The following is a 278,659-nucleotide window of genomic DNA, read 5'->3' on the forward strand; positions in this document are numbered from 1 at the left end:
CGGTACGCAGGTTCTCCTAGTATTTCCTTTTGTGAGCATTATCTGTTATAAAATGTCACTTTTTAAATACAGGAGGTTACAGAGAAACTCCTGAAGCTATTGCTATGGAATGTGGTGTACAAAAGGAAACAACTGGCCTAAAATAACCTTTTAGAGGCATGACACGTGTGAAAGAAAGTATCTTGTCTGGTTTATTCCTCTTCTGCAACCTGGTTGTCAATGTAGTTAAGACATATTCAGCGTAGCATAAAAAGATATGTATGAAGGCAAAGTTAAAGCTCTTTGGATTTCGGTTAAAATATCGAGGATTTAAAAGTCACTAAAGAAAGTTGATATGTGTTGATCGTTGTTTTGTGTTTTATCAAAAACTTAAGATTTGTAGAGAACTTTACTTGTGAGCTGTCAATCCTTGAAACAAGATAATCGTTTTGGTTCTGCTGCTATTTAAAAGCTGCCATCAAAACAGTCAGCCATTGGTAAATCAATATAGCTAGATGGATTCAAAGATTAATTTGCCCCCAATTTATTAGATCTACTCTGATTACACACTTTTTGTGGTTGTTCAAGGTTCTGGCATAGATATATGGCAGGATATTCGACTGCTCCACTTGTAGGAATTGTCAGCTAATTTATGTTGTTTGGCCTTCTCACACAGACCCGGCCTTTTAAACGATATCCATATAATTTCACTGAAGTCAAAGTAATTCAAGATGTCTAACATTAGCCATCATCATCCATTCCAAACCCTGATTTGATGTAGGTTTGGGATCATTATCCTGTTGGAATACCCTGCTGTCTCCAAGTTTCAACGAGTAATCAAATGCTCAGCCAGGATTATGACATTTATGCATATAAGGATGCGTCTAATCTTCACTGGAACATGTCAGTTTAAGCAAAAAATCCTAGATTCCCATTAACTAGGATTAAGTCCGTGTTGGGTTGTGTTTCTCTGTAATGAATTGCCCGACTGCTCAGGGCAGGAGCATCCAACTCCAGCCCTCAGAGCCTTGTGGTTTTAGATATGTCCTTGCTCTGGCATACCTGATTCAAATCCCTGAATTAGTTCCACAGCATGACATAAACGTCTGCAGATCCCTGCTAATGAACATGCAGGACCAGGCCCCTTGAGGTTTGGCTTTCCACAACACTGGCCCATAATCTACTGTGCTCAATGGCATCAGCCTGTTGAAACCTTGCAGGGCTTAAAAGAAAGCATGGGAAACAGATAGATGTTCTCTAGTTCGTGAGCGGATTTCCTCCGGGGTACTCCGGTTTTCTTTCACGGTCCAAAAACATAGATGCGAGGTTCACAGGGAAGTTTCCTCTGGTGTAAGCATGTGAGTGGTTTGTTTTTTCCCCTGATAGACAAGATGCCGACATAAGCCGAGCCCGAATCCACAACAACAGTAAAACGCAAACTCACTGTGAAAGGTGCGATCGAACATGTAGGTTTAGTTTAACTGAATTTTGTTGAGATTCTGGTTGAACGCAGCCAAGTGGTGCCATCCCACAGGCCTCTTCAAGATGGGCAACAGATGCGAACGAGTAAATTTCGTCTTCCTCGGCAGTCGTGTCCTTCGGATGGCAGCAGATGGATCAATAGCGTCAGTCCTTCTACCCTCTGCTTGAATGGAAAGCTTTAAAGGGGGCTGCTACGTCAAAATGTGTGTGTGTGTGTGTCTTTCCGCCCACACTAACCATGCATCTCATTTTTATTCCTTCTAAGGGTCAGCAAAGATAGAAGAGCTGGGTTACAGTAAAATATGCACAAACATGCTTCTCAGTCCAACCGTGGTTTCTCCCTATGCAGAGGAGGCTGAAAGAAATCTCATCCGCAGAGACCCTTGATTCTTCCCACTGCTCCTCCCTGACGCTTTCACTCACATGGCAGCTCTAATTATGAGCATCAAGGTGAAAAACATTTTTGTGTACCTCACCATGGGAAAGCCCTTTTATCCGAACAGGGGAGGTGACATTTGAACATTTGGTGAGCTTGCCCTCCCTTTTCTGCACGTTCACCTTCCTTCAGTGCGCCAACGAGTCTGTGATAGCAATCGTCTCCTGCTCCTGTTGCAGATGATGAATACGTCCGAGCAACAAAAATGTTACATCAGATTGTTCAGTGCTTGCAAATTATGACCTTTAAGTGGGAAAGAGCGGAGAACTGAGGAAGAGCCTGGCCTTTTAAAATTTGAATAATCTCCAGATAATTTGGGCGAGTTTTCTGTGGCGTTAGACTGACATCTAGTGGTTAAATCACGTACTGCCAAATATTATCCGTTTAAACTTTAAACAGACAAATACCTATATTTTCTTCACTGTCTGATATTAAATAAGACTTTTAGGTTCATTAGAATCACCAAATGTTGATTCTATTTGCTAAATTCCCAAATAAAGGTGTAAATATGTGCATATTTAAGTTTAATCAAATTCAAAAGTTTGCTTAGCACCTGAACAGATAGGATCTGATTTAAACCAGCAACATCTGTTGACATTAGACATCTCAAATGATCTAAAATCAAAGGGAAAATCCTGACGGATCTGAGCGATAAATGCAAAAATACAAGATGAAATACAAGAATAAACTAGGAAACTAAATACAAAGGGATGAACGGAACAAATGAACAGACCTAAAAGGGAATTACTTTGCTTTACAAGACATGTAAAGCAAAAAAAATATAGATAAATAAAAACGAAAACAAAACCCCAAACAAGGATAGAGACACTGGAAGCCATGTTAGAATAACTATTAGCATAAGAACATTTTTAAATAGAAGTCTGATGATGATGATGATGATGATGATGATGATGATGATGATGATGACCCAAAACTGAGCTGAAATCAACTTATTCCTTTAAATAGAATATAGAAAACTAATTGGATGAGAGAAGAACGTAGGATGAACATCAAGGATGTTTGAAGATCTGGAGAGATGGTGCGAAAAAGACTTGCCAGAAATCCCCCTCTGCGCAAGCGCCTTTAGTCTTGTAAGACTGAAGAACTGCCATGTTAATAGGAGGTTATACAAAACATTACCAGCAGGGGCGCTAGAGTGCTCGTCTGTGAATCCACAGGTTTTGCACATCTTACTCAAAACATGTTTCACACATTGACAGGTTTCCAGCTGACATTAGAAAATTCAGTGGTCTTGGTGTCAACATCAATTCTATTACAGACCCTTTAAATGGACCCTTTAGTTTCCCAATTAATAGTTGACAAATTGTGTGGCCTTCAGCTAGCTTCTTACAGAGTTCATCTGCTCAATCAGATCACTTCCTTGTCCATAGTCTGTTCTTCCCATCAGTAAAGTTTCAAAGTCTTCATATTAATTTCTGGGTTGAATAGGTTCATAAATCGTAGTGCCTATAGTTTCTGTTTGGGCTGTTGGGCTTTAGGAGCAAGATGTAAAGAATGCCTGATGATGATGAGCTGCACTTAACACATGACAAAATAGTTTTAATGAGATTTAAAAAAAAAAAAAAAAAAAAAAACTATATATACATACAAACTAAAATATATTCACTGAATTTATACGTATTATTTAATTTCAAACGAGATCTTATATTGAATCCAGTGTGCGCTTACTCCTGGAATTTAAATGTTGGACCTTCTCCAATTTCACCATATCTTCTTTTAGCACATGCAGATATAATCCAGAGGCAATCTTTAATAAACATAATAAGCACATGCTTTAATAAGCATAACCACAAATCTGAGGTCGTCCTTATTAATTAGAAATGCATTACAATGAAAAAATATTTAAACAAAGCGAGCTGCGGAGTATATTTCTACTATTTTTAAAGGTTAACCCAAAGCCCTATGTCGATTCAGACAAAATGAAATAAAGTGTGAACAAACTCTTGCAAGCACAATACTAAAACGTCACATTTCATCCAGATCAATAAAATCTGTGGTCTCTCAGTGCCAGTCGGAAAAAAAAAAAAAAAAACATTATTTGCTGCGAATCTACTATTATGAACAGTAGAGCTGCTGAAGCTCTCTGCCACTCTGCAGCTCTTCCACTAAAAGATGCCGTAAACCAAACATTACATCTTGACACCAGCCTGAATGATTCCTGTCTAATAACACATGACCTGACACTGCAAATGGATTAAAGCTAAAGCGCCTTGAATAGTTTCAGATTTTAAATCCATGTCCCGCTGTTGAAGGAAGCACAGGGTGGAAAAATCCTCAACGGGGAAGCCAGCACAGTTCAAAGCCGCAGCTCGTCGTATTCGAGGAGCTTTGCGCATCACACCCCAACGTCAGTTCTTTCACAAAACACTGAAAACAACATGTGGGACATTTTGGCTCATCTACTCTCGCCTTTTAAAGTAATGGATGATTTTTTTTTTATACATGTCGAATCAACTACCTTCCAGACTTCCCATCTGTGATATCTCCAAATGACAGATTATGTTAAGCCTTGAGCTTGTTTTCTCCTTAATGGTATCAGCAGAGAAAACTTCAGGACATTTTGTTGTATTTTTGAGCAATGCATGTAATTGCTCTGCCCTGACATAATTAACTCTACTCAACAAAGTGGGGTCCCATTACCTTAAAGACCTTTGTTTGCAAGTATTACAGATTAGCCATGATGATTTCTACAGCAAACAGGGATGATTGCGTTCAATGAGTGCATTTTGACAATATAATTCTTTCTCGGAGGGACTTCTGTGCACATTTACATCCTAATGAGTCTCATCATGCCTCCTGTTTGGAGAGCTATTTGCCTACAGACCCTCTGGATATATCTCCTATGGTGTGTTTGATGATCATTGCCTCAGCTAATAGCAGTGCAAATAGGTGTTAAAGTAATAAATACGTGTAGGTAGTTCACTAAGTCAACAAGTGTGAACTCTTTTTTGTCTTTTAGTTCTATGCCGTACCACAGGGCGATAAGGGCAAAGCTGCAGTAGTCAAGAAAAACATCATTTGTAAGCCACTTTTTTTAGATTATATTTTAAGAAATATAATACCAATACCCTAACTGTTTTGATTGATATTTTATTGAATCCAATAGAGGTAGGCAGACCAGAGCCAGAGAGGTCAAGTGAAAAGTTATCAATGATGAAATTAAGGACTTACAGCCAATGGCACAAAGCAAACAAGACATGCAACCAGCATCAGAGAACAAACGATTCCAACACTGAACAAAGGAAAACAAAGAGCTTAAATACTGAGACAAAGGTGGAGAATGGCACTGGAGCTGGGTGAGATTAATCGGAGGGAATGTAGAACAGCTGTGGCAGAGTGAGAGAGAGCAATCAGCACAGAAAACACGAAGGAGACAAGAAAGGAGAACAAGTCTGATATGGAAAAACTTGGGTGCCAATCACAAAGATCTCACAAACTATCAGGAAAATATAAATGGAAACCAAATCGCAAACACCCATTGATTGTGAGAGTAAAATGTGATGTTTTAATCACAAAACAATTCTTCAGTTTTTTGTTCCTTTGTTAACATTGGGAACAAAAGTGACAAACCAGTTTTATTAGTCAGGATTCTGCAGCAGATGAAGGAGCCAGCAGAGGGGTGCATTATCAATCCTCCACATCAATAAATCTGATTTATGTACACTATGACTGCAGATGGGAAACTATCATATCCTTATGAAGCATAGTACTTATAAATGAAATATAAACAACTTTGAAACTCAGCTAAAAGTTTTCTGGAAGTCATTGTTCCTGTGACATCTCGTCTTTCCGGTGATATTTGATCTTTCTTCGAAGTCTTGCCAGCCAGAGAGATGTAATACTCTAATGTACCAGCAGATGGGGCGCGTGTTCTTTAGCTGCAAGGGGCTTAGTTGAAGATGAGTCCGTACGTCCCTCGAATGCTGAATCATTCGAGAAAAGCAGACCTGCAAACTTATATTTTAAACATTAATAAATGCAAAACTACAATATAAAAGATTGCTTGGACGCCATATTTGCCAGGGAATGACACTTAAAGGGCAATTGAAACATATTGCTGTCTGAATTAGTATGTTTGACCAGCTGGACAGACTCCCTGCCCTTAAAATCAACAATTTAACATAGATTTTTGGTGACAGAGATGCTAAGAATCAGGCAGAGTGAACAGAATATTGTCTAATGAGGAGAAAAATATTAGATCAAGGGAAGTGTTGCCTAATTTGCAAGAGCTAATAACAGTAATAATAACCCTGGACTGAAGCACCTTAATAACCCGCAAACACAGGGATATTTCTGGTGCTCAATATCAAGACACTTCTTTAATTTAGAGCCACGCATGACATGGGTTGGTTTAATTTAGTTTCAGTCATCAATTCTAGGATCTCAGGTTTACGACGAGGAAGCAGATGAACAATAGCTGACTAGGGAAAGAACGCTGGAATCTGCATATTAGTCTCAATGAAGAAGGAAAAAAAAACGTTTAAAGGAGAAAACACAAGAGGGAGGTAACAAGAAGAAGTAGCAGCGGGATAAAAGGATAAGAGAGATGAGTTGAGCACAAGATCAAATTCCTTAACAGCTGCAGCGACAGACGCGGTGTGAAAGTTGGCTTATAAAGCAGGGAGGGATTGCGGGGACCATTTTTCATGCAGCGCCTGTGGCTAATGGAGTCAGATAATGGCTGGTCCCTGCTTTCATCACCGCTCCAGGTTGTTTAATTAGATCAAAAAAGCTGATAAATGAGTCTTGACTTTCAAATAAGCTCCTGAAAGGGGGCTGGAGGTGGGGAAGGTATCTCTATCCCGGCTGATAATAAAGTTGGCCTGAGTCGGCAATTCATCAGTGATTCCCCTACAAGATGGCGGGAGGCCTGTTTACAAACTTTCTGCGCGCGGAGGAGAAGTCTTCAGACGAGGTGGATATCCTCGCCTATAAACCGAAGCTTTACTGAGCTACTTATCCCGAGGACCATTAGCTCATAAAAACGAGCGGATTTAATCTGCCCCTCTTCTCTTCTTACCTTCCATCTCTGCTATGAGTCTAATCCTCTGTGACTAATAAACTGGATATGAGGATTAGGATTTTTTTTCTCTCTCTCTCTCTCTCCTTTTTACCTGCGCAGGGACAGTAAAAAAAAAAAAAAAAGAGACACACAAGGAGAAATGAATGGAAAACGCTGATCACTTCCTGCTCTGACAGAGCTGTCAGATTCTTACACTCAAGAAAGAAAGGTTCAGTTTCAGTGTTTTAGCGCTACTTTAATCCCCAGAAGATGTGATGTTGGCATGCTTGCACGGCACGAACTTCATTAAGTACTTATTTCGTCATATGAGTCTGACAGGATAAGTTATTCATCAAACCAAAGTACCGTAGTCTTTCAAGGGAGCCAATGTCGATATCCCGTTTCAGCCCGAGGGTCGCTTTCTCTTTTGTTCGAAGTAACAGTGGAACAGAAGAACCCTTAAACAAAATCAATGTATTTTCTTCTCGAACAAATGTGTCTGAAGTGTATCATTGTTAAAATGCACTTTAAAAAAATTGCAGCAAATCATCACAAAACTGTGTTTCCATTGAGTCTCCAATTGTGCAAATTGGAATTATGAAAAATTTGGTTAATGGAATCTCTCCCATTTCGGGAAAAAACAAAAAAAAATTTGGTTGTATTGAAATTAGTGCATTATGCAAAACTACCACGCTTTTTTCGCGTCACACGAGTCATGTGACCATCAATCAGATATCACTACTGGCAGAAAAGACGAAGAAGACGACAGGAAGTGGGAGGAGGAGGATGCAGGCGCCATGTTTTTGACTACTTATCTCATGATCAAACTTATTCATGTGGGATTTTGAATTGTGTTTCTTGTTAGACTGAAACAACGCGAGTGCGCAGTTATGTTGGATGGCAAGAGAGGCAAAAACAATCACTAAACTGCTACACCTCAGATCAGATGTACGTAACAAAAGATGGATATGCGGAGAGAAAATCACTCTCATTTCTAAGTAAGGTAGAGAAGTTGTGTTGCTGTGGGCCTGTTTCTCTTCCAAAGGTAACACAACAATATCGGGCCAAATTTTCTTATTGGGGTTCTCCTGATTTTTATGTAAATGTTCTGAATTTGAATGTATAAGTTGTTAAGTCCACTTTTGTCCCTAATAGTTATGACCAGCAAGTACCTCCTGTGCTTTTTAGAGACTTGCTTCACCTGATTGGTTTCATCTGAGAGAAATAGAGACCACGTTTTACTTTAGTCTTTCTTTTTCTTGGAATCATATAGATTGACACGACCCAGATGCAAACAAACACGTTACAACCGCTGCACTCATTTATGACGGTATAAAATGACAACTAAGCGAGTCGCCGAGTCACCTGATATGCAAACACAAACAGTCTCGCAGTAGCACCCTCATTGTTGACACGTCACACACGTCTATTGTATGTGTGTTTGACTAATGCTGCCTCCGCCCTGCCTTGTTCGCTTATGGGTGGAGTTCTCGCGTAAGACGAAGCAAATTGACTCTATAGCAGGGGTGGCCAAGTCCAGTCCTCGAGAGCCACCATCCTGCAACTTTCAGATGCATCCCTGCTTCAACACACCTGAATCAAATGAATGGCTCGTTATCAGGCCTTTGTAGAGCTGATCCCGGTCTGTTGGAGTAAGGATACTTCTAAAACTTGCAGGATGGTGGCTCTCGAGGACTGGACTTGGCCACCCCTGCTCTATAGGATGAGCTGATATCAGCAGAGGGGACGAAACATTTCCTTCGTAGACGTGTAGTGCAACATGTTTTATTGGTGACGTTTAGAGAATGAGTAATGAATCGCCGGAGGAATCTCCAGTCGGATGGTCTGATCCCTGAAAAAGTTTCAAGTGCTCAGGAAAAAGTATTTGCCCCCTCATAGATTTCATTTATTTGTTTAGTTTTTTTTTCTTGCATTTCTAAGTTACAGAACTTAAATCAGACCAACATAACCCGAGTCAATAGGAAAAGTTTTCAAATGATTATTTCATTTATTAAGGAGAAAAAAAAATGTGTTTGCTTGCAACAATGTCTGGGGTTTTCCCCTGCGCAACGTTCACAAGGAGACAATGGATTACTGGATGACATGTAAATACATGACTAGCAATGAAAACCATGCCGTGTGTTTGAAATCTTCTTTGTATGTCATTTAAAAATCCCCTGCTAGTTCTCACTCCTGAGACGTTCCACGCTGTGCAAAATTTTTGCATAATTTTGATATGTTTTGTTTTCATGAAGGCCGACTTGTAGTATTTCAAAGAGGTTCTGTGTTCAGGATAAGTTACATAAGGCGCCTTAAAAAATAATTCATATGCTTTTTTTTCTTTCTTTTTACTTTTTCTCATGTTGCACAAATAAAATACATTATAACGTCTTGGAATTTTGTGATAGATTGACACAAAGTTGTGCATATTTGCTGAATGGAAACAAACTCTGATAATTCATTTAAATTGAATTTTTAAAAACATTTTTTTACTTTGTCACATGCCAGGAAGAGGACAGAACACAAATAGAGGAAGATGATCTGGTCAGATGAGACATCACGAGTCGCCCACAGCACACCATCCTTAAACACGGCGGTGGCAGCATCATGCTGTCGGGATGCTTGTCTTTAGCAGAGACATAAAAGTGTTGGTCAGAACCTGCAACACAAACTGTTTCTAAATGAAAAGCTCGAGAGATATGAACACTTTTGCTGGGTACTTCATGATCCCGTCCTCTTATCTCGGTGTACGAGCCGAACCACACACTCTCCCACTCTGTGCCTCCTGAAATTGCAGTGGAAAACCCACAGGGGACCTGCAGCTGTGATGCCCGGTGGCGAGGAATCAAGCCTTTCATGAGAAGCAGCTTCCTGCTGAGGACAGCGAACGCAGCACGGCGCAGCGGTGTGACGGAGCAGACGATCCTTCTCACAACCGCCCAACCCCACAGAGCGGCTCACGCTTTACTGGCTGCTCGCTGAACCGAACCACTTTGTTTCCACTGTCACATAAAAAATAAAAAAAAGTCAGAGTGTGGGGGGAAAAAGGGTTTTGTTTCACAATGCACATGTGCTCTGGAGAACATGTAAATAAATGTCTATGGTTAGGATGTATTTCACAGACAAATGAGCATTAATGCTTTTAAAAATGCAGGGCTTGCAGAAGAAAAAGATTTTATATTGCTCTTTTTTACCTTTTAAAGAGAGGCTGTACGCGCTTCATCCATCTGAAAAATGGATGAAGCGCGAGGTGCACCATTTAATATCTCTTAATATCTCTTACTCAGTATCAGTTTGACTTTTATGCAGTGTGGAAAAACAGCCAGTCAGCAAAACATGCGCACCTTTCTGCTTTTTTTGGCTTTACCAAAAAGCATGACTGGCTGCACTTCCGTCTCCTTAAATCTCATGCAGAAACCTCTAAGTCTCTTTACATGCGTTCACATTTTCCACACCGCCGGATAGTCTGGAAAGTAAACCCATACGGTCGCCGTTTCCGAGCTCTGCTTTGAATTACCCTTTATTTCCTGACTGCAAAATTCCCTGCAGCTGAAGGTTCTACAGGGCCTCTGCAGGAACCCAAAGTCCTCTGCCTCTCTCCCCACACCCCCAGTGTGGAACCTTATAGAGCTTCTGCATGATACTAATCAACCTTCTCCATCTCCTCCGGCCCTCAACCCATCTGCTGAAAAAGGGACTCTTGTGGTGGAACTCAGTAAAAGCCCCTACATTGTCCGAAAGAAGAAGCAAACTTCATGTGTACGCTCACTAATTAATCAGACAGGTGTACTTAGAACTTAATTTCTTTGTCAAAAAGTGCCAATTCTTTGGACTTTTTATTGAAATAAACATTACATAATCTTTGAACTAAGCTTCTGTTGAGCTGTATTTGCGATCGGTGACTCTTTTGGCATCTTTATGTAGTTTAAATGAACATTACTTAGTCCTGGAGGTGGAACCACGTGGCTAGACCTTTGAATAAGCTCAGTGTTTTGTCAGACTAAGAGTCAGCCCAGGTCTTTTTCCTAGTCCCTTAGCTACTGTGTTTCAGGAATTTGTTAGCTTTAGCCTCTTTACACTAACACGCTGTTCCCCCTACCCGATCAAATAAAGCCCTAACAGTAATATCAGCATGTTACAAAACCACAAGAGAGCTGTTTTTCCCTCATCAGCACCAGAAACTGGTTGTGTTACTCTATAACACAACATAATCTAGTTTCTCAAGCATGCTTCACTGTACTTGTTGCAGGGTGGGGGGAGGCACATAAACAGGTGCAACTTTGTCATTAAAGCATTTGATGCTGTTCATCATTCTTAAACCAAATTAAAAAAAAAAAAAAAAAAACACCATAAAGTGATTGTTTTCTGATGAGGACATACCGTACTTAACTGCAAGTACGACAAGAACGACACAAATCACACAGACACGACAAACCTTTGACAGGAACTATTTTAGTCTATAATTAGCTTTGAATTCAGCCAGTCAGGCTCAGTGTCGCTGCAGCCTGGGAAAGGTTGGAAGTGCGACACACTGCTGCTGCATGCAGGTCATTTGCCTGTGTGAGTGGAAGCCATTTTGTTGGTCGACTGACCCATTTGTTCTAGTCTTTATGTTGGTGAATCGGGAGGAGTTTCTCTTGGTACATTAGCTGGTGTGGCAGTTTGCTTGCGTCTGAGTTGTGGGTGTAACTCGGGTCTGTCAAACAACGAGATATTTCCATTGCGTATTTTCACGTTTTGCTCTTTAGGGTCAGTTCTGCCAATTTATGTGTCAAACTAGATTTGCAGCAGCGTTCTAATGTGCATCTATGTGCGTCCTGCAAAAAAAAATTACTGCTGTCCTTAATGTTTCTATAACAAATTAGAGGTTTTTACTACCATATTCGTGTGCAGGCAGATGCAGTCACATCCGCCTGCTGCTCCCTAGCAACACAATTCTTCAGCGCAATCCTAAGGAGGAGGCAACCCTCCCTTTTGCTGGACACTTTTGGACATTTTTCAACTTTTAATGTTTTAAGTCACCTCGATCGAAACACCAACAGCAACGGAGTGATACATCTGAGGACGTTTAGATGTAAAATGATGGTAAATGAACGCATTTCCTCCAAAAAACAAGACAATTTTAGGCTCCACTGCCCTCACTCAAATCAGTTTGTTAGATTGAGAGCTGCTTTTAGCTGTACTTTTTACAGATCCATTCAAGTTAAAACTACATTTAGATGTTAGATCTTTTTGGGCAAGAGCAAGCTGAAAATATTTTAGTGTAAATATTGTTGATATCTGTTGAAGACTGACTTTTGCATCACATATCTTGTATTTTGTTGAAGCTCTAGTGTTTCTCATGTTCTGTTTTATGAGCGTTGTATGTTCTGATGTTGCCCCCTGTGGTATTTTGTAGTTATGGTCCCTGCAGACAGAACACGATCTTCACAGATCACTGCTCTTGGCGGCCCGCTGTGACGTAAATCACTTTCAGCACCGCCACCATGCATCACGAACAAAGATCTCTGCAATTAATTATGCTTTTATTTTGTTGTCTCCCTGCAATAGCTTCTTGCCCCACGGCCGTCTGCTGTAAAAACGCATTGAATAAAACCAGGGATAGTGACCTTTTTTCCCATGATTCCTAACAAAGCTTTCCATTTGAGATGTGAGTCAGGCTCGTGCCGATCAGTCAAGGCCACCATCACCGAACTGAGTGTGTACCATACCGAGTTGGCCGTTCAGGTCAAACAAACAAAGGAGCACCTGGACACAAAAGCACCCTTCACCCCCCCCTCCCTTCCTCAGTGAGAGTGTGACAGGTACGTCAAGGCTGGCAGGAAGGCCGGGCAGAAGGACGGTCCATCTGTGTGAGGGACACTTTTCACTGTGCTGACGGGGAGTTCATTCTAGTCGTGTTTGTCGGTATTTCTCCTGACTCATGTGGGAACTGCCAATGGACCTTCAAACAACAGAGATGATGCACTTTGAAATGTCTGTTTAAAAAGCTAAAAGAACTGTTGCCGTGCGCAGACTTTTGCAAATTTTCACGCACGACAAACTAATGGCTTCTTTTAAATCAAACCTGTTCACATAATGTAAATAGATGTGCGTGAAGGCAATGTTTTCATATTTTGAGAGTACAGATGTGGTAGCTTGTTGTGTAGAGATTGTGTTTGGACCATGTTGGTACATTTATCTGCCTGATAATGTCTTGTATTATTTTGAGTGGCATTTTTCCTTTCTTTTTTTTTTGAACGTGAGTGTCTTTGGTGAAATCTTGGGAGTATGGATGTAATGAACTTACTCTATAATTGTTGTTGCATGTATGCTCTTGCATTGTACATTTGATGGTGTTTTAATTATGTGTTATATGTATTGGACAACATTCGGCTGTTATTTATTTTTTCTTTTAAAGAATGGTATCAGCTGCGTTGGGAGCTACAGGCAGAAATTAGCATTTAGAGATACAGCTCTCGATAAAAAAACTAAGAGCCCACTGCACTGAACCCCACTGAAAACCTCCTGGTTATTCCACCAAATATTGATTTCTGAACTCTTCCTGAGGTAAAACATTAATATTGTTGTTTCTAAATCAATATAAACTTTTCTTTGGATTATTTGAGGTCTGAGAGCGCTGCTCCTTTTTTGTTGTTATTTTGACCATTTCTCATTTTCTCCAAATAAATACTAAATTTTTGCTTTGAATTTCAGAGACATGTTGTCAGCAGTTCATAGAATAAAAGGACAATGTTCATATTACTCAAACATAGCCCTATAAAAAGTCAAATCAGAGAAACTGATCATTTTATGCGGCCTCTTGTTATTTTTCAGAGCTGTATAACCTGATACAGTGCATGATTCCTCTTGTGGTTAAGGTAGTGTTTGTTTGGGTTACTGCATTGTGAGAGATTAAAATTCGACAGTATCCAATGCATTGTGAGATGAAGGTGGTGCAAATGTTTGCCGTAGCAGGGAAATTGTTTTCCATTAGCCAACTAACTAACTGCTCTGATTAAGTAAAGTGACGTAATAAAGCAAGTTATTAACCTTTTAGTTGTGTAAACAAATGTATCAAAATATCAAACGTGTCTAGAATCTTTACAGTTTTTTGCCTGATTGGTAGATTGCGCTCAAGAAAAATCATCATGTCTGTATATGTATATATGTCTTTAGACATCGGAGATACATTGAGAAACAATCTGGAGATCAGATTCTGAAGACTAAATGGAGTTCCACAAAATACTGTGATTATAATGACGCTAGCCATGCTAAGCTACTGCTCTCTTACACACAACTGGATGCTCCCTCTGTAAATAAAAATTGCTCTGTGGTCAAAATGAATAAATAACAACTATTCACAGCAAACGAGTTACAGATATATAGCTATTCTTTATATTTGCTATGTAAAGCAGAAATCTGCCATCAAATGTAGACGATTGCATCTTCAACAGACGGTTCACTTTTGCAGCTTTCAGCTTGTGTTCAACACAACCAAGCAGCCTTGTACTTTATAACGCAGCCCGTTGGATGAGATTAGTTCAGGTTTCAGGGCTTCAGTTGTTTGGTATTCATTGACTGGTGTGAACAGTCCCTTCAGCTGAGACAATTAGAGGCAGGCCCCTGCACAGAGATAGAAAAACAGGTAAAAGGAGACGGAGGAAGAGAAAGCGTGAGTATCATGTGGCGTAATGGTCATGTGATCACATTTAAATTCAAACATACAGGAGGCCAAGCTGGGCAGTTTCTACAGTCCTTCCATGTTTAAATATCATCCACAGCCTTATTCAGATCACCTTCACTTAGAGCTTTAAGCCCACATGTTAGCTTTATTTAAACACACTTTATCATGTCGGAGTAGAAACAGCAGCAGTCTCTTTTAAACAAGGTCATAGGTCAAACAAGGTCATACTGTGGAAGAGGAGGTGGGTAGAGTACACACAAATTGTACTCAAGTATAAGTAATATGACATTAAGTTATCTTTAACCACCACCACCACCAAGACTATTATTTGTTCCGTTTGTAGTGATTTATTTATAAAAATAAATCACTCAATAATAACATTGAGAAATAAAATTACATGTTTATGAATACATACTATAAGATGGAAAAACAAAACTGGACGATTTCAATTATTTTGGGCCGAGTTAACGTCATGGGTCAGAGTTGAACAACATGCTTAAAAATGTGGGCAACTTTCTAAAGCACCAGGGTTGAATTCAGTTTCTCGACTGTCAACACTGTTACGATTTGCAAGGGGTGCAGTACACAAACTCGTTGCTTGTTATTGAATTAAAAACAGGCATTCTGAAGCTGCAGTGTTAAATCGAAATACACTAAAAAAGCAGTGAAACGATCAGATACCAGTCCAAAAAAGGAGATGATCCCTCTTTGGGTTCCTGCTGACTGGAGGAGCTTTTGGAGGGCAACGTAGAGCCCTCTTGACCCCATGACCCAGATGTCGTCATTTGTCTGTAGAAATCATCGAACATGAGCCACTGTGCTGGGAGCTGCAGAGCGGCATCGTGAAGGAAGGCCTCGTTTCACGTGAGTAGACCTGAACCACCGAGTAATTCTGATGAAAACGATCTCCAGAGCAGATGTGTAGTCAGTCAGATAAGAGGAATATGCTCATTCTGGGACATTTTGATGCATTCTGGGACATTCTGGTGGATTCTGGTCCCCTCACCTTTAAAAACAGAGAGTCCTAACTACACCAAGTCTACCAAGTACTTCATTAATCCCCATTATGACCTCAGCCGTCCTCCCGTTCTCATTGGCGTTTGTATGACAGCTCTCCGCAGCCCAGCCCACATAATCTGATGGCCTTTTTTCTGCTGTGCCATTCATCCTTAATCTTCCAGGGTAGCAGCTTTGCAGGGCTGCTTTAGTTAAGAGAAGGATTCCACTTCCCTCCTCCCGGCCCCCCCGCTGCCCCCGCACCTTGCGTCCTTCCTCTCTTTCCTGCCAACATTTCGCAGATATTATGATGAATGGAGCATTATCAGGGCACAGAGGTAAAACAGATTAAACTGACATCTAAAGCGAAAAAAAAAAAAGATCCTCCTCATTTGTGGCAGCTGTGTTGAGGCGATGAGCTCGGATAAGTCATGGGTCAGCTGACTAAACTAGGCGGTTATGCCACAGTCAGAGCCAGTTGGGGCTGCGATGATGATGATGATGATGATGATGATGGTGATGATGGACCCTGGGAAAGAAAGGCTCGAACTGTTTTTAATGACTTATTAAAAACTGCCTCTTAGATGTGCATAATGAAGCATCAGAACGATGTCATGACATGGATAGCATGAGGCTGTGTGTGTGGCCTGCAGGTTCTACTCGTTCGTGCACATTTCCGTCCTCCGAAACGCACCGGACAAAATCACACTTTGTTCAAATAAAGTCTGCGTAATAAACCTAGCTGCAGAATCCGCTCTACCCCATGGAGACCTGGGTGTTTTTCTACCATACTTAGATGTATCAATATTTAATATACACTTTAACAAAATTGGAAAGAAAAAAAAAAAAAAAAAGCAAATCAAGCAATACAAGCGAGGAAGTAAAACTAGCTCTTAAAAACTTTTTGTAAAACAAACCTACAGACAAATCTAATTTCTGTGGGTTGGAGTTTACAGGAAGACGGATGGAGCTAATTACAATGCAAATCTGTGAAGAAAATCTGTTGGAGGCAGTAAAAGAAAAGAGTGCAAGGACCACAACTCTACACGCACAGCTGGACCAGCACTTTGCCTTTGGCTTTGGAGACGGGACGTTTTCGTTCAGTCCCAGAGGGCGACCCAAGACGTTCTCTGTGTGATTTGGAGGAAAGTGAGAGTGACGTGCACTTTTTTGTTTTATGGTCCTTTGTACTTGAGTTTGAGAAATGACGTATTTACTAAAATACTTGATGTTTATCCAGAAATATCTATCTATCTATCTATCTATCTATCTATCTATCTATCTATCTATCTATCTATCTATCTATCTATCTATCTATCTATCTATCTATCTATCTATCTATCTAGAACCAATAGACATGAAAATTAATATTTACATCCAATCTGACGTTCTCCTATGCAGACCACATCTGGAACGGCCACATGTTTTTTGTGAATATGGGGCAGATATTATAGGCTTATACTTATTTCTGCTCCTTTTCATTCATGATTTTTTTCCCCTAGTTGTTACATGAATCATTCAAATTCATTATTGAGTGAATGAAATAAGAAATAAATGGCTGTGACACTACGTGAGCCGCCCTGTCACATTGAGAAGACCGAATCGATTACAATTAGCCGCTGGATTCAATCTGTTGCTACACGGCAGATCCCAACTGCTTCTCGTGTTGCATGTAAATGGGAGCTAATAATAATAATATCTTATGATTAAAAAAAAAAAACAAAAAAAAAAAACATTTTGTTTTCATACAAAAGCTGCCACAACACAGCAGCCTGATGGCAGACCGCGATAGCATGGAGGTGCTTCATTAACGAGAGCTCTCCATGACAGCGTATCCGCTCTGATTCAAATCTCCTCAAGATAAGCGCCGACACTCGTTACACACTCTGTGGGCTTCAGCTCGGTGTGGAGATCCTGTCGGGCCGCGTGTGTATTATCATATGTATGTCACTCACTGCGTTACATAACTGGTGCCGATTTTTAAAGAGACAGCGTTTTAACTTTGACGGTAACATGCAATTCATGGCATAATGCGCTGGCTGGCATGGAGAGGTGGTTTACAAGGCTGTGCTTTATCGTCGTTTGCTACGAGAGAGAAAGAGAGAGAGAGAGAGAGATTAGAAACAAGCGACTCTGCCTCAGATTTGCATTTTATTGCTGCGTGTCGACTGAGTGGGATATAGACAGAAGGATTAAGGGAGGCAGCAAAATGCTCACAAGTAGACTCTGACATATGCAGACTGATGTGGGGGGGTGGAAAGGAAATTTGGGGCCCGTGGCAGAGTGTCTGACTTTGTCGATCTGATTTGTGTGACGCCGCGTGATGGGGAGCTGGCAGAGGACCGGGCTCTGCTGCTCCTCCCCTACTGGAGGTCACGGCAGATGTTACTGGCACACGAACCAAGTCAGCAGCTCCAAACCTTCCTTTGCCCTTTATAGTTGTCCTTCCTAAAAGAAAAAAAACAAAAACAAAACAAAACCCTTAAACAAATGAGGGCTAAGAGAGACGTACCTCACGTGATAACCAAGCTAAATCAGACTTTTTCTGTGTTGTTTTAAGGCAGGAAGAGTCACCACAATGGTTTGTATTTGCCAAATGCTGCAATATTTAGAGAAGCAATATATCAGTATTAACTTATTATTGTGTCCAATATGAGAATTTTTAAATACGGCATGACTACTGTCTCTTTAGACAATGAGGGAATGTCCAGAAGATGTTGTTGCATCTTTGAAAAACTTCTGATAGATTAACAAACACATCTGGAGGCACATGTGGAACACATTGCTTTACCGCCTGGATGACTAATAAAGGTATTCTTCTTCTTCTCCTTCTTTTTTGTTTGACACAATTGGAAAGTAAAAAGCAAAGAAATCGGCCAAGATTTTAGGAAGAAAATTGTGAAACTCCACAAGTTCTGATTATCCTTGTGAACAGTTTCCATATGACTGAAGGTGCCGCTTTCATCCCTTCAATCACTTACAAGCAAGTGTGGACACGAAATTCCAGCCAAAAAATTTCAAAGTATTTTGGGAAACTTGTGGAAGGAAACCCAAAACGTTTGACCCAAGGCATACATTCTGAAGGCACAAAGTGGAAATCTATGCTATCTAACGCAACACCGTAAGAGTCACAGTGACACGGTGCGCTTCCGTGTTTGGTACACGGACTATCTGCCAGAGAATGTGGATGAGAGCATGCATATTCAACACATCCAGCAGCCGAGCCTCCTGACCTCCTGCTGCATGCTCACACAGATGGAGGGAGGAAAAAAGATCAAATGCGCACACCGCTAGTCTGGATTTTTAGGATGCTTCCTGGAAGAATGAGACAGAAAATAAAAAGGAAAGTTCCATTTTACCGCTTCTTCTACAAATACATGGGTTTGCAATCAACAATAACAGTCTCCACTCCAAAATGTTACTATTATTACAGTCAGAGGAAACACGTTGGTAACTGCAATAAAATACTTTAAACCTGAATCTACAAGACCAAAGCTGATGGATGTACACTGAATGCTGGTTGAAATCAGAGATGAGACGAGGATGTAAGACTTAGGATGAGTGACATTAAACATATTTCCAGAGCGCCAATGTTTAGGTTTCATCTGGATTACGATCAAAGCATTAATATAAAAGGTGAAAAACTTGAAAGTTTGTCATTCACGGGTGTCCTCACTACAATCTGACTGAGGTTGGGCCAGTTCATAAAGAGAAAAAAAAAAGTGTTACTCAAAATCTACAAAGCTGGTAGAGGCTCAGCAACAACAACAACAAAATGCTGCATAAGTCCATGCCACACTTTTCAAATTTTTACTTTTGAAAAGGTTTGAAAGCTGTTCCCTTGCTCTTCATGGTTACAGTCTGTGTTTTGTTAAAACCACAACAAAATGCATGTAGGTCTGTGACTGTACTGCAACACAATGTGGGGAAAAAAGCTTTTGCAAGACAGTGTAAATGATTGCTCTAAAGCAGTGAAGTAGTATTGCAACAAATAGACAAAATCTCTCAACTTAGCAAGAAGCCAGAACGTTTGAGCCCGGTGGTCTCATCAGGTCAGGATGTCCGTCTTCCATTCCCCTTCCCAGTTTGATGAGCAGGTTAGCATCTCCGCTTTCTTCCTTTATTTAACAGCTCACCTCAGCCTAATCTATTTTTCATGTTAAAGTCGGGAAAGCGATGTTCGGGCTGTGTTGTTTAATGTCGCTCGGTAAATGGATGTAGACCTCCATAATTCATGGCACATGTGTCTTCTGTTATGTTTTACGTTCCCATCTATCTACGGGAATGTTTATTGTTCGAACCTCGCCCGCAGTTAGAGTTTCGCTCCACGTCCTGCTGAACAAACACGAGCGGGACAGCTGTGTTTTCCACGATTGAGAAGCTGATAATGAATGGAGATGTAGTAAAGTTAATGTTTCCTGTCATCCAGGCCAATGGTTGCCCTCCCAGGAGTGCTTTGCTGTTATTTTTAGGCTGGGAAAAGCTCATCTGCTGTTCCCTAGGTGAGAGGCCCGGCCCATGTGATCCTTTCCTGTTTTCATCTCTTTTGTCTTTCTTTGTCTTAAGCTGTCTGACTGACTGTCCTCCTGCATCCTTTCATGGATTGTCCACCCCGATCACATTAGCTGTTCTTCATCGTAGTCCGGCTGATTTTCTAGCCCTTTCTTCAGACCACAGGGGTTCTTTTGTCAGATTATATTTCCCACGTGTTTCTAGATAGGTTTGCTTTTGTAAGTCTAACTTGCTTCTGACTCATGTAACCTTTATGTGATGTAAAGGACGAAAACAAACCAAACAAGAAGGAAGTTTCAGACACGACTGGCGACCAGCAGCGCCTGTTTAACCTGAAGTGCCAGAGTCCTCACAGGGAGGTCCACGTGTTTAATAACTGCTGAGCAGCTGAGTCAGATCACAAATGAAATCAAGACATAATCGCCACAGCCATATTTATGTAACTGCAAACACCTGACAGATCATTCCTAACATATAGGTTTACAATTATATATTTATTGATTTAATCTAAAAAAAAATTACAAAAAATTACAGCAAGGCTATACATCTGAACCAACTTAATTAAAGAAGCAAGCAGAAGCCTTTAATTTTGCAAAGCTATTTCAGTTCTTGGGTCTCATAGTTCTACGCATGCGCCAGACGGGAACCCTGTTGCCTTCAAGTGCTCTCTAAAAATCTCAGACTTACAAGATTCGAACTTAATTATGTAATCATGCTCAGGTGTCCAACTCCAGTCCTGGAGGGCCACTGCCCCGCAACTTTTAGACGTACCAATGCTGCACCACACCTGAATAGAATAATTAGGTCGTTAGCAAGGCTCTGGAGAACTGATTCACACAAGGAGGAGGTAATTAAGCCATTTCATTCCAGTGTTTTGTACCTGTGGCACATCTGAAAACTGCAGGATAGTGGCCCTTGAGGACTGGAATGGATTCACATTCCAGCTTGACATCATGAGTAAAGTTACCTCTGACTTTGTTAGTCACAACGGACTCAATGAGTTCAGGGATTTATCTGTTTGAAGCGAATGATGACAAATATTGAAATCTACCTGTTGGCTAAAACAACTGCTATTATGTTTGTGGACATTTTTTTTGATTGACATAGAGACACTGAAATGTACCAAATCAAAGAAAGCCTCAGTCTTTGTAATGTTTTTACTCTTCTCTATTAGTTTGCCATTATCCAAGCGCAATCTCTGATTCATCATCATGAGGACTATAACCTCTGATCGGGTTTATTAGGATGAATTTGCTTATTAAAAAAATACACCTGTGGATGCAACTGATTTGTCATTTATTCAAATTCAATGAAGTATTGATAAGAAACATATTCTATTCAGGTTAAGGATTTTACTGCACAAACGTCAGGGGTTATGATGGTTATCATCGATCAGAAATGTCAAATGATTACTACTACTACTACTACTACTACTACTAATAATAATCAATCAATCAATCAAATTTTATTTGTATAACACATTTCAGCAGCAGGGCATTTCAAGGTGCTTTACATAATTAAAGAAAAAATAAATAAAATAAAAAAGTAGATGTCATTATTATATCATTATTATTATTATTATTATTATTAATAATAATAATAATAATAATTGCACCAGTAATTATATTAATAAAATATGATGGGTGGGACAATATTAAATCAGCTCAAGTCCTTATTAGTAGTTTAATAAACAATAAAATTAATAGTAGTAGCGATTGGTATTATCATCAACATCTGTCTTTATTTGTACTATTTTATTTTTTCTCTTTTATGACCAGTTGTGGAATGTGATGTTTTTTTTTAACATGGTAAAATTATAATAATCATAATAATCAAACTATAATAATTTTAATTATACACACTACGCTGGACTCCAGTAGCAGTAGGGATTTTTTTTGGGGGGGGGGGGAATTCATGCCGAAAGGGAATTTAAAATTTCCCACCGCACTTAAACGTAGCTCGCTCGGCAAGGCTTCCCCATGACTGCGGAGTCCAGAGTGGGAGTGAGTCTGAGCTGAGCACACGGGAGGGACGCGCGCCGGAGAAGTTGGCAGTCTGACACGCACGAGAGAACTGCATTTGGTTTTAAGTTGATTCAGGAGAGGAAACACGTTAAAGCGTCCCCCCCCCCCCCGCCCCCTTCCTCTCCAAGGATTATAAAAAGAAAAGTGGGACCGAGGAAGATATAACATGACTTCAGCAAAGGAGCACTAAAGTGCGGGGATGTTTTGAAAAATGATGAGAGCGGCGTGAACACTTTAAGGAATAAGTTCAGAGTGGACCGGTATGGCTTGATTTGTGAGCCCGAAGGTAGCTGCGGGAGGCGCTGATGTTTCTGTGGAAGAGAAGGAAAGTTTGCTGCGCTTCTCTCGGATCTACTTTGTGAAATTCATCGCTTACTAGTCTCCTATCTGAGCGGCAGAGCCCGGGAGTTCGGGGGGGAACCGCTTCGGTTCGGTGTCGGCTCTGAACATACATCACCATGACCAACCCCGCGCTGAAGAAGAACCACTGGACCTCCAGGGTGAACGAGTGCTCCGTGGGGAAGGACACCCGCGGAGACCTGAACGTGTCTCTGCGCGGCGGCGCGGAGAACGGGGAGTTCGCCTACATTGGGCAAATTAACGAGAACCTGGTGTTTTACAGAGATGGAAAATTAAACGAGGGGGAGCTGCTGCTGGAGGTGGAGAACCTCTCCATTTCAGGATTACCTTTGTACGACGTGCAGACGCTGATAAAGAACTGCAAAAGTCCCGTGAAGTTGAAAACTGTGAGGCCAGGTAAGTCACTGAAGGTGGAGGGAATAAGTCCGCTTGCGGTCTTGCGCTTTTTAGGTTGCTTTGTATGCAGGAGGAGACCGTGTGGAGTAATTTGTTTCTAAATAGTCCTTAAGTTTGTCAAACATATGCTTTGAGCAGTGGCGCTCCTGAGAGTAGTGCGGGTAGGGGGGAACAGAATGGCTGTCCCTTAAAAATTGCTGGCCTTTACTGACCAGAAAGTTTTCTGTACATTCCACATTTTAAACGAAAAGAACAATGAATTTTATAAACTGCAGCATTAATCTATTTCAGAGACATTGGTCAGAATGTTTAGGCCTGTTTACATTTCCCCCCCCCCTTGAAATGTTATTTTTAAGAGCTGCAACAAAGTATAAAAACATCTTATATCAGCAGTTGGTGAGGCTAGCATGACTAAAACAAGCTTTGTAGTTCCTGGAGAATGTTGTAGCATTTTACCGTAACCCTGCGATTTCCAAAGTGACTTATCATTTCCAGATACATCACGTTTCACGACAGTCGGAGATTTAAAACTCAAATGGAGAAAACAGAGCAACTTTGCTGTTATGTTATTAGAGTATTTGTTGAAAGTCTTGCTCTGACTTTGAGCCTAAATGCACCACAGATGCAAAAGGAAATTGTACATGGCACAATTTCCTTTTAAATGGCACCTTACACTTCTTCTGACTTAATTTTACCTGACTGTTACTGAAAATGGATAAATTGGAGTCGTCTTCTTTCCGTACAAACTTCCACACTGAAGGGCGTTTTCGTCAGCTTGTCCTCTTTCTTTATAGTATGGCACTCTCACGCTTGTTGTTTCAGCTTTTCCTTTTGAAACGGTCGCTAAGCTTGAGCTAAAACAGTTTGCACTGAGAACAATGGTAACACCTTCACCTCCCCTTGCATGAATGTTTCCCCTGAACCCTGAGTGTATTCTCCTCAAGCAGACCTGAATGGCAACATTTCTCCAGCTCCAAAACAAAACATCATCAGGCTTCCCAACAGGGAAGGCGAACGTCAGGCTAGCGTCGAGGTCAGTCTGGCTAGTTCGTGGTCAGCCTCATTCAGCAGCAGTACAGCGAAAGTTTGACGCTGAGCCACTCTGACAGCCTCCCAACATGGCAACGCAGGCTGCTGAATATGATGCTCCGAGCCCGGCTGGCTCACACCGACTTCCGAAGAAAAAGAGCAACAGCTTTTCAAGGACAGTCGCACATATTTATAACCTGTGGACACCGGCAGGAGCGCCTGCTGGACCCGGTGGGATCGTCTCCTGTGACACAACTTTCTATAACTCTCGTTATGATGAGCAACGGATGGTGATGTTGTCTGGATAGGTTTTGTTGTTGTTGAAGCGGCACAGATGGTTTTAAAGTCCAGTTTACTGATGCCTCAGCCGCTTCTTCATTAATCTGACTGATTTACAGCAGCTCCAAGCTGCTGTGTGATACGGAGTGCTTGAGTTGAAGACTGAATAGGACGGATAATGTTTCCTCTTTTCTCACAAGTGATTTCCTAACCAGTAAATCATTCATTCCAGGTTTTATTTGATTTAAAGGTGTCAGATGATTTCAGTTTAGTCGGATGTGCTTTGTGTTTGCAGCAGCAGAACCAAGTCACTTATGTAAAACAAGAAAGAAAAAATGGACACAAACAATGGACTGGTGACAGCGAGACTACTGGAGGACGACCGTCAGTCATTCCTGTTCCATACAGGCTAATGCAGTCCAGAATGTGGGCCAGATCAGGGAAATCGCTTGAACGTATGTGGTGGCGTTGGATGTAAACTCGGAAGAGAAGAACAAAAATCTACCTATACTTCACGCCGAGTTGTCTGAAGCAAATCGTGAGAAATCATAGTTTCATTTAAGACTTGAAACCAGCCAATATAGCAAAGAGTGATAAAGGAAGTCTCAAAAGTTAAGATTTATGTCCGGGTAAATGTAGCTGATGTCGTAGGAAGTGATTTTTTTTTAAAATTATTTTATAAATTTTTTTTTTCAGTTTGTTTTGCATGAACAGTCATTTGCTGACTTATAAATATTGACTCAAATTTGTCCTTCCTGAAAAGTATGTATTGCTTGTCCTTCTCATTTTGAGGAGTTTGCTCTAAGAGAAATGACAGGCAAATTGGTAATGGGGGGGATTCCTGAAAACTTCCATCAAATTAGCAAATTATTCATTCATTCATCATTCATTCAAATAGCAAATTATTGCACTTATTTTTAATAAATGGAGTTCTGATAATTTGTATAGCAAAAAAAAAAATTTTTAATCCAAATTAAAGTTGAGTTTTTTTTTTTTTAGTTTAAGGTTATGTCACTGCAATAAAAACGTGCTGCATATCTTTACCTGGGATGCAGATCACTGCTTTCTACACGTCTTTAAAGATGGCTGATTTAATTGTCATATTTGTCTCTTAGCTCAGCCTTTCCAGCGAAAACCTGTCGTGACTCCAACTTTTCTTTCCCATTTGGCGTTCAGGCAGAAGGGAGTTTTGCTCCAACACAAATTCTTCGTCTATTTAATGTTTACTTACTCATGCTTTGAAGTGCAAGTTCCTTTTTTAAATAAAGGCCTTCAATCTCTGATGCTTTAGTTTGCATAGCGCGTTCACAGGACCAGTCGGAGTGAAAAATCTCCCAGATGTGACGGCGTCCCCGCCTCTCATTCTCCCTGAAGCTTGTGACAATAGGTGGAAACTCTGTCCCCAGATTGAGCCAATCAGAAGTCTCATCATGCTCCAGCCTTCCTCACCAATCCTTCTGTCCCCTCACACCCTCCTCCCAGAGACCCATCTGGGAATGTCGAGTGTCACAGCGCCACATGATGAGATTCCATTTCCAGTTTTTTAATAATTCACGCTGTCTGGGAATTTCCCTCCCTAATCAACCCTAATTGGAAAAACATGCTTGGCAGCCAGGACCATCTGTAAAATCTTGCGTGACCTAATTTTACACGGCGCTTGTGCCATTTTCCCACTTTAATCAAGTGAGACGTCTCTCGCGAAGCTGCAGAGAGACGTGCGCTTAGCGACGTTACGCCGGCGCTTCTTGACCTGTGACTGCGCAACCAGGCAAACTCCTGTGTGCAGTCAACACTCAAACACAGAAGCATTTGTAGTCCGAGTTGACTGAATTCCTCTGCAGAGATTACTGTGTTTGCTCTGGGTATCCATGAAGATGTGGGGAAGATGCATTGCTGCTGATGTGAATCCATAAAAAGGTAGTTTTTAGTTAGGAAATCCTATGAATGTAATGGTGTTTAAAAAAAAAAAAAAGAACTATCTTAGTCCTGATTTAATGTTATAATCTGTTATCCCTATACTCCTTTCACAGTCTGGCACACAGAAATCCAGCCCACTTTAATAATCAGGCAGTCAGTCGTATAAGTAGAGTAGAGCGAGGTGTAGCTAACTCCACCCTAACCCTACAACAGTGAGGTTTGAGATTAAGACCAGATCAGTTCCATGCTGCACAGATGGTTATGTTAATAATCTATGAAGGCTTTGGATGGACACTGAGGCTCACAATAGTTTCTGAAAATATTTATATCCTTTGAACTTTTGTCTTATTTTACACTCACAAACTTCAGTGTGCATTATTAGGACTTTATGTGAACTCAAATTAGTGCACAATTGTCCTTTTAATTTCGTTTATGCCTATAAATCTCAAAGTGGTTGGTTTGTTTGTATTCAGCAGTTATGTACTTGTAGTCCCAAGGGCCAGATACCATTCTTATTCTGCTCACCGCTGAACAGTGGCGTCCACAGACATTTTGGGGACAAGTGATCAGTTTATTAAAAGGGCACCTTGTGTGGCACATGGAAACATCAACCGACTTAGAAATGTGACATTTTTAAAAGGCAGAGCTTGAAAGTCATGTATTTTAAATCAATAGCCATAGACTGCTTTGCACCACAAACAGTACATTGTTTACAAGAAAAAAACATTTACAAGGGCACGCTTACTCTAAAAATAAGATTTTTTTTGACTGTTTTTGATATTTCCAAGTAGATGATATCTCCTGAGCCATGGGGGTGTTTGAAATCGACAACCCATTTTTAGAAAAATATACGTTCCCATCTGGAATGGGAAGATTTAACCCTATGACCTACATGTAAAACCGTCTGTGTTGGAGAAAACTAAAACATCTCACTCTCCTGAACACACCATCCCTACTGTGCAAGATATTGGTGGAGAAGCTTGGGTGCAAGCTTCATGGAATCTGGTCATAGTTGATGTGAAGTTGGATGGAGCTAAGCCCCTGTGCTACATTGGCCTAGTCAAAGCTCTCAGTCCAATCTGTCTGAGCTTGAGCTATTGTTTGAGCTGTTTTACCTTGCAAAGTATTTAGAGGTTCTACAAAGGATTGACGCAGGAAGATATAAAATGCACGCCACAATCTTTGTATTTTACTTTTTAAACGACTTGAAAATCCACTTCTCATTTTCTGTCCACCTTATAATCAGTCACTACTTCATGTTGGTTGAATATTGTTGCAAAACAAGGTACATTAAGCCCCTTTAATTAGCTTAGGTGGATGTTATGAAATGGTTACACTATGTAAAGCAGCTGTGATGTTATCCTGGAGATAACGACACCGATGCAGGTGCATGGATGAGTGTGTCTTCAAGCCTTGAAACATGACACAGTAGCCCAGACCTGACCCGTTCCCCCGAGGCAGGAGGTTTGCTGTGTGTGTATGGGAGTTGTTTATTGAAAAGGAGAACAAGATTTGCAACCATGCTTTAAGGCACATTAGTCTTTGACATCTTCTTCACGCAAAGTCTGCCATATCTCTCTCAGACCAATCGGGAATCCCCGAGCTGCAGCTTCAGCTGAGACGGGGCACGCTTGCCTCGCAGTTAAATTATGCTATAGAGCTGGTGTGATAAATGAGACCTTGGTAGCGATAAATTTAAAGAAGCATGAAATATTCTTAGTTTAAATGGCGGCGTGACTTGCTTACATGCCCAGATTTATAACGACGTCATTGCTTTAAGTCCTGACCGTGTTTAGTTGCACGTCTTTTGCGACGGGGTCTGCCTGTGGAAGTGTTTATTTCCTTTTCTTGGCAGGAAGTTGGACGTGTCTCCTACCCCAACTGCTCCTCCATCTTTTGTGGTCTCCGACACACTGACTCTACTTCCTTCCTCGTAGACAACTTTGGGCAATCAGCTCTGGCTTTAATTTCAGTGTGCATGCTTCAATTTGTACAAATGCGCAGGAAGAGATGGTGTATAGTGGTACGCTGTGAGCTTTGAGATTAAGTGCACTGGACGGACTGTAAGTTAGCAACTAAATAGGCCATGAAATGCTGCCTCACCAATGCAGTAGGAGGTAATCACACATGTGCGCCGTTTCCTCGCTTGTTTACTAGAGAATCGTCTTTCTCTCCCTAATTAGCTTGAGTGGAGGCTGTTAGATGGAGTGTGAATGGGAATTGGTCACACTTGGCACTTGCAGTTACACACTCTGTCGGAGGTGGAGAAAGGCCAACTAATTTATTATAGTGAGCTTAGAAGGGTGGTGGGGGGGAGCCACTGAGGCATTCCCTTTTAAGATTAAAAAAAAAAAAATCCTTTGAGGATTTTTGCTGAAAATTGCCTGAAAATAGTCCTAAATGTACATAATGACTGACGTTTTTATGGCAGTCAGACTGGGTGCAACACGCATACCGGTATTGCTTTCAGACCAGGGCCTTTCAGCAAAGTAAGTACAACAAACCCGGGACGTGCTCCAATCAGAAGTCTCTGGCCAAATTTCAATGTCCGCTATTTATAAAGCTTTGATCGGCTGATGCTCATCTTAGCCATTTCAGATTCCTCTTCAAAAATTTCTCTCTCTGAATAAACTGCAGACATGCTTCAAGGAAGTACACTTTCCCATTTATACAGCTTCTTTCATTTATTTGCTTCCTCTAATTTCCTTTCTTGAACACCTCCCTGATACTGAGAGTACAGTGGACCTCCGCCTATTTGTGGTTCAGTAGTTGTGGATCCACCCACTTGAGGATTTTTTCTCTGGAACATAACTCCAGATTATTCACAGAAAAACCTGCTTACTTGCATAGTTTATTTTTTAGAACTTATGTAAAATATTTGAAAGAAAATGTAACTTCGAAAGGTGTAACACCTTAGCGCAATGCTACTTGGCTTTCTATTGACTGGTAGTGTTTGAAAAGCAGCCAATCAAGATGTGCACTTTATTTTCCATGGCGCTGATTGGCTGTTTTAAATGTTTTTGGAGGGGTTCTCAAGTATTTGTGCATGTTATCTAATTACCAGTAGCTATGGTTTTTAATTCCCGCATCTTCTAACCAAATTACTTTTGTATTCATTTATTGCATTCCGTTTAGCCTTACTTTTATCTTTCTCAGAGATATCTTAGCATGTCGAAGAAAATGGTTTCTTTTTGTCCTGTTTTCTCTGAATTCAGTTTTTAAACACTGAAATTAGCTAACCTTGAGTTTTACTAAAGAACAACTCCCACACCAAAAAGTGTTGCTGTGGCTGAGCGCCGCTTGTCACTTTGCTGTTGGTACACCTGAATAACCTTACTCGGGTACAATAAAAGTTATTTTCTATTCTGTTCTGTTTTATTCTATTCTGATCCAATGTGAACTGATCAGAAAAAATATTTTTTTTTTCTGAACACTAGTAAGAGTAGAGCAAAGGGAAAGTTCTGCTCACAAGCACATTTCTCAATGCATCTGAGAAATTCTTCTTCATATTGATGCTTATATATACTAGGGGTAGTAGGGTTTGTGCAGTAGCATGTCTACCAACTTCCCAGGTGGCCTTCTTTTTAAGATTTATATATATATATATATATATATATATATATATATATATATATATATATATATATATATATATATATATATATATATATAAATTAAGTTCCTGAGGCAATTTGGGACAAAGGTATGAAATTTTATTATTTATTGCTCAACATGGCAAAGTTGGATGAGAAATTCTTACCTTGCCAGTAGTAACACACTTGTTTTCCTCTGTGTGCCACTGACACACTTTCTCCCCTCAACTATAAGTAAACTGGTTGTGTGTGTCAATGGCCACATAAAGTAATTCTCCATATCTGTGAGAAATGTTCAGCAGCCTTTGTGCTCACAACTCTTGCTACGTTTGCTTTCTGTCATATGTTATGTATCTAGCTAACTGATGGAGTTTCAAATGTATTTCATTACTCATTCATTTAGCGGACAACCAATAAATGCACCAAGTTTGTTCTCTGGATTGTGTGATTAAAAAAAAAAAAAAAAATACATGTGTGCTTTCAGATGGTAATGATGTGTGTGTGTGTGGAGGAGGCTAGTGTGTTTGCAGGCTAAACGGGCTGACAAGTCAGTCTTTCTGTCGGCTGCGCTGCTGTTAAACTTGGATGAGATGCGGTTCTGCCTTCAGTGGGCATGACACCGAAACAACATGATGGGATTTATAGTGACTGTGGACATTATTAATAGAGACTAAAACCCGTAGCAAGTAGACTTTCTTCCACAAAAAAAGCTTGGCCGAAAAATATTGAGGAAGAACCAAACTCCTGCATAAAGTAGCATTGTTTTTTTGTTTTTTTTTTTGTTTTTTGGCTTCTTATAAAAGTGAGCATGCAATACATATTTTGTCATGAATAGCAAATGTCAGCCTTTTATTAAGAGTCCCAGTAGATTTCTTCTCTGTGCTAATTCAAAACCCCCTTTCCTGTGGTCTGCTTCCTCCCTTTCTTTACCTTTAAACAGACCCCACCCAAGGCCAAACCGGGGTCTTGTCTAGATAAATCCCATTATGTGATGTGTTTGGGAAGGTTTTTCTCACGCGTCCGCAAGCACACAGAGACAAAACAAGAAAGTATCCACAGGTTTGGAGAGCGGTCTAGCCTTGATTAAAAGGATTTGCATAGAAAAAGCCACAGTAGTGAGCTGAGCCGCCTAGAAGTAGCTATAATGTTAGCAGTGTTTGCTGTTCTTTTCTGTACTCCATTCTTACTAGACTCTTCATTTTGTCCACACTTGCTGTCATTTGAGTGTCGTAGCTGTCACTGTGGGACAGCTATTTCACACCGCTGCCATCTGGAAATGTCTGTTCAAGCCTCCAATGAAACAAATTAAACTGGTCATTCCACAACAGTTGCGTATTGCAGGGTGTGGCAGCGCTCTGAATACTGCTCTGCTGGTAGCAGTCACTATCAGAGGAGATATGATGGTTGAAAATATGGGAAAGAAAGAGACTTTATTTTCCTGCGACGAAAAGGTCAATCTCTCAGAATGAGTTTTTTACTTTCCGTTTCATCTGGACTAAAATGAACTGTGTCTCATTTGAATGAGAGGATTGAATCTTGGATTACATGGTCACACCGAGACGGTTCACGAAGAAGTTGCTCTTCTACTAATTTAACGACTCGCATGAAAACCTCTGGTTAAGTATGAATGTTGGTTCAAAATCAAAATAGTCTTTTCTTCATGTTGAATGATGTTGGTCTCGGAGAGCTCAATGTTCTCGGTGTCCTTGATGATAGATGTTGCATCCATATATCAGGTGATTGAAGTCTGCAGTTTGATACGACATGGAGGAGAAAAAAAATCCCCTCATCCGCAGGTTGACTTCGACTGTTTTGGTGTTGCCTGACATCTCGGCGACATGGTCACACTGTCGCGCTGCGTGCACGCAGGATTGTGTAACAAAAAGTAAAGGTCATTATGCTTATGAACTCTTAAAGGTCAGAGCTGCCACGGCTGAAATGCTACAATAGAAGGATTTTGTCCTCATTTTTCACCTCTAAAACTGCAGAGTACAGTGAATGAAACGCGCCGGCTTAATGATAGCATCTTAATTAGACAAGCAGAGGCTAATTAGCAGACAGGAAAAGGATTGAGTCTTAATTAAGAGGTCGCCGGTGTCCATCTTTATCTTGATGGGAGAGTTCGGTGAGTGGATTTGTGATGGGATTACTGAGTCACATACCTCGCATCGCCGTCCGCCGCTGGACCTCCAGATTCTCTTACGTCCTCAAACTTTAAAGCCGTTTAAAATTATTGCCTTGCACGTTTTCTTTTAAACCTAAATGCGGCTCGTGACGGCTGTTTGACTTAAAACCTTAGATCTACTCTAACGGCACTTTATATGGTAATTTTCCCACTTTGACTTTTTGCAGAGTTCTGCTAATTCTCTACTTTTAAGGAGATGGGAGTATACATGGCTTTCTCTTACTTTCATCTGCTCTGTTTGAGCCTGAATGTGACATGAAGATAAGTCCTTTTTTGAGTAAGTCTTGATTTATATAAAAAAATTATAAGAATGGATTTAAAACCATATTCTGCTGCAGCCTGAGATCAACCACATGCAGTTTGAAAGGAATCCACTTCTTTATGCATTTATTGTAACCTTGACAAATCTTTATCTCGTCAGGGTTACACATCCCCTTTTTGCTAAATACTCTCTGTGGCAGCTATTGAGTAAACTACAGTCATTTTTAGAATTGTCTCAAGTAATCCTATGCTTTGCCACTTCTTCTGCTTTGCATCTGCAAACAAATCATTTAATGGCCAATGAGTTATTTCCATTATGGTTGAGTATCTTCCTGGTTTATTGGGATAACCCTCGGGGTGCAAATTGCAGGCTGACCTTCAGATTCTGACTTTGGACAATTCTAATTATTATTTTTTTGTCTGAAACATTGCTAAATATAGTAAAAAAAGTTGCTCAGTTGGCAATGCTTGGATGACTATTGTTTTGCAGATGTGGTGGGAGGGTCTGCCAGTCAGCTCTCTGTCATGGGAGAGAGAAAGTGAACTTTAGCTGATTTTCAAAGATTTGAGGAGATGAATAAGATCAGTGGCTCAAATTGGTTTCACATCAAGTATCACCCAATCTCACGAAGTTAAGGAAATCAGAGCCTATTTATCACTTCAACCACAGGAAGCTCCATGAATGATTTTATTCAGTTGTATCTTTAAACTCTGAATTGGATTCAATTCATGTCAACTTTGCTTTCAGTCCCTGTTTGGACTGGTTGGACACTATAAAATATGACTGATTCAGATTCCTAGCTTGAAGTGACCTCCTGCAGTCTCGTCTGAACAATCTGAGTTGTGTGGTGCTCTGAACAAGGCATTATTTGTCACAAATATTAAATGCATTGTTTTAGCTCTGGTTTTACAATTAATTACTCATTTAAGAGTATCTTTTATTGTAGAAGACTCTGAAAACATTTGAATCTAAGCCCTATTGCTTGGAACTTTTATTTTCAAGCCTATCTCACTTAATTTGTGGATGGGTTTTAGAGAACTGCATAAAACAGAGTAGCTGATAATCAAGAGGGTTTAGCAGTGCGGTCATTTGCCAGCAGCCTAATCAGACGCCCATATGTAAATAACACTATGCGTCAACATGGTGACTTTTCACGGACCCTCTAGGTTTGTCATCGTGCCTCTATTTTTACTTTGTTTGCTGCACGCTCTCTCTCTGTTCTTCATGGAGGCCGTGTGAGCCGATTTCTACCCCGACTGACCTCTCCTCGGTGCCGCTCGCAGAGCTTTTATGCAGGCATCATGTGATCTTAATTTGCACGCCGAGGCCAAATGAACAGGATCGTGTGGGAAGTGGTGGAAATCCATTTGTCACATGCCGCCGTCCCATCAGCAGCGCTGCAGACGTGGAAACATAGATGCTCTTTGTCGTTTGAAGAACCCTGACATTGGGGGGAGAAGCATGCATCCAGATGCATGTGGATGCTTTTCATAAAGTTTACATACAGGGTTCTGGTCTTGGGTTTTCATTCTCCTCCTCTGTGACACTCATTGCCATTTCCTCTCCGTTCTGTACTGTGCAGGAATGCTGTGTTTACATAGCTGGCTCTGGCTGAGATTAGTGTTTTAGTCTCTCAGGTGTCTGCTGAGTGTCACTGTTTGTTTCTTTTTAAAGTCGTAATTTTGTCTAGAATCCAGCTAACTTGTCTGCTTCTTGTAAAAATGCAATGCTGGACGGACTATGAGATGGATTTACAGTGTCATCAGGGTTCTCCTTGATGTTTCTTTCACAGCACAGTTTTACCACATGGCCTTTGACGGGCCCTTTTATAAGCTGCTTCTGGCGGTCCATAAATCACCACTTTAGCCAGTAAAGGCTTGTGATGGTGTGATCTTTCAGAAATTGAGCTGATATTGCAGATCCAAGAGCGAGGGAAGGAAATGCAACTGCACCGACACGAAGCAATCCGCACAGTCTGTGTGTTGGACATCTCGCCCACTGGGAACAGATACCAGTGGAGATCCGCGACTCATTAGAGTGACTCCATCTCCCTTCTGGCTGGGAGTGCTTTACGGTCTCCAGAATGAGCATTAGAGCACCGAGGATTCCTAATGTAGTCTTGAAAGGTTTGGAGATTCATGGAATTTGATTCTAACTTTATTCCAGGACTGAAAGTGTCTGATTAAATGTGAAATTCTCAAAGTGAGTTGTCTGAACAGATTACACATCAGAAAAGTACTTTCACCTTAGACAAGGTTACCAGTCTCATGAAGAGATGCTGCCCTGGTGATGAAATGCATAAGAGAGAGGAAAAACTCTGGCAGATTTAGACCAGAAAATCATGCGGAAACCAAATAACTCTTGTTTATGCTCCTTCTCCTTGTATTTTAGGTTTTTATTCCAAGTTGAACTCATAAAAATGGGCCAGGAAATCTGACCAATTTAGAATTTTCTTACAAATTTTCTGGAACCTCAAGTATTTGCAGGGGAGAGAAATGTCATGGACTTTTTGCATCTGCAACTTGGTCTCGCGCCGTCAGATGGACGGACTTGTTCCTATATATATATAATATTTTCAAAACAATCACAATAAAACAATCTAGAGTCGCTTTTACTTGGTTGGTTCAGCTTCTCTTAAAAATAATTTAAAGTTTTTATGTTAGGTCCCACTGTTAGCTGGTTCTATTGCTTTACATCGTATCATAGCTCACGTTCGCACTGAGAAATCGGCTTACTGTTTTCCTCCTGACTGTTGGGACGCCGTTACTACCTTGCTTGAGCATGCTGGGGTTGACTTCAACCCCCCTGATTGCTCCCATGTCCTAGACAGTAGGAAAATGTCTCTGGCATCTTCATGTTTCATGACAGATGGTGGATTGTTTTTCTCTGAAAATTTGGTGCATTTGAAAAACTGTCTGCTGTGAATTTGACTGCTGGCTCCAAATTATCCTCCTAGTTTGTAGACACTTTTAACATATTGTCCCTTCCTGCCTACATTTTGTACCTGTATACAAACCATTTCATTCTTGCGTATTTAATTACGCCATCAGATCATTTTCCTTTATTTATGAATTGAGACAAAAATAGTTCCAGAATGCTCAGTTCTGATGCTTAATGTGATTTCATCACATATTTGGTAAGAACTGATCTTTGTTTGGTACAGCCAGGATCGAAACGAAGGTGTAACATTTTTGGAAGGGTCAACATGACCTGCGCTTGTTTCTGTTCTGTGCGTCTTGTACCGTGCACTGTTTATGAGCACCACATATTTCAGCTGGCTTCATCTACTCGGCCTCCTGGAGCGGGGAATCTTGCCCGTTAAATCTTTTCTAAAATATTGTGCGACCTCCCTCCCTCCCTCCCTCCCTCCCTCCCTCCCTCCCTCAGCAGCTTCTGTCTTTGTCATTCCCACCCAGTAGTCCATGCTGTGAAATGACTGGTTCTGCAACAGATGATGTATTGCTCCAATCAGCGTACCACATAAGGGAATCGCCTATTTTCTTAACACTCCAACTAAAGTGAGCGCAAGATTGCCGGCGAACACAAACGTCCCTCCATGTCCTCACGCTCTGCTGGGCACCAGAGCTCATAAATTAGACAAGAAATCTAATTTCCCTGTGGGGTTCTTAGGCTCTGAGTGCACGCAGACCCAGTGTTTCTTTTCAGGGGGAAGTTGATTTCTATTCTTCATGATGTAAATGGGCTGATAAAGGGACAGCTGGAACTGGATTGTGGCCTACTTGCTTGCTGAGTCACAGTGGACAAGTTCTGCTCTTATTGTCATACTGGGCTTCAGAGCAGAGCATGCATGACAGTCGACTCCACACAACACTGCGTTTTTTTGTGTGTGTGTGAGAAGGGGAGCTTATCGCGAATGCCGAATTGTGTTGAGCTTGAGATTCTTCAGGGTCAAAGAAAGCACCAAGCACGTTTGAACAATGTTATCATAGAAAACAGCTGGAAAAGCAAATCAAAAATGACTTCGATAGGCAGAGTGGCGGCCATATTTGGGGTCACATGTTACTCAGCCCTTCAATTCTCTTACTTTTCATAATGTTTGAATCAAAGATATTTTTGGCTGTTTTTGTTAATTGTTTTTATCTTGACCGGCTTCCTGTAGCTCCTTTTTCCTGTGTCGCTTCCTCTCTTTATCGGTAAATGCAGACTTTAAAGGTTAAATTTAAATGAGTCATTGCAGTAAGGTTCACAATCTTAAAGAAATGTTTACTTTCATTTTAAAAGCGATACGACAGTTCATGTGAGTTTACCTGAGGTGGATAAAGACGTACAGGTTTAAAATTTAAGAATTCAAATATCCAAAATATAAAATTGTCAAAGCCGCTTGGGGAAAGAAATAGAAAGGCAACATGAGGCAGCCGAGAATGCTGCTGAGTTAGGTACGCTGAACTTGGGCATCGGTACACAACACAGTGGATCCTCCGAGACAAATATAGTTATAGAAAAAGTCTCGCTCAAATTTGAATTCAGAAGGCGTAAGTTATTACTGCTGTCCGAGAGTAGCATCTCGGAGACCTACTGACCCGGAACCCAACGCGTGGATTTAAGCGTCTGTGTATTTTGTCCTAATTGAAAAAACTAAATTGCTGCACCTGTTGGGAGCATTTTCACTCTGATGTGCATATGCCAACACATTTTCCTAAGCCGTTTCACCTCAATACTTTTGTTTAGCAAGCTGTGTTATAGTTGGGTAACACAAAGTGGTGAATGGAGGCACAAATAATCAGCCCATGTTTTGCTTGTGACCATACTAAAGTAAAGACTCAATTATGAAGCCATAATCCATCAGGCTTCATACTCTAAGCTATTATACATGTGGTCTGATTATAAAAAGTCACTTAAAGCTAGAGGTAAACATTAAAATAAAGTTGTAAAATATACTTGAACTGCAGGTGCAGTTAGATTCTCTCATCCATTTGGCTCAGACATAAATAAATAACTCTGTTTTGCAGGTAATTATTGCGGCTAAATGTATGTCTGGATAAAACGGTTATCCAACAACATGAGTGGACATTTTGTATTGAAAGAAGAAAAACAGTAACAACCACAGTGAAACAACACATTTTATCATATCAAAAAAGATGATTTTTGTTGGATCTTTGGAAAAAGCAAGAGTACTCACTTCGACTTTTTTTTTTTTTTTTTAAACCACTCAACAGCCACACATCAATTCAACACACATTTCTGTTAGGTGTGTTTTTTGGTTTATAGGAAAATTCAGAGGTGCAGATCCAAATGGCTGATCATCATCCATGTATGGCAGTTCCTTTCTGCTGTTTTAGCTCCACAGGCCTTTTTTCTTAAGCTGCTTTTTAAAAACTGCTTATTTGGTTTGAAAATCAAAGGACAGACTAGTTGTAACTTAATTATAGAATAAAAAATTTTCTTTGTTTTGCCTTTTTTTGGGACTTGAAGATGGTTTTCAGTAAATTTTTCCAATAGCTGTTATTTCTAAAGACATCGCCTCCACTACCGGTGAAGAGGTGTGTTTGTTTTTGCCAACTCTAAAGGTTCATTGTACTATTTTGAAGGAATGTGAAGAATCCTTTGCATCCAGTCGGAGCTGTTTCGTTGTTTATCTCCCCTACGACCAGCGTCAACTGTCAGTCCACAGCACAGGAGCACTCCTGCGTTTAATCACATCCTACATCAATTAAGAAAGAAGAATGATGCAGAACAAATACATGCTTCTCTTTATCTGACATGATGACTGTAAGTGTAATTATTTGTAATGTGTAATCTGCTAGCATAGTCAGCCACAATCTGAAACTTGGAAAGTGTTCATGTCTCGAAAATGTCCTTGGTTTGGTGTGGGGTTTGGCAGCAACACTGTTGGACCAGTCGGACAGGTTGGGATGAAACTGCCGCATACCTGTGCTGCACCTGTTGGGTAACCTGGGTGGCGCGTGACATCATCATGAGGGGGCGGGGCTCCCGGGAGAGATCAGATGCCACACTCCTTCCTGGAAACGTGACCACACCCGCAGGCGCCTGACATTTTTTGTCGATGCAAATTACTCACGCTTGCCAAGCCTTGCTTTCCATAATGTTTGAATCGTATTTAGTTTTTTCAAGTGTTGCTTAATTTACACCAAAACTGCCTTTTGCCCTGTTTAATAGTAATAAAAAAAACATGCTTCATCTCTCTCTACCCACCCACTCTTATCCCTTCTGTTCATCTGGAAATGGTAAACATGACGTTGGAAGTGATTGGTGTCAGGTGACCGTTCTGGTTGCCACAGCAACTGGGTCCTAAATCCCAAAGCACTGGTCATCTCCAGGGACGGGGCTGATTGCTAAATAAAATCTTCCCGGACACACACAGAGACTTGGAAAACAGTGGATAAACACTGGCGGGGAGAGGAGCAGCTTTGAGTCTCATGATGTGGTGGGCAGATAACTTTGTTTAGCTGCTCGAGGACGAACAGACCACATTCCTGTCGGCTCTGTGCAGAGGCAGCGGGGAGCACGGCCAAGTCGGACACATCAGTCCCTTCACTGGTGTTTTGGACATTTGCATTGTTTTTGAAGGGGGGGAAAATTACCTTCTTTTTGATCAATTGCTCAGTTGCTTAATCATAACTTGTTTGTCATTACGGAAAAACTTTGTATGTTATTAGGCCCTTTTACTGTATGATAAATTGTCCCAGAAATTATTGCGATAAACAATATTATCAGACCATTTTCAAGTAATATAATGGTAATAGCATAATAATGCAATATTGCAAGACATTCTCGAAGTTCAAAAAGCTCTAAATTCTAATGGACATTTAACGCTAGAACTGGAAGACGATTTAAATGTCCAAACTAAATAAACAAAACATAAACAACATAAAAATGAATTAAGAGGACTCTGTAAACAAAATTTTCCCTAAAAGAAAAAAGGTAGTTGAGACAAATACACTAGATTGGAGACTTTTGTTATCCAATTTTTGGTAGAAAGTGAGAATGAAAGAAGAAAAATACTAAATCATTCAAATGGAAATTGAGCTTGTTTTAATTCTTATTTGATTTATTGCTTACTGGAACAAATCTATTATTTATTGCAGTAAATAACAGTTCCTATAGTTTCTGTAGGATTTGGCTAAGGTTCCTCTATTTTTACATTTAGTTTTGAAAAGTTTTATTTTCCTCCTCACTTAAGTTTCTTGGGTTCCTCATTGACCCCGTCTCCTGAAAATAACCATGCACAGATCTGAATTAGGTGGCCAATTTCCAGTCTCCAGTTGACCTAAAGATGACTTTAACACAGGATTTTACAAATATTTTAAAAGACTATAAACTTGTCACTTTGATCTATGTGTGAAAGCCGTTAGCTGGGATACAATAAGAATAAAATGGGTCCTTTTGTGTATTCCTTGAGTATCTGTGTCCTTACCAGACCATTCCTACATCAGAGCTCAAGAGGATAAATCCAAGCTGCTTTGCTGTACTTGGCTTAGCCTTCATGTTATCTACTAAAATAATGCTCCCTGTTGCTTTCTTGCACCCTGAATGAACCACATATTTGTGAACGCCTTGCTGGTACTGAAAATTGGGTCACTTTGAGTTTTCCTTCCTTAGTTGTGAGTGTTGGGTTTGGTGCATTTACTGATCAGAAAAAGATGGAACTTTTGAGTTTCTGACCAATGCATCACTGGTGCGGGGCGACCAAGTTAAATATTATCCAGCTCCAGTCACCGGTTTCTCTGCATCTCTAACAAATGTCATTTTTATTGGTTTATAGGTCTTAATTTCGGTTGTTGTTTAGGGGATTTCTAATTTGGTTTGTAAAATCTCTCTCTGTTCCTTAGGATGTATACAAAGAGCCACACTGGAGAGCGTTAGACTCCAAGTTTTATAAACCTGACCCAATTAATGTTTAAATCTAAATGTCAGAAATTTCCCTTTTTAGCGCCGGGAGATTTGGAAAAGCGGCTTCGAAAAGCGGGTAAACAAACTGAGGGTTTCCACAGGAAAAGTGTTGCTTTGATTGCTGTTATATTTAAACGTAGTTAAAAAACAGACGACTGATGTCACAACTCTGCTGGCCATTGTAAAGGAGGAAAAAGAGGAAATGCGTTGCTTTTGTTCTGAGTTCCCAGACGTTCGACCACAGGCTGTGTGTGTGTGTGTGTGTGTGTGTGTGTGTGTGTGTGTGTGTGTGTGTGTGTGTGTGTGTGTGTGTGTGTGTGTGTGTGTGTGTGTGTGTGTGTGTGTGTGCACAAGCCTAAAAATGTTCACTGGCATTCATGGCTGTGTGATCTAAATACAGCTTTTAAATGCTGCCTAAGTCACTGTGAGCCATTGGGCACAAACAAGGTCATAAAAGTGACCCTGTTTTGACTTTTAAACATAGACCAATGCTATATTTTTGATACCGAGCTCCACGGGCAATTGTATCTTGGGGTGAATTCAAGTCAAAGATGGATCTACATTTAGCTAATGTTTGCAGATGAAACTTTGACAACATCGTTATTAAATAATTTTTCAGGCTTGGCGTACAATGTTGTCAACGTTGCACCTTCACGTTCAGCCATTATTGCCACATTGAAGCTTTAAAATATTTAACGCTTGTGTGTTGTTGGCCTTTGTAGTTAATTCTGGAAGGTTAACAGCTTGTATTTACAAGCTGCGATGCCATGCAAAACGTGAATACAGCCCAATAAACGTGGGGAAATACACAATCACTTCTATGGTGCTTTACGCACGCTACCCCAGGATGTACGTTCCCCATCTGGCGGGCGCAGATGAATTAGAGCAGAGGAGGAGAGGGTCAATCCGAGTCTCTCCTTTGTGTGCAGCAACTCACCTGGTCCATTTCTCTCTGACTCGTTTCTGCCTCGCCAGGCGCCAGCTGTACGGGGAGGAGCTTCAGTCAGATGCCTGGCAGCTCAGCCCAGGTTAACCAGCGGAGCCCATCACTCTATTTATAGCAGGATGAATGACAGACTGAGGACACTGTAGGTCTGCATTAGACGCTGTTCATCTGGGACAAGATGGAAATTTAGGGAATTAATTTACAGCGAATGTTGTATGACAATATGAAGACTCCGAAAGTCCGAATTACATCTTGCGTGTAATCACCCTAATCTCGAAGGTTAAGCTGTTATATTAAAGAAGAAGCCAATAGATTCACGTTGACTCTGGAGGAGCTGTATAGTCACCATATGTACTCCTCAAGTCTGACCTCTATGAAGGATGAGAAGAAAGCCATTGTTGAAAAACCAGGAGAAGTCTGTCATGTATTTTGCCACAAGCCATGTAGGGGAAGTGTCTCATCTGTCCTGATCAGATGGGACAAAAGCTGAACTTTTGGGCTCTGTGATTTCTTGCTCTCCACCTCATCCTGAATACCCAATCTCTCATGTGAAACATGATGGTGAAGATGGAAATATTGCAGAATACAGTGCCATACTGGAAGGAAACCTATTGATTGCAAAAAAAGATGATGTGACATTGAGGGTAATGTTCACGTTTCAGCAACAAGTCTGATCATTAGGTCCGTGTTGTTGGAACTGCAGTAAAAGGGTTTGCGTCGAGGCACATTGATGATGTAGAATGGCTAAGTCAAAGTCCAGACATAAATCCAACTGAGAGTCTTTGGCAAGACGATGATTTTCATACATAATCTCCATCCAGTCTGACTCTAGATGTTTGAGGCTGGTAGAGAGAGAGATCCTGGAACGGAGTGATAAATCGATTTTGTCGAGTAAAGGATTTTCTGTTTTTGGAGATTTAATTTCTTGGAAAATGTAAATTTTTTTTCAAGAATGCATTCCTGGATTTTAGTCCAGTGATTTTTAGGTTAACCAGTACCTTCTCTGGCTTCTCTTTGTTTCAACTTTGAATTCAGGTCAGCTCAAAGAAAGAATGATTGAAGTAAAAGTAATTTTTTAAAACATATTTCAATGGGGGTTTTTTTAAGGAAAAAAGAGAGGGGAAAAATGGATTAAAATAAGAAATCGAATTTGGTATCAAAAATGTTATTAAACCATGTCACTCTGCCTTAACATAGCCTATAGTGCTCACTTTTTAAGTGCGCTGAAACACGGTTCTGTGAAGCCATGACTGAGGGGTGTTGCACTTTTTAGATTTTCACTTGTAAAAATATTTGAAAACCACGTAAGAATTTTCTTTGTATCACATAAAATCTGTACGAAATACATTGAGGTTTATGGATGTGATTTCCCATCTCCCAAAAAATGTTCAAGTCACTATAAATAGGTCAGCCTCCTGCCTGCCGATGACATGAATAAACACTATCTGATGCCCTGCTCACCTGGAAAGTTTGACTCGTTCCAGCTGTTCTGACCTCAGACCGCCAGCATCTGCTTGCTCTGGCGTCTACAGTGAGCTTTATGTTCACTGTATGCCTCGATTTTTATGCTTGGCACCAATTGTACCAATCAAACTGGCTTTACTTTATAATATTTAACATCACAGTTGAGGTGGAAATGTTCTTTTAAAAATAGAATGGGACAACCAGGTGAGGCTGCAGCTGGGGGTCCTGAGGCGTGAAGGCCCAGAACATGAGATTACCTCATTCTGTTCAGATTAGCATTTCAGCTCCCTCACATTTTCACTTAATTTTCCTTCTCTGTCTCTCACGGTATTTGTTTTTGTCCCCCCCCACCCTTTTCTGGACTGATTGAACAGAGTAGATGTGGGTCATAAAATCTGGGTGTGTTTTGTTTCTTTTTAGTGTTTTTAAGTGGGTGTGGTCAGGGAATGAACCTGCCACTCCCTCCGCTTTTCCCCTGAGACTCATTCCAGCGTAGAAACCAAAATCAATCCTCTCCTTTGTCGCCAAGCCCCTTCCTCCTCTCCCTTTCATTTCTGTCGTCTATCCCGTCTCCGAGATCGTATTGCCAGGAATCCAATTACATCACATGACGGTGAACTCAGAGTAATGCCAGAGCGCTGTAGCTCTCTGTTTATTTCCCTTTTCTTGCATCTTCTGGCCTCGGGAAGAAGCAGGTTGTCCTACTCCTGTCATTTGGCTCCAGGTGTGATCTCTTGCTCTGGTTCATGGTTGTACCTCATGGCTCCTCCTACGGCCTCCCTGGGTTTCAGGCTTTCTTAACATTCCCACACCAAACAGTTGCTTTGTTTACACTGTCCTAATGCTGTTGTCACTTTTATCTAACGTGCAGCAGGTGACCATTGAATGGAAACTAAAGGCAGAGCATGACCAGGGAGGTGATTTTTCTTGACTGCGACCTTTAAAATCCCTTAGAACAGGACATGTGAAAAACCTTTAGCAAATCTACTGAGTTCTTGTAAAATTAGTTCAACTGTGGAAACAAAGACATGAATGTTGTGGTTTTACCGCCGTATCCTTCTGCGTCTTGTTTTTCTGTCGGTGTCTGAATCATTAAGCTGTCAGGATCCTCCAACAGCTGGTGATGTGTTTTATGTCAGGAGGAATACCTTTTCTCAGTCTGTCTCTGTTTAATAAGCCTGAACTGCACTGTGTCACTAGTCGGCCACAAATCACCCTCATTTCCTGTTTGCCTCTTTTGTTGTTCATTTTGAAGTCTCAGTTAGGTCCTGGACTGAATCTCAAGGAGATTATGAATGATGACTGATGTGATTGGAGCCCCAAGTCCTTAAAAAGCAAATCTTACCCTTTTTGGTTTAAATGAATTCACTGGCAGACTTTCTCCAGTCTCATAACCTCCCTTTTCTTAATTCTCACCCACTCTTGGTAGTTTACTAGTATGTTTCAGGTAGTTTTCTGGCCGATCATTGATCACAGATCTTCAAAAAAATATCTGACCTGTCGTTTCTAAATTTGGCCGATACTGATTTTCCTGTCTGAAAAGTTGCTAAATATAGCAACAAGGTCACTAAGTTGGCAACAGTGAGATGACAAACGCACGTGTGCAGACATGACCTGGTGGGCGGGTTGATATCATCCCCCAACCATGACGCATCCACCACTGTGCTTCATAGTTGCTATGGGTTCTTTTGCCATTTGTTTTATGCCAAACATGTTCCCTGTCCCCCCCCCCCACAAATAGTTTTGAACTGCCTTTTTAGAAACATTCTCATTGGTAAACTCATGGTTGACCTTCATGTTTTTCCTGGAAATCAAAGGCTTCGTCTTTGTATACCATGAAAGTTGAACTTGTGAAAACGGCAAAAAGGATACGTCGACTAAAGTTAGAGGGTTGTATTAAAATGTAATCCCGGTACGTTTTGGATTTAGTTGAATGGTTTTATTTCTGTTTGTCAAATAAAATGCTGTTGGTGTCCAAAATGAGCCCCGGGATGTTTTGTTCTGCTTTACCGCACTTGGGAAATAGCTTGAAACCATGAAACATTCATTGTTTAAGGACGTTTTGGTTGCTCTCAAGATGCATATTTCCAAATTGAATTATCTCTGTGGGATATATAGTCAGTTCAAAAATAAAACTGATACTTTTGAGGACTCTTGGTAAAAAGCTCAATAAGATTTTCTTCCCTATCTTTGTAATAATAAATGATTTTAAAGTAAAAATCTACTCTAGCGAACTAAGAGAATGAGATTTTGATTTTAATATTCAAGAGACAACTCCACAAATATCCTTGCCTCAATATTACTTCTCTACTTAACGGAGGAACTTTCATCCCTAAATGAAGTATTTGGTTTAGCCTGCAGGATGCGACTCCATAACTCCACAGAGTTTAGCATCCGGTTAGCATTTGTAAAATGTTGTGACGTTTTGTTTTAACATGACAAAGGCCTATTTACTTGCATGTAATTGTTTAAAAATCTTGTTGCATGTGGGTATGAGCAAATTGATATGCCGTATTCTCATTTGTGTTGGATGTGAGCTCTGCTCTGTAATAAGAAGCCACTCCCGTTGTTAAACTGGAGGAGTGTAAACGCGCTCAAACCACTTGGCTTTGCCTTTTTCCCCTCTTTCTTCCACATTTTAGCGCCTTTTATTTCTTTGTTCTGGTGAAGTCTCCTAGTTTGCTCAAGGGATTTTTTTATTTATTTATTTTTTGTTTCCCTTGAGCATTTTCCACGTCTGGTGTAATGGAACAAGGATCTTATTTAGCTTTGCTTACAATACGAACCGTTTCACGTTTTCATCTCCTTTTCTGTTCATTAAGTTGTTCACTCTGGTTAGACAGAGCTGCTGAAAATGAGGATTTGTGAAACATGACGTTTTGCATCATTTTGTGTCGAAGCTCAGCTGCTTGCACGGTTTCATTAAGACAAAACAACTTCTCTTGAGCTGATCACCGCATATTAAAGAATGTGGCACAGCAGACGGGTAGAAAAATGGAGTCCGTCCACGTTGCTGTGTGGATTTTCAAGTCTGCGTCTGTACTCTAAGCAGTGGGACTGGCACAGTTCCTCAAAGTTCCACAGGCAGCATGCTAATGTCAACGCTGTGCTTCCCCGCCCCTGTTTTAATCACAACCATATGCCCAGCATTCCTCCCCCTCCAGATACCTGGACCCTGAGCAGTCAGTAACACGACAACCATGGCTTTTGGTGAGCTTTGCTGAATTACTGCCTTAGCATTTTTTCATAGAGAGTTTAAATCTTGCCTGAGGAGCCTTCCAGGTGAAATGGCAAATGCGGTCGAATGCCTAGAAAGCTTTCTAGGCATACAGTAAAAAGCACATTGCAAAGGGAGACATTGTTAGAGTGGCTGCTACATATGCAGCTCATGAGAAAAGGCAATGCAATAGAAAAGTGAAGGGGTATGCACATTGGGTCAATGTATCAGTGTTGTTGGGGATCTTTAAAACACATTTTAAGGGTTGTTCTGAAGTTTTGATGTTTTTGAATAGAACTGGTACAAGAAGGGTGTCTGTGTGTTGCAACTTGTAGTAGCTGTCGTCCACCGGATAATTTTTAACGCGAGACGCTTGCTGATGGCATGTTGCTTTTTAGAATCACAACCCTTATGTTTTGGGGGTTTGACATGCCGCTTGAACAAGAGGCAGGGTAAACCCTGATCAGCTCACCATCACAGGACAACACAGAGATGCACACACTCAACCTTTAGACCAACTTGGAGTGACCAATTGATGTAACAAGCATTTCTTTGGGCAGTGGGATGAAATGGAGTACGCACATAGGGAGAACATGCTAATTTTAAGCAGGAGGTCCAAGATCTCTACCAGAATTTGACACACAGGCCTTTCTTATGGCAAGGCAACACCCAGAGAAGAAAACTCTGTTTTCATGTTCTTCCTGAAAGTATTCCTATGTTTTTAGTGACCAAGAAGTGGAACAATAACTGTGGAAAAAACGTCAGTTTTCTCCTCGCAATCATATTGAATTGTGCCTTCTTCACAATCCTGAGTGCTTTGGTTTCCAAGCCGTGGTCTTTCATCTTGAAAGTCAGCGAGGTTAAAGACGGTGTTCGATGTTGCTCTGAGAGCCTGGTGGGTTGATAATTTGGGACACCATAAGGTTTTATCTCAGGGCTCAATTAGTGGGGTAATCTGAAGACTCTGTGCGCCCCATGCTGCAGCAGACAGATGGTGACTTGGTGTGTGTTTCTCATTTGAACGGTACCTGTCTCTAAACCATAATCACTCTTTACAGCTGTCTCTGCAGTCTCTCATTTTATCCGTGTCTTACTGTCGTACTGATCTTACATGGTTTTAAATGCCTTGGATATCTTGACATTCCCGTGTTTTATTTCCGACCTTAAATGCTTTGATGGATTGCTTCTACGAGACTAATGGCCACACATTCACATCACAAAACGAGGTATTGTTTCTGCTCTGGACCTATAAGAAGTCTAGAGCTTTTACAGGAAGCATAGTTGGACAAGAATGCTCGTGGAAGATGTCGAGTTTTATATTTATAAATCCATGGGAGCCGAACAAGTAACAGGTTTTCTTATCTCGGAAGAAAGATGAGGGCAGTTCAGTCCAGATCTGTGTAGTGAAACTCAGCAGCTGAACAAAGGAACAGGATCGCGTTGAATGAGGCGTATGTGGTTAGACTTGCTCCGTTGGGTTTTGGGTGGTCTGATGTCATCATCTGCACACGCTGCCAGTTTCTGTCTGCGAGCTGTACAGCCCCGGCTTCAGTTTCAATGCAAATACATGTGTTTTAATATGCTGTCCGCCTGCACTTTGATCTTCCTTTGCCTCTACTGTTAAGGCACTCGGAAAGAGCCTTTAAAGCATCTTTGAAATGAGGAAAAAAAATAGTTGTATAAACAACAGATGTGCACTCTGATCCCAGGCCACCACGTTGAATTTGTTTTTTTTTTTTTTCCTCAAACAAAAGTATGCTAACAACTCTGAGCTTAATATAACGATTGAAACAGTAGAGGATTGAAATATCAGGAATATATTTGTGTGATACTGAATTTTCAGATGGATGTAAGATTTGGAAGTATTTCACTCTCTTTCGTTCTGTAGAGAACCGTTTTCGGATCATGCTCGCTGCCCTTCCCACTTAAAATTTTGACAAATGAGCGAGGGTGTTTATCTCTTCATGCCTGTCCACACCTCGTGTGTCCCATACAGGTACAGCCATACAAGATTTGCTGAGAAGACAGAAATACTGTCTCATTTCTGCCTGCATTCCCACACTGCATGCAACCTTTGCTTTGGACGAGAAGCCAGAATCGCTTTCTTGGGCTTTTTCCGCCCCCCCCAAGAAAAATCTCATCTCTGCTGAATAAGAAGTCTTAGGAAGTTGATTTTCTACCATATTTGAACAATCTGGCATTCATTGGTTGGTTAAAGGTAGGGTGATTGTCTTATTTTCTTGCCCTGTCTGTTTTTGTAGCATTGTGCAGGGACAAACGCTAATCTGCTCAGATTAATCTGTCCACATTGTGCATTTTACACAATTCAAGGAAAGGAGGAAACATTTAGCAATAAACTTCTGAAGCTCTGTGTACTTTCTGAAAGCTTTATTGGCGTCATAATGCTGAGGTTGATGCTATTTTTGTCGGTGGTTTAATTGTGCTGAGACGAAGAGAAATGCCAGCTTTCCCCGCTCATGCTAATGATGAGAATGATGGTGGTATTTTTTTTTTATCGACAACTTTGACATTTTGCCTGTGCCTAGCAAGCTCGTTGTTTTCTGCTATACTTCTGACATGATGAAGATGCCCAAATTTGGTCTTGATTGACGCCTCAGTCCTGACTTCAGTTTTTTAGTGATTAGTGTGCCAAAATGGGTTGCAAAACTGTTTAACTTTGTACTCTGTAATCTGTCAAGTTGATGGCTTGTTTTACCAGCCACTTCTCTTTTACACACAGTGTTACGACCCCTATATGCTCATGCCGTTAATTGATTGCTCACAGCAGGATGGCTGGATCGTTTTTTTTCTAATGGTCTTAATCTCTTTGACAGAAACTTTGCTCAAATCTATACTGGTGGGTCAAAATTGGCAACAAATCTTCAATCGGTGTTACTCCAACAATTACAATTTTTATGCACATGCTGGAAACACTAAACCCCTCAACAGTGGGTATTTGTGATTTTATGTTAATATAGATCAGTCACATGATGGCTTATGTGGTTTTCCATCTGGTCATAATTAGTACTTCAGAGCCTTGAAGCGACTTCCTACCTTGCACTCCGCGTTGTTGATTGAAATCAATGTGACACACATTTTACCTTCTGTACCTGCCTGCTAGGGTCTGCCAGGACCTTCTGCAGATATCCGTGTGCATCTCAGATGTTTGTGATCACACTGACCAGGCAAAAATGTCAAACTGAGTCAAAGCACAAGACACAAAACCACATAAAAAAAAAACTGTAACTCAGACCATGAAATGGGGGGGAAAAAGTTTAAAGGATATTGCATTTCTCTTGAAGCAAAGGACACAAAAATCTGCATTGGTTTCTTAGTAAAATGTTGCCAAACCTGATATAAGATTGCATCAACAAATGCACATTGAGTAAATGTGCATTTACTCAATGGGTGGACTTGGCAAAATCCAAGGTTGGACATTCATAGACATGAAGAGGTATATGGCAACCAGCACTTCCACTGCCAGAATATTTCCAGAAGGTTCTTGCCTCTTTACATGGATCTCACATCATTCTGATTTCTCTCAAAGATATTTAAACTGGCTAAAAACACTTGGAAAAAGCTCATTTCTGCTGTGGTTTCTGCATCCATCATGTTCCATGACAGCTTAGCCTTCCTGCTACCTTCTGAAACTTTCCCCGTGTCTCTAAGTGGACGTTGCAGAAGGTAGTCTCCTTTTAAATAGCTTCCTTGCATCTTGGTGCTTCCTTTGATGTTTTTAGCACTGACAAAGATGATTGTATATATAACATTGAGTTTTCTTTTGTCAGTAACAATTTTCTATAGTGAAGGGCATTCTGGTCCATGTGACTTAACTGCTTATTTTGGTGCATACTGTTTGGTGCATACCAGCCGATTTCTCAGTGCTTCAGTACGTTTGAGGTTAGTTGAAGTGAACCAGTACAACTAGGAATCCTCAAGCTGGGATTCACAATCGAGAGGAAATGCAAATGCACAGATCTCATCGTGAGTGATGCTAAAGAAAATGTGGCCGTTGTGAGAACTTTAAGCTGATTGGGCTGATGTTAGCACTTTAAGGTTGATTACTCCATGGGTACATGCAATAAACGGTTGAACCATCTCATTTTCGCCCCGCTGTAATTGGTACTCTGTTATGAATTGCAGCTTTTACCAATGTGGACGTTACTGATCAGAGATTGCCCAGGATGTGATTGATCACTTTGCTGGCTCCGTTCCACATTACCAATATTGACATGAACGAAATATTAGAAATTCATTATCAGACGCCGTTGTGCACAGTGCATTTGCTTACCCCAAGAACCATCAGCTACTGTGAACGCAATAGATTTATTTATGTTTTGGGACTGATGTTAAAAGGCTGTTTGCTGATATCCATGTTGTTTTAATTTGGAAGACTAATTTCCATGTTGTCCATAGGCACTAGTTAATTAATTTTCTGGGGTTAAAGCCTTCATATCCATATCATTCACGTTAGGTCAATTCCTTCTAACTCAGGCCATTACAAACTAGAGTTAACTTCTGCATGGGAGTGCAATATTTGTGCAGTTTTTATTATCGGTTTGTAATATCACTGCAGCCCTAATGACACTTCAGCGGGATGAAAATTCGCTTTCTCCTCCCTCTGAAGTGTGATCAGGAGGAGTTAAGTTATAAAAATGTCATTATATTGATCAGAGAGAGCGAGGGGGGGAAATGACACTGGCACTGGCCAGACTGCATGTTTTAACGACTAATTGAAGAGCCTCGTTTGGAGGGCAGGGGCTGATTGTCTGCAGCGGCAGAGAGAGTCCAGCTTCAGCAATTTGGCCCAGAGCTGGCTGAGCTGCACTCATTTGGGGGCGGGAGGCGAATGCTGGGGATTTGCCCAGAGGCCAATGAGCATGTCAGCAGCTGGCTGGCACTCAGAGGTCTGTGGTCAGCAGCAGGTTAACTTCAGCAGGAACAAAAGGGCACATTTTCTTCTTCTTTTTTCTTTTCCCCTCCCCTGTTTGTGTGTTTACAACTTCTTATTGACTTGCAGTCATTTATGAGCGCTGCAACCCCGTGTAACCCGGAATGGCGAGTTCTGTGGGCCTTTTCTGGAAGAATGAGCATGAAGCAAACTTGTCATCCCTCATCTTCACATGAGCTCTTTCCTTTTTTTTTTTTGCCATGTCGAGAATATTTTGTCCAGTGTGTGTGTGTGTGTGCCGTCTGTTTTCCACAACCTTTTTTGGGGGGGAGGGTTTGCTAGGGTCTTGTGACTTTTGAGCTTTTTTGGCTTGAATGGTCTCCTAGTGTTTACAGATTTCAGTAGGATTGCTGTACAGGGAAGCAGCTTGTTACTTCATTAAGGAACAGTTAGTGTCTCAGTTTGTTTATTGGATCTAATCTGTTCACATTGCTGAGCCAGCACCATCATTGTTTTTCTTTCGGATATTCAAAACAATACAATACAGTCACACACACACAAAAAAAAAAAACTCCTCCACTAATATTATAATATTCTTCTATATGAGGGGAAACCTGGTTTACTCTGTTCCAGATGTAAGAACTGCATTCAGCGGATTGGAAAAACGAGGTTGTAGAGCTCTGAGGGAGACGCATGCTGAACTGTGCAGCCATTTGCTTTTGTGTTGCCCTGCGGCCGTTTGATTGGTCAGATGCCAGCTGTCCTGACTAATAAGAGAGCTGTTTCTTTTGCTCGTTTGTTCTTGCTGTGTTTCTCTTTAGTCATCAAAGGGATTCTTAGAAAGGACCTGGTTTAAAGCAAACTTTACTTTGCATTAACAGCAATATGTGTTCTTGCTAGTAAAAATAAGTGGCAAGAAGTTGAGCATATTCTTTCAAAAAAGATAAACGGAAGCAGAGGATGTTTGATTCATATTTACACCTGCTGTTCGTGGGCATGTCTTTATGTAGAGTTATGATTTAAAGGCATCTGGTCTGCATCACATAAAATACCAAATAAATAAATCGGATCCAAGTCTCTACTAGGGAAAACTCCACAAATACTGCAAAAGAACTTTTAATATCCAAAAATACAGTCTTATTTGTGCTTCATTATATTATTGACTTCAATTATTACATTTTCAAGTAATTTTATTGAATGAACTCTATTGCTTTACCAGAAAAATGTTATAGTATCCATCAAAAAATGTTGCTACATTGTATTGCCTTGAAGATTTCTAAAATTACTACTTTACTAGCAGGCATTACTTTATTTGCTATTATTAACTCTTTGGTTGCTTTTCTCCAAGGTAGCCACCAATTAATTCATGCTAGATACAAACCATTTTAGGGTGAGATGTTTTTTTTTTTTTTTTGTATCTTTTAAAAAGTTTGGCTCAAAACAGACCGAAAACGCAAAAGATCTAAATTGTTACGTCATCGGGCTATCGTGTGATCTAGCAGTGATGCAGACTTCACTCTTTGTGAAGTCCTGGTTCTTTTGGGCCAACTTTGACATTAATTGAGCAGCGTGTTCTCTATTCTTCTGGTGATTAATAACGCTGGGGTACCGGTCACTTTGATTGAAGTGTCCAATCAAAAAGGGGGTTATCAAGAGACGGTCTTTAATGGAGAGCTTTAGTCTTTGTCAGTGTTTGCTTGATTACAAATGATCCCATTGTTCCTTTTGACGGACTCCTTTTCGGCATCCCAAATAACAGGGTATGATAGCACAGGGTGCCAGCAGTAAATACTAATTAGCCAGCCTGGTGTTCCCAGACTCGACACATTGTTCTCATTTTCAGCAGTGCCATGACTTTACAGTGAGCAGAAGAGTAAAAGCTGTATTTATTGCATTAGTGCAATGAAAATGATATTTTCATCAAACAATTGTTAATTAGCTGTTCAGTGCGAGTTGAATGTGTAATAGAAATAAGAGTGTCTGCATAAATCATGCTGTTCACTTCTTGAAGGCTCACGACTGCCAGTTTGTTCGAGGTTAAAGAACGAGGCAGTTGTGCTTGTCTTCATGTGTCTGCATCGGTGTTTTTTTAATCTGGACTTTTTTTTTTCTTTAACCACAACTCGGCCTCCACAGCGACACTGTTAGCATGGATCTGTTAATCAGCTGTCAGGCTGATGGGCCAATGTGCTCACTGCTTAGTGATGCATGCGGCTCAGACCCGGGTGTTCTGTTTGTTTTCACTGGAGTGAAGGATGGATGAGCATACTTTCAGTTCAGCTATTGTAGGACCCTAGCTGTTCTCTTCCAGCTTGATGGACTGCAGATGGTTTTTCTTGAACTGCTAAGGTTGAACTGAAGCAGTTATTTAAAAAAGTTGTCCTGCAGTGTGCAATCTCAAAGTAAAAGTTCTCCTGTAGTTTATTAGGCCAGCTGGAACACTTGGATCACAGAAACATTTGTCCGTCTGCTATTGTGTGTTTGCTCATGAAAGTCAATGAAGCAACACTGAAATTAGGCATTCATGATTTACTGGTGTTGAGGTAGAGTGGACTCCCTACTCGCTTTTCAGTATTCTTGGATTCTGCTGTTCATGATTTTTTATTTTTTTTGTATAACATGTCTAAAATATTCCAAAGAAATGCAGCTTTAGAAGCTGATAGTTGACTAAAATAGCTGCCATTTGCAAAGCAGATAATTTAAGATCACCTTTTATTTTCCTTGCTGCTGATTGGCTGTCTCCCCATGATTATGGATGTTGGCTTTCGTGGTAGTGCTTAGCTGTTTCTGCTGTGCGTTTTAACTCCTGTTAAGATACATTTTGGTGTTCGAACTATTAAAATAGGTGTTTTTAGAAGTTGTCTCACGCACATGTGGATGTCAGGCGTTCGCAGACGGTTGTGGTCGCTAACCTCCCATGAATACTGGGGGTCCACTGGTGAAAGTTAGCAATGATAATAAAAATTCATCATAAATTCCTGTGAGGCCTATTTTCCAGATCTGGATAAGTGAGGGAAAAAAAAACATTGTAGTTCAAGAATAATTTCCAATGTCGCCAAGTTTCATCAACCAGTTGGTAAATCTAGCTAATTTCATATTCAAAACCTGACCAGAGATGTCTGTCATCAATTTATTGTAAAATCTAGCATTTATAATTTAAAATAAAGCTACACAAGAGTGTAAAATTTTAGTCTAGAGATTAATAGAATTTTTACACAAAAATCATATATGGCCATTGAGAATAATTGATTATTAAATTAGCTAATATGAGCTTACTATAGTACTAGTGTTGACCTATAAAGAGCAAAAATGGGAGCATATAATTTAGAATATGTGTGAAGTTTACGAGGTACTTATTCTATTTTTTATTTTTTTGTTTTTGTATTAAAATAATAAAATGTATGGGATACCATCTCTATAACCCTAATAATCCATATGTTACAGCTGCAGCAATAATAGTAATCATTTGGTATAATTTTAAATTGTTGGTGCACATACAGTGACATGTGCGCTGTACATTATCACTGTTTGTAATATTGGGGATGACATTTGTAGCAGCAGGAATTATGACCACCTGCTTTGACCTTCCAATGTACATTTTCTATAACTTTAACTGCATCTTCCACTGAACTCCATAACATATGCATAATTATCTCCTCCATATCTTTATGAAAAGCATGGATCTACATCTTTAAATCCCTTCAAGTCCACCATCTGGACTCCTAGTTGATTTCTATTTTATGCCAGTTTGCTACATTACAGCTGTCTAGCACCGTATTTGAGCCACACTTCCAAATCGTTTTCTGAAATCTCTGGATGTGAAGATATGGGCTGCTGTAGACTCGCCCCAAAAATCTGGATCTGTGTTAAGTGATATCACTTTGGAGCTGCACTCAAACAGCAGCTGTGACGCTTTAGTTCATCACAATACCTGATCCCTACAGTCAGATTGCAATCATTCAGCTGGAATTAAAGAGCAGTGAACCCAAGAGGGAGAGACGGGGAGAGAGAGGGCTTTTCAGAGCAAATGATCACCGTTTTCAGAATAATTAGCAAAATGTCAGCAGTTTTTGAGGCTCCTTCTTCTGTTCTCTGCCACTGGGCTTGACTATTTCTGATGTCACAGAAGAGCGCGCCATCATGCAGAACTCGTGAGTCTGAGCGAAGCCTTAAGCAGAACTTGAGTTTGACATCAGACTAATACCCAGACAGACTGCGTTGCTGTTTATCAGAAGATTCTCTGCAGTCTGGTATTGTATACCTCTGCAGAAATGGATAGAGATGATGAGATAAAGGAAATGATTGTAACTCCTATTAGCTACACATTATCTCACAGAACTGGAGTTTTATCAGGTAGCTGAAACCTTCTCTCTAACTAGTAACCCTGGGCCAGATGTCACAGTATGATGATCTTCTTGAGTGGAAGTTACACAGTTTTATTTATGCAAAAAAAGGCTAACAGTGGGAATATGCTGAAAGGAAGATAATTTTTGGCATTACATTTTTTTTAAAATATGTAAACAAAAACATAATTTTTTTTAAACTTGATACTCCTTTTTACATGTTTTATGTCTTTCCATAGTGAACAAATTAAATTTCAAAGGTTAGCTGTAAAAACGTAGGAAAAATGTCAACTAAAATCAGCTTTTTAGCATCTGTTTGCCCATTTGCTCCTTAATAGAGCAACAAAAGTGTAACTGACTGATATAGGCTGGTCAGTTTGTTGCGTCCTGCTGAAAGTTGCTTGACATGTTACTTGTGGCTTACCAAGTGTGGTTGAAACATCAAACTGAACGTTGCCACTGGTTTCCACAGCAACACCGACTGTTTTCATTTACTAGAAACAAATTTGTCTCGCTTTGAAATATGAGGAAGGCGTATCGTCCTTCGTCCAGCCAGCTGACCATCAGTGTGCAGCAATAGCTGGTTGGAAGAGCTTTGTGGTGCTGTTCGCTCAAGCATGCAATCCAGAAACTGAACTGGTAGCGGAAATTTCAAAGTGGGTGAGTGTCCCTCCAATGCGTCTGGACTGATGGAAACGTTTTGCGGTTTTAAAGCAGAGACTTTTTTTTTTTTGAGACCTTGGTTCACCTCCACCCAGGCCTTCCTGTTGGAACTCAGGAGTTGATCAAAACAGGTCTTAAAATGTTAATTGTTGGTACGTTAACCTTGTTTCCACATTTAAAACTACATCCAACCTTTAGATTTCTGCTAATTTTGCTTCAGGGAACCATGAATGAGAAATGCAACTAGTTACTGATGAACCGTTTGAGGAATTGATAATTGAATTGACTTTGTAGATGTCAACAAGATTATATTTAGTTGGAGTACGTTATTTTCTACAATTCTCAAAGATTACTGTAATTACTTCACTCTGAGAGAAATTTTTTTTGCGTAGCTAAAGTTGAGAAAAAAAGCAACATTTTATTTCGAACTTTTAAAACAAGTGCATAGTTATAATACCTTTCAGATCTATACCACAAAAGATTCTCATGTTCACCCTGCAGTGGATCATCATTTAATTTAATATTAGCTCTTTTTGGGGGGGGGGGCTTTAAAAAAAAAAAAAAAAAAAAAAAAAAAAAAAACTTCTCCCATGTCACTTTATCAGATGTGCCCCTTCGTTTCACTCCTAACAAACCCACCCTCTCCATCCATCCCCTCTAAAAGCACAGCTGTGTCTTCAGCACTCCCAGCTCTGCGGCCATCTCAGGAATTTGGAGGTTCAGGAGGTGAGGAGGGGGTCACCGAGGCAGCCTGCTCTAATGAGTCACTAATGGTGCCTAAGCAACGACTCCTTAGGCGCATTGAACCGAACGGTTTCGGCCGACTCTGAGGATTCCTGTGTTGGGTTCAGTTTTTTTTCTAAAATCAAAGTTTCTCCTCTCTTGTTGTGGTTTCATTGATCTCTTTGGTGATGTTACTTAAAATTCCCACATCCCAAACATCTGTTTGGTTATTTGCGCGTTCCTCAAATCTCCCTTTTTTTTTCTTTTCTTTTTGGTGCAGATTTGGTTGTTGACGATGTGTTGATTTGAGCTGACTCAGCAACATTTCTGCCGCAGGGAGGAATCGGCACAGCGTGTAGGGGTAAGGGATATGATGGGAGCCGTGCCCGGGGCGGCGGGGCCTTGAAGACTGGCTCTTGTAACGTTGTTCTATCATCCACTCCATCTTTGTTACGTTGCCTCGGAGAGTCTCTCTTTTCGCTCATGTGGAAGACACGCTTTGTGCCTTCGTGCACAAATGTGACGCAGGACAGATCCACAAACTTTTGTTTATCTTTTTATAAATACTAATACAATCCTTAGTATTTTTAAAGGTGGATTTAAAGTATTATCTCCTGAAATCCTCATAAGCATCATTTTAAGATTTTATGAAATCTGTCGTACAATTCAGTCTAGGTTTGAGCTGTAAATATTTCAGTTCTCACTTGTTTCAATGCAAGGTGAAATAAATCCATGAGGAAAAAATGTTTTTTGCAGATAGAAGATTTCATCAATTCATTTTAGTTCAGCGTAAAATAATTCAGTTCAAGTACTTAAGATTTCAAACTGCAGATAATCAGATGTAGTTCAAATTCGTGGAAAATAACAGTATTTAATTTCATACCGAAGAGCCCGCTGGCATCATGATGCCCTGGATGAGAACCATAATCTCAATGCCACTGACTAATAAAAACCATGCACTTTACTCCTCCCTGAACATTTTCAGTAGAAAATATCGCTAAACATTTAAAGTATCAATAGAGATAAAGGCTAAAATTGGAGAAAACGTTATCCAGCAATGACATCTTCATTACATTTAGCCAGATTCAAACATTTATAAGCAGATTGGCTGAAAAAAAGGCAACTCTTTTGTCGACTTGGGGATCAAATCCAAATTCTCTGCGGTGCAAGCACGTTTTTACTACCGAGTTTTACAGGAACTGCTCTCACACACTTGAGGTATAACATTTCCTTTGCGCCATTAGTAACCAAATCTGGCAGGAAGGCTCAGAAAGATATATGTAGAATCTTATATCTTGTGTTATTATAACTCCTAAATGTAAAACAGGATTGACTAATATTGGTTTTGAGGTGGCCTTTGTACTGTTTTTTACTTGACCCCCTGTTCTTTTTCAAGTACTTTTGCATTCACTTAGCTCGTGGTGGGTTCACCACCATGCTCCGTGCTTTGCATCCCATCACTCACCCAGCTGTCTGCACCGGAGAGAAACGAGAAGAAAAAGTTATCTGGTGGATTCGGGGGTTAGCCACACCTCACTGCGTTCTCCCTTTTCAGTGGGCTGCCACTGATTGATGGTAATTTGCATACAAATGGCCAACTAATTTTGTCCTCCCTATGCTTGGTCGACAGAAGACAAAGGCAAACTGCTCTGCTTCAGCCAACTCTTCTGTTTGACTTCAAATAGTCATTTTAAAGTCTAAACTTTTAAAATAGTCCATTTGTTTTGTTTCTATATTTGCATCATTTGACTGTTAAGTTGCTTCTGTCATGCAAGGTCCAAACTTTATGACTTATGTTTGCTGTATGTTTTTTTTTTTTTCTTCTTAACCTCCTGCCATAAAACAAATTGAGTGCTCATTCATTTTGATAGAAAATATTCTACGTCGCTCAATAACATTGTGCAAAAATATGTCCATCCATTTATTTAACATGACTTTGTTGATGTGCTTTGTAAATGATGAGTCCAAGCATGTTTTCTGTTGCTTTGTCTGCGTTTCACTTCCATTTATTCTCAAGGATGCACTTTAAATGTGTTGGGGAGTTCTGTCTGCGATGCGTCATCTAAAAACCACCAAGTGTGGGGTAAAACCGTAGTACTTAAACCGATAGACTCCCCCCCTCCATTACCTACCCCACGCCTTTCCTTTTCCTGAGCTCCTCTCTTTTCCTCCTCCTCTTCTCTAGCTCATTTCCTGCCTACATTCCTTCTTTCTCTGGTTCCTTGTCCAACGTCCTCTGGATCTTTTTGTCTCTGTCCATAAATGTCACCTCAGTCACTTAACATTGGATGTCCGGGTTTACATTCATTATTTATTTATAGCTTTAAAACAAAGCAGACTGGTAGTACTATCCTCCCCATTTTGGACAAGAAATATGCCTCTTAACACTCAGGATTGTTAAAACCCCCTTTTTGGATTTGTTAAACCAGTTAGCAGCTTGGTGAGAGAGTTTGGACTCTGCATTTTCTCACTGCTATTTGTTCAGCACACACCACTGAGAGCATTGCAAACAGTCAAGCTGGAGCAGTTCTAGTCAACGAGCTGTTGGAGCTAATTTTATAAATTACCCAATGGATTCTCTTTTTTTTTTTCTCTCTCTTTTACTCCTACTTGTTCTAAGGGAAAAATAACGTTGATTAGGTACATAAGGCAGCATAGTTGGCATGTTATTGCCAGTATCCTGATCCAGTGGATTAGAGTGCTGATTAGGCAGAATATTTTTTGGATTGATCATTATTAATGTCATAGCTGTGATTTTCTTTTGGGTACATTAGCAACAGTGGCAGCGCAAGACGGTCAATGAAAGGCTAGTTAGCTTGTCAGTCCATAATGCTAAAAGTCATCCTAAAAACCTATGTATGCATTTATATCTAAATATATACTGAGTTTTTGTAAAGCTCTGACCTTCTGACCCATCATATTACTTGAATACGGTTTCCTTTTAAGAACTGTAAGATGATCTGAGAATGGTTTTAGGCTGTTTCTGAGACAGCAGTTACCCTAAATCTGAGTTTTACTCTGGTTTTAGTGCAACAACATTATTATTATGAAATTAGTATCAACTTTTGACAATTAATGCAGCTGGTAATATTAGTACTTCATCTTCTTTGTGTATTCTTTAGAGAATCCTCTAGAGATTTTCAGAAAGCAGCCAATATGTCCAAATCCACCTGGATGACAAAAGTTTGAAGCTCAAAAGAGTAAAACAGAACATCTTAATTTTGCAAAATTCAGTCTTCAAAACTTCTGCTAAAAGTCTTGCGTTCAATGTCTCTAACTACTGGAGTTGTGGTGTGTGTGTGTGTGTCACTATCTCGGCTTTTACATCTTGGGATGTTTCTTCAGGTTATACGAGATGAGGCCGTTGCTGAGCACTCAACACAAAGAGGCAGCCTCCAAAGTAAACACGTCTCTAAGCTTCAGCAGCCTCGGTTCTCTGCGTTGTTAGCTTTGGGTCTAGCTCCTGCTGAAGTTGCTTCTGTCCAGCACTAGAAGACTTTACTGCCTAATTAACAAATCAAATAGTCATATTTTCACCATGAGCCGCGTCTTCAGCTGGGATTCGTGTGAGGCACGTTAGGACTTGATGCGATGCCTTTTTGCACTCTTTGTTTCGTGCCAAACCCTTTGGGTGTTTGTCTTTGCATTATCTGGGTTGCGTTTTCTTAAAATGAGAACATTCGTAATGAGATAACAGTCAGCTATTTCCTCTTCACAGTTCATTTTGGAAACTGAACTGATGCACTCTGCATGAGATCAGACCTCGAGGAAAATCCTCCCTATGCTCAGCATTCCTGTCTGTTTTTCTTTTCATTACCTCACCTACATCTGTGAAGATATCCTCTATGGTTAGGAATAGTTCTTTCAGTTTGTGCCTATAACTACTGATTTGACCTGCAAATACTTTTTAGCCGGTTTTAATTTTCATTTTTGTCCCTCCTTCCTCCTGTAAGGCGGCCTCTATAAAGAGCACTGTCCCAAATTGCAAGTAAGACAACAGTAACTGTAAAACGGGGTTTTGCTTATTTAAAGTTTTAAATGATTTTCAATTTTATTAGCAGCCTCAATTAGCAATTAGCATAACTAGTGCGTTAGCATTACTACATGCAATGATCAATCTCTCTTTATTTCTAGAGTGTAAACTCTTACCTTAAATGTAAGATTTCCAAATGGCTGTTAAATTTTCTAATTCCATCATTTTCATGACATAGGTTGGAAATTCAAAGGGAAAGCTCAGAGCAAGTTTGCTGTAATACGCCCAGCTTTCCTGTTGTCATATTAAAGTTCATTCATTCATTTTTAGTTCCTGCCAGTGTCGTAAGCTCTGTTGTTTTGTTTGTGGCTTTCATTACCAGTGACTTTTTACACGGTGTACATGTTTGCACATGCCCACCAATTTTCAAACATTTGATACTGTTCAGGTTTTTTTGCTTGGGAAAATTACCATTGACATTTGTCCACTATTTTGTTTTTACTTGTATGCTTTAGTATCCCACTGCTTTTGATGACAATTTCTTCATTTCAGAACAATTAAGTATTTAAAGGTATTAAGTTTGCATGCTTAGGTTACCATCTTTAACATCTTTTATATGGTCTTGTTTATTGAACTTTTTAAAGCAACTTTTAACATTATCCTTCTTTTTCTCCATGTCTTCTCTGTACCCCTTCCTGCTGTGACCATGGCTCTTCTGGAATGCCTCTATCAGGTAAGAGAAAAAAAAAACAAGCCCTGAAAAGCTCCCTGACTTCGATATTTCTTACACATGTTCAGTGATAAATGCCGTTCTCACAGTAGAGTACACTTCCCTTCATTTGTCTGCTGCGGTAGGGATAAAACAATATCCATCTTTCCACAAACCGAGAACAGGAGGAAGTCATGAAGATGAGGAATGGAGCAGATGCATCCGTACTGCTCTGCATTCAGCGGGGCTTTAGAATAATATTTAGACTGTGACTTATTGGACCTGATGACAGGCATAACAGTGATGCAGTAAAGCGGTCGGGGTTAAAGTGAGGGAAATTTGAAACGCTGCAAAAATCACCCTATGTTTAAATGCTCACAACTCTGCGAACTTTGATTGTTAACTCTAACTGTGGCTAATGTTATGACAGTGGATGATGGCAGCTTTATTCTTGGAGCCGTCTCATTGGGACAGGGCAGAAGCAAAGACGGTGTTTATTTGAATGACTTTATATGAATGACACCTTAAAATATAACACTTCTCTAGGTAAACTGTGGAGAAACAGGACTTGCATGTTATTGGTTCTGTCTGCTGTATGAGAGCTGACAAAGAAGACAGAGCTCCTCTTAAGTCTGAAAAATATGACTTAATGTTTTCAAGGCCTGTGTTTGGTTATGGTGGAAAAATATTTGCATTTTTCCACCATAACTAACATTATTTTTTAAAAGTTCTGCCCATCTGTCTCACCGCTGTGGCTATGTCTGTCATATAATTATAAAACTCGCACCAAAAAATGGCCACATATTCTATTTCTGGCATCTATGGGTTTCATTTTTTCTCTAGACTTCAGAAAAAATGCAAAAATTGCTTTTAAAATAGAAGTAAACTAAATCTGCATTGCTGAGTTTCAATGTACCCATAATGCTATGTTGTTAAGACGTTGCTAATTTGCTCTGTGCTATGAGAGGAAGCGCAACCAAACTGTCGCATATTGTCACCTAACATCCACCAACTTGAATGCATTTTATTGGGATTTTACGCAATAGACAGATGGGACGTCTTTGTATTTGGCCCAGTTTCCTTTGACACCCTTAAATGAAATCCATTGAAACCACCTACTACATTCAGAAGTCACCCAAACCAGTAAAAACAGTGTGATCATCTGTTGTTGGGTTTAAGTAAAGTTCTAGGGATGCCTCTGAGATTTGTTGGAGAACTTTGGAAGGTGCGGGTAAGCCCAAAATTATTCAAACCTTAGGCACATTTAGGTTTAAAGTAAGGATGCATGTAGACTTTTCAAAATAATAAGTCAATTAATCGTATGATAAATTAAAGCAAGCTCAATTTTTATATGCATGATTTATTGTTTTTCTCTTTCTACCAAAAACTGGATGACAAAATCCTTCCGTCTGGTGTTTTGGTCTCAACTTGCCCTTGTTTTGAAGGACAGTTTTATTTACAGAGACTTCATAATTCCTTTTATTAGTTTTTTTCCCCCCGTTGTTTTATTAATTTTGGATATTTAAAATGTCTTCCAGCTCCAGTGTTAAATGTTTGTTAGAATTTAAAGTTTATTGATCTTTAAGAATGTATTCTCGCATTATTGTGCCATTACCAGTACCTTTAAAATGGTTTCGGAGCAACAATATTATCGTTTATCACAATAACTTGTGGGGCAATTTATCATCCAGCAGAATGTTTTACTGTAACGGGCTTAGACGCACAATATATCAGTATTTACATCGGTATTGCCCGATCTTTGTCATTTTTGACATTGCCATATTTTCCTTTGAGAAATTCCCATCTCAAATGAGTGATGCACACTATTGTACCTGCAGGGGACACTCAAGTTTATTTCATCAAATTAGGGCTGAAATATTTGTAATGAATATCACACCAACCTTTCTACATTTGAAGAGCAGGCCTTATTCAGTTTATTTAATGTTGAAGTTGTAGTTTGAGTCATCTTGATGTCTAATAGTTTGTGAGACATCTGCAGTGTTTTACTCAAATAAATGTGTGATTATACCAAATGGAGCATTCCTACTGGACTGTGTTGTGTGGGAGCCCCTTTCCAGATGCGTGGCCTGGAGTCGGATGTTAGGGGATGCGGGCCTGGATGAGCCTTTACCCGATCCTGACCCACAAACAAGAATAACTAGCAGTGACTGCTGCCGCACTAAACCACAAAATTTAAAAGTTGTACCATATAATTAGATAAACTTTTCTTTTGTTGTAATATCAAACAAAATGGCAGTTTAGTGATTTTTGTCACCGTGCGAACATTTGGTACATTTTTAGAACTGGGATAAAGTACAATTATCATGATTTTGTTCCATTTCTATTCAAATGTTTCCTCTCTCTTTTCTTTTTTTGTTGTACATTTTCTTGTATCCTCATGAGTACATGCTTTCATCTTGTATCTAAATTTAGATGGGTGAGCAGATGTGCTGCATTTCACAAACCTTTTCGTGTGCACATGTTGTCTAATGTGCTCATCTGCTTAGGCAAAGATTTGTGTATTCGAACAACATCTTCAAAGCATGTCAAGCCAACAATGTGACAGTGGGATAAAGTGGATCAGTCATGCCCTCTTCTGGATGGACGGATGATCTGACTAAACCTGTTGGTCGGCAGCAGATGTTAAAATGCAGGTGGAGCTGATGGGATACCAGGAAATGATGAGAGGGAGAAGAAAAGGAGTAGTTGGGAAGGTTGTGATGTTGTGATATCTCTATAAATTTCAGTTGATTTAAAAAAAAAAAAAAAAAAACTGTTTTCATATTTTCACAATTTTTCGCCACAAGAGCATCAATAAATATCAGACATTCAAAAATATGATTAAATGAAGTTTCTGTGGTCAGTGTAGTGATATAGGTCATATTTCTTTAAGGAAGTGGTGTGCTGAAGAAGCTTATTTCAAGTAGGTTTGTTATTCCAAAGCAGTGTTTGAGCTTGTTGCCTCATGAATAATGGTACTTCCAGTCGCAGCCATATAGTAATGTAAAAAATGTGATAAATGGTTCTTATTGCCACTTTTATTATCGTGGTAAAATCCTATGTTGCCCAATCCTATTTATTTGCTCTGGGTGTGGAAGTGGAACTAACCAAATATCTAAACCGACCTTTTTAAAAGGACAGCGATAATCAGAGGAGCAGCTAAAGTCCTGGAGGAGCTGCAGGGATCCACAGCTCAGGTGGAAAATGCAGTTGACAGGGCAAATTACTAGTGGTGCACTTTGTAAAAATGCATTGAAAGCCGTATGTAAGGAGTTCTGTTTGTAGTTTGCCACAAGTACTAAAGGAGACGACGCTAACATGTTCTGATAAGATGAGTGAAGCTGAACCTTTTGGACTGAAAAACACTGTGCTTCTCCCCGAAAAGTGGTGGTGGCAGTATCATGCTTTGAGAATTTTTTTATTTTATTATTTTTTATATATATATTTTATAACGTTTCTCAGCGGAGCAGGTAAGCGAGGCAGAGTTGAGAAGTTTGACAATCTAAGTACCTGACAATCCTGGAAGAAAAGCTGTTGGAGGCTGTAAAAACAAAAAAAAAACTTGAGATTGAGGCAAAGGCACCTAGCATAAAGCTATGAACAAGCAGTCTTGGATCAAAACATTTGTGTGTTAAAATGACCCAGTCAAAGTCCTGACCTAAATCCAGTTGAGAATCAGATTTGAAAACTGATCTTTACAGATCAATCAAACTAACTAAACTAACGGTTTGTGATTAGCTGGTTCATTTAAAGGCAGTTTCAGTTAAGTGTTGACTTCAGAGAGGGATAAAGCCACACTTTTCAGATTTATTTATTTATTTTTTTGTGGTTTTGATAATCCAGTCTTTTCCTTCCACTTAAAAACCATGCTGTAACGCAACAAAATCTAAAGTAGCTCAAAGGATGTGAATACTTTTGCATGCCACTCCATGTAGCACCAAGAACTGCACATAATGCCTTATCGACTTCTGTCACTCCCTGCCGCCACACAGAGACTGCTCACACTTGATGATCCTGAATTACATGTGCCCCCTGGTGGCTGAGTTAATGAGCTCGCTCTGGGTGTGGAGGTGAGGCAGACTGGGGCAGACCCTGCATAATCACACAGAATAACTAACACCGCCTCATGTGGCTAATTAGAAGTCAGGAAATCTGTGATGAAGACGGAGTCTCGACCGGCGCTTGTACAAATGTAGACAGGCAGGAGGGACGCGTCTCAGTCAGAGGTCTGACTCGAATGTGAAAACGCTCCTGCATCTCATTAACTTGTTGTCTTGAGTTTTTCATTCATGCTTTGTGGTTTAATTTTTTTCTCTCTTGTGATTTACAATTGTGTCCTACTATGTGCCCCCTGCAGCTGTTTGTTGTTCCCCTCTGATTCTCCCTCTCCCACCTCTGCGATGGCCAGTGGTTGGTCTGTCAGTGTTGTGTTTACCCTCTGTGGTGCTGGAGTGACTTAGCACTCTGCCTTTGATTACACCCCAGCAGTTCCCTGTTTGTCTTGCTGTGAAATGAAACTGGGGAAGAGAGCCTGCATCATATTACAGTAATAGATCTCACTACTGTAAAGACCATATAAACTTGGAAATGTCATCCATTTGCTCTATATTGCTGTTGGTGTGTGCACAATTATCAAGAATCTGTCTTTTTAGTAGATTTGCTTGATTTTGTTTTCTTTCTTGAATTTATTTTTGTCGATTACTTCTGATTTTCCAGACAATTAATTGATTTGCACCAATCGGAGATTTGATGGCCGATTCCCAATCACAGATTTTTGTCAAAATTGGACTTGTTGAAAACATTACATGGATTTTTCTAAATAGAATTTAGTAAATTAATCTATTCATGTTGAGGAAAATAAAAACGGCTACAGATTTGTCTTTCTGAATCGTCTGTATTTGCAGATGTAAAACTTAACCAAAAAGGATTTCAGCTTTTACTCTCTTACAAAACACATTATAGCTCACCAACTTAATTAATTCAAGGATGACATAATGTTATGTTGATGTTATTGTGATAAAAACAATCAAAAATTGGGAACCACAAAAAAACTTAAAATATTCCAGGGATTCTTCCTTTCCTGCTTATCTGTACAATTACTGATGACATGCTGCAGCCAATTATTTTTAACCTCACTTTTACAATTATTGCAGTAATTACCGCTAAATAGCATTAGTCAAAGTTTTAGATCATATCAACCCTAACTTTTAGTAAGCATGTAAAATGCACCATCAAAGTTGAATTTCCATCAGCCACCAAACATGTCTAATGCTTCAATTGTAATTTGGTTTATTTTGAGACTCTGATTAAGAAGCTGACCTGTTCTTAGGTAATGCACTAAACTCTGGCTCTGTGCTGATTTACATCTTTTACAAGCCTTTAAGTCAAATTAAAAGCAAAAACCAGAAAAAAACTTTACAACTGTATATTTTTAAACTGGGTAGTCAGATTAAACATGGACATAAACGGTTATTAGTAAAGACCACTTCCTACAGTGACAGATGAAGTACGCATGACGTGATCCTTGGACTGTCTGTTGCTATTTCAGCGTCTCTCTTTTGAATTGGACAGCCAGTCAGATGTCTTACAGGAGACAAATGCTCATATTGGTCTTAAATAGCCACCTGTCAATGAGCATGATCCAGATTGGAGATGTAATCACCTCCACAGCACTTATATCCCAGTGGCTTATCCGTCCAATAGTCAAATAATCCCATTATTAGCTGAGCCAGCTCTGGCTTTAGGGAAAGTGGACCAGATCGTGAACTGTGTGGGTGTTTGGCCACAAGAATATTAAAAGGATAAGATGATGGATAGGATCTTTCCTGCACCTACAAGGAGTATTCACATGTATTGTTTGTGGTGACTTAAGTACATAGCTAGGAGATGCTGGTGGTTTGTCATTTCAGACTCAATCCCCATTTTGTGTGGAGGGCGATAATGATCTTCACTAATGGCAACTCCACAGAGCGATGCGGCCAGACGCATAAAAAGTCATATGTGTGTGCTGCCAGTTGTTAGATTGCAGAATGGAAAGTCTCACCTTCACTGGTACCTTTCTGCTGCCCTGCATGCAGAAATAAATCCTCCGGATGTGCTTGTGTGGAGAACCACAATCAATGGAAGCAATGCGATGCATAGTAAACAAGCCCAGGGGCTCCGTGGGACGCAACGGCAGAGATGTGATTAAAAATGAAAAAGATATGAAGGTTATGAATCTGCTGTTGTCTGATAGGTTTTGGTCCTAATTACAGGGAAAAAAAACAACCTTTATTTACAACACTTAAGATAGCGTGATCATTTTATATGGGTGTCTGGAAGTGTTTTACAGTAATTTAATTAAAGTTTACAACTCGACTAGCAAATCTCTGCATGGTGTCTCAAGTTAATTATTGGAACATTTGAAGATTAGCACCAGGGAGGCACCAGTAAAAGGGTTTGGACCAAATTCAGATACCATGTCTTTGTAAAACTTTTAATTTGCAGATACAGATTTTGAAGAGTTGGACATGTGGTATGGTATTTCATTATGATGGCAGCCAAGCGCTCAAAAAAAAGCAAACAATCACTTTGCTGTGCTCTAAGCCTTCCTGTTATCTGCTCACCTAAATGAATTGTAGGAAAGTCTTAAAACAATTTTTTCTTTAACTGTAAGTATCTTCTTACATTACTGACTTCAGTTACAAACTCCCGTCTGACAATAGTTAACTTAACTTGAGTCATTGATAACTTCCACACTGAAGAGTGGTGTTGGTATTAAAATAATGGCGCCTTTATGACGTTTTTAGGTTGGTTTTCACTCATGATTCTTTGTTGTGTTTGCCTTATGTTTTTACATCTTAAAGAGTTTGGCTCTTAAGATGTAAAACACAAGACTATTCAGGCAGTGTTAGTGAAATTAAGTTGTAGTCTCTCATCTCTTTGAAAGGGAGTACATGTTTTAGCAAAAGAAGCTTAAGTGACTAAATGGATGCCGACCAATAGCACTTTTGTTTCTCTAAATTTCTACGGGCAGCTTGGACTCTTGTGATTCCTCAAAGATAGAAATGATATTTGATTGCAAACTGAAACGTAGCACAGTGACGTTCCCCGCTGCGACGCAAATTTCAGCGATTCTCCCGGCTTTAGAGCAACACAATAACCAGGGGATGAAAGTTCTTGCATCTTGTTCATCTTTGGGATGACGACTCGTAAACCCTTTTCTGAGACAATCTCGTATCTGACCCTGCCCAGCTGATTATACGATCAGGGAAGCCTGGTGTTCATCACAGAACAGGAATTTCACTTGGTGGGGGAAAAAAACACTCGGAATAGATTTTATCACCAGAACACGCATTTTTGCCGCTGCGTGAGATGATATGCTTACACGTTAGATCAGCATCTGAAAGCTCGCAATCCTGAGACTTGGAACCCCACTTACTCATAAAACCCTTGAATGAAAAGCTGCAATGCCTCGCTTCAGTTTTCAACAATGTAAGATCAGTGTTGGTTTTCCTCCACATGCAGCAGGAATAGTCATGCACGTTTTTAAGTTACAAAGCCAGCTGCTTTTGTCTAGCAGACTGGATTAGAGATTTGATTCCACTTCATTTTATATGCAGTTATTAATTATGCAGACTAATCTTTGTAATGTGTTCAGTGTTTTTAATCATAGTTTTTAAGCACACTTTTGCAACCTCCTAATCGGTTACATTGCTTCCCCACATTGTACCCGTTTGTTTCTGAAGAATTGCTGGAAACAAAGTGTTTTGAACAGAACAGTGTCTGAGGCAGAATTGTGCGTCTAGATGGATGTTTTTGCCCATTTTGCTTTGCAAAGTAACTAGAGATCAATCAGATTGGATGGAGAGTGTCTGTGAACGTAATGTTTCAGGGGTTACCACAGATTATAGATCGGATTTAGGTCTAAACTCTGATTTAACCATGTGAACACTCGAATATGCATTCCTTTGAAACTGTGGTTTTCAAACTTTTTGAGTTTTTTTTTTCCTTTTTAATTGTAATTAAAAGAAAAAAATCTTTTAAAAAAGTATTCTTTAGAATTTTTAGTTTCTTGATTAGTTTTTTTTTTATTGAAAAACTATATATACTTTATTTCTACCCGCTAAATAAATAATAAACTTAGCACTGAATATTTTAATAAAATAAGCTGAGTCATTCTGACTAGACTCCATTTGGGGGAACCATCTATCGTGTATCTTCATTTTACTTCATTCACATTTATTCTCTATGTGTTGCTCTGTCACATAAAACCCCAATAAAATTAATTAAAGGCTGTAACGTGATAAAATGTGAAAATTAAAGGGGAACCTTTGCAAAAACTGTCTAATCAGTCTGTTCAGACTCCATTCTGTTCAGGCTGAATTCAGAGGAGCTGCTATTTACACCACGAACACGAAAAGGTTTGTCTTTTTCACCGTCTCAGAGAGAGGTCCTGTTTATTTTTGTAATACCTTCAAGATCCAGGCGGGGGCGGTGGATGCTGACTGGCTGCAACCCATCACTGCCTTCAGTTCCTCTGGCTTAGCAGCTGTTGCTATGGATACAGGGCCAGGGCAGTTGGTGTGATGCAAACTACGATTGTCAGAGAAGCACAGGGGGCAGTATTGAGCTCATGGTTGTTTTCTCTGAGACCTGTCCTCTGGAATGTCCATGCCCTGTCAGGTCGAGGAATTTCCTACTGCAGGTTTACCTGAAGAAAAAGAAAAGAAAAAAGAAAAAAACTTTCAGTAAATCAAATACATATGTACTTTTGCTATCTTTGTTGACTTATTTGATTATAACTGTTACTGAGCTGTTTTATTTCCTGAGTGAGGGATGATTTGGCGCCTGTACCTGGATCAGCTGCAGCTGTTCCCTGTCAGGGGTCACAATCGCCTCCCTCTGACCTCTCCCTGCCTCCTCTTTAATCATTATGACATATGGTTAAGCTCTGATCTGCAGTGATGGAAATGTTAACTGTACATAGCTGCTGCTGGTTGAATCAATTAAATACTGATTAGCCCTGATTATCTGATTATCTTGAGCTACGAATGCACTCCTCACTTAGATGATTGCTTAAGTTGTAACTTTGTGCAGCCTGCACACATAGCTTCATTTAACTCCGTGCCAGTCGGGCTCCAGGGACACGATTCCAGTTTGACTTTTTTCATCTGAGAATAACAACAACTTGGTTTGTAAATGGCTCGCTAAAAGAAGGATTTCTTTGTAATCATACCGTGTGCCTGGCAACAAGCCCCGTGATGTTCAAAAGATAATTCAAGTGAGAAGAGAGAGAGGCAGGGGAGGGGAAGAAATTGTTTCCCTGCGTGCCAGACTGTGTATTCTACATCGATACAAAACCAAGTTCCCAGCCAAATGTGGCCTGGCTGCCAAATCTGACTTGGCTCAGTGCAAGACAGGCTGGCACGCAGGCATATGACTGTGTTCCCTGCTTTGTCACTTAGACTGTGCTTTGTGTTAAGAGGATGATTGTGTCTGGCATTGCCCAGTGCTGCTGACTGAAGTTTCAGTCGGCCTCTTTGTGGAGACCTTTCTCCGAAGCCGTGCATACCTGGCAGTATTCACGCGGTTAGAGAGGGAGAGGAAGGATGAGACAAGTGTGCCGATTTCTATCACAATACGGCTGCTGCAATCACAGCCAGAGACGCGCCGAGAGATCGGAATCAGCCAATTATTAACTTGATCAGTGAGTACGCCATACAAAGACTGAAATCTCGACCTCACTCGTTATCACGGATGCCGCTTCTGAGAGAAGAAGAATCAAAGTTGGCTATTTATGGCATTGATGGGTTGTTCAAAAATGAACTCAGGAGAATCACAGGTATATACAAAGTGATTTCGGTTTTGTACCAAAGTACACTGGTCTCTATTAAAACATTGCTTTAAACACATGTGGTTCACAGGGGATCTGTTTGAGAAAAGTTGTCATCCACATGTTACCCGCTCAAATTCATGTTTTAAACATGTCAAACCCATAGGTGGCAGTGTAGCGCAAAGCTGTGTCACCAAATCGGATTGCTTCAAAACAACCGCGACTTAAACATGGCACCAGGAGGTTCATTTGTGTGGACAGATATATAGGTTGAACTTCTTTTAAATGGCGTATTAGAATATAAAGTCTACTAAACACGAGATTATGTCGATTGGGAATCATGTCAAAACAAGTGGCTTATTTGTCACAGACCATAATGCGCGGGACCCTAAATCTCTGTTTTCCCACGTACACACACACACAAATTCAGAGTTTTCTCAGGTCTCCACTTTGGCCAGAGGTTTTCAAAGTAATTATTGTTATTGATATTAAACTGAAGTTTTGTGTGGATGAAAGGTCAAAACTCATGAATATGTATTTTACATGCCTGTGTGTGAGCTAGGCCTTAAAAAGAAAGTGTCATCTAAAGCATTTTGAAACATCCCTGTGACAGTAAGGGAGAGCAGTTCTTTTAGCAGATAACAGGAAGGCTCAGTTGAATGCAAATAAGTTATTTATTTAGAGGACATACATAAAAGTTACTGTTTGGACTGCTAGCCTTGCTAGGAGAAATTACTCACAGCAGTTTAAATTGATACTTCGGTAATCATTTTGTTTTTGTCTTAAATTGGCGAAACTGTCTTGCAGCTACTAAGACCTCATTGAGATGAAACAAACCCTTCATACATGCCGCAGCTGAAAGTAAAGCATCTCTTAAGCAGTTATATTCCCTAGAAAACAAATTTTTGGTTTGTGTCGTAAGTAAAATTTATTTTTTGATTAATTCCAATTATGTTTTTTTGTCTTTTCCAGTGGCAAGAAAGAAAAATTAAGTATTTGTTAAAAAAAAACAACTAAATTTTTAATGGAGGTGTCTTGAATCTTTGGATTTTGTTTTAACCGGTGTTGGACTATTCCCGCCCAATCCCAGCGTCCAGGTCAGGCAAGCTACAATAATATCATCCATTTCCTGTCATGCTATGCATTCAGTGCATACAAAGACACTTTTGTAGCGAGAGGTGTTAAATATCAAGGTAGGCAATAACAAGTCTTGGTGGAATGTCAAAGGTCTATTCCCCTTAACTCCTTCCAGTTTCAAATCAGCAGCAAGCCGTCAAAGCTTCCCATTGTTACTATAATTGCCCTGCGAGCAGTTAGCTCAAGTTTCATTGAAGTTTATACATTTCTCCAGCGTGAACACAGATGTCAGGTGCCAGCAGATCCAGCCAGTGCCCGGTCTGGCTATGCATGTCTGAACAGGGGCTTGGATGGCTGATCAGAGCCCAGGGGCGCTAGGGTGGGCTCGATGGGAGATGCCTGGAAAGTAGCGGGGGCTTTCCGCTTTTTCTCGCTGTCTGAAGCGCTTTTGATGTTTAGTCTGGCTCCCTCTGATGCTCTCGTTCTGTGTGACAGCCTCTGCCTCCCTCTCCGTTTCTCTCAAGTAAAACCTCCCTTCTGTCGAGGATTGTATGTCTCGCTTCCAAAACTGTGCTTGTTTTGGGGGCGGCGGGCTTATGGAAAATCTATACCAGGTGGGCTGTGTTTGAAGGATATGTCTTTTCTAATTATCTGTTTTTCAAGGGGGATATCGGGTGGGTGGTCACTGGGGCCAAATGTTCTCCAGATCCCACCCTTCTTCCTGCTTGAGATTCACTTGATTTCAGGAAAAATGACTCGCGCTCTGTCGCAGACCCAGACAGATGCTTGGAGCTGTGGGGCATGGGTATTGAGAAGGTTTATTGTTTCATGTTTGAGTCACATTCCCAAACTGGGAATTTTTAAGTCAGAAGTCAAGACGTTCCCATCTGGAATTTTTACTTTCATTTGAAGAGTTTGGTCAACTAAATACTAGAAAAACTCACAGTTGGAGGGCTCAATATGTGCTCTTGCTTCATCATGTGTATCAGAGTCTTTAAACTGGGAAGTTTGTTAAATTGCTTAACTTGTTTGGATTGAGATCCAGATCTAAGTTGTTGCTAGGCTGTAGACGTTTAGAGAATTTATATTTTAACACCCCTTTTCTATTGGCTTGAAGGGAATACTGAGATTCTTGAAGTCCACAAATGAATGACTTATGAAATTAAGGTTTACATAGGATAGGTAAAATTGATGGCTGGTTTAACAACAGCCAAGGAACATCTTGTGGTCCTAATCACCCCCAAGATAATATATCTGGATAAATGTTTCATGGATCTCTTGAATTTTTATAAATTCCTTTTAATAATTATTCAAAATAAAACAATATTTACCCACAGTGTGACACTCAAAGACCTAAAGAAGAAACATGTTATTGCCAGTTCTAGAGTTCTTCGACAAAGGGTGAGAGACGATGTTTATCTATCAGTTTGGACATCCAAAAGCATTTCTTAGGCTTTGGAACTGCAGCAAATCACAGTGAGATCAATTTTCCACAAACAGAGATGACATGGAGCAGCAGTGAACTTTCACAGCTTAGCAAAATGATTTAAAGAACCCATTGATGGACTGACTCATCTAATAGTTTGTAAATCAGATTGAAATGCTGTGGCATGACACCAACTAGGCCGTTCAAGTTCAAAAAACAAATTTATTGTGGTTAAATTATTATTTCAATCCAAATTTCTTCACAGTTATGAAAAAGGTCTTATTTCCGCTTTTTACAAACACTGAAGGCACCTGTAATTGGATGTTTTCCTAATCTTCTGCTGCCTCAAGTTGGACCAATGTAAATATAAAGGGTTAACGGAGAGAAAACCCTGACATTGTGAAACTCTAAAGAGAATAGGATTAAAGTAGCAATTTATCCAGCCGCCTTCTAAGTATTATGAGCCATGGATATTAAAATCTCCCTTTGTTCTTGTAAATCCAGCATTGTGTCGCATCTCGTCTTTTGAGCTGGCTGCGCCTTCCACCGCTAGTAGATTCCAGCATTTTGGTTTGAACCCCAGGTACCAAATGTTTTATCTGTGATGAAGGTAAGACTTTTTTTTTTTTTTTAAAGGAAAGCGAATCCAGAGGGATATTTCACGTAACACCTTGAGGTTTCCAACTAAAATAAAGGTCCAGTTATTTTAGTTATCAGATTTGTTCGTCTCCGCAATCTTTAACTGCGATTTGCAGTCGAACCAGCGATCAGTATGCATTTTTGAAATCGGAAACAACTATTATTAAACACCAGGTATCGACACCAGTTGCTGATGTTATTGACAGAGTGCAGCCACAGAGGAGCAGCAGATATTGCTATCTACTTAATCAGCACATCCCTCCATAATTACCTCTCCCTCCTTCATCAGTGAAGAAGTCCTTGAGGACCTTGTTGTTCATACCGTCGTGACTTTGAAGGGTGTCTGTTCATTTTAATGAAAGCCATGTTGCTTTATCAGGATAAGGATACATAGAGTGAATGAGAGAGGGATCAGATCTACATAACTGGATTAAAGCCTATGCTTTACCTCCTTGATGTTATGTTGCTCTTGCACATCTATGAGCAAACACAGGCTGAGATGGATTTTTTTCAAAAATATTAAGTTATTTGTATCTAAAATCATTATTTTAACAAGATGTGTTGAGCTGAATACTTTTGGATTTTGATGCATTCCTGTCAGTTTTGCTCTGTGGAAAAATATCTGCTCTTTCCTGTTAAATATTGTACTATCTTTATATTGCAATGATATTGATATTTAATCAACTCGCTAAGTCCAGTAAGTAGTAGACAAATACATGTATAAATAATAGAGATCATAAATTTTTGTGGCTGATCTCTAGATAATGTTTTTTTTTTTTTTTTTTTTTTTTTTTGGTGGATCTTGTTCTGATGGTTTCTGGTGTTGTGCCATGATGTGTTGCCCTGGCAACTTAAAATCACAGAGTAGGTGGTGTGACTTGCAATTTTCTCCATTAATGTATCATACATGCGTCTGCTATGGGCAATAAACCCATACCGGTCAATTTCACGGTAAGGTAGTATGCAATGAGATTTTTCTTCTTTTTGTTATTTAGCTATTTTTGCTCTGTAATGGTTGAAAGCCACGTGGAAAAATACTCAAAAGTGACTACAGATTTTACAAACCACTTTAAAACGTATAAAGGTACCAAATTTGTAATGCAAGTAAATCTAATTTGTTCCTTTCCAGTTCTGGAGAATTGATGCTCAAAAACATAAATAAATTAGCGTTCTGCGCTCGGTAACAACTTTCACTATGAAGAGTGAACGTTTTGGTCTGTGAGCTGATTTTTGAGTCTTAAGCTGGCTGGTGAAGGGGCAAAAAATTGATAGATTTTACTCAACAATTTATTAGTTGCAGTTTGTTTTTAGAGATTTGCTTTCAAATGAATGTTTAATTTCATTAAATGCATTAACAAAGCGGCAGTCGAGCTTTCAACACAGACATCATTAAGAAGTGAATTTAATATCTTAACTAAACACTTGAAGACACCAATGTCACTGAAATAAAATTTCCATTACAAAATTTTTTTTAAACTGAAAGCAGTTATTACATCTATAAATTGGGCTCATTGGGCTTCAGTTGTCATTTATTACATAAATCTACCATCAATCTGCCAACCAGTGCAGAATGCTCTTCTGTGCTGTGCTAACAATCTCAATCATCGGATTTATACACATTCACGTACACACACACACACACTTGCTCACACATATGCACACAGTTTCCATGGAAACAGGATCCAGGGCCTTTTTACGACTGGTTGTGTGCCCCAGACAACCAAAATTGTTCTCAGCAGCCACGCAAAGATGGGAGATAAATAATTTGTACACTAAATAATTGGACACAGTAAAATACAGGAGAAAGTGATGAGCTGCTGTGAATTTAGATGAAGCTCCCCCTCCTCTTTCTTTCGCTAAACAGGCCGCCTTTTCTTTTTTTCTTGTCTGACTGACTGCATCCACCCTCATTGTTTTCGTCTGTTATGTTGTCACATTGTTTTTGTGCTGTGTTTGCACATTAAGCTCTGCCAGAGAAGTGGGCGCACTCATTCAGATCAGAAGAAAAAAATAAAAATAAAACCACACTAGACACACACATGGACCTTCTCCAGTCACACTGCCCCTCAGTAGCCTAATGTGTGTCTGAGGTCCAGATGGCGTAGCTGTGGGAGGGCTGCGTCGTGGTGTTAGCCTTACTGCTAGCAGTTTCGGTTTTGGCCCGTCCCAAGCTGGTAGGAGAAACGGCTTACAAGCGGTCATCACTCTGTGGGACGATAGCAAGCGTGCAGGTCACAGCGATGCGCTGCAACTTAGCGGGATCAACTTGTTCACTTCATTTGGTGGGAGCCAAATGTTCTGGTCATTTAGCACATAATTGTGGAGTAGCTGTAATATTTTGGCTCTCATGATATCGGTCTGCTTTGCTTGTTTTTTGCATTAGTTGAATTCTTGCACCAACATGCTTATTTTTGTCTGTTTTTGACAGGAACGAAATTGAATAAGGACCTGAAGCATTATCTAAGCCAGCGCTTCCAGAAGTCATCACCTGACCACGAACTGCAGCAGACCATCCGAGAAAACCTGTACCGTCACGCAGTGCCTTGTGAGTCTGATGCTTCCTTTCTTCATTTTTTTCTTACACCATCTCCACCACATCGGCATCTACTTGTATCTTATGTTTCAAATTCACCTTAATGTCCATAACGGAATGACTGAAGAATGCTTGGAGTTAAAACTTCTTTCCCAAAAAAATATCTGAGAAGTGTGGCATGCATTTGTGACACACCAGTGGTGGAACACAGTGGTGGCCGAATCATTTTGTGAGTACGCTTCTTCAGCAGAAAGAGAAGTTGGCTAGAATTGATGGGGACGTATGAAATGAAATAAATGACAATACTGAAAGAAAACCCATTAGACCAGGGATGCCCTGGTCTAATGGGTCCTCAAGGGCCGGCATCCTGCATGTTTTAGTTCTCTCCCTGGTTTTACACACCTGCATCAAATGATGGTTCATTAGAAGGTCTAAGCAGAACACTGACTTGATGAGGAGGTTGTTACTATCACCAGGGAGAGAACTAAAACATGCAGGATGCCGGCCCTCGAGGACCGACTTTGGGCACCCCTGCATTAGACGTTCAATATCTGGCATTAGAACAATCTTAAACCAACCTTCATGTTAGTCCAGACCTAAATCCAGTTGATGTTGTTCATTCATCCCTCTATTCACTCGCTTTTGCAAAGCAGAATGGGTAAAAAAAAGAAAAACAAAACATTCTCTAAATGTGGGAATCTGATGGAGATTAAAGTTGCACAATATGTATCAAACAGAAATATGTGTTTGGATGCAATGTGTGGTAGTCTATATTATATCAAGGACTATGCAATAAAATTTTGCATTCCAACAATGAATCTGGCCTCTTGGAAGCACATCACAATATTCAACAAAATGCTTTCTTTATATCATGCAGGACTTTCATCAATGTACTCAAAGTGTTTGAGTTAAAGGTGACTGACTAAATATCGCCTTAAATGTACTAAATACAAATGAATTCCACACTTTTCATCAAATCTTGTATCGCTTTCCTCCCACCTCTCGATTATACACTATTTGAATTAGGGCTGAAACGATTCCTCGAATGATTCGAGTACCTCGATTACTAAAATTCCTCGAGGAAAATTTACCTGCCTTGAAGCTTCGTTAATTTATGTTTTATTAGTTAGCGCACCGTGTTCCGGCCGGGACTTCATTTGCGTTGCGCGGAGCTCTCACTTCCGCCTGAGTTGTTGACAAAAGCTAAGTCTCAGCGGCATAAAGTCCAATCTTCAAGATTGGCCCGTGGGGATTTTATTGATTGATGATAATGCCCGACTTTTTATTGTTTTTGGGGAACCAATAAGCATCCTTAAAATGACTGGGGAATGCCTGGAGTACGGCAGCATTTCTCCTCCGGGGCTGCTGGTTGAAAGCGAACGGCGGGAAGAGCGCTGAGGTGAGCGGATAGCCTGAACAGGGCGGGCGGCTGAGTAGCTGATGCTTACCGTGTAAATGTAGCTTTACCGACGAACCGCACAATAAATTTCATATCCCGGTCTGAAGAAACGGGTGGCGGAGCGCATCGTACATGGCTGGTAGATGAGTTTCTGAGTGTGACCAGTGAAGGTGTCGTAAATATCCCGTATTGCTTCCCCCCGTGTTCGTCCCCCGGTCTAACGGTTCGTCAGTCCGCTGGTCTATTTCCTCCCCTCCACCCCATCTTACGTTCGTTCATTCGCCCTCTCCTCCCACTCCAGGCGGCATTTCCCGTATTTTCAAACCCAAAGCGTGACAGGTTAGGTGGCAAGGTGAGTTTAATTAATCTATTAAACTCACTGAAGATGAATACATAAACTAAAAGCTGGATTGTAGACATTTTTTATAAGCATATTTATGAGCCTGCCTCTTTGTTATTAAATTCAATATAATTTCAGATTTTTCTATAACTTTTCTTCTGGTTAACTTAGAAAGTGAGCTATTATTGTTACAGGTTAGTTTTCTAAACTACAAAAAAGCAACTGTTAGGGATGCTCAAATATGAAAAATTGGACTGATATTGATATCTGATAGTAACACCGGTATTATGCCAGATTTACCAATATTTCATTTTAGAATTTTTTTTTATCTGATTACTCAATTAATCGTAAGAATAATCAATAGATTACTCGATTACTAAAATATTCGTTTACAACAGCCCTAATTTGAATCCTGTTCAGTACATTGAAGTCATTTACTGTAACATGATAAAAGTCTGGAAAAGTTTTAAACGGATGCAAATACAAAGCACTTCATATTTCACTCTGCTGGTGCAAGAACTTCACACATGATTGAGTTTGGCCAGTTGGTGGTAGATCAGTGTTTAATTTAGGGTATTTGCCCCGCACCAACACTTGACTCTTATTTCTAATTAGGGCTGATTGTTTAAGTCTGATCAGAGTAGTGTTACATTTGTCTGCAGGCCAATATTGACCATGCAGTTAGCCAAGCCGATTAAGCCACATCCTCCCTGGGACCGACCTGATCTTATTGCTTTAACCGTTTTATCACACAACACATCCCTCTTCCTCACAGCAGTGAACTTCACCTTCTGTTTTCCAATCCGATGAGCAACGACGATCCACCCATTCTATCATCACAGAGCTCGTTTGATCAGTTCTTATGTTATGTGACTTTCTAGCGGTTAAATCAGTTGCTTTGCAGATAGAATTGCTCTGCCTCAGCATAAATCCAGCTGTTTTGTGAAGGCCTCTGAACTTTGTTGAAGAACATTAGTGAACAAACAGCATCATAAAGAACAAGGAACACGGAAAGCAATAGCCAAAACTTTGAACACCTCAAAGAATGTTTCTCAAACCAATTTGAAATGGACAAAGTAAGAAGCGGCTGCAAACTGATCAAGATATGGTTCTCTACTTAACGCGGTGGCAGAAAGAAAGTCGTTGCATTCAAAAAGCTTAAATCAGGAATGACGACACATATATTAAAAAGGTCTTCTGTTCAGATGAGACCACAATTAAACTTTTTTAGCATATGAAAAACACTACATATTCCTTTAGTAAAACATGGTGGTTTCAGCATAATCCTGTGGGAAAGATATTTTGGAAGAGATGGATAATATGGTCAGAGTAGATGGAATTATTGATGGAGCTAAATGCAGGGAATTATGGAAGAGAGCGTGTTAGAGGCTGCAGAAACACAGTCAGTGCTACAATGGAAGGGTTTAGATAAAGCATTTTTTTGTCAGAAATGACCCAGTCAAAGTCAAACCTAAATCCTATTGAGAATCAATTTTTATGTTTCCTTCTCTATCACCATTAAGCAATACCGTTCTCTGGTTCATCCCATAAAATGTCATTAAAATGCATTGCAATTTGTGTTTGAACCTTGACTAAATCTATGAAAAACAATTAGGATTATACTTTTGCAAGGCCAGAGCAGAAAATGTACACGAAGCAGATACTTGGATTTGTTGCTTAGTTTTAAACTTGGCATCAACTAAAACCAGGATTTTCATTCCCTGCATTTTTAATTAGCTAACTTCTGATTCTCCCCCATAAATTACTTTCAGTATGCAGGAAGCCCATTTCAGGGACTTTGTCTGCACTACGCCATATGTCGGCCAGACACCGTTACTTGGTGGGGGTCTGGTCATAAATGCCCACTGCAATTACTGAGTGGTTTCAGGCACGCTAATGTTGTTTGAAGTAAATAAAGCATGACGGCACTCTCCTAGCCACTTGTTCTCTGGGGTTATAAAGTTTTTGTTTCGTGGTCATGGAGCAGGTAGGCGATAGAGTAAAGGTTGCAATTGACAGATGCCATTTTTGTTTGATATCTGTAAAAATGTAAAAAAAAAAAAGTTTACGTCTACACAAGCTATCTAATCAGATATATTGACTTGTATCACCAGATTAAATGTTTACCAAACCTCTGTTCATCTGCAGAGATTCAGAAATGGTAACAGATGGGGAGGTGTTGCTATGCAAAAACGCCTCTCCGTCATTCCTGCACAAGTCTCTGAGAGCTACCAGAACACTTTTTTTTTTTTTTAAAGTTTCCATCGAGTATGATTTAGTAGTGTGGATCCAGTTGTATGAAAGCCATCTGTTTAGTTGCATAAGCAGTGAAGGGGTTCCCTTTTATGTTGACTTGTAGCTTTTGTGAGCTTTTTACACCCCTCACCCTGCTGTCTCACGTTGACCTCGTTGCCCTTTGCAGCCAAGAGGACACTCAAGGCAATCAATAAGAACGTGACCCTTTCCTTGGTTTTCCACTTGGTTTTCCTCTGAGGAACTGCAAACATGTTTTCAAAAGGCCTATAAGCCTACACAGAAATAGAAAAAGCTCGTTTTATCACTTTATGCATTTTGTCCTGCATGGGTTATCAAAGATTCCTCGTACAAACTTCATAGTTTATAAAGTCTTAGTCCTTCATGCCAATGATCACGCTCTGCTGATCACCATGAGGACATTGTGGGTTTTAGTAGCATTAGTAGGTAAGCACAGTTCAGTTAAGGCTCCACTAAATGGAGCGTGGAAGTTGGTGGTGGAATCTAAGGGTCCAAAGCGCATACATTCAATGCCATGCTAAAATCACATTGCCGTATAGTGTGGCCTGGCATGACAACTGCATCTGACTCAAGGTGTCTTGGCGGCATAAACATGGCACTTTTCCCCAATCAGCGTCTGAATACCAACAGTTTCCATTCAGCAGTCTCTTGTGCATGTAGTCTTAAAGACAGATGAAGCAAGGACCAGACCATCTGGCACTCCAGCTGGTAGATGAATGCCCAAATATACATATTTTACAGATTGCCACTGTAATATCCTCCACTGTTACGTGAATTCAAGTTTTGATTTCAGGGTATAAGTGGTCATTCTTGCTTTTAAGCAAGTATTTGATTCAAAGTAGCCACACTTTAATGATCGATCTACTTTACAGACTATTTGGTGTTGAGTCAGACCATATTTTTAAAGAACAAATAATATGTTCTATTAAAATTTTGGCCTCTCGTATTCATGTAGATTGTGAAAACGACATATTGGCCCAGCCTTTTTTTATACATTCCAACAACTCATCTTTAGAAACCATCTCAAACCACTAGTCTCAATACATCTGAGGTGCCTGTTGAGGCATATTTGATACAGATACTAAGGATCATTTGTGAAGTATATTGCTGCCATCTAGTGGTCAGTGTGTTCAAAACATTTGACTAGTTTTACTGTATTAAGTTGTTTCTAAAATACGCAGATGACAGACCAGAGGGTATTATGTAGAAAGACATGGTGTAAATAAGTTTGTACTACATTTGGTCAAAGATTAAAGCCATTTTCCATCAGAGGCTCAAATAAAGTAGGTGTAAAATGCATATGAGAAAAGAAAAAAAAATCTGATCATTTTCAGACCAGTAAGCACACCATACTCGAGTGTCACCAGCTTATGTTAACGACACCACACTTATCTGTTGAAGTTATTACCACACGAAGAAGACTCAAAGCATCTTTAGGATCAGTGAGGTGCTTATTATGAACTCGGTGGAGTAGTGGCTTTTGATCTTTTCCCTCCACAGAACTGACCCATTTCTGTTTAGAGTAGAAAAGAGAAATTCTTACAAAGTACATTTACATTGGATATTCATTGTGGTGTTCAGTATCGCTGTCCTAATTTATTTAGGGTTGACGGTTTCTATATCGGTTTTAAATTGAAACTTCATTTCTAAAAATCTCAACTCAAATGCCATGGTGGGGGAAAAAAGAAAATTAACTGTTACCATAACACCCTGATCAAATATAACACCCAGTGGACCCACCCTCCCCTGAATGCTGAGGCATTTGTCTGCTTCCCTTGTGGTCACCCCATCAATGCATTCCCATTCTCCCATTACCCCCACAAGCCCTCCTCTCCCTCTGTCCTGCTTCCATTCCTTAACCCCCCCACCCCACTCCACTCCACCCCACTCCACTCCACTCCCCGAAAGCTATGACACAACTGTCTTTCGTCCCCCTGCTGCCTCTGCAGCTCTCTCTTCCCTTTAGTAGCAGTCTCTGTCTTCCTTTCTTATATTTTTCTTGCCAGTTGTAAGCAGTCGGAGCAATAGCAGCAGGAAGTGAGAAAGCTTGTGCTGTTGGATTTATACCTGGCTTTAACCCCCGATGCTCGGCGTTACAAACGTGGCTCGGGTGTCTCCCGCATCAAGGCAAGTAGCTTTGTTTACTGATGGCTCAGTAGTCACGTCTGAACTCAATGAGGTTTGAAAAAGCCTGCGTTCACGTGCATGTGTCATGAACAGCGGCGCTAGCTTTGCAGACGATTGGACGACCTGTATATAGGCTAAGAGGACAGCTCGATTGGAAGGGGGGTGCTGAAGCTGTGGGGATCCTGATGGGGGTGGGGTGTAGTTTTTGTGTGTGGGGGGGTGGTGGAAGGGGGATGGGCAAAAAGGATTGAAAGGCGCAAAAAAAAAAACAACTTCACTGATTGTATGTAACCAATTAAGCTAATATAAAAGCATACTGTTGTGTTTTACAGTTGCATTGTACTAAGGTGAGGGTGCTGTTGATCTACAGTGTTAACAAAGGTCGCCGTCGTCATGCTGGTTGGCTGAGGTTACAGATTGCACTCACAGTTGCAATCACTTTGTGATGCCTGAGACAAACAAATAACATCATTACAACAGCCGTAGTTGTTCCTAAATGGGAAAAAGTGGCGAATAAATCAAAAACCAAGGGGCTGGGAAGTGATCAGACCATATCGATTCAGAACAGAATCCCAAATCCTCTGTGTCTCTTCTGCCACATGTTGCATAAGGTTTGTTGTGTTCATCAAGGATGTTTTTATTGGGTTTGTAACGACGGATCCTTCCTGTTAGACCGGTTCTGAGCTGATTTAAACACACGTCTGTGTCCGCCGCTTCGGACTTTACCAACAAGCTGATGTGAATACAGCAGCACTTGAAGAGTTATTTCAGAGCCTTTTCTAAGCTTTGATAATCTTTTATTAATTAAATGTTGCGAAATTAGGAAAGCATCTTTTACATGTCTTATTTGTTCCCTTAATTTTTATATTCATGGTTTACATTTTTGTACAATAGTGTATGTTCGTGTTGGCCGCTAACTATTGTATATTAATATTCAGATAAACTAGTGTCATTACCAATGTAACGTCAGATAAAGGTATTATTTCATGGTTTGGTTTTGAATTTGATGACATTTTAGCATAGTTTAGTTTCATATTCTTCCATTTATAGTTGCAGACCACATAAATAAGGTTTCAAAATGAACAGTTTTACCATTTGATACTTCTCCCTTCAGCAGCATTTCTTCAAGAGATTCTATTTAACAGTTATTTACTCCAGCCTTTTTTTTTTCTTTTTTTTTTTGACCCTGAAAATTGTGGAGCCACAGAGTGGGTGAGATGGTGAAGCATGTACCCATTATGGTCACAGTGATGGGCAAGGAACTCGCCAAGTGCTGTTTGTAATTTCCACGGTTTTCTAGTCTCATGCTTGTTTCCAAATTATTGTTTAAAAACCGACAAGGCGCTGAGATAAGTCATTCCCAAAAAATCTCTCAATGGCTGTGTGGAGGGAAAAACGCACGCACGCACGCACGCACGCACGCACGCACGCACGCACGCACGCACGCACGCACGCACGCACGCACGCACGCGCAAACAGCAAGAGTGTGGACAGGAATGCATTTTCCCTTTGACAATGCTTCTCCAAATGTTGGAAAATTCAAATGTATCCAAAGGTTTTTGAAATATAACGCTTAAATAACTTTTTTTGACAGACGTTTTACTTCTACAGTAAAACAGCATGAAACAAATGTAACATTCTGTAAATTATTAATACAGCTATTTTGTAGATTTTAGTCACAAAACCAGCTGAAATCTATGAATACTTGAGAGCCCATCTATAATTGCTTATAACCGCCTATTTTAATAGATCAGGCAATGAATATACTTTAATATGCATTAAAAGTGGAAATTGTCTTAGCATCTGCGAAGTTCGCTTGTGTCAAGGTATTTCAGCTTCCCTACCTGTTTTTTTTTTTTTTTTACAAATATTATATGCTTTACAAAAAATTGAATAGGTGAATTCACAAACATTAGACAGCGAATAGACTGTAGGTCAGAGTACACTGTTAAGTTACTTTGTTGTAATACGTGTTTTTATTTTAATATGCTTTTATAACTTTTAGAACATGACAGGAACTGTGGTTAAGAAAAAAAACTGCAATAATGACAAGTTAAGTTCTGCAAATGGCTTCACTTTACCAGTCATGTATGTGAAGTTTGTTTTTTCTTTTTTTTTTCCTACTGTACGTTTCTTATTTTATACATAATTATGAATGATCTGTTGGTCTTAATTGGACAATCTTTAGCATAGTCTTTTTTCAGTCATTGAATGCACCAAACTGAAGGCAGCCAACAGTGCTCTTTGGTGTGGAAGTTGTATCTGTGGGAATTAAACTTAAAATCAGTCATTTTAGCCATCAGCGATGGTTCAGAGTTTTTTTTCCTTGTATCCCAATGTTTCCATCACTCTCCATGGGCTTTAGCACCCTGTCATCAAAAACAGGTGGTGAGCATCAAGACCGGTGGCGCCCATGTAACTGGTCAAAGATGTTACTTGTATAGAGTGTGAATACATGGCAAGCTGGAATACCGTGCCACAGCCTTTTTGCGGATGTCTTCTGTTTTTAACGTTTTTGTCCCCAGAAATGATTCAGATCATCAAGTAAAATAAAATATGAAACATAATGGAATGAAAACAAGCCACGGACATTGTTTCATATAGTAATGGGATAAACCTAGCTAAACTATAATTGTACCACTTGTTAAATCTTATGACTGTGTTTTCCCGGATATTTGGGCCTAGTTAATGACAGACATGTAGAATCAAACTGTTAATTTATTACAGCCTACCTGGCAGCATAAAGTCGGCTTAAAAGCAACATGCTATGTTGCTTCTTGAGAAGTTGAAGAGGGAAGCAAAGTCATTTATCTTTCAGACTGGAAAGGGTTAGGAAGCCAGTACATGCATTTTTACAAAATACAGCTGATGCACACTGAGGTCTTTGAATGTCTTGGATGACCTTTGACCCCACAGACTCTTATGTGCTCCTCTTGTTTTTTCCCAGCCCCCTTCCTCTGACCTCTGGGCATAACAAATGAGCCCAACTCTTAGCTGCGTGTCTTTCTTCCCAAGCTGTATCTCGACTAGATCTGAGAGTTTGCAATTCGTAGTTTGTCGTCTCACGCAAAATCTGTGCTGAACTCTTCAGCACTCATCTGCTGGAGTTGTAACACTTATAAAAGTCGGTGAACTTCTGAGCTCGTTCCGTTGTTTGACATGTAAATTTATGCAGCTCCTGTCTCACTCCAGCACAGCTTCCCCCTCAGCGAGGCACTAAAGTTTCTTCCCCTCACTCCTTTTCCCTCACATCTTGGTCAAGGATTACTTGTTATGGACTCAAAACAGCAGACGGCTTGTGTATGAGTTGGTGCACGCTATACCACCGGTGTATGGGGAGAATAACAGAGAAAATAGCAGGTTTTGGGATCTGATGGCATCTGTGAGAACAAGAGGGAATGGGGGGTGACGAGCCAAAAGGGAGGAGAAGAGGGCTGTGTGTGTAGGGGGGGTGGGCGGGTGCATGTTGGGTGCCTGCGAGACGGGAAACAGCGGGGCTCAGTCAGTGAGAGAGACACAGAAGCCTCGCATTGGTGTGTGCGAGACGGGGCACATATTAAGCCAATGTGTGGATGCTGCTTAGCTTAGCTCCAGTTAGCCTAGCATCCCCAAGCCAGAGCTGGACAGAGGACACAGGCACAGGAGGAGAAAGGATAACTAAATCTGCATCCTTCCCACACCCCCCACCCTTTCCTTCTTTCCTCTCATCTACACCTGACTGGATTTTTTTTCTTCTTCTTCTTTTTTTTTTTTTTTTTTAAATCTCTTCTTCTGTCTCCTGTCGACGTGGTGGTGTTCTCCGGACTGTAGGCTGAGGGAGCAGGAGCCAATCACAACCTTTTCTGATTGAGGTATTTTGTTTTTGTGTTTGATTTGAAGACGAGGGGCGGCTGTGATTTAATACTCGTGGAGGGGGGGATTGGAGGAGTGTGGCAATGAGGATGGAGGAGAGGCAGGAAGGCTGTGCATCAGGCGGAAGGCACATCGCCGGCAGTAATGGAGGCTGATGTGTTTGTGGTCAAACGGAAGCCGTCTGCGTCTCGTCTGTCTCAGGTTCGACCGTCTGCGCACGTCTCGTGCGAAAACCCTCCAGTCGCCAGTGTTGACATGATGTGTGATCGTGCTGGAAGCCGCTTTGCCCGTCCCGTTTGTCCGGCTGGAGCTCCTCGGATGCTAAGCTTAGCTCCTTCCTCTCCTCCTCCATCCTCTCCCTTTCATTCTTTTACCATTTTTCTCTGTCTCCTTTTTTTCCCCCCTTCCTCCCTGTTTTTTTTTCTTCAATCTATCTAATGTCTGGATGGCCCTCGAACCCACCCTTTCTCCCCTCCATTTCTACCCTTCTATGCCCACTCCCTCCCCGCCCCTCTAAATTGTTCATTTTAAAGCTTTTCTTTCCCATTCCCATGTAGCTGTAGGTAGCAGCACTTAGCCGGCCAAGCTTGTTTTGACCGTGGAAAGAAAAAAAAAAAAAAAAGACAAAGGCTGGCTGCGAGTGTACGCGGGGGGCATTTTCAGGCTGGTTTCTGGCTGATTTAGCTTCACACAGCCCTCTTGCCCCTTAAGGGTTTTTTCCCCCCCTTTAGTCTAATCTCTCAACTACTACTCTGCTCCTCGAGCCCCCTGCATCTTTCTATATTTCAATACCTATGTAGAAAAGAAAAAACAGGTCTGAAGGAAGGCCTGTTTTTATTTTTATTGACATGTGGAACACCTCATATCTCTCTGAATCTCTGATTCTCTGGATCTGGGGACATTCATCCTCTAATTAAAGGCACCCAGATCAGCTGCAAACACTGCCATCTTTGCCACTTATGTCAAAGTCAACACCACACAAGGAGATTTTGAAGGGGTTTCGAAGAAGAAAGCGAGATGGTGGAGGCATCTGTCGGACCGGGCTTTCCTCTCTCCGAGGCAAAACAAATACATCTAGCCAGAACGTAGTCAGAAATTTGAGTACTGGAAAATGCTGGCCTGTGGTTTTCGGTTGGATTAACCCTTTACTGGGACAGATGGCTCCATCCCCCTGCCGAGCTAGCAAACCCCAGTCAGCTTGTCAGCCCCTCTTTGCGTGCCTGTTTGTGTGTGTGTCTTTCATAAAAAAGAAAAAGAAAAAAATACGTTTGGCAGGCTTGCTCAGGCCAACATGGTGGATGGATCTGTTTTGGTTATTGGAATACGATGGCAGTCTGCTGTCCTTCCCCTTGTGTTTGTGTGTAAGCATGCAGGTTTTTGACAAGGATCCACGAGGACGGGCCTCAGTATCTTCTTGGGAAAATATGGACTCGGTTGGCCGGCTTTCACGACTGCATGTTGATTGTGGAGATTTAAAGAAACGATTCAGTTTGCAGTTAGGGCACAGCTTCTGCTTTGAGACTGTGGCCAGATTTTTTAACACGTAAGCTGTTGCCGTTCCTGGTTTTCACCCATCAGTTATACAAAGAAAAAATATTCCTACATTTATGCATTTATTTCATTCGTTTGCAGTTTAAAATGAAATAGAATTGATATAAACACAAGTTTTACGTTAAAAGGAGTAGTTGGAAGAAAAAAAATCTTAGTCTATGCCTTCTCTTAAAAGACAATTTACTATACCATAAGCAACTAAGCATCAGTCAACCAGCCATATAAAAACATCTTTATACACAAAAATAGGCAATTAAAAATGATAAAAAAGAGATACTTATGTTCAACTTTTCCACATTTTGTCGCATTATAACTATAAACTTCAGTGCGTCGTCTTGGGATTTTCTGTGACAAACCAAAAGGAAGCATCAGGTAATTGTAAAGTAGAAGGCAAATGATAAATAGGTTTTAGTGGCTAGAAACCATAACCTGCATTTGTAGTAATTCTCCTTTACTGTAAAATCACTAATTACAGTAATTAGTGGCATGGAGAGGTCATTATAAGACCACAGCATGACCCTGCCACCACCATAGAATGTAGGCCAATAAGCTTCATCTTTATTATCATTTCTTGCTTTACCATTTCGTGACATTTCCACCATTCTCTAAGTTTTAGCCTCTCAAGCACTAAAGACATTGAGAATTGTCACATTTCATCCAAATGGCTAAATATGCTGTAGATTTGCAGAATGAATGGACCCCGGTTAAAATATGATATCCAAGAAGTTCTTTGTGAATCTGAAATTGCACTGCAGATGGTAATTTATTTGTTATTGTATTTCCCTGAATACACTATCCCCTAAGTGGAACATGGTGGGAATCTTCCTGTAAACGGGGACAGAGATGGGAAGATGTGCGGAATTAAAATCAGAGAAAACCTAGTAGAGACCTAAATTGAACATTTGTATCGATTATATTCAAAGATTTCTCCAGCCAGTCTGAGTGAGCCTGGTCTGTTCTGTAAAAATGGGCAAAGTCAGGCATGTGTAGTTGGTAGAAATCTACCCGAAACCCTGGGATGCTCCAGTTATCCCAATAAAAAATACGGGATTTGTTTGTGACATGTTTAAATTGTAGAAGCTCTTCCACTGTGTTGCCGCGTTCTCTTTGACTGTCAAATATGGACAAATATTGTAAACACCTTCCAGGAAAAATTGTGTTTTTACTGTAATGTCATCCATTAAATTTGACCTGGAATGAAAACAAGACTTTTCAGAAGTTGTATTTAGAAACACTGGATCCATCAGGTTTTAAAACCTTGGGTTGGAAAAATCTGATTTGGTGAGATGAAAAGAAAAGCTGCGTTTGTTAGATGGTCGTCTGTAGAGCTCTTCTTCTTCTGTCAGTTATGGCATTGCGCTGCGTTTTTCTGAGCGGCGACTCCTACAGCAAAGCATTAAATGTGAGAGTCTAAAATGTGGACGAGGATAAACCGTAGTTCAAGTCACCTCAATGTCTTGTGTGATACTTTGGGAATTACTTTAGTCTACTGAATATTTTAGTAATCAATTTTATTTGTTATTCTGATCATTAGTCTGATTTAAAAATGGCGCGCTCTGATTTTATTTTTCACCTAATAATCTTTTTCTTGTAAGTTGGAAAAAAGCTTAGTAGCTTTATTTTTGGCAGCTTATTGATAGTTTAAGTGAATGATGACCCAAAACATTGTCTTGTTATGCAAACCACCTTTATATCTGCATTTCTTTGCACTTCTTTACATGTGGATCTTGGTATAAATGGCAGTTTAGTTGGTGGATCAGCCTTGGCGTTTGAATCAGAAGCGCCACTGGTGGAGTTGGACCGCTGATAAAAATGAAGCCTGTAGTGGGACTGAGTCGGTGGCCTGAAAAGCCACAGTTATCCTCTGGTCAAAGCAGAGACCAAAACAGCTATTCTGGACCACACAAGTAGAACCCACAAAAGAAACGTACTGAAGAAGCAGAAGTCACGAAGTGGTGGCTGAGAAACAGAGGGAGGGATTATGTGGTATTATTATTGTTACTATCATTTTGTTTTTCGGTTTTATTTTGTTTAAAATAAAACAAGTCAATGTGGGAGGATAGAGGCCGCGTGGGGAGCTGCTGGTCCCCTGTACTGCTGGGTTAATCTAAAGCTATGCAGATAGTGACTGTCTCTAACCTTACAATATGAAATAAAACAATACTCCAGTTTTTAATTTGACATACCCAGTGTCAGACTTGAAACATAAAGATTACTTGATTTGGTTTGTTTCTATTGCCCTGATATTATATATAGAAACCACTCAAAATCTACTTGTTTAAATAGTATCTGTGCTGGCTGACCTGAATGCTCCGTAACAATAGCTGACTCTATTAATAGAACAATTATGATAATGAATTATTGCCAAACACGTTTACGGTGTCCCACTTTGAGCTGATGGATCTGAGCACTGGAACAGTTTTAAAATGTTGGAATCTTTTTTTTCCTTTTTTTTTTTTTTGTTTTGTCATTTCTTAATTTCTCAGTGTTATTGCCGTTGGTGTTTCCTTTCTTACTGTGTGCATGTGTTTAACCTTTCAAGGAAGCATGTTTAGTCGTGTTAATCTTCCGTTGGTCATGTGGAGGTTTTTGAAGCACTTCATCAGAGCAAAAAAAAATAAATAAATCTTTAGGAAATCTGCATAATGGTCTTTGCATTTTCAATAGATGGATTCCTAAAAATCATTAAAACACAAAGTTTCATATTCATCCCGGAAAGCCAAATGTTTTGGGGTATATCATTTACATCTGATTAGCATATTTTGAGTCGCACAGCTACGAAAGGTACACATGTGGTTAAGAAAAAGAGGTTCTAAAGCACAAAGCTAATGGTTCGCAATATAATCGGGTTTTCTCTCAAAAATGCAAACAAATCTCGACTAATAGGATTCCCCCTAGTTCTTTGTTTGCTGGTTGAGTGGCTGAATTAAAAAGATAATTATGACTGAGATGTCAAAATTGTAGCTTTTTTATGACTGAAGAGAGAGGAAAAAATGTCACAATTAAATTTCTTGTTTTCTTTTTGTAAATGAGTCTATTTGTGTGGGATGTAATGTGTAGTACTTTCAAAAGGGAAATAAAATTTCATAAAAGACAGAGGTGCACTGATCAGGATTGTGTGGCCAATTTATAAAACTTTGACTTGTTAGTGATTTTGACCTATTCAGATTTATCTCATCAACCAACATAAAATCAGTAATCTAAGAAAATAACGGCATATAGATATATCTTCTGGCCTTACTACTATAAACAGTAACTAGTTCATCAGGATTTTACTATTATAAAATAAAGATAATTGTCATAAGAATAACCTGAAAATCAAAACAGAGTCTCGAATAACAGTATCGGATTATATGGATCTAAAATTTTGTCACAATATTTTGTGGTATTCATTGTGTTTTTTGTCTTGCCTTGCAACCCCTTACTCTATAAAAATATCCACTTTTAAAAGAGCTGCTAAAGTAAAACATCCTTTGCATTAGATGTTTTGAATTATTGTCCTGGATCTCGGCGGCTATTTTTAAGTGTAAATGCAGCGTTCATCTATGCACTCGTGAAACTAGTACCAAAGTTGGTAGAGAACTAATCCCAACCATATTAGCTTTGTGAGAGGTTGGCAGTTTGAGTTTATTGTTAATATTGCAAGATGATAAATTCTTATCACAGCAATTTTTCCTCCTGTAAACAAACTAAAGAACATTGCCAAACAGTAATTATCCACTGTAGAACAATCAACTGTTTTAAGTTCGGCTTCAATGAACGGGTAAATATAACCAACATGGAACATTTTAAGCTCAACTAAAAACAAAACAAAACATGATCAAATAAATAACAAATCCAGATTTTACTGTAATGGCTGGGTCAGTTTTTTCCTGCAACATCACAGCTCGCATGACTTACAGTCACTGTTTGAATTTTATGTCTTCTCCAGAAAATGTATCTGGTATTTATCTAGGAATTAAATAGAAACAATAATACCTGTAAGCGCAAAAGAATGCAGGTTTAGATCAGATCCCAGATGTGAAATTGATTGGTGGAGAAGAATGAGCCAAAAGTCCTTTAGGCGAGTCGGACTTGGAGTTGAGGAAATGGTTTGCTTCATTTATAGCCACACGTTGTTCAGTCAGGTTTACGCTCATCTTAATGTTTAACAAAGACCTGCTACAAAAGCTGTTCTTATCTCGGGTTATTTATGGAGGTGCATAAAAATCTATATGCGATTTCCAAACAGTCACCAGAACTTGTCATCATATTTCGCCAAGAACAATACTGACGACAAACTTGTGCGCTACGTGGTCCGCTGCTGTCATCTCATCAACCGTGAAAAGATTTCATGTGGGATTACTTGTGAGCTGTTGCCCTTTGATGATTCACACACTTTTAAAATCTTTGTGAGCCTCAGATCCTGGTTGTGACCAAAATAGCCAGCACCTTGCAGTTACTCATTGCAATTTTTAGACAGTTTTTCCCTGGATCTTTATTTCAGCCGAGAAGTTAATCTGGTTCACTTTCCTCTGCTGAAATCAAGCCATCTGTGAGGCTCAGGCAAGCTTAAGGAAAGCTAAACAGCACCATGAAACCGGATCTGATGGAGATGTCAAGCAAGACGGCTCTTCAGCTCTCAGCAAAAAGGAGTCAAATTGCACAAAAAGTCGACACCGACTCCTGTAGAAGGAATTAAATGTAGGTCACAGCTAAACTGCAAGGCCAGGCCTGAGGGATGTGCGCGCTTAGGGTGCTGTGTTGCTTTGGGGAGAATGCAAGTCAAGGGAATAAACAGATTTTTCACACACGGGTATTTTTAGAAGCTGGCTTGCGTCTAAGTGGAGGCATGCACCTCCTTTTTTACCGTCTTCAGTGTCACAATGTCAATATGTTGAAGCAAAAAAAAAAAAAAAAAAAAATGGACCAAAGTTTAATTTCAGATTCTCGTCCTATGTTCCTTTAACCACTGAAACGTCTTAAGCACCTTTTATTGTTTTGCTTATTTTTGCTTTAGTATCACTATATTGTCAAATGGAGACTCGTGTCACCATGTGCCAGGATAAATATAACCAATCTTGGCCTGTCATGCCACCAGAGATCCAGACACTCCCTTAAAAATAGGTTGCTATCAATTAAATATAGATGAGCTGCTGAATGTGTCTGCCAGTTAATGTTAGCATGAAGCTTGAATAAGAGAGTTTTAAGAGGAGGGCTGTGCGTGAAGCCGTAGTAAAATAATGAGCTCTTTTTCAAGTTTTGACTGGGAGGCTTACTTCGTGTGTGACTTCCTATGTGTTATACGTTTCAAAAAACTAGCAGCCAACATATACTCTGGTTAGATGACATTCAAACTGATGTGCTAGCCTATATGCAAATTGATGTGTGACAGAAAACTATTGAGATTTTTGGCTGTGATGTGGCAAGGGTTATACATGCATCTGCAAGGCCCCATGTGGCAATCAAACATACTTCAAAGTCCAACATGCGTTGCCGTCTATGATCCCAATTCTAAACCATGAACACCACTGTTCGGTCGGAGGTGGTGGGAAGACGTCATGAAAAGATGTGTCGATCCGTTGTAAGCTGATTGATGGTAAAGACTTACCATGACGACCAAGGTCAGAGTAGAGATTGTGACCGATGACCGTGTTGACGTATTGATCGTGATTTGAAAGGTAACTGGATGCTCTCTGTTGTTGGTAGCAGATCCTGTGTGGAGGGGAAACGTGTAGATCGGTGCTCAGGTCAGAGTGACACTGAGCTGATCTTCAGAGACATCAAACGCCGTCCAAAAGCTGACATGATCTAAAATGAGACGTTTTCATTTCGTGCATCTCTTAGTCTTCCCATAGGTATTCAAATTTGACATGGCACTTTACACCTTCCAGGTATAGTCTGAAGCAGATTAAATCTTTTTGCTGTTGTTGTTGGTGTGTTGGCGTAAAGCTAAGAAAACTACAGCCTTAAAAGTCAAGGCTTGGAAAAGTAATCTACTTTTCAAAGACCCATCGGCTTGAGAGAGGAAAATTAGTTGCTCAATACACATTTCCGCCCAACCTTTTTAAAGTCGCTCATATTTTTACTAACTCTGGTCTGGCCCAGCCATCAAGTAAATACATGGCATATTGGGTTTTTTGATTGATCGAGTTTTACCATTTTCTTTTTTACTCCAATGAACATGAAGTTTTAATTTTTTATTTATTTATTTTTTTTAAAGACTGTGCACAGTGTTGCCTTTAGGTTGAAAGCCACCTGACATGGATGGTTATCTATTTTGTTGTTCAATCCTCCGCTTGTTTCTGCAACAACCCTCTTGGTCTATGAGGATTTAGCATTCCCTTAAGAGTCCCACTACTGTAGTGCAATCTGCAAATAAATGATCAGGTTTTCCACATGTGTGCATACATGCTGTGTTTACACAACAAAGGACTGAGCACACAACCTTGAGGAGCTCCAGTCCTCAGCGTGATGAAGTTGACTGTTCTTTCTAATTCATTTTGACATTTCTTTCTGGCAGCTTGTCCAGAATCCAGAGACATGGCGGTGTTTAGGGGAAGTAGAAGATGTTTTTCTGTTAGTCAGTCTGGATTGGACATGTAGAAATACTAGCAGGCAGGATTTGTTGGTGCTTATGTTCTGGCGGACGCACCAGGATTGTTTTGGACGTTAATAGAAAGGCTAGTTAATGCAGACACTAAATGTAGCAACTGTTTCATTTTGAAAGTTCTGGTTACCCAGCAGCACATGTTTAACTGCATGTTGATGAAGTTTGCTGGTCCTAAAAGGAGTAGTAAAGAAAATCCATACAATGTCTGCACAATCTTTAACAAAACACATTTTAGTGGTGCATTCATTGATCAGAAAAAGATTTCAAACTGGCTACTCAAGCTGGAAGTCATCCATCATTTTCATTTTGGTTCTCCTAAAAAGTTTGTCTTGTTCACTGTTCGATCATTTTTTCATATTTGCTTGATGCTCAGAAATTGTTGACATTGATCATTAGCATATGTCTTGCTCTGGTCTGGGACATTTTGAACTTAGGAATGTGAATTTAAAAATGGACATGTATCCTTTAGCAGTTATTGTGCAAGCTTTGAGAAATATTTGAAAATAGCTGCTGCTGTGAACAAATTTCCGAAGTACTGCAACTTGTTCAGTACTTCCTGTGACCTGGGAATGTAAGGCAGCAGATTATGCTGTTTTATAATCCTTTAAAGGGACAAGCAGAGGAATATGATCAAATATTTACCATCTGAAAATGTTGCATGAGGTGGCTCATCTGAGCACTTGAGCAGTGCTGCTGGGCAATGGTCATCCCCCCACCCATTGCCTTTCAGGCTGAGGTGTTGAACTTTATTTGTTCTCCACAGCAGGAGTCAAATCTGGTCACCGTTGGAATCACGCGGTGGAGGTGGTGCGGTTTGCACTGTGTGTCTGTTCTGGTAATGCAGCTGTGTTTACAAGTGTGTTTCAAAGGTGACCATTGCTTTACGCTCAAAATCCCCAATTTTTAAATGTGTGGCATTTAAATTCATTTGCTTTTCTGAGGGAAAAATTGTAGATCGTTTTTACCCCGAAGCAGTCAGTCTGTATTTCTTAGACGAGCTGCTAGTAGTTGTTTTTAGCCGAGTTAACCCAGCAGCAGTCCAATCTGCAGCCAAGATTTTCTATTTTCAAGCACAGCAGTGTCAAACTTTGAGTGTTTAAGCACGCCGAATGAGTGTGATTTAACTGTGACAGGTTTATTAAATACTACAGAGCCTGCTTTCTGAATTCATCTCCGGCTAACACCGATAACGGGCGTTCTGGCTTGTAATAGTTTTTGTAGAGATGCACCGATGAAAGATTTTGTGAAATTTTGCTGAATTATACACTTTTTATAAACTTTTTCAATAAATTAAATATGTAACAGTCTTTTTCTCTCATTAAAAACAGGAAAACCAAATAAAATTGTCCTGGTTATGGGACAGTGTGATCTACAAATAAAATCAAACTAAATCATTTACAATTCTCGTTTATTCTTCAACAAGACCAAGTAAATCTCCTTTAAACACACACATCTCAAAATGTTCAAACTCACTATCGCCTTAATTTTCAAAATAAAAGTCAACATTATCCATCATTATTTCAAAGGATAAACCTCTGATTTATTGTCTTGTGTGAGATTATTAAATCATTTAAAGTGTTACAATCAGATAAGCAAAAAAAAAAAACAAACGCATGTTTTCTGTCTTTCTGAAATTCTGTAATTTAAAAATGAATTTTTAGATTAGTTAGGATTACTAAAATAGTTAATTTTTGGTTAAAAGCCATGTATATATTTTTGATGCAATCTTTAAGCTGCTCTGCAAAGTGTCACTTGACACAACCTTCTCACACTAGATTTGTGAGGTTTGTCATTTGTTGTCTATTTAGAAGCCTGACTTGTTTCCAAGCTTTAATTTTTTGGCTGACTCATTGAGATGTTGCTTCAATATTTCCACACATTAATATTTCCTCACTCTGCCATCTGTTTTGTCAAGTGCACCAGTCCCTCCTGCAGCAAAACACACAGCTGGTGTTCTCAGGCTTGTTGGCTTACCCCCTCTAACTCTGTTTGTATCTTAGTATTTATTATTAGTGTTGTTACACCTTGACTGGTAGACATCTTACTGATACTGAAAATCGCTAACTCTGAATCTTTAACGACGCTCTCGCTGAAGAGGTCTATTGTTGTGTCCTAGTGGGACTTGAGTATGTTGTGTTCACTGTTTTACAAATCACTAATCTGTGCAGTTTAACAATAAAGTTCTCAGATTTTTTTTCTTTTTACTTTTGTTGCAACTGTATCGCTGTAAACTTGACTGTGGAAAATTCAACTTTCAGTAGGAATTCTTACTACGTGTAATGTTTGAATATTTGCATGATCCAACTGTGATCAGGCACAAGAAAAATTTGGTTTGAAAGGGAGAAAAAGTGAGAAAAACTTCAATGCTGTATTGCAAAAGAAAAGTAATTGATTTCCCACAGAGAAAAAGTGGGAATAGTTTTTGACAGTTGAATCTCATTCAAAAATGTAACCTGCAATTCAGTGTGTGCTTAGCTGACTTATTGCTGGATGAATGGAGTCTGGAAACAGTTAAATAATAATAAAAAAAACTTATCCAGGATAAAGTCATCAATGCTCGGTAATTTGATCCTTTTTTAGTTCTTTCCATCTTTGTTTCCTCATGTATCTCATTTCTGATTTTGATGCGACTATGAAATATGTCAAACCTCTCTGGTACTTCATATTTCTGTAATATTACAGAAAACATTTGGGAAGCCAGAGTGCATGCAGAGCAACGTTTCTTGGCAAACAACCCAGAAACATACTTGAATTCCTTGAAGTGATTTGCTTGTCCCTCAACAGTCCATTTCCACTGAATGCTTGATTATTTGTGCCAATACCTGGAAATAATGCTATTTCTTCAATTCCTTGGCCTCATTTTGTCTGAAGTCGGCATGAAGCGGGATGGTCACTCAACTCGTCTAATCTCCAACTCTAGTCCCAGAAATCCCAACCGGTCTTTCCCTCTCACTTCATTTCACAGCCTGGTCAAAGGAGCTTTTGTGTTCAGGGTGTAGTGAATGAATTCAGCCTTTGGTGATAACTGCGTCTTGGCCATGGCTTTCAGCCAAGGTCCTGCTTTTCGATTCCCCTTTGATATACCGGTCACAGTTCCACTTCCTATTTGGGTTTTCTGAGAGAAGTGTCTAAATAGAGTCGAATCAATGGCGGCCATTGTTTGGTGGGATAATAAGCTGAAGATGCTTTAAGGAGGACGTTCGTTGTGCCTGGAAAACGAAACAAAACGAAACCATTCGTCTGACGGACTCTAAATAACGTAGCAATCAATAGATTTTTAACGTGTTCTACGACGTAACGTCTTGTCTCTTGCGATGGACATGCAAATGAAATTCACTCTCCTTTTGAGACAGCTTGCCATCCGAGTTGATGCTGGTCAAGATCTCTTTGTGTGAGAAAACGATAGTCCTTCCTACACGGACGGCTCTGCTGTTTGTTGCATGCCGGTGTGAATGTGACGCTCCGCCGTTTGAGAGAGGATGTCCACACCCATGATTTATCACCATTGTCACAGAGCGTGGCGGCAGAGGGAGCTTTCCCTCCACATCGCCTCACGTCTATTTTTACCTTCTTACTTACCAGAGACGATGTGATTTGGAGACGAGATGGAAGATTGAGAAGCATGAAAAGAAGGGAGAGGGATGAAATAGATGACACTGTCTGGATGGTTTTATTCATACCGTTTCTTATTGTGAAAAAAAAAATGTGTGGAAATCTGCTCAAATTTTGCCAATATATGTTGAAAATCGATGCAAAAACTGACCAAGGATTATTTAAAAGAAAAGCCTTCTCTGTCGTTGCCACACTGCTCGACTTTCAGCAGCCATTTAAGGGACGGCGTGAATCTCACAGGCTGCGTGCCAAATCAAACACACGTTCACACAATTCCCCCCAAACATACGTCAGGATCTCACTAGGTGTTACCAACGTACCTCACACTCTCTCCCCCTGTGTGAAAGAACATCGGCACACAGCAGGAGCTTCTCAGTTTTATTTTCTTTGTTTGGTGTATAGCGGAAACTCCTTCTTTTTTGAGGTCACTTGCAGATCTGCCTCTCTTTTTTCATTGTTTTTCCTGTACAAGCAATATAAACATTGTACTCCATAATTTTGCATTCTTTTCTAGGTGCTGTGTTCAGCATTGGTCATGTTTTATCTTATTTGTGGCGTGAAAATGTATAATTTTGTTGTTACTGGACGCCTCGGAGAACTGAGTTGAAAATGTTGGAAAGCAATGATGGGGAAGAAAAACCTACAAATTTTCTTTAAGAATTAAAATATAGAAAGTTATAACAGCAAAGTGCTTTTTTTCTCAAGCGGTCTTAATTTGATTGGTCATTAATTAAGAATTGAGGCCTTCACCATGAAAATGAGGAAAAAAAAAACTATTTCAGAAACCAAGATTTAAGTAGATGACAGAATTTACGTTTTGACATTCCTTTAGGATTTTCTTTTTAGGATTTAAACAGCAAGCGCGGGCAGCATAACTAAAATAGCAATCTTCGTATTTTTTCCCTAGAGAAATTCATATTCCATGATCAATACTGCGATTAATCAATGTCATACATAAGCACAAGTATTGCAAAGTTCCTTGCAAATATTTCTAGATAAGCAGCACAAAATCTGTGGTTTTGATTAAAAACCGTTGTGAAGTCCTGAAGGGACTGATCAACATGAAAAGATGTTTAATATTATTTAGTTTTAAAAGGGTACAGATACAGAGGCAGCTATTTATTATATATTAGCAGTTTAATACATTTATCAATGCATTTTGGCTGTAGCAGCCCTTTGAGAACATTAATGAGTTTGATGTTACCCAAAATGAGTTTGACACCCCTGTCCTAAAAGCTTCGCTCTCTCTCGCTCTCTTGCAGCCTGATCGAACATCAGGCATGTCTTTAAGGATTTTGCAGGTTCTGAAGAAGTGATACAGTTGCTAATGTCAATGTTTAGGTCGTGACACTCTTTCCTTTATTCTTTTTAAAGATGTATTTTCTTCTTCCTGTGTAACGTAGTTCTGCTAACAAATGGCCATAAATATTCCGTTGCACTGTTTCACAGTTGTATTATTTCTGTATGAAGTCCACTAACTTCTTCCTCGTCTCTGATTTGGCGTCTAGGTACTACTCGCTCTCCACGTGAAGGAGAAGTTCCTGGTGTGGATTACAACTTCCTCTCCGTAGAGGACTTCCTAGTGTTGGAGAAGAGTGGAACCCTCCTGGAAATTGGAACATATGAAGGTGAGCTGCAACACCACAGTTTCCTTTACAGGACATCCTGTTGCTAACCTGTTAGGCTTGAGCTTAATGTTGGTTGAATTTGTAGAGTCTAAATGCATGAGTTCAAAAATAAACTTGACCACAATTTTGATGTCGAATAACAATTCCTAACCCTTCTGATTTTTTTGGAAGAAATTTTTGGCATCATTTTGACATTTCTCCTTTTTAAATCAACTAATACGACCAATCTGAATCTAAAATTATTTCTGAACAATCTTTGTATTTGAATATCCGATAGTCTTGATTTCAACCCGGCCCAACGCTTCTGACCCAGATTCGCACGTGCTCCCAACGCTACTTTTCTGTGACTTTAATCTGCAACCTCTCCATCTTGTCATCCTCCCTCCTTCTTTGTTCCCCCAGGCAACTATTATGGGACGCCCAAGCCACCGGTGCAGCCTCCCAGCGGGAAAGTGATCAGCGGCAGTAGCGGTGGTGATGCCCCACTGTCAGACGGGCTCAGCGGTAGCCTGCCAGGCTCGCAGAACTCCACTCCCCGACGAGCCAAGTCCTACAATGACATGCGAAATGCTGGAATAGGGCTTGCAGATCAGCAACTGGAGGACGACGAGGACCTCCCTGACATGAACAGCAGCTTTACAGGTAACGTGCAGACGAGCAGCGGCGCCGATGTACAAAGCTGGTTTGAACGGGTGAAGACTGTGACATCAGTGGAAGCAGCAGGGAGTTTGTAGGTGTTGCTTTTCTCGGTGAAGTGAGCTCATTCATGTGGTGGAAGATATGTTCGGTTGGTTACACACGGTATGCCAAGGTTTCTAAAAAAGTTATGGTCTCAAGTAGGGCTGAAACGATTCCTCGAATGATTCGAGTACCTCGATTACTAAAATTCCTCGAGGAAAATTTACCTGCCTCGAAGCTTCGTTAATTTATGTTTTATTAGTTAGCGCACCGTGTTCCGGCCGGGACTTCATTTGCGTTGCGCGGAGCTCTCACTTCCGCCTCTGAGTTGTTGACAAAAGCTAAGTCTCAGCGGCATAAAGTCCAATCTTCAAGATTGGCCCGTGGGGATTTTATTGATTGATGATAATGCCCGACTTTTCATCGTTTTTGGGGAACCAATAAGCATCCTTAAAATGACTGGGGGAATGCCTGGAGTACGGCAGCATTTCTCCTCCGGGGCTGCTGGTTGAAAGCGAACGGCGGGAAGAGCGCTGAGGTGAGCGGATAGCCTGAACAGGGCGGGCGGCTGAGTAGCTGATGCTTACCGTGTAAATGTAGCTTTACCGACGAACCGCACAATAAATTTCATATCCCGGTCTGAAGAAACGGGTGGCGGCCGGTCTGAAGAAACGGGTGGCGGAGCGCATCGTACATGGCTGGTAGATGAGTTTCTGAGTGTGACCAGTGAAGGTGTCGTAAATATCCCGTATTGCTTCCCCCCGTGTTCGTCCCCCGGTCTAACGGTTCGTCAGTCCGCTGGTCTATTTCCTCCCCTCCATCTTACGTTCGTTCATTCGCCCTCTCCTCCCACTCCAGGCGGCATTTCCCGTATTTTCAAACCCAAAGCGTGACAGGTTAGGTGGCAAGGTGAGTTTAATTAATCTATTAAACTAACTGAAGATGAATACATAAACTAAAAGCTGGATTGTAGACATTTTTTATAAGCATATTTGTGAGCCTGCCTCTTTGTTATTAAATTCAATAGCATTTCAGATTTTTCTATAACTTTTCTTCTGGTTAACTTAGAAAGTGAGCTATTATTGTTACAGGTTAGTTTTCTAAACTACAAAAAAGCAACTGTTAGGGATGCTCAAATATGAAAAATTGGACTGATATTGATATCTGATAGTAACACCGGTATTATGCCAGATTTACCAATATTTCATTTTAGAATTTTTTTTTATCCGATTACTCGATTAATCGTAAGAATAATCGATAGATTACTCGATTACTAAAATATTCGTTTACAACAGCCCTAGTCTCAAGCCTGCTGGATGGTTTAAAGCAGTTTAATAGGATGCCAGAGAAAGTACAGAAGTGACCAGTCTCTTTTTCTTTTTTATGGAGTGCAGAATAACGCCTCGCTGCCTCTCCCCCACTTATTGCTGAACTCTGCAGGTCAGCACCATGAAAGAACTCCATTACTTTTTTCCTTCACTTACAAGAAATACTACACTGCTCAAAAAAATAAAGGGAACACTCAAATAACACATCCTAGATCTGAATGAATGAAATATTCTCATTGAATACTTTGTTCTGTACAAAGTTGAATGTGCTGACAACAAAATCACACAAAAATCATCAATGGAAATCAAATTTATTAACCAATGGAGGCCTGGATTTGGAGCCACACACAAAATTAAAGTGAAATGTTCCCTTTATTTTTTTGAGCAGTATATTTTGACTATTTGGAAATGTTTCCGATTGCAAATAAAACACTGTGTTATGATGTAGAAACCAAACAAATTGTGCCTCATCGCTTTTAAAAGGGCATCATTATGTGTTTTTCCAGGTTCGTAGTGTCGCTTTATATCACAATCAAGCAACTATCACTGTCCATTTTTATAAAAATGCTGTATATGTTAAACATGACTTAAAAGAAATTTAACTTTGAAATTTAGCGGCGTGAAAATGGGCCTCTGTCTCTTTAAGAAGGTTCTTCTCTTTCCAACAATTTTCCTTCAACACGTTGCCACCACAGCATTCCTCAAACAAGACTTTAACAATTTTACCAGCATGTTTTTCTGTTTTTAATTACTTAAATTCAAAATAGACTTGAGTGTCCATTCAGCGTTGAATATTTTTTTAGCTCACCAGGAAATTTATCAATAGTAAATATAGATATTATTGAAATTTATCTAAATCAGCTCAGGAATTGTAAAATGCTGCATTTACATGTGGTGATCTTTATGTGAAACGTTTTACTACTAGTAATGAGTGTAAGCAGAAGAGTCTGCGTCCACCAGGTCAGAGCTTTGGGACGGTGGTCAGATGGTTTTAATACCAAGAACGCCGTGTGTTTCTGATGACGCCCACAGCGTGTGCTGCACAGAATCCTGATGCTGTTCTGCAGTGAAGCTACAGAGGAAAAAAAAACACAAAACAGAGAGGTCTCAGTACATCCACAGCATGAACACTGATAGTTATTGGTTAAAGCCAGCTGGTGTCTTTTTAAAAACTTGTGTGCAGCTCAGAGAGATGCGAACCGCAATCCACTTAGAATTGGATCTGCGAATTTAAAACCTGTGTTTTATGGTGGCAATGTGGCATAAAGATCAGCATTGTTCTATTTTAGTGAGCTACGGAGTTTCCCAGGTAGACTGCTTGCTAGATGATGTGAATGAACAGACGGGGATGCATATCTTCCTCACATTGTGAGGGTGGCAGTAGCAAGGCAGCAGAGGAATATCTGAAATCCAGCAACTGTTGGCTATTTTTCTAATGGTGCGTTCACATCAAACACATTACGCACGTCACAAACGCGCCCAGTGCTTCGAGTTTGACACGTGTGCACTTTGAATGCAGACACTTGATGGTGCGTTCACATCAAACGTGTTTTGAGCGTCAAGCATCTAGTTTACATTCAAAGTCTATATGGAGGCACGTCGAGGGCGCGTCAGATGCGTCGAAATCGCTCCAGCCGTCGTTTTCCGTTGCCGGCCTATTTGCCGGACGTGTTGGACAAACTTGACGCTTCAAATCTCGCCACGCTAGATGCTCAAAACGTGCCATGAGGGGCCTTCGATGTGCCTCCGCATAGACTTTGAATGTACACCACACGCGTGACACGTGTTTGGTGTGAAGGCACCATAAGTCTCCAATTGGTAATTTCTTCATTTTATTTTGGATTTAAAACTAATAACTTTATCAAAGAACCTATGATGTTATAGTCCTTAAAATAAACTGAGTCAGTGTGAGGGATGCTAGACAACACAGCACATGCAAAATGCAGTCAAAGTTTTGGTTTTATTCCACCACATAGTAGTACAGGTACTAGATTGCAAGGAACTGCAGCTCATGCTTGTTTTTGTAAGGCTTCTGTAACTGACACCTTTAACAAACAGACCTGCATGTACTGACCAACACAGCACAGAAACCGGACAACGCCTCCTGTGTCGTTTGCAATATAAGCTTGGGTTTCAACCCTACTTTTTAGGCACTCGTTGCCTTTGGAACAAAGAGGAAGACGAAGAACAGGAGAGCTCAGGGGTTAAGTGGGAGGGGGATTGAAGTGAGGTGAAGGTAGCCGGAAATAACAGAGAATGAGGGAGTGACCTGGAAAGGGGGTGGAGGAGGATTGGGCAGGAGGACAAGGGAGAGACTGCCGCTTTGTGAAGAGGGAAATTAGGAAAGTGGAGAACGGATCGTTCTTTGGTATTTGAATGGGTCGCTGGAATGCCACAGCTAATTCCTTGGTAAGTTTCAGTCTTTGTTTCTTATTTTTTTTAATTAATTTATTTCTTGGCGGTTCACGAGCAAGTAGAAATGTTAAATAGTGCCATCTTGCTGTGAGTTCCAGAAAGTGTGCAATTATGCAGCCTCTGCAATTGAGAAAGCAATTGTCATAAAAATTGTAAGGTTTAATACATAAAACCGTAATGTTGACAGCCGTGCTGCTGGTTAAAACCTGGTTTTTGGGATTATTTATAATACCCCCTAGGATGCTGACTCTGCACTCTTTCGTTTTTTTTTTTTGTTGTTTTTTTGTTTGTTTTTTCTTTTGTTTTTTTTTTTCCGCCCAAAAGGTCAGACCAAAAGTTAGTTGTGAGCCTTTTTGTGATTGTGGGAGCTGTAATGGCTGCTGGTCAAGTGTGAGTGTGAAAATGAGATAACAGGAAGCTAAGTGCTAACAATTCAGAGGCCGTGACTCTAGGTGTGAACTGCCCCCTCAGCTGCCTGACGTAAATCTCTTCAAAGCTTCAGGAAGGGCAGTCAGATTTATTGGACGCCGGAGGTTTGTGACGTGTCGAGAGTATACAGATTCAGTTTTTATGTGTGAAATCTGAAATAATCTAGGATTCACTGTCTAACTGAAATTATTACTTACTTGTACGGCTGAAATAGTTAATGGTGATTGATACGTTATTGAAATAATCTTCAACTAACTTAGTAATCGATTTTTCATTAACTGCAGTATACAGACTTAAAAAGGCCATTTGGTGGAAAATACTACATATATTTTCATTTCACATTTAAGATTAAACACCTTAGTCTCTAAATATGTTTTAGCCAAAACTCCTCAAGTGGTTTAGTTTTAGCTTCATCCTCTTCAGATTCACTAAAGGAATCCTATGTTATTTAGGCAGTGCAATTTTTATTTTCTTATTTAAAAAAGAGATTGGATTATTTATTTGCGACTTTTAACATATTTTTAATATTGTATGGAAAGGCTAAAGTGGCTAAATGAAAAATCAGTCAAACGTGCCTTTTTTTTATCCAAATAATCAACAGAATAATCAATAGATTGTTTGTTTACTAAAATAATTTTCGCAGTCGTACTTATTTTGTGGCGTCTACCTGTAAAATTGCACTATGTAATGCAACTGATGTCCTGCAGTTGTCTGTTCAATAGCCAGTTTTTTTTTTGTTGTTTATTTTTTATAGTTTTTTTTAAGAGCAGAATTTTACTTGTGGTACTTTTTGAAAATTTTGCATCCAACTTTTATAGAAATGTATCCACTCAATCTCACTAACGTGAACGTTTGTATTTGCTCTTTGATCTGACGGCTGATTTAAGTTTAGAAAAGTAAAGGAATCAGACAAAAACATTATGTAGGAACCCCAGATAAAGCAGTTATTTTTGCTTTAAAGGTCAAATCCTTGTTGCGTCGCTTCAGGCTGGAAGTGGCCGCGGCCCTCTTCAGAAGTTCACGTAATCACGTCTGCAAAAGCTCTCGTTAGCTGATCGTTTTTGATTGGCCGCATTTTCGTGAGTTTACTGGTAGCTTTTGTTGTAGAAGGTGCTGCTGGTTTGACGAGTGGCTGAGCTGCATTTGTCTCCGTTTCCCACAGGAGAATCCAGTGAATTGGACGAAATTCCTCACTCGGCGCGCCCCTACGTTCCTCGCCACAGCGACCCGTCCTACGCTGAGACAACCCCCTCACCATCGGCCACCACGGAGAGCACACAGCAGACAAACCTTCACCTGAGCCATCCTCCCCCGGAGGACCCGCTGGGACCTCTGCCTGACAACTGGGAGATGGCCTACACCGAGACCGGAGAGGTCTACTTTATAGAGTGAGAAACAAAGACCTCTCGTTCATTTGAAATATGCTATTGAGTGTGTCTGTCTGGCTCAGTGAAATGGTTGACTCTTGCATTGCTAAAATATTTATATATTCAGCTCTTTGTTTTTGTAAAAGATGTTGTTCAATGCATCACTGTCCACGCCTGAGTCGATTTTAAAGAAGTGCAAAAACAGAGGATGACGATAAAATGCTCGGCACATTCTCTTCTAAAATGGTAACACAAAAGTGTTCATACCCCTTGAACATTTTTTTTATGTTTTAACATGTTAAAACCACATACCTCAATATATTTTACTAAACATATGATGGACAAAGAAAAGTAGAGCACAATGTTTAAGAGGAAGAATGAATCAAAACATTCTTCCACTTTTTAAAAGGCTGAACGCGTGGCATGTACTTGTGTCATCTTACCCCTTTCTGCCCATTCTTCTTTGCAAAATGGCCTAAGATCTCTCAGATCTGAGTAAAAGCATCTGTGACCAGAAATGTTCTTGCCAAAGACTCTCATCCTGATTTACATCTGGGATTCGACTGTGCGACTCTCACACTTTTTGATCCAAATATGTCATAGTAGCTCAGGCTACCTTGTTAGGGTTGTTCTCCTGCTGGAAGATCAATATAAGACGACAAATCTCGTATTTGGTACAAGTCAATACCAAGTATGAAAACTTTTGGAAAGCACTGCAGAATGTAGACTTGCATTGCTTTTCCAAGCTGCACGTCTTATGTGAATCTAAATCCTAATCAGTCAATGGTGATTGACTTTTTAACTTGTCATTGGCGTGTCGGTAAACTTTTGTCTTATGTTTTGTTCAGCCACAACACAAAGACCACCTCTTGGCTAGACCCTCGGTGCCTGGACAAACCTCAGAAACCCCTGGAAGAATGTGAAGATGATGGTATGTGATCAATGGAAGTATTCTTAATTTTTCACTACCATTATCTAGTTCAGTGCCGGATTCATTGGAAGAAACAACTTGATGATAAAAGACACATTTCACATCATGGTTCATTTCTATGTCATAGATGTATAATCCAGATAGGCTGTTTCCACAGTAACCTTTAGGTGTCAGTGTTGGGCAACAGAAATGAATGGTGCTGCTGTGTTTGCTTTGTTTTTGTTTTTTTCCAGCTTTCTCAGGAAAACAAGCCTTAGTTACTTAAGATAATCCATGCTTCAGGAGTTAGAGGTCTCTGAAATCTGTTTAGCATGTTTTTATAAGAAATAAAATGTACAGTTTTCAGTCACATGAACAAGATAAATGTTTAGCCACTGCCTTTATGACAATATTGCCTCAGACAACACATAGATCCGGTCACATGGCAGAAACCCAGCATGCTGTGTTTTGTAAACAATGGTCATCACATGACTTTAATGGACTGGCTTTGTTTACCTCTTGCCACCAAGTGGCCAGATGTTGCTACTGCATCCACCTAATGTCTGTTCCCCCCTCCCTCTCTCTCATCCCCATTCTGTGTCTTCAACAATCCATTGTTCTGAGTAGAAGGGGTCCATACAGAAGAGCTGGACGATCTAGGTAAGAAGTAACACCTGACCTCTTTTATAACTTTTTTTTATTTTGAAAATTTAATTGTTTTTTTGTTTTTCACCAGTGCATCCTTGGGTTTTCATAGGTCAGAGTAATGTCATCTCGCTTGAGAATCGTTTTTGCAGCTTTTGTTTAGATTTTGAATTTAGGTCAACTCTACAACGGAATATAAGAGTCAGACTAAGTTTTTTTAAAAAACAAAATTAAAGTTATGATATTAAAAGTATGCAGTCGTAGTAATTTTAGAATAAAGTCTTAGTATAACCAAAATGAAGTCTTAATATTTGTAGAATGAAGTAGTAATTTTATGAGACCTCCAACACAAAAACTAACAATTCATTTTTCAGACGTTGTGGTAAAATTGCATCTTTATTCTGCTAATACTTTAACAAAATTCTTGTAATTAAACAGACATTTCTGCATTCTGGTACAACTCACAGAAGGGATGACTGAAATTAAAGCCACTTTTGGGAAATATTTTCTGTCATTTGTAAAGAAAAATGATTAAAATCAGAAATTGGAGATTTTATTTTCTAACCTTTAATGCCCAACCCTACTCGAGTCTTCTGATGAGATTAAAAGATGTTTATCAGTAAAGTTGATCGTCCACATCTACTTAATCGTGCAGTACGTCCGGCGGCTTATTCGTGGTGACTTGACCGTAGGCGGGAAGTGACTACGGCTCCAATCATCTAGAAATGAGACATCCTTCTTGCAGAGACTTGACATTTATCCAGCGTAGCCCCTCGTATGTGGCTCTGACGGTCAGCAAACGCAGCCTACATGTGGCCTTTTACACAGACTGCATGTAGCCTGCAGACAGACAGACGGACATCAAACGGCCAAACACTCCCACCTCAGCAGGCCGTCGCTTCCTACAGACTGCAGATCCAGAATAGATTCTTCTAATGATGTTTTTTTGTTTAATGGCTCTCTGCATGAGCCAGATGGCAGCAACAGGCCCATCAGCTTTCTAAAATAAAACAAACCTAAATCTCAATCATGACGATCAGTCCACTTGTTCAGAAAAAATGCTTCCTGGATTAAAAACTAACTAGTTATGACTGATACATTTTCCCTGTCTGATTAATGGCTACCTTGTTTAAAACATTAGCACCAGCTTTTCTACCATGTGGTAATTTAACTTCATTAATATGTGATTTGTGGGATGTGATTAATTGTTCCATATATGGAACCTTGGAGAACACATCACGCCCCCTAATGCTGCAGTTTTCAATCTGAGAGTTGATTTTTCTTTTTCTTTTTAACCTCCCTTACAATCCTGTTTACCATACGTCATTACTAGATTATTTTTGCTCATTATTCTGCCTTGTTCATCAGAGTTGTAGTTTTCCTTGGTTTAATTCTTGATTAATGAACTTTTCAGTGAGGAGACATTTCCTGACTTGGAAAGATAAACTCATGCTTGAGTTGTATGTTTTTCCTCTTTGATTTAAACCGGTTGGAAATACAAAGTCATGGATAGTGCTTTGAATGTTCCTAAAAATAGTCATCAGTCCTCTAAATTTAAAGGAAAAGATTAATAATAATAATAAACATTTAAAGGGATTGTTTGTAGTTCTTATTTTACTCTTTTGGCTCTTCCCACAGCATATCTTTTAGTCCTGTCCTCTGAATCCTGAACCTTTCACACCAATTAATTTGGTCGTTTTAGTTGTTATACCTTTTAAAAATAGCTTCTTAACATGTTTTTATTTCTTGGTTAAATGAATGTTCCTAATGAAAAGGTGGAATTGATGTAAATCTCTTATTCCTGCAATTAAAAATGGTTTTGTGCCACATTTCTCACCAGAGCTCCTTATAAAGCAGCGTAAATGTGAATAATTTTACTGATGTGAAATGAGAAATAGTTTTTTTTGCATCTGACTTGAAACACGAATCAGATTATCAACAGTTTTTAGAATGACATTAGGCAAAAATAATAAGCCCAGAAACTGCAAAGCTGGTATGAATGCAATCAAACACAGCTAAAAAAAAAAAAAAAAAAAGTTCACACATGCATAATACACCCACAAGGACGAGTTCTTCTCTGTGCCACATTCCTCACTCAAGAGGCCTCAATCAACGTAGCGTATCAGGAGAATGAGATGCAAACAGTTGGAGATGTAATTCACCGAGCTCGGTTCTCCCCCTCGCTTTGGAAAGCAGGATGTGGGAAGAGGGACAGAGGGTGAGAGGAAAAACACAGCCTAATGAGTGACACGTTTTTTCTCTCTCTGCCTCTCTCTCATTTGTGTTTCCACACACGCAGATGTATCCTATCCCTGTCAGAAGCTAGCAGCACCAGGCATCGTCTACTCTGCAGTCTCGCACATCGTCACCACACACACACACACACGCGCGCGCACACACACACACACACACACACACACACACACGTATAGCCATACACAGGTGCAGCTTCTGGAGCAAAACTAGTGCAGTGTGAAATCAAGTGGGTGATTAGAATTTAGCGCGAGGTGAGGCAGGACCACAATCCATTTAACGTTCCAGTTCAAAACATTTGAATAAAATAATTCACAGCCACCACAGCTTCGCACTTGGAGCAGCAGCATCTCTCTCTCTCTCTCTTTCTCTCTCTCTTGCTCTCACTCTCGCACACATCTTGCATTCCTTGAGCTTTCTGCATCAGCTGCATATGGAGAATGGTGAATAATGAGCTAATGTTTATGCATGCTAAATTACCAACCCTAATTGCTGATTGTACAGAGAACTAGGATACAAATGCTGTCCTGTGTGTCATCTAGAGAAATTTTAGAGATCAAAGTATTATTTTTATAGTGTTGCAAATGTCTATACATTTTGAGGTCGTATTTGAACAGCACAAAGCGGTGCATAAGAGGATGGAAAATTAAATGTTTTTCTCAAGATTCCATCTGGCCCCCTTTGCCCTTGATGACACTGAATAAAACCTAGTTAAGCTGATGAATTATTGTTAACTTGAGGGAAGAATAGTAGTTTTTAAGCTTTTTCACACTTTAGAGTGTGAAAGGTCTGGCATGCAACCTTAACTAGGATATATAATGAGAAAATTGGAAGAGCTTAGTAGCATCTAACCTGTTAGATGCTACTAAGATTTGAGACTGTATTGGAGACATGCCCTTCAGCAGAACAACGATCCTAAAACATATAGAAAGACCTAAAATATAATAATTTAGATCAAACGACAGAATGGCCCAGTCAAAGTCAAAGCCTATTTCAAAATTAGAATCTATGGTAAAACTTGAAAATTGGTACTCATAACAGCAACCAATTGGGCTGGACTGACGGTATGTTAGAAGCCTGGGTAAATATTTGTCTCTATGGCAACGTTCTCACAGCAGTCTGAACGGCCCTGCCTCAATCTTTCCACCCCCTACCCCCCAAAATAAAATGACATCTGTGCCTCTTCCATTCTTGGTGCCAATTTGGATATATATTTGATAGTTTTAAAAGCCTTTTATTTGATCAAATATTCACGTCATCGACGTGAGACTACACATCGAAACAAACTTCTCTGCAGAAGCTACAGTCAATGCTCCACAAAAACACGCTCCTGTGTTAGTTGAGCTTTCTTTTTCACCAGCTTCTTCCATTGCATGATCTTGTGATGATACTGTTGGCTCCCGTCGCTAAATAAATGTTGCAATTGATGGCGTTCATCACTTCAGTAAACAGTGCGCTGCTGTGTGACCTCATTGTTGTTCTTCAGAGCATGTAGGTCATCTTAGGGTCATAAGGCATTCACACAGAAGCCCGATTGTGGTCGCTTTTAATCAGTGATATGAATGACTACGCAAAAAAAAAAAGTATTTCAGCAAAAAATGTGACTTAAACGCCAAGACCTGCTGTCTGAATGTAGCCCAAATGTACAACTCTAGTTGAAACAAACTCCAAAAGACTTACAGCTGTAAAAGCAGCGAGAGTTTGCGCTTGCAGCATGTTGAAATGTGAAAGTTCAAGGGATATAAATTCTTTAGCGAGTCGCTGTACTTCTTCTGTTAATGGCCTCACTCCCCGGCTGCAGCAGAGGGCCTCCAAATTGAACAGCCAGACAGTGGCTCCGAGTCAGACAGTTGTTTGTAATTAATGCCCACTTGCAAACAGGAGCAAGTGTCACAAGTCAAGAGTTATCGAACAATCTGTTTTTGGAGCCATTTAGAAGCCTCTGAAATTAGCTTTTGTGGGTGGATGGCTGACAATGATGAGTGCAGCTGTGATCAGGGCTGTGAGAGATAAATATTGTATTCATCGCAAAGAGACTGAATTACTGGAACATAATTCATGCCGGACAATGACATGCCACAGAGGCAATCCCATTCATGTTTCTATTATGCTAAAAGTTCATGCTGCTGTTCTGAAGCAGCATCTGAAGTGATTTCTGATGCTAGAAATTCTGTTTCCAACCTGGAGGAGATGGATCTTTTGGTCTCGCTTCCAATTCGGTGTGTTTGTATTCAAGAGAACGACACAAACTATAAAGTGGTAAAGATCAATTCAAAAGCGTGTTATAGTCGCACTGTCCTGCAGCTACAGAGAGGAAGGAGACGTCAGATAAAAATGCATGGAATTTAGCCGAGAAGCCCCAAAGTCGCAGTGCTTTTCTGTTCAAGCCAAGGACAGCTTTACATGAATGCACTGTTTGAATTAGAGGTATGTGCATTTATAAAATTCCTCATTTATTAAGCACTCAGTCACACGTAACGGCAAACTCGAATCTTTTCAACTCAACCTTTTCTTTTTTCACCCCCCGTCTGTTTTTGTACGCCGGTTGCAAATCCTGGATTATTCCATCCGCTTCCACTCCTTTTTTTATGCCTTCGCCTGCTTCCTGCTTTCTTGTTTTTTGTTTTATCCTTTCCTGCTTCCCCTCCTCTTTTGGCTCTGCCGCTCTTCGACCTGTCTTGCTGGGGCTTTTTTTCCCTCTCATCTCCGTTCCGTCGCTAAGCCTTTCATACGTCTCTGCCCATGGGGTCCAGCTGTGCTCTTATCTGATGTGCGGAAATGTCAGCAGTGAGAGGTGACGGAGGTGAGGAGGAGAAGGACGACCTGCGATCCTGCCGAGCTGCTGACGGATTTCAAATTATAGGCGCGTCTCAATTCATGAGAATAACATTGAAACGTACATTTATCCCAGCAGTCTGTATGTAAAAAGTCAAGTTTATTTGTACCACACATTTTAGCAACAACTCAGTTCAAAGTGCTTTACGCAATAAAAACACAATGCAGTAACCGAAGCAAGTAATAAACGTTGCATTTTGTCAAACTCTGTTTGAGCATCTCTTTCTGGAAGTTTATTCCAAAATTCAGCTTAAAGGTTTAGTTTATGATAGATTGCTTTAATGAGCGACTCTCGCCTGCAATTTTTTGTTTATTTTTTGTATATTTTAAAGATATTAATATCAATGTAAATCTCCCTCGATGAAGAGCATTACTGATTGATGATAATACCAAAAAATCTCTAACACTGATGAAAACAAACGTTTCTGATTTTGGCTAATTTGTTGAGCTGCCACCGTAAAATTGGATCGAAATGACCCCAGGTTCCTGACAGCAGCACTGGATGCTCTGGTTTTGAGACTTGGGCTGATCAGGAAAATCAGGGTTTATGGACGAATAAATCAGTGCTTGTTTCATGATGATGTTGCCCAACAGTGACGATTGAATCCAAGCCTTCCTGCAACTTTGTTGTCCTCATCTGCTTGGTCCTCTTTGTGTTTTGTCTTTACAGAACTTCCTCATGGATGGGAGAAAATCGATGATCCAGTCTACGGGGTCTACTATGTTGAGTAAGTCACACGCTGTATGAAGTTTGCAGATAGACATTTATGAAAAGAAATCAACTGAAGGCCTCGTCTAGCAAATGTTTCTTCTCGGGCATAAAAGACGAGTGTTCCCGTTTTTAGTCCAACAAGCGAAACTCTTGACCTCACTGTAAATCTGAGCCTACAGTTTTGTTTTCCGTCAATTTCAAGCAAATTGTGCCTCGGCTTTTTCGCGATGCTTGAATGTAGGACATTTCTGTTTGTGCCACTACCATTTGGGAAAATAAGCAACAATTGGGTTTACGTGTGTGTGTGTGTGTGTGTGCACCTCGTTCATTTTAGACGGCGTGGAGCCGCCGGCCCTCTGCATTAATGCAAATATGCTCAGTGTGTATTTGATGTCGTTCAAAGCAGCACCTGGGAGCTCGGGGATGTGGCATCATTTTTATTTATTTTTTGTCCTGCTTTGTCAATGCAATACATTTTCTTATATACATTATTCACAATTGCTCTCATTTCCTTCATAATAAAGTGCTTTCAGCTGCTGGGCTCCTCCCAGGCATGCAGGATGATGTGAAAGATGTTCTGTGAATTAAACCTTCAGAAAAGGCTTCGACTCGAACAGTTTTTCTAGTAAATACATTTCCAGTGGAGCTGTTGACATAAAACTCTCACCAGATGTCAGTAACGGCTCAAATAATTCACAAATGTGATGTATACAAATATGTCCGTTAATTAAGATGAGCAATGTGGAATTGGAAAATGAACAAACCTAATGAATGGATGCCTTTCTATGCCTTTCTATGGGAGGATGGCAGATTGAATGAGATTCCTGTAGGGCAAAAACAGTCACATTAATTGGCCAGGTGTAATTTTGATCCATTTTTCCCCACCACTGCATTTTCAAATGTTAAAGGTTCTGGAAACTTCTTCCACACTCTGTTTTCAATTGATGTCAAGTTGTGAGAATGACTTGGTCATTCACGTAGCTTTCCGTTTTCTTTTTCTTGTTAGTTTGTTTGGGATCATTGTCTTTCTGAAGAAAAACGCTGGTCATTTCATCTTCAGATTCTTGTCAAGAATGCCCCTATGAATTTCCCCATTCATTCTTTGTTTAATTTTATGAAGTCTGATGGTACCATTTGCTATAAAACAAACCCACACCAGGATTCTCGCTTCCAAAGTTCACTATTTGTTTGGGTAAAAAAACCACATCTAAAAAGCCTATTTTTGAATGTATCTGCACATTTTATAAGCCAGTGCTTCTTAGACCTGTCCAAATGTTATGCAATAATCTTTTTCTTCAAGAGTCGAGTATTGTGCGGTGAATTTGCATAGAAGCCACTGAAGTTATAACGTACCTATCTGCAAATCCCGGCTATTTATAAATCTCTTTGCGGCTGTACAAGGCTTCTGATTATTCTTTTGACTTCGCTGTCAGAAATCTTGCAAACAGCACCTGGTTGTGGCTGGTTAATGGTGAAATGATGTTCTTTCCATCCCTGGAAAATGCATTATTTAGCAACATTTACAAGATTAGAAACACCTTTGCAACAGTAAGGTAATGTTTGAGTTGCCTTGTAATGAGAAGCCACCTGATCTTAATTTGCAGTAATGATGTGGAAGGATTGCTTTCTGAACACCAACAGACTTCAGATAACCTCATGGCTTTCTCTGCCTTTTACATCTCTTTTTTTTTCATGTGTTCAACATTTACCCGAATACTAACTTTAGTTGTTACTAGGCCTTCATAATATCAAGAGAACATGCAATTGCAATACAGTCGCGGAATATTAAGATGCCGACATCATTTGCAATCAAACCAAATTTTCTTCAGTGTCCCGCTACTTTTGCTTAGCTTTAGCATCTTGGTTTCTAAAGGTATTTATCAAGCATGACCTTTGAGAGGAGTTGGATTTTATTCAACGGGCGAAATATTTTATTGGCAAACAGAATTTGAATGTGTGGTAATTCAAAGACATCATCCTGCCTAAATTTTATTTCTAAGCTGTGAACATGTTGAACATATTGAATTTGTTATCCCAGTTTGCATTAGTTGTTACCAACATCTGGTGGGAATTTTGTCAACTTTACCATTAGAAAAATATTTACTGGGAAAAACCTATTTGATTTAAGAACAACTTTCCCTGCCAGACATGTAGAGTTTTGTTGGTGTAATTTGGTTATATGCATTTAAATAGAGGACTCTTGCAGGTGCATTTCTATTGTGCTTTGATTTATTAATCAGGATCTTATTGCCTTGTCTTCCCCCCATGCCTTCCTTCTTCGGCCCTACCTGGCTCTATTCTCTGTCCTCCCGCTGTTCTCTGCACACCTGCCAAATTTTCCCGTTTGTTTGTTGTTGTTGTTTTTTCCCCCTCCTCCTTAAATCCATTCCTCCTGCATTCCTCATTTCTCCCCGTCCCCCTGATCCACAGTCATATCAACAGGAAGACCCAGTACGAAAACCCGCTGCTGGAGGCTAAGAGGCGCAGGCAGCTGGAACAGCAGCCCGCCCAGCAGCCTCAGCCCCAAAGCCAGCAGCCACCTGAAGGTGAGCGCTACATCCGAGGTTTGTTCACAAGCCCCCGCCAAGGGGCGTCATTTTCTTTCTTTAATATTCATGTTTACGCCTGCGTTGCCTGTGTTTGAGTGTTCGTACCAGCTACTGCTATTTTTTTATGTGATGCCGCCTGCTACTGCCGTATGATTTGCTAAGCGCTGTCCCATAAAGGCATAACTATGATTTGCGGCTGCGTGGCGCAGCCTTTTATTTCAGTTCATTTTGGATTTCTTTGTTGCGTTTGTCTCATTTGCTGCGTTAACTTGAAGCTTCTCTCCTAGGTGCGAAACACAAGTAAGTTTTGACTTCTGCTTGAAATAATAAGCCTCGCATTTGAAATGTGAACGTAGCTCTTTTGGAACGTAGCTCTTATCAAACGAAGCTACCGAACGCAGCCAGTGTTGGGAGGCTGTTTCCGCATTCTGCTTCTCACGTTTTATGCACGCATAGGAAACCCCACCGAGGAATTGATTTTAAATGCAGGTCAGCCCACGAGGGAGTTCACTTATCACACCCCGCTGTGCGCTCACCCAGCAGAAAACATTAGATTCACCTCAATTACCTGCTGACTTTTACTCTAGATCAGAAAGAACAGCTTTAAAAAAAAAAAAAGCTCCCTTCATGCAGAGTTTTACTCATTTTGCACCCTTTTACAGTATTGATTATATCTCTCCACTGAGAATAGACATCAAGGTTTCAATCTGATCTTTCCAATGCTGAAATAACAAGGCAATAAATCACATACAGCCGCTGAAATGAATTCAACAGGAAGCTTGTAGGACCCGCTCAAACTGCTACTGGTCAATTTGGCTTTTTTCCAGTTGGAATTTCATTTCTCCCTACTTCCCTTTCAGACCTGTAAATAAACAGTTTCCTGCCCATGTCGCATCGATTTTTTTTTTTTTTTCTTGGTAGTTTATTTATATATATATATATATATATATATATATATATATATATATATATATATATATATATAGTGGTAAATAGTCGTAAAACTGCTTAAATGCCTTGTGTATTCAAAAGTACATTATTTTCTAAGCACTTCATGGAGCCAATATACCTTCAAGCAACCTCATGCTGTTTAGGGTTATTTACTGAAGTCATAAAACCACACTGCCTTGTTGGAAACTGTGTGTGCAAGCTAGAAAATTACTTTAAATTGTCAACGGAGGATGTGAAACATCTACCTGGTGGGCATGGATTTACTCATGGTCGGTATGAAATATCGTCAGTTTTATCAAAAAGTCAGGTGCAAAACCAGCAAAAGAGCAAAGATAAAGACATGGCAAAAGGGTGCAATGAACCAGCACCAGGTCGAGCTGTGCTCCATTTCGAGCTTTTTAACTCCTTCGTTTTCTCAGTCAGCTTCATAAGAGTCAGATCTTGTCCTGGAGCCGAACAAGCAGGAATCGCTATCCTCCTACTTATTCCCCCATCTAGAGAACATGTGATGTGTTTTGCTGTTGCAGAGTGGATCGAGGACTCTGCATTGGCAGGCGCTCCCCTGGCCACCTATGCCGCCAACCACGAGACGTACAGGGACCCCCAGACGGGTCCACCCGTACCCAACGCCATGGGACAAAAACGTAAGTTCTGTTCCGTAGAAACAAAAAGGTGCGCTCATTATCTTCTCCCATTCTCTTACCCTGAGCAACCTATTGGGTGCTAAATAAGATTTAGCTCCTCCTGTCATTTCTTTCTGCCATTGCCTGAGACTGTGTTTTAGATTTCACAATGAAAAACCAGACACTCTGAAGCTATTTAATTTATTCTTAATCAATACGGCGAGGGAGGGGTGGGGAGACTTTATCGCATTCAAAATATGCAACGAGGTACATTTTGTACGAGTGAGCACTCGAAACGGAGTTGAGATTCTGAGGAGACGTCCTTAATATAACCGTGCTCTGTACGGGTTTGTAATGTTCCATGTTCAAATCAAATAATGGCCTGATTTCACCCATCGTTTAGTGATGCACACACCTCCAGCTGCAGCAGGTTTCCTTCTCAGCGTTGCCAGCTCCTTTCATTCCAGCCTCCCACTAGCAGCCTGTCTAATTAGCCCAGTCATGGCTTAGAATTAACTGCCTCATTCTGGAGCTCCCCTTTTACTCTCCGTAGCCTCTCCGTCGGGTGTCTCTGTCTTTTGTTGATCTTTGTTTTATGGCTCCCTGTCTTGCTGGGTTTTTTTTTTTCTTCCTACCTTCCCTCAGTTTCTCTTGTGCTCCAGTCCATAATTCCCGTCTCGCTCTGAGCCCACTCGTTTGTCTCCTTGTCCAAGACCATCGTACCCCTATGTTATTCTGCCAGACAAAGAAATCATTTAAAATCTCTTTATCTGACTCCCTGAGTTCATGTTTTTTTTCCCCTGAGTCTTGGTCTAGTCCCTGATGTGAATATATCAGCTGACAGTTTGGCTGTTGCTCTCCTTTTATAAGAAATAATGTTATATAGTTCCCCACCGACATCTTGCCTTCTTTTTTGCTGAAATCCATTTGTCAGAAGCAGATGAAGTAACATGTTGGATGTAATCTTTCATCACATGGAGCTTAAATGTTGTTTAGTAGTAAAAGATGAGGCTTTATTCACCAGGTCTCATTCAGTTCAGTTCAGAAATACTTTATTCTGAAATTAAATGCTTTCACTCATGTCATCCAAGTGTCCTCAGTCATTTTGGATGGTGACGCTGTAGGCAGGACGCCTCTCCAGTAGCAGTCAGTCTCGCAGTGAATCTGAGGAGGCCTCTGACTGAAGATTGTTGCTGTAAGACAGCTTCATGACTTTCATGACGTGCCAACAGCTCAGTTTCCAGGCAGCAGAGACAATATTCCACAGTGGCGTGTCCTGATGTCCCAAGCACAGCTTAATCCACCTCATTTGCTTTTGCCGCTTCTCTTCAAGTCTCTGTCCCAGCTTAGAAACCAGAAGATGTTGGAGTCCAGTATATCGCTCTTGCCCTTTAAGATCAATGGGAGAGATGACTTGAACTTCCTCCTTCTCTTCCTGCTCTTTGCTCCTGCTCCGTATCCATGAAGCCTCCTTTCACCTCCTCTGGAACCTTTTTTTAAAGAAAAATGTATAACACGATCAAGCGTCTTTTAGTAGAAACAGACTTGTTATAAATTGTGCAAAAATATAGAAGCAAAACTGTCAAATTTTAGTTGTAGTTCTGTTCTAAACGTGTTTATTTCGTAAAATAAATTCTGATGTTTATAGAGTAGCACAGGGAGTCTGTGGCGTCCGTTTGGACTGGCTATTGGTTGTACTCGGCAGCTTGAAAACCCTGACCCGCACAGCTTTCCAATTTGAGGTCTAAAACACACTGTCCGTGCTTGCATGACTAGAACATCTTCAGAGATTTTCCGCAATTCGTGACTGGGACTTTGCAAACATGTGGAAGGATGTGCTATGTTCGGATAAGACCAAAACCTGACTTTTTTTTTTTTTTTCTGTTTGGACGTAAAAGTAAAACTTTGCATGTGGTGTAAAAATCTTAAACGCAACAAACTCGTAATGAAGCAAAGAGGTGGCAGTATCACACTGTGGGGGAAGGCTCTATTCAGCAGGGAGAGGGAAGCTGGACAGAGTTGAGGAGGATACCTTGAGCTAACCATCTCCTAGCAGGACACCCTTAAACACATGAAGGAGTCTGACTGGCAGTGCACAGCAAAAGATGGAGGGAGTGTGCTGCTCTCTGCTTAATAGTGCTGATACTTTTCCTGCCACCTCATTAAAAGGACCTAAAACTGCAGGATTACTATAGAGGAACATTTTAGCGTCTGTCGGCACAATGCACCTCTTCAAGGATAATTTTCTTTAATTCTTCACAATAAGAGTCTCTGGCTTATTTTGCCAGATAAAGTCTTCTTCTGGTTGGCAGCGTTACAAGGCAGACTTATTCTGGCATCATATTACCAGATCTCATGCCAGGGGTTGTCCTGGCTATTTGTTATTTGGATCAGGCCTACTTTAAAAGAGAAATCACGTCAGACTAAACAGACAAGAAGCAGAAAAACAGCTTGGATTTGTTCCATTACCCACACCTCTATAATGCTTCGCCAAAAGAGCGCGTTGACTGTAGGTAGACGGCTTATGGGAGAAGCTTTGGCACGGCTTAATCAAAAAGGATATACTTAAAACCTTGTGTTTGCAGGGAGGCCGACGTTGAGTGTCATTGTGTTTGGCCAATGCTAGCAGACGTAGACCACGTTTTAAGACTCTAGCAGCTCTCTAAAGGATCCACACCAAATCCTGTTAGGCCTAATTGAGTTTGTGTGTTTTCACATGAGAGTAGTTAAAGCAGCATTATCTTTGTGTTCAGGTGGGAAGCCTTTCTTTACTAGGAACCGTTCAGAGCTGAACGGGACCTTCATCAATACCAAACTGAAGAAGAGCCGTCGAGGGTTTGGGTTCACCGTTGTTGGAGGGGACGAGCCGGATGAGTTCTTGCAGATAAAGAGTTTGGTTCTGGATGGACCCGCAGCCCTTGATGGGAAGATGGAGACAGGTTGGTGCCGTTGCGTTTATTATTTGCGAAGAAGGGGAGAACTGGTTCCGTTTCAGTCACTACACGCCCTCTTTCTCTCCACCTCGAAGGGGACGTGATTGTGAGCGTAAATGACACCTGCGTGCTGGGCTACACGCACGCCCAAGTGGTGAAGATCTTTCAGTCCATCCCGATCGGCTCCATGGTCAACTTGGAGCTGTGTCGCGGCTACCCACTGCCTTTCGACCCCGACGACCCAAACACCAGCTTGGTAACCTCGGTGGCCATCCTCGATAACAAAGATCCCATCATCGTCAACGGCCAGGAGGTCACGAGCAGCTACGACTCTCCATCCAGCCAAGGAAGTCAGAGCACCAACGGCCCAACCAACGGCGGACCGCCTCTCAATGGCTTTCCCCGACCTCACAGTCCCTCCACCGAGGTGGCCTCCGATACCTCCTCCCAGCTCGGATACTCTAACGACGTGGTAACCCTGGCGTCGTCCATCGCAACGCAACCAGAACTCATCACTGTACACATGGAGAAAGGAGACAAGGGCTTTGGCTTCACTATCGCGGACAGCCTTGGTGGTGGAGGGCAGCGGGTGAAGCAGATCGTGGACTACCCTCGCTGCCGTGGCCTTAGGGAGGGGGACATCATCATCGAGGTGAACAAGAGGAATGTGCAGAGCATGTCTCATAACCAGGTCGTGGACATGCTCAGCAAGTTACCGAAAGGCAGCGAGGTCACCATGCTGGTGCAGAGAGGTGAGCAAATGGCTGATCTTTATTTTTCTTACACATATACATTTGGTCTGTGGATAAGCTTCCAGGCTGTGGTTAAACTCATCAGCACAGATGGAAGTGAGAAAGCCAGAGCTGAGATCTGTGGCAGGCTCTGATTTATGTGCCCATATGCTAGAGCGCTCCAAAAAACAATGAACCTTTGCTATGAACGACTGCTCAATGCTATTGACGAAAATAATAGCCTTCTGCCTTACAGGCTGTTTTCACTCACAGAGCTCCTTTATCGACACACACATTTATTTATTCATGCAAATAGACATTGTTGGGGGGAAAAAAAAAAACAAAGATTGGATTGCGAACAAGGCAAAATGGAGAGCGCGGTGATTATGGTAAGGAGGACAGGAAGGAGTACTAGAGGAAGTTCAAATAACATTTGAGGAAATGAATGATCATGGAGAGGATGAGGTGCTCAGTGAATGGCACTGATGAAAAGAATGTGCAGTGTCTGGCAAAATTATTCACAACCCTCGATTTTTTTATTTTTTTTATTTTGCTGCCATATTAAAACCATAAATGACAATATTATTATATGTGGATTTCATTTTGTGACAAACCAACACACAGTAGGGCTTGGTTGTGAACTTAAGAGAAAAAGAATACATGGTTTTCATTTTTTTTTTTTTTTTTTTTGCAAGTAAAAACCAGAGGGTAGTTTGCCTGTTTATTGTTGAGCCATCTATAAGGTGTAGCTTCTAATCTTTTGGGGTATTTCTCTGTCAGCTTTGGATGGCTAGAGACATTCCTCTTAAGATATTTCAACGTCAGCCACGTTGGACAAAATATGTCTGTGAAGAGCAATTTTGGAGTCTTGCTACAGATTCTCAATTTCATTTAAGTTTAGGTTTTGACTGGGCCATTCTACCACATGATCTCAACAACCCAAATGGCCATAAATACAGCTATTTATGGCATACTGGAGTTCTGATTGTCAATACCAGACTGCCAACTACAGCCTGCACATCTTTTCCTACCCCTTCACTTTTGTGTATTACCTTGCGTTGGTCTGTTTTAAAATAAAAAGACAATAAAATACAAAGTTTGTATCAGTGTAGCAAAATGTGAAAAAGCTTAAGAGGTCTGGATTCTTCTGCAACGCAGTGTGGCTGACCTGAAATGGAAACGGCCACGTTAGAAGAAGAAGGAGGGTTTGAAGTGTAAAGGGGGGGGGGGGGGGGAAGACCTAAAGCGCTGTGGTGTTTCAGGTCAAAGAGTCTGAATATCCTCTCCTATTGTTCTTACTCTGTCTCACACCAACCTTATCTGTCTCCACAGATGCCCTCTACTTCATCCCTCTCCGCTTTGTTTGCCAGTTGACAACCTGTCTAGTTTATTTTGAGCTCTCTCTGTGCCCATGTTAGAGCAAATGGCTTTAAAGATGCAGCCAATTGGGTTAGGGTTTTCTTTTTTCTCTTTCTTTCTTTTCTCTACACCTACCAGGCTTCACTTTGAGCTGAAGTCTGTGACATTTTGCCCTTAACATAAATTTTCCAAGTTCTTGAGCCGGTGTCAGTTCTTTGCAAACAGTGCAGCAGCATGTGAAGGATTCTGCTCAAGCTGCACCACTCACGGCTTTTGTTACGGCCACTGATTGACAATCATTGTTGTGCCGGAACACCAAATGGGAACAAAGCAGCTGTGAACAAAGGATAAAAGTGCAATAACCGAATTTCAGCATTTCCCATCTGGTCCCTCAGACATACCGGTCAGTAATACCAGTATTGGCACCATTTTCTAGGTCAGATTGTCCCCAACTTGCATTTTAGCCTATTCATTGAAGGAAGAAAACAGTTGTTGTTTTTTCTGTGTGCGCATGCATGGGTAATTTACAACCTCTGCAAGGTGATGTAGGTAAAACTGTCTGAGGAAATTCATCAAGTGAATAGCAACCACAAATGATGTCTCACTATAAACCTATGCCTTTGTGTTACTCTCTCAATGTTTATACCTGTATCTACATAAAATCATCCATTCAGTCACTTACTCATTGTCTAGCCTCTTGATATGTGGCCAAGAGGAGAAAAAACAACAATACAAGTCCTCTTCTCCTTGCATTTGTTAATGAGCATCATGCCTTCATCATGATAATGCACACAAGCCCATAAAATGGTACAATCTCGCCTTGTTGAGGGATTTAAACTGTGCCTGTAAAACTGGTTGGACCTTAGTTTTTGCTGGGACTGTCCTTTATGGACACAAACTGACTTTAGCTGAGAAATATCAGAGTTTAAAATGAATATGGACAAATGACAAAAAAAAATAAATGGACCGGCGATCTAAACAGCCTTTTGATGCGTGTATTCAACCCTGTTTACTGTTAATGAGGAACAAGAGGAGAACCGAAACAGACATAAAGAGCAAATATGTTTGCTTGTTCGCCGTCGAGGAGATTAATAAGAGAACATCAGTCTGCACTTCTCTCGTTTGCACAGTTAAACACTAAGTCCTGCTGATGAAGTGCTCAATTCCTTCGAACAAGCAGTAATGAGCGAGCCATGATAATTGGAACACTTCAGCGTCGACATCTTCCTTATGCAGACGTTGCTTGTCTGCCTTCGGTAAACACCATTGTCTTCGTTTGCTACTGCTATGCCAGATTTCCACGCAATTTTTGGACGAGTTGAGAAATGTTATATCATGACCGCCCCAACTCTGAGACGCCAAATGATTGATACGATTTGATCGTATCAAATCAGCCTTCTTGCTGATGGCAAGAAGGCCTTCATCGCCAAAAATAAATTGTCAAAATATTAGTGGAAACTTGCAAAAAGCAGATAAGATAATCCTGTGAAAGGTTTGATGACTATAAGGCTAATTAAGATTTTTCCATTGATTATTGTAAAGGGTTTTAAAACATTGGCATGCCTTTTTAAAAATGGGCATTATGGCAAAGGACAGATCAGTCCTGCATTGTACTGAAGTTGAGTCCAGCAGAAAGAGCTGAGCTTTTCACATGTTGATGTTAAAAGTATTTATTTTTCTGCTGCATATGTATTCTTTGCTACAAATGATCCTGCGTTCTCCAATGAACCGCTATGTTATTTCATTTTAATGCATCTCTAACATTACATAAAAATATTTAAATGAAAAATCTGCAAAATGTGCCAATCTTTGTGTCAGCTCACTTGGTTAGTTGTCAAAATAATTGATGGATTAATCGAACTAAAATAACTGTTAGTTGCAGCTCTGTTGCACAATCCGTCACATTATCTGAATCATGCTTCAGACTGAGGTTTGGTTCGTTTTTGCCATATACGCATGTGGTCCAGATGTTATTTACACAGATACATAGACACCAGTAAGACACTTTCCCATTGTGATGAATTACAGACTAGAAGCTAATGTGTTCATTAGCTTCGCCAGATAAACTAAAAGGGAGTTTATGGAGTTTAATGACCTGAACTTATCGTCAGAATAATATCTTCCATTAGTCAAGACGGACGTACATATGTGGCGTAAACATCTCGCCTCTCTGGATTCCTAAATATTTTCCTCACATTTGCCATCTTCTCGAATAACCCACTATATATTTCACACGGCACACTTGCACTTCGTCATCCACATTATAGCATGCATATTAGAAACGGGTTCCCACGCAGGCCCACTCATGAGAACATTACCGACGGTCTCGTCACGCTGCCTTAATTACTCTCCTGCTCACAGTCTCTCCGCTGCTTTCTCTCTCCGGATCCCTCCACACTGGCCTCTAATTGGGGTCCTGATGTCAGCTTTGCTTATAAACACCCGCACGTCTTGTTTTTCTCTGGTATTCTGCCTCACTCTTGGCCTCCGTCAGTCAGTCAAGACTGTTTTCCTCCCGGTCGGAACCGGCGCTCATTGTTCATGTACACACATGCTTGCCGATCCATGGCCGTGCATGCGTTCTCAGATTAGAGCCAGAAGTTCAGTCTTAATTGGTGGAGATTTGGCCCATCATCTTCCCCTCCACACCCCTTACTCTGTTTTTATACAGCTGACCCCCACCCCCACCTGACTGCCAGGATGTATTCACACCCGCTCGCCCACATGAAAATCGGTCAATCCCCGAGGACCAGCTCACGAGGAAACACACTCGTTAAGAAACTCGTCTATTTGCTGCAGCATGCCCCCTCGTCTCTCTCCCGCTGTTTTTCCTCACAGTGTGAGATCATATGCACATGGAGAAAAAAAAAATTTAAAATCTGATTTAACTGTACACCAGCAATCTTTCTAGCATGTTTGTATCTTTTTAAGGCTTTGTGACCCTGTTCGGCTCAGTTTTAGACACTTAAACGAGTCCTTTTCAGGCATGAAAAGGACTCGTTTTTTTTTTTTACATTTAGAAGTTTTCAAAGCAACAACCTTCCAAGCAACGACCTTATTCTCTGTTTCAGTGAAAGTCAGAAAGGATCTCTGTAGCACTGGGTATTCATTAACTGCATAATAAATAAAGTCAGTACATACTGATGAGGAAGCAGATGAAAACCTTGTTAGCCATTTCTGGTTATTAAACCGTCATGTTTCATCTGGAGATCGGCTGCTATGAACAAAGTGTCTTATTTTTTATTTTTTATTTTTTTAACAGATGCACCAGTCAGCTTTGTGGCCAATTTCTGTTTTCTCTCTTTTTTTTTTCTGAAGCTTTGAACTGCCAATCCAAATTTTAGCTGTTCTATTTAATGGGCTTTAAAATATATTTTTTTCAAGCTTTCAGCAGTTGTTAGTTATTTATATGAGTAGAGGCAACGGCACAGTGCATATTAGAGAGCAGTCGCTTAAAAATAAATGGTTTTACCAAATTTAGTCAGCAATTTAGTGTTGCAATTTGGTGGAAAACTTACCACCGACGTGACTGTGAGATTTCAAGCTGGGGAATTTTAGAAATATTCCAAGTTGGAAAATTCCTGTTACAGTTATGGGAAATGAAAGATTTTTGGAGAATTAACTCCGAACTGTGATGTAATTTAAACGAATGATCCAGACCTTAATATCAACTCTGATTTGTCGTAGGCGGACATCAATGTGATATTTGCAAGTTAGACATTCATACCATGCATTATGCACACAATGTTTTGTTTTTTTTAAACCCCAAAGATTTTATGTGCTGAAACTGGCGTTTCAGGTTTTAAACATCTAGATAATTTCTGAATAATACAGTGTCTAAAAAGTATTGTCTCTTGGATGTTTTACTGCTTTTACAATTCAGTCAAGAAAATATGGCTTTTTAGCCAGAAACAAATAGAAATTAATGTAAAAGTGAAAACTGATTTCTACAAAAGATGACAAATAAAACTATGTAACATAAAATAAGTGCATAAATATTGACCACTGGGTGGTGAATACTTGGTGAGGCCTGAGGTTTATAGTGACATTGATCAAAATAATGATTTTAATAACGGTAATAAGTTTTTGTGCAAGAGATGCAGGTGGCACTCAAAAGGAAAGAATTGAAGTTTTCTTTTCTTTTACAGTATTCAATGTTGCCAGAAAAAAAAAAAACGTATCGTTTACTGCCACATGCATACATGGGAATACATTATTCAGCCTTTAATAACAACTACAGCTGTGCATGTTTCCCACGTCTGCCTTTGGAAATTTCTCAATACAACAGGTAGTCATAAAGTTGTAGCTAATTTGTGTGAAATCAGCCCAGCCTGACCTGCTAGCATTTCAGTGTTGGCGTGTTACTCTAAGTCATTTGAGGGGTTGATAATAGAACACCAACATGTTCCTCTGCCAGATTAATGGAGAGCGGTGCCTGTGTGAAAAGGGCCTTTTCTTCTCTGTGTGTGTTGGGTTGGGGAACTTTTACGTAGCAGCACATCAAGATACAGTTGTTCCAGGATCGTCTTGCCGCTGAGATATATGCGCGTGTATACGTTTCTTTCAAAACCACGCATGAATGATTTATTGCTTCGGCCGCCTCTGTATTTTGCGATGCATTGCTCTTTCATTTGTTTAATTACTCTGCTCTAATGGGTTCATTTTCCCTCGCCTATCTTCTCTTACCTCCGCTGATGTGCTGCACGTGCCCATAATTCATTTCGGACCTGACGTCTTTCCATTGTTGAGGCTGCTGATTTTCCTCTCTGTTGTTCCCTTTAAAAAAAAATTAATAAAAAAAAGAGGTGCAAATGTTGCATGCTCCACAGGGACACACACACACGCACACACACACACACACACACACACACACACACACACACACACACACACACACACACGCTGTTTTAGCCTGTCAGTGAAAACTAGTTTCGGAGAATAATTTCTCAGACGCAGCCTCTCGGTAGCCCAGCAGCTCAAACCATTAGTCAGCCCCTGAAAAGTAAAAACCTTTCTGCTGCTGTATGGATGCAACGCTCCACCCCACCTCTCCTCCTTACTTGTAAGCTGAAGCAGGTGTTGTATTGAATGCGACATAAGTTGTGCTTGATGGCAGCGAATGCTTGAGGCACTGTGCAGGAAATGGGGAGGATACACAGCCGTGGTGGGTGACGGGGGGGAAGAGGATGAGGAGTGGATGGAGGGATGTCGAAGGATTGGAGAGATGATGAAAAGGCAGCATTGAAACCCCAATGATGCTCTACCTTCCCACCCCCAACCCCCTCACATCTCTTCCTCCATGACTCATCAATCATCAGTGACACATTAGACCTGCTGGGTGTTAAGGACTCTCACTCCTAGGAGATGATGGGCTTTTTTTCCCCATCTTGCACATAACCTGAGGTTGGACAAATGACAGGTTCCAGCACTAAAACTGCCAAGTGTCACCAGCTTCATTGGATTGGAAGAATGCCTCGCAAAGTTTACTGACTGCCGTGTTCTGGTTTTGGTAATCAGATGCATAAAATCGACCTCAGGTTACCTTTATTTGCACTGTAGGGCATGCATGCAGGTTCTTGAAAAAGTACTTATGCCCCTTGAACTTTTTTGTTGTTTTATTATTATCCTCCAACCATCTTCCACTCTATATATGGCTACAAATCTTTTATTACCAGGTTTGCATCTGGAAACTAAAATTTCTACTCATTCATCTCTACAAAGCAAGTAAAGATCAGTCAGATTAGATGGAGACCTGAACTCGCATCATTTTCCTCATTATTTCAAAAATGATGCACTGCTTTTTGTTGGTGTATGACATAAAACCCAAGTAAAACATACATTTGTGATTGTAACATTGCGAATTCTGGGGTATGAATACTTTGGCATGACTCTGCACTGTGGCAGTAGATGGAGTATTTTCAATTTTTATTGCTCTATCTCATTTGTCCTTATCGTTAAGTTCTGATAGAAAGAGGTCTAAGGCAGTCTTGAAAACGGACGACGGGTGAAATGCATCGTCTTTGCTCCCTTTTTTGTTATTTACGGAAACGCAGCTCAAACAGGGTGAAAATGTGAAAGCCGATCATTGCCACACTTGACAGCTCCTGTTGGCATAATGGTGGGAAAGTGAACCAACAGCTTTTAAGTGCCTCCTGTCAAAAAGCACTCCATAGATCCGCGGCGCGCTTTGAAAATGCGTGCCGATACACGCGATTGTGTGAACTTGCATAACCCACATAATCAAACTATCGGTTGCATTTCTAAGGCCCATTTAATGTGGACAGGGTTGTATATGGCCATTAAGAGAAGATAAACTCTGATGATGGGTCCCTGCACAGACCAAAGCAGGAAATCAATTCACTGTACGGCCAGGAAGCGTTGTATTTTTTGCTCAGTTCGCATAAAAAAAATCTGCTGACTGTACGTTCCAGTGGCACCATAACGAACAGCACTGCGGTCCGGAAAAGCAATGATGAGATGGGATGTGTGGGGTTGGGGTGAGGTGGGGGGTTTGGCTAGGTTGCCAATGATTCACCTCTCGTCACGTTAGGCTTGCTGGAGGCCCAATCCTGTGAGGCGCTGCTTGTTGTGCGGGGGACAAGGCGAGCCGCTTTCTCTCCCCACCTCCACCTGTCTACCCCGTCTTTAGACCTCCTCAGCCAGTGGCTGAGTGGAAAATCTCTACCACTGCACCATCTTTTGTTTCCATGACGATGCTCTGCCGACAGTCTGCGCTGGGTTCCCCTCAGGGTGGATTTGAGGGAGGCGGGTGCGGGCTTCACCCCTGCTTCTTTTGAAACCGCTACAAGCTAAACAAGTTCTAGACATAATAAAACAAACTTTATGATTTCTTCTCTACACTTGCATAGATATTTTTATCAGTTTTAAACAAGCTGCAGTCCAACAGACTGACGTGCCCAGCTGATGTGGGCTTGTTGCTTATCCATTCAGCTACAACTGTTGCTTGGGAAACGGTCTGCGAGTCGCCACAGCCACCAGGTACTGTCGCCACGGTGACAGATGGGCCCGCCTGTTGGAGGCCATCACTCTGAGGCGAGATCTACCGCTGCGTACATGCACACAGCGGATAATCTGCTTAGTAATGTCTTCCGTTTAGTGACTGCTGCGATGCCAGGTTGGTGCAACAGTTCCTGTCTGCCGACTGGAAACGTGCAGCACCTTTTGTTAGAGTTTACCCGGTTCAACAGAGCATAGCTAATCCAAACCAGAGGGCTTTTTTTTTATTATTTTGTTATCTCTCAAGTGGTACAGAGCAGTTTTTGTCAAACTACATGGAATTATTTGAACTTGGAATATAATTAATTCAAAATTTTATTTCTGGAGATGCAACAATCAAGGTTTTGTGGCTGATTTCTGACCTCCAGATTTTCTTAATGGAGTTCTGCACTCAGATCATATATATATATATATATATATATATTTTTTTTTTTACATTTTCTGCCTTGGGTGGATATTAATTATGTTAAGAGCGGAGGTGATGTCACACTGTGTGAGAGCAAGCAGTCGCCTGTTCAAAACTATGACAAAAGGAATGAGTTTAATTTTTATACTATTTTTATCATCCTGCATTATCGATTATTGGGGTTTGTATTACTGTAACAGTTTGTTGTATTTCCACTGAATCGTTATTGAGTTTTTCAAATCAGTCATGTTCAATGAAGTAATAAAGCAGAGCAGATTTGCTGTACTCCATTCGGCCTTCCTATTATCTGCTGAGAGTGTTGCTCTCTCCCACACTTCGGCAATCTCAGTGAACCTCAGGCATGTCTCAATGTTTTGTAGAAAATATAGTTTGCTTTTAAAAAATCTTCTTGCGTCTCTGAGAAAAGCTTTCTTGGAGTATTCTTAGTTTAGTAAAAGCTTTGACACTGTTAAAGTCTAAAGATGAAAATAAGCCTCTTGGCAGCTCTGGTTCATTTTTTATTTTTTTTCTGCCCTAAAGGATTTAGCTGAGCACTATCTCACAGGCAGCCAAAGCGCTGTCCAGTTCGCCCACCTGTCTAAAACCGCTCTTTCCTTCCTCTTGTGTGTAATTGGGTATGGAGGTTGGCCCAAACATCCACAATGCCTTTGATACAAGGGCTTCAGACGCATTCTGCTGCTACGCCTACAGACACACAAAAGCCAGCAGATCCGCCTCTGCCTGCAAATGTAATGCTGACCTTTGTACCACTCACCTTTTTTGTTATTTCTGCCGTGATTTATGAGTCCATCTTTCAATTTTAAGACCAAATGTTAAGGCTGGGAAAAGGGCTTACATGATGGTTTTTTTCTTCCACTTGATTTGAAAAGCCCACAACTAGTTGGAATTGTTCATTATTTTCAGGATTTTAAACATCTGTTACAACTAGCTATTTTTTTCTACATCAGGCAGCATCACATTGTCTGCAATTGATGAGGCAAAATTGTCTTTTAATTATAAACACATAAACCAAAAGTGTCAAGTTTTGATGTGCTTTTTAAAGATTTAGTCAAGATTAGATAAATGATGGGTCTCCACGAGGAATCCCATAATTATCTGTGAAACCTGCTGCACATTTTTCTCTTTTGTTACATTTATTTGGTAAAAATATTCAAAATAGACCTCAATGACTATATCAGCCAATATTTACAATAAAAAATATTTTACTTGTATACAAACAAAATGACTAACTACATATGAGATGCACCAATTCTTCAGAAATCCTTCGTTGGAAGCAAACCTGATATCTGCATCAAAGAACTCTAGATCTACCCCTGATCTCTTTCATTTGCATTCTTATAAAAAAATAATAATTAGAAATTGTGAAGGACATGATATTATCCAGGAAAATCCTGATCTCTACTTATTAATCAATCAATCTCTTTATTTAGACACAATTATGGTCCATAAACAGACAAAACAAGAACAATAAAGAAAAAAGAAAAAGAAAAAATATATAATGAAATAATCACTGACATATAAACTAAAGCGTCAATGATTCCACAAACTGGAGAAGAATCTCACTGAGCTTTGAACAGGATTGGTCAAAGTCTGAATGATGCTGTTTGCAGAGTCTGTTAATCTACACATACATCTGTGCATAATGTTTCGAAGCACAGCAGGGCAGGTTGGTACATTGACATTCACAAACATCTGACTGGCACTACTCCATCACGGCACCCTAAGCAACAGATGACCAATAAATCTGCCAGAGATCAGAATTGGCCAATTATCCCCCCCAACTGGCTCAGATCAGTGCACAAAAGATCAGATAATCATTTATTGTACTTATTGCATCAACACTAAAAACATCCACCATTTTTATTCCATAAGCACATTAACAAGGGGAGTGTGTGTGTGTGTGTGCGTGTGTGTGTGTGTGTATGTATGTGTGTGTGTATATATATATATATATATATATATATATATATATATATATATATATAATTTAAATGTAACATAAAAATTCCAGACTCATCAGATCAAACTCTAAAGAAAACTATAGGAAAAGTCAAATATGTGCGTCTCTAATGTTGACTGACGGCATCCTTTTCCCAGAGCAACAAGCCATTTTTGGATTGACATCATGATTGTCTCAAATCCCGAATAAATCACTCTGAACAGTCCGGGGGAGAGGGAGAGCAGGTGGGAGAAAAATGGAGGGGAAAATTGAAGTATGGAGGGCTGGGAAGAAAACTGCTCCAGACGTAACGCAGTCGGAGGTGTCAGCTGTGAATGAACCCAGATGTCTGAGAGATAAAGCAGAGAGGAGCCTGTGTGCACGCATGTCTGAGCAAGATCATATCCCCTCAGATTCCCTAAAGGATTCACACAATAGTGGCCCCATTTCCTTGGAAGAAATCGCCTCGTTTTCAAACATTGCGCGAGGCTGGCTGTTTCTTACAGGTGTAGTAACAAACCGCCTATTCAGTTTAAAAAAAAAAAAGAAAAAAGAATAGACTTTGTCCCGTGCGCTGTGTATGAACGAAGTAGAGAGGAATCAGCGGAGGTGTAGAGGTCAGTCGTATTTCAGCAACAAATTTCCCTCCGAGGCTGCGGGCCCGCACTCGCATTCCAGCAACGTGTCAGTCTTATTTTCCGAGCTCGCCTGTCTGTGATAATGATATTTCTGCTGTGATTCCTTTCTGTTTACTGCTCGCTCGCGCAGAAACACGTCTGTCATACCTCAAGCACACTTTGATTTGTCAGGACTGCTGCATGCAGCCATCTGATGCTAGAATCCGTGTGTGTGTGTATGTGTGTGCGTGCGCGCGTGCGCGCATGCAGCTGAATAGATGTTTACCAGCGCGCGAGGGAGGGAAGGAGGCAGGCTGAGATGGAGCGTGGAGAGGAAGAGGGAGGGAGAGAGGGCGATGATGCTGAGGGAAAAACGGGAGGGAGGACAGTGAACGGCGAGGTGAGAGAGAGGGAGGACGGGTGGGGAGGAAAAAAAAAAAAAGAAAAGCCAGCAGGGAAAGGGAGAGACCTGGAGGACGCGCCAACTGCCTATAGATGCTGGAGCCTTCGACAGCGGAGCGCGGCGCTCAGCGGACACAGGAAGATGGTCTCAGTAAGAGGGGAACTGACGGTTGCCTATAATTTAATGTTCAGTATCTTGGACTCCTTCTCCATGGGTAATGCCTACGGCCAGGAACTCCCGAACAAAGCTCGCTTTTCTCTTCTTTTACTCCTCTCTTTATTCCTCGGCTTGATTGCTCACCCAACGTTCTTTTCTTCGCTCTTAGCTCACACTTTTTTTTCTTTTTTTTTTTTTCCTCGAACATGCACACACACGCTTTCTCTCTCTGTCTCTCTCTCTCTCTCTCGTGCGCGTAGCCGGGGTCTAGCGAGCGCCGGGCTGGATAAGCCCTTGGGGCCGGCCCCGCTGTTTCGCTGCACCAGTCAAGCCAAATGCTGGACGCGGCGGTGATGCAGATAGATCGCGCTGCCTAGACCCCCCCCTCCCGTCATCCGCCTCCCTCCCCTCCTCGAACGCCAGCCGCGGATGGGCAAGCAAAGGCACCCAGCAGGGAAAGAGATGAGCTGAGATAAAGGGGGTTGAGGGCTAGATGTGCACTGCTTTGACATTGTTTGGGAGTCTGCGTTGTGAAATGATTTTTTTTCCTCCCCCTTCTTTTTACTTCTTGTCTGAACATGGACTACAAACTCCATTGGTAACCATCTCCCTTTGTCTTTTTCTCTTCTCTGTCCGGCTTCACAGGAGTGGCACCTGCGAAGAAGAGCCCCAAACTGGTAAGTGATGGCATTCCCACTAATTTTCCACCATCTACTTCTGTCCTCCATGTGCAGCTACCTGATCCCAGCCTCCCACTCCCCCATCCTGTGTGCTTGAACTTGTGCTGATGTTGTCGCTCTGTTTGTAGACATGGGGGTGCTATGCTTTTGCGGGGGTGGATCCCTATAGCTTTACATGAGCCCCCCCTCATACCTTCCCTCATCCTCCAGCAGAGGATGGGACCAGGGGCTTTGATGCGCCGCGTGAGCTGGGTTGCTAACATGCTGATTATGGCATCATGCTGGGTGCTAAGTTTGTAGCGTGAGAGCAGAATGTGTGATCAGGACTGAGAGACCCCAGCAACCTTGTCTGACTGAATGCATGTTTATTTATTTTTGTTTGTTTTGCAGGATTATTATGACCTGTCTCCTCCGTACAGAGATTACGCTAGGATGGTATGTGATGTCATTTAGAAGGGTCTGAAAGTGTTTTGGGGAACGAGGTGTTGGTGCTGGGTACATCATGGTGGTGGTTGTCTCGTTGAAGAAAATGGTTTGGGAAAAGGCATGCTACATTAATGTCATGTTTAAATGTAACACATACTCTTAGGAGAACGTGCAGAACAAAAGAAATCGTTAAATGTAGTTGAAGTTTTCTGCTTAGTTTACAGAATATACCTTTTTGTCATTCTGGTTTTCTTAGTTATACAAGCAGAAGACATTAGCTGGTTAGTCAGGCTATCTGCTCAGGTAGAACCTGAAGTCAGCTGGTTTACAGATGGGCCTTTTCAGTAAAAAACAAAACAAAAAAAAAACTTTAATTTACCCTCCAACGCAGCAATTTTGTGTTTGAGACCTCTTCCTCTAACAAAGTTAGTACTTTCTTCAAATACCTATGCCATGTCTACAGTGGATTGAGAAAATGCATTTTTAATTATAATTGCATCTAAACAAAACACCTAATGTTCATCTGTTTGCTCCTTCAATTAGGATCTGGATTAATTTACCTCTTAAACAAATCTTACCCCTTTGTTTTGTGTGCCCTGCATTTAGTACGTTACTTAATTCAATCATCTAAATATTTTTTTATCACACTGTTTGCATTTATTTTATTTCTGAGCCCATTTTCGACCTGTTGACATTTATGAAATACGTCAGATTATAGGTCAAAGTGGGTACCATACTGCCCCCTGGTGGCTGTGTTTTAATATGTGGTTGACATGAAAATCCACATTATATAGCACTATTTTGTCCCATGTAAAGTTGGGTATGAACCAACTAAAGCTGCAAAGACAGTAAAGACATTTAAAGATCGGCACCCTTTTAAACTACATACTTATTTTGAGAAAAATGCTTCTACATTCCTTTATTGGTTGTAGTTCAGGTTGGGAAATGTGGATGTTGTTTCATTATGATTAATGAAAGGCTGATGATTTTGGGAAGAAAACATCCATGCTTGCGACATTTATCGCCATACGTTCAGCCTTCATGAAACAAAGAAAAGGAGTTCCTGAACCTGGAATTTGTAGCTTTTAAAAGATACAGCTAACGTCGTTTATTGGGTTTAACTGTTAAGTAATTTATTAGCCCTCCCAAGGTCTTAGAACGACACTCAGGAGGAGTGTGGCAAACGTCACAGTTAGACAGTGGGGAAGTGATAGAGGTTTTCCCGTCAGACTATCAGTTCCCGAAACTATACAATAAAACCCGGAGGCGGGTCAATGCAAACCCGCCAGATCACATAGTGTAAAAAGCTTGTGGCGTCCCAATGACCCCAGGTTTTAACCCTCTTGCGGTCTTAAAGACAGGGTCGAGTAGACCCCACAAGTTTTTTACTCTGTGCACAGTCCGATGAGGTTGCACTGACCCCATGTGTGCTTTATGAGGGTTTTTTTTGTCTGTGTGTGGTTCCTGGAACTGACAGTCTGACGGGACAACGCCCCCAAGTTCCCGCTGTCCAAACGTGACATTTGCCGTGTTCCTCCCGAGTGTCGCGCTAAGACCACAGGGCGGTTAAGATGAGCAAAATTATTTTTTTTAATCATGTTGGTCTTCAAATTTAAACAATGTTAAAAATTCTTTAAAAGGTCTTAAAAAGCCTTACATGTAACTTTAAAAAAACAAACAAAAAAAACAAACAAACTTCCATATTTCCTAACAGCCAAACATAGGTTTTATTAAGCAATGGAAAAGTATAAGAGCCTTCTGTCAGCCGGCTGACCAGCAGTAGTAAGAGGTGGAGGAGGGAGAACATGGCGATGTCGACATTCCTTGATACCTGGCCAATTCCTACGGTACAAACTAGGAATCCAGTATTTCACAGAGCCGATCTCTGTTTCTTAGGCAGAAACCGAGATTTGTTTTCCGTCTTTTGTCTTCTGTCTTTCCGATTTTGTTTATCTTTTAAAAGTTGCTGGAGCTGGACAAACCAATGCATTAGAGCGGTCTCAGTACATTAAGGGAGAACTCTGTGGCGGTGGGAGGTCAAAGCTAACGGATCCATCAAGGGCAAGAGATTTGTTTTCATTTGCAAAGGCAGGCAAGTTTGGACTTCAGGTGCATCCAACACTGGTTCCTCGCTGGCTAAAGCAGGTTCCATTTATTTGGAAAGATAAAAGTGAAGAGAAGATAATTTTGTGAACTGATGAACGCGTCAGATCTTAAAGTTCGCTGGCAACCCCAGACAATGACGTTCTCATTAACAGACTCTATTGATTTTCAAGTTTATCACTGAACCCGTCGAGCTCGCTCTCCGATCACAAAGTGCAAGTTGCAGCTCCCACTTAGTATTTTCAAGAGCATCAAGCTTCTTTTATGTTTAACTAGCATGATGAATATAAACATGAATTGCAGAGGTGTGGGCGGCAGATTCGGTGAGTAATGAGTCAGAATTTATTGAAGACATGGCTGCACTTTGAAGGCCAAACACTTTGATACTTGAGAACTGACGAGCCCCCCTCGCCCCCGCCCCCTCCTCGCTGTATTTTTGTCCACCGTATCCAAAGTAATACGCAAGGAGTCTTAACTGCTGTCATTTTTTCTCCCGCTGCCTCTTTCCCTTGGTGCCCCGACTGTAACTCTTTCATTTTGCTGCTTTCTGTTTGAAATCCTCACAGCAGGGTGAATTCTGCACGCTAAGGATAAAGATGAGACTGTAAAAAAATAAAAAAATAAAAAATACATACTCTGTAAAGGCTGTCAGCTTGCACTTGAGCTCAGAAGTGCATGCGCTTTATTCCGACACCTCAAATCCTTGGGCAAGTGTTTAAGCACCCATGTAATTGCGAGGCCGGGTGCAATTTATGACTTCACCAGTAAAAATCGTCTTTGTTTCAAACCCAAAAGTGCTTTATTCACTGTGATTTCTTTTCTCCATATGCAGCGGGGAATGCAGCTCTTTGTTAAAACTCCCCCCTCTGCTAGACAAAAGGAATAGGCAATGTGGCCCTTCTAAATTGATCCACGGTGTTTTTATCTCAGCCGAATGACTTAATCATGAGAAACCACAGTGATTTTTTTTCTCTTCCTCTCGGTACTCATGCAAGATAACGGAATTTCTCTGAATAAAGCAGCTTGATTATTCTGTTAGTTGATTAAGGTAGAAACACAGAGCGTGCTTCCTTTTACCCCGAGGAGAAGCAATTGTTGGTCTTTTTTGCTGCTCTAATATGAAACTCTTTTGTATTTGTATCTTCATCATCTCCTCTTAGCAGCCGCAGCTCTGATGGCTCTCTTATCTGCGGCAGAGAATGCAATAACCCTTATATGTCAACTCCGAGTTTAATCTTCCATGCTCCATTAAAGCCTATTTTAAAGAGTCAAATGATATTGATCTACTTTCCCTACAGCAATTGTCAAGGAAGGACAGTCAGAGCAGTTCCCAGCATAGTGTTTCCAGCCACCGGAGCGCCCACACGGACTCGCCCGTGCACTCGTCTCTGGCGGCCCCCCTCAGCGAGAGCGGCACTCCCCCGGCGCCCTCGCAGCCCTTGCCTGGCCTGCCTTCCCAGGACTCCCAAGGAGACGGGACCACCCACAGAAAACCCGACCCCTTTAAGATCTGGGCCCAGTCCAGGAGCATGTATGAAAGTAGGCGTAAGTATATGAATTTTTGGTGGCGGTTGGATGAGGGCTGCATGGGGGGGCGGTGGGGTGTGGACCCCTGGTGTATTTGCAATGGGAGTTGAAAGGTTTGGGAAGCAAAGCCTGTGTGTAAGTAAGCTGGTTCTAGCCTCTTTTCTGGAAGTAGTACCGTGTGCAACCTAATGCTGCGCTCCATTTGTACTCTGAAGTCTGTTTTTTTTTCCGAGCTCTTAGTTAGAAATGCAAGCACAAGAAGTGGGATATCCAACTTGGAAAGCATGATGTCTCCAAAGAGTCTGAGTTTTAAAAGTAAAAACCATTTAAAGATCCAGAAGTTCTGTTTTTTACTCTTCTGGCTGCCTTTTGTCTTATTAAATGAACACATAGTGCACAATACTTCTGGTTGTGAACTTGTTCCTTCGGTATCTGAACAAAATGTATATTAACAGCTTCTATTCATAGTAAGCACAGATACCAAAGCATTTGTATCCCCTGCACATTCCCAGTTGTTTCTTCCTTACTTTGAATTCACACTGATTAAATTAAGTTGCAACATATTTTCATACATGACTATTACTCTTTTGATCCTTGCTTGAGCCAATTGACTCTAATGAAATATGATAGAACAGAAAATAAATCTTCTTTTTTTTATTGAATCACAGCCACATTTCCTATAGCAAAATACTTGAAATCTTATTGTCATTTGCTGGCATGGAAGGTCTTGAAGCCAGATACAAATTGATGCATGGTTGGTGTAGAAAGTTTTGTGTCAGGCAATATTATTTTGAAGTCCCCAAAGATCACAAAAGAAATTACTGAAACTCCAAAGGGATCATTTGGCAAAGAGTCGACTCCAGTTAGTACCTCAATAATTAGCAAATCCCACTGGCTTTCTGACTCACAGCTTTGTTGTGACATAAATCCAATATCCACGTTCAGACTTCAGAGGCAAATGAAGCGCAGCATTAGGTATGCTCTTGCTTGTTTTCAGGTGCTGGAAGCTGAACACAAAGCTGCCAATCAGCCTAACTTAGCTAACATCGAAAGCGAGGTTATACAGTTACATTGGCTTTTATCCAAATCAGTATTCGAGTTTTGGTTACTTTAAACAAAAAAAAAAAAGTTTCCCCTTAAAAAATAGTTAGCATTTTGTTTGTGTGATAGTTCGCACTTATTTCCCCTCGCTCTCTCTGTGCTAAGCTAGCTGTGACATTTGGCATGAAGCAAAGCTTCTCCTCCTGTGCCACCCTTCGTCATGAGTTTGAGGTTGTCTTTTTGGGGGACAGGGTTTGTGTTACCAGGCAAGTGTCTCCTAGAAAACAAAGGTTTTGCACATGTTTTTGGTTCTTTTCTCCGCATGGACTAATGATGCCGCTTTTGTTCATTTCTCGGCATTAACACCACTGACATACTGCCCTTCCCATAAGAGCCACGTAGCAGGTAATTAGCTGCAATGGTGGAGTGGTTGTCAGTGGATTGCCCAACCCTTTGTTTCCAGTTACCATGCTGGTAGATGCCTCCAATTAATAAGAATAACGCTGAGATCAAGTGTCAAATTTTGAAGTAGAAAAAGAGAGAGACTCTGAGGAAAAGCACAGGAGTGTGAGAGCTCATAAGTGGTAACATCTCATCAGATGGCCAAACATCTCCTGTCAGGGATGTTTCATTATTTAGAGGGGCGAGAACATTGGCTTGTGCAAAAAGAAAAAGAGAAAAGTGAGACTGAGGGTAAAAAAAAAAAAGAAAAATTCAAGAGCTGAGCTAGAAAATATCTCTACAAGGCGATTCTAATTTGATAAATTCCTTGCAGGTTTTTTTTTTTTTTTTCAAACCGCGTGATTTGGTGATAAACAGAGAAAATAAAGGAAAATGATTTCAGAATCAGGAAAGAAAGGTTTCCATTTATTTGTAAGTGAATCCGAGGGAGAACAGGCAAGAAGATGAAATGGGATTGTGACACACGGAAAGGTCAGGAAGAACACCTGGAATTAGAGAGGACAAACGACCCGTATCAGGAGGCGTGAATCCTCTCCCTCCTCCCTCCTTCTCCTCCTCTGGGCTTTCGTCTCAGAAATCCTTCAGCGTTGGCTCCGTAGGGCCCGGGCAAAGAAATTTCTCCACTTTCGCTTTCAATGTAATGACACGCTCTGCTGAGATCAAGGTCTTTCCACGCATCAGGTGCTGAATGATTTCCATTTGCACAAATAATCCTCCCCAGAAAAAACTGACTCGCACGTCGTTGACCTGCTCCAAATTAGCTGTGCCTGGAAAGGTTGGAGGCTTCATGTTTTATTGGGCTCTGTTTTGATTATCTCTGGGTTTTAACATGTTCCCAGATTAATTTTCTTAATGTTCGAACCAAGCATACTGTTGCTTTGGCTCTTCGTGTCTATTTTTGAAACGCCCTCTGATGCCCGGTTGCCTCACCACAGGGATCGCTTATGGATCTATTAATCGCCACGGGCAGATTGCAACAGTTAGCCTTTGACTCGCTCCGTTACTCTACAGAAAAATACAACAAAAAAAAAAAAAAAAACATCGGCGTAGGCTGGAAGGAAGGGCTTCACTCTGCATGGATTTGAAATGTTGACTGAAAGAACAGATTGGGAACAGACTTCTTGCGCTTCGCACCACACTGCCGGCTCTTTGCGGCTTTGGCGGTTTTGGCAGCAGCGGCCTGCGCCGAAGCAAAACCTGAAATCTCTCTGGGGTTTTGTTGAGAGATGCACAGCTGCGACTGTACAAATACTAGCTCAAGTATATGCATAACTATTTTGCAGTGTCTTGCAAAAATATTCCTACCCCTTGACCATTTTGTTTTCTACACATTTCTTCATATTATTACACCCTTACTGTTCAATGTATTATAATTTTAAGTGCTAGTCTAAGACAAGGTAGCAAAACTGCTTAATGGAAAGAAAATGAGATTTTTCAAAAACACAAAATTAGGAAAGTGAGAGAATCGTTTGTTTTAACCACCACAACCTCCTTTTACTATGATGTGCCTAAGTGTCATGAATACAAGTGAAGGGCTCAGCATTGTTTGAAACCATGCAGAGGTAAAGCATGAATGACCAAAGCTCGGCCCTTGAAATGGTTACCTGCAGCCTTCAACTCAATTCAAGAATGACGTGACTTTGACTTCAGGACAATTGATTGAGATGCACATTAAAAAAGAAATGTTAGGCTGCAATTTTCAGTAAAGTGAGAGCGTTCCAAAGACGTAGATGGATAAGCGTGTTCTTAAAACGAAAGATGTAAGGTTCAAGACTGGGTTGGTTCAAGACAGAATAGACCAACCCAGTTTTTTTTTTTTTTTTTTTTTGCTTTCAATTTATTTTAATAGTAAATTGGGCCGCAGACATCCAGTTAAAATAAAAATGAACCAAAATAAAAACGTTATCCTCTCCCTTTAACTACTTTCTATTTGTCATCCTGACCCCCATGTCAAAAGGTTTGGACACTTCTGCAGGAGAAAGTAGTGCAGCTGCACTTTTCAGCAAAATCTTCTTCCACAAATATTGATTGAGGAGTTGGGGGGACTGAATATACATGCACACCATATTTTTCAGATTTTTTTTCGTGGAACCATTAACTTTCCACTTCACGATGATGCTTCTCTACCCATCACATAAAATCCCGATGCATACATTGAAGGCTGTGCTTGTGGAAAAGGGAGCTGTGGTTTGTCTGTATTGTGAAGAATTTAGAGAGGTATGATTTGTTTTTTTATATTTTATCTTTTCAAACCAGTGTCAGCTTTTTAAGTTTATTTTTGGACTTCAATAAAGAAAGTGAACAGATTCACATCTAAAAAAAAAAGAAAAAACCTTTACCTATCCCATGCTTACTAGAGGACAATGGAAATGCAAATATACCATATTCTTCATAAAGAAACATTGTTCTTCAACTGATGCGAGTGCAAGATTTTTTTTTTACAAGTTAAAAATAAAAAGTTTACTATTTCAGACATCAAACAAGAGTCCCAGTCATGTAGCTTCTAATTATGTCACAATAAAAAACAGTTTTTTTACTTTTGCTTTGGACCAAAAATAAATGCTCTCACCGTTGATGCACCAGTTGTTTACTCCTCCTGTGTTTGCGCCAAATGACACTTTCATATCAAAGCCTAAAATTACTAAGAGAACCATCAACATCCTGACACAAAAATGAAGGTGTTGCTGAAGAACTTATTATGATCTTATGATCCTGATGTTGACTGCAAGAACATTTGACTGAATCAAGCCTAATGTCCTCCCTCAAACTCATCATGGATGGGGTTTTTTCGCACGGGTGAAGGAACTGTGGAAAAAAAAAATCCTGGGATGACTGATGGTTTTTCATTGATGTGACAGTTCCAGACTTCCAGGAGCAGGACATTTTCCTGTGGAGAAAGGACACGGGCTTCGGCTTCAGGATCCTTGGAGGCAACGAGCCAGGAGAACCTGTGAGTTCCTGAACCTCTCATGAATTGAACCTACTTGCATTCCTTTTCCTGTTAACACCATTTTACTTGTATATTTGTGAGAAATCCGACTCGGGTGTTTCAGTAACGTGAACAAAAAAAAAAAACAGGTATTATCCCCAGCATCTGAGTGAGAAGCTGCACTTTTTTTTTTTTTTTTTCTGTTGGACTCTAGACAAATTTGCTTCATTGATTTTTAATAAGACAGTTTCTCTCTGATGCAATGATTTCACTTCTCTTTTTTTTTCCCCTTCACTTCTTTGTAGTGGGGTTCACTGCCCCACACTGTTGTACTTCCTTCTCCCCTAAAGAAAAACCTAATTTATTGTTAGTCCCGGGTTGAATTACTGCACACGTTTGTAAGTCGAAGAGTTAAAAACACAACGGCTAGGTTTACATTGTTGCGCAACGTTCAAAGAGCACAGGACGAATGTGTCGGCTGCTTCCTTTGTTTCCTGGTTGGAGTCTGCTTATATGCGTTGGCCTGTGTTCCAGATCTACATCGGCCACATAGTGAAGTACGGCGCTGCGGATGAGGACGGGCGCCTCCGATCCGGAGATGAACTGATATGTGTGGACGGCACAGCGGTGGTGGGCAAGTCGCATCAATTGGTGGTGCAGCTGATGCAGCAGGCTGCCAAGCAGGGCCACGTTAATCTGACTGTGCGACGTAAAACCAACTACGCAGGTGAGGAGAGACGAGGAGGCCACAGTCTACTTTCCATAAAGTTCTCCATTCAAATGCTTTTCAAACTCACATTTTGATCCTCTAGTCCTGTTTTGACCTCTGAAAATAGACTTTTAACTCTTTCTTGCCCACTGAAAAAGATTTTGCCTCCAGTTATGTCTGAACATCAGCAAGGGTTTATAAAAAGCCGTCCTTTATTGATATTCGGTGCTTTTTTTCAATATATTCTGTACATACTTTCAGTAAACCTGGTGGAAAACAGTGTTTGTGATTCAGAGAAAGCTTTTGGCCATGTGGAATGGAGTGGTGTGTTTGTTTTACTGGAAAGATTAAGTTGTTTTTTTTTTGTTCATATTTTCTTACCTGGATTAATTCTTTCTATCCATTCCTGTTGGTTTTCCATATTTTGTGCTGGGAGCAGCAGAATTGTCCCCTTTGTCCACTGTTACTCAGTCAAGTTAAAAATCCCACCTATGGTCACACTGAACATAATATATATATTATATATATATATATATATATATATATATATTTTTTTTTTTTTTTTTTTTTATTCTAATGAGTTTTTTTAATTATTAATCATTGTGTTGGTCACCAGGACAACTTTTTAAGGTTTGAAATTAAGATTAAAACAAACTTGGGCTAATATGACCTAGCTATCAAACCCTGAGCATATTACTGTGGTTACTGTATGGGATGAATGTGCTGTGGGCACATCCAGGGTGCTCAGAAAGCCCACGTTGATCATGAAATTCAACTTTTAGCTGATGACATTGTGCTTTTTATTTCAAAACCACAACATCTCATCTGATTTGTGTCGTCAAAACTAATCATTTATAAGTTAACTATCCTATTAGGATTATAAAATCTCTCCCACAGTATTGCCCATAGGTTAGAATCTTTTTTTGTCGATAATTATGTCTGAAGATCAATATGTAAAACAACAATTTGTTGGAAAGATTTAATTATGCTCATATAAGTATTTTTACATAAGATTGTCACAAAATAGTCACGAGCTTTGGCAAATGTAGTAATTAATTGATCTCTATATTTGGTTTGCACAAAATTTGCAGCCATTTTTCTTTTCTGGGCTTTCTGTGAGTGAACTGTGTGCTTATCCCATCAACTTGAACTCTGCCTGCTTCAAGTACATTTAACTATAAAGACAATGTCAACAGCTTTATAAATTAAACATATACCAGACAAACTCATAAATAATACACATGGTTAATGAGCTCGGTGCATATTTATGTTGCATGGAAATGTTGCAGTCTCCATGATCATATTTAATAGAAGGGGTTTAATGGGAACTGATTGGAGTTGCAATTCTGACTGAAAAGACGAATGTTTTACTTTATTTTCATTTCAATCTTAATGATTTTGTTGTTAAAAACATGAAACAAAAAATATTTGTTTATTTTTGCTATGCTGAAACTTTATACCTGCATTTTTATATAGTAAATAGTAGTGAAATAAAATGACTTTCTGGTAAGGTGCAATTAATTAACAATGTTTAAAGTATTGATTAGGGGAAAGCACCGTATTGGCATTTCTCCCCAGCTCAGTAGATACTACTAATCAAAAATCAAGGCACACAACATCCTGCTGATTTTTTGTTGTTTTTCTCCAGTTATTAAAATATTGACAATATCCTCCAGATGCTGTCGGCACATTAAGGGTATGCGCAAGGAGACGTCCCATTAAGCATAAAGTTTACATTAACGCCGATGACTTCCTGCTTTCCAATCCCCAGATGTCTTTAAGACTTGACTGCCATAACTTTAAGTATTTCTTTTCAATGGCATCTCGTGTATCAAGCTTTGATGCTGCTCAGAAGCTAAGATGTACTCTCTACTTTGCACTACACGAGCCATTACTTATAGCATTATTTGTATCTATATTTATCACGGCTCCACAGGGAGACTGGGGCCTCCCTTACTCCTGTAGGTGCTCGACCTTTTTCCTTCCTCCTCTTTAGTCCGTGGAGCTGGAAGCAATCGGCCTCTGCTTCAAATAAACATTTCGCCCCATCTCTGATGTGGCGGTGCTCATCTCCGCTCCGCTACGCCCCGCTCCTCAGCAGGCCCGTAAAGAAACGGCCCGTAAACGTGATGGAGAGGATGCTCAACCTTTGGCCCGATGACGACAGCTCAGACATTAGTCCGTTGCTTGTTCCCCCGTCCGCCTCGGAGGGCAGACGGTATGAGGCGCCTTCCCCGAGCCGACGTACAGGAAATGAATTGTGGAATGAAATGAAATGTGGAGATTGTGCAGGCAGGACACGTCTTCGGTTTAGCTTTTGTTCACAACAGAGTAGAGGGCAGGGCACTGAAGGAGGTCGTCCTCCGACGCAAACCAGCAGCGAGAAGAAAGTACTTTTATTAGACTTACTAGAGTAGGGGGGTAGAGTACACAAAAATGGTACTCAAGTACGAGTAGCACTACTTTGAAATATTCTAAGTAAAAGTAAAACATAGTCGTTCAAGAAATTACTCGAGTACGAGTAAAAAAAAAAGATTTTATATAAAGGCTACTCTAGTGCTGACTTTCTTCGGATGGAGAACATTTTTAGATTACGTGCAATTTCTGGTATTTTAAAGACTAAAATACAAAAAATGCACACAAACAATGAAAGGTAAAATACTTCCAGTGACAATATGTGGCATTTTCTGTATGCCATATATTGATCTCCAAATGGCACAAAAGGCTCAGCAGATAAAAAAATAAATAAATAACCTTAAAGCAAGATCAAGTAGTCTCACTTCAACATAAACTATAGGTTTGTGTTTCTGCCTGGTGGCTAAAACATATTTGCTCTTCCTTAGTTAAGTTAGGCATCCAGAAGCTTTACTCAAGTAAGAGTAGCAATACTTCATAATCTTATTACTGAAGTAAAAGAATAAAAATGGTGTACTGCTCATTTCTTTTTCTTTTTTTTTAGTTACTCAAGTGACTGTAACCGAGTAAATGCAGCTAATTACGATCCACCTCGGCTTAATTGATGACGTAAGGTTTACTTGTGTAATCGTCTCATTGTGCTGTGCGTCGATTTCAACGTCTCCCAATTCTCTTTAAAAGCAAAGACTGGCCCAACTCTCACCAGCTGCTTTTGATGTGCCTCTTGATGTTTTTGAGGCTGGCTCAGCCCTCCGTCTCTTATTCGCCTTCCTGTTTGTTGTTCTTTATTTCCTTTTATAAAATCTCTCTCCCGCTGCTTCCTCTTTAACCTTCCTCACCCTTCGCTTCTGTCTCGTGCAGTTAAATCAGAGGGAGACGTCCCTCCGTCGCCAGCGTCCTCGCACCACAGCAGCACCCAGGCGCCCAGCCTGACGGAGGATATGGGCAAGCGCACACCGCAGGGCAGCCAGAACTCCCTCAGCACCGTCAGCTCCGGCAGCGGCTCCACCTCTGGCATCGGTAGTGGTGGAGGAGGAGGAGGAGGAGGCGGCGCCGGGATCGGTGGGAACGCTGTGGTCGCCGCCGCAGCTGCTACCACGTCCTCTCAGCCCCCAAACGGCACCACAAACTCGGCCGCCGTCTCCGCCGTGCAGCCCTACGACGTGGAGATCCGACGGGGCGAGAACGAAGGCTTCGGTTTCGTCATCGTGTCGTCGGTGTCGCGGCCCGAAGCGGGCACCACCTTCGGTAAGAGACGTTTCGCTTAATGAACCTGAAGAATATTCGCAGCTTATTAAGTTACATGCAGATATTACAATTACAACCCAGCACAAACTAAAACACACACCAGGCATTTTTTTTCTTACCTTTGGGTTCTTTCATCTGTTTTTGTCTCCTTTGTGGAACTCCTTTGAGAACCACCGAGCGCTAAATAGCCTGACAGCAAGCACAGATTCTGGCTATTTACAGTCACACCAGATCAGTATCAACAGCCTTCAAAGAAGCGCATCTTTTTTTTTCTTTTCTTTTTTTTTTTTTTTTTTGCCTCATTTCCTCTCCAGCTTGTCAAACCAAGACACTGAAACCCTTTCTTCCCCCTGCAGCTGCTGCTACACTTGCACAAAGCTTTCATAATTGATCACAAGTGAAGTGGGTCTTACGTAAGACGTCTGTATTATTCAGCTCCACTTAAATTGCTTCAGCCGAGCAGGTTGGCACTAAAAGCCTAATGACAGCTTAATGAGGATGCGGTTCTCCAAAGGGTAAATAGACGAATCAATGAGACTTTACTGATATTTAGCTTTTTTTTAAATAATATTGAATTGCTTAATTGCTAATAAATATTGCATTTCTTTGATTTTTTTTTTTTTTTAGTCATGACATTTTTCAATACATAATTTTTTTTTATTGCTTTTCATAAATTAGTGGTGCCCCTTTCTAAGCAGTGCACTCAGTGCCATGCGACTCAAACTACTTTGAACTATTTCACATATTTCAACACGCAACCACATAATTCTGTGTATTTTTATAGTATTTTATCGGATAGATCAGCACAAAGTATTGGAACAATTTATTAAAATTGTTCTCGGATAGAAATCTGAAACGTGTGACTTGCATTTTTCTTTACACCGATACATCAAAATTGAGCTAATTAGCAAATCCACCTGTGTTTGATTTGATTAAACAGTGTTTGCGACCAAATGCGAGCTTTAGGTTACTATGAGCACACCAAGGTGCTGGCAGAATTATGCAATGGGAATTTTTTTTTTTTTTTCCTTGTGGTGCTATTGTCCTGCATTGACTGTAATCAGACAGGAAATAGTTGGAGAGAGAAGTGAGGATGACGAAAGCTGAAAACTTCTAAGAATATATATGTCCGACTAGATAAGCTAAACAAAATCTGGCTTGAGAGGAACCTTTAAGCCCAACACATTTGGGGAGAATTTAGAAACTTTGATGCCTGTTTTCTCAGAAATCTGGATTCCAGAAGCCCAACATTCACACGCCCATAGCTTCTTCATTTCTTTTTTTTTTATTTCCATGTGTTTGACATTATTTTAAAGCTTAGGCCCCACACTTTCAGAATCTGAAGATGACTCAAAACTGTGGAGACTTGTTCCTGGATTTGCTGACACCAGTCGCTAAATGGTTAGAGTTGACAACAGGGCAATCCCGGAAGAGAAGCATGTAGAGTGGTGGGAAAACCATAGAGGTTAGAGGTCAACGTTCCAGCGGAACGAACCTGTGCATACGGCCAGAGCTAAAATCGAAAGATTGCGTTTTGAGATTGTTCATATATTCGACTGGCTTTGTCAAAGTCTGCGCCTGAATCTAATCAAGGTTTTTATTTGCCATAAGTTTCAGTCCGTATCCATGTAGACCTGGTGGAGAGCAGAAGGCCTCCGAGTTTACCTGCATCAAACTGTGGTTCCTGCAAACTCTGGACTCACAGAGGGGAGCTAAAGTTGCCCACCACTTCAAATATTTATTTGTGAAACATTTTGAAAACCATGCATTACTGTCCTTCCACCTCACAGTTCTGTGCCCAAATGCGTTAGTCCATGTGGAAAGAAAGATTCAGGGCTCTGAGCTGCTCCGTCACTCCCCTGCCCTCTCCGTCTGTCTCTGTTGGCATGCACAGACTAAAACTTACCATCGCAGGTTTGCTCACAAAGCCGCCAATTTCTCCTTCGCAGGAGCACGGCAGGAAGCACGAACCAGCAGTTGAGCTTTATTCGCTCCGACTTAACATGTAAAATTCACACAAGGCATTTCCTTCTCTTTCCTTTTGCGCTTAATATTTTACAGCATAAATCTGACTGGATTTATTTAACGGAGAGCTAGGGGTTGGCACTTAGTCGTGTTTGTAGCAGAGTAAAAAGCAGTAAGTGTGTCGCACAGGTGGAATGAATAGTAATGAAAAGGGAAGACGAGATTGATCGCAGTCTACCGTCTGCGGACAAAGAGGAAGAAAACACCTCGGGGTGGATGGGGAGATGTCAGCTCTGATGCATGTTTGTCGTCTCCTACATCCTGCAGGTACAGCTATCTGGGATGTAACAAATCAGAACTGTTTCCATACCCGCTTCCTGCTGCTAACATGGAAATATCTGAAATATACTTAGATTAGTGGTATTACACAAGGTCTAATCAAAGGAGGCTATTCAAGGGTGAAGACTGGATGCAGTTTTCCAGTGAATTTGAGGGTTCCTACACAATCTTAAAAAAATCATTTTTCAAGCTAAAAATGCCAAGGAGTAGGTTTTTTTTTTTTTTTTTTTTTTTTTGTCTGGGATCTTGTCCCTTTTAATGTCTAAGATTGTAAAAGTTTGACTTTCTAATATTAAATTGGACATTCTTGAGATTAATTACCGATACAAATGATAGCTGTATAAAAGCTAATATGGTAATTCATTCTGATTGGATCCGACACAAGATCATGAATTCTTGGTGTTGGACTCAGTTTTATTGTTGTCATATCACTGGGACGTATAGTTTGTAGCAGAATGTGTGGTTTTTTTTGGGGGGGGGGGGTTCCGTATGGAGCTGCATTATTCACCTTGGAGGTCTGATGAACTGGTTCTACTTTTATACCGTTTAACTTTTGATTTAAGTTACTGGTTTTATTTTTTTTGTTGTTTAGAAATTTAAGATAAAATGGAAACAATGTACTGAAGCTTGTGAGATAGACGAAGTGGTTTTGAATGCAACCAAAAGTAAGAGAATATTATCACTGTTTAAGCATCAAAGTGTACATCTTTAACCCTAATCTGATATTTTTTAATAGACACAAATAAGTTCATTAGAGTTCGTGCTGCTGTTTGATGCATTCAAAGAATAAACATTTGGAGAGTTGAGAGTTTTGATGCATTTAATGAATAGCAAAAAAAAGGAAAAAAATCTGAATTTTCAACATTTGACTTGCTGATCAGAGGCATTTAAAAGGAAAACTGGTCAATTTCAACAAGTAATTGGTGCATTTTTTATGATGGAGGTTAAACCAGTTGCTCTCATCATTGTCAATCTATTAACCCCTGATCTCCAGAATACAACATGTCGGCATAATGTGATGATTGGTTAAAAGAATCAGAAGATAAAAGGATGTTGAAACTCCCAGCGACAAGTTTGAGATTTACTAACCCTCAAGTTAACAGGACAATAAAAGTGTAATCGCAGCGACACGCCAGGAAAATATTTAGTATTAATTGAAAGACGACGATAGAGCTACATCTTCTTTTTGAAGACGAGACAAATACACCTTTAGTCAGTCTTATGTCTGCTGTGGAATGCTGCTCCAACTCAGGTGATGAAATGGGTTTTATTTTTCATTTCTGGAACTTTTAATACTTAAAACTCACTGATATAAAACCCAAATTTAAATAAGCCAACATCACAGTCTTAAATCTGGAAAACTTGACTCTGGATTAATCATTAAAAAAAATACGTCTGATCAGAAGTACTATGTAGGTACATTCTGATTTCTTCATAGGACAGATTAGTGTTCTTTGCATAAAACCCTGACAGGATGATCCTCTCTTCTTCTCTCAGTGACTTTGGCTTTGCTTGCTTTGGGGCTGCTGGTAAATTAACCCTCAACTCTGTTGATCCTCTTGTTTTTCTGCTCCTTTCCCCCCCTTTTCCTTCCTTTCCCATCTCTCTAAACACACACACACTCACACATTGAATCGGATATCCCAACATGTCAATGGTTGACCAAAGCTGGAAATGCATGTGTGGCCATGCCTCACAAAATAGGCCGCATCATTGAGGGGAGCCCGGCGGACCGCTGCGGGAAGCTGAAGGTCGGCGACCGCATCCTGGCCGTGAACGGGAACTCCATCACCAACAAGTCCCACTCTGACATCGTCAACCTCATCAAGGAGGCCGGGAACACCGTCACGCTGCGAATCATTCCCGGAGATGGTGAGTGGACGACGACGGCGGCCGCGGTTGGTTTGTCCGCGCATCAAAGCTCGCGTTTGACATCTCGGAGCGGCTTTGTCGTTTGTCAAGAAATGTGGCGCTGAAAGGTTCTCCTCCAAGAGGTTTGGATTATCCAGGACTTGTACCAATGATTGATCAAAAAAAATGCTAAAATTTCAACGAGATTTCAAGGTTTGGAAAAAGCTTGATATTCATTTGCACCCCTTGAAGCTGCACCATTTTTGTGCAACTGAACGTTGAATTAAAAGCCTAAATTTGAGAAGCAGTATTTACAGTTGAAACTAGATATTTTTATACACCTGATAATAGACGTAAAGATTTAGTAGGTCAAACCAAGCTGACTACAGATTTAACCATTTTTTTTAGCTTTATTACAAGTTTACCAACTCATAAATGAAATCTTAAAACTTTTAATGTCATATTAGATTTGAGAAGCCACTCTTTTCTTAATCTACACTTTGAGGAGTTGCAGCGTTTCCCCTGTGTGAGATGGAGCTGAAGTTTCTCTGCTTTTTAAGTGAGCGAAGCGCCCCCACAGTGTTGACAGAACAGCTTCTTTGGGAATCTTCCCAGCCGTTGCGTTTTTGCCTCTGGCATGCCCCCCCGCTTTCAGAGCATGCAAGAGTAATTTAGTTGTCTCTTTGTTTGTTTGTGTGCGAGAGAGAAGCGGAGAACGATCTAGAACTTCCTTCTGTGTACGCAAGTGTGTCGAATCTGTCGTTTCGGCTTTAAATCAAAAAGCTTTGTGCGCCTTTCGAGGTGTTCTTCGCTTAAAAATCGCCGCAGCTTCCTCATAAACGCTGATTAATAGTTTGTGCGAGCGTGAGGAAGGCCGTGCTCCCCATCAACCCGCTCGCTGGTGGAGATTTGAGCTATTTGTCTGCCTCGCTGACTTCAAGCTCACCTCATGAATGAGGGGGGCTTTCTTCTTCTCCCGTTTCCGTCCGGAGCAGCGTATGAGAACAGCGAGACAAAACCTCTCTGGCAAACAGACGTACAGAGCTTTGGAGAAAACACTGGGGAGAAATAACCAGATGTGCTCGACATGAAACTTCCTGTTTGTGTTCGTGAGCATGTGTCAACCAGGTGCCGTCTGACATGGAGACAGTCGTTGGGAGGCGGGGGGTGGAGAAGGCTGCAGGTTCTCTTTAAAAGTCGGCTTCTAAGTGCGAATTTCCTCCGCTGCTGTCTACAAACGGTTGCGTGTCTCCGTGTGGATCTGTAACGTTTGCGACGCGAGGAGGAGCTTCTCGCACGGTTCTGCTCTCGTTGCTCTGGCGTGAACGTGGGGATGGAGTTCGCAGAGAAATTTGGAAATGGAGATATGGAGCATGGCGGTGTGCAGCAGAAAGCAGATATATTTTTGTAACGTTTTATTGCACAGTTTGTAAGATGAAAACTATTTTAACTATTGTGACGAAGCTGAAATGTGCATCCAGCTGAGTATTGACTCAGCCGGCCTGAGTCAATACTTTGTAGAAACACGTTTCATTTTCGCAATGGCATTAATAAGCTCCCCAGTTCCGGGACAATATTTTTACGTTCTGTGCAAAATACCTTCAGCTTAGTCTGATTAGTCTGGGACACACATTTTTAATTGGATTTACGTCTGGACTTTGACTAGACCATTCTAACAAATGAATATTGCAGCACTGGCGACGTGTTCAACAGGCTTTTAGTTTTAAGTCACTTACTGACTCTTAGGTTTTCATCCAAGCATTAAACTCCCTGCTGCCCAAAGCTGCAACTACTTTGTATTTTTTTAAGTATATATATATATATATATATATATATATATATATATATATATATATATATATATATATATATATATACATATGCGTGTGTGTATGTAAATTGAACTTTGTGGTTGTAGTGCGACGCGTTGTGGTAAAAGTGTAGATGCTTTTGTTTGTTGCACAGTTTTTTATTTTGATTCGGGTCAGGAGGGCATTCTGAGCAACTGAGAGGCAAATGAAAGAAATGATTCATCTCTTCTGTGCATTAAAGGTAATAAACGGCAGTGTTTCCCCAGCAGATTGGAAAGACTAACAGGAAACATTTAGAGGGGGAGAGATAAATACAAAGATCGTGAAGCATTATGGTGTTTTGCAAATGAGGAGATGGAGGGTTGACTAGATTTTTACGAGGACAATAATGAAGCTGTAAAAGCCGACATCCAGTCTGGAAACCGAAACTCATCCTGCCCAAACTTCTGTCTGATTGCTAATGTTTGCAACTCATCAGGTAACTAAAAGGTTAAGTAAAAAAGAAAGAAAACAACCTAGAAAGTGAATAAAGCTTTCTTAATGCAGCAGCAATGTTTTCGTTGCTTTGTAGTAAAACCAAAATCTGATTCAGTCGCTGCAGAGATCCCGGAAAATAACCAGGAGCTTTTTGTGTCGGACCGTCGGTTCCGGCCCAAAACGAGATGCGCGCCTTTCATGTGGAAATGAAAAGCGACAAGTGCTTTGACAAAATGATCGACGGCACAAACTTGCTGTCTGATGCTCGTCTCCCGGATGTTTTCTGAGTGTTTTAGGAAGCTGGAGGTGGAGCCGCAGGGCTTTCTGTGGGTCAGCTAATGCTTTGGAGCTGACAGCTGCTGAATGGCCACGAGTGTGCAAACCCGAAAGAAAAAAAAAAAGAAAATGTGAAAAATTGATTTAATCCATCACAGTCTCCTGGAACACCGGATAGGCCTCGGTTATTATGCAAATACCGTAAATTATGGATTTATGCTAAATCAGGAAAAAGCAAACGTATGTAGAAGGTTTTATGTTCCCTGAAGAGAGAGAAAGGAAGAGAGAGGGGGGGAGTCTTAGGAAATCTAGAGTTTGCATGCAGGCTTGGTGGGAAGCTGAGGAGGCAACGCAGTCATGTGGAGCAGAGACGGCTGAGACACCAAGGAAGCGATTCGATTGAAATTCAATTCCAAAACACTTTATTGATCCCAAAGGGAAATTAAATGTTGTTGTAACTCATAATTCAAAGAGTTTCCATCCATTCAGGCTTTATATTTAAAGCCTTTCCTCAACAGAAATGGCTTCTGCAAAATCTTTTTTTGCAGAAGCATTGTATTTCATTTCAAGTCAGGATTCTGCTAATGTGGAAAAAAACATTGAGTTTGAAAAGTAAACATTTAAAGAAAATCTGATTTTTTAAAATGTATTAATTTTCTTGTCCATCTGGTGTGGTGGCACCGTCTTCTCCTTGTCCATGTGCTATTTCATGAATGGTAACGTCATTCATCTTTCTGTCTCCCCCCCCCTTCCCCCCCCACAGAGTCATCAAATGCGTCTTTGTTGACGAACGCTGAGAAGATTGCCACCATAACCACAACTCACACACCTCAGCAACAGGCGGCACCTGAGGCCAGGTGAGCAGCACTCCTTGAAATGAACTTTGAATTGATCGGAGAAGCTCTCAACAGTCAGCTCTGCTTAGTCCGCTTTAATCAATATGCAGTTCGTTTGTCCAAGAACGTCCGGTTCATTTGGGGAGACGTGAATGTGCAATCAGACTCTGGTCTGCCTAAAACTCAAAGTCTCGATTCTGTTGAAGTGAACTCTGGTGCAGTTCCAACGTATATGGGAATGCCAAGCGGACCCGAGGTCGCTCCAAAAGCAGGAAGCCAATGATAGCGCAGGGCATTCTGGGTAAATGGAACCAAAACAAACGCAAGAGTCTAACTCTAGAGGGAAAAAAGAGACAAAAGAGAAATCCTACAACTGCTAAAATGTCATGCCACTCCATATATATATATATTTTTTTACATTTTTCAAAGAAGGAAGTTGCAGTCACGTTTTCTTCTGAGATTTTTGTTGTTTCCTTCAGTCAGTCTTGGTGCAGCGACATTGGAAACAGGTTTTCGAAAGTGTTTGGATTGTTTGACGTGGTGCAGTGTGAAAGCAAACCACCTCAGCTGAAAATGTTGCAAATGTTACCATTTGGTCCCCAATTGACTGAGTTTACCGGACTATCATGTTAAAAAAAAAAGATTTCTAAAACGGACATAGTTTGACAAAAGTCCTTTGTCATTCAATTCTTTAATTCAAATAAATATTCAGATAAATATCTTTTTTTTTTCAGGACCAACACCAAACCAAAACAGGAGTCTTATGAGTTTAATACCCCACCAAACCCTCCTCTGCAGCCCCCCATCCAGACAGACTCGACTCAGGTAAGTAAAAAACGCACACCGGTCATTCAACTGTCCATTCATCCATCCCATGTCTCCATCAAGCACTCACCACTCCTAACCACTTCCCCGTTGTCTCCTCACCCATCTATTCAAGCTGTTAGGCCATCCAAAACACACGTCCGAGCTCCACGCTTCAGCTCACACACACACACCCACCCACCCACCTTCCCAAGGACGAACGGTGTACATTTTTATTTATTTATCTCCTTGCGATCGCCGGCTGCCATCGGCCAGAGTCTGTGCATTAAGGAAAAGCCTGTTTACTTTCAAAGTACCTCCTCAGTCCATTGTGTTCGCCGCTGAATTAATCTGGTGTTGTGGAGATGGCTCTCCTAGATAACATTGATCCCTCTGCAGAGGAGATTAGGAGGGCATGGAGACAAAGCTGCAGAGACTGTCTGCCTGTCCTTGTGCTGCCCAGTCTGTCTCTCTATTGCCTAGAGCCCAATGCATCAATAATTCAGCATCCTTACACCTGAGCATATGCGTACACACCCATGGAAACGCGCGCACGCGATGCGAGTGTGCCTTTCCTGGAGGTGGCATTTGTCCCCCCCTCTCCTGAAATTAGAGACGGCTTTAAAGGGCGGCACAAAAACCGCACACTTTAATCGAGTCGCACATATGACCTTGATGCTAACACATCCATGTGTGTGTGCGTGTGTGTGTGTGGGTGTGCGTGTGTGTGTGCGTGTGCGTGCATGCGTGTATCCAGGACTCTGAGTTCTACTCGGTGGACCTGGAGAGAGACAGCAAAGGCTTCGGCTTCAGCCTGCGGGGAGGAAGAGAGTACAACATGGACCTGTACGTGCTGAGGCTCGCCGAGGAAGGAGCCGCAGTCCGCAACGGGAAAATGAGGGTACGCACACGCAAACCGCACAAGCTCCAGATCGACGCGTTTAAATTAAAGTTTGTAAAGATCTATTAAGTAGAAATGCTTGCCAACAGGAAGCTGGCTTAGCTTCTTTTTTTTTTTTTGTTTGCCCCTGTGATAACAATTTACATTAAAGATTAAATAGAGAGTATTTAAAGTTTTACTGCTTTTCTCCCTCCTCCTACAAGCTTTGTCTGAGTCGCATCTCCTATGAATTGCGAAGTCGTCTTCTGAAATGCGAGTCAGCTTTTCTTAAGGATAGCTGAGACGCCCTCTGATGCTCGTCTCCCACCGAACAAGCAGGCGATAAATGGATCCCATTACCGATGGGACTGTGTTGTCTTCTAAAAACGAGATTCCGTAGCCGATAACTTCACTTTGTAATTAACGGGTTGCATTCGGCTGCGCTGCAGTGACGCCGGCGTTTCGCTTTTAACTGGAGCAGATCTGAAACGTTGCTTCAGTGTGAAACCGCAACACGAGTTCCCCGGAGCGTTTTTGCAAGCTGCACTGTTCCGCTGCAGGTCCGCATGTCGTCTTACCAGCTCTCACCTCCCATCTCTTCTCAATTTTGCCACAGCTCAGAGTTTCAATTTAATTGTCTTAAAAGCATCTCTGGAGGATTAAGCCGAGGAAATTTGTTTCCTTTCTATGTGACAATGATGTAGTGATCTAAAACGGCTTATTTAATAAGAAAGAATCAAGGATATTTAATTAAACCCGAAGATAGCATCTCTGTTTATATAATCCGATTAGAGGTGCTTTTTTTTTGTTCCTATTTCGCACAGTTTTGCAGCAGATCTCAGCAGATCATCTCTGATTGCGTTGAGAGTTTATATCCGTCGCATACCGATTTAGCTGCTTTGTTAAGGTGCCGTCTGAAACGGCTGACTCTTTAGTCTGCCTCAGACCATACAGCCATCAGCCTAATGCTATCCATCGTGAGGACTGACACTGTGGGAGGTATCCCACAATTACTGCCAACTACGGTTCGGTAAATATAAACGGTCACCTGGTGGCTCATTGAAGCAAAAATGATTCACTGACTGTAGTAACGGGTACGCAGTGAGGCTTTCGTGGACGAATTACCTTGATAAAAAAAATGCTTTGGTTCGAATTTATGCACAGAGAAAAATATTTAGCATGACTTTTACCTGGAATTAGAAAGGCTTCGCTTAATCTTCCTGCTGCTGAGGTATTATAACGCATTTGATTTTTTTTTCCAGTTATAGCAACATCATTTATCACATTTAGTTGTTGCTATTTTGACCTACAAAGTTTGCAGTTTAGGGCTGAAAAAATTAGTCAGATTAATCGTGATGGATTCGATTATTCAAATAATCAACTAATTTGGTAATCAATTAATCATTTACGGAAGTATATGGCTGCAGGAGAAACACATGTAGAGCAGTAAATAAGCCAAAACTGTCAAACAAATGTACATTTTGCATGCAAGATAAAAAAATTTAAAAAAAGTTTGTAAATATGTTCTACCCAAAACTCCTCATGTTGACATCGTTTTAGCTTCACCTGGTTCAAATTGTGTACAAAAACCTCCTGTTGAGCAACTTTTACGATCCACTTTTTATTCAGTTAATCAAAAACATAATCCACAGATTTCCCCTACAGTGTCTTAGGGAAATATGCAGATATGTCTTTCGAATGCTCTCCCAATGCGTTTGCATGCGAGACACCTTGGAAGAAGTTATTAGTTTTTATTTTGCTCAGTTAGGAATGCGAGTTGGTGTAATCTGAACATTTGTACATGCATGTCTGAGGCCTACAGTTTGCATGAGTTCAGGTTATTTAGAGGAATTATTAATAGCAGCAACAGCAGCTCTGTGAGGCAGAGAGACGTGTCAGACACTGCTTTGGCAGATCCACTCCCTGCCAAAGCAGTATTCCCCTGGTGCAGACGACTCTGACAGCTTAACCTGAGGAGGGGATTCAAGGAAGCCAAAAGTGTTTCTTCCTTCTTCCTGTTTTCCCTCCCGTCTGTCTCTCTCAGCATCACAGTCGCTGCTCTCTGATTTGCTCTCTGCAAAACGGTTGAGGAAAAGCTGCTCTGGTGCATCTCTATCAATCGGATTTTAAGCTGTAATTTCTTGTCAACCCGTCCATCCTTACCTTCTGTTTATTCCCCCTCCCCCGACGTCACGTCTTTCCCAACCTTCCCGCTTCACGTCTTCGTCCTTCCGTTCCGTCCTGTCATTTGTTTTCCCCGCTGCCGTCTCCTCTTGTTTTTTTTTCCTGCCTCCTCCCTACTTCACCTGTCACTCTGCCTCTCTTTTTTTTTTTTTTTTCTGTTTCCTCCCCTCCCCCAACCCCCACCTGTCCTTGTGGCCTTGCGCCTCTCCCTCCAGGTCGGAGATGAAATCCTGGAGATCAACGGCGAGAGCACCAAAGGCATGAAGCACGCGCGGGCCATCGAGCTCATCAAGAACGGAGGCCGACGCGTCCATCTGGTGCTCAAGAGGGGCGACGGCTCCGTGCCTGAATATGGTGGGTCAATCTACGAAAACATTCCCTTCTCCCCCATCTTCACACCCTGAGCTCGGACGGTGGTGGGGTTCGAAGGTGGCAAAGAACTGAATCGCACATCGGGGACCCCCTTCGCCCCTTCCTGGCGTAGACACACCAGGGACGGGAAGGAGGGTTTGCTTGGCTTTAAAGTCTTTCCGTGGTGAAGGTCACTCCTGTGCTTTTGGATTCTGGGCGTTGGGGGCGGGAGGGAGGAGCTTAGAGGTTGCTCCTCTGGGTGCGGTTGGCCCCTCCTACTGTCGCCTGCTCAGTTTCCATGTCATCCCGCTGTCACTTTTCACCTTCTGGCCGCTCAGCTAAAGCAACTCTGTCGGGACTTTACAGAACGGTGGTGGGCCTAATTTCAGTGCAACATATTAAAAAAATAAAAACTGTTTACAGGTTTTTTTTGTTCCAGAGTAGGAAAACAAGTTTTTTGGGTTTTTTTTGTTTTTTTTTTTAGGAAGAAGTGACATATGTTGCTTTAGCTCATTGTTAAACACCAGTTCAGCATTAAAAAGGAAGAAAACTTGACTCTTTGCTTTCCTAGAAAAGGTGGGACGTCTCGCAGCTTTGGCCTCTTTGTGACACAAACATATTTATGATATTTATTGGAGGTGAATGTAAGCTACTGAACTCCTTAAGGTTTTAAGTGAGAACTGTTTTAAATAAAAAAGAAGAGGCAGCCTAATACAAGAACATCCAGTGAACTGAATTAGCATTAAAACGTTGACTTATTTCAGTAATTAAGTTCGAAATTGAAATCTATATGGATTCGTTACACTCAAAGCGATATATTTCAAGTGACGTATGCGTCTCGCCCTCTTCCGGTCCTGAACTCCATTGATTCTCTATCGTGTTCGTTGTGCAGTGATACCATGATCGTTAAGGTGTTGGTACTCAGCTGCCAAGTCGTGCTGGAAAATATATATGAAGCGTTTGCTGAAAAAGAGAAGCAGCAAAAGCTCTAAGATGCTTTTAACTTGTAGAAAACTTGGGGGACCAACGTTTCAGGCAGGTCTCCCTGAAACACAACTGACTGTGAAAACTTCACACTGGACCCCACGTCTGTCCACTTTTCCTCCATTTTCTCTTTCAAGCTCGAAAAAAATTTACATTTTTTTTTTCTGAACTGAGGACTCGAACCTCAGTCCCCTTTTTCTCCTTCGCCCAGCTAAGAACTCTGTTTTCTCAGCTCGGTCCTATTTGAAAATTCTTCCTAATCCCACAGCAAAATTAAAGTCTCGTTCAGGAGTGGCTTAAGGCGACATCAGTCTATTTGTCTGCGAAACTAAATTTAGGAGCTCTACTAGCTGTTTGCCATATTCATCAAAGTTTATCGAAACAAACACTTGAAATGTATCAAACTGTCTGTAATGAATCATTGTTAAACCCAGTTTGACTTTTTTTGCGTTTAGTTACTGAAATAAATTCACGCTTTGACGATGATCTCATTTATCGAGATGCCTTTGTACCCTTTGATTTTCTGTTTCCAAGCCAAAATCCTGCTACAGCGTGCTCGACATTACTCATTCATCCATGGATTTCTTTTCTTTTCTTTCTGTTGTACCCATTGTCGATGTTGATGTCATTTAAATGCTGTGAAGATTAAAACACCCAACGCCACACGTCCCCCCCCCCCATGAAAACCGAAAACGTGACCTGGCCCTTATATAAAGCTTTTGTACAGTGATGAAATGAATAGAGACATTTTTACGAGTATTTTTGTTCATTGTACAGAGCCATGAATCAAAGCCACATATAAATGGAGGAAAAAAAAAAGAAGAAAAGTTTATTACTGCATGAACTTGTCAAGAGTGTACATTTGAAGTTTTTTGCCCCCTATATTGTCGATTTTTCCATAATATTTATGGAACATTTCTTTTTGTATTGTTGTATTGACAAGTTTGGATTGATAGTCCAGTCATGAACATTTTTCATTGTCTTGCTTTGTTTTCTTTTTATTTTGTTTCTTTGAGTGGAGAAGCTTTTGCTTGTGGAAGTTTATTTGCGGTTTTCAGATCTGCACCTATATGGTGTCATGTGAACTTTGTATATTTTTGATCATCATTTGTATTTTTTTTATCTTTTATTTTTTAAGTTGACACGACCTTTTTGACAGTCTTGCCAGTGTTTCTTCTTTTTGATTTCTGAGACTTTTTTTTTTTTCTGCTGCTGCTTTGTCGACATGTATGTGTGTGTGTGTGTGTGTGTGTATGCGTGTTTGCGTGTGTTTGGGTGATTGGAGGGTTTGGGTGTCACTGTTCTGTGTAACTAGTGGCTTTCACTGAAGGGTTTTGGCAACTTCCTGGACTGTCTCTTTACTCTGAATGATCAAATAAACACTCTTTTTTCCAATAAGAATCAACACAATCAGTAACTCTCCCTTGTCTTTCTTCCAGTTGGCTCCAAGCAATCTAAACTTCTGTGTTCTTTGTGTTTTTTTTTTTGTTTTTTTTTTTCTGTTTTTGTGTATGCTCTCCTCTCTCTGTGTTGCCCTGGGCTCTTGTCTTCCTTCAGGGATGGCCGCTCCCCATCTCACTGCAAGTGTGAGAAATGACAAGATGGGGGAGGCCTCTGTCCTCCAAAATCAGACCACGGTTTGTAGCTGTCCTCCTCCTCCTCCTTCTCTGTCATCTGGGTTCTCCCCCATCTCTCTTCATCCTGATGTGTGTGTGTGTGTGTGTGCTGTGGCCTCAGATCACCTCATGCCCGCGCTCTGCTCCATGCATATACCTAAAAGCCGCTGCACAGCTCTCGTCTAAAGTAGCCCATGCATACGTTTGTAAAATCTGGAAATCGAAGTGTAAAGAGTTTATCTTTTTTTTTCATCCTAGAAAGGCTCTTGTGTGTGGACTACGGAAGACTCCAACTCCTTATGCTCAATTTTTGCTGCAGTTGGATTCATTTGTCTGATTTATGTTTTCGGGCACATTAGAGAGAGAGTTAGATTACCAATAGATACCAATAGATTATATGTACACACAAAAAAATGCTGGTTGCTTTCTGGTCTGGACTCGATAGCAAAAAAAAAAAAGAAACTAAAAAGAAATGCAGGAGAAAAAGTTCACGGGTGTAGGGAAGAAGCATATATGGAGGACGGAGGCCATGGTAATCTCTAATGGGAGAAACTAAAAGAAGGAAAATATAGATGTTCGCTTGCACAATTATAAAACAAAGATTTACTCTTAGGTCAGTAAATAACCACTGTGTTGGTTTTGTTCCAAAAATAACGGTAACACTTTATTTGAAGGGGGGTGAATAAGACTGTCATGACACTTTCATAAACATGACATAACACATGTCATGAACATGAATAAGCCTTCATGAATATTTATGACTGTTGTCATAAAGCGTCATTCGGTAAATTATGACACTTTTAATACAAAGTTGACATTATTCAAAATGTCTTTATGACAACTTGAGATTAACCAAGAAATCATTACTGATATAAATTTGTTATAAAAGTATTACTGATTGCACTTTAAAAATTAGGTAACTTCATGTTATTATAGGTAAAGTTTAAACAGTAATGATTTCTTGGTTAATGTCAAGTTGTCATAACAAAGACATTTTGAATAATGTCAACTTTGTATGACAACAGTCATAAATATTCATGAAGGCTAATTCATGTTCATGACAGGTGTTATATCATGTTTATGACAGTGTCATGTCAGTCTTATTCACCCCCCTTCAAATAAAGTGTTACCAAAATAACTAAGGTGTTAAATTTGTAAATGTTTTAAAACTCTAAATGTCTTGAATTAGAAAATAAAAAGAAGGTTAAATGAAAATACAAAATTTGCTTCAAAGATCCATATTTAGCTTTGAACACTCCTGACCAAGTTAAACCACTTATGTTTCAAGTAGACGCTTCAATTATTGTTGGGTATTATTCCAACACGTACCAAAAAAAAACATTGAAATTCAACTTTTAGTGTTCAGCACGACATTACCGAGTTCAAATGTTTTAAAGATGAAAGATTTTAGAACGAAAAGTATTTAAGAACACATTGTAGCCTTTTTTTTCTTTTCTTTTTTGCTGATAGTGTGTATTCCTATAACATCATGTTACAGCAGTCAAAGCCTCACAAACATTAAAAAACAAACCTATTGATTTAACACCAAACAAAACTAATTTCATATGCATTTACCCTTTATATATATGCCTAAATATATTTCTTACTGCTCTTATTAAACCAGTGGTGGGAACAATAGTAGAAGTCTTAGTCTCAATACTTTGTTGTTGGACTTTGCAAATATTGTTCCGTAAAGTTTATGGTTGTCACCATAACTCAAAATTTGCCCGTTCCTAGCTGAGACCTAAAAAAAACCCTGAAATGGCTCTTTAGCTTAATATCGACTCAAACATCCTCACAAACACTCGATCTCCACTTGTTGATAAACTGAACTCGATAACTAAACAATAATATCGCTTCTCTCTCCTGATGTTAAACATTAAAATAAATCTTGTGACAATGAGAATATTGTGAATTTTTGAAAATCCAAGCTCTTGAGCCTTTCCCTAGTTTATAGGTTTTAGATTAGCATTTATTGACTTTGAGGATACAAATTTCCTGGGAGCTGTTGGAGTTTATGAAACTGTATGAGTAATTGATACACCTGAGTAGGTCCAATAGCCAATAGGACGTGACGACCTGAAGAGCCAACACCATTTCCACTTCAGAGACGTGACCCTACGTAGACCAAGGAGCAGGTTTGTTGTTGGTAACAAATCTTTTGGATTCAATGGCTGCTTCTCCACAATGGCTTTTCTTTTATCTTACCACTGTCATTGGCTGCTGCTGTGCCATCTAACATTTGCTTAACATCAGATTGGCTTTCATTGGATTTGTTCTCAGCTTTACGTCTGAGTGGCTCAGCATGATCAGTGTCAGAAGTCTGTAGAGTCGCTTGGTGTGTGGATCCATGTTTGGTCATTCTAGCCTCATCTGTGTGTCAAACTGTGTTGCAGACGGCAGCCCCAACGACATCAGCACCGTCGACGCAGTCACAGGGATACAAAACGCTCCGGAAGTGAGTTCCCTGCCCCTAAATAATGCACCATCAGAGTCCAGCTTCCCACCAGAACCCCCACCACATTCCCGGAGCAAGACAGAGCCGAGCCGCCGCACCAATGGCACTGGCAACCATGGCACTGGCAACCATGGCACTGGCAGGCACCATCGTTCTCATCACCGTCACCACTCTCCCAGCAAATCCAAGGCAAAGAAGTCCACAGGGAGGAATGGGCCTAAGCTATTAAAGAAGGACAACAAGGAAAAAGATGGCCATCGGCACCGAAGCCGCCACCGCTCGCCTCGTAAGGGGCACAGTCGCTCACGCAGTGCAGACAACACCCTGGAAAGCCGCGATAGAGGTCACCGCAGAGGCCGCTCTCCAGAACGCCGTCAGGGTCAACATTCTTCATCAAACCACCGCCACCACTCCCCACGACGTTCCCCACACCGCTCGCCGTACCGCTCTCAGCACCGCTCTTACCACCACTCTCCACGACGCTCACCTTACCGCCACAGATCCCCACCCAGGTACCACTCGCCAACCAGACATCGCCACCGCTCCTTAGACCCCTACCGTTACGACACCCCTGAGAGACACAACGAGAAGCCGATGGCAGACGAAGCCGCAATGTCCGATATTCCTCAACCAAGATTCCCTTTTGAAAACTCCATCCTGCGGGACTCGCCAGCTCTAGACCGCCTGAACAGAGATCCCACTCTTTCACTCCCACCACTTCGGAGAGAAGATCGTCTCTACAGGCAGGACAGCCCTCTGATGAGAACCTCCTCCATGGAGAGAGCCTACAGGGGAGACAGACCCCTGAAGGACTTTGCATCCCGTGACTACAGAGATGTCACCCTGCCCAGAGTCCGAACCCCCGACTTGGATTCATCCTACCAGAAGTACACTTCCCTGTTCAGAGGGCGTACACCTGAGATGCTGGAGAGGGATGGGCGCCTTGCCAGTAGAGGCGTCACCCCTGAACCGCGGTACAGAGCTCGTAGCCTGGAACGTGCCATCTCCCCTCCCAGAAGGGACGACTCTGAAGATGAAGAAGACGATGACATTTTTGTTGCCTCTAAGTTGAGAGAGTACTACAGCACGCTCAAGAGCGATCCCCCACCCAAGCCCGTGATCCCTGAGCCTAAGAAGACCTACAAGGATAGTCCCAAAGACCTGAGCATCTGATTGGTCAGCCGTCAGCCAATCATAGATACCACCCACACAACACCTCAAGTACTCGCCTCCATTATCGGTTCTACAGGAATGCACCAACTTGTGTTCACGTGCTCACATATAAAAAACCTTCACACACACACACACACACACACACACACACGTTAACTACATATGCATTCACACACAAATTATGTAACGTTGTTGAGTTACTAACAAAAAGTGATTCCAAAATGACTTTTGAAAGCTGTTTTTTTTTCTTTTTCATTTTTTTAACTGTATGTTTTTCTTTCCCTTTTTTTCTTTTTGTTGAAGCATTCTACATTTACAAAACTTTTTCCAGAAAATATAAAATCTGAAAAAAAAACAATGATGTGCCTAAGAGTTCCATTAACAAGCAGCATTTTGTTTTTGATCCGATATGTGGCGGGCATTTTGCGGCCCGCTGTCAGACGATGAAATGTACCTACTTTTCCATGCGGATCCCATGGAAGTGCCGCGCGCCTGGATCACCGCTGCCGGTGCTCCTAACGATGCTGTGCATGTCTTTACCGGTTTCAGTGTCTCTTTTTTCTCTTTCTCTACGTCTCTCCTACCTTTGGTCTCTCTTTCTCTCTCTGTCTCTGTCTCTCCTTCCAGTGCCACTGTTTTTTAAAACATTTGACCAGACTATAGCACAAGCCTGCATTTGTTTGTATATTTTTGACAGTTTGCAGTATGTGTACATTCAGAGGTGATCATTTTAAATGAATGAAGGGAAAATTAAAAGTTAAACTATGATGACGATGTTAAAATAAAATAATATATTCAACGAATAAACTCGTGTCAGTGTTGCTCCTTTGTTTGCTGTTGTATATAAAACTAATATTACACAACTTTTTCTTGCTGAAGGGGCTCACTACGGGGGCTTTTCAAAAGCTGCTTGAAATGCGTGTGGGCGTTTATAATGCAGTCGTGTAACTCTACATATTTTGCCAACGACTGGGCAGCTAGTGCAAGCAAATACAAGTGTATAGAACTCAGAATATACTTTTATAAACTTATCCCAAACAGTAATGACATTTGTATGTTTGCTGCCACAATTTTTCCTGGCAGTAAATGTCAAACCATTGGAAAGTCTGTTTATTTCTGCTTAAATGGTGCCACATTTGTAATAAAATGTTTCTGGGGGTTGAGTAACGGAGGAAAAACTTCCTAATTCCTTCTTTGCCAATGCCAGCAGCTTTTAGTAGAGACATTGTGATTGGTGGCGTCTCCAATGTGCACCCGTTTCTTCTCTTAATGACCAAACAAAGTGGAGTTTACCTCTGGAGTTTTGTCGGTGGTGAAGACGGAGCCGCCCAATGAGCTTTTGTGAAATTACCATGGATGTGCTTTTGTGACAGACTAAACAGCGCGACCACAATGACTGAATTGTTCCCAATGCTGGTTGAAAAATGGGATTCCAAACCAGTACATTACGAGCTTGTGACCAGAACAGAGGAAGATATACCCGGTGGTTGTGTACTTCAGGCCCCATTAATAAGTTGAATTACCAGAATTGCTTTTTTTTTTTTTTTTTTTTTTAGATGTCAATAATAAAATCCAATTAAAGCTCCGCGGAGCCTCAAGCGGCCCTCGCAGCCAAGCGCCGCTCAAGCCTATAGCCACCGCGGATGTTCCAGCACCGCCTCCCGCCGGCCACCGCCGACGCTCGCGCGCCGTCCTCCATGCAATCCGCTTCGATGTCTTCGGCAGCGTTCCCTGGCGATGCACCAAAAATCTGGAGCAGATTTGGCCATGTGGCAAGGAGATACAGCTGTCGATTAACCTAGGGGGCGCAGTGGAGTCAAATTGCAATTAAACTATTGGGCTCCTTCGAGGTTCACTAGTGTCACTGATAAAAAGTCTGGAGCAAATGGGATGATGCGTGTGTTAATAAGAGACGAACGTTTGCATATGGCGAGGGTCAGCCATTTTGCCACGCCCCCACGGGTCAGTAGGCATTGACAGAGTTCATCTTCATGGCATTTTATGTCAGTCTGCACAGGATGAAACCCATATGACTTGGAGAGTAAAAGTCAGACATACAGTAGAAAAAACAGGTGACTTCCTGTCGGAAGTGGGCGGGGCTAAGGTGATGTCATCAATCGACCACCTAACTGTGATGAGGTCTGGTCTATAATGAGACATAGAAAGTCTGATGCAGCTGTGACCTGGCATTAGGAAGTTATTTCACATTCATGTTTCATGGTGAATAGTCAAAGTTTGGGACTAAGCCACGCTTAGTCCCAAACTTAGCAGTAGGCATTTACAGAGTTCATCATCATCTCATTTTATGTCAGTCTGCACAGGGTTGGAATCCATGACACACCAACATTACTTAGAGAGTAAAAGTCAGACATACAGTAGAAAATAGAGGTGACTTCCTGTCGGAAGTGGGCGGGGCTAAGGTGATGTCATCAATCGACCACCTAACTGTGATGAGGACTGGTCTATAATGAGACATAGAAAGTCTGATGCAGCTGTGACCTTGTATGTGCATGTCACTTTTATGATTAATGGTGAATAGTCAAAGTTTGGGACTAAGCCACGCCCACATGCTTTGACACACAAAAATTCCTGTGATAACTTCAGACCTTTAATGTCTCAACTCTCTGCTGACTGAGTTTGAAGTCTGTATCTCGAAAGCTGTAGGAGGAGATGGATCAGATGTGACGTCTATGAAAAACAGTAAATGGCGGATTTTGATCCAAAATGGCCGACTTCCTGTTGGGTTTGCACCATGGCTCCAAGAGACTTTTTTGTAGGTCCTGACATCATACACATGTGTACCAAGTTTCATAATTCTAGGTTAAAGCATGGCTTGGGGCTGATTATTTAAATAATTCTAGGGGGCGCTGTAGAGAAATTAGGCCACGCCCATGAACGACTGTTATGGATTCCTGTTCGGGGATGAATAAGTATGCATCCTAGTGAGTTTGGTGCAGCTGGGCTGAACCATGTGGAATCTAGAGCCAAACGTATGGCGGCGGCGTTCCCTCTGCTTCGCCGCGCTGCCACGGCCACGCCCTCTACTGAAGACTCTTGGCACTTTAAAGCAAATGAGACCAACATGTTATCTGTCATCCAACACAGAATCATCTTGATTAGGTCGAGAGAGCCAGAGATGGAGCTGTACAAGTTAAAAAAAGGCACTTCCTGTTCTGAGGGGGCGGGGCTTAGATGACGTCAGACTATGACGACATAGGATCGTCAGGCATCCCACCACGATCACTCATGTGAAGTTTGGTGCAGCTGGGCTCAAAATTGTGGAATCTGCAGCCAAACGTATGGACACGGCGTTACAGGTCACTTCGCCATGTCGCCACGCCCACCTGCTCCATCAAAACCAAGCAGGGGTGGAATCCATGACACACCAACATGTTTTCTGTCTGTGGACACAGTTTCATGTTGATTAGGTCAAAGGGGTCAGATAGCGACCGTTCACAGTAAAACATGACACTTCCTGTTCTCAGGGGGCGTGGCCTAAGTGATGTCATCATTTGACCATTGGGTATTGTAGGGGACCCGATGATGATCAATCACTGCTAGTTTTGTGCCTCTGTGAGTTTTTTTGTAAAAGTTATAACTGTTTGGTGTTTCATGGCGACTAGGTGAACTTTGACCCCAGGTAACCCCCCTTCAGGAAGGTCGAAAACGCAAACCTTTGATAACTTTGGATCGGCCATGCCTTATGAACGATCTGACCGAGTTTGAAGCTGATCGATGGAAATCCCTAGGACAAGTTCGAAAAAATACGAACCCTGTGAACGGCCAAATTCGCGTCAAAATCGGACCTTCAATCCAAAATGGCCGACAATCTGTGATACTTGCACTATGACATTAATTGTAAATTCAGAGTGTTTTGGGGAGATCTACAAGTGTGCCAAATTTCAAGTCTCTACGATGAAGCAAGTGAATAGGAAAGGGTCTTTTGAAAGTTGCTAGGTGGCGCCCTTGAGCCGTTTCTTTTGCGATTTTTGCAACGACCATAAAATACAAAATTTTGCACCGGGTTCTATGCCCCCGCCAAGTTTGGTGAGTTTTTGAATATGATAAAGCCCCCAAAAAGGCCCCCAAAGAGGGTGGCAGAATAATAAGAAACAGTACAGTTTCAATAGGCTCTCGCAGCGCTTAGCTGCTCGGGCCTAACAAGCGATGGCGGAAAAAAACAAATTTATGGGTATTGATGGATTGGCAATAACCACACGTTTTTTTGTCTTTGTAAATATTTGGCAGCATAAATGGGGAAAAGCGGGCTCTCTGACAGTTTGACATTTATTGCCATTAGACATTGTTGCAAAAACTAAAAAAGTTAATTTACATATTTTATTTGAACCTTAAATGTAAAAACATTTTCACAATGCAAAATAAAATTTGCACATTTAGATTTTATGTTGGTATAAAACTGATTCATCAGTTGTCAAAGTGGGCAGCATGCATCAGTTGCTGTGTTTTACATGAGATTTTGAACATTATTGTGACTATCGCCGTGGTTTTGCAATTAAGTTCGATCGCTACAGTTGGTGTCAGAAGTGTGTTTTGTGATGGGACCGGCTGGCAGAATGATGAAGCGAATGCCTAAGTCAAAATCTTTTGACTGTGTCGAGAGAAAAAAAAGTGATAACGCTAGATGATGTGATAACTCTAGCAAGACCAGGTTGCTAAGAAACCATGAGAGTTTGCACCCTGATGGAAGTCATGGAAAGCAAAAACACCTGATATGTGAAATCTCAGGAAGAAAAAGTTCCAGTTTGCAAGCCCTTCTTTGGTTCGTTAGTTGCGCTGATAAATTTTTGAACATTGATGAAATTCACTAGCAACTCTCAGTTGATGCGAAATATGGAAGAAAATGAGCTGGATGAGGGATCAATGAGACGGGAGTCAATGAGACACTTTATATCTTGTAGTTTTCTCTCAGTACATGTTTAGGAACTAAATAGATTTGGTTCAGCTGAGGGAACATGAAAGACTAGACCAGGGGTCACCAACTCCAGTCCTTGAGGGCTACCATCCTGCAACTTTTAGATTCTCTGCTCCAAAATGTCTGAATTCCCTCACCAGCATTCATTCCTCTCTGCAATAGGCTGGAAACGAGCAGCTTATTTGATCCAGGTGTGTTTGAGCAGAGACGCATCTAAAAGTTACAGGATGGTAGCCCTCGAGGACTGGAGTTGGTGACCCCTGGACTAGACTGTTGAATAATTCGATTTAAACATTTTTAAGCTTAATAGAAAACACTTGATCCTGACTCACGAATGAAAGGATGGGGGGAAAAATGTCCTTTTTGGTTTAGAAATATTGGAGTAAACTGGTTAAATGTGTTTGGAGCTCATTACTTTTAGGACACCGAAAGAAAACGGTGGGGGTTTTTGGAAAAATTTAAAATCTTCCATCCTTTCACATCGAAGCCTGGACAGGCCAACTTGTTCTGACTCACTCTGCCTCACTTCTCACTTTCATACCAGCTTTTCCTCCTGACTGCATCTCATCCTGCTGCATCCACTCAGTTTGCTGAAAGATTTATCATTTCGAAGGAGGGGAAAAAATAACGAGGGAAGCTGCATCCTCAGGACATGACACCAGCAGGTGAAAGAGGATTCAGGAAAAGACTGAAATTACATCCAGTCCAGCTAACTGACTGGAGAGACGGTGAAAACGTCATGGTCCTTGCAGAAGCATCCCATGAGTTCTCATGCTGTAAAACTTAAGACAGTTTTCCTACACGAGAGCTTTTTTGCATTTTTTGCACGAGAGCTAAAATTTAATTCGTCGCAGATCCTCAGTTTCAAATCTTTTGCAGCCTGTTAAGTTTTTCTCCTGAACTTTCCTCCAGGGTTCATATCTCTTTAAAAGTTTCCCTTTCCCTACCAAAGAACCGAGGGAAAGTGTCTCTACAGGACGAGGCTGTTGCCCAAACGCTTCTCCATAATGATCTCTAGTGTAGAGTTAGTTAGCCACTCATGGGGATTTTCATTCAATCCAAATAGTTCAGTCCTGCTCTCCTTTGACCGTTCGCTGAGTCTCCTGCACGACTCGAGACAAGTAGGACTTAAAATGTTTTCCTTCACCAAGCGCCGGGTTTGTTGAACACGCGATAAATCGTTGCCCTGGTAACAAATTCTCCCACCTGAGCGCTAGATGTTTGCAGCTACCCCAGATTCACCGTGGATCCATTTGCTGCCATTTCAGGTTGACGCTCTCTTAGTTTAGTTCGTCAACCACGTCGCAGATCTTGGATCGAACGTGACATTTTCACAGTGTGGAATAGTTTTATCAAAAGTTTCCAGATTTTCTCTAAAACACAGAGAAACTCAGGTACTCTTTACCTTTCATTTCACAATTACTTCAACAAAGCACGTTGAAGATGTGCTGCATTTGTTTGCAAACAAAAGCAATGCGAGGAAAGTGTGGGAAAAAACTCACTGTTTTTCTCAATGTATGTGCGTAGAACAGCATATGTGTGTGTGTGTAACGTGCATAATGCGCTCACTTTTCCTGAAATGTTTTTCCTTTAACTGACGCCATATGTTCAAAAAAGTCTGCATCCCAGATTACCCTGTGGACGCAATCTGTGCTGCTCAAAAGAGGAAACTGAGATAAAGCGTCGTGATCATATCAGAGCGAGTTTTTTTTTTTTTGGCCTAGTTTCGTTGCAGTTCAATCGGGCTTTAAACTCATTCTGCTCCTTTTAAATCAAACCTCTGAAATGCTGTTTCCTAACTCCACGTTTTTAAAGATAACCATGTGATTTACGCTAATGTCCAATAATCACAAGTAGTTCGTACAGGAGAATAATGTCTGAGATAAAAATTAAAAATAAAAAAACACCCACACACACATCTTAGTGGTTCAGATTTTACCCAAATTCCGAGGACACAGATGTTTGCATCCCGCTCCCTTCCTCTCTCCACGCTGTCGTTGAACGGTAACCACAGCAGCCCCTAAATAATGGATGTAATCCACATCGGAGCACTAAAACACTCTCCTCTCCCTTTGAATATCTTTCTCCCTCTCTTTATCAGGACGCGCTCCACCTTTCATCACCAAATGCAAAAACACAGCCCTGTGTTTTACAGCTCGCGCCACCTAAGAAATGATAAACAGCCGGGGGCCCGGGGACGATTCATCATGTCAGCGGCAGGCAGGAGGATGAGACGGTAATGAAATATCCAATAAGAACATGACTGCAGCCCGGCAGGCTGTCAGCAACCCGGGTCAAGCACCTTTATCTTTTTTTTTTTGCTTGTTTGTCTGTTTTGGTTTTGTTTGTTTTTTTGTTTTTTGTTCCCATCCTCCTCCTCCTCCCTTCAGTCAAGCTCCAGCTGCTCTCTTTTCTGACCCTACAAGATCCTCTGCGCCATTACCATGGAAACGCAGAAGCGACAGGCTCCATACTCATGCTGACCGGAGCGCAACGGGAGAGAGCATCCATAAATATGAACACTAACAAGAGTGCGGGGGTTTATTTTCGGTGGTGTGCTCGGGGCCGAAAAAAAGAAAAAGTCGATATGACTTTTCAGTAAGATTCCCCGCCTGGTTCTCCATAGCCATCATTCAGCGACTATTATTTGTCATGATATGGCTTCTGTCTCATGCTCCACTGTGCATGGCCGTCGTTGAGAAGTGAAGTGGAGGAATGCATTGTGGACGTTCAAATGGGATTTTGTAAAGTGTTTTTTTTTTCTCATCAATGCTACTACAATACTGTCAGACTTAGAAAAGCTTTAGGTTTCCTGTGTGGCTGATCTAACCAAGTCCAAGATGCCTTATTTGAAATTTAGGCTGATGATTTTCCTTTTGGATAAATTTGTTCTATTTGGATCTAAGACATGCAGGAGAGAACGGTGTTAGGAGCAGGGTGACCCTCTCTCATTTTTTTTCCAGATTAAACTTTGCCTTCTTGCTTTTCTTTTTATTTTCTCTGAAGCCTCCAGATCCATAATACCCTTTTAAAAAATCTGAGAAATTCAGAAAAGCTTGATTGTTTGAGAAATAGCTTTAAATGGTAACATACAGTGGAAGATGTCAGATGTTAGCCTAATGCCAGAATGAAGATAATGAATTACTTGTTCAATGTCAGCAGTGTTTATATGCCAACATTACTTTACCTTAAAAAAAACTGAGTGTGCAGATGATGATGTCATGCTGTCAATAAAGTGTATGTCAACTCTATAAATTTCTACATACCGTTGATGCATGACTGCATCAATATGTTATGGAATGACAAAGAGAAAATAAATATTTCTCAGAGTGACTCATCTGTCTTTGAAAAAAAATGACCCTCTGAAAGCTCTTCTACACTAAATTAATTCAATAATTACAGTTTCATAAGAAATGCAAGCCAGAATTTCAACTTGGCCTCCTGCAGTGCTAAACGATTCACTAAAAACTGTGTACAAGACCGTATGGTCATGGTTCTACTGGAAAACAAAACATTAGCCAGATCTTCAGATATGTTTATGAAAAAAAAAAAATCTGTAAATGTGAAATTAAGGCCACTGGTGAAGATTTGCCACCCTGACACAAAAATATAAATAAAATGATGTAAAACTTGTTGCACTGCAAATTTCACTGGAGTCCTACAGGATGTAGAAGCTGTAAAAATATCAATTGTATGCAGAGTTATTGCACATTAGCTTTAGACACTGATTGGTCTGGGCATTTCCCTTCCTTTTAAAGATAACAATTATCTGCTTTGATAATATGATCTTCATAACTTGATTAATCGTTGGTGAAATCGTTTGCTACATCGATCCAAAACGGGGAACACGATTCTACCAAACAGCAACCTGGGTACAAAGTCGCCTAAACACTGATAGGACTGACCTAACATCGGAACATAACTCCAAAATATTTGTGGAAAATGAACCCATTTATTCGTTTATTTATTTAGAGATATGCAAGATAATTGTAAGGAAGTGCCGCTTGGGAAGATGAAACACGTCCAGGTGCAACGCTGCTTGACGTGCCAGTGGCTGGCATTCGCAGAGCAGCAAATCCAAGAGCATCGTTTTCCTCATCGCTGATTGGCCGTACCCTCAAGAGCGAATATAATGCACATTGTGGATGTTACCTTCTGGCGTTAAGTTTCCACTTAATGCATATTAATCTATATTTGGTGTTTGACCTACTAAAACAAGCAGCCGTAAGTGCTTTTTGAGGGGGTCTGATGTATTTGTGGATTCCAGTCATTCGCTGGTGGTTGTGGTCCCTTACCCCCGCAAACACAAGGGCTCCACTGTATACAGTCATTTAGTGGGAGGCCCCTGCCTTGAGCTTAAAAATATTTGGAGATGCTTCTAACAGTTTGAACAAATCTTGGTGGGGTCTGTTGTCTCATTTTGTAGTCTAAAGTAAAAACCTGTGAGAACTCCTCGATACATCAGGTTGATGTAAAACCTATGTTTTTTTTTTGTTTTTTTTTGTTACTGGTGCTCCAAACCTGTCTTTTGTTTGGACCCTTTTTTTCCCTCTGCTGGTTAAAGCCTCGTCGTTCTACGACTGAAGCCAAGAACAAAAGGAAATTGCTCTGTTTGGATACAGATCTAATTATAGAGATTCTGATAGCATGTCAGCCACCATCAAAACCAACCGTACATGGCAATTAACTCCCCTTGAATACATTAAACTCTAAAGCTTCCTGTAGATTTAATAATATGGCCTGCTTCGCTCTGTGGCGAGAGCTGAGTGATGCAAAGTGATACGATGTGGCGGTCAGCGCAACATTGTGGCAATAGAGATATATCCGGCAGTGCTAATCTGCAAAAAAAAAAAAAAAAAAGATTTTATCTCAACAATAATTAACTTTGATAAAGATGCTGTTATATCCTGGTCCTCCCTACCCAGTTCTCTCCCTCATGGTTTACAGATTGCTTCTGGTGACACAATTAAATATTTTAGATCATCCATCCATTTTCTTTACACCCTTGTCCCTTAGTGGGGTCGGGAGGGGTGCTGGTGCCTATCTCCAGCTAATGTTCCGGGCGAGAGGCAGGGTACACCCTGGACAGGTCGCCAGTCTGTCGCAGGGCAACACAGAGACAAACAACCATGCACACACACAATCACACCTAGGGGCAATTTGGAGAGGCCAATTAACCTGACATATTTTTGGACTGTGGGAGGAAACCAGAGTACCTGGAGAAAACCTACGCATGCACAGGGAGAACATGCAAACTCCATGCAGAAAGACCGGGGCCGGGAATCGAACCCAGAACCTTCCTGTTGCAACTGCGCCACTGTGCAGCTCTATTTTAGATCATTTAAAAACAAAAAGGTAACAAAAGAAAAAGGTAGCCTTGTTGAAAACAAATGTAGTTTCCATAGTATATTTCATTTATGAGGATGAAAAAAGCTACCCAATCTGCCCCTTTTTCAAAAGGCTGTTAAAATGTGAGTTTTCTGTAATTACAAAATTACAAAATTACAAAATTGTCAAATGAAGCATCTGAAGATCTGGAAACGTACCTGTGGTCTGCAGAAGGAGTATAGGAATAAACATGAAATAAGGTCAATTGGTCTCCATCAGTGTGGAAAGCATTACAAAGCCACTTCTTAGGCTTTGGGAAACACGGAGCGTCATTATCCACAAATGAAAGAACGAAGGAACGGCGATGAGCCTTCCCAGGAGTGGCCTTCCAGCTAAAATTATTCCATCAGCCCACCGCGACTCACCCAGGTGGTTACAAAGTAACCAAAACAACATGTAAAGCACTCGGCTTAATTAAGGTCAGTGGTAATGAGCCAATAATAACACACACACACACACACACACACACACACACACACACACACACACACGCACACACACACACCAAAAGAGGGTGCAAAAATGGGATCCATGGGAGAGTTTTCCAAGGCCTAAAACAGAGCTAGCCAAATAAAAAAAAAAAAAGAACACATTTACCAAAAACAAACCAAGATATTTAGACCTGACCAGGAAAAAAATAGAAGTTTTTGAAAGGTGTACATGCTGGTACATCTTTTGTAAAACAAGCTATTAAATTACTAGACAAATACAGTGATGGTAGTGTGATTGTCTGGGTTTGTTTTGCTGCTTCAGGGCTGACTGTAATTAACTGAAGAGTGAATTCAGTTTCTTACCAGGAAATCCTGAAGGAGACTGTTTGACTTATTCTAGTCAAAGTATTGAAATGCTGTGGTACGATCTTAAACAGATACCAAGTGGGCAAAAATTCCTCCATCACAACGTTAAACACTCCTTGCTAGTTATCCCAGCCACTTGTTGGCAGCTAACGCCAACATAGCTCAATCAGATATTAGACGTAGGAACAAATGCTTTTTCACGTAGAGCCAGGCTGGTTTGTCTTTCTCTTTTCACTCTTAATAACTGTTTTCTTTTTCTTTTACCCAGGTTATCTTTGCGTGATATTAAAGTGTATTTAAAGAACAGAAAACAAAAACAAACTAGGTCTGTAAGTTAGTGTTGCACCTGAACCACTCAAAGCAGAAGGGTGCATTAGGTCTGGTCTTGCAGTAACGTAGGTGATTAAAATTATGTCCAGTGAAGTGAAACACAGTCAGTGATCATGAATCTTTAAACTGAACTAAATGGATTCATTTCTCTTTGTTGTTTTATTGCTTGTTTTGCTACAACGTCGTGCAACTGTTTGTGGCCTTTCCATTGATGCCGTACGCCGCTTCCTGTCGGCGGAAAATAAAGTGAGCAGACGGAGCAAAACGGATCAAATATGCAAAGTAATCGTTCTGCTACTTTCCATTTGGAGCTATTCATCACATTACCACATCTCATTAGTTCTCGAGTAATCAACGCGCAGTAATTACTGCAACATGCATGCATGGATATGTGTGTCCATGCGCGTGCGTGTGTGTGTATGCGTGTGTTATTGTGTTGTCAACAAACTCAGAGAGGAAATCAGTCATGTTCAGCTCAGGTCTACAGGCAAACATGCTTCAAAGAGCCACCTTCCCTTCAGCATTGTTTCCTTTTTTTAGATTTGACAATGTCGGGTTAAATATTGATGCTCTGAAGTTGCTTCAAAGGAGTCAAGAAGAGACGGTGACTTTTACTTTGGAGCCAAAACCAAAGGAAGTAAGATGGTTTCCTAACTGAGTCATATGTTCGGAAAAATAAAGCCTCATTTGCATTTTCCTTCTTCCACATGCTGTGGCTTTCTAGTGTTTTCTGTGGAAAAATGTTGAGTGTTTTTTGCCGTTCAAGACTGTGGCGTTTGGAGATTATAGAGATTAAAGATGCTTTTGAGCAGGCTGATTTAGAACTAATGTTACATAAGATTATTTCTATGCATCCTATTAATATGTGTATGCATCCAACTTCTGCATTTTATAAAAGATTGAGAAAGAAACATAAAAAGTTATTGCAAAACTAGTCATCCGCTGATTTTTTTCACATTTTGTCACGTTACAATCGCTAATGTCAAAATATTCAGTTGGGATTTTACTTATATAAGCAGGATGAATTGGCTAATATTTAGGAAATGGAAGGGAAAATTGAGAGAGCACGGTTGTCCATCAGAACTGACAGGTTAGGTGAGGAAATAGTTAATTAAAGAAGCCCATGCTGACTCTGAAGGAGCTGCAGAGATAGAAACTCAGGTGGGAAAAGCTGTCAATGGAATAACTATTAGAGATCCTCTCCACAAATCTGGACTTTATCGTAGAGTCCAAGAATAAAGTCGTTATTCGAAGGAAGTCATAAGAAGTTCCACTTGTTGTTTGGGAAATGTCATGTAGAGGAAAAGATAAATATTCATTTGGTCGGATGAAACCAAAATTCAGCATTTCTTTCTGTTTTTATTTTATAGTCGACATGCAAAATACAGTATGTGAAGTAAAATGAACATCGCCAAACAATTTGAGCTCACCATTTCTATGGTGAAACACGGTAGCAGTAGCATCATGCTATTGTTATGGTTTTGGTTATGTGAGTGTGGGTGTTTCTGGTTGTTGTGTTTTATTTCAAATATCTTCCAGTTCCAGTCTTGTGAATTCCTTACAAAATGAAAGTTTATTGCTCTCTGAGTGGATGAACTTGCATTATTATAGCATTATCAAAAGATTACTTGAAAATGGCCTCAAAGCAACAATATTATCATTTATCGCAATAATTACTGCAATAATTACTATGATATCATCCAGCAAAATTTGTTACTGTGACTGAAAAATCCACATCTGTAATTGCAGCGAAATGTGGACACATAAAAAAAGCACACCACACTGTTCAGATTGTTTCAAAAGTGATCCCGAAGCTTCCTGTTGCATTGTGACAAAATGAAACTAAGGTTCGATATATGTGAATATATTTTTTTTGCCAGAGACTGTATCTTAAAATGTAGTTTTCTTTTCTTCAGACGGAGTTAAAGCCTCCCTGACACATTCCTGAACACTGAAGCTTCTTCATGCATATTTATTGTTTATGAATAAGATCTGAGGAGCACCGTGCAGCTGACATAGAATATTTTAAAGACTCAAAAGAAAAAAAAAAAGAAAAGAAAAAGTGGTGGCCTGGTTTCATATACATTTACTATATAACTGATGTCTTTTCTTTTGCTCGGTGGATTATCATGGAACAACTTTGAGGTTTTTGAGGAGTAAACAGGAGTGAGCGTTCTCTCTGACAAACTAATCCGCTGATGTTAATAGCTATCTTTCTGACTAATAACATCACTTCTCTAAATGAGCACTTGCAGAGTGAGCAGCTGTGAGTGAAAAAAAGGCTCTCCAGTTTGACCTGGCCAAACGCAGACCACACATCTGAAGAGGCGAGTACACCGAGTAGATGTTTGGCTTTCCTCTCGTTTTGTCCTCTCGTCGTTGATGAAAAGGCATGAAGACCGCCAGCGCACTGCTGTCACGCTTCAAACGCAACTCAGAGGAGACGAGACGGCGGCTTAGGGCGAATTGTTTTTAATCGGATGAACGTTTTTTTTCCACTGCGCACTCTAATCACACAGACACAACGAGGTGCGCTAAATTAGACGCTTTGAGGAATTTTAGAATTGCAGAGTGGTATTAGCAGTGGGAGTGTAGGAATGTTGGTAAAGCTGGCAATTAGACGTTTGGTAAGAATATTTACTGGGAGCCCTGCAATAAATGCTGTATTTGGTTAATTACGGTTAAAATGGATCGGGACGGTGTGACGAAACGTGTTTCGGTGGTGAAATGTTCAGCAGGAAACACTGAACACACCAACGGTTTTCTGAGGTTTTGTTTGGTTTTGCCTATAAATCAATAAAGGGTTAAATTTATATTGAATTGAGTAAATTCGTTTCTACTATTTCAATCCACTTGAAATTAATGTCAAGTGCAAATGTAAACCAAAGTAAACCAGGCATGCAAAGATACTCAAACCGATTTGTCCCTGAGTTAAGTTATTTGTAATGAAGTGGAACAAGCATTGGACATGAGAAGAAAATAACGTGCAAATGATCTTGAGATGCTTGGAAAGACTGTAAAATTAACGTCAGGTAGTTTAATATTAGCTGACGGTCACTGAAAAGGTCTCTAAAAGCAAACAAACCATTTCTAAACGTGTGAAGGCTCTGGTGAGCGCTGTTTGACCCTCAGGAAGTGGGAAAAAAACAACATTATTTTACTGTAAAGCAGCCATGGCCAGGTTCCCCTTCATAAGATTTCTGACGGAGGATTCAAACGAATAATCAAGAGTTGCTCAAGATTCAGACATTTTTTTTATTACAGTTTTTCCCCTTTTAAACAAGAGGTAATCCACTCAAACGCAAAGGCCTCTATGCAAAGTCGCTGCACAAGACTTCACTGCTGAAGAAAACGTTGCTGAAACTTGTTTAAGGTTTCATGTAAGAGCTTTGCATAAGACAGTAAGGCACTGGGAGAGTAAAGTCTGGTCTGCACACACCGTGACCTGGAGGACAAACGGTTCTGAACAACATCACCCCAAACAAACAACGTGCCAAAAGTTAGATTGTCTGATGGGCGACACCATAAAGTTGACAATACAAAAAAAAAAAAATAAAAATCCTTTCCCACATTTTGTACATTTCCATAAGTATGTTCAATACTTTTTCATTACACCACTTGTGGACTAATTTGCTTTGAGCGTGGATTCCTTGGGTTGTTGCTGAGTTTTGGTGACGAAACAAATATTAAAAATATATTCACAGAGACAAAATGTTCAATGCTTAACCTGTCTGTCACTGGAGTTTGACAGGGGTATCAAACTCCAGTCCTCAAGGGCCTCTGTCCTGCAACTTTTAGATGTGCCTCTGCTGCACCACACCTGAAAAGAATAATTAGGTCATTAGCAAGGCTCAGGAGAACCGATCTACACAGGGAGGAGGTAATTAAGCCATTTCATTCCACTGTTTTTTACCTGTGGCACATCTAAACACTGCAGGACAGCGGCCCTTGAGGACTGGAGTTTGACACCCCTGTCATTGTGAATGACAACCTGAGACCAACAGGTTAATATTTTACCCACTGTAAATCTAAAACCGTTGAAAAAAACAGAGAGAAAAAAATCTGAGCTGAAAAGCTGAAAACCGGAGCTACACTTGTCACCTGTTTTCATCAGCGACTGGATTTCTGGAGCCTGGAGTTCAATGTATTGTTTCACCATTATAAAATCTCTTGATGAAATGTTGCCATGGTTTCCATTATATAACCATCACCTAATATCCTGGTGTTAACACACGAAATCACTTCGACTCCCTCCTCTGAGAAATGAGTCCATAATTTAAGGGTTTGCCGTTGTCGTGAAGTCTGTGGCAGACTTTAACTCTGGCCGTGTTGTTCAGGTCCAGCCTGGGGGAGCGTCAGCGGATGTCAAAGAAAAACAAAGTCATCAGTCATTTGAATCCATTTGCTGTTACTTATTTTGCCTGTAGTTTTAATAGAGAGTAGGAACCCCACGCCCCATCCCTGAGTGGCTCGCAGTGGTTGCGCTGGTCTTTTAAATTATGTTGTCGGCGGGTTATTAGAAAAAGATCTCATCTACCTTACTTTTTCCAGGGAATCTGGACAGTATATCCAGATTATTTATTTATTTGGTAAAAATATTGTGTTTTATGGAAAGGGTTTGGAGTGGGGGTTGCTTACAAGGCACTTTGAAATGCCTTGTTGCTGAAAATGTGCTATATAAATAAAATTACCTTACCTTACCTCTGGGTGCCAGCAAGTGTACCAAAGTCATTTTCCTAAAATGATTTTGATGCGAATGCAACCAAGCTATTGATCCATTGAGCTGTTGGCTTCATTCATATTGTGTGTGTGTGTGTGTGTGTGTGTGTGTGTGTGTGTGTGTGTGTGTGTGTGTGTGTGTGTGTGTACAATAAAGCCTATATGTCTATGTGAGCTGTGTTGTGAGTGAATATGTCCATGTATATAGTTAAGAACTGACATATGTTTTGTGGTTGAGAAATATTTCTGTGCTCAAGAAAACATTTAATTTCGTATCCAGCTCTAAATATATCATAGATTATGAATGTTTACTACTGAAATGCACGAATAGTTAGGACAGCTTTGGCTTATTCAATAATTATTGACACAAAACTTCTTGTAACTTGCTTTAAATGTAGTGAATTATGTGAAGTATGTTGTCAAAATCTGTCGTACTTGCATAACTTCTCTCCAGAACGACTGACAAAAATCTAATTACGTAAATAATTATGCCGTTATGTCGATTGTCATCGGTTAGCGTCCACTGAAATGAGACTATTAGTGTGTAAATTTAAACAAGGAACTTTAATATAAAGGAGAGTGGTATAGCCATTTGCTGAATGGAAATATTGATCTTCGAGAGTGACGCTTGTGGACTGAACAAGTGGAGAATACAATTTTCATAAGCATTGTGAGAGTGAGTTGTAAATCTCAGGCCACTGTTCTCAGCCAGCAAAAAAAGGTTAAACGCTCCCACGAGGTCAGGGGTCAGACTCCGCTTCAGGCAGAGAAGTTGAGCTATTTTCGAGTCTTGTTCGCGGCTGGCGGTAGTGTGGAGCAAGAGATGGATAGATTGTGGCGGAAGAAAGAGCTGAAAAGCTTTTAATTCACCAGCCCTCCTACGCTCCAGCCCCAAACATAGATCACGAACAAAAGAAAGAGATCCTGGAAATAGGTGGCCACACTCAGCTTCCTCTGTGGGGTAGCCGGGCTCTGATTTACAGTTAAGGTGACGAACTCCTTTATCTGAACGGAGTCAGCTGAGGTGATTCGAGCATCTGATTGCCGCCCTTTAAGGATCTGTCACCCTCCTCCTACTGGGAGTAGCTCCGGCGTCACACCCAGCACTCCTGTTCTAACTTTAAGACAGAAAGGAAGTGGACCCTTTGTCAACTCTGCGGTTTTACCAGACATGCAGTCTTAGCCAGGTTATAAAGGGAATTAAATTTCTATTAATCTCTAAATGAAGATGAAGCCAAAAAAATTTAACAAAACAAACAAACAAACAAAAACAAAAAAAACCTAACTATGTGCATTCCAAAAACACCAGAGATTAACAAAACAGACATGATGGATGGATGGATGGATGGATGGATGGATGGATGATTAAATATCTCATAGTTGGAAGCAAGCACACAGCAGAACAACCATCTGGCAGTTAAATATCATAAAAACATTACTGTTTGTGTTTGAATTTTGTTGTATCATCTTCTACTTGTTCATATTGATATAATATTTTCAAATAAAAAAAAAATCTTCCTTTAAATGTGTATCCATACTACAAAATGCAAATAAAATTATATCTGCAAAATGAAATGTGGCTGTTAAACATGTAGACACGCATTTCTGTCGGATCACAGCTGTGAAGCGTCTTTGTTCAATGGAAGCAGCCATTGGTCGCTTTTGTTCCACAGTGTCACCTTGTGGCCATGTTGGTGAATGACACCCTCCCTGTTATTTAACAATTGAACAAAGCTGCAGTTTGAATCAAGTGGCATGAAATAAAGAGACAGATTCCCGCGGCAGACTGACCTGTCCGCAGACTGCCATGTCTGTGTGTCTACCGCTCAGAAACAAGAACCGCCTGCCTGTGTTTTCCTTCCTTTATCTCTGTGATGAAGCTGTGGATCCTTTCTGATGGGAGTCTCTCACACACACCGAGAGCAAGACATGGATCATCGTGTCGCCACAGGACCTTTTGTGCATCTTTGGTGTGTCTTATGCGCATCTGTCTCAGTCAGGGTCAGTGAGGGATGGCGCTGTGAGGCTCCTTTGGCGGCGGTATTTATTTAGTACAGACTCGGCTGCTGTCTCAGCTGTCAGCAGGAAAACGCCCCCTAGTGTTCCTTTCATGACGAAAGAGACGCTTTGAAGGATATAGAGCGGCACTCTTCTGGAACGTTTCGTCACGTTACAACCTACATTTCGCTACGCATAACAGAGAAGTGGAGGAAAAAATTATAAAATTATTTTCAACATTTTCTAAAAAAAAAAAAAACAACAAAAACTGAATATAGTGACATGTATATGAAAAAAAAAACACTTTTGTAAGTCTTTTGAGGTGAGGGAGCATTGTGTCTCTAAGTATAACTGGAAACAAAAGGATTGTCCATCCTTTTTTGCTAACTAGTTCAAGCTTTGTCAGACTGGAGGATACGTAAACATCAGTTATTGATTATGAGATGCTCCGGTCTTGGAATAGGCCATTCTAATGCCTCTCAACTCATAAGCCTGTGACGATAACAACTTTTACTGGACGATAAATTGTCCCAGAAGATATTGCGATAAATGATAATTTTGTTGCTTTGACACAATTTTCAAGCAATTTAATGACAAAGGCATAATAATGCAAGAACACATTCTCAAAGATGAATAAACTTTAAATTTGAGTGAACATTTAACACTGGAACTGGGAGACATTTAAAATATCCAAAATAAACAACAGAAAAAAACAAATAAAGTGAATTATGAAGTCTTTGTAAAGAAATATGTTCTTCAAAAAAGGGATAGTTAAGACCAAAACACCAGACTGAAGACTTTTATCATCCAGTTCTGGGTAGAAAGAGAAAAACAGAAAATCATGCAAATGAAAATGATTGAACTTGTTTTAATTTATCATGTGATTAATTGATTTATTGTTTATTGTGACAGGCCTAGCTTCTCAGTGAATTAGAATATCGAAAAGTTAATTTATGTCAGTAGCTAATTCACTAAGTGATGTTTGATCACTAACATGATAGCCAACTTTTGAAGCCGTCACAGAACAGCTGGTCACATTTCCCACAAGTAAATTTTAGTTGATCTTGAATGCAGCAGCATTTATTTAGGGGGATGTCAGAGAAAAGTTAAAAATCTGGCTGGATTTACATCTTTTTTCTTGAAATTTGCACACACATTTGAGCCCACTTTGTTGCCGTCCTTTTAGATTGAATTCTGCTCATTTCAGCGCACAAAACGGCAATGCTTAATTTACTGACTGGTACAAAGTGCTGGGGCCAAGGCTCTCAAAGAAGATGGGAGACGTTTGTGTGGGCTGCTGCACTGCTTACTACAGGAGAAACATTGACTCACACTCCTCCCTACGACTGCGTGACTATCCTGCTGACTCTAATACAAATAACTCATGCTTTTTCTTCAACTGACTTCTTCGGGCGAGGGGGGTGGAGGGGTGACGCTCTGCAGCCCTTTGTGTATCATTACATCAAAGTAGAATGGCGGAGTTACAGACAGGCTGCTGAATCTGGACGCAGCAGTCATTACCGAGCAACACGGCAGAAAATATATTGTTTTGGCACAAGTTTAGCGTTTCGCGACAGTTCTGTTTTTTTTCCCCAACCACAGCTTCTTTGTCGTATCCTTCCTCAAGCAGTGGTGAACAAAGAATGCTCTGAGCAGCACTTTCTATTGGAGAGCATAATGAGGCTGAATAGGACTGCTTGCTTCACGTAGAGTTATGAAAGAGTAAGGCCAGAGCTCTGATTAGCTGACTTAATTCAGTCCTTTGGCACAAATAACCCAGACACTATCTAATAAACACAGAAAGAATGAACAATTCCTCATGCACACGGTTTGTGTGCGGCAATGAAGTTCATCCCCATCATACTAATAAGCCTGAATCAAGCCAAGGAAACCACAAATTAAATATGCACTTGATTTTGACCTCGCCAATGACCTGCAGAGAGAAACATTTGATGAAAGGTTTGCACCTTTCAACAAATTACATTTGATGAAAGGTCCAAACCTTTACACAAACAGCTACGCTTGTGTGGCCGGTTAATGTTCGTGCGCCCGTGCAGGTGGAATCTTCTTTCAACGTGGACTTTAATTGTTATTTTTTTGACGCTGCCGAGTCCGAAAACAACGTCTGCGCTCTCTGTTTTACAGCTTCTTCTTTGTTGTTGCTGCTTTGAATCAGCTGTAAAGTCCTTCCTGAACTGCTGCAGAGTGACCGACCTGGTCGCTTTGAGTGGGCATGCAAAGGTAGTCATTACACAACCCCAGTCTACATTCCAACTGCTTGGTAGACGTTTAAGGCTGGAAAGGTCTGGTTAAAGAAAGCTGTGGCTTTGGCAAAAAAAAAACAAAAACAAAAAAAAAAACAGCTTTAGTGCTCCAGATGTATTGTGTAGCATATATGATGGGATTACTGGCAGCCCCCTGCTATGGCCAGAAAGAGAGTTTACTGGAGCAATAAAAGGAGCCAACACAGAGATGCTTCAGGCTGCAGAAGTAAAACAATGACCTCAGCGACATCTGTTATTTTAAGGCAAGAGGAAAGGTAGTAACCTGGGAGAAATTCAAGCACTTTTTCAAATTACACACCATTGCGATACAGACGTCACTTGGGAAATTTAATCTGGCAACTTTAAGCTGCTAATAACCTAAATGCTAAATCAGTTAAAGTTACAGTTACAGTACCTCGCTAAGTAGTCACAAACTTTGATCGTTACTATTTAATTTTTTAATAGTAACGGTTGTGACATTACAACCACAAACATGTATTTTTCTGTGTTGAAACATCATAAAGTAGTGGATAATTGGAAAGTAAAATTGAATCAATTATATTTACAAAAATAAAATAAAATAATAATACACTTTCAAATATTTTTTCAAACCAAACATTTAAGTCCACCTGAGTCAATTATTTGTAAAGCCATCTTTGTAGTTAATCTTCACAACACAGCATTGGATGTCCGGGAAGAGCACGTGAAAGGGGAAGGAAGTGACGCAGTTTATTTTATTTAAATTTTTTTTAATACTTCGGCGCGCACCTGAGGAGGTTCTGGCGCGAGGCCGTTGCCCCGTATTACCGGTGGGATTAATCTTAAACCCGAATTGGGATCCCGGTGAACTATTTCTTTTCTTGCCGGGACTTCAAAGGAGGCTCACTTTAAAGCAGACGGACGCTCGAGATCTGGTGAGATTTTCTTTCTTTTATTTCGCCGCGCTGATGCCGGGGATAGGTGAGAGTTTTCCTCACTCCCCTTTAATTCAAACTCTCCTGCAAAGTTGAACTGACAGTTTGAACAACTTACCCTCTTGATTTATGTGTTTACAGGGAACTGTGGGATGAAGCATAACCAATTCCTTGATTAAATTGTGTAAAGTGCATTTGTTGTTACCCTTCTTTGCCAGTCTGTTATTAATTTATTTATTAGGGCTCTCTGCTGGAGGTAAATCATTTTCCGTCTACTGGGTTATTTCTTCACCTCAATTCACAACACGCTATGCTAGCAGCTGGTGGAGGGAGAATGAGCAGCTCCACAGATTGATTGACAGCACTAGGACCCTCCTCCTGACTTTGACTAGTTGTTGCTAGTTAGCATTGGGAGATTTTCACTGATCACCTGTGTCATGACATAGTGACAGGTTCAAAAGACATGTAAAAACGCTACATGTTAAATTCTGTAGCTTTTAGGTTTATGTTTGGGATATAACCTACCTTGGCCTGTCGCAATAAATCACTTAATCACATGATAAACTAAAACAAGCTCAATTTCCATTTGCATGATGTATTGTTTTTCCATTTTCTCTCTCTGCCAAAAGGCTGTATGACATACATCTTCAGTGTGGTGCTTTGGTCTCAAATAGCCCCTTTTTTGAAGGACAATTTTGTTTACGGAAACATCAGAATTCATTTTACTTGTTGTTTTGTTTATTTATTTCGGACATTTAAAATATCTCCCAGTGATAAATGTTCATTAGAAGTTAGAGTTTATTGATATTTGAGAATGTGTTCTTGCATTATTTGCCATCACCATTAATGATAGTTGAAAATAGTCTCAAAACAACATTATCGTTTATCGCAATAACTTCTGGGACAATTTATCGTCCAGCAAAATTTGTTTTTGTGACAGGCCTATTCCTGTCCCTAAATATTCTCAAGAGCTTTGGGTAGTGACTGAAAGAATGAGATGTCTGTGAATGCCTGGGGATTATCCCTCAGTAGCTGGCACAAGTGGCCGGGGAAAGGATCGTCTGGGTTGCTTCTGCAACTCTGGACAGTCTTTTCTTTTTCTCTTTTTATTTTAGGAATTCATTGGTTTTGAGAATCAAGTGTTCTTGTAGCAGGTTAATTCTAACGGGTATTTTAAACCATGATAAAGGTTTTTCTCAGCCATCTACTTCCACAAAATCTCTGAGAGATGGAAGATGTGGACTTGTTGAAAAGTTGCTTGTGCGTCATGGTAACATCATGGCAGACATGATGCCAAAACAATCACGAAAAGCCCTGTTCAGCTCTCCTGCGCGCAGACAGAATCAGATGAGTCTGGTGCATCATGAGTAGGAGAGACATAACTTGGGTAGCAGTGCTGGGACAGACAGAGATAATGGATTATGCGAACAAGCAGTTGTTCAGAGGCAAAGGTGAAATCGTCTCAAAATATATGGATGCTAACTATTACTTTTTAAGCTTTAAATTTGATTCATTGTTTCTGTCTTTGTGCCAAGTGCTACTTTGTTTCTGATATATGAATCTGTGCTCCAGGGGAAGTTTTAACAGTTGCAGAATTATAATAATAACTCAACCATGTTTTAAGTGTCACTACACTCAAGAGCAATGTGATTTGTTTTTTTAAAACTTCAAATTTGTTATGTTTTTGGGACTGCGACTGCTGAAATTTGCATCTTAGAGTATTCAAATTTCACTGGTTCAGATGCCACAAAAAGGACTTTCCCAAGAGTGTTTACTCCATCGGTCATCACAGGTGCCAAAAGCCATCCTGCATTTAATTTTTAAAACAATATTTTCTTCAGGGATACCTGATTGACTGCAAGCACTGTAAATATTCGGCATCAGCAGCAGGGTTTGAACATTGTGTTGGCAAACATAAATACCAACAACCCCTGTTGTATAAATCAGAGTTGAGAGAAAATATGGAAACTGGGATGTGACTGAACATGATCCTGAGAACATTCAAACATAAGAAATGCTTAGCACCCTGCCATATGAAGACATAATGCTTGGTTTGGGGAACATCCAAAAAGTACTACCTCTCTATCAGATCCATCTTTCATCATCACCCTGAGGCCCAGAAAATGAAATAAAGATTATGTAATGAACCCAGAAATCTGCTCCGATTCCTGGAAACGTTTCCCAAAGTGGAAGCCCATACCAAGTCCCATAAACATGTTTTGGATTTTAATTGAAATGATTAGTCTGTTTTTTCCCAGGTGTGACAAACGGCAAAATAAAAATTCTGGCATAGAAAACGCTGCAGTCGCAACACAATCTTAAATAAATAGGATGCCAACATTGTACGAGATATTAATGATTTGTGGTTTGAAATCAATGTTGGGATCCTCAGGAATGTGTGTATAAATGTACTAATGGGCCAAAAGAAATCCTGGCACATAACTCCCTGATGTAGGTTTTATGTTAGAGCGCTGCACTTATCAAAGCCTCCTCATTAGGCACGTACGTCTGCTGAACAATGTTCAGTCGCTATGATGTGTGAGGTTATTCTTGCTAACATAGCACATGAAGTCATAAGGGTTTGACAAATAACTACAAACAGCAACTGAAAGCTGTTAGTTGTTGTAAAAGTTATTGTTACTCGAAGAGCTATTATTAGTCATCAGTAATAAACCCCTGTGGTGTTTTTTAACAAGGCACCGCAGTGAAAAGCAGAGACTGAGGAAATATTTGATTTAACTTAATGGGTTGATTTAGGAACATCATTTGTTCTCAAAGTTTTAACACCCCTAGAATTAGTCATGTTTTTTCCCCCTCAGATTTCAACCACAGATGTCTGTGTGTTTTATTGGGATTTAATGAGAACAACACAAAGAAGGAAAAGGACACAGTTTTGTACGTCATGTTTAGCTGCCTTTATTCTAACACCTCTAGAGAAACTGATGCCTTTATAAATCAAATACTTCTTACATAGAATCCACTCGAGGCAAGAAGCTGTTCTGGCTTTCAAATAAAAGAAAAATTAAAAAATCCACTGTTTGTGGGTGTGAATACCTTTGTGATGCACTGAAATACTGTGCAGTGTTTGGAAAACCCTTGAGGTCTTTTTAATTGAGGCACTCTAGCGAAGAACAAATCAATTGAGACTGAGAAGGAAAAATATCAATTTAAAATACAGTGTGCCTTTTACGAGATCTGTTGACCCGTTACCACCACCACACACACACACACACACACACACACACCAAAGAGCCGACAGTATCCCTACCAATATCAGAACATCTTCAGAGATGGGCTAAGGATGTACAACGGGGTGGAAGAAAACTGGAAAAGGATGATGCGAATCTTACGATACGTCCTGTATGTTGGGAAACACTTGAACAAACGTCCTGTACACAAATGGGAAGGACGATTAGGAATGTTTCCTGCTTCTGTTTGAGTAATATCAGAAAAGAACATTGATTCACCGGAGCAATAAAACCTATTGGGTAACAGCTTCAGCCTTCATTGAAGTGTGACCAGTGGCTCAGAGCTGGCGTGTGGTGAACTGGGTTAAAGGGCCTGGCATGTTGCGCGCCTGAGTCCGTGTTCCTTCCACGAATTCTTCTCAGCCCAGCGCTGCATCCTTTCGAGGGTGTGAGTCAGCACATGTTCAACCAGGATCTGATGTAATGAGGCTTCTGAAGGCGCTCTTTAGGAGGAGGGATAGTGGGAGAGCACCAGCACACGCCCTCGTCCGGGACAATACCTGGGTGGTGCGCTAACCCCAGAGACACGGTGGGAACGTGGGCTGTCTCATACCTGAGGCGGCCGGATGGGATGTGTGAAACTCCCATGAGCCGTGGCGTGGACTCAAACACGAAGTGTGACTCGGCCTTACATCCTGGATAATTTCACGGAGTTGGGGTGAGAAGGAAATGCAGTAGAGATACTGAGTTTAAATTCTGGTAAACTGAAGTCAATCAAAGGCCCTGAGTGGGCAGTGGCTCGACTACCAAGCAGTCTTGGGCAGCATGACACAATATCGGGAGGGATCACCAAGCTGGGTCTGTGGGAAAAGAGAGGCAAAGGGCATGATTGGTGACCTCTGGTAAGTGGTGACCTTACTGTTGGAAGGGGACTTTTTCCAGTGAGACCCCAGAGGACGCTTCCCTCCTGTGCCTGCTGTGGTGGATGAAAACAACAAAAACCCCAACAGAAAATCACACAGTTTATTTTCTACTCCACTCTCTGTGCTCCTTCTGAAGCTCTGTGCTTCAGACAAAAGTTGAAAATATTTTCAGCCAAATATGTTTGCAGGGCTAATGTTTGGGTTGGTGATGAGGTTCAAGCCCGATAGTTGTGTTCTTTTTTTATTGTACTCATAACATAATGTTCGTCTTCTCCAAGTGTACACAGCGCAGAGTTTTCAGTAAACCAGCAGAGACGCTCGTCATAGTCCCAGAGTAAACTAACACTTCTAGGAAGACGTGCGCAAACAGTTGAGATTCTTCCTGCTCCCGCTGATGTAACAGGCCTGCGAAAGCTCTCCGGGATTCGAGCGCTGTGACGTCTGCTGAACGTGGGAGTTTATTCTGCCGCTCTTAATTTTTACTGGCACAGTTTCAGGCTTGGATTAAATGTGATGCTGATGTGTTCACTGCAGGAAGGTTGATTTAGTGGTGGCTAACTCATGGACAATTTAAAACAATTCAGTCTCAAATTTACAAAAGGCCTTGTGCGCTCTCAGGCAGTGAAACGGTGTACAGTGCCTTGCAAAAGTATTCATCCACCTTTTTTGTCACTTTAAAAGCACAAACCTCAGTTATTTTGTTGGGACTTGGAGGCAATTGGTTGCACTGTTTATTATTTGGGGGAAAGGTGGTATTTTTTGCCAAACAAAATGGACCATTTTTGTTCTACATAATAATTGAGCACAACTTTGTGTAAAGTTTAAAATATGAATCCTTTGCTTGCTCACTTTGTCTGGACACAACAAATGTGGCTTCAGGAGTGAGTTTCTTTGCCGCTTCAGGTAACTTTTATCCTGGCCATTGCCTTCCTTTGCCTTCGTTCTTCCATTGAGCTCACTTTCTCAGGTAGGATTTCAACGGGGCCAATCAGCGAACAGAAGGAGAAATTGAGTACGTGGATTTTCTCTGGTGTTTTAGAATTGTACTCTTCCTGTAGTTTTAGCAAAAGCAGCAGGTGAAGTGAACAGAGCCGATAAGTCTGTGTAGGCCAAGCTTCCAAATATTGAGCTTCGTTCGGCTCGGCACTTCTCTCTTTGTCGTAGGGGATTGTTGTTTACAGAGCAGGCAATTTCTGGTAAGCTTCATAGCATTGAACTGGCATTACATATGTGACGGACAGACATTAAGGACTGAGGCCACGCCTCCAGGAAGTAATCACAACTGTGTCCAGAGCCTCTGGACAAAGCAAATATTGTAGAATAAGGCGCTGCTTTTTTTTTCTTACACTTTTAGAATCACAGATGCTTCAAAAATATATAGTCAAATGAAGGCAACAAAAGAAACGCAACATATTTTCTTTCACTCAAGAAAAGCCCTCCCAGCTGAGCTTCTAGCTGACGTCTGTCTGACTGTACTGATATCACACCTGCGGGTCAGCTGGGCTATCACAATCTCCTGTCTGAGACGTCCAGGCCTCGAACGTCTCCCCAGAGTCGGACTGCGGTCAAATAATCACCTTCTGACTCAGCGCCTCTCTTCCCACAGGAACATTCAGGGAATCAGTTCAACTTGGAGCTCTCCAGATTTACCCAGCACCAGATTTTTCTGCAGAAGAGCAGTGATTCCCCTCCGTTTGCCTTTGTTCGTCTGAGGTTTAATCTTAAGCGGTTGGTGACGTTCTCCAGGACTTATCCATGCTGACTGGTTTACTCTCCAGTTGACTGTATGGATGGAAATTGCAGCTTGGATTCATCAGGATTAGCTGAGTTTGGTCTTTGAAGTTTTATGTCAGCGTTTTTTTTTTTTTTTTTTTTTTTAAGAAAACACGAGCCCAGAGTCTGGACCTAGACTAATAATAGCTCTTCTATTTTGAATTTTGAAAGTCATTTCTTCGTCCTGCTTTTGGAGGTTTCACTGATGTAGAGTGAAACTGTATATATATATATATATATATATATATATATATATATATATATATATATATATATATATATATATATATATATATATATATATATTGTACAGTTCTGACCAGAGATTTATGTCCAGTTATCATGGGAATTATTGTCATATTAACTTAAAACATTTAGTAAAGAAAAATCTGGAACTTTTGTGGATTCTTGTTATTCTACACATGTTCAAAAATCAAATAAACAGCTTCAAAATTGAAGATTGCATGTGTCTCTACAATCTACAATTAATTGTAGATTGGAAAGACGATCTACAATAAATTAAAAGTTGTGCACCTATTTATTGTTTTGTTTTTGTGCAACCATTCCACCCAACAATAAAGAGTCATTAAAAACATGCATGACTATGCTGTGTGCAAAAAACACTTAAGAAAGCAAGAATAAAATATCCAGCAAAGATAATCGCTAATCAACTTTTGTATGATCTGCTTTTATCCCCAATTGGGGGCGGGGGGGAATCTTGCAAAACACAATGTGACAGCAATGTTGGGAGCAAAGGCACACTAAACAGATAGCTAATCTCAGATTGTTCCCTTTCCTCGTTTGAGGTCTGTCCCATATCCGACGGGAACGTCTGAGCAAAGAAAGGGATACACATGGTGCCTTCTCGTCCTTTTCCATTTATCTGACAGTCGGGCTGTTAATTCGAAGGGAGTGTGTTTCTATGAAGGCACATTCCCTGAATGTTCAAACTATCTGCAAAGTAGAACAGAGCCAGGAGCAAAATCTGCAGGGGGTGAGTGGGAGTATGAATGTGTGTGTGTGTGTGTGTGTGTGTGTGTGTGTTTTGATACTGTATTTATGTTGTGTGTGCAATAGAGCTAATCAGAAGCCACAGGAGATGGAAAGTAGGAATACTGAGACATGATCAATGTGAAAATTTTCAGTAAAAGACGACTTTCTGTTCCTTTCACGGTTCACCTCCACTTTTCCACAAACCTGCAGCCTTATAACTACGTTGATGAAAAAGTATGTCATTTGTCAGGATGACTAGTAGTTGAAAAGGTAAAGAAGTAAAGTCCTTAAGTACCCTGTACAACATGTATTTTTCTCTAAAGCTGAACTATTGTAATTACCACTGAAACATGAGTGCATGATTGTGTTTGCCTTAGAATGAAAGCAAATCTAACCTAAACGAAACAGCCCTGAGAGAGCAGTGAAGTTTAGACTTTCATTGCGGATATATTTTATTGTTTCAACACACACACAAAAATAAATTCAGTCAGCAAAAAACACGAGTTTATGTTCAGAAAGTGCATCATTTACAACATGTGTATGGATAAACTACTAGGATAATTACGTGGATCATCACACTTTGCCATATGAATTAACACAAGCCTGTAAAAATACCTTTTTGCATACTTTGCTAGTCATGGTGAATTAGCAAATCATGATGCTGAAATTTCACATCGTCGCATATCTAATTAACTTAGAAGGAGGAAAGTGACAAAAACAAAAATCAAATCTTCTACAGTGATTCATTTCATACATATCCAACCAATAAAATACTGCCATGGATGTATGAATCTGTATTTCTCTTAATTAAATTTTTATATAGCGTCATTTGATTCACAACAAATGTTGTTGTGAATCAAATGATTTATAATTATTTCTGCTCAATCTTAACCACACTATTAAACGCACTGCATTAGTGAAATCACCAGATTGGTTTTGTTGTAATTGTGTTCATCATCCTATCAGAATCTCACACTGACCCGTTCCCACCAGGTACCTCCGTCACTTCGGCCGACCCCAGCTATTGGCACCCATTCAGACTTAAAACAGGGCTAATCAACCATTTTAACGTCCAGGATTGATGGTTTCTCATCATCCAGTCTGCCTAGCTTCCTTGTCGGCCTACAGAGTTTTTCATGCGCGACTCTGATCTTCTGCCTCACCACTGAGTTCTCGTTTAACCTCCCACCCCGGGGGGATCAAGCTGTTTAGAGGAACCATCTTTCATCTTCGCGGGTGGACGTTTAGGTCTGCGGTTGGAAAATGCCAGACAATGTAAGGGACATCTACGAGGGTTTTATTTGCTCGCTTCGGTTTGCTGTGGTGTTTGAGATTTGCGTTTTGTCTAAAGTTTGGGTTTCTCCACATGACATTTAATAGGATGATATAAATGCGTTTGTGCTGCACCAGCGTTACTGGGTTCCTGAGATTTCATACAAAGGTAAATCCAAATTCTGTGAGAGCAGCATGCCGTTTGTGTAGCCAGCGTTGGTGCTTGACCCTGCTTACAGGGCCCTGCTGTCAGGCACAAAAAGCTCCACTTTGGCCCCCATCTGACTCTGACCATGGGACTGCCAGGCATTAATCCTTTTCTGCCAAACCCTGTCAACACCTGCTCATTACACCTCTTAGTGAGAACCCCTCTTGTGTATACCTCAGCAAAAAATGGGACAATACCTTTATGGAATGTGGAAAAAACAATGAGGCGCTCTGAGAGTCTGGTGCTGGCGGAGAGAACGGTGAAATATGTTCTTCCTGAAAATGTTTTTGGGTTTTTTGATGGGCTTACTTCATAAAACCGCGAAATGTTTCCAAGCTTTGTCACGTTACCGCCAACAACTTGGTGGAAGGGAAAGGAGGGCTCGTTTTCAACTTTTTCACAAATACAAAAAAATTGAAAGGAGGTTTTTGGTATAGCTTAGCACATCTAATGACTGACATTTTTGCCAAGTTTTCTTTAAAAAAACTCAACCTGATCCGAAGTTGGACGTTTGGTGAACAGCCATTTTCAAGACTTTGCAATTAGGTTTAGGTCTGTGCTTTGACTGGGACATTATTACACCTAACTGTGCTTTGTCACAAAGTTATAGGAGTTATATTCATCTCCCCATCAATGATGACCAAAAATACTTTTTGTAACTCAATGTTATCAGTCGACATCATGTTACGTCAGCACCCACTATACTGTGCATGTTGCCTGCAGAAATAAAGCAAGAATATTTTATTTCCAGCTATTTAAACAATTTACAATTAGGCTAAACCAATTGGCAGCCAGCACCTTTATTTTCCATCTGGTACGTAGTTTTCATAAATACGTTTTCTCATCATTTATACACTTACTTGCTTGAAATGGGCCATTAAAATATCCCCCATTCACTTATGTCACTTATTTCTTTCAGTGTGATAAACAGCTGGAGTTCGCTCGCTGACAACATGCTAGCTAATGTTAAAATAGCAAGACCACAGCACGTAACCATGGCAACCAGTGACAGTAAAGGGAGGCGGGCTCTTTATGTAGTCAGGTTGCGTTTGCATCCGCCATGTAAAAATGAAAAAAAAAAATCGCTCTGTAGCACTTGACCTGTACGTCGGTACGAAACACCTTCCACGTGCTGACCTACAGTAAAGAGGGCTGAAGACTAACGTTTGATTTATTTTCTTCCTTTTGTGTGTGTGAAACATGTTGAATCATGCTCCTTTCCATGTCACCTTTATGGACTACTGTGATGTTTTGCCATATAAAACCCCCAATGAAATCCACCTAAAGCACTGGAAAGCTCCTACTTGTGTGATGTCACCTCGTGACAAGTATCAGCTGTCGCTCTCTCCTACGCTCTGTTCATTTCACAGACTCAGCAAAATATTCCCAGCTTGTTTCTTTCAAATAAAAAAAAAAAAAAATTGCAGCAAAGACGTTTTTTTTAAATTTTTTTTTATTTTTGTTGAATCACAGAGCTGCTGTGTCTGCACTGTTCATGCAATCGGTGCATGCTGGTGTGCTCTTTCTGCACACACACACAGAAAAAAAAACTCCCTCATATGTCTCTTTCTTTGCGGTATAAGCTCAGAGGTAGTGCCTGTAGCTCGCCTGGCCTGCTGCGTCTGCAAACCCGAGTCTGGGGGAACGAGTGATGATGTAGGATCTGACCTTGCGCCCCTCCCTGTCTCTTTTACTCCTGTGCTAATGCTCCTCTGGAGAAGCAGCTGCTCAGTGAGCTCATCCCCGCTCCAGAAGACTGTAAATAAACCCTCTTTGTCCTTCTCAGTCGCACTGCTCTCTCCTTCCGCCCCCCCAACCCCCCGCTCTTATCTGTCCAACTTTTCCTCGTGGAGTATGGCTCGCCCCCATTTGTTGCTGATTTGGCTGACAAGTTGTCAGCAGAGCGGCAGCATAAGGTTTCGTGCACTTTAGAAGTGGCTGTCACCGAGAGGAGGAGAGCTAATGATGCAAACAGGCTTCAGTCAACAACGTAGGACATCAGTGAGAGCAAGTTCGGAGTATGTTTTTTTTTTTTTTTCTACCTTCACCTACATAAACCGTGAAGATTAAACATTTTTCCTTCCAGAGATGCTACTTTCCAGCCTCTCCAAAGTGCCGTTCAGAAGCACTCGTCTTAAACTTTTTCTAAGTTTTTGTTGCAATTTTCAATATTTTTTAGATTCTACTGATACACCAGCACACAGTGCTGAATAATTCTGAAGATTAAAAGAAAAACAAAACAAAGAACCCAATACAGTTTTTTTTAAACTGATAAATCTGAAAAGTGTGGCATGGATTTGTATTCAGGCTCTTTTGCTCTTACTCTTTCACCCAAATACAAAATCAAGTGTGGCCAACTGCTTTCAGAAGTCACCAGATTTGTAAAATCGGTCTTCCTGCGTGTAACTTAATCTGAGTACAAGTCCAAATGTTCTGTGAGGAACTTTTTATTTTAAGGGAACATTAGTGAACAAATGACATCAAAAAGGAGAACGTTTTGGAGAAGTTTAAAAGCAAAATTTGGTTATAAAATTACATCCTTGGCTCTAAATATCTCAAAGTGCTGTTTCACAAAAACAAAACTGCAACACGTCCTTCACACTAAAGTTCTGGCGCCCTTCATCGCATTGTCACACACAACACATCCGTTCATTCAGCTTCCCACAGTCAATGCATCAACACCTAGCAGAGCGCCTCGTTTGCCTCATCCACATCCAGCCGTGTTTTGCTCGCACTGCCTTCAAATAAAAACGGAGACGACGATTTCTGCAAGGCGTGCAAAGATTTTAATGAGTCGTGGCACGGAACAGATTCATGACATGGCACAAGTCAGCGCAATTCTTTGATCTCCGAGATGGTCTCGCTGATCGCAGCAGACAGATAAAACCTATCTGGGGCTTGTGGTTTGCCAGCCGCAGCACTTCTGACACGAATTACAACTCGGGCTTTCCCCGAGACGGAGGCCTTGTTGTGGTCACTCTTTCCACTTTGTGTTAAAAGGAGGGGTTCTATTTAAAATTTCCAAAACGAGATGCAGCCATACTTAGTTGGGAAGAAATTAGCAGAAGCTTTCAATCAGCTGCTGAAGACAAATTGTTGGCACTGGTTGACCGACTTTAAAAGTGAAAATACTTGATGCTTTTCCAGTTTAAAAAAATGAGGCTGATCTGCGTCCGCCCACAAATTCTTTTAGGATACAATAATATGATAAATTTTCTTTTGGCAAGTGCAGCAGAGCTCGTAGGTTATGTCAGCCCAAAAAGGGAAGGACTATCTCTACCTAACGTAGAACATTGTAGTATTTCATTTGAGATGTCTACGCTATGTAAACACTGGGCAGAGACAACAACAGACTGAGACTGGCTGGGTCATAATTGAGCAAGAGCTCACTTCTTCATTCACCTTTTGAGGTATTAAACCAAAAAACTAGAAAATGGAAATAAGATGCTCTCAAAGAAGGTTTTCAGAAGATGAAATGAAACAAATGGGGGGAGCTGTGGCGGCGCAGGGGTTAAGCACAACCCGCATAAGGAGGTCTGAGTCCGTCACAGGCTCGAATCCCGGCCTGGTGACATGTCTTCCCTCTCTCATTACAATACTTTCCTGTCCTAGCACTTTCAAATAAAGGCCACAAGAGCCAAAAACAAAATCTTAAAAAAAAAAAAAAAAAAAAAAAAAAAAGAATAACTGGTGATTAATATGAAGGGATTTATTGAAAAGTTTAAGTTGTAGGGAGACATTTACAAATTAGAGATTGTGTAAAAGATGGAATAAAATTTCCTCAGAAGAAAAACAGAGTAGTGTTGCCACCTGTACTTATCAACACATTAAGATGGTACAACCTTTACCCAGGGGTCAAAAATAGCATGTGTAAAAGTCTTTAAAAAAAGAAAACCTATGGGGAAAAAATCTTGCTCCATTATTTCTGATAACGAATCACATATGTGGACGGCCAAAGGCAAATTTATTCAATATAAAATTCTCAACAGATGATATCTACAGGTAAAGAGAAAAGACGCTAGAGATTATCACGTCCTCCAGGCTTATTCTCTAATTTCTATTTTGACATACTACTGTTGTAATGTTTCCAAATGCGTTCTCTTTAAGACTGTACCGACACGATGCTCGTGCAGCAAAATAATATTATCATTTGATCCACAATGAGCCTATTGAGCAGACATATTAAACCAAAGGAGAGGAGGAAAGTGCACATATCATGCAGAACATGACTGTTTAGTCTGTTTCACAGCGTCTCAAGGACAAACTGATAATACGCACTGCACAGGCCTGAACAGCAAGCAAGTGTGTTTTACTTAATGAGCCATTCTGCAGCCTGTCTGCTGTTTACTGTTCGAATAATCAGACCTGACCTTTGTGGCAGTGACTTTGTTTAATCCTGATTGCAAAGGGCTTGAAACCTGAACTCGAGACAAAGCAGTTGTTATTCATCACTGGTCTCTACAGCAACTCTGTTCAGAAACAGATAAGCTTAGATTTGGATGAGGAGTGGCTGCGTTGTGCACACTGTACTGAAATGCTGCTTCATGTGCATTAAATCCATATGAACCAAGATTGAAGATGGACTGATCAGGCATAACATAATGACCACTGACGGGTGAAGGGGTCGTCATGGACCGTCTCCTAATGATTGTAACAGGAGAACAGCAGGTTAGCAGTGGTTAGTAGTAATAATAATGGATTTTATTTATAATGCCCTTTATATCTTGAAAGCTCAAAGGTCTAAAAAAACAATCAAGGCACCAATGAAAATGTTATCCTCAAAGTTGATGTGCTAATAGTATTTTAGCATGTTTCACATATGACTGCATCAGAGTGAGGATTGCAGTTTTTTAAGACATTTGCTGAGATAGTTAAAATCGGTGGACAATATCAGTTTCACATGAAAGCATCAGTCGAGCCCAATCTCCCAAAATTAAGGAAATCAGACGGCCGATAAAAGGTGGACCTCTTATCAGAGCATCTCCAAAACTGAAGTTATCACTGGACGATATAGCCTAAAGTCAATTTCATGATATTGAGGAGTTTACCTAAAAGACGACAAACAATAACACTCACACTCCCTTCCGGTCTCGTCCCTAAAGAAATCTTGCACCCATCTATCGAGCTCGGCAGCTGTAACTGTGTGTTTGTTTCAGTCTTTTGGCACCGTGCTCACCTGACATTCTTTCTTTGTTCACGATCGCCCCCGCTGACCTTTTATTTTGGGACTGAACTGCTCCTCTTCCTCCTCGACCAACTACCCGTATTTGAAATTTCCTCCATTTTCTTCCACCTCACCGTCTCTTTCACTTCTTGTTTTAATTTTTTTGTTTGTTTGTTTACACATGGACCAGCTTAGTTTTAATAGCTTTTGCCCTTAACTAATGGTATCATAGCTTGATGACTGAGTCATTATCGAACTCTGCTGCCCATTTTCCGTCTCCAAGCACATCGCATTCTCTTTTCCCAAACTCAGCCAGCTTGGTCAGCTGCACCGTCTTCTCAGAAGTCGTCACTGACTTCTAAGAAATCGGCGATGGCTTCTCATCGTCGAGACGCCGTCATTATTGTTCAGGCTCCAAGCCTTTTGCAATCAACTCTGCTGAACAAGTTGTTCAAGTTGGTGACCAATTTGTTGTCAAAAAAAAAAAAAAAAAGTTGTTCACGACTCGCATCAAAGGAGATCCTTGTATCTATAGAAATAAACAAAAAAAAAAACTCTATTCTATCTATCAAAGAATATCTGTTTCCAAAGAGGCACATCAAATATCAATTGTCAGTGGACGTCTACGAAGCCACAAACATTCTGTTTCCTGTTGGACTTCCATGCGTATTGGTAAGTAATTTGGCCTTTTTCTTGTTATTCCTTAATGTTGTGTCCATGATGAGTTTTTAGTCTAGTTCAAACAAAACCAGATGCGTTGGAATAAAGACGGGGCTTTCTCGTGATCAAACGGACCAAAAATAATTTATCTTCTTGAATCTTCATCAGACGAAGCTTGATTCCAAGAGACGAGTTAAGAAAAAAAGGCAGTTCTTTGTGTGGACAAGAGAGTTTGTCCAAGCACTCACAACGCTGCTATGCTGAAGTTACTTCGTACCAGCTCATTCAGTTTTGTTTTGGAAAAAGTTTGTCACATGGTGTGAATCCAAGAACCTTATTTTAAAAGTAAATATATATATATATATATATATATATATATATATATATATATATATATAAAGTTATAAATGCCTGAGCACAATGAACACAAGAAATAGTAAATCATAAAGTAGTTTATTAAAAACAGCAGCAACACACGACTTCACAAGACTCAAGTAAACAAAGGACTAAACGTGCAGAATTGTACGAAAACAAATATTATGAGCAAACCAAATTATACCAGATTAAGACACATGAATGTGTGGAGTGGAGCCCTTCTTTCAGAAGGACTACAATCAGGGTAGCAGCTTAAGATGCCTGTTTTCGGGAGAAAACAACTACTTGTTTCATTTAAGTAATTCAAACTCATCGTTCTTTGAAATAAGACTTTTAGTCTTTTTGTTGACATAACAAAAGGCAGACTGTTTTGTGGGCACGAACATCTGTCATAAATTTACATTTTGGAGCAGTGGCACGGTCTCTTGGATTCCCCTGGTAACTTTAAATCTTTGTGTTTTCATGGTGTCTCGCTTTATTTTTGTGCGACCCACCATATGGCACGGCTCTTCTCCACATATGAGCTCATCTCAGAGCAGAGCAAGACCTTCCACACACGGCCATATGCAAGAGACAACTTACCATCTTGAGACACAGAGTAGAGCATCCTATTCTAGTTAAAGATTAGCATTTTAGCCCTGAGAGCTAAAGCGCTTGCAGGGCTTGAAAGCTCTGAAAGCTTTGCAGAGCTAATATGCTTTCAGCTCTTAAACAGAAAATATTTCTTAATCTTTTCTGTTTAATCTGAAAGGATTGAACAGAAACATTTAGTTTTGTTAAGACTTTTATTTCCGCACTTGATCTTGTTTATTTTTGTGTCCAAATAAAAAAGTCCTGCGAATGACACAGAGGTTATGTAAGATAAATAACTCATGATTTTTGTTTTCAAACGCAAAAAAGTAGAGTCTGCATTCTTTTTTTATTTTGCAAAAATGATTGTACAAGGTGGATATTCTGGAGTGGCGTAGTCAAAGCCCAGACCTCTATCAATAGAGAATTTGTGGCTAAACTTGAAAAGGGATGTTCACAGCCGATCCGCACACAACTCGACAGAGCTTGAACACTTTTACAAGAGAATAAAAAAGTAAAAAAAATGCATTTAATTGCCATTATTTTGTAGAAATTAGTTTGCACTTTGACGTTAAGGAGGTATTTTTAACGTCCTTCCCCATTTCTGCAACTCTTCTCTGTTGGCTCAGACAATCATCAGGGAACATTACGGAGCAAATCGAAGCCTGAAGTCAAATGGGACACAATGCGCCACACTTTAATTATAGAGCTCAGTGGAAAATGGTGATGTTTGGTTGTGCCCTTTATTGAACGGTGGCAGGATTGTCACAGATTGCCACAGCAAACATTTACTGGTGAGATAAAACCAAACCTGAGCCAAAGTTTGAGCAGGATTAGATTATTAAGCAATATTGTGAAGTTTGATCATTTCACATGGCGTTGCTTAAGCCATCATCCTGGAAGCAACTGGACCAGGACAACTGAGGGGGAGAAGCGATCCAAAGCAATTCTTCAAAGAAATAATAAGAAATCCCATTTTCATTTCAACATGAGCCTTATAGAAGACACAAAAGACATGTGGAGGAACGTGTTCTGGTAGACGAGTCAAACTTTTTGGTCTTCGTGCAAAGCCCTTTGTTTGATGGTAAATATTCAAATGTTTGCTGTTCGTATTGACTTGGGAGGGTGAGAAGGCTCCAGAACAACAAAAATGTTCTGAAAACAGTCTAGAGAACAATTTACAGCTTTGTATTTGTACACAAGGGAAAGACTACTGAATATCTCTGAAAGTTGTTTTTTTTTTTAAACTACTTTAATTCCTGAGATTTTCCTCTTTTTGTCTTTAAAGCGCATGTGGGATTCCCACGATGCAAACCTCCCAGTGTAAACAGAGTTGCTCGCTCTCTCCCTCCTGCCAAAAGCCAAAGGGTTTGGAGGTTGTTAAACTCTGGCGGGGAGCGAGGCGGCCGCAGAAAGGTAATGACTCCAGTGAAAGGATATGGTGAGTATACAGAGTTCCTCCGGGGCTACTATTTGGTTGTGACCCATTTCTGTTTGAAGATCTGATCTCCTACTTTTAAATCCATTCAGCGGGGCAGGATGGGAGGCTGCCGTCCCAACTTCCCCTGGGCTACTACATCCAATCCGTATCAGAGACGGGCTGACTCTCCTGTAAACACAGATTAGAAACTCTGGAAACGACAGCGCAGCTCAAAGCTTTTGATGATGACCAGGAGTCTTTCTCAGAATTGAATAGAGCGTCCCAAATCCTTAACCTCGTCAACGCGTGCAGTGAACGCTTGTGCTTATGAGTGTTTCAAATTCGTAGCACAAGTTCAGAGGGCACCTCTGAGTCGATTTCTGCCGTTTTTATGAGAACCAGACCGAGACGGAGAAAAGGATCCCCACACGGAGCTGATTGAACGCAGCGGAGCGTTTCCCTTCCCGCTTGCACAATTCAAACAGGCTTTATTTGAAAGTGATCATCAAAAACAAAAAACAAAAGAGAAAAAAAAAAAACTTTTCAGAACATTTCCGACTGATTTGAGCTGTTTGCCACAACCGCTGGATTATATTTCCACAAGAGGCCCAAACATGTTCTCCTTATGAATCATTTCATCAAAAAAAAAAAAAACAATCTATAAAGAAGCCTTAGATTGCAATTTAAAGACTGTCATTAAGGCATATTTGGGGGACAAAAATTAGCTTCCTGAATCTTTCTAATCAACATTTATGAACTTTGGGAACCTTGGAGTAAAAGTGGATTTCGGAGGCTCATCTTTGATTTGCCAGTGTTTTGAAGACGGATGCTGAGCTACTTTTCACTCTGAAGGGTTAGGAGTGACTTCCTTATCAGATAAAAATCATCAGGTCTTAAAGCGTTCAGTTAATGAGATGGAAATGATGTAATTAGCTCCATGTGGTTTTCATTTGATGAACCAGTCTTCGTGCAGCTACGTGGGTTCTGGGAGCTTTCGCTGGGTGGAGTTAGGACACAGCGATGCTATGAGTCTCTAATAGTTTAGGGTTATTTTCTCTACCAATTCTTGCTGCAATTGGTTGTGTCTTTTAGTAACACAAGCAATTTTTAGTAAAAAAATAAAAAAGAGTTATGGGGTATACTTAGCGATATTAGCTGCTTCATGGGATTTTCATGAGACTGGCAATAAAACGAAGCGAAAGTGTCTTCAGATCTCTGATGTTGGAGAGAAATCAAACATTTCTAAAGTTTGCCACAATATTTTGAGCATCTGTGTGTAATTTTTTAAATTTGACTTTTGCATAAATTATCCGGTTCCCTAAACCTATCAAGTCTAATGTCTCAATATTCAACTTTTGCTACGGATGGTTTAACATTCCACCGTTGATGTTGAGCTGACATGTAAGCTGTTTAGCTAAGAAAGAGTTTAAGCGAAATAAAAAGGGAAATTAAGAAGTGTAAAATGAACAGACAGCATATCATAAATGGAGCCAGATCATAGTCTCCATAAATGTAATCTGAAATATCATTTGCTAATGCACAAATAAATGCATTATTCATTTGCTACTGTAAATAAATTATCCAAAAATCCAACCAAAGGACTGGATTTGCAAATTAGCCCTCGGCTATAAAACCTTTGCACAAAACAACGGCTGCTCTATTTTAAATATGTAACATTGTTTTAATTTATTTTATTTGATTAAATAAATTTGATTTGAAACAAAATATACATATATTTGTTCCATTTAATTTAAACTTCACGTCAACGAACTACTGTGCCTTGCAAAACCATTCATGCCGCTGCAGCTTTCCTGTTACTTCATGTGACAACTCCGCAATCATTAAACATCAACACGAAGTGGAACGTAATGCTGAAACGAAAGGTAAATGATTTGTGGTTTTTGACATTTTGTACAAATATAAATCTGAAAAATCTTTATATTCAGTCCCTAGTAAGTGTATACTTTGTTAGACCACCCTTCTCTGTAGCTGGACTGCCAAGCCTTTTTTCATGTCTGGCAATGTTTCACATCCAGAGAGTTTTTCCCATGTCTCTTTGCAAAGCTGCACAAGCACAGTCAGTATGAAGAGAGCATCTACAAACATCACTTCTCAAGTTTTTCCACACACTCTCAATTGGTTTTAGGTCTGGACTCCGACTAGGCTATTCTAATACTTAGATATGCTTTGATTTAAAACATCCCACCGTATCTCTTGCTCTACGTTTAAGAAAGCGAACCTCCACTCCAGTCTGTCAGGCACTGGTCAGTATTTACCTCCACCAACTCTGATCAACTTCTGGTACCCTACCGTATATGCAAATAAAAAATACTATTTAGGAAACCTCATATAAAGTGGTGCTTCTCAGCTATGACGTGTTTTTGTGCTGGTCTGTTATAGAAAATACCTTTAAGATACACTGACGTTTGGTTGTAAGTTGTGAAAAACTTTAAAGGGTACGGTGACTTCTGTAAGCTCTCTAACATCATCAACTGACTCTTATTTTACTTTCTGGAATTAAAGTTGGTTTACATTTGCACCAGAATGTTTTTCAAAGTCACAACGATGAGTGTTAACAAAAGTTAAGTCAGTGGCGGCTTTGAGATAGATGTGTTCATTTAGATCTCATCAGCAAAACCTCATCAGCTGGCATGAAGCTCGTCCACACGTAGAGCGTCTCTGACATGTTCCTCTCCCATTTGAAGTCGCTGCAGGGAGAACCGGACTTGTTCTCCCAAAAAAGGATTTCCTTTCCTTCTCTCTTCCTTTTCCTTTTGTATTCTTTATCTTTCTGCTCTTAATCTTTCCTGTTCTTATCACTTCGCAGAGTTCACTCAGTTGCCGCAGATTAGGAGCGCAGCTCGACGAGCCGTCGGGATTCGATCTCTCAGCCGCCGTCGGAGTCTCCTTGAGGAAAGCCGCTCGTTGGCGTTTCTCCATGTGCTGCAATAAAGATGTTCATCGGAGTTAACTAGATGGAAAAGCATTAAAGGCACTGATAAAGAATGAGCGGAGCAAAGTAAAACCAGAGACGCGACTCTGAAGCTCCTTTACAGTCTCTCGAAGATCAGAAGGGACACTAATTGCCATGAGTGCGACTGATGAAACCATTTTATGGTTTTGAAGTAAATCTGTCGGCTGCAGGAGGGAGGAAAAACAAATGAATGAATTCTTTCTTGAGGGCTACGCTGTCTATGAAACCACTTTATTTGTGTCCGTTCTCTATCCGTAGGCCATGTAGGGAGCGGAGCAGATGCAGATGGCTTGTTTCAGGAAACCGCAGGCCCAAAAGGGATCCCTCTCTGCTGTGCATTTAGTATACAAACTACAAAGGGAGGCTGTGGTAAGCACACCCTTGTGAAAAAGGCTAAAATAGTGTCAGCAGGATGTCGACCAGACTGCAGGCAACGAGCGGAGAGAGCAGAGCAGAAATTCGTGGAAATCCTGTAAAGCGTTTTGCGAAAAGGGATTGAGCCAAAAACTTTCCATCCATATGCACATACAAGAAAAGAGAAGACATTTTATTTTATTTATTTATTTTTTAAAGGGTTTGTCATATAACCGCTTCAAAACATCTGTGTACTTTAGTTGGTTTTTCAAACCAACATAAAGTGGAACATAATTATGAAATGGAATGATTCGTGGTTTCTGGAAGTTTTATGAATAAAACTTTCTAAACTGTTGCACGCATTTGGATTACACCCCATTTTACTCTGATCCCCCTAAATACAACCAGCTGCCTGCAGAGGTCACCTACATAGTAAACAAAGTCCACTTGAGTAATCTAACCCTTCCAGACCCAACGGAGAGCAGGCGATCCAGCCAAATCTGCAGTACCATAATTCTGCCACACGTGGAGCTATCTGAAAAATTCCAATGGTTTCTGAAAGGAAAGACGTTGCACTTTTCAGGCAATATCGGATTATTACGGTAATTTCACCTCGTCATAGCAATGAGTGAAATCAATCTGAGGGGCACTCTTTTAATAGACGGTAAATTGTGAAAATAACTTGCTAGATATTGCAAGTTCCAGTTGTTAAGGATAAATGAGCAAATATATTTACTGACATGACATTTAAAGAACTGCGTACAATTAAAACGAGGAAAAATACCCAGGCGGAGATTTGAAATCTAGGTCACAAAGGGTTAACTGCGGTGCAAATGCAGCTGGTGTGCCACATGAGACCAGTTTGAATTGTTTTGGCCTGTTGTGAAGGAAAACCAAGACATGCTGGTGTCAGGATCCTGCTGCTGGGATTGTTTTCTTCAGTAGTAGCAAGAGACAAGGGGGCAGAGACAGAGGCTCACTTTCCAGCAGGACAATGATCGTAAATGTACAGCCAGGACTACAGTGGGTATAGATCAAAGCTTATTCATATTGGCCTAGTCAAAGCGCAATCCTAAATCAAATTAAGAATCAGTAGCAAGACTTGAAAGGCGATGATCTCCATCCAGTCCGATTGACTAAATCAATGTTTAATGACTGAATTAGCATCGTCTCGCTTTGCTTTGACATTTCGCAAAGTCAATAGAAATTTATTATCGTTTCTTCTCTTGCCAGTGACTTCAGACTGACTCCTTTCCAATAACAATTGTAATGTAATTGCTTTTTTTCACCAAAGAAAACTACGTGATCGCATCAAGAAAAACAAAATAAGCTTCTACCTTTTCTTTTCTCTTTCAGATCGATAAAACTGCAAACGCATGCGTGGCACAGCAGCCGAAAGCTGGAAAAAAAAAAAAAAAAAAAGGAGCTTGGTATGCGATTCATTTATTTAGTTTGGTAACTTATTTCAGCAGTGGGACAAAAGATCATCTTCCTGTACTGACTGGGTTGTTTTGGCAGAGCCGTGTCTTTGTTAGTGTTCTGAAACGCTTCAATTTCCACTCGGTTTCACGTCTTTTTGGGTGTAGGTTGAGCGTTGCAGCGCGAGGGACTTGAATTCTCTGAATGTTTTGCGCCGAATATCTCTGTCCAGTTGTCCTTCCTCTGAGGGATTCGCTGTAAAAAGCCAAAAAGGCCAGCTGTGCAGCAGTTTCACTTGAGAAGCCCCGCTCGGTCATTAGCTGAACGACGTGCTGTACACCGACGTGATCCGGCTTCAGGTTTTCTCATCACGATTTAGGGATATTTTCATTGCTGGTTTTATTAGTGCCGTTCTTATGAAATTGCTTTTACTAGCTGATGTCAAAAACAGCGCTGCTTCTCCCACACAGGCAAAAACAGCAGAGCCTTAGCGCTGTCTTTTTGTCTAAAGTCAACACTCCTGTCATTTTGAGATGAATCTCAAGCTATTTTCTATGTATTTGATTTGATTTTAACTACAATCTGGAGAAAATGTATAATTTTCCCATCATTTTATCTGATATAGACCTGATTATCTATATCTTCCCTGCAAGTGTTCTTTCCAAACCTGACGTTTAAATTCTAGCGATAGCAATCACACATCCTCATAATGTCATAGCTTTATACTTTGTCAGGTACAGTATGCATGGTTTTCACAAGAGTAGCTTGACTCCAGGTTAAACTGTCACCCTGACACATGACCAGATGTGTGATGCAGGGTTGAAGGGTCCCAATGGGAGCTCAGACAGGTGAGAGCTGCGTCTGCGTGAGGATTTCAGCCACGCGACACTCACGCTGACAGAGATGTATCGTATTGAAAGTCGTTCTGCGCCGGAGCTGGGAGGAAATGAGAAAAACATGCCACAGCTTCAGAAAAGCCCCTTTCCTGACCTTCTCTGGACAAGTTCAGTCGGAAGTTGTTGAACTTGGGTCGCATGAAGCTGCACCGATCACAGAGATGGAAACAACTTGGATATATTACTTATATTAGGTAGTTCTCAGCTCCTTTCACACAGGAAGGTAATTAGCGTTACACCACCTCATAACCTCCATTCGCCCTGTGAGCCTCTAGTGAGATGGTTTAGTTGCATGCAGTTTGAAGAAACTAGCTTGCGGTTGATTCTATTTTTTGATATCCATTTTGGTAATCACACAGCTAGTGATCAGAATTGGGTAGTAACTAGTTACATTTACTTGAGTAGCTTTTTTTTTGTTTGTTTATTTTTTTAAATGCCCTTTTGGGAATATTTTTTTTTGCTACTTCAGCTGTACTTTTTACTTGTGTAATCTTATTATGAAGTATCACTGCACTTCAGTTATATTTCTGGATACTCTACTTTCTGTGCAATGAAGAACACTCAGTGAAACTACTCTGAATGTGCCTTTAAAACATGCAGTTTTAAAGTTTCATAGGTTTTGCATTGATTAATTATTCAAGTTCATTACTTTTATTTTGCTCTGTAACATACCTCCATGTCCACAAGACTTTATATTTTTGTGGACATTGGTCTGTCTGATACTGTAAATATTTAATATTTGGAGCAGTTACTTGGTACTTGAGTAGATTTCTTACCAAATACTTTTTCTACTCTTACTTGAGTAATTTCTTGGATGGCTACTTTATGCTTTTACTTGAGTAAAAAAAACAAACAAAAAAAATAGTCCCACTCTTGTTGAGTACAACTTTTAGCTACTCTATACTGACATTTCTCCTACATAGCTAGCGTTTTTAGCTAGCGTTTGTGACATTCACCCAAAATAAGCAGCTATTATTCCTGCAATCATTCGATTATTTTTCCCTTCTTTATCAGCAGATGAGAAATGTGGCAATCCACAAAGAAAAGGACAGAAAAACAATCCTTACCCCAACACAGTAAAATGGTGGATTTTTAGTGTCGGTAACCTTTTACATCACCTCCCACCCCCCCAACAACTTCACAACAGACATGCCTTCCTCCTCTGCTCAATTTCCTCAATAGACTGGTGCCCTTGCTTTCGTATCTGACTGAGGAATGACTTTTTTCCTCAGGATATAATCTAAAGGAATCCTTTCCATCTGATATGGGATATTTCCTGTATCTCATCCATTCCCAAGCAGCAGTATACACAGGAGAGAAGCTTAGTTAGGATGTTCGAAGTATGGTCTAACACCCCCCCCCCCCCCAAAAAAAAAACAGGATACAAAACCCAGTTTTAATGGACTGAAATGTGCATTAGTGCCAAATTCATGGCAATTCCTCAATGCATAAATTGTGAATTCTATTTCTGATTTCGTCAGAAATAGATGTTTTCCATCCACCATCACAATATTGTTCTGCTTACAACAATAAAGTGTTGTAAGCAGAAATACCCCGATTCCAACATATTATTTGCACACTTTGTTTGTTGCAGCATTTGCATTTTTTTATTTTTTATTTTTTTTGCATCTGGAAAATTGTTTCCAGGTGATTTAAAACATCTGACCAAGTGTGTGGTGGTGTGCAGCATCCTGACATGTTCTTTCGCTTTAATAAACAATTCCCAGATTTTTGCGTGGTAACGTGTTTAATCAAGCCTGAATATCCTGGCCACAAGACAAAAAACAAAAAAAACAAAAAAAAAAGAAAATCTGCACTTCTCATTCTCTGAGAACTGACTTCAGCAGAGAGGCAAATAAGCGTTTGCTCATGGAAAAAAAAAAGGAAAATATTTAACTTTTTCCATCCCTCCGTCTTTTAAAAGAATGCATTATGAGCCTAATTTCTTCTGCCATTTTGCAAAGAATTTTATTGGGTTTCATAATTACAGATCGGAAAACACCATGATGTACTCTTCAGATGTTTAGTGGCTCTTCGATGCCACGGAGCTCATCTGCTTTGAGTTCGTCTTGAGCTGGAATCAGTCTATCAACGCCACATGTTCTGTATTTTTCCTGCACATGAAAACCTACAATACATTTAATTATGATCTTTAAAAAAAGAACAACACAAAACATAAAAGTATCTTTAAATCCCATAACTTCCCTTTGTCAAATAAATCCGACCCCTACATTCTGCAGCGAATATAATAAAAAGCAACTGTTAGACTGACAAATCTTCCACTTTATTTTATTTTGATCTTCCTGGATAGCAATTGGGGAAATCACTTATCTTCAAAAATGTTGCAAACAGTAAAATGGACTCCATCCGAGTCTGATCTAATCACTATAAATACAGGTGTTTGGTGGAGACCTCAATGGTTTGAGACATTGTTGGTGAGCAAACACAAAGGAACTCAGGAAACGGGAATACGGTTGTGGAGGAGTCTAAAGCAGGCTGTGCTAACATCCAAGGTTCGAAGACATTACAGAGAACGGTACAGCGCAACTTTAGATATACCAAGAACCTAAACTTGCACGCCAGGCAATAAGAGCGTTAATCAGAGGAGCAGCCATGGTGACACTGGAGGAGCAACAGGTGCGCCCAACTCAGGTGGGAGAGTAAACATGTGACACCATAATAGAAAACCATCACCTTTCTCTTACCACTTTTGCTTTTTTGGACTTTTCCCAGTCACAGGACTTGTTTGTACTTTTCACCCTGCTGAGGAAAATTCATAAAAAAATAATCGAGTCAGAGAATTTGATAACGTTATCTTAAGGCTTTAAAAAAAAAAAAATTCCTTCCACAGACCTCATGGACTGGCATATTCCTCTTTTCAATTTAAACAGCACACATTACCCGTCACATGCAGCTGGGGCCTCAAGCTCATTGCTATGTGCCTTTAAGCTCGCTGGCTCCTCTTGGCCCCAGATGACCCACTTCCATGGTGGCGCTGCCAGCAGGACCCGAGCCAGCCTATTCTACAAACCCTGACAGCAACAAAATAGAGTCCTTGACCCAGAACGCCAAACTATATCCAATAAGACAAAGGAGCAGATGAAGCAGATGGGAAACAGATCTTACTGTACAATAATGTGTGGGCTAATGTGTGTGTGTGTGTGTGTGTGTGTTGGGGGGGAGAGGGCAGTTTTCAGCTAAAGTGTTTCTCAATAAGTGCAAAGGAGCTACAGGTTCAAATTACCGTAGGAAACCTCTGGCTTTATTTTATTTTTAATTGCTACCTGTCTGTTTTTATTATTTTAAATGTGATTCAGAAAGATCTAATGTGACATTCACATAGCGTGACTAATTCTTCGTGTCTGCGCAAAGCAATCGGTGAGAAAGATCACATGCTTTGAATTAAAAATGCACGTTCGCCAGTCGGTCCGACCTCTTATTGAACACGGCCTCTCGGTTCTGCACAGCCGTAGAAATCACGCCCGCTGTCTTTACTGGGGGAAATCCAAACGAGCGCGTTTTCAGCAGAGCAAACTGAAGATCGTTCACCGCCCCGGATGGCTACGTTTCTGCTGTGCGTTTGCCTCTCCAGCTGTGTGCTTACAAGAAGAAGATGCATTTAAAGGCTCTCATGGGGAGATTGGGAAAAAAAAACCCCTCACCGATCAATCCGATGCTTTGTTTCATTCCCGTGATTGTTTCAGGGTCCCTGTGTTGTACACGGGCAGCCATTGCAACATGCTTTCCATTAGGAATGATAGAAAAGAGGACATAGGGGTGTGATGATTCACTAAGCTCACAAGATGATTCGTGATCTTGGGTCTCTCAAAAACAAAACAAGATGCGATTGTTTTGTTTTAGTGGGATCCTTAAATCCAGCCCTCGAGGGACGGTGTCCTGCAGGTTTTTGATGTGGCTCTGCCTCACCACACTAGAGTCGGATTGTTGGGTCATTAGCAATACTCTGGAGAACCTGACTGCGCTGAGGAGGTAACTCGGATATTTGGTTGAGGCCTGTTGAACCAGGAACACACCTTGCAGGAACTCAAGGTCTGGATTTGATGACCCCTCCCCAGTCTAAAGGTCTCAGGAAACCCCAAAGTGAGTTCAATCAATGCATTGGATCTCAGTCCAGGTTTCAGTAGATCATATTACTGTGATTTTCACTCGCGTCTCATTTTAAGATGCTGCTAATGCCAGAAAGAGCTTTGCATTCGGGAACGAAGGCTTCATTCATCTCAAACTCTGTTTAAGGTGTTCTCCTGCTGAGGTTTGATCTGTCGAAGTACTTTAGATCTTGATTCCTCAAAATCATTAAGATAGCATACGGCTAGCAGAACGCTGTAAAGCAGATGCTATCTTCAACATCTGTAGTTGCAGTTCGCGATATTCTGGATATTCTGTACCCAACCCGGTTGGGTTTTGTTTATTTCTGTGTTTCTGTTCCTCTTTAGTTTAATATGTTATGCTCTGGTTTATTTTAGTTCAGCCCTTCTTAGTCATCTTATTTTCATTAGATTTTATTTCTTTAGGTCCAGTTATTCCCTAGTGTTTGTATTTTTGCTTGTTTCGCCCAGTCCCACTTGATCTCTTCCTCCACTCAGTTTGGCTGCTGCTTAAATTACTCACACCTGCAACCAGTTAGCCCATCAGCCCAGGTCCATTGTCCCCACTGTTTGCCTCCTAGTATTTAAGCTCCTCATTCTCGGTCACAACTTGTCGGTTCATCACTCCTCCTCTCCTCTTCTCTACTTCCTGGTTTCTCTGTATCTCCTCATGCCTCCCGTTTGGCCCTGTTTTGCTGCTTTCTTTGTTTCTTAGATATTTTTTGTAAGTCGGTGCCTCTTTTTCATTTTTCTTCATTAAATCATTAACAGAATTTTAAGTCTTGCCTGCTGCTTTTAGGTCCATTAAATACACAACGTGACATACACGCAGTGTCACCGACTCGTTCTTCTATATAAACTGTGACTTTTCTTCTGTTTCTCACTCTGTTGCTCTTCCCACATAAACTTCACTCTACAGTCAGGAAAGTGTCTAGCCTTAAAGTGAAACACTTTTTTCTCTGAGAATCTTGTCTGTGACTGATCTATCCTTTCTCTGGAGTAACCATAGAGAACCCAACAATGCATTATGAGACCATTCAAAGTCCACACAGGAAAGCTCTCGGTGCGATTCAAAGCCAAGACTTTAGTGACTGTACATGGTGAGTGAGGATATGTGCATTTATACGAGCTCTGATTATAGCGTCCATTGTTGATTTAATTATGCGGCTTCAAGATAAAAATGGTGGGGAAGCCTAGTGGAGCACATCCATTTCAGAATAATTAGGGGAATATTTCATAATTTGCTCGATCATTGAAATTCGAAACATCTCCGTATTTCCCTTCTCTTCTTGCTGTTGTTCCTGTTCCAGCTTAGAGTGATCAGGGCCATTATGCTGTTTTGTGATGAAAGGCAAAATGCCAATCGTTCTGTGGGTTCAAGCACTCAACAACCAACAAGATCATGACTAGTTGTGGCGACAGATTTATTATACTTCTTAACACGAAATCCGTCTTTGATCCTGATGCCACCCTCATCTCTCCGACTGCACCAGCTGCAAACGTCGTCGTTCGCTCAACCTGAGCATGCTACGAGAAAACAAATGGGCTTCTTTCAAAGGCTTTGCCGAAAGCAGGACGCCTGCGTCAACCGGCTCTTGCATAAACAAAAGAGTTTGTGAAAGCAATAAGACGTTTCTGGCGACCGGAGCCACCCCGTTTGGCTCCCCTTTGCGTCTGGATGCCTCATGTCACAGCGGTGCCCAAGGAAAAAGCTGCACAACACCTTTGATTTGCTTTCTCCTCCCTCTCCACTCTGTGAAGTGATTAATTTGGCATTAAGTCAGTTGTTGCCATTCCACAGAGAGCCAGAGAACCTGGGAAGCATTTAAACATTTGGACTGACCCGCTGACAGCTGTTGTACCACTTGGGTAGAGTCCAGCCCCGTATCTTGTGCTCTGTGAAAGCTCCTCCAGTGTCCTAATTGCATTTCAGATGTTTGAGCTTTTGTTTTTGCTCAGCTCTCACCCAACATAAACTTGCCTAAGTCCATATTGAGAAGTCAATTTCAGAGCAGCCTCCCTCCATCATCCCGGCCTTCTTTGGAAAAACCCCTTAAAGCTGCTGCTTTGTGCTTTTTTTAAATTAAAAGAATAAGGGCATGCGACATTGATTTGCCTTCAACATCTGCATGCATCTAGATGCGTTGGCGTGCGGTTCCTGGTCCAAAACAGCCACGAGTCTCTTTGTTCATGCCTGCTAGCCTTTCCAAGCTGTCTGATGCAGGAAGATGCAGAGTGTGTAATTTGCGTTTGCATATTCATATGGGGCTCAGAAAATGTATTTTAAATCCTTGGGACTTTTTTACATTTTGTTGCATTACAACCACAAATCTGTAAAATGTGGCCTGCATTTGTAACAATAAAGTAATTTGTAGAATCGGCTAACACGGGAATCGCCACATGTGCGTTTTAACAGCGCCAAGATGGAAAGATAATGAGCGGCGATGTCAGAGAAACATTTCTTGTTGCCCCCCCCAAATAATCTGAATACCATCAATCCACCAGACGAAAGTTTAAAAGTGGAAAACATCTGCTTTTCACTATGAGAGTATGGTCCATGGATTTAATGTTCATTCAGAAATTGGTTTAAGAGTTTTCATGCTTAAGATTTTGATAACCTCGTGCTGTATTTCAAATGTTCTGTGATTTTGCTGGATTTGCTTCCGATTTAGTTTTAAATCTGATTTTCCTTGTGCGACTGAATTTCTCTCCCGTTTTTAGTTTACTGCGCGATGATTGGACTTCGGCACCAGCGAGTCAGCAATTCTCCTCCCCGTTGAACTGATATTGTCATTTGGTTCGATTTGTTATTGTGTTTTGTTTTTTTTTGTGACCCATGTCCGTCAAAGGGGCTTGTTCCCTGTTTCAGATACATGTAGTAGCAGAACTGAGAGTAGAGTACAGCCAGGAAACAAACTTTCAACTGCATCTCGTATGTCTTTATTACCTCTGAAACCTCTTCATCTTCTCACACAGCTAACAGGTTGCGTCTATATTGTTTTATGGTAATCCACACAAAATTATTGAAGCAGAGTTCAACATCAACAGCCCCGTACAAAAATGTTCACATGATCGCCATTAAACTTGTTCAAAGTTCCATTGTTGGATATGTACATCCAATTGTATCAGCGGACAGTTTGAGTGCTGACTTTCAGTGTGCAGAAATATATCTGCAAGAATGTACAAAATGAGATCAGATAAGTCAATGACTGAAAACACTCTGATGCCTATCCGGAGCGAAAACAGATGGGTCTCAGGCACCTATTAGCTGAATTGGACTTCTCTGAAATATCAATCGACGTTCTCGTGCTAATTAATGTTAATCCGATGACTACGCTTCGCTTCTATGCTACTTATTTAAAGCCTGTCGACTCACCGCACTAGAAAAAGAGAACATTGTGACAAAGATGTGCTCACAGAAGTCCACAGGATGGGGCGGAGGGAGCCTTCGTCATCTCAGGCCGATCTCAGGCACTTCATTCAAGCTCGCCACCCCCTATCAGGCCTTTGTGATCTGGAGAGGAAGTGCAGTTTACTCTGCCGATAGCGGCCCTGAATGATACTGCCCTGCGCACAACTCAGGAAGGGGTGACGCCGATGACCTCAATGACCAACATCCATTGAGAACACCCTCGCTCACACACACACATACACACACACACACACACACACACACATACACACACACACACACACACAGGCGCCAGCAGCTGTAGTGGCGGCTCCATTGAGAAACATGGAAGCGTCTTTTATTTATTTATTTATTTATTTCCTTCCTGCTTTTTTGGCTTCTTGACACTTTAAAGTCAGCAGCTGGTGGATAAATGGTGCTGCTGCTGAAACAGATTCTTGCTGAAAACTGCTGACTGCGGCTGAAGCAGCATTTATAATCGCAATCTAGTGATATAAATGAATTAGGCTCTGTGGAAAAACGGCGCCCCAAATCATCTGAGGTGCTCAACACTGATTATAAAGAGTGGCAGCTTTTAAAAATTAGGACTTTTGGTTAGAAAAAAAAAAAGATAGAAGTGGTGTTGCGCACATAGTATTCAGACTCTTTGGATTTTCACATTACAACTGTGAATTTTAATGTCATTTTTGTTGACAAACCAACTCACAGTAGCACATAATTATATTGTGAAAAATTTTGAACTGCTAAAATTTGAAAACCTCTAATATCAAACTGTATTCAGACTTTTTTTTACTCTGGAGAAAGTCATAGAGAAGTTTAAAACAGGACTAGATTATAAAAAACACACACAAAAACAATCTCAAGCTGTAGAAATCTCATTGAGCATTTTTAGGTTTAAAAGTTTACCATCCAGAAGGAGAGTCAGTTAGATTGTGTATTTGTGTGCACGAATGATCCAGTCAAAGTCCAGATCTAAACTGTTGAAAACCGGGTATCATTTTCCGTTTACCTAACAATTATGCACCTCTGTGTTGGTCTGCCATGTAAATCCCCCACAATCTGTCACATTGGAGACACAATGTGACAAAAAAAAAACACAATGTCCAGGGTGCGAATACTTTTGAATGCCACTTTAATAAAGAGTAAAAGGTTCACTTAAAGTTGAGGCTGCTGTACGTAAACACACTCCTCAAGAACATCTTCGTCCAACTGTTTTTGAACAATTCTTTCCCCCGTGTTGTCAAAGTGCTTTACAGCCAACGCTCAGAAATTGTGAATCAGGGTTTGCATGTGAACTTGTCGGAGATGCCTGTAATGTCTTATAGTTTTGCTATACCAACAGACAGGAGAAGAAGAAGGCTCCAACATTTCAATGATCCCTGTAATCGCACTTAATTGGAGCCATAAACGTTAGAGAATGTGCACTTCTGCTGCTAATGTGTGGCCCTGGGCAGCTTAGCGTCGCGTTAGCCCTGTGAACAGCTGGAGCCATAATTATAAATGCCGGTTGACTCTATTGAAATTATGTTGCCATTTAAGAAATCATGACTATTTGTAACACTACAGGCTCCGGTGTGTAATTACCATAATGACCAAAACACCAAACATTTTCTGCTTGTTATTTTGGGCAGGGAAATACCCCGCAGAGGTTGTCTTTTTCAGTTTTTGAACGCTGCAGGCACTTCAAATTAGGCACTTTATCTTGGTTACGCAAAGCAAAGCGTGCAGTCTCCTTAAAGGCTGCACATGCTGATTGTACGCTATGAAGGCATGCCCAAGCTGTTGTCCTTTATTACCAGATAGCATACTGGGAACATAAGCAGATGCCCGCAGATTCGATAGGGGTAGTGACGTGGAGACCACCAAGGTACACACAGTTCAAGTTACTGGGGGACCAAGAAGAGAGGCACCCGTCTATTGTCCGGGAATATCTGGAACATCTTTATCTCCCGCTCACATCCCTCTCTATTGAAGTGCGCAACAGCCGCAACGATGAAAAGGTTTCCCGGGAAGGATTTGTTCCTCGAATTTCCACTGGAACAGATAGACGTTATTCAGACAGGAGCGGTTGCCAATTTTAAACTATAAAACCGCTAATCTGTCATAGCCAGAAACCCATCTATTTTACAACTCCAGCAGGATCCAGTTTTAAATTGTATGTTTGTTTTTTTAAACTGTAAGGGTTTTTATTATTTTTTATTATTATTATTGTTATGTTGTGTTTTAATGTACAGCACTTTGTATCAGCTGTGGTTGCTTTAAAGCGCTTTATAAATAAAGTTGGTATGGTATGGTATAGCAGCTCAAAATCAGGAAACAGTCGTGAGTTTGAAGAACTGTACAACAAAAAAAGTCCCCTCTGCCAGATTTGTAAATACTAAATAGCTCTTTGTTAGACGACAAGTTGCCAAAAAATCAATCAAGTTTATTTGTGTACCACATTTCAGCAACAAGACAGTTCAAAGTGCTCTACACCACAAAAACACAAACAACAAAAAAACCACAAAGTTGCAACAACAGACAGTTGACATCATTACGCATCAAAATGTCGATTAATGTTTCATTGATTATGTTTCAAAAGCAACTCTAAACAGGTGGGGGTTTTTTTTAGACGAGATTTAAATTATTAATGTGGAACCAATTAAACATTATGCTGCTTATATGGCTGCTGTGGTTCCAACTTAAACTCTGCTTAGAGCCCAGTTTATTCTTGCGCCGGCCCTGCCACTCTATCAAGCTGTAACGATCCAAACAAATCCCGCATATTTATAATAATAAGGTCAGTCGGCCAGTACATTCTGTGCATACTCAGAAGCACAGAAAAAAAAAAAAAAGTAATCTCCTCTGTATATGTGACCACCCTTATCTGGAGCGGTGGTGGGGGTATAAAAAGCACTCGGCTCCCCCTGACTGCACCAGAGTACCTTTGCTGATCTGATCCCGCCCCTACACAGGGGAGAGAGTTCACGGGCTCACTAGAGCCCATCGCCAGTGGACTGTTCCGAGCTGCAGCCCACCCCTCTCTCTCTGCAGTATGCATGTTCGCCAGGGATTCCGCGAAGCCCTCACGTCCCAACTCTGCACTGCTTCACCGGCCGGCCACCACCACCACCAGCACCACCAGCAGCAGCAGCAGCAGCTCAGTCAGGGCGGACGGCAATAAGACGTGGATGCGGCGGCAGAAAGGCGGAGATTCCCGGAGTGAGCGCAGGAACAAGCGGACTTCCCAACAGGACTTCCAGGCTGCCCGGGTCTCTCTCCTCTGAACTGAGACAACATGCATGTGCTCCTCTGGGGCTTGGGGTTCCTGCTATTCCCTGATCTCTTGAATGTAGTCGCATCCACAGGGAGATTGCTCCGGAGTCCAAGCACAGGTAGGTGGTTTCCCAACCCCTTCTCTCTTCTCCCTCTTCTCGTGTCCTCCCTCCTGACGCGTGGGATCATTCGCAAGGCAGAGAATGAATGAGTTTCCCCAATTCCGCCTTGTAGCGCACAAGTTGAAATCTGATCGACTGTTAAATACCAAAATAATGAAAAACACGTGAGAAAAAAAAAAAAAAAATATATATATATATATATATATATATATATATATATATATATATATATATATATATATATATATATATATATTTAAAGCATGATCTCGCACATCTGGACTGTTTTGACTTGAACTGAATCCCGCCTGCCTTGTTTCCTGCCCCCTCCCCGCAGCACCAGAGGAGCTGGCCGCGTATGAGATTGTAACTCCGGTGCGAGTGAATGAAGCCGGTGACAGGCTTCCAGCCGGCGCGCACTTCAAGAGGAAGAGAAGGAGTTTGGACGAGGGCACCGGGAGCGCCGCGGATCACTGGGCCGCGGCAAACATCCACTACAGGATATCTGCTTTCGGGAAGAACTATCACCTCAACCTCACGCTGGATTCGGGATTTATTGCGCCCGTTTACACTGTGACGATCCTCGGAGCGCCCCAAGGAGATAACGGGACCGCTTTTGCAACAGATGCGGAACAGGAAGAGGAGGAGGAGGAAGAGGAAAAGGAGGAGGAAGAGGAGGAGGAGGAGGAGGACACGGAGTTAAGGCACTGCTTCTATAGAGGACATGTGAATGCACATGCACAACATGCCGCAGTCATCAGTCTGTGCGCCGGCCTGGTGAGTTTAATTTTACGCACGGCTGCAAGGCACTGTACACTTGGACCTGGCTCTTATTTGAATAATAATAATAATAATAATAATAATAATAATAATAATAAAAAGTTACTTCAAGCATTCTATGCATAAAAAAAGAAACATGAATAAGTTTAGCAGAATTGCCAAACTACGACAAGTTTCGGAGCTCTGTTTTCAGGGCGCGTTCAGCTTTCCACGAATTATTACTCGAGGTCTGACCGCACGTTCCCATTTCCACGCTTCTTCTCCCGGCAGTCGGTGACGTCTTCACGCACGTTTGAGCAGCGCCGGATCATGACTGTCGCTGACGTCATCACGAACTTGCCCCCAAAAAAAGAAAAAAAAAAAATCCCAGGGCTGCTGAAGCAGGACTTTTGTTGGGGATCAAAAGTGCACTCAGAGTTTAATTCATATAAACCGCTCGTGAGGTGATTTCTTTTATTTCTTTTATTTTTTGCTTTATCAAAAAATATTCATACACACTGGTAACGTTTTTTTTCCAGGTTAGAATGACAAAGATAGTTTGTATAAATGAAAATCTGGACGAAAAAAAAAATGTGTATTTGGTTTTAGCCTCTTTGAGTCAAATCTTTGTAGAACTGGAATCACTGAAGTGTTTTGAGGATCGTCTTTTACCCGCCAGCCGGACTCTAGCAGATTTTGTGTCAGAATTGTTCTGTGTTTGACTCCATCCACCTTCCTGACGCCTGTGAGCAGAAAAGCATGCCCACTGCATGATGCCACCACCACCATGTTTCACACCGGCTCAGTGCAAGTTTTAGACTCAATGTTGGCCTCGTCTGACCCACAACGCGTCGCTTTGCTGAGTCGCCTACGTGGATATGGTAAACTGTAAGCTCCAGTGGTTTCCTTAAAAGTTCGGACATAAATCTTGAGAGATTCACCCATTAGCCAGATGGTTTCATAGGCTTTCAGTTTTGCCAAACGTTTTTTCCCCTCCCTCCCATTTGTGGCTGATTTAAACGTCCCCACAGCTTTTATCCCTAACCTGTCTGGTGCGCTCCTTGGTCTTTGTGATGTTGTTTGATCACCGATGTTCTCTGGTAAACCTCTGGCGACTTCGCAGAACAGCTGGATTTATACTGTTTACTCGTCATAGTGACTTCTGAAGGCGGTTGATTTGATTTTTTTTTCAGCAGGCAGTAACAACGTGCATCATCTATTTATACTTTACAGCCATGCACTGCTTTATGTCGGTCTAATTGATGAAATTCCATTTCAGTGCTGACGTTTGTGGTTGTAACATGTGAGAGAGCTTACTGAATACTTTTGCAGGACACTGTAGTTTTGTCCAAACTGTGCATTTATTTGTATATATTGTGCACATGTGGGATCAATGAGTGGTTTAATGTTTTCTACCTGTGTCAGATACATCTATGGTATTTCACCTGCTTTATTTCCTATGACTTCCTATGATGGCTGTCCGTAACAAATGAGCATCAAGTCAAATGTGCCAGTGGTTTAGCTTGTAGAGATCTAAGTTGGCCAGTCATGCTGAAGGTTTCCTGTGATCTACAGTAAGATCACTGAAGTGTTTTGAGGATCAAAATGCCACTCTGAATGGTGGCATTTTGCCACCATTCAGAGTGCTTTCCCCGATACACATCGCAGATCTGCTTTGATTCCTTTCGCCTTGTTTGATGATAATTCGCACACTCATGCAAATCGTCTCCTTTCATCCAGTTATGAAAAGGTATTTCCTTATTTCATCCTGTATTTTGCGAATAAGCAAAAAAAAAAAAAACTATTCTGCATTTGGATAAGATGGAAAACTCTTAAGAGTTTCCTAGAAATATCTTCAGAGGAAAATTTCAAAGAACCGAATTCAGCACGTGTGAAATATTCTGCAAAGATTCAGGGAATCTCGGGAATCCCTGTGCATATAGGCTGGAACTGCAGAGCTTTGATGGATGTGGGTCAGCTGCAAGAATTCAGGAGGCGACGCATGAGAAATGGCAGAATTACTGGGGTCAGGGTCTCTGCATGCTTTTGGGCGAATCAAATATCTTATGATGTGCGGGCAGTGTCGACGGATATCGTACAGCTAGCTTTTGTGCACCACTGACACAGATGTGCATATTTGAATTTTGGTGTGTGGCACTTTCAGAAGGACATTATCCATAACTTATATTGCACATCTGGCACAGACGTTTGAGAGGCACAGAGCGTGCGCTTGATGGGTCTCCCGCAGCCCATTGAATATGTGTAGAGCAGCGATGAAAGGAAGATACAGGCAAGTTCACCTGCTGTATCATTACTTCCTACACCATAAGTTAGTCAGGAGTACCACAGAGCACGGTGCTGGAGCCATTTTAATTTTTTTTTTAAAATTTATGTTCATGTAAGTGTGTGAGGATGTTGGGGTCAAGACAAACCGGCGGTGAAATGTGTGCTAGATGACACACACGTTATTATTTTTTGATGTTTCTGGATAAAACAGCACTTGTCTATCGAAAAGCATTGAAATTTATGATTACGTTGTCCATGGATACTCAGATATATTTATCCAAAATCCCGCCAAAAGAGATAACACGTGTGTCAGACACCCATCGGCCCTAATCTGGCATTATGCAGTGTTATTATTACAAAACTTTGCATTGTCTTTAATGCCATGTTCCTTTCAATCCAGCATTAAACAAGGTTTTAGGACATTCTTTTTTTCAATACTGTCATAATTAAAAATAACATTAACAAGTACAATTACTACGCATTTTGACATCCAGATTTGAATCTCCAAATGCATGAATTAGTTTTGGACCAATTTGACAAACTTTGGTTAGTCTTGTTCGAAAGTTCCTTGGACTTTATTTTAGGATTCTGTAGAATCCTAGTCCATTCCTGATCTGTAAACGTCATGGCAATGTAATTTTCCCAGGCTGATAATAGCATAGCCTGGTTTTAAACAGTCCATCAAAAATAGAAATTCCAATTTTAAATCTGTTTTGATCAAAATGGATTCTATGCAACTACATTATCACCTATATAATCTGTTTTAACTGAGCTGATGTGGCACGATGATGAACAAATTTCCTCTGCTTTATTTTATATATTACTTATGTTTACTTTGTTTTTTGACAGATTCTTACAGGTTCTCTTTCTTTCCTTTACAGTTTGGCACTTTCAGGTCTCCTGAGGGGGAGTATTTTGTGGAGCCCCTGCACAGCTATCAAGGGGAGCACTATGAAGAGGAACACACAAAACCTCATATCGTGTACAGGAAACTTTCATCCGGGAATCGCACATCAGCCTGGGAAGAGACCTCAGCCTGTGACACTTCAGGTGCGCTGCGCTCCAGGATGAGCGTGCATGCATCGCGCTTTTTGACAGACGAGCCTTATTATTAAGACACAGATGCAACTGTAACTTAGGCTTAATCCTAACTAAACCCTAGCCCTCTTCATTCCCTGATAACTCAGTGGACTCTGTCTGTTTGGGGACGTTTGGGGTCAGCTGGTGCAGTTTGCTTTCACACTGGACTGTGTTAAACACACCAAACACTTTGACAAATCTGTTTCCATCCCTCGCCTGTGGCGGCGCTGCACCATGAACCGATGAAGGAAACGACACAAAAAATCTGAAGAAGACACTGAGAGCAACAAAAATGGAGTGGTGTCAGATTTTAGTGGCTGTAGGATTTCTCCTTTTCTCATAAAGTAAAAGACCACGACCATTTCTTGACCTGCGTGTTTGCTTTGGTTGTTTTTACCCAGAATCCCTTGCCAACTCTGGTCTGGTCATTTACATTCGAATCATGCCAGAGTTCACTTCAGCTGAACGGCTCCAAAAACCTGGAAGCGGACTACTGCGCAGGGCATTCTGGGTAAATACAACCAAAACAAATGAACAAATCCAGCGCTTGAGAAAGAAAAGAGTCATTTACCAGAGACGAGAGAAATCCTACAGCCTGTAAGATCTCGCGCTACTCCATTTTTGTTTACATTTCGAAACAAAAATTCAGATTCTTCTTCAGAGGTTTGGTGTTGTTTTCTTCAGTGTTTCTTGTTGCAGTGCCACTACAGGCGGGTGTGGGGAAGGACAGGCTTTTCAAGGGTTTGGTTCACTTGACCCAATGCTTTGCAAAAGTGAACCACGCCAGTTGAAAGTGTTGCAAAAACTACAATTTTGTTCCTCAATGGAATCGAGTCTGCCAGACCACGAGATGGAGAAAGCACCTTTAAATTCCAGTAGCTCAGAGCTTGGTACTGAAGTTTTATCGCATTTCATCCACGGAGTGCTCACATCACCCGTCAGCTGACCTAAATATCAGCTCCGGTCGCCCCTCCCCCACTTAGTGGCGAAACCCAGCAGAGCCGGCTGCCTCTGGGCTGGGACCTCCCAGTGGCTGTGTTTAAAAACAGTGTGTATGCGGTTGTTTTTTATGTGCATGGAAGTGTTTTCATGGGATGTGTGTGGTTTGCAAGTGGAGGATTTTTCTCATGTGAATGCAACCTTTTAAACTGGTTCCCACAGACATAATCAGGTGTAATCGTTGAGCCACACATGCAGCCTCTCCCCTATCAGCCGCAGCAGAAGCCGATTATGCAACAGTAGCTGCGCTTATCGAGTTATTACAATAATTGTTCTGTGCCTATTAGGCTAAGCTAGGTTTATCTTAAAAAGGGAGGGCAAGAGGGGAAATAATGATTATGTAGCACGACTAAAAGGATGAGTTTCTTATCGATATTGGCTCAGCATGAATAAGAGGTCTGGCTGTCACACAGCATGCACGGTGCAGTTCCTGCAGCTGCTGCACACCAGTGAGGAAGCTTTCCAATTCTCACACAGGCTCAAACACACACACGCGCGTGCAAAAAAAGAAAAAAGAAATCACTTGGAAGTTCACCCTTGTATCTCCCCATCTCAGTTTACTGGCTGAACTTCCTGTTGACTCTTGTACTTCCTCTGTTTCTTTGATAAGCAGCTCGGGCAGACCCGCTGCGATGACCACGCTGTGTAAACTGTGTAATGGCAAAATAACGCCAACTTAAGATAGTCAAATAATCAAAACCAAGAAAATAAATGGCGGAATATTTTCCTCCGTTGATTGTTGTGCGGCCGTTTGGTGTCGCTGCGTATGTAAATGTTTATGTGCGTGCGAGTGTGTGTGTGTGTGTTTCTCTTTTGATTCCATTGCACAGCGTGAGTGAGGATGTATGAAAACATAGCCAGAGGGAGCGCCGACCTGACCGAAGAAGCCACATGGAGCTAGAAGTGATTTAGGGGCTCACATGAAGTTTATGTTGTACCTTGCGAACAGTATTCCTTTGCCCTATGAACTTCTGTACATTTTGTCGTGTTGCAACGACAAACTACAGTGCGTTTTGTTTTATGAGACAGACGAGGCTCACCCTCTAGCTAAGATTATTTAAAAAAAGGTCCCGTTACTTTGCCGGCTTAAATGAGTTCTCACTAAGGAAGGTTCACGTTTTTGTGAGAATTAACTGGTAATACAAAATCTTACTAGGTATTTTTTGAAAACTAACTTACAAGTAACTTTTCAGCACGAAATAGGAGCTTGTCCATGGCAATAATGTCTGAATATTGATGAAAAAGTACTAAATATATGTATGTAAAATAATCTGCCAGTGGAACCAGACATTATGATTTATAACATAGGAAAAATGTCTTGTTCCACTGGCAGATTATTTCACTTTATTTATTTTATCATTCAAAGTACAACAAAAAAAAGACAGTCAGAGAAAGGTATCACATGCTGTGGTTTTGTTGTCTTGTCTTTGTTTCCTGAGCTGCCTGCTGTAGCGCTCTTCTGTGATTTGACTTCAAGCTTTACCTAGTCTGAACTCACTGCCCTTCTCTCGGTCTCTCTCTCTTTCCCTCTTTTCAAAGTGAGGGAAAAGAAGAAAAATGAGCCTTCACTCTGTGTTAGTAAATCAACACAATATTTGAGCAGAAACAAACATAATACACCCAGAGCACAGACATGTGAAGCCAAGGCCTCCTCTCTCCAGTCCACACTTTGCATGCATTTTCAACTTTAAAGCCTTCACGGCAAATCCAACCACATCCTCCTCCTCACACACAATCATTTATATCTTGTCTTTTAATTTATTTGCGTTTCTTTTGAATGATTGAATCGGTGTGTGTGACCTCAGGTTTTGCGTCTGTGTTTATTTACGCTCTGGATTCTTTAACTCTTAGGACACAAACACAGGGACAAGAGGCAGAAGGCGAGGAGAAGGCCGGCCCCCGTTGCCGGCGGCTCGTCCCCTCTGGTCGGCGCTGACATGCTCGACGACCTGGGGTCACTGAGCGCCAGCCTGACCGGCAGTGCTCGGCTCACATCAGAGCGCGGCGTTGCTGCTGGCAGCAGACCGTCAAATGATAGCGGTGGTGACTCAGGACCTCACAGGAGATCAAAGCGCTTCCTCTCCTACCCGCGCTTTGTTGAAGTCATGCTGGTCGCCGACAGCAAAATGGTGGAGCATCACGGCAGCAACCTGCAACACTACATACTCACGCTGATGTCTATAGTAAGTGTGACAGTGGAGGTCTGCTCGGGGAAACGTTGTTGTACCTCGCAAAAACCAGCCGTTTACTGTCTCGTCACATCGTGACCATGAACTTCAATGCGATTCATCAGGATTTTAGTTTTGAGTTAGTTTGTTAAAGCTGGACCTTTGCATGTTTCCTCCCACCTGTTTGCTGTGTCTCCTACGTGTGTGTGTGGCAACAAATTCCAAAAGCACTGACCCCTCTGGTTCTCTGATAAAAACCCTCCTTAGTCCATCGGTTTTAGTGAACTCCCATTACTTCTTCGCTTTGCGGTTAACTGTGGCGCACCTGCGGTTGTTTGCTCTTGATTTCCTTTTGAGGTATTCGACTCTATAAGTGGCTGAATACAAATGCTAACAACACTTTTCAGATTTACATTTGTAAATTAATAGAGAACTACATATTATTTTCCTTAATCTTCTGAGTTTGGCACTGTTTTGCATTGGTTCATGCATGAATCGGATTTAAGTCTGATTCATGCAACAGCCAACAAGTTCAAGGTCTTTGCATACTTTCGCAGAGGCGCTGTGCATGGATGTGTTGTGAGATAGTACACACACACATTAATGTTCCGATGTTGTCGTGAGTGCAGCATCTTAGTCTGCAGTCTTTTGTGGTCGGGAAGAGGGCAGCCCAGGGCAGGAGCAAAGAACTTTTCCAAGAAGACATAAAGAGTTTAGAGTCTGTCTCCCAGCTTTGATGAAGGTTAAAAAATAATCTCAGGTATGTCACGAAGAGCGATTACTTTCGGCCCACTTCAAACAGCAGAAGGGGCCAGTGGTCTTCAAGGGGGCAGGCTGAGGTGACCTATATTTTGAAGAAAAGGCTTGTTTATTCTTAGGACCAGAGAGCTGAGAACAGAGTTACCAGTGTATGTGCTTCTAATCCAGATTTGTCCTCATTCAGGTCTCCTCCATCTATAAGGACCCAAGCATCGGGAACCTGATCAACATCGTGATCGTCAAGTTAGTGATAATCAACAACGAGCTGGTGAGTCTGTGCTCTGTTCTCGACATTTCCTCGTTGTCTTGCTGAAACCGCGACCATCTCCCCGTCTCTTTCTCTCCCTTTCACGTTTGTCAGGACGGCCCAGCTATTTCGTTTAACGCACAGACCACTTTAAAGAACTTCTGCATCTGGCAGCAGAACCAGAACGTCCTGGACGATAACCACCCCTCCCATCACGACACCGCCATCCTTATCACCAGGTGCAGGGAAATTATTTGCCTTCTCGCTGGCCTAGGCACGCTTTTAAGTCTCTGAAATATCCAAATACCCGGTGAACTCGGGGTTGAGTATGTGAAAGAGGGGCCTGATCAAAGAGCGGGTGAAGTGTTCTTCGTTTTAATGCAGAGCCGCTGACCATGACCTGTTATCTTTATCTTTCACCACAGGCAAGACATCTGTAGAGCGAGGGATAAGTGTGACACATTAGGTAAGCGGAGCGTTTCCACCAGCAGGCTGCGCAGCGAACGGCGTCGTGTGGGAAAACTGACACTGCTCTCGTGCTATGCAGGGCTCGCCGAGCTGGGGACGGTGTGTGATCCGTACCGCAGCTGCAGCATCAGTGAGGACAACGGGCTCAGCACTGCCTTCACCATCGCCCACGAACTGGGCCACGTGTAAGCAGAGCAGACCTTTGGGGATGTGTTTTTTTTTTTGTTTTTCTAAACGAGAGATATTATTATTATTATTATTATTATTAGGCAATATTAGAGCTTCTAAAGTTTTACTTTGTTCTGCAAAAGCATTTAGACCTCTTGAGCTTTTCCGTATTTTTGCTGTTTGGAAGCAAAACTTCAACGTGGTTGACAGCAAGAAGCACATTATTGTGAATTAGAGGGAAAAGCGTACATATCTTGAGCATCTTTTTGAAATTAACATCTGAAAAGTTTTTATTTTTATTTTGCCCCTTTAATCTGAGTTTGATCAATGATGCGAACTGAAAAATAATGTATTTACCAGGCACATTGTGCCATTTTATAGCGCAATCAAGTAACTGTGGTGCATTCATTTGTTATAAAAATGCTGTCTATATGGATAAAACAGCGGTACCTTTATTGTAAGAGTGACTTGGTTGTAGCCTAAACTCAGACTAACTCCCTTTGGTGCAGAGCCAAATCATTACTGGTATAAATTTGTTATAAAAGTATTACTGATTGCACTTTAAAAATTAGGTAACTTTATGTTATTAAAGGTAAAGTTTAAACAGTAATGATTTCTTGGTTAATGCCAAGTTGTCATAACAAAGACATTTTGAATAATGTCAACTTTGTATTAAAAGTGTCATAATTTACCGAATGACACTTTATGACAACAGTCATAAATATTCATGAAGGCTTATTCATGTTCAAGACAGGTGTTATGTCATGTTTATGACAGTGTCATGACAGTCTTATTCAGCCCCCTTCAAATAAAGTGTTACCAATAATAATAATAATAATAATAATAATAATAATAATGAAGAAAAGAGAAAAAATATATACTTGTGACCAGAAACTGGGTGTTCCCATCAGACCGTCAGTTCCCGAAACTACACACACAAAAAAAGAATTACGTAAAAGCACACGCAAGTGTGTGCTAATTACCTCTGCCACTAGTCTGGAGGGGGCTGAGTGAGGATCATGCGGGGGTGAGGCAGAAGGTCGGAAGTAGGTGGCGCCTTGTGAGAACGAGCGTTCAGACACCTCTGAAAGGAGATTAAAGAATTTCTCAAACATTTACGAAAGAATCGAGGGAGCACTCCAAGAATGAGGGAAAAACATAACATGACATGAAGCTCAAAGAAGTCGATTTTACATAAGACCGCCCCTTTAAGCCTTCTGCAGTTAAGCCTTCATCCATCATCTCTAACAAAATGCTCGTTCTTGCCACTAAACAAAGAGCTGGATTATTGAATTCCATCTTTATCCACACCAACCAGTGCAAACATGGCCGACGGCTGCTTGCTGGTGAAGTTCACTTGTGATTTTGCCCTGTATAAGGTGGGGAGCTTAGCCGCGAGTGGTGCGATGTCGTACCGGTTTACACCAATCACGTTTCTATACCCTGCTGCGGTCTGAATGTGGGGCCTCAGATTTTCCCATCTGAAATGTTTCCCTGGTTTTTAACATCATTTAATATCAGACCGGTTTCTCTCCAAAGTCCCCACAGGCAGAGAATACAAACGCTCTGTTATTTTCAGTGGCAGCCGCAAATTAGCTTCCCAAAACCATCACCGCAATGATAGTGGGAACATAGCTTCAGATGTAAAACATGGAGAGATATTAATAGTCTACAGTTCTGTGAAGTCACCACTCACTGCATGTCCGTCATTCAGAATGCTTTTGCTTTGTCTGCGAAACGTTCAGAATTACTTCAACCCCCCTCACTTAGATTTTCTTTCTTTCTTTTTTTATTGTCTGCGTGTTTTTTTTAGTTAGTTCACTTTTCTCTCCTCTCTAGGTTTAACATGCCTCACGATGACAGCAACAAGTGCAAGGAGGACGGAGTGAAGTCACAGCAGCATGTCATGGCTCCCACGCTCAACTACAACACAAACCCTTGGATGTGGTCCAAGTGTAGCAGGAAGTACATCACAGAGTTCCTCGAGTATGTCGTGCCTCTTGTTATCATCACGATAACGCGTGTCCGTCTGTTAGGACGTAGCCAGAGAGAGTAAAAATCGCTTGTTCAGACGTGGATGGCGCAGACCTAGTGGAAGTTTTCATCCATGTGCATCCAGAAACATGAACAAAGATGTTTCTTATTGTTTGCCACAGCAAAGCAATAAGGTCAAATGAGAGGAAAACTAAGCCTACTTGGAAAACAAACTACATGAAAGTTTTTGTGGCAAAATGTAACAAAATTGCGGCACTATAGCTGCACTGTTTGTTGGCTTGCTTCTTAAAACTGGAACTGCTAAATTCAGAAGTAACATAAGGAAGAAATACTTTTATAACTCCTTCAGCCTTAGTCTCCCTTTTTGCCCAATAAACTCATCGAACTCCTGAGAAAAAAAAAACACAAAAAAAAACATCTACTCCGACTGTAGGAAATAGTAAATGGGATGATATTATGCGCGGTTGAGCATAAGCAGACGTCTTTGTGGATGTATGTGTGCAGATAACTGACCACTCCTGCTGTACTGAGTGTGTTTTCTGTCTGTTTGTGTCTCTTGTTTTTTTTTTTCCTTCCTCTTTTTTTTTCTTCAAGTCATTTTATTTTTATTTCCTAATAGCACGGGATATGGTGAGTGCTTGCTCGACGAGCCCGTTTCTAGGCCGTACAGTCTGTCGCAGCAGCTGCCCGGGCGGATATACAGTGTCAATAGACAGTGTGAATTGATATTCGGGGCGGGAACGCAGGTGTGCCCTTACATGGTGAGTGGAATCGGGCTTTTGGCTTCTTTAAAGTCACACGTATAAAATGAAAACCTGTCAGTGGTTCCCTCTAAAATACGAAGGAAAGCAAATTGAACATTTTGTTAAAATGCATGCTTCTATTTTTTTTTTTTTTAAGGTGCTGTGCATTAATTGTTGACCTTTGAAATGTCAGCATTAACATGTAGCTCACATGCCTGTGTGTAATTGACAGACTCAGTGTCGGAGGCTGTGGTGCACGAGTCCAGAGGGCGCCCAGCGGGGCTGCAGGACCCAGCACATGCCCTGGGCCGACGGCACCGACTGCGCACCCGGGAGGGTAAGCGTCGCGCAGAATCTGCAAACGAGAAATGTGCATGCAAGGATGTGGGTTCCAGTAGGAGAAAGTTCTTAGAAAACTAATGGGAGTGGGAATGTTTTCAGATACACTTAATAACTGCATTCAATATTTTTGATGAAACTTAACCTTCCTTCATTCTTTTGTTTGTTCCATCTCCGTACGCTCCTGTCATTGAATCTGTTTCCGTTCTTCCTCCTGTTTATGTCACAGCACTGCAAACACGGCCTGTGCATTCCCAACGAGCACGACGCCTCGCCGGTGGACGGAGCGTGGGGGGTTTGGAGTCCGTTCGGTACATGCTCCCGGACATGCGGCGGCGGCATAAAGATTGCAATGCGCGAATGCAACCGACCAGTGTGAGTAGCCGCGTGTCTTTGTAGTGGTGCATGTTTTCATCTGCCGAAGTCAGTGTTCCATAGATCAAACCTCCTTAAGGGGATTCTTTCCATAGCAAGAGTTCAGTGAATCATTGATTGCAGACCTTACAGGGATGTTTTTTTCTGCTAAATGCACACACGTCGGCCAGTCTCGGTGAGTGTAGCCTTTCATCCCGGATTAATGGAGTCCAAGAAACGAATAGAAACAAATGAGAACGAGCTGAAGAGAAGAACTGGCATACTTTAAGTTGCCATACTTTCTTGCGCTCTCAGACCCCGGAGCGGAGGAATGTACTGCGTCGGCCGGCGGATGAAGTTTCGTTCTTGCAACTCTGAGCCCTGCTCCAAGCAGAAGAAGGACTTCAGGGAGGAACAATGTGCTGTCTTCGATGGAAAGCACTTCAACATCAACGGTCTACCTCCAAACGTCCGCTGGGTTCCCAAATACAGCGGAAGTGAGTCCTTGTTTTCATTTTCTGCTGCCTGCTGCCCAATTTTAGCTGGTGAAATGTATTAATCAGCGTAAGCCTTGCACCGACCAGCCTTTGTTTTGTCTCCTCTGTCAGTTCTGATGAAGGACAGATGTAAGCTGTTCTGCAGGGTGGCGGGCAGCACTGCCTACTATCAGCTCAGGGACAGGGTCATCGATGGCACGCCATGCGGACCCGATACCAACGACATCTGCGTCCAGGGCCTGTGCAGGGTGAGCCTGTTCATACTGAGTGCTTAAAGACATCCCGGCTGCATCCCCTGGCGGGGTCCGTTCGTGCGGCACTCCCGTGCCTTTTAATGACTTCCACATCCCTCCAACATCTCAAATCCTTTGCCTTAACCAGACCGTTTCCTCAAATCTGACGTCTAGATTTTCAGTTTGAAAGCTTGATTGCAAACATGCCCTGCACATCAAACGAGCCAGTGGGCTTCCCTGTGTACATTCGGAACCACACACAGAGCTTTGGGTTTGACTGTGGCTCAGGAAGTCCCTCTGCCCGGACAAGTGCATTTCATATCCAGAGGTTGTCACGACATCAAAAATCTGTTTGTCTTAAGGCGGCGAGCTTTGTTCCATGCCGCTGTTCGAATTTGCAATGTTTCGTCTGAGTGCTACACACAGAACGCTGCAAAAGAAATCACGCCCTTTGGCGATTTTCAACGCAACAGAGTCAAAGTTCAAACCTGAACCTTATTCATCTCACAGACACTTTCCAATACATTCACGAATATGCAGTACTTTGCGTTGCCCTGCCATGTCGAGTCTTTCATAAGCAGAGTCTTTAAGAGTCGCCACGTTACATTTGTTCTTTCACGATCTGTACATTTTTACGTAAAAATAGCCAGATGCTTTGCATGATGACGCAAAGTTGTGCTGCGCCATTCACATTAACAAAACACTTGTCTCGCCTCTTCCCTGATGGAGCAGCAAGCGGGTTGTGATCACGTCCTGAACTCTAAAGCCAGGAGAGACAAGTGTGGTGTCTGCGGAGGCGACAACTCCTCCTGCAAAACTGTAGCAGGACCGTTCAACACTGTACGCTACGGTGAGCTACGACCTTCTCGTCCCATCACTCTCCATTCTGGATCCTGCCGCTCTTGTTCTGTGTTTCAGCTACCATTAAATTTGACTGTCCTTTAGAAAAAAAAAAAAAAAGACGTAATTTGTTTAAAATTGTTTATATTTGAGATCCAAAGCAGGTAACTGTAACAATCTAATCACATTTACAGGCTATAACGAAGTGGTGCGAATACCGAGTGGTGCTACAAACATAGATGTGCGACAACACAGCTACTCAGGGAAGCCGGAGGACGACAACTACCTCGGTGAGACTACGCCGCTGTTTCAGTCATATTGTGCTTTGTGTCTGGGAGTTGTAGTCAATCAGATATTCTATCTCGTCTTAAATATCTGCCTGCCTGTTAGATTTATTGTGAAGTCGTGTACTGTAAACTCAAGCACTGTATGCATACTCCTCTTTTATTGAGTCAGAACCAGGCCTGTTGGTGCCAATCAGGTGTGGTCAGCCAGGTTAGACGCTTGGTTACCTTGATGCTAAAGTTCGCGTTTTTGATTTGATCTAAATCAAAAACTCGGGACACGTTGGATGCGCTCGACGCGTCAAACGGTTCAAATTGCGCCGCGATGACCCTCCACGTGTAAACCAGACGGGCCTGACGCTCAAAGCGCATTTGGTGTAAGAGTGCCTGATGCACACTGTTAATTTTAGTGGAGGATTTTTGATACTGTGATGAAGTTTAAAAATAAATATCCGGTACCGTCTGCCTAAAAGCTAAATTGAAAATCAAATCAGAAGAGAAATAGTTCAGGGATGAAAATGAACCCTCTTTCATTTGGTCGTTCGAGTCTGTGCATAGGGTTGAACTTGTGGGGTGAGATGAAGAGAAGCTTGCGTCAGAGACGGCTGTTTATCACTGCATTATGCTGCTGCTGCTGCTGCTGCAGGAAAACAAAAGCCAAACTTATTTTTAGGTTTTCTACACTTCCCCACCAATAAATGTGTTTTAACTCCACAGCTGTGTGTATTTCACAATGTCAACCTCAGAGCGTAGTTTAACATTAATCACCCTTTTCTACACAAACGGCTTGAAAGGTCCTTTTTTTATGTGTATGAACAGGCCGTAGATTTCTTAGAAGGATTTGCACTCTCGACAGTCATAATAATGTAACGTGTGAAATGGTGAGGAAAGAAAAGGCAGGAAATTAGCTCCATAATCGCATTAGAGTGAATGAGTGCAGACGACCCCGAATGGGACTTCTCCTGGAAAAGAGGATTATTTTTTTACTTCTGCCTTGTGCCTCAGTCTACCTTTAAATGCTAACATAAACCTTTGTGTTTCTAATGCATCCCCTTGCATGCGGTGCCATGTGATCGCTTAAAGTAAGTGGTGCTGCCCCAAACACAGCTTTAAAACGCATGCAGCTCTGGAGATGATTCCACTCGAGTTGAGCGGACGCGGCTTGATCCGAAATGCAATTACGAGAGTCAAAAACGGTTCGTGTCTCCCTGCAGCGATATCAAACAGCCGCAGAGAGTTCCTGCTCAACGGAGACTTTGTGGTGAGCATGTTCAAAAGGGAAATCAAAGTGGGAGATGCCGTCATCGAGTACAGTGGCTCCGACCACGTCATCGAGAGGATCAACTGCACCGACCGCATCGAAGAGGAGATCATTGTTCAGGTAAAAAGAACTTTGGAGAAAATCTCCTCATACTAATGGTTTTCCCGTTGAACCTTTTATTTTTTCACATTTTAGTATGTTGTAAAGTGTTTTATTGGGATTTTGTGCATCAGACCAGCACAGAGCAGTCTCAGAGTCGAATGTAATTAATCCAGGATTTAATTTGTTCAAAGAATAGCAGTCTGGAAAGAATGGCTCTCATTTGTATTCACCTCTCTCCGCTTTGATGCCCAAAAATGCAATCTTAACAAAAATCCAGTCCAGAAGGCAACTCTTAGTCATGCACTAAATCAGCTCTTTGTGGAAGAAAGCTGACATGGAAGCAGGTGCTTCGGTTTTGTTGAAATCCAATCGAATCTTTACGGGCCTCTATGCAAAATGTGATGCATGCTGGGAGAATAGCTGTGTGCGCCGTCCTGGTGAAACACAGAGTTGGCGGCGTCATAGTGTGAGATTTATTTTTATTTTTTTTAAACAACGTGACGATGATAAATTCATCACAATAAATGGTGAACGATGTGATAAATGCCCATCTCTGTGTCTAAACGTCCAAAGCTGTTATGTTTGTGGCTATAACATGACAGAATGTGGAAAAAAGCATTAACGCGTTAAACGAGTGAACAATCCGTCGCTTCATTTTCTCTTCTCACCGTGTTGAACTGTACTTCTCTGTGCTCCCTCCAGGTTCTCTCCGTTGGAAACCTTTACAACCCAGATGTCAGTTACTCCTTTAATATCCCCATAGAGGATAAGCCTCAGCAGTTCTTCTGGGACGCTTACGGGCCCTGGCAGGAGTGCAGCCGCCTGTGCCAAGGTGAGGCGGGGGTTGAGGGTTCAGCAGGGGGGGTGGAGGCACATGTGGTTGGCAGGCCTTAGTGTTAGAAAAGTTTGCAGATAAATGCGACGCTCCTAGCAGAGAAAACATGGAAGATGGCAGACGTGGGAGCCTCACAGTCGCAAGACATTCAAGACGAGAACCGCCTTGAAAATGTCGCTTGCGACCGAGTTCATTTTTACAGCAAGTGGGCTGTGATATATTACCCTCCCCGACGTGACCGTGGGTTTTTCAGAGTGGTTCGGGTCTGTGGGGGCGGATCGCAGGTAAACTCGAAAAACTTGCTCTCTGCCGCGACACACTTTGAATCTCTTTCTCTGCTTCTTGACACGACTCTGTCGGGAAGACCGCGCAGCCGGAGCTGGAGGGAAAACTGAGCAGGTCGCACAGCAAGCATGTAATGTCCTCAGCAGGAACACACTAAGCTCTCATTGCACTGAAACGCAAGACTTGGCGGTTCTCACCTACTGTTTGCAAGTACTTGAGCTTTAAATAGGTGGTCCGTGGCATTGACGTATTAAAAACGCTAACTTTAAAAGATGCATGCATTGTAAGGAGTCATAGTAAATGCTGACGTTGTTATCATGTTTATGAAGAATAAATCCTAGTTTACCTATTTTATATTTATTTGGTCTGGACCCAACACAGAAAGCTCCAGTTGAACTTGACCGCAAAGAGAAAAGTTTCATTAATCAAAGCAATGCATACAAAACCTCTTAAACGATACTTACTCAGTTCTGCTGTTTTGCATCTCAACAGGAGAGCGCAAGCGTAAGATCCTCTGCAGCCGAGAGTCGGACAGGGTGGTGGTGTCGGACCAGCGGTGCCACAGTTCAGCTCGGCCCGCTGCCATCACTGAGCCCTGCAACACTGAATGTGAAGTGAGGTCCGTTTGACCGATTTAGACCGACTTTTCAGTGCCCAAACAGGGCCCGCTCAGTTCGTCTGCTGCTCTTCACTTTGTACGGCACTTTTGAGGGACCCGTCCTCTCTCTGTCTCTCATACCAGATGGCACGTGGCTCGTAAGAGCGAGTGCACGGCCCAGTGCGGCGTTGGATATCGCACTCTGGAACTGTACTGCGCCAAAATCAGCCAGTCGGATGGCAAGACCCAGAAAGTCGACGACAGGTACTGCAGCGGGCAACGCAAACCCGACGACAGGGAAGGCTGCCATGGCGACTGTAACCCTGGTGGCGGCTGGGATTATTCGCCCTGGTCAGAGGTACGATTCTAGCAGGACGGGAAGGGTTTTGTTGGATTTTGCTTGGCCATTCCCTCCTGTTGACGGCCGGCTATTTTGATCACAGTGCTCGAAGAGCTGCGGCGGAGGCACGAGGCGGCGGGGCGCAGTGTGTCGAAAGTCGTCCGGCGGCGAAGACGACGATGAGAGCAATTGCAGTCAGAGGGATAAACTGACCGTCCAACCCTGCAATGAGTTCCTCTGTCCACAGTGGAAGACTGGTGACTGGTCTGAGGTCAGTTGAGGAATGATCGCATGTTTTTTTGTTGTTGTTTTTTTTTAATAATTCTAAACACCTTATGACATTAAATGTGTGTTAAGTAACTTTTACAAAAATATGGTTTTCTCCATATTTGTTAAAACTGTCACCATGTTGTCAGTTTTATACGAGACAGGATAAGACTGAACTCCTATTGCGGCATGGAAAAGTGGGCCGCTCCCGATCAACAACAACCAATCAGAGCCAGGAGGAAAGTCTTAGGGCTGTCTAACATCCTGGTGTACATGCTGCTCAACAGCAGAGAAACTTACCATTACAGAAAAAACGGTTTATCCACTGTCATTGCGGCCACGCTAACTAGCCCTAGCATTCGTGGCAGGCTGTGTTGCGGGGGAACCAGCTGTTGCGTAGCAGAGAGCAAGGCGTAGGATGTGAGCGGTGCGTACACCAGAGTGATTGACAGCGCTGAGACTGTCCTCCTTTCTTGGACTGGTTGTTTCTGGTTGAGTCGTGTATTTCTGCATTTAGTCCTGGCAGCACTGGGCGAAGGCAGAGGAGGTCAGAGATCTTTCTTATATGACGTTGTCATGACATGATGGTAATTTCTACAAATGTGTTAAAAACATATTTTTCGTAAAATTACAGACTGCAGCTTCTAACTAAAATCTATGCAGACCTATTTGCTTTTCTGCAATTTCAATTCATTCGGACCAAAATCTTAGGACTAATTTGGTTTGTCTCAGTTGCTTTAAATTATCCACTTCCTCCATTGTAAGTGAGTGTTGGGAAAGTGGTGATTGCAGGGTAGAAGCCTGCTTAACCTCTGCTCAGTTTACACATAGTGAAGCTTGCAAAACTGTGGGCTGCTATCCAGGATTTTTTTTTTTTTACATGTTGCTGCCAAAACACTTCCACTGTTCTATATACATATGCATAATCACACTTCCTCTGGCCTCTCGCTCCCATGTGACGGCGATTTGCTCTGAAAACGTCTTCATTCAGATCATCGTAAACAGGGCAGTTGCAACAAACACAATTAACGTCTTGTGCTGCTTCTGTGTCGCTTTCAACATTTTCCCTTTCAGTGCCTTGTGACGTGCGGGAAAGGCTACAGGCACAGACAGACATGGTGCCAGTTTGGTGAGGACCGCCTGGACGACCGCTTCTGTGGCGCGGCCAAACCCGAATCGGTGCAGACGTGCCAGCAGCAAGAGTGCGCCTCCTGGCAAGTTGGACCGTGGGGACAGGTGAGTTGTCCCTCTGCAGGCTTATTGTGTTTGCTAACACTCAACGTGTTTTGTTTCTCTCGAAGATTTGAACAAACGTAAAGTCAGGGTTCCCGTGACTAGAGAGAAATTAGCAGCAGGTAGTGACGATTTAGACATTTATTTGCGCAGGTTTTGGCAGGTTTTTGCTCCAGCATGTTAACCCAACGCCAAAAGCCGGAGGGAAAACATCAACTATGAAAAAAACAAAATCTAAGGTTTGTCATCATGACGTGAAAAAGAATACCAACGAGTGGAAAACCTCCTCCTGACCTTCTTTGCGATAACCAGTTTGGTAGTTTTGGAGACTCCTTTTTCCATGACTGTACATCTACAGCTGCAATTATTTATGCAGAGCTGATTTCAGACCCCTCACCGGTGCTAATCTAAACGACCATGATTCACAGATCTAATTCAGTCTGCGTAATTAGTGGAACGTTACAGGCCAGATTTTTCTGCAGCTGATTTGTGCTCAGGAAGCAGTCGCAGCTGCGGCTCTCTTCAGAACACAAGCGCAGCTACTTTTGCATGAAACTTCATTCTGTTCTCATTGTTATTGATAAATTTAAAGTACGGCCCCAATGGATGCAGCAAGCCTTGTGATATTGTTCATATCCTTTAAAGTTTTCTACGTTTTGTCACGTTACCGCCAGCAACCTCCATGTATTTTAAAGTGACGCCTTAAGCAATCCGGGGCGGAGTGGTCAGAGATGAGAGGAAGATGGATGAAGTTAAATACAGGTGAATCCAGGAAGAAAACCTGTTGGATATAAAACCATTTGAACTAGGCTGTGGTTGGGTTCCCGACACCGACAGCAGACATTAAAGGAAATATTTTACCCTCCACACATAAATGGAACTCGATCGTCTAATTAGGCTCAAAGCAGCGGCTTGTCGACTCAGACCAGCGATTTGACGCTGCAGATTAGCTCTTAAACCTCCAAATCAAACAGAGCTGGAATTTCCCAGCTGTTGATCCGTCAAAGAATGGGAAAACTGCGACGTGTAAGAAGCGCAACGTAAAAATTCCCCCGTAGAATGTGCACTGAAACAGGAAATGTGCTTGTTTTGATATATAGACAATGTAAGCGGGACAGATCCCCCTGAATGGCCGTGTGATAAAAGCCTCTTCCTGAAACGACGCATACGGCGCGGTGTCTGTGTGCATTCTCAGTTTGTAAACTGTGCACACAAAACTTAACACCCAAAAAATGCGAAACATTCCTGCGCCTCCCATCAGAGGATGTGCGCATGTTAACGTGCATTTGAAGCGGTTTAATGAAGCGCGGCCAAATGGTAGCTAAAGCCGCCGCCACACAAGTTTGACCCTGTTTCACCGAAGGCAATGAGCCAGAAGCGAGCGCGGGATTGTACCCTTTGACTTGGCAACAGTGGAAAAAACAGCCGGAGCGACGTATACGAACTCCTTCTGCTCCCCGTCGGCGGGAAAGCCCTCCGTTTGTTAATGTGGAGAGTTATTTATTTTTAGGGGAGATTTCATTGCCTCCTCGGGTAAACCAACTGCTTTTGTGCTTGCCTCTCTTTCTCCTTTTCACAGTTGTTAACATTTCCCCTCCACTCCTTTTTTTCCCCTCTCTCTCTCTTTCTCTCTCTCTCTCTCTCTTTGAACTCAGTGCACTACCTCTTGTGGGCCAGGCTACCAGATGCGAGCGGTGAAGTGTGTGGTGGGCTCCTACGGGGCTGTCATGGACGACGCTGAATGTAATGCTGCCACGCGACCCACTGATACGCAGGTGAGAGGGAACGGCATCTCTGCGGCGTCCCTTCGTCTCCACGTTTGTCTGCAGATGAAGGAGACGGCGGGAGAAAGCACGCATGTCCGTTCGCACCAACGCAGACGAAAGCGAGCGGGTCTCATCCTCGATTCTTGCCTTTGCAAATTGTCCCCTAATATATTCACATTATGTCATCTTAGGCATGTAAAATCTGAAAAGTGTGGCGTGCACTTGTATTCAGTTTTGGACATCTTACGGAAATAGTTATTTCCTTCTGTGTCGATAAAACTTAGTTGTATCGCAATATTTTGTGGTAGTATTGTCATAACGATACAAGTGACCATAAGAACTATTATTACTCTTTTTAGGTGACTGCATGGAAGTGGTTGGCACAAATAATGCTCTTGAAAAAAAACCTACCATTTGTAACGAGCTTCTTTAGGACGAAGTGTGATTTGTATCACTAAAGTACCCACAGTAACTCCATTTAATCATATTCTCAAATGTATTGATATTTATTCATACACTTTTATTGAAAAAAAAAACGGTGGAGGAAAATTGTAAAACTAATAATCCTGACTATACGAACACTTTTTTTTTTCTACACATCCTTCCTTGGAATTTATAATGAAAACGATAAATCTAAATCTTCTAAGAAATTTTTCATGATAAATGATAAACGATACGATAAATGCCCTGCTTTTATGTTGTGCTGAGGAAAATCATCCCACCCCAAGTATAATGTTGCCACTTCCATGTTTTACACTCAGGACAGTGTATTCAGGGAGATGATCAGTGTTATGTATAGTCACTCATAAACCAATATTCAACCTTTTGGACAGTGGCCAAAAAGTCCAGAAATGATCTAATCTGACCACACCCCCTTTCTTCCTTATATTTGCTCTTTCCCCTACATGGCTTAAAGCAATCTACCAGAAATGGTCTTCCTGCCACTTCTTAATGAAGGCAGTTGAGTAAAAACCTGTTAATCAAACATCAACAAACTGGATGTGCTGTAGCGAGGAAACGCCTAAAACAAAGGAATAAAAAGATCAGCTTTGCTGTATTTTGTTCAGCCTTCCTGTGATCTGCTGGTCTGTTCATAAGGCTGCTAGCATCTCGCATGCAATGAAAACGTCAAACTTTGAGTCGTCTTACCTCGGTAAATGTCTGCATTGGAAAAGCGTTGTTGTCAGATCCAGGTGGTTTAGGTACGGCGCATCCGAAGATCAAGTTTTACTTTTAGCTTTCAGGGATTTGTTGAGCTCCTGACCCGCCAGACACCAGGCAGGACCTTTCAGGCTTAAACTTGATTGTTGGTCCAATTTGTTAGAAATACTAAAACCAAATTCATTTCAAATAAAAAAAAAACAACAACACATTTTAGATTAAACTTTTTCCCCAGAAAACGACAGACATGAAAGGACTGACGTTAAAATTCTTACTGATCTGAAAAGCAAATGAACAGTACAAATTGTGTTGTAAATGTTCAGTTTTGATGAATATCTGAACAAAAAATGCCCACTGCCTATGAAGGTTTTCCCTACAAGTCACCCAGTAAAAAAGCTTTTTTTTTTTTTTTTTTTTTTTTTTAGGTTTGATGTTTTAAGATACCTTTGATCTCTATTCCAATGTGTCCATTTTGAAGGGGAGAACATTCCCTTGTATTTATCATCATAAACATGCGCACACACACGCACAAAACAAAAACTACAAAGAAACATACAGTATTTTAAGCTGAATGAGAGGTTTGTTTGGTCAGCGTGGGGCGTAAACCCATTTCAGAGGGCTGATCCTGCAGCGTCAGGATGAGGCCCCCTCTAGTTGCAGCAGTTCTTAATTCCGGTGCCTGGGTCGGCAGAGACCGCTGACCAGTGACCCTGAAGCAGTCGCCTTACCTCGTTGTAATTCTGACCAGCCAGCCATGAAGTGGGCCACCAGGCCGCCATTCCCACCACCGCTCTCTCCGCCAGGCGGGACTCAGAAAAGAAAAAAAAAAGAAAAAGAAATGAAATGAAATGAAATGAAATGAAATTTTATTCGAACATGATACAAATATAAAAATAAAATAGTGCACAGTAACAAGAAGTGCATAAGAAAGAAGAGAAAATACAGATTTTTTTGTTTCAGTTAACATGTCATGCTCAAAATGGGGTAGGAAGAAGTGAGAACTTATAAACTCCTACCCCCTAAACACTTGAAACTTTAGAGTCCTACTGTCATTAAAAAAATCACAATCAAAGTGGCAGTCAGAAGTAACAGTTACTAATATTTACCTATACATTTTCCCATTTTATGCTGGTTTGTCTTTCTAAACCCTTACACCAAGTTATCTGCAATACACACCTTATTGCTTTCTGTCACCCATATGTGTATCTATTGAAAATTACCTCTTTGTACTTTCTTTTGAATTGTGTTAAACTATTGCTTTGTTTTAAATCTTCATGTAACTTGTTCCATAACTTTACACCTTTAATTGAAATACAGAAGCTTTTTCTTGTTGTTCTAAAATTGCGGATCTTGAAGTTTGAGTGACCCCTTAAGTTATACCCCCCTTCTCTTTCAGAAAACGTGCTCTGTATGTGCTCAGGTAACAACTTTTTAGATACTTTGAACATAAACTGAGCCATTTTAAATTCTACAAGCTCGTCAAATTTGAGAATTCTGGATTTTATGAAGAGTGGGTTTGTATGCTCATAATAACCGACATTATGGATGATTCTAATGGCTCGTTTCTGTAGGACGGTTACCGGATGTAAAGAGCTCTTGTAATTAACTCCCCACACTTCACAGCAATATGATAGATATGGTAAAATCAGAGAGTTATATAGAATATGAAGTGATTTAGCATTCAATACATGTCTAGCTCTAGCCAATATGGATATACTTCTACTGAGTTTACTCTGTAAATGTTTAATATGAGGTTTCCAACTGATTTTGTCATCTATTATTAGACCGAGGAACTTATTAGCAAAAACCCTTTGTAGAGTTACGTCCTCTATTTGAACTTGGATTTCAGTATTTTTATAACAGTTCCCAAAGACCATGATTTTCGTCTTGTCCAAATTTAGGGATAATTTGTTATGGTCAAACCATATCTTTAACTTACTAATCTCTGAAGTGACTGTTGAGAGAAGATGCTCTAAATTGTCGCCAGAGGCTAGAATATTTGTGTCATCAGCGAATAAGATAAATTTTAATACATTGGACACTTTACTGATATCATTTATATAAAGATTAAATAAAATTGGTCCCAATACTGATCCTTGTGGTACTCCACAGACAGTCTCCTGCCAATCAGATTCCACATCTCCCAATTTCACAAATTGTTTCCGGCTCTTTAAATAACTCCTCATCCAGTCAGAAACTACTCCCCTAATTCCATAGCGTTCTAATTTTTTAAGTAAGATTTCATGATTTATTGTATCAAAAGCTTTCTTTAGATCTATAAATATCCCTACTGCCAGTTTCTTACTATCTGTTGCGTTGGTTATTTCTTCTATTAAGTCAGTTACAGCCAGCGATGTTGACCTGTTTGCTCTGAATCCATATTGACTGCTAATAAGTAGCGAATGTTTTTCTATGAATTGTTCCAGTCTTTTCTTAAAGAGTTTTTCCAGGATTTTAGAAAATTGTGGGAGAAGAGAGACAGGCCTGTAGTTAGTGAAGAGGTGTTTGTTGCCAGTTTTATACATTGGTTTGACCTTAGCTATTTTCATTTTGTTGGGAAATGATCCTGTTTGAAATGATAAATTGCAAATATAAGTTAGTGGTTTAGAGATTCCTTTAATTACTATTTTAATAGTTTTCATGTCCAGATCATCACAGTCAGTGGAAGTCTTATTTTTACAGTTATTCACAATGTTTATGATTTCTTCTTCTAGTACAGGGTTGAGATATAAGGAGCTGGGATTATTCTCAATTAGATATTGCTGAGTTGCAGTTTTTGTAGTCGGTATTTTTTCTGCTAATTGAGGTCCTATATTAACAAAAAATCTATTGAAATTATTGACGACACTTTTCAAATCAGTAATATTCTGTTCATTATCTATAAAATAGTCTGGATAGTTGTTATTGTTAGATTTTCTAATAACTCTATTTAAAATATTCCATGTTTCCTTAATGTTGTTTTTATTCCTATCCAGTAATTTATGATAATAGTCCTTTTTACATGTTTTTATAATATTAGTTAACTTATTTTTATATTTCTTATATTTGTTTTCTGATTCAGACGTTCTATGTTTTAGAAATTCTCTATAAAGTTTGTTTTTCTTTTTACATGCCTTTTGTATTCCTTTTGTGATCCACTGTTCATTTTTTTGATTGCTTTTCCTGTTATATTGTTTGATTGGGCAGTGCTTGTTATATAATATTTTAAATGTTTTTAAAAATTCTTCATATGCTAAATTCACATCATTCATTTTATATATTAATCTCCAATCGTAGGCCAACAACTCAGCTTGTAGAGCTTTTAGTGTCTCTTCAGACGTAACCCGTCTGTAATGCGTCTCTATTTTTTGATCGTCTGTTTTGCACTTACAGTCGTAGACTATGAACACTGGTAAGTGATCAGTTATGTCAATCATTAATATTCCACTAGTTAAATTATTTTCCAGCACATTTGTAAAAATATTATCAATTAAGGTAGCGCAGTGCGATGTAATGCGACTGGGCCTGGTGATTTTAGGATACAGGCTTAAACTGAACATGGTGTTAATAAATTCTTCAGTCATTCTATGTTTATTTGGATTGAGAAGGTCAATATTGAAATCCCCACAGAAAAATGTTATTTTTTGATTAATTGTTATAAATTTTTCTTCTATCCAGTTGTTGAGTACTTCAATGTTTGATCCAGGGGCTCTATAAATGCAACTCACTAAGACATTTTTCCTTTTTTCCACGAGTATTTCTATAGTCACACATTCAAACATGTTGTCCATCACAGTTGACATTGTTTCGATCAACTTATAATTAATCTTCTTGTCAACATATAAAGCTACTCCCCCTCCATTTTTGTTTTCTCTGTTCTTACAAACCATTTCATAACCATTTATTTCAAAATCTATGCCCTTATCACTATTGAGCCAAGTTTCTGATAAGGCAATAACATTGAAGGTCTGTGAAAGTTGTTGGAGGTATTGTTTGATGCTGTCAAAATTTGCATAAAGGCTTCTGCTATTAAAGTGAATTATTGACAGCTTTTGTTCTGTTTTAATGCTGTTGTTGAACTGATCATCGCTGATCAGTTCAACAACAAGAAAAAGAGAAGCGTTCATAGAAAGAGGGGACTTTTAATACAAGGGCCGAGAGGTGGTGCAAAAGAGTGCGACGCCACGTAAGGTTTCGATCTCCTGCGGGGGGATTTGCCAAAGTAAGACGCGTACAAGTGTGGCAGGAAGGGTGTGCAGAGCAACCTTTAGCGCTGCTGTGGGGCCTATTTGTTTCTTTTAGGAAGCAGAGTGTGGAATGTGTAGTCTACTCAGAGTCTGTGAGACCTGATTAAGGTCGTCATTCCTAGAGACAGGGGGTCAGAGGGGGTCAGAGGGCAGGGGCGGCGGGGGAGAAGGCGGAAGGTGAGGGAAAAGGGGGTGGATTAGGGGTGGAGCTTCGGACCACGCCAGCATGGGCATTGGAGCCCTAAATACCACTCCACTATGACCTGTTATGACAGGGATCAGGGCTTTATGCTGAGTGGCTTACAGCCACAATCCATAGTTTGAACTGACAGGGCAGACCCTGATAATGTTGTTGTGATAAGGTGGAGGGGGCAGGGGGGGAAAAGTTGATGGGAACCATACCCACTTTCAAACATGGCACTGAAGGACCAGAGCCGAGGTCGTTAATGGTGGTCCCTTGTCATAAAAGCCTCTCTCTGATATTCCTGGCATTTTGTTTTTAGGGACAAATGTTGTTACAGTACGGCGGTTTTATTAACCGCCCGCATGAATGGGCGTATGTGTCTCGTATTTCACAGGACTGTGAAGTGGCCCAGTGCTCCAGCAGCCACCCTGTCCCCCCGGTAACCAAGGTCCCGTCTCACCAAGGCCACAGGACCCAGTGGAGGTTTGGTTCCTGGACTCAGGTTGGTCCCCCTTTCTCGAACTCTCCATCTCGTCTGCCGGCTCCACGTTTTTGCGTCGTCTTGACGTTCCTCCTCTTCTCGACAGTGTAGCGCCAGCTGCGGCAAAGGCACGCGGATGCGCTACGTGAGTTGCCGTGACAACCAGGGCGGCGTGGCAGAAGAGTCGGCCTGCGCGCACTTGACAAGACCGCCTGCCAGGGAAGTGTGCTCGGTCGTAGCCTGTGGACAGTGGAAAGTGCTGGAATGGACAGCGGTGAGAGAAGCCGCCACTATCTGCAAAAACACAAAGTCTTACCAAGAATTTTTGTTTGGCTTCAAGTGCAAATATGTCATTACTCATAAAATTGAGATAAAACTAACTTTTCAGCAGGATATACAACCTTGTTTTAAGTCTATAATGCTTGAATATTGATATTTTTAAAAAGCACTAGTTCCACTAGCATTTTTTTTCATTCATAACAGGAAAAATGTCTTGCTGAGTGAAGAAATCTGCCAGTCGAACTAGAACTTTTTGTCAATATTACTTCAATAAATCACAGCGTATGCAGCACAATGAGTGTGCGACGTGGACTGGAGAAGAGGTGCAAGCAGGGACAGAGTCCTTAAGTAAGAGGCCGGAGGAGCGAGTTTCTGGAGCCGATGCGAGAGGCTGCAGCGAGGGGGCTTCGTTCTTGTTTGCAGATGTTTCTCATCAGAGGCGTGGCGATACCATGCAGTCAGACTCCAAGTCCGGTCACTGTGCACCGCGCACACAAATGCACCCCCACTGTCCACCCACTCATATCACCGAGCCAAAAATACCCAGCGACCATCTGAAAGGAAACGGTTCATCTTGAGGCCAAAGCAGATCTGCCGTTCTATAGATAGTCACGCTCTCACCAACAGACATATTGTGCACAGAGGCACATAACACTGTAAAAACCTTCTTTCGTCTCGCCTGAGGACTTCGCAGTTCATTCTCCAATAGTTCATATGCGACAAAAACACCAGGTGCATTCATGGAAAGCTGTTCTACGGTATGTTATGTCAGGAGAAATATTGTGACATAAATGTATAAACTTTAGTAGATGGCTTTATTTAAGGACTACAAGGTTTCCCCCAGAAAACTTGCCCGGTGGTTAGGCGCTACGGCAGTCATTCATCCAGCGGTCCGTCGTGTTTTTGAGTTAAACAAAAAATGTTTGAAGTTGACAGGATATTTTAAAATATTGCTTGATGATTGTGTTATTAAAAGATTGGAAGATTAATACCTGAACACCAACTATAAAGCCATAAAAAATGCAAACATTTTAAAAATAAGCAATGCTTAGTCTGGTGGGGGCACAAGTAAAGCCTGGTGGCCCGCCAGGCTTATAATACACTGGGGGGAAACTCTGGACCTGTCATATATATATATATATATATATATATATATATATATATATATATATATATAAATAAAGATTGGACCTGTCATTTTTGTTTAACCTGAAACGTACCTTCTTCAGGTTTTTCTTTCGAAAACAGACACTAATCGAGTTTTTCTGCAAATGTTTTTGCTTTTTTCATCACGTTTTGTGGGCTGGGTAAAGAATTCACTCTATTCAACTATAAACTCCAAATAATTGAATCCAGATGTTCCATTCACATCCAGGGTCAAAGGCGTATAAATATATATTATATTGCAGAATTGCGCCGCTCATAATGGCAGCACATTGAAGTCTTTTGTTCAAAATTATTTTGGTTGTGGCATTGTTTCTTTTTTTTTTTTGGACCATTATTCTCCCTGATTCATGAAGAAGGAACCAGGAAGGATTTTCTGTTCTACTTTTTATTTATTTATTTTAAATTTTGGATCGTTTGAATGATGCGTCTCCTGGGAGCAGCAGATTAGCATTCCCAAGCCGAACTAATACCTGAACTACGAGTTGAAACGGAGGCTTCCTGGATTCAGAGCAGAAGAAGGAGAGACTTCAATCCATCGCTTCCATTAGTCATGATGGGATGATGGTAACAGGTCACACGTTTCTCCCTAACCAAACGGTCAGACAGCAGCAAATGAGGTCGGTCAGCAGTAGCTGCCAACAGATCATTGTGCCATCTAGGTCATGGATCTATGAAATATCGTCTCTGCTGCCTAAATTTTGAGCCGTTAGCACGCCATGCCGTACAACGAGTGTCTTCAGTCAGAGGCTTCCTAGGATACGTTGCAAGACTGCCCACTACTGGAACTCCTTCCTTCAACACAGCAACTCTTTGAAGATACTTGGATGATATATGAGTTACGTCAGCATTTACTTTCCTTTTGGGATAAAAAAAGTATTATTGAACTGCATCAGATGCACTGGTGTGTGCTCTACATTAAGTGAGGAGAGGAAAGCCATACTGCAGTGGTCCCCAAAGTGAGTCCTCGAGGGCCGGCATCCTGCATAGTTTAGGTCTCTCCCTGGTTTAGTGCACCTGGATCAAATGATGGCTCATTAGAAGGCCAAAGAAGAGCACTGGCATGCTGAAAAGGTTGTTACTACCACCAGGGAGAGAACTAGAATATGCAGGATCCCGGCCCTCTAGGACCGACTTTGGGGACCACTGGCATACTGTTTGCAAGGAGCACAGGAAGAAATAAACTGCCTCAAGATCCTGAGATTTAGAAATGGTTGTAATAAGGAGCTGAAGCCGTTTGGATTTTTTTTTCTCTCCCAATGATTGTGAGACAAACAGAGTTTAAACCAGAGATGAGCTCTTTCATGTCCTCCAGATCTTTGATCTCAAGCACTGAGTAAATGACGTTTAATCTAAAACGCATCGACTAACACCGCACGCTTGCATTTTTCTCAGTGCTCTGTGACGTGCGGCCAAGGGAAGACGACGCGAGAGGTGTTGTGCGTCAGCTTCAGCGACCAAGAGGTGAATGTGAATGAGTGCGACCCAGACGATCGTCCAGCCACAGAGCAGGACTGCGCCATGTCTCAGTGCCCATCCCGTCCCAGCGAGTCCAGACCTTTGCCGTCCTCACCGAACACCATCACCAGGAGCAACGTGGCCCGCAGCCACTCCCACCAGTGGCGGACCGGACCGTGGGGAGCGGTGAGGCGTCTTGCATACTGATTTAAAAATTACTAAGTGATCTTGGAAATGTAGCGCCGTCCACAATGTTTATAAAAGCTTAAAAATGTGTATTCCTTTCATTCTTTCAAAAGTTTAAGAAAAATCTCATCTTTACAATATTTCTAACATTCCACATTGTGACTGAATAACTTTTTTTTTACTACACCAATGGTGTCAAATTTTTAATATTTGTGTTTAAAATTTCATATCCTTTAAATTAAAAATATTTTAAAGGTAATCAAAGTCTTTCAACTGAAGTGATTCTTCACATAAAATCATTTCTATGTCCTTCTGATTCCCAAGACCTTATTTCTGCATAAAAACTCTGGCGACCAAGAAAGTCCCATACATCATTTTTTTTAATGTACAATTTTAAAATGTTATTAATAGTAAGTGCTGTCCTCCTGGCAAAAGTGGATCATACAAACTCCTAGCAGCATGGCTACCAATATATGTGCCATCAGAAATGTGTAAAAATAATTAATCATTAAAGTGAGATTTTTATCCCATTTTGCGTATTATTCTTTATAGATGCTTTTATTGCAGTATTTTTCATACCTTGTTTTTCTGGTAATATATATGGGATATAAATACCTACTATAAAATCTAAATGGCCACTAAGAAACAATCAACATTCAGAAAACTTTGCCAGTTCTGAAAGTTTGCAGATCCTCCTGCCTTTATCTGACTTTTTTTTTGTCAGAATATCTCTTCAAAGATAACCTTTAACCTTGAAATAAATGGGGGAAGTGAAGCTGTTTTGGGTGAGCGTTCCTTCCTCTGATTTGCTGAAAAACGTAGCACCAGAAATGCTGTGACTGCAGACCTGAGGTGGTTTTTACTCTGGTTGCTTTGTGTGCTCATGTACATTGATTTATTATAACAGGTGATTCTTGTGATTACCGTGTATATAATGATGGGTATTCAACTATATTGCAGAATTGCCTTTATTAGCATTAAATGAAAAGTGTCATTGGAAAAAAGAAAATGATATAATTTCTGTTTAAACTTCAAACTCTACCTTTCAAACTCTGAAGCAGTAAGACATATTGTAGAAGCTCCTGGAAGATGAAGCTCTGGATTCACTATAACCACTATAACTTTTGTTGCTACTAATAATTAGCCCACTCACCAGCAGATACCAAATTCTACCTGTTGTCGAATTTGGGACCAGCAGCATACTTAATTTGCATTTGATGTTATTCCGTATCCAAGTTTTGACTTCAGAGCTAAATGAAACACTGCGCAAAGATCCAACTTATTCATATTTACCGAATACATAGTAAAAGGTCCAGTAAAGTGGATGATATAAATCATTTCATTGAACATTATTCCTGGGAATACATTTGACTGAGCACGGTACCTTTTCTCTGTTGACCACAGTGCTCCAGCACGTGTGCCGGAGGCTTCCAACGTCGAGTCGTTGTGTGCCAGGATGAGAACGGTTACCCCGCCAACAGCTGCGAGGACCGCAACCGACCCACCGAGCAACGATCCTGTGAGTCGGGCCCGTGTCCTCAATGGGTCTACGGCAACTGGGGCGAGGTGAGGCGACGCTTCATATTACTGAAGCTTAGATAAACTAGAAACTTTGTCGCCCTTGGATTGTAAAATCCCCGTTTGTGTTGTCTTTAGTGCACTAAGCCTTGTGGCGGTGGGATAAAAACGAGGCTGGTGGTGTGCCAGCGTCCCAACGGAGAGCGCTTCAACGATCTGAGCTGTGAGATCCACGACAAGCCACCGGATCGGGAGCAGTGCAATACTCAGCCGTGTCCTTCTAGTCCTCACTGGAGCACAGACCCATGGAGCTCGGTACGCTCATAAAAAAAAAAAAAAAAAAAGTACTCATCTTTTAAAATATCCATGTTTTTTTTTTTCTCAAACAATAGTCCTAAAGAGGCAGAATGACTGTGGTGCTGCTGCACAGAGATATTAGGTGTTTTTTTTGTTTTGTTTTTATGACTCCATTTCTGGATTCCTCTCTGTCGATTGCTTAGCATTTCTTCCAAAACATTGAAAAAAGTCACATGCAACGTGCCAAAAAAAAAAAAAAAAGCCCTGAAACGACATGCTTCGGAGACAGCTGCGACCATATGAACAAGAAAGCATTTTCTACATTACTAAAAACTCTGAGTGTTTAGTTAAAAACATTCAGGATCAATTTGTTTCACAAAGATGGTGCGGTAAAAATATTGGTTTAAAGATAATTTATTTTTGTTTCTTTTTAACTTATGTAAATACTATTAACTTCAATAATTGAAGGACTCTTTTGTATCCATTTCAGCCAGTCACTGTTCATAAGCAAATACCGATGACCAATTTTGTATATCAGGAAAATACCACAGATGCCTATTCTTTATTATCCAAAGAATGGTTCATAATCCTCAAGCATGAGGCGTTACGATACACAGCTGTAAGAGTTATTTAGTGAGTGTTGTCAGCACGAGCAAACATAGGATATCAGGTGGGTTAAACTCTTTGTGTACTATTTGTTTCATAAGCCTTTTTTTAAATGGCTGTTGGTTTTTAAAAATTCAGTTCGTCTTGAGGCACATGAGGATTTTTAGCAAAGTTACTAATCATAACAAGGCACTTTATTTTACAGTTTATGTACATATCTTCTGCTGAGTTGGTTATTATAAATGGATCTGCATGTAATGATTCTCAACACCTGCATCTGCAGCAGAGAACAGTCTGAGGCCAACACAGTTTAGAGAACCATGGAGGGAGTTCTCATGGGACAATAAGCTTAACAAATACTCAAGAGAACCAAACATTCAAGAGCAAATTTTCATCGTATAAGACAAGTTAAACACAAAGTGCTCTTATTTTCTATTTGTCGGCCAATAACGGATATAGAAAACTGAATCTAGTTTGATTCTTTAATACACATCATTCAAAACGACTTGATCTGGACGTTGATCTGATATTTTAGATCAGATTGGGACATTCCTATTGGCATTGTTTTCTTAACCATTGTTCTTGTTGGCTAGCCATTAATATAAATATATGATTGATGGCTTATAAAAAAAATGGTGGCAGTATAGCAATGGAATGGCCTCCATAAGCCGAGCAGCTAGCTTAATTTGAATTTCTTAAAATCTGAGGGATGGGCTACACATACCTTCAGCTCCCTTTTTGTAATCTCTAATTTGCACTGTACATTGTTATTTTTGGATTCGATACAGGAAGCTGCTTCAAAAGATTTGTAACCATATATTCTTCCATTTCAACATGCAGTTAGCAGAATAACATTATGGTTGTTAGATGGGGGGAAAAAAAAAAACACAATGTACACTGAATTTTGTTGCAAGACTAGGTGTAAATAGAGGTAATCTAGTGTTTATTTTAAGTATGAGTAAAATTTTCACACAAATTGCCACGACTAGCAATTGAACTTGCCTTAACTGTCTTAATAAGACTGAGATCCATTGTGTTGACATATGCCTAGACTCAACAGATGACTAGACTCCAGCTGTCTTTTTTTTTTTTTTTTTTTTTTTGTAGAATCGATACGCCTGAATAGGATGGGTTAGAAAGGAACTAGTGCGTTCCACACCTAGAAGCACCCACTGCTAGCTAGTTTTAGCTAAAGTGGGTTGTTTGATGAAAACAACCCACTGACGCTACCGATGTATTCTCAAAACCTTGGTGTAGCTTAGCTTGATTCTCCCATGAGAATTTCACTCTTATCCTCTACACTGGGATTCTTGAGTCTACTGTCCACTTCAGTAACATACTAACTGTTCATCACTGCTTCACACAACTAAACTTGAAAAAAATTTGTCTAAGTTCTCGTCGACTCTGAAGTGCCTAAAATATTCCGCATCAGTGCTTTACAACAAACAACAACTTCAGTGCAAGGACTGTAAAATAATGTGTCTCATTACTAGAAATCATTAGAACCTTTGTATTCCAGTTTTTCCTAGTGTGGCCAATTTTTTTATTTTTTTGAAAGATATTTCCCCTAATATTGCCTGATGCAAGTGTTTTATATATTTTAGTTGATGTTTGCGTTGCACAGTAAATAGCAGGAAGTTCAAAATGTATTATCCTGTGTTACACCTCATAATACCTCACTTGAAACGCGACACGACTCAACTAGCCATCAGACGATAGCGTATTCTTCCTTGGTGCTTTTTGCCAAATAAGGGATAAGTTATGGAAATCATCACTTTCTTTTTCTTTTTTTTTTTTGCTTTGTTTGGTTCTTTTTGTGGTGCGTTGCTGTTTGGTGCTGCCTTTTCTGTAATTTTGTTTCTTTCCAGGTGCGGTTTATCCACTGACAGCTAAATGCAAAGAGTAGTCAGTTTGAATTGTTTCTCAGTTTCGATTGAACATTGCCATGTTGCCATTAATTGTCAGTCAAATACGGTATACGGGTAAACCATTTGGAACGGATTGCTAAATGTCATGCTTCAAAACATGTAATTCCTGTGACCACAGGGGTGGCTGTTGGTGTTTTGTATCCAGAGCTCCTACTGTGTGAGCCGATCTAATGTGTCTACCTCAGTCTTGGTTATGATTGCTCTCTGTGCACCACCTTTGTCATCCCTGGCACCGGAGCGAACGTGGCTCGCTAAGATTAAGGATTCATTGTTGGGGCTATCCAATGCAGGTGATGGCCCTAAACACAGATCTAAAAAAATATTTTTTTTTTAGTTTTTTCTCATATTTCACTTTGATTTTGCTAACTTTCTGTTTTGGAGGGGAATGGCGATGGTCCAGAATCTGTGGTTAGGGACAAACTTTGCTTGCAGCCCACCTGGTTGGCTCATGGCCATAAATGTCTGTACTGACATCCCACTTTATTTTAAGGGCCTGTTAACACAGCTGCGAGTAGTTTTTTTAACAATCATTTGCTAATGAGAACTATTTGTTTCAATGACTCCCATGTGTGATTGCTAAGAGGCAAAAAGTCAACATCTAGGCAGAAATCGCAGTGGATTTTTAATGTTCCCCATTACATTTTTCCGTCTGTGCAGTTTGGTTTGTAGTCCGGTACTTGGTGCAAATGGCACTACTAAAACCCAAAATTAACAGGCTCTTAAAATAAGTATATTTAATGTCTCTTATTCGCAAATGGCAGTATTAGTCTGTTGCAAATTTATTTTCTGTATATTTATGTAATTACTTGTATTTATTGTTCCTTTATTATCATGCTGTCAGTATTTAATTTTTTTATGGTTTTTGTTGGATTTCTGTGCATTTCCAGAAAAGGTCATGATTAAAGTGAAGTAGAGGTACTATTCAAGGCGTTTTATTTCATTCTTATTTGAATAAACAATATATCTCTTGTCATGGACAGTGAGCAACGGTAACTTGAAAGACAATTGAATTGGAAACGTGGACTAAAGGGATGATATGGGATCGTTAGCGAGGTTTTGGTAAAAGGCAACAAGCAGTAAATGCCATGCCTGTGGTAAATAACGTTCTTGGCGTCGTCATGTAGTGTAAATCCAGGTTAGTTGGTGCAGAAAGCTGAAGCTAGTGGGTAATCCGAGATGAGCCAAGAATAAAGTGCACTTCTACTCTTAAAATAAATCCAATCTCCAAAATGTCAACAGTTTATGCAATAACAGTTTGATGATATTTAACCTGTCATCACTTTTGCATTGGGCAAATAATTACACATTAAACAGCCCATCACCAATGGTCTTCCTGTGTGAAGCAACACAGAATTACCAGTTACAGTAATTTAATAGAAAACTGATAGTGTTGAAATCAATAAACCAACATTAATTTAAACTGCTTTTTCTTTTAGCACCTGTAAAGACTATAAATGAGCAATTCCCAGTATGTCTCACCCCAGAAAATCATCCCCTTTATCTACTTTTCCTGTAAAAATAGTAACTGACTACTGGGTAACTAAAGTGCCCAATGCAAACTTTTTGTTGGATTGAGTCAAATAGTATTTAGATAAACCACCTTTATGTTTAAAGTTCACTTAAACCCCTCTTGGATTAGCCATTTGCCTCACCCTCCAGCTTCAGTTAATCTGGATTTATACTGCAGTTGACTAGAGCAAATAATTCATTAACTGCCTACAACTTTTTAACAGAACCTCACCTCAAAAGTCCTGAATTATTTCCTTTAAGCTGTACTTAAGCTGTAAGTCTATAATGAAATTATGATGACTTACCTCAAACTTTCCTTTGTTGCCATGAAACAAAACTTCCCCAGATCAAAACTAAACTAAAAAAAATAGGAGAAGCCAAAATTCTGCAAAGCAGTGAAAGGGAAAATTCATAAATGGCTGAACTTTTTTTAAAAAATCTTGACGCTCTCGTTTTTTTTTTTCTTCTTCACATTAACATCTACATCAGGTGTTGAAAACCACTTCCATCCAGATGAATCTCTGCTCTGCTTTGTCACACTTCCAAACTCATTTACTGCGCTCAGTCACTCAAAGGGCTGCACCGACGCTTTTTCTATGATGCATTGTGGCGCAAGCGTGGCTTTGAACTCGCTAGGCCTCATTATTCTGGTCTGCTGTGTGCTGGTGACTCGGACCTCAGTGCAAGCCTGTGAAAGTCACTGGAACAAGGGCAGTGTCAAAGGTCACCGCTGACTGACTTCGGTCCCCTTCTTAGATCATTGTTCTTTCATCATATGCAGAAGTCTGATAATTTAGCAAGAAATTTAGAATAATTGTTACTGGGTCACATTTGATACAAGTTTTCTGAATAGAAATATTAAAGACAAGAAATGTAGCAGGTTGTTACCCAGCTGGAGAATAGAAGCCTAATGAACTGGTTCAATTTGCACAATTGCAAAAAAGGACAACAAAAAAAAAGTGAAAGGAGTGACGTCACATCTGAACAGAGGCCCAGCCTCGGTGGTTTGAAGTGGGCTGTAAATAACTTGATGAGCTAAATTCTCTCTAAACCCCTAGTCCCTCTTCTTTTTCTTTCTGTTAAATTCTAACTGAATGGATAAATTTCACGTCTTGACATTGATTGAAAAGAAATGTCTGCTGCCACGTCTAAAACTGGAACCTTCTGCACTGCCGTTTACTAAAAGTTGTCACGCATAAAAAAAAGACGTAAGCCACACAGTCAAAAACATTTTTATTAAAGTTGAAGGACACCTTTAAAACAATCTACTTATTGCACATGTTGTCTTTATTCAATGAAAAAATAACTGATCATTTTATCAGTTGAATGATCCAACAGTCTACCAATAAAGTTGCACTAAATTTGAACAAACATAGCACAATACAAGTACTTCTTCTATCTTCAGAGGACAAAAAAGCTACGAGTTTAATGTTGCTTCCCCCCCCCCTCAAAATCGTCCTACCTTTCCTCCTCCTTCTTGAACGAGGTTGTGGCGAGTTCCCTGTCCAGTACGGTCCAGTCTGGACAGAGCTGCACACTGAGCTGTGCACCCGTTCAACCCTGAGCCTGTCGCTTTTTATCCATCCACGATGTGAAACGCCCCCTTTCAGATTTTCCGAGCACAGTCGATCCCTGCTCCAATCCCTCCTGTAACCCTACTGTGTGTGTGTGTGTGTGCCTGCCTGTCACACAGAGTTAAGTCCTTCAATAACTCGGTGAACCCGGACGTGAAAAAACTGCTACCGGGTGAACCGGGCATGTGTCGGCACTGGACTTTTTTCCTTTTTGTTTTTTTCCCCCTTAAATTTTATATATATATATATATATATATATATATATATATATATATGTATATATATATATATATATATATATATATATATATATAGTTACCCTATTTAAAGTTACCCTATTTATTCTGTTGGTACTGAGATCTCCATTAGTTTGGTGTTTATTATTGGGTAAAGCACAAAGAATAACTTCTGATTTCCATTGTTCTCTTCCTCCACCTGCTGCAGTGCTCGGCCTCCTGCGGAAGAGGTGTGAAATCCCGTAAGGTGAGCTGCGTGACCGGGTCCGGCCGCTCCGTCCCGGATGAAAACTGTCGCCACTCGTCCCCCAAACCCAGCAGGCAGAGGCGATGCCGAGGCGGAAGGTGCCCCAAGTGGAAGACCGGCGCCTGGGGAGAGGTACGGAGCCTGTCTCTGGTTCTCACGCTGCCAGACACGTCAGCCCCTCCTCATTCCCCTCTGCTCTTTTACACTTTTAATGCTTACCAGGTTCTTTGCAACTCCGTCTGCGTGTGTGTGAAACATGTGCAGGGCAACCTGACAGCGTTTAAACACAACCACTAACTAGGACGGGGTGCCTTGGCAGATCACAGCGTGGTGGGCCGAGGGCAGAGGCAAACGGAGGGGTTGAAGACCAAGGCTGTGACACTTTAGCGCAGTCAGTTGAACAGCTGGAGGGAAGTGCAGGCTCTTTGATCTCGAGTAAATCTACCCTTACTCAAAGTAAATCTACCCTTCCCTGTATTTTCTCTTCCTCTGCCCCTCACCTTCTTTTCCTCTCTGTCCCTTTTATCCTCTGCCTCACTGTAAGCCTGTGCCTCCGCAATGGAAACCACATGTCGTGTTTTTACTTCAGCGTTTCTACAAGAGGCCGTTCTCTCGCGTCACGTTCCCAGACAAACTAACAGATTGCACCTGGGCGTCTGCATTGTGCTTGTTCCATCTCTCTCTCTCTCTTTTTTTTTCTTCTTTTTTTCCCGCCCATTTTCCTCCTTCCTCCCCATCTCCCTCTGAATTCACTCCATCGCTCAAGGCGGTGACACACAAGTGCTGTGCACACGTCAAGAGGGGATGTGCTTCTCCTCAAAACAGCTGTGGAGCAGCACGCATGCCCCGGAGTAAATGGGAGCAATCAAAGCGCTGGAAGGAGAGTGCCGTGTCTTGCAAAAACTATTTGCGCCAACCTTTTCTATCTTTTGACATGTCCTAACCACAAAGTTCAAGAGATTTTACTGGGATTACATGTGACAGACCAACACAAAGTAAAGCACGTCATTTTGAAAAGGAAGGAAAATTGTACTTCCTTTAATTTATTTTTTGCAAAACATTCAACCCCTTCACTCTTTAACCCTAAATTAAAAAAAAAAAAAAGAAGTAAAACATTGTAACAAGTAAACCGTTCAACTTATGTTGAAATTTTGCCCATCTGTGTGTAATTTAATCCAAATCTCTGAGACAAGGCCCCGGAGGTTTGTTAGGGAAGATTAGAGAAGAGCATCATGGAGTCTGAGGGAACACAGCAGGCAGGTCAAAGGGAATGGGGGGAAGTTGTAAGGAGGCTTTAAGCAATTTAAGGTTACAAAACAATATCCCAAGTTTTGAACATTTCACAGAGCTTCATATATTTAAAATCTTGAACGAAAGCCTGTTGGAAACTTCAAAAGACTTTAAAGTAGCTAGTGCAAAGGTTTGTCCCCCAGTAGAGCGACGACCCTGAACACACAACCAGAACCACATTTGGAATAGTTTAGTTGAAAGCATTTTCCAGTATCAGAATGCCACAAAATCCAACTAAGAATCCATGGAAATACCTGAATATTGATGTTTACAGACACAGGTAAGTCCAGCAAAAACTGGTTCTACACACTGAATAAGGGGGAGTGAAAAGAAAGGCACACCAAACCTTTCAGGTATTTTGTAAAAAGAATTGAAATAAAATAAATTAATGATTGAAATTTTAAAGTGGGGTATTATGTAAAATTGACTTTTTGTGCTTTACATCATGCTACAAAGAAGTGCTGCTTTTGATTCTTTCCTGCATGTTTTAGAAAACCTTGAATATCTTACGGCAGCCATTCAGGGGTGCTTAAACACTTGCTCTCACCAATCCCTGCCTATTTCCACAAGCTCCTCCTTGCCGCTGCAGTCTCCAGCCGAGCTTTCGCCTCAAAAAGTACCACTCCTCCCGCAGGCCTCTCTCACTCAGCAGCAGCAATTACCAAACGCCTGGTGGAACTGCGTCATGCTAACTACTTCTCAGTCCAATGATTGTAAATGGCATAACGAAGGAGCGTTGTTGTGATGGCCTAAAGGTGGAGTGTTGGAAAGAGCAGGAGCTTCTTAGGGCAAGAGGCAAATTTCAAGTCAAATTTCCTTTAAGTCTTGTTTGATATATACAGCATTTTTATGACAACTAAAGGTTACATAGTTACTTTATTTTGCTATAGAATGGCATTTTGCGCCTGGAAAATATCTAACACCTCCCCTTTAATATAACTTGTGAGACACTACATGTATTGTACATGTAATGATTGTTGCCCAACATCTGCATGTAAGTGTATGAAGGCGTACACATGAATGTGACGGGGGCTCTAGTGTAAAGCGCTTTAAGTGGTCTGGTCAGTATGACAAGAAAGGTGCTATATAAATTCACTCCATTTAGTATTAATATCTGTGGAAAATGGTGCAAAGAGAAATGTGTGTTACGCTCCAAAAACGAGCTTTATAGCTGGAAAAAAGAACATGTTTAAATACAGATGACACCATTATTTATCTCTGTTAGAATTTATATAAATTATATCTATTGTAAGCTCACAACACTAGACTAGAGTAAAAATTCAGTCTTTTCACAGAAATGGCACAATATGACTAAGTTAATTAAAAAAAATTCAAAGAACCCATACAACTTTGAATTACAAGATACACAATTCTATGGCTAAAAAGCAAAACCTGTCAAAAGTGTAATAAAGTTGCATTTAAATACTGATTTAAAGGGTTCATCTCATAAGATTACCATTTTCTTTTTCAAAATGCAAAAACAAAGATATTTGGAAGAGTTACGCATTCACCATTAATATTTAAAATAAGCCAGAGCTAGCTTAAAAAAACTCAAAGAGGATTTGTTTGTCGCCGTGGCTACCGAGTTAAATTGAACCCCATTGTTCCTACAGTTAATGAAATACTTCTAGTGGCTTAGGTTTTACCTCTCCTGCTTTCAGTGTTCAGCCTCATGCGGTGACGGAGTTCAGCGGAGGGAGGTTTTCTGCCAGGTCGGAGACCGCCGTAGCCCCGCGGAGACCGGCTGTGCCCAGCGCTCCCGTCCGCCGTCCAGCCAGAGCTGCCGCGTCGCAGACTGTCCCGCTCGCTACCGCTGGAGAGAAGGGGACTGGCAGGCGGTAAGTCGGAGCGAATACCTGCGGGTTTTAAACAATCCAGTCTGTAAGTCAAAACATGCAGCGTGGCCGCGCTGCCTTACCTGGCACTGGATGAATGTCCTGAAGTTGAGTCGCTGCTCCCGTCGGAGGCTCCACTGTGTTGTCAGAAGGCCAGAGAGAGAAAGACGAGAGGGGAGGGCAGAGGCAGCGAAGCCCCTAGTGTGACTGGGTTTTGTTTAGTTTTTTTCTTCCTCTCAAAAAAAAAAAAAAAAAAAAAAAAAAAAGAGAGACGGAACACCGAGCCCCCAGAATACATTGACGGAAAAACATTTAATCTTTCCAAAATTTAGAAATATGTCACAGAGCCAAAAAGCTAGTTGGAAGAGGTTGGAAGTTGGAGTGATACGGGCTGCGGGTGGGGTCAGCATTAAAAAAATGATTTTTCTGAAACGCAGGTGAATGAATGGCGACATTGCTTCAAAATTCAAGTTGAAGCAAAAAGTACTGATTTATTTTACTAAGGACATAATCAGACAAAAATGTATAAATTTGCTTACTTTTAAATAACATAAATGACATACGTTCGAATAACTGACATTTGGGTCCAGGAAACATACATTTCTAAACCTCACTTTTTTTTTTACAACATTAAACTTCTGAAATAAATACCTGCATTAGGCAACTCTAAATTTAACAGTGCAAACTACTTTAATTCTCAAGACATACTCTATACTTTATATTTACTTGTCCTTAAAATGGTACAGTTGGCTCATCCAACCATCTGTTCATCCTTTCTATCTTCCTTCCTTTATTCTTGCCTTCCTTCCTTTTGTCCTTCCTTCCTTTGTACCTATTTCCAGTGGGTGTTGGATAAAAGTTGGGGTATAAATGGAGAAGATTAGGTTATATTTTATAAACTTCTCTCTTTAGGTAGACTCAGGAAGGTGGGGCCAACTTTGTGTGTGCTTAAAAAGTGACTGAGGTAAATTGGCAATTAATGGTTAAAATCGATTTGCTATTACAATATGCAAAATGCTAGCACCAACACAAAAAGCAGAAATGAGTAAAACACATAGCAATCAGTCATAACTAACACATGTGAATAGGAACCAGCATTAAAGTACAACACAAAAGGAAAATGACCAGAGTTTTCTCTGACTATTTGAAGCATAAGTTAGTGATAGTGCAGGACTGGCCCTCCCCCACATGTTGCTGCACATTGCCAGTCGACTGGTTGAAGGAAAGCTGCAAAAAGAAATATCAGTTTTATATTTGAAATAATAGAAAGCCATTTGAATTCTGCTATTTTAAGCCCACTGAATTTACTTAAAAAGCAGGCTCTTGCTATAGAAAATGAAGTTATAAAACTCTGTGAGAATTCAAAAGTTCTTCGGGGACCCCTGCTGGTTTTCGGTCTCCAAGCAGAACCTTATTTTGGTTATGCCTCAGACTGCTTCAGTTTTCCCACAGCTCTTCCTCTTCTTGAGTACTTTCATGAAAGTTGTTCCCTTTAAAATGCCTGATATTAAAAGTGCAATTAGTTTGAAGAGTTGAAAAACACTTTTCCCCCTCAGCTAAACTCACTTTCTGTCCGCTGAAGGCTTTGGTCGTTTCGAAAGGAAAGTTCAGACGGAGTTTCTTCCTCGTCAAGTTCACTTGATGTCGGATTTGGATCATGAAGCAGCATGAACCGCGTTTCTGAAAACAGAGCTTAATTAGCACTGAGAGGAGTGTGCAAGTCCCAGCCTTTTGGTCCCAATTAATCCCCGAATTCCTGAAATTCGGGAGCCGAGCCTTCAAGGACCAGTATAAGTTTTATTCCTTCCTCTTTAAATCTGATTTTGTCCCCGTAGATGGAAGCTCTGTGACAAATTGACATAATTCATGCATGTCTTGGTGATAGTTGTACTTAGACGCTCTGACACCGTAGTGCCTGTCAACACAACTAAACGCAGCTCTTCCAGTTGTCAGGGTTCAACATTACGGGAGTGACAAGGAGCGGCTGCAGCAGGATGTAGCCATGGCGATACTTCTGACGCAGCTGGAACGTTTCAAGCAGAAGGCTGTTATAGACTGAAATGTCACAATATTTGACGTTTCTCTTCAGCCTGGATACGTTTTTACTCCAGGCTTTCAACTAGCTTCTGTATTTTGATAAATGGTCATATTTTCGTATTTTGATGGTTATGTGTTTTTATCCTGCCTTCCTTGAAACAATGTACAGTTTTCCCTCTAGGTTGCTTTTTGTGCTTTGGCAATTGAGACACAAGTTTGAATGCAGTAAATAATAAATACTGATGCTTTCCAACTGTAGTTTTAAAACTGCATTACCTTAATTAGAGTAATGGGTGGCATTCCTCTAGTTTCCACATCATGTTTTTTTTCACCCTCTGGGGTGTTTCCAGACAGTCCCGATTTGTCTTGGTTGTAAATGGGGTGGCAGAGTGTAGGATTTTTCTTTTGGCCAGTTGCCTGGAAGTGTGCAGCAACAAGTGGGGGAGTCGCAGTGGTGTTCTCTATGTACCATACAATAAGAAAAAACTCAGAAAAATATTCTTAATGGACACTTCCTCTTTGGTCTCTTGAAGAAGAGATTGTTCACACATTGTTTTCCCCTCTTCTCTGATCGTTTGCTTTGACGTTTTCTTTCTGTGATAAAAGCACAAACTAAAAGCACAAACTAATTCATCTTGCTCCTTCCTTCTTAACCTCCACTATACTTTCTCTTGCCCCACCAATAGTGGAACAATCCCGATGTTACACCGCATCTTTTCCGTCCCGTTTCCTCAACAGTGCAGTAAGTCCTGCGGATCGGGCCATCGAAGGAGAGCGTTGCAGTGCGTTGATTACAACCATCACGAGGTCCATGAAATGTACTGCGTGAACCAGATCAGACCGCCGGACATTGAGAGCTGCAACACACAGGCTTGCGAGCTAATCTGGATCACTGGGGAGTGGACAGAGGTGAGCCGATGTTGCGTCTCTGTCCTAATTCGCTCTCGTTTTTCCAACTCCGACTTTTAAGTTTGTCGAGAAATGCTACCCTTCCTTCATGCCAGTGGTTTTCTCTCTCCTCCAGTGCTCGGTGAGCTGTGGTCAGGGCTACCGTCAGCGTCTTGTCTCCTGCAGCGAGGTGCACGTGGAAAACGACAACTACGAGTACGGCCATCAGTCTTTGTCCAATTGCCCTGGAACCCCCCCAGAGAGCTACATGCCCTGTCATCTGGGCACATGTCCACCTCCACAGGAGTGGAGGGCTGGAGTCTGGGGACCGGTGAGCTAGACTGTCCAGCCAAATATTGTGTTGTCATTAAAAAGAACGAGTGAAACGTGGTTAATGTCATTTACGGAAGCAGCGGGCCTCAGTGAAAGTCTGCTTTTAAAAAAATGTGTCGATACCAACCCAGAATCATTTAAAGCTTTACGACATAACACGACATGAGGCCACTATTACTTCTCAAGACAGGAGTGATGCATTCACAGTATACACAAAAACTATTGTGATAAAATAATTTGATATGAGTGAATAATTTGTAGTAATATTAAAAACGATTAAAACAAAATTCTTATACAATGTTTGAAATTTCCCCAGAATCTAATAAACAAACAGGAATAGCCCTGTTTGGGTCTATCTGAGCTATCATGATCATTATCCTAAAGAGATTTGAAGATTACTAAAGTTTTAACAGACAATAAATAACCTACAGAGCTTATCTGAATAATTTTAATTTAGTTAATATCTGATGGGTTTCTTTTTGTAAAAAGGCCTAAAATTGAATGTTTCCAACACACTGTTGAAGAAGCTACACTGCTAGCTTGAAAACCAAACGCTTAACAGAATGAATTATGCCAAATTGAAGTGACTTTTACGTTGTTGTGGTTGTCTTCTCTCTTATTCAGTGCTCGGTAAGCTGTGGGGACGGCGTGGCAGAGAGGACTGTGCAGTGTGTGTCTGCAGACGGACGAGAAAGCAACAGGTGTTCTCCAAACGAAGAGCCAGACAGGAGAAAAGTCTGCAGTAATCCAAGCTGTGAGTGCTGCTAAGTGACCTGAATGCTGTCACTATGCTTATAGGTGAAAAGGTAGCGATTCGCCAATCAATGTCTGAGTTAAATATGATGTGGTATGGGTATCTGTTTTTTGAGTTGGACAACAGCTGAATCAAGTTAAAAAAAAAAAAAAAGAAACACCAATTCTGGTCAAAAGTAGATTTCTCAGTGCATCTCTAGTTATAGGATCAGATCAAATCCAATCCTTGCAAACTCCAGTGTATTTGCAGCTCAGTGTGAATCATTCATTTCAGAAAACTTTGGGTGAAGTAGTCCGCATCCGAGTTTAAACTTTAAAGATTTATTGTTCCGTGTATTGACTCTTCACCCTTAGTTTAGCTTAGTTAGATAGGGTTCATTGGTAGATATGACTTAGCAAAATGTGTGTTCTTGAATAAATAGCATTCTGTTGAGCACTTAGTTTTCTTCCTTTTGTCTCCAAGGCAATTTGCCTTCGAGCTGTCTTCAGATCCAGAGCACAAGCGGCCCCATTCCAGACAGCGAACACTTTCTCAGTGTTCAAGGAAAAGCTCTCAAGGTAAGACACTTTAATCACCTGAGTACAGAAATAATCTGTTGTTTTTCTTCTGTGAAACAGACTCATTGAGAAGCTTAATATTTTTGAAAAGAGTGAAGCTCCACACGCATCTATTCGATTGTACGTCTGGAGTTGACCTTAATTTGCCCATTGTACTTTTCCATCATCTCCTTATCCTTCTAAAACCTCATTGCCCTTTTCCTCCTGTTTGCCTTCTCTTCCCTGACCTTTATCTCGACTCTCGCTTCTCCTGTGTCTCTCTTGCCCTCAGGTTTATTGTGCAGGAATGCAGACGGAGACTCCACAGGAGTACATCACCTTGACAACTGGAGAAGAGGAGAATTTTTCCGAGATCTTTGGCTTCAGGTGAACCTCCAGCAGGACAACAAGGAGAGCCGTCGGGGTTTATTACGAAAATCCGGCTGACTTCTGGTGGCTTTCTCTTAAAATGAGGAAATTCCACAGACATGTCAGCCGAAGCTGAGGTTTTACCTCTGTACTTCTCCAGGCTCAACGACCCTACTCAGTGTCCTGAAAACGGCTCCAGAAGAGAAGACTGCGACTGCCGAAGGGATTACACCGCCGCAGGCATGACCACCTTCTCTAAAGTGCGCCTGGACCTGAGACGGATGAACGTCATCAGTGAGTGGCCCACGCACCCAGAGCTAATGTTTACTCTACGCTACACTCAAATGAGGACTGTCTTTTCCTTTTAATTATGTCCAGCTTCATGAGGGTTAATGGGATCAAGATGTCTGCAGTTTAAACAACAGACATTAGCAAGTCTTACATAAAACTGCTGTGGCGCGGTTGAATCACACTGACATTGCCAAGGAGACTGCTCTTATTGAGAACTTCAATGCCTTTCAAAAGTGTTCATAGTGCTTGATATTTGTAATATGTTGTCACATTAATTAAAGCAAGCTTATCTATTCTAGAGCAACTTCATTTGAGAAAGGGAGCAAAAGTAGTGCACAATCATGAAGTGAAAATAAGCTACGGTAGAGTTTTACAAAACAAAAATGTAAAAGTAAAATTCATCTTTAGTAAGTAATTTGTTCTTTTTGGTATTTCTCTCCCAGTTTTGTGAAGTTGTGTCTGTCTTTTCACATTAATTTTCAAAACTTGTTGCATATTCTCAATTGCATTTGACTCTGGACTTAATCTAAATTTGTTGCATAAAAATGCCTTCCACAGTTTTCAGACTTTTATTCGTGAAAGATACCAAAAAGCATACTGACATTCAAGATGAGTAAGAATGCTTTTGTCAAGACACTGCGAAATGTCGCCGAATATTTCTTTACTCCTTAGCATAGATGCATCTGTGTGAAACGCATCCTTTCGAAACATTTTTTGTTTTTCTCTTGGGTCCCAACGAGTTTAATTTTCTGCTTTTACTCGATGTTTAGCTACAGATTGGCGGTTTGCTTTCACTCGTGATGGCAAGAGTCCTGTCCCGTTTGCCACAGCTGGAGACTGCTACAGTCTGGCCGACTGTCCACAGGTGAGCGCCATCTGCAAACACTAATCTCTACCCTGAGGCATTTTGTTCTTATGTTTATGCAGAACATGTCTTCAACGGCAAAAAACACAAATCAAAACAGAGAACAAATAGCGGGAAGTGCTAAATGGACCCTGCATGCTTCTGTAGCTGGAGTTTGTAAATTATTTCTACGCTCCTGTTTATGTCGAAGGAGTCAAGGGAGCCGAGGATTTATGCTTCCTTTCTCTTTTTGACATGACTTTTACATTCAGCAGGAGCTTTTATTCAAAGCAACATAAAGACAGCGAGGGATACTTTAACTCACACCTCCTGAACCAAGGAGACTTCATCCTTTTGTGAGATGAGGCAGGGGACTGAGGCTTTTGTGCTTAGATGAAACCTCCAATATTTCAACAGGAAAACAAACAAATCACAAAGCAACAGACGGCCCTCTCGCATTTTCTACCCGTTGCTCCTGCCCTGCGTCTGTAGCATCTCCTTCAATTCGTCTTTGTTGCCTTACTCTTGACATTTTTCCTTGGCTGTTGAAAGCTTCGCTCAGCCGCGCCTGCATGTAAACATCTCTCCCGCCGGGCACGATACGCAATGTCAAGAGATGGAGGAAGAGTCTGTTAGACCAGATGATATCACACAAGCAGCACAGCAACAAAAACAGTGTGGAAAAACATGTCAAACATCAGGTTTTGCCAGTAGTGGTTCTTGCGTGTATGGCTCCCTGGGCATGGCCCGTCCCACTGCCGCCCCTCTCACACAAACACTGCTACTTTCTCCCCTTCATGAAATTTCCTGGTTGAACGTAGCACCACTCAACCACTCATGGTGAAAGGGAAGAGGATGCCACAGAAAACTTTGCTTATTCAGCTTGGTACTCTGTGGTTAATTTGTTAGACTACGATTAAATAAATTGTTTTTATTGATGTAATTCTTGTGCCACTCTACCCTGTAGCCTGATGCCGCCCTGGGCAACTTCCCGTTTGGCCAATGTCAAAAACCGCCACTAGGTTTCACTGTAAAAATAAGCAAAGATATAGGAAAGAATCAAAACTTTGGCCTTCAGTTGAAACTATAAGAACGTACCTGTTCTTAAAGCTATGTTAAGAACAAGCACATTAATATGTTAATATGCTGCAACATATTAAAGCATGTCTGTGAAAAAATAAGCCAGTATGTTTTTGAAGCCTTTAATTTAGTGCATGGTTATGTTTACTTTCACAGAACTTTTTTTTTTTTTTTTTGACCACATGCTAAAATGTTGTTAGGATTTGTTTGGAAAACTGTTGGCCCTCCACCAGTTGTTTTCTGTGTCTCTGTTGTTTATGTTCGATGCGTCTCATTATTTTATGTCTCAAAATGCATATTTTTTCTCATAATTGTTTCAAATTACTGCATCATTCTTTCATTTTGCCCTGTATCCACTCTTTATGTTGCTGTCTTGCTTTAGGGACGGTTCAGAATAAACTTGTCAGGAACAGGTTTCAAGGTGGCTGAGGAAATCACCTGGATCTCCCAGGGAAACTACGCGGTGACTCGTATCCAGAAATCACAGGTACCTCATCACACACGCACACACACACACACACACACACACACACACACACACACACACACACACACACACACACACACACACACACACACACACACACACATCCATCACATGCCAAACGTAACCGTATTCAATTTGCTTAGATTCACCTTCATATCGGCTTATAAACCTCTGGTTGATTTTTTTTATTTAGTTGATTTGCTTTTTTAATTCTTGTATCTACGTCCCTTGCCAAATACTAAATACAAATACTCTTAAGTATGCCCACATTTCTGTCTTAAAACCCCTTTTTGTCTCATTTAATGTTGACATTTTCTAAGAAACTGAATGTTGGGTGTTCATTAGCTGTGAGCCATAATACTGGCCAAAATGAATAAGAAATATATCACTATGCCTTTAAAAAAAATCTATGTAATATATTATAGAATGATTTAAATAAATTAATCAGTTTCAGCCCCACTGATTTGTTTTGAAAAATTACTCGAGTGTCAGCTCATGTCATTATTTCTGTGTCCACAGGATGGCAGCAGAGTGACGGGGTTCTGCGGAGGGTACTGTGGAAAATGTACGCCGTCCTCTGGTGACGCTCTGCCTGTCACAGTTGAATAGATATGCAGCAACAAAACAGGTGGATTTTCAGTTATTACAGAAGATAAAACAAATATATCAATATTATGTTTCTGGTTACAAAATAGATGCTGGCAGCAATTTCTTTTGCTCATCTAACACGTTTTCTTGGACAGTTCTTAAAACGGCTGGATGTTAATCGCATTTGTGTGCTTTGCTTTTATTTACTTGCAGCGCTGTGCATTCTTCTTCTGGTGCTCAATTTCCCTCCTCATCAATGGTGCTATGGCCAACTTGGAGCTCAAACTCATCCATCACCTCTTTGACTCATTGTGTGTGTGTATAGTGTAAATTATTCCACTGTAAGTACTGTAAATAGACCGATCAAATCTCTTATTTATTCTACTTGCCATTTATTTTTGTATTGTAAAATAATTTAAAGGTGTTGTTGTCAAAAGCTTGCGCTAAATATGCTAGTATTAATGCAGTTTATGTCAGATTTGCCTTCCACATTTTATCACTAATGTTTAACTTTAAAGTTACTATGCAGTGCAGCCATATATGTGTGTGTGTGTGTGTGTGTGTGTGTGCGGGCGTGTGTGAGTGTGTGTTTGTTTTCTCTCCAGTAAGTCCAGTAATCGCGTTGTGATTGTTGCCAAACCAAATGGTCTCATGCAGTTTTCTTTTGACAAACCAATTACTCCTCAAGCAGCAGCATTTATACGTACAAGCATTATGTAGCGGCTGTCAGCTGCCGGACCTTTAAGAGGTTGTCCTGCAGTAAGTCGATCTGACTCTGTGCGCTTCTGCTTCCACTTACTGAGCCACTGAACTCCTTCGCGACCTCCGCGTTTAAATTCCTCTCCCTTACATGCCCGATCCCGCTCAATTTTCCTCGGATCTGCTGCGCTTGAGGCTGATCCGATCTGAAACCGGTTGTCTGAAGCCAACTGGACAGCGTGGGAATCCTTCCCTCGCTGATAACTCTGGCTTTCGTTTGCTCGGGCTGGAGAGAGGAGGAGGTTGGAGGTCCTTTAAGTAAGTGGAAATCGACGGGGTCAGGTGCTGTAGAAATGTCTCTGCTGTGCAGCTGCGGAGCTCTGGCAGTTTGGCGTCTACAGATTGTCGACGTCTGAGGGACAAAGTTACGCGGGTGGTAAAAAATATATGACATGTACCAGTGCATACAGAAAAGCCTTTTCCACAGCATGATGCCGCCACCGCCATGTGTCACCCTGGGGTGGTGCGTTCAGGGTATTAGCTTTATATCTTCTCCATAATTGGCCACAACCTGAACTCCAGATGACCTGTATTATTTTATTTAGCGGCATCAAAATAAAAAAGGAGCTGAATGCTACTTTTAAGGTTGTGGTTGTAATTTGGTAGAGTTCAAGGGTCTGAATGCTTTTGCAGGGCTTTGTAATTCTGTTCAGTTGTGTAAATGGACACATGACAGGATTCTGATAAAACAGAGTTCAAGATAAAGTCCCCTGGTCCAGCATGCAGTAACCAGAAAAGAGCTGTTAGCCTTTAGTGTTTTTATTTACCCAACAGTTGGGCATCTTCTCTCTATTTTCTTGGTAGAATAAGAGGGAAAAGACTTCACCTCAAGCCAAATAAGATTCCTCAGATACTCTAGAGATGTAATGAAGATGTTGGGGTTGTTTGACCCCAGAGACAAGTCAGTCTGCTAAATTTGCAGTGAGTCTGTCCAAAGTGCTGCTCGTGCGTCGTGTACCTCACGTTCTTTTCTATATCCAAACTGCACATCGTCTTCTGGCCTTCTGCTTTGTCGTTTTATTTAAAGAAATCAGGGTACTTTATACTTTGCGCAGTTTTTTTTATTTTTTTTATTTTTGTTCCTCTCTAGCCACTGTTACACTCTATGACCTGATCTGCTAAAAAAAAAAAAATAAATAAATAGAAAGTCCAGAAGGAAATGCGTGGATTATACATAAAATAAAAAGCCATTTTGTTACTGTTGTGAGCCGTTTTATGCGTGTGTGTGCGTGTGTGTGCGTGTGCGTGTGTGTGTGTGTGTGTGGTATTTCGGTGCCTTACGTGCGCAGCCTTCAGCCAAAGGAAATTCACTAGTCTTAATCTACGACTCGGCAAGTATTTAAAGACACGGGGACGAAAGCAGGCTGTGTCTTACTGAAGGTCATGACTGACAAATGCACTTCTGATCATCAGAACGTCGTCCAATCAGGTTCTCAGGTGTCATAATGAAGGGATTATTTTATTTAAGTGTGTCCTCTTTTCTTTTGTTGGTTTCTTCTTACATTTAACTCTTGTTTACCAGGTAACACAACACGTATCATTTCTTTTACTTTTGTAAAATGCCTTTATATGTATAATTTTTGTTTTGTTTTTATATGCAAGTATTTATTGTACCTATGTATGTGATTGTACATAAAACCGTGGCTATGAATGATTACAGACACGAGCGTTGCCATAAAATGAACAATCTTGCAGTATTATATTTTTTTTTTTTCTTCTGTTGTATGAATATGAGCAGTATTTGCTTGTGCCATGTTAAAACAGTGATTTGTGTATGAAACGCAGACGGGGCGATGATTGGATTGTAATAAAAAAAATGCTTGACATGCGTCACGGTTGTCTGTCTGATCCGCTCACTAATGCATCATTTCCACAGCAGTCGGTCCTGTGCGGTAAAAATAAATAAATAAAAGAAATATATCATGAGAAGATGACAAACTGCTTAATGGTTGCACAGTAAAATTCCCCCTGCATAAAGCATCTGTGTAATTATGATTACGCAGTTTAAATCTTCTGAACAGTCTCGCTCATGGCTTGATAGATGGGTTATACAGAACTAATTTGGTTCTGTTATGGCAGTAAATTACCAGGTTAATTATATTTTTTTTCCCCCTGGAGAGACACTAGATTGGTGGGACATAATGTCAACTGAGGGCTGCGTGGTGGAGAAGTTGTTAGTCATGTTGCCTGGCTGCAAAAAGGTCAGCGGTTCGAATCCCACCCAGGGATTTGAGTATGCCTGTTCTTGCTGGGCTTCCTCCCAAAGTCCAAAAACATGCATGTCAGGTTTACTAGTCTCTAATTGACATTAGGTGGGTTAGTGTGTGGTTCTGGGCCTTTCTGTTGCTCTGGGTTCAATGTCATCCAGGCTCAGTTTATTTTAAACATACTTAGAGCATTAGGCTGGTAGCATAGCTCAGTGGGTAAGTCACCAGTCTTCCACCCAGGAGACCCAGGTTTGAATCCAGGCTGGGGCAAACAGTTACAACATTGAAATTGAGCTATGCCTTAGGCAAGACCCTTGGAGCTATATAGCCTACCTCATACCATGAGAGACATTGATAAGCACGACATGCCGGCTCAGACGTCACCTGGCCAAACAAGGTCTGCGTCAGGTGCTGGGGAACCAGAGCACCTTGATGAAAAATGGGCTACTGGAACAAGACGGAAATGGGCGAGAGATGAAAACATGGATCTTTTGGAATGCTACTACTCAAGTAACCCTAGTCAGAGGGGCTACATGCAAAGACTGTGGGAGGAATGGTTACTTCGACATATACAGTCAACACTCACTGCCAAACAACTAGTAGCTCAGTGTTCCAACATCCGCAAACGGCAACTGCTATCACAACTTGAGATTGACGAGGTCCAACACAAGTGCAACGGCAAGGGGGAAGAGCCTGGACTCCAGGTCAGAAGGGAGTTAACTACAACTACCCGCCCAGAGACTGGGTATGTAGCCCCAGTAATGAACAAATCATCTGAGCTGAGAGAGAGAATCATGGGCCGAATGAACACCAGACAACAACATTGAAGACATGAATGCAGCATTGAGTCCAGAAATGTGCAGTTCTAGGCACAGCCAAGATACTTCGCAGAACCCTCAAGCTCCAAGGCCTCTGGTAGAGGACCTGAGCTCAGAGGATGAAAGAGACCACCCGCGGAGGGTGAGAAGGGAATTTTTTAATTTTTTTATAAATCAGAAATACATTTTCGATACTTTGAAGTTTGCAAGTCCCATAGATCATCACAGACTGACCATTTTCAGCGTCACCTTTATTCTTTCTCTCACCAGAAAAATTCATGATCAAAATCCATGTCCTCTTTCCTTCATGAGAGATTACAGAGTTCCTAAAGTCAGATCACTTTGCTGCTTATGTTTACACATGTTATCCCCACAGAACCACAAATATCATTGTTTGTTTGAGATGCTGGTTGATGGACCAACACAGAGTGACGTGTGATTGTGAAGTGGAAGGTAAATGAATCATGGGTTTCAAGTGTGGCGTCCAGTTATACTCAGTCCCCCTATGAGCCAACATTTTGTAGAAGCAGCTTTTGCTACAATGACGGCTACAAATCTAATGTCTCCACCAGCTTTGCACATCTAGATACTGAAATATTTTCCCATTCTTCTTTACAAAATAGCTAAAACTAAAAGTCTGTTCTTTTTTTTTCAGCAATTAGAAGGTTGTGTTCCAGGATTACTCTGTATTTAGCTCCATCCAACTTCCTCTGGATTACATTCAGCTTCCTTTTTGAGGACCAGCATCATGCTCCCTGAAATTGTTTAGTTAATAACGTAATCCGACATCCTACAGAGGATTTTTGGAGAACAGCTGCATCAACTGTGATGCAGCAATTACTTGCACTAGATTTTATTTAGGTGTACCAGAGTAAAATGGGCTCAATGAAAATGCATGCCACACTTTTCAGATTTATTTTCGAAAAATATTTTTTCCCATGTTTAAATATTACTTAACAATTTTTGTTTTGATATTTATTTTTTTTTGTTCTGGAAGCTAAATCAGACCTGGCACACTTCTGCGGGTCTAAAGTTCACGGGTGAGATGCTTAAGATAATGCGAAACAGAATTTTAGGAATTATGGAGTCCTGACCCATTCCACTGTGATAACACCCACTGCACGCATGCCGACAACCAAAAAAGGAGTTTTTAGCTCTTACCTAGTTTTTTTTTTTTCTTTTGCTTCGCTCCCAGAAATAAGAGCTAGCTCGAAGGCTGTTTCTGATTTGTCGAGCCATATTTAAAGTCTTTAGATTTACAGTAAGGAGGGGAACTTTATAGCCCCAAGTCTCCAGCGTTATCATCATCATTCCTCAAGGTAATCTGGGCTGACTTTGAACTGAGGCCAAACTAGTGCCACACACACAAACTCTAGTTGTTTCACTCTTAAAATCTACCTTGCAAGAGGGACAATTTAAACTTTTATATCGGCTTGTGATTAACCTGAAAGGCTGTCAGTCAGACCTAGAATTGATTAAGAAAGTGGGCAGCCATCTTTAAAATTATTTTTATTTTGCTTTGATACAAAAACACCAGTACTGATGTTTGTTTTGTGTGTGTGTGTGTGTGCGTGCGTGTGTGTGCGTGCGTGCGTGTGTGTGTGTGTGTGTGTTGCTCCATTGGTAGAAACTCAACAGAAACAAAAACTGGAGTTTTTCTTTCTTTTGTTCAGCATTAACACATAAGGCATTTTTACACTATAATAAACAGAAATAAATAAAATAAAAATATAAAAGTGTTAAGACTCAGACTGTGAGTCGAACTGAAGGCAAAATGTTGTAACGTCACACAGCCTCACAAAAGTACTGAATCTGAACAACATAATCTGAAAACATTTCAGATGGTGAAAAAAAATATTTACAAATATGGCACACATTCATAATCGGTACATTTTACCTTTACCTAAATAAAATATAGAGCGAGCAGTTGACTTTCATCCAATCTGCTCTGTGAAGGCCTCACAGGTTTGTGAGAGAATATTAGAAAACAAACGGCATCATATAGACCAGGGAACACAGCAAGCAGGTTTGCATGTTCCCTGCATGCATTACACTGAACAACAGCCAAAAACAATGTCTGGGATTTTTCAACTGTTTGAGTCATTTTGATGAGCTGAATCCAAAACTCACATTGGTTTTAAATTTATGCACATTTATTGACTTACATTCACGAATTTAGATGTCTACGAATGGATTTTTAATTGACAGTAGTCTTACATCATACATAACTCATTGTGTTTCAATAGCAACTAAAACAAACAAGAACCTGACACATGGTTTGACATCATCATGTCATCGATGTTCTCATCTATGATGTCATAAAAGTTCAAAAGATTATGATCATCATTTGGAATACAAGAATCCTCAGTTTGCTTTTCAACTTCGTTGGAGGTAGAACACTTCGAGAGAGACGATTTCAGAGAGTGATTTTAGAAAGTATTAAGTTTTAAGTACTTTTGTTTTGAGGATGTCGCCGAAGAAAACTTAAAACACAGAGATGATTTGGTACAAGACAAAGGACTTTTAGTGGAAAGCAAAGAGGATAACAAATGGAAATACTTTTGTTTTGAGGAGATTATGCCGGAAGACATGGAAGCTTCCTCTGAAGTTGAGGAAGTAACCATCGAGGAGGATTTGACGTCTGAGGACACAGTTGATTAGGAAAGTGTTACTGGAATCAAAACAGAGCTGCACTTGGAAGCTTGCACTGGGGATACTGAAGTAAACACTGAAAACACTTTTGAAGACCTTAATGCTTTTGAAAGTGTTTATGTTCCCCATGAACACGCGGACCTGGCTGTTCAAGCAAGCTGTGACGGTGAGGAAAGTCTGATGAATTTTGAAATAATCTTTATTGATTCTTCAACGAAGGAAGAATCTTCAGTTGATGAAAACTCTAAGGATGGAATTCAAAATTCCACAGACAGTTTTGAGACCATGGATGCTACAAACAATGATGTTTCCTCTAAAGAAGGAAATGCTGGATCTGCTGAGTCACATTTTGATGAAATCTCAGAGTATTCTTCATCAGAAGAACGGTTTTCTGATGAAGAAAACTCAGACAATGACACTCAAAGTTACCCTGACCATATTTACAGCAGGGATGTTGAAGAACTGGATGTGTCCTCTAAGGATGAGGAAGTTTGTTCAGGAAGCTCAAATGCTGGAAATATGTGGGAACATTTTGGAGAAGTTTATGAGTTTTCTTCGTCAGAGGAATCTTCTTCTTCAGAAGAAAACTCTGAAGATGGAAATCAAAATGACACAGATGATTTCGTCCACATGGATGTCAATCTTGACTCAGCTATGTACTTCTCCAAATTTTCCAACTCATTTTTCAATTGTTGGATGAATGCCACCACGCAAAGTATCATAAACTTGACCATTGTCAGAAGGATTGTGGCTCAGTTTCCTGAGGAGATTGCTGATCTTTTGCAGAGACACCATTGTTTGCAAGGTTTTTCTTTGAAGCAATGCACCATCCAGGTAGAGACTTTCCAGTCTCTACCTGGAAGTCTTTGCAGTTCAGACTGAACTCTTTGAAACTCTGCAGATCAGGGATGTAAAACATCAGGACAAGCCAGGAGTCCTGATGTTTTACATGTCACACTATCTGACCCAGTCTGACATCACCACAGACTGTAAGCTGTACACAGTTGACTGTTGTGAACGATGTCAGAAGTGTTCACAAATTATTCATAGCCTTGGTCCTGTCATTCCTCTTCCAAAGGAACAAGGTGACACTACATGTACTCTTCTAGGGAGATACTGGAATAGAATTTCAGAAAATTGTGGCACCTGCAAGTCCAACATAAAGAGTGATTGCTTTTTAAATGGTACTGATGTGATAACCCTGATACTGCCATGGCCAGACAGTCCAGACGATATCAGACATCCTGTGGTACCTGACCCAGCCCTTGAAGTTCCTGTAAAAACTGGAAGTCAGATATACCATCTGTCCTCAGTCATTTGCTGGAAGCAGGCATCAACTTCTGACACCAGCAGCCTTTACACATATCTGTTATATGGAGAGCTGGTGTTTAAGGCAGAGGATGAGCTGGTATCACTGGCAAATATAAACTGTGGAGCTGACATTTGCAGCAATGGGTACATCTTCATCTACGAAAAGGCCACAGAAGGACAGGACGAATACAGTGTTGGGGTCAAAGTGACAACTGATAACAAAGATAGTGGGTGGAACATGGCCCACACAGAGTCATTGTCAAGGAGTTGTGGCCAGTCCGGACGCTTGCAATAGCGCAGACTGGACCACCGAAGAGCTGGATGTGGGCGGCCAATTAGCCGCTTGGAACCATGAAGATGCAGAGATGGAGGCTGGGTACACTGGCAAGAGAACATGGAGCAACCGGCAGATGGACCATCAGCACTGGCAGACGCACAGATAAGTGCTCAGGCACTGAGGAGCTCATCTATCTATCTATCTATCTATCTATCTATATGAATGTATTTATATTGAATGTATATTTATATTGTCATATTTACTGATTCTTTAATATATATATATATATATATATATATATATATATATATATATATATATATATATATATATATATATATATATATATATATACATACACACAGCAAATTTGGAAGTGTTCCATCAACTCCTACAGAGTTAAATTCAACATTTTGAAAGTGTCTATATTGGTCCACTCTGGATGGTGTAGAAATTACACTTTTGAAAGTGTTATTTGTGATATGGTTGAATCAACACTCACAGTAGTTGAAATCAAACGCACATCAGTGTTGACTTACCCAACACTATGAACATGTTTATCTAACACAGAACGGTGTAAAGTATATATTAACATAGAAATCTGAGTTTTGAAATACTACTTGCAGAGTGTGCTGTGGTGGTGCAGGGTTAAGCACAACCTACCATATGGAGGCTCTAGTTTTCAATGCGGCTGTAGTGGGTTCACTTCCCAGTCTTCCTCTTCTCTCATTACCCACTTTTTTTTTGTCAATTTACTACTAAATAAAAACCACTTGAGCAATTAAAACCATTTTTTTCAGAAACTACTGGCCATCAATAATCCCCAAATTCATTTTAAAAGACATTAGATGCCACTTGAATCTACAAAAACACCAGCACCATTTGCAGAATATAATCTACTTTTATTTCAAAATATCAAACAGCACTGACAGCAATATACAACAAAGGTCACACATTCATGGTACTTTGCACCGAAGGTGAAGTGTGCTTTGAAAGTTCATTGGAAGCGGCCATGGATGGTCTTGTGATCACTGATGGTGAAGTGTCTTTGGTGCTGCTCTTGTTTTCGCCAACATGAAGGAGGAAGACTTCCAGCCTGGAAGGAAAAACAGGAAATATAGCAGAAACATTGGGATAATAAATAAATATTATTGAAAAAAAGTATGAACAAAACTAATCAGACTCACCTGTGTGTGTCACCATGATATTCATTCAAATTACTCTGCCCACCTGGTTTACAAGATAAAGCATAATAAAGTCAGAAATAATTACTAAAGAAATTAGTCAGCTTATAGAAATTTTTTTGGACAGCATTAAAAGTCGTGCCAACCTGTCTGAAGAAATGTGTTGGAGTCATCATAACAGGCTTCAGTCACCAACATTTTGGCAGTTTTTAGATGTGCCACAGGTACAAAAGACAAGAGTCAAACGGCTCAATTGCCTCCTCATTGTGTAGATATGTTCTCCAGAGTCCTGCTAATCACCTAATTATTCTATTCAGGTGTGGTGCAGCAGGACAGTGGCCCTCCAGGACTGGAGTTTGACACCTGTGGCATAGATCAAGCCAATGGTCCAGCATGTTCTGGCATCCTTCACTGAAGTGATGTTACAATTGTGGGAGGAACTGTCTGATGTTGATTTCTAAATCAACACCAGACTGAGTGTTGATTTAGACCAGGGGTCCCCAAACTACGGCCAGCGGGCCGGATCCGGCCCGTCTCCACATTTGGTCGGGCCCCCTGAACAATACCAGAGAGCATTCAGATTTTTTTTCATTTATTGTATTTTCCGGTTTATATATGGATTTTTCTTCAACCACCAGGGGGCTCTTTAGCAGGAAGTGTGTCCTGTAAATTGTGGGGCGCATTGCTGCCATCTGTTGGACTTTTAGGGAACTGCTTGACTTATGTTATTTTATCAGTACGGTTGTTTGCTAGCGGTAGAGCAGATGAACACACGTGTCTGCTCTAAACGCCGCATTCCAGGTCGAGTTCTTCGAAGCAATGCCTGTAAGTAGCAGCTTATAGCCTACTTCAAAACGAGCCTTTATGTTAACATATGAGAAATTAATATAGTTACATTCCCTCAATGAAATATATACTAGTCAGTCTCAGTGACCGTTTCACTCATGGGTTTTGCCCATGTGCTTTCTCGGTAAAAATCAATCGAGAAACGCGCACCCCCGTCAACATTCTCCGGCCCCCCACCAGAGAAAGGAAAAGTTATTTGGCCCTCACAGGAAAAAGTTTGGGGACCACTGATTTAGACTGTTGGTGTTAAGTTAGAAATC

The 278,659-nt window shown here is 40.9% G+C and overlaps 2 protein-coding genes across 10 annotated transcripts; both read left to right on the forward strand.

Moving 5' to 3' along the window:
• Positions 1-22,019: 22,019 nt before the first annotated feature.
• On the forward strand, positions 22,020-165,433 carry magi1b (membrane associated guanylate kinase, WW and PDZ domain containing 1b). Of its 9 annotated transcripts, none has more exons than XM_088005430.1 (24): positions 22,044-22,874; positions 76,325-76,441; positions 99,685-99,804; positions 100,207-100,446; positions 105,817-106,042; positions 106,870-106,952; positions 107,559-107,591; positions 113,335-113,392; positions 115,807-115,940; positions 117,404-117,520; positions 120,253-120,438; positions 120,528-121,184; positions 133,727-133,758; positions 134,152-134,196; positions 137,589-137,835; positions 142,179-142,270; positions 142,784-142,976; positions 146,235-146,621; positions 150,594-150,797; positions 154,104-154,197; positions 154,911-155,001; positions 155,738-155,881; positions 158,260-158,398; positions 163,392-165,433. In XM_088005430.1, exons 1-24 carry the CDS (start codon positions 22,577-22,579, stop codon positions 164,624-164,626), a joined length of 5,172 nt encoding a protein of 1,723 aa, XP_087861556.1. In that variant the 5' UTR covers positions 22,044-22,576; the 3' UTR covers positions 164,627-165,433. The 9 variants fall into 9 exon arrangements, with proteins under 9 accessions (XP_087861563.1, XP_087861560.1, XP_087861556.1 ...); XM_088005432.1 differs by having other exon boundaries at positions 115,807-115,922; XM_088005431.1 differs by having other exon boundaries at positions 22,045-22,874; positions 137,589-137,829.
• A 52,090-nt stretch (positions 165,434-217,523) lies between these two features.
• Positions 217,524-270,934, forward strand: adamts9 (ADAM metallopeptidase with thrombospondin type 1 motif, 9). The gene is made up of 39 exons (XM_088005438.1): positions 217,524-219,050; positions 219,391-219,830; positions 222,980-223,148; positions 226,029-226,360; positions 227,289-227,372; positions 227,466-227,590; positions 227,777-228,004; positions 229,827-229,973; positions 230,602-230,743; positions 230,958-231,062; positions 231,294-231,439; positions 231,734-231,915; positions 232,027-232,163; positions 232,881-232,998; positions 233,183-233,278; positions 234,487-234,653; positions 235,338-235,467; positions 236,248-236,374; positions 236,498-236,711; positions 236,797-236,964; positions 238,035-238,196; positions 239,849-239,968; positions 245,925-246,032; positions 246,118-246,285; positions 248,850-249,098; positions 250,503-250,664; positions 250,755-250,931; positions 256,975-257,145; positions 259,965-260,141; positions 262,914-263,084; positions 263,200-263,394; positions 264,021-264,150; positions 264,613-264,707; positions 264,979-265,073; positions 265,216-265,349; positions 266,117-266,211; positions 267,653-267,757; positions 268,277-268,385; positions 268,559-270,934. Exons 1-38 carry the CDS (start codon positions 218,954-218,956, stop codon positions 268,364-268,366), a joined length of 5,958 nt encoding a protein of 1,985 aa, XP_087861564.1. The 5' UTR covers positions 217,524-218,953; the 3' UTR covers positions 268,367-268,385; positions 268,559-270,934.
• The last annotated feature ends 7,725 nt before the right edge of the window (positions 270,935-278,659 follow it).

This window comes from Poecilia mexicana, unplaced genomic scaffold (genome assembly GCF_051168715.1).
Source record: "Poecilia mexicana isolate PSO_F unplaced genomic scaffold, ASM5116871v1 scaffold_5, whole genome shotgun sequence".
NCBI lineage: Eukaryota > Metazoa > Chordata > Actinopteri > Cyprinodontiformes > Poeciliidae > Poecilia > Poecilia mexicana.

Excerpts from the sequence above, each read along its gene's own strand:
- adamts9 (XM_088005438.1), top strand. The coding sequence starts at position 218,954 with ATGCATGTGCTCCTCTGGGGCTTGGGGTTCCTGCTATTCCCTGATCTC. Across the intron at positions 227,373-227,465 it reads TGATAATCAACAACGAGCTG|GACGGCCCAGCTATTTCGTT; the intron begins GTGAGTCTGTGC and ends CACGTTTGTCAG. Across the intron at positions 265,074-265,215 it reads TCCGAGATCTTTGGCTTCAG|GCTCAACGACCCTACTCAGT; the intron begins GTGAACCTCCAG and ends GTACTTCTCCAG.
- magi1b (XM_088005430.1), top strand. The coding sequence starts at position 22,577 with ATGACCAACCCCGCGCTGAAGAAGAACCACTGGACCTCCAGGGTGAAC. Across the intron at positions 117,521-120,252 it reads CAACGCCATGGGACAAAAAC|GTGGGAAGCCTTTCTTTACT; the intron begins GTAAGTTCTGTT and ends CTTTGTGTTCAG. Across the intron at positions 142,977-146,234 it reads ACGTAAAACCAACTACGCAG|TTAAATCAGAGGGAGACGTC; the intron begins GTGAGGAGAGAC and ends TGTCTCGTGCAG.